Genomic DNA, 288,358 nt, shown 5'->3' with positions numbered 1-288,358 from the left:
CATCTTCTCTGAATTCTGAATTGTCACGTTGATTAAGGGACCACCCACCAACGTTCCAAAAGCCGAGTCGGGCACGCCCCTAATATTTACGTTGTGTGTTTCTCTAATTTTAACTATTCTACCGCCTTTCAAAGAAAAGCTGTCTCTTTGCCCATTTCACGTAAAAGAGTTCTCATGTTGGCGTCATTTCTCCTCAAATCCATGGGCTGGTCCTTCTCGATGTAGATGTTCTTGTAGGTTTTGTAATCACGGAGTTTATCCTTGGCCTTCATGAGTTGACTCTTCTGATCTGTTGTTTGTATCGTTGCTATGACGACACCCGGGTACTTGGATCCTGTCTCCTTCCATGTTGCCGACGTCACTGTGACATCTTTCAGACGAAGTCCATCTCGGATCATTCCAATCACCTTAAACTTAGTGATCGAATTGTCCTGTTTTTCTTTAGAATCTTCTGGCAAGTTCTTAATGACAATGTTACCCTTACGCGTCACTACATCTGGGCTACTACATGCTGTTTCAACATGCCTGATCTGATCATTAAGATTTTTAACTCCAGAATGAAATTCAGTCCGCACTTTACCCAGTTCGTTTTTTAACGTAAGTTTTAACCTCTCATCATTCACTACTTCCATAGTTTTCTTCAGTTTTACTTCGAGACTCGCTTCAAGACTGGCGATCACACATTGTTCATATCACAGTGACTACTTACGATTGCATGATTGTTGCCTTCTTTATTAACAATGACTGTGCGTGGCGAGCGCTCCTCATGAATCCCAGAATTATCACACGAATGAACCACAGCTGTAGTTTCATGCACAATATCCCTGTTCTTCTTTGATATAGTATTGTCTGTATCAGCTGATATGTGCGCAGATCTTTGTCGTTTGTATTTTAAGATGTTTAGAGCCTCATCGAGAGGCTCTCTGACGTCACCAGTGTACCTATTGACTCGAGAGGCTCAGTGACGTCATCAGACCTGTCCTTGACCTATATTGAATAGGTATTGTCCTTAAGTCAACAGTGGGTTGAATAGGTATTGTCTTTATATCAGCAGTGAGTTGAATAGCTATTGTATCCCATCGCACCTGTGTCAATAAGGTATTGAGATCGAATTGAATAGGTATTGTAGCCCATGGCGCCTTGCCTTGCACCGATAGTGAATTGAATGGGTAGTGTATCCTATCACACCTGTGTCAATAATTTATTGAGACCGAATTGAGTAGCTATTTGTACCGTGTTGGCAACTCCCTAGTGACTCTAGGTGTAGTCGACAGTGAGTGGAATAAACATTGTAGCCCATCGCACCTGTGTCAATAAAGTATTGAGACCTGAATTGAATAGCTATTGTATGAGGACCCCGCCTTTGCACCGGGTATTGCAGTCTATCGCACCTGTGTCAATAAAGGTATTAAGATAGATTTTGAATAGATCACACGTGTGTCATCAAAGGTATTGAGATTGATTTTGAATAGATTGCACATGTGTCATTAAAGGTATTGAGACCGATTTTGAATAGATCGCTCCTGTGTCAATAAGGGTTTTGAAACCTTTTGGAATAGATCATACCTATGCCATACAGGTACGGAGACTAATTTTGAACAGATCACACTTGTGTCAACAGTGGTTTGAAAAGGTATTATTGTGTGCCACACCAATAAAATATTTAAAATTCAATACTTGATTGAATCCATTCTCCCATTGTGTCTTCAACTTTGTGACTAGATGCAATACACCTTCGTCTATTATTAGTATAAAATCAAACAAGAAAACAATATAAATTAGTGTTTCAAACTCTTAACTGCACACATTTGCTCATTCTCAAGCTCCAGATCCTTTCTGCTTTCTGCTATTTGGAAGTCATCATCATCATCATATTTAAGTCCCTCAAACGTTCAGCCTCGGAAGTTGGTGACAAGAGCAAGGAGACAAAGATGTTCAAGCCCATGGTCAGTACTCTTTCTCATAAAACGCTTATGGCAAAACTTAATGATGATGGAATTCTCCATGAAGATACGACAAGATGCAAAGTGAGCGACCTGCCCCAGAATATGTTGATGGTGGTTAAATCACACACCCAAGTCAATATCCAAGATGACTCTCTTTGGAAAGTGGTTCTATCCCCGGTGGCGAAGAGACAACCCGATCAACGCTATGACGTGTTTCTGAACTCCCAATACACAGAGGCACTGGAACAATCCACCCACCTCATCTTTAGAGGTCAAGCTAAGAGTTCCAACAACAGGACTTTCAATAAAATTCAGTTTTTTAACTGTATCGAGGATGGGGTTTCTGAGGAGGAGGAGGAGGATGAACCCCTGACACAGAGCTTGTCGGACTTAGAATAATCTCTGGACAGGTGTAGGTAAGTATTTTTTTAACCTTTGAATTTTGTCATTTTATCATAGAAACTAATCTGCAACCTTCGAGTAACAGAAGTTATAAAGGGGACTTTGTGTGTCAGGTTTGACTTCATAAAAAAGGTAGAAATGCAGGTTGTAATAAATCATGTATCTGCTGTTCCTTATTGGTTTTATGTGCAAACATATCGGTACATGTTCCCTAACTTCTTTTGATAAGTATATTAGTATGTCAATCAAGGGAAATGTTCACCTGAATAGTGTTTGAGTTTGGATCGAGGGTAGGAACACTACACCATTTCCAGAGTTTACTTTTTCTGCGACGTTCTATGCTAGATGTAGATTGAACGGTTAAAAGTTTTGTATTAAAAAAAAAGAAAAGTTTGACCATTTAGAACATACAGACAAGAGACAATTATTAGATATGAACAGAAGGTGTATTTCTCCTCTAGGAAGCATCGTGTTAGCTGTTTAAGTGACAGCTAACATGTTTACATTTATGATCCAAACTATAATGGATTTCGCGGGAGAGGTTTGACGCATGACTACACACTTTAACAGGCTAAGCCCCTGGCCGGATTAGCTATAATCTATTTCACAACATCAATTTCTACATACAATGTTGTATTTATGTGTGCCATTTATTTCCAGGGAGGTGCTGCTACGAGCCGTGACGATGACATGGATGAAGGGAAAAGGCCAAGAAAAAAGCTGTAGTTCTCCGTTTCATCTTCAGTAAAACAATGAAGTTGATTCTTTTTTGTGTTGTGTGTGTTATAGACACGATTTGTGGATCACGTGACTTATGAATGAAGTGCCATTTTCCATATAATCATACTATCACTAAAGAGTCACATGAGTTGTGAATCACGTGATATATAAATGAAAAAAAACACCATTTTATAAAACATTGAGGTTAATGTTTAACATAAAAGGTGTCTTACCAAAAAAAATGTTATGGAATTTAGATGACAAAGAGAACCCTTTAATGTTAAACATTAGATACTACCTCAATTGTAGTTCTGCGATGTGATTAAACATGCTTGTAGTTCCGAGTGATAGAGTTAAACTAGTTGGTAATAGGCTACCAATACCAGTCTACCACGTAGTGCAGATACTACCTTGTAGTTATGAGTGATGCAATGAAACCTATTAGTAATAGTTTACCATGGTGTGAGTAATAGTCTAACATTTGCAGCATCAACTGTTTCATCGAGTGGCAGTATATTCATTAGATGTGGTTAATGCAGTGAAACCTGCGGCCAATCGTAGCGCATGCTGTCTGAAACACTGACTGGAGTAATGCACAATGTAGCTAGTTTGTGACATACATCTAACCAGCAGAGCACATGTATCCCAACCTCCTTCGTTATACCAAACGGAAGTTTCTAGACAAGAATGAATGATCTTGTAACTGTTGCAAGCCAACACTAGTACTTGTGTCTTTCAACTCGATGATGGAAGGGGATAAGTCAACCAAATGTTTACTTGGGGTTGTGTGACTCACGCAGAAAAAATATATCTTGTGAAAATCGCTTACGTTAGCAGGATCACAGGTACTATCAGGATCATGGGTACTAGTACTACAGTGAGTGAGTGAGTGAGTCTGATTTTACGCCGCTTTTAGCAATATTCCAGCAATATCACGGCGGGGGTCACCAGAAATGGGCTTCACACATTGTACTCATGTCGGGAATCGAACCCGGGTCTTCGGCGTGACGAGCGAACGCTTAACCACTAGGCTACCCGACAGTCCCCTACTAGTACTACAAGCAGCGGCGGGAGAGGGAGACTGTCTTTAGTATTCATCTCACATATTGTCTCGTCTTCTACCACCCAAACGTCTCATCTGGTAGGGACATCGTTTCACAAGCACGAGCCTTTCATCAAAGGGTGAAGTCAGAGATAGGGCGAGGCCGAGAGCTCTCGTGGTTGGAGTAGAACGGGACCTATAGTGGTTGAAGTCAGGGGTAGGTCGAGAGGCTGAGAGCTCCTGTAGTTGGACTGGTGACTGAAGCCGGTGTAGTTGGTGTGTGTGATGAAGCCGGTGTGGTTGGTGTGTAGTCTAAAGTGAGTGGAGAGGATTGGAGAGAGCAGAGTGCTGGAGACGAGACCAGGGGTGGTGGAGACGTGAGCAGAGGGACCATGGGTGGTGGAGACGTGAGCAGAGGGTGTTGAAGCCAGTGTGGTTGGTGTGGAGTTTAAAGTGGAGGGGATTGGGATCAGCATAATGCTGGAGACGAGAGCAGGGGTGGTGGAGACGAGAGCAGAGGGACCAGGGGTGGCGCAACGTGAGCAGAGGGACCAGGGGTAGCGGAGACGTGAGCAGAGGGACCAGGGGTAGCGGAGACGTGAGCAGACGGAACAGGGGTAGTGGAGACGTGAGCAGAGGGTGTTGCAGACGAGAGTGGGGGGTGATGCAGAGGAGAAAGTCAAAGCATGTGGGTTCAAAACTGATAACATCGGGCGGGAAATAGAAGGACGTTGACGTGAACGAATGGGCGGGGGAGGGGCAGGGTGGTAAGGCATTTCGTACTCGTGACTGTTCACGTTGTACGCGACGACAACGTTGGAGTATTGTTTTCCGAAAACGGTAAACATAAACAGTGGAAGAATGGTCTCCATCAGACGTTCTAGATGGACTGAAATGAAAGGGAAAAAAGCGTTTAGGAATACTATGGTTAAGAACAGAAGATGCTAGAGAACTATAAAATTAAACTATGCTTTCTGTGACTTCTTTCAGTGGCATTTAGAAGTTGGAGTGATGAAGTAAGACGAGTTCTATGGATGAACAACTTCTTTATTACAATTAGTGCGACGTTTCAGTGTAGATCCTAACACCTTTATCAAGCAATAGATGGATAGGGCTACTTACTTACTTACTTACTTATATTGGAGATTTAACGTGCTCTTTCCGACTGCAAGCGTATGTCGCACACGGGCCCGGCCAGGCCATTTAATGTGTTTCCAAAAAGGGGAAAAGTGAGTTTGTGCAACCCAGGAGGGGGCTTTAGGGGTTACTTATATAGTAATTTTGAAATTTTGAGATTTGGAAAGAATGCCAAGAGTGGGTGGGGGACGAACTAAGGGAGCTGTGTGTGTTGGGTGGTTATCAAATAAGGTAGTTTTGGTTTTAATATTTTATTTGGGGTTTAAATGCGAGTAATTAGTCCTGTTTTTATTAGGTATATGCCTAAGGCTTTGAATTTTTCTAATTTATTTTGTGGATTTAGGATTGATTCTAGTGTAAGTCCGGTTTTAAGATTTAGGGTGGTCTGTAGTGTTGTTCGGTGTGTTTGGTAGTGTGTGCAGTGAATGAGTACGTGTTCTGGTGTTTCTTGTTGTTTGCAATGTGGGCAGTTTCCTGTTGTGTGTAGTTTAGCTATTTTACGGTGATTATTTAGTTTGGTGTGGCCTGTTTGTAGTTTGGTAATTATTCTGTCGATTTTTTTGGATGGGTGTAGTATTTTGGGTTTAATTAGGGGTTTTTTGAGTACTTTCCTGATTTGGCTATTTGAGTTTTGGTATATATTTCGCCATTTTTTGTTAATTTTTTGTTTAGTGACACTTTTGATTTCTGATTTTGAGCTGGGTAAATTTAAGCTTATTTCTGGGAGTTTAAGGGATAATTTTGCTGCTTTATCTGCCTTTTCATTTCCAAAGATTCCTATGTGGGCGGGGATCCAAATGAACTCTATTTGTTTACCTACCTTAGTTAAGTTGTTTGAGCTATTGAGTATTTGATTTATTGGTTTGGGGCGGTTTTTAGTGTTTTTATTTTTGAGGGCTTGTAGTCCACTGAGGGAGTCGGTTAGGATGAGGATTTTTTGGTGTTTTTTAGATTGCTGATTGTGTAGTGCTGAGGCCATGCCCATTAGTTCGGCCGTGAATATGGATTGGTTGTTTGGGAGTCGGTAAGATTGTGTGTCTTTGGTTGGTTGTGCGATGTGGACTCCGAAACCTGTGTGTTTTGAGATCGGATCTGAGGATCCGTCTGTGTATATGTGACACCAATTTGGCCAGTTTTCATGTATGTATGCTAGTGTGGTGGTTTTAGCGATGTTAGGATCGGTCTGTTTATTTAGTGTATCGGCTAGTGTTGTGTCTATTTTTGGTATTTTAAGTTTTGGAGTGAAGATATTGGATGATTTATTGTTTTGTTTAAGATTATTTATTTTGTGTTCGTTTAGGTAATTGGTTATTCTTTGGGAAATTGGAGTAAGTAGTGGATGTTTCCGGGCTAGGGCTTGGTTTCTAGGGCTAATATTTTGTTTTATTAAGTTTCCGATTAGTGGGTTTGATTGGGACGCGGCCCAGAAGTTTAGGGTAAGTTGTTCCCTACGTAGTTTAAGTGGCATTTCTCCTGTTAAGGCCTGGAGTGAGGTGGAAGGGCTAAACAACATAGGTATATATACACTTATTGACATCTAAGTTGTTACAGTGACTAGTTGATGGACACAGAGAGGTGATTAAGCTAATTGGAAGCCAGTGGATGACTAATGAACACAGAGTAAACAAGCAGACAGATGGAGATGATGGAAGCCACTGTATTAATTGGATGGACAAAGGGATTTAGCAATTAGGTGATGGTAAGCAGGCGGGATGTAATAGCCTTGGTCTCTGTTCATTGCTGGCTGGATCCTTTTGATGTAGATGGCTTCTAGGAGTTTCCTGATTTTGTAGTCTGATTGGTTGTTGGCCAGGATCTTGATGTTGTTCCACTGGATGTTGTGATCGGGGTGGGTTTGGGTGTGGTCGGAGATGGCTGATTTTGAGTCATTTTTTTGTACTGAGGTCTTGTGTTCTTTTATTCTAATGGGTAGGGGCCTGGATGTTTCTCCTACATAGGATTCGCCACAGTCACATTGTATGTGATATACGGCTCCAGCTGGGTCTTCTTTCATTGATGTAGGGGGCTTGCCATTGGCGCTGAGGAAGTTCTGGATTGTCCTGCCTCTCTGGAATACTGTATCAATGTTGGCGTGGTGTTTGAGCAGTCTGCGGATCTGGTGGCTGGCTGTTCCTATGTAGGAAGACTGATGACAAACGGGGCTGTCTGTTGTCGTGGAGGCCGCTCTCTAGGGCTGAGGATGCTGTTGATTGTTTGTTCAGCTAGGCTGGTAGGGTAATTGTTGAAGTTAGTGAATACATGTCGGAGGTGGTTGAGTTCAGTTTTTAGCTGTTGTGGCGTGGAACAGATGTTGACAGCACAGATGGAGGGCGGTTTCTTTAGGTCCGTCATGTAGATTTCTGTGATGATGGGGGACAGCGGGGATCCCATGGGAAGTCCATGTGTCTGTTGGTAGATCTTGTCTTGCCAGGTGAAGTAGGTGGAGGTAATACAAGAGGTTATAAGTTTGATGAGGCTGTCTATAGATAGATGGGTGTCAAGGTCCGGGTATACTGCTTCAATTCTTCTTCTGAGGATGGATAGGGCTTCGTCTCTGGGTACATTTGTGAAGAGATCTACCACATCATAGCTGACGAGTGTGCCTGGCTCGGTGATGGTGCTTATCTTTCTGCAGAATTCTGTGGAGTCTGTGATGAATGATTTAGCAGTTTTCCCCAGGGGGGCAAGAAGGCGGGCTAGGTACTGGGCAGTGTTGTAATGGACAGTGTTTCTTGAGCAGACTAGGAGGCGGGCTTTGACTGGCTGTTTGTGGACCTTGATGGTGGCTCTGGCGTAGGGTGGCTTGGGGTGAGGGACAGTCATCTTCTTGTGGAGGGTTGGGCCAATTTCATTTTTTTCTCGGAGCTCTTTCAGCAGGGTTTTATGCTCTCTTTGGAGTCGGGTGGTGGGGTCTTTCTTCAGCTCTTGGTATGTTGTCTGGTCATCAAGGATGTTGCTGGTGATGGCATTGAAGTCACTGGTGTCCTGATGACAGTTGCTCTGCCTTTATCTGCTGGGGCTGTGGTGATGGATTGGTCAGCTTTCAGAGTTTTTAGAGTTTTCCTTTCCGCAATGTTTAAGTTATCTTTTTGTGGTTTATTGTTTTCTAAAATGTTTGCGATCTGATGTCTCAAATAGTCCACTTTTCCCCCTGTTGAAGCCCTTTCTCAACATTGGCTATGAATGTATCATGGTTTGGGCGAGAGGTGGGTGCAAACTTCAACCCTTTGGAAAGAACTGCAGTTTCTCCATGTTTTAGAGTTCTGCTGCTGAGGTTGATGACGGTCTTCTTGAGGTACACTTCAGTTGATCGTGGTTTCCTGGGGTTGTTGGGTGGTTTCAGTTTTTGAAGTTTGGCAATCTGTGTTGTCTTGGTTGGTGCATCTAGTTTTTGGTTGGCTTCGGTCTGGATGGTCTTGAGGGTGGAGTAAGTGTCAGCATGTAGGAGATTCTGGATATGATCTTGTTGTTGGGTGATACTGTGAAGAGTCAGGGTCTTGGTCTTACGGTGATGTCGGATCCTCTCTTTGACGAGTAGTCCTATGTAGGAGAAACATTCAGGCCCCTACCCATTAGAATAAAAGAACACAAGACCTCAGTACAAAAAAATGACTCAAAATCACCATCTCCGACCACACCCAAACCCACCCCGATCACAACATCCAGTGGAACAACATCAAGATCCTGGCCAACAACCAATCAGACTACAAAATCAGGAAACTCCTAGAAGCCATCTACATCAAAAGGATCCAGTCAGCAATGAACAGAGACCAAGGCTATTACATCCCGCCTGCTTACCATCACTTAATTGCTAAATCCCTTTGTCCATCCAATTAATACAGTGGCTTCCATCATCTCCATCTGTCTGCTTGTTTACTCTGTGTTCATTAGTCATCCACTGGCTTCCAATTAGCTTAATCACCTCTCTGTGTCCATCAACTAGTCACTGTAACAACTTAGATGTCAATAAGTGTATATATACCTATGTTGTTTAGCCCTATCCATCTATTGCTTGATAAAGGTGTTAGGATCTACACCGAAACGTCGCACTAATTGTAATAAAGAAGTTGTTCATCCATAGAACTCGTCTTACTTTATGCTTTCTGTGGTATGTTTATATATCAAGTTTTCTATGTTATAGCTTTCTTGATGACAGTTAATATTACGTCTATATTTTGGACACTTTCTGTAACGATAAAAACTATTATTATTATTATACCTGTTATGCTTCCCACAACTACCCCGAGATTGTTGTCATCACCCTCGTCATCAGCATCAGGATAGGTACTAGTACTAGAAGCAGCGGGAGCTGTAATATAATGTGTAGAGGGAAAGCTAGTAACAGCAGTAGTAGTAGAGTAGTAGTAGCAGCACTAGTAGATATAGTAGTAGCACTTGTAGCAGTAGTAGTACCACTAGTAGCAGCAGGAGTGGTAGTAGTAGCACTAGTAGATATAGTAGTAGCACTAGTAGCAATAGCAGCGGCAACAGTAGTAGTAATAGCAATAGTAGTAGCACTAGTAGCAGCAGGAGTAGTAGTAGTACCACTAGTAGCAGTAGGAGCAGCAGTAGTAGTAGCAATAGTAGTAGCACTAGTAGCAGCAGGAGTAGTAGTAATAACACCAGTAGCAGTAGCAGTAGCAGCAGCAACAGTAGTAGTAGAAGTAGTAGTAGTTTCAAAAGTAGAAGTAGTCAAAGAAGCGCTAGAACGTGTTGTATCTGAAATTTTCACCACACACACACACACACACACACACACACACACACACACACACACACACACACACACACACACACACACACATACATATGAAACAATGTACACACGTTCACATATGATTTCATTAATTTTTAATCTGGCAAAGTTTTCTTCGCACTGTACACCGTTTCCCATAATTGCCTGAAAGATTGAAAATGCAAAATAAATTTAATTCTTTGCGTGCATGCGTGCGTGCATGAGTGTGTATTCTATTCTTTATTGAAAAAAATAGGTGAGCTTTTCCCAAAAAACGTATTCGACGTTAGCGAAGAGATTTTGTTCAAACAACTGTCACGTGAACCATATCAATACCAACCACCTATTATGATTGAATTTCTCGAGAATGTTAAGTGTCTCAATAACTCTAGGTCTACGTGACTACCCTCCCTTGAATAGGAACGGAGGCTGTCTTGGTATATTGCTGAATAACATGGATAACCTTGTGATGTGTAACTAATATTTTGCATTAATCTATTAAATTATGACATGTTTTACCAAGCAAGCAGGGGATAAAAATTCATGGGCAGATAAAAAGTAAGATGAAACTTCACTCACCTTCAACATTGGAAAAAGTTTCATGTTGATTTGTAGATGATCATTGTATCCCTTCAAGCGAATCAAGGTTATTGATTTATACACATCTCCGCGAGCATGGGTAAATGTTGTTCCCCCACCCGAGGAACAGGTTAATGTTTGTGAATCCCATGTACATCCATACTGATATGATATCAGGGTAAATTCATATAATAATTTTGACACGTGTGTATATTCTCTCAGCCCGTGATTATTAACCCAACACAGAGATTCAATGAGCATTTTTCAGTGTTAGCTTTAATTATGTATGTTTTGCAAAGGTTACACACACACACACAAACACACACACACACACATACACACATTATCTTATGTTATGTTAATTATGTTCTTACTATCAATTAATTCAGATGTTGGAATCTCCTCAAACGTTCAGCCTCGGAAGTTGGTGACAAGAGAAAGGAGACAAAGATGTTCAAGCCCATGGTCAGTACTCTTTCTCATAAAACGCTTATGGCAAAACTTGATGATGATGGAATTCTCCATGAAGATACGACAAGATGCAAAGTGAGCGACCTGCCCCAAAATATGTTGATAGTGGTTGAATCACACACCCAAGTCAATATCCAAGATGACTCTCTTTGGAAAGTGGTTCTATCCCCGGTGGCGAAGAGAAAACCCGATCAACGCTATGACGTGTTTCTTAACTCCCAATACACAGAGGCACTGGAACAATCCACCCACCTCATCTTTAGAGGTCAAGCCAAGAGTTCCAACAACAGGACTTTCAATAAAATTCAGTTTTTTAACTGTATCGAGGATGGGGTTTCTGAGGAGGTTTGACTTCATAAAAAAGGTAGAAATGCAGGTTGTAATAAATCATGTATCTGCTGTTCCTTATTGGTTTTGTGTGCAAACATATCGGTACATGTTCCCTAACTTCTTTTGATAAGTATATTAGTATGTCAATCAAGGGAAATGTTCACCTGAATAGTGTTTGAGTTTGGATCGAGGGTAGGAACACTACACCATTTCCAGAGTTTACTTTTTCTGCGACGTTCTATGCTAGATGTAGATTGAACGGTTAAAAGTTTTGTAATTAAAAAAAAGAAAAGTTTGACCATTTAGAACATACAGACAAGAGACAATTATTAGATATGAACAGAAGGTGTATTTCTCCTCTAGGAAGCATCGTGTTAGCTGTTTAAGTGACAGCTAACATGTTTACATTTATGATCCAAACTATAATGGATTTCGCGGGAGAGGTTTGACGCATGACTACACACTTTAACAGGCAAAGCCCCTGGCCGGATTAGCTATAATCTATTTCACAACATCAATTTCTACATACATGTTGTATTTATGTGTGCCATTTATTTCCAGGGAGGTGCTGCTACGAGCCGTGAGATGACATGGATGAAGGGAAAAGGCCAAGAAAAAAGCTGTAGTTCTCCGTTTCATCTTCAGTAAAACAATGAAGTTGATTCTTTTTTGTGTTGTGTGTGTTATAGACACGAGTTGTGGATCACGTGACTTATGAATGAAGTGCCATTTTCCATATAATCATACTATCACTAAAGAGTCACTTGAGTTGTGAATCACGTGATATATAAATGAAAAAAAACACCATTTTATAAAACATTGAGGTTAATGTTTAACATAAAAGGTGTCTTACCAAAAAAAATGTTATGGAATTTAGATGACAAAGAGAACCCTTTAATGTTAAACATTGGATACTACCTCAATTGTAGTTCTGCGATGTGATGAAACATGCTTGTAGTTCCGAGTGATAGAGTTAAACTAGTTGGTAATAGGCTACCAATACCAGTCTACCACGTAGTGCAGATACTACCTTGTAGTTATGAGTGATGCAATAAAACCTATTAGTAATAGTTTACCATGGTGTGAGTAATAGTCTAACATTTGCAGCATCAACTGTTTCATCGAGTGGCAGTATATTCATCAGATGTGGTTAATGCAGTGAAACCTGCGGCCAATCGTAGCGCATGCTGTCTGAAACACTGACTGGAGTAATGCACAATGTAGCTAGTTTGTGACATACATCTAACCAGCAGAGCACATGTATCCCAACCTCCTCCGTTATACCAAACGGAAGTTTCTAGACAAGAATGAATGATCTTGTAACTTTTGCAAGCCAACACTAGTACTTGTGTCTTTCAACTCGATGATGGAAGGGGATAAGTCAACCAAATGTTTACTTGGGGTTGTGTGACTCACGCAGAAAAAATATATCTTGTGAAAATCGCTTACGTTAGCAGGATCACAGGTACTATCAGGATCATGGGTACTAGTACTACAGTGAGTGAGTGAGTGAGTGAGTCTGATTTTTCGCCGCTTTTAGCAATATTCCAGCAATATCACGGCGGGGGTCACCAGAAATGGGCTTCACACATTGTACTCATGTCGGGAATCGAACCCGGGTCTTCGGCGTGACGAGCGAACGCTTTAACCACTAGGCTACCCGACAGTCCTCTACTAGTACTACAAGCAGCGGCGGTAGAGGGAGACTGTCTTTAGTATTCATCTCACATATTGTCTCGTCTTCTACCACCCAAACGTCTCATCTGGTAGGGACATCGTTTCACAAGCACGAAACTTTCATCAAAGGGTGAAGTCAGAGATAGGGCGAGGCCGAGAGCTCTCGTGGTTGGAGTCAGAGGTAGAACGAGACCTACAGTGGTTGAAGTCAGGGGTAGGTCGAGAGGCTGAGAGCTCCTGTAGTTGGACTGGTGACTGAAGCCGGTGTAGTTGGTGTGTGTGATGAAGCCGGTGTGGTTGGTGTGTAGTCTAAAGTGAGTGGAGAGGATTGGAGAGAGCAGAGTGCTGGAGACGAGACCAGGGGTGGTGGAGACGTGAGCAGAGGGACCAGGGGTGGTGGAGACGTGAGCAGAGGGTGTTGAAGCCAGTGTGGTTGGTGTGGAGTTTAAAGTGGAGGGGATTGGGATCAGCATAATGCTGGAGACGAGAGCAGAGTGACCAGGGGTGGCGGAGACGTGAGCAGAGGGACCAGGGGTGGCGGAGACGTGAGCAGAGGGACCAGGGGTAGCGGAGACGTGAGCAGAGGGACCAGGGGTAGCGGAGACGTGAGCAGAGGGTGTTGCAGACGAGAGTGGGGGTGATGCAGAGGAGAAAGTCAAAGCATGTGGGTTCAAAACTGATAACATCGGGCGGGAAATAGAAGGACGTTGACGTGAACGAATGGGCGGGGGAGGGGCAGGGTGGTAAGGCATTTCGTACTTGTGACTGTTCACGTTGTACGCGACGACAACGTTGGAGTATTGTTTTCCGAAAACGGTAAACGTAAACAGTGGAAGAATGGTCTCTTTCAGACGTTCTAGATGGACTGAAATGAAAGGGAAAAAAGCGTTTAGGAATACTATGGTTAAGCACAGAAGATGCTAGAGAACTATAACATTAAACTATGCTTTCTGTGGTATGTTTATATATCAAGTTTTCTATGTTATAGCTTTCTTGATGACAGTTAATATTACGTCTACATTTTGGACACTTTCTGTAACGATAAAAACTATTATTATTATTATACCTGTTATGCTTCCCACAACTACCCCGAGATCGTTGTCATCACCCTCGTCATCAGCATCAGGATAGGTACTAGTACTAGAAGTAGCGGGAGCTGTAATATAATGTGTAGAGGGAAAACTAGTAGCAGTAGTAGTAGAGAAGTAGTAGCAGCACTAGTAGATATAGTAGTAGCACTTGTAGATATAGTAGTAGCACTAGTAGCAGTAGCAGTAGTAGTACCACTAGTAGCAGCAGGAGTAGTAGTAGTAGTAGCACTAGTAGATATAGTAGTAGCACTAGTAGCAGTCGCAGTAGTAGTACCACTAGTAGCAGCAGGAGTAGTAGTAGTAGCACTAGTAGATATAGTAGTAGGCTGACTTGGTATATTGCTGAATAACATGGATAACCTTGTGATGTGTAACTAATATTTTGCATTAATCTATTAAATTATGACATGTTTTACCCAGCAAGCCGCTACAGGGGATAAAAATTCATGGGCAGATAAAAAGTAAGATGAAACTTCACTCACCTTCAACATTGGAAAAAGTTTCATGTTGATTTGTAGATGATCATTGTATCCCTTCAAGCGAATCAAGGTTATTGATTTATACACATCTCCGTAAGCATGGGTAAATGTTGTTCCCCCACCCGAGGAACAGGTTAATGTTTGTGAATCAACCCCACACAGAGATTCAATGAGCATTTTTCAGTGTTAGCTTTAATTATGTATGTTTTGCAAAGGTTACACACACACACACACACACACACACACACACACACACACACACACACACACACACACACACACACACACTCACACACACTCACACACACACACACGTTTTCTTATGTTATGTTAATTATGTTCTTACTATCAATTAATTCAGATGTTGGAATCTCCTCTGAAATTCCATGATCTTTATTGTTGATTCACCTGAGATCATCAATGTGATCGCCTCCTTCATTTCAATGATATCCAAAATGGTTATTTGTACACAGTTTCTTTTTGGGATCGTTAATGTTTTCAATACTCTGTCACATATGAAAAGTGTTCCATTAATTGTTAACGACAATTGTGCACAAAATGGAAAAGTAAAGTTTCTCCTTATTAAAAAAACACATGTATCCCGACACCGTCGATATAAGAAATTCAGGCGAAATTTTCAGCCTCTGGCTGTGTTAAAAAGGACAGATGCGATATAATGAAATGGGTTAAGTGATGTGTATTGTCAGCACATATTTGGTTTGTCGCCCAAGACCAGCTCAAGCTAGGTCATTGAAAGTTACAATGTGAATATTGGAAAAGGATGCTATAATTAATGTATTGAGACCGAACTGAATAGCTATTTGTATCGTGTTGGCAACTCTATAAGTTTTTGAAGATAAATTCAATGGGTGAATGAGAGTGTAACATTAATATTTGCTATTCTCACAAGATTAAGTGCACATGTGGTGGTAGCATGTTTATCAAGATAATAATGGTAATAAAAGTATGGTTATGAGTTGTGTGAAATTTTATACTGAGTGTATTCGACATATTTTGAATGAATCGTGTTGAATGATCCAATTACAAAGGACACGTAGACTGTTGCTACGATGGTTCCACCTCCCACTGAGTTGAAATTCACCGCCTTGATCAACAACTGTGTGTGCGTGCGTGCGTGTCAAACATGTTGTGACAAGATGGAACGAATGTTTGCTATGAAGTTATATTTAGTGAAAATTAAAACATTGCATTTTTGCTTCCAGAAAATCAGCACCCTTTCTTCTGATATCAACCAGCGATGTTCTGATGGTCTAACTGAATCAAAGGGAAAAAACTCCATCAACCTTAGTCGAAAAGACAATGAAGTATGGTGTGATATCAACCAGCGATATATCGTCAACTTAATCAAAGGGAAGCAACTTCATCAACCTTAGTTGAAAGACAATGAAGTATGGTGGTAAAGCACCCCACCCCCACTTCAGTGACTTGTCGTTGATACAAAGTGATGTGATGTTTACTTCACCTTGTCAACTGCAGACTGATCTCTGTATTGTGTTTTATTCAATACAAACTAAAGTTATGCGTTGTTGACCGGGTATTATACCAAGCCGTGGTTTGCGTTTCACATACAATCTTTTAATTGTTCCCCTGGTTCTGATGTTTTACTGCAGAATCCAAAATAGCTCGGAGATTTGAATTTTCGGATTAGAGTTTTAATACAACACCAAAGTACCTTCGGATTCAAGTTTTAATGCAACACCAAAGTACCTTGGAATTTGAATATTATAGTTTGCAACTGTAACCATGAAGTAGTTAGTCGTGTTAAGCAAATGGTGCTTGATAACTTTGTTCATTTGGTGAATGATGTTCTGATATGAAAAGTTGATCTTGTGACATCATATGTGAATAAACAATGTAGACTTAATCTTCTTCTCCTTGTTTCACTCCTCATCCTTGGACAATAGCTGCAGTCATAGTGTAACGAGTGTTCTATAGGAAAAAGGATTTTAAAAAACAACGCGACAAAATGAGATCAACATATTTTTTTTTAATCACAATGAAATTATACATTGAGAACAAAGATTCCAACCTTTTAAGAGGATAAAAATGTTGGTAAAAGTAAACATTACTTTGTCATAAATTGTCACAAACATTTTTTTTCATCTTATGCATAATTTGTATTGGCAGATTATTCATAATCTATACAGATATACATATTAATGTACATTTTAATCTACATTTTAACTCTAACTTTCTTGATTTTGCAACGTTGCCGGGCACACCATTAACTGTGCACGCTTTCTTTTGTCTTCCTTTGTCTGCTTTTCATGAAATGCTTTGGAACATTTAAATGTCTTAAAAGTTTACGAAATTCCTGGTAACCCTCCGGATGTCTTCTGCTTTGAACACTGGGTGACGTGACGATATAACGAATCAAATCCGCAATATATTAATTATGCAGTACATCATCGTTGCTCATCACAACTTGTAAATGTTTATCCAAACTCAAATGTCCACTCAGAATGTTTTCTTTAACGAACAACCACAAAGCCATTAACCTCCCTATTGTCTTCTTAGAGCAAATGTCTCTGATTAACTGATCAGGAACTTGAAGCATGAGCTCGCTTTCACTTTGTTCCCCTGTAACACGTGTGTCATCGTCCAGTCTATGAGGTTTCATTGTCTGAGGCTCCTCCACTTTCTTTAGTTGCTATAAGCTTGTTCCAGCATCAGTAGAAAAGTCAAATGTTTTTTTAGAAGTTCGCTCATAATGTTGTTTAATGTTGGTTCTCTCGTCCTCAATTGAACAGGTGCATGTTTGGCAATGGTGTTTTATTGCATCCAAAACAAAGAGATGCTTTCTACCCTTCCTTGTTGACCTTGGATTCGCACACCATGTGGATATAGCTACAGTGAGGGGACAGTCTGAAATGTTCCGTCATCGGATCATCTCCGGGTATCCATCGATGTACACGAAGTTTGCATTTGAAACAGTAGACTCTGTCGGCTTCTTCTGTGTGTATAAATCCAGCCTTGGCCATTGATTTTGGAGACTGCTTCATCTGAAGTGGCCATTTAGCGAAGGATTTCAGTCTGTCCTTAAACCGTTCTCCGTACACATCAGTACTGTGTTCTATTTCTTAACAGTCTGAAACTGTATCAACATCAAACCTCCCACATTCATCCATGGTGTTAGAGCCTTAGTTCTGTTCGGTTAGAGAGTTGAAAGTAAAGTGACGAAAACGCAAAGACCATGTGGTAAGTACACTGTGCACATGGCACAAGGAAATATCCCCGTACGCAAACGTCCATATTCTTCTTCAGCATAGGATGACACATCCATAACAAGATACCCATACTTTTTTTCTACTCACAGCATCTTGGAAGGATTCCGCAAAATATTTTGCTTCACCCAGAAATATTTGCAATGCTAATATTCGTGTGCCGAACGTGGGTTGGATAATAGTACAAAGTAATGAGTGTTTAAAGACATGGTTCTGTTACACTCTCCTTTGGGATAGGCCGATTGCTGTATGTTTATTACGGAAATCCCGAGGTGGTGAGATAAGGTACTATAGAGACGTAAGAATAACTGATTTTTACAAACTTTCTCCGTGAAGTCATCTACTATCAGTAAACACCTTTTGTCAGACTCCAAGGAATATGATTTTAGTTCATCTCCTGTTGGCAGAGAATCTTGAAATCGAATGTTGGGGGTGGATCTCCCCATGTCACTTTACACATCTTGCCAAACAGCATAACACTAAATAACGAGGTTGGGTGCTGGTTCGAACATGCTATTGACTTCTTTTAGCAGTTGTGCAACCAAAAATGTTTTACCGCTCAATGATCCACCCACCACTGATATGGTAGTAGGGGTTTGAAAAGGCAATAGGCATTTCAATTCTTCTTCCATGATGATGATGATGTGTCTTGGTCACTCTTTACCATAGAACTGTTTTGATAGACTACTCACCTAGGTATTTATACAGAACATGATCAATGAGGATTAAAACTGATGGGTTTTTTTACTTTTTACCACAGCATATAGACATGAAAACTAATAAATGATATTTGCATCTCACTAACTACATTCCCATTTCATATGATTATCTCGTACATGTCTCATGAATACAGAGTGAACACGAATCTGTACAATATCTAAAATAGTGACAAACAAATCGTTGATTAAATGATCATTTGTATCGAACTGCTGTACAATATCATCCATGCATAAATTGGATTTGAATTTAGATAACAGATAAAACAATGTAAACAATCCGCATGTATCTGAATTTGAAGATTGTAATTTGCTTACTACTGCGAGTGTAAGAGGAGCTATTTTCAGACTTCAAATAGCGATCAAATATTTTATCCACGGGTCGTTCTGATAAAGAATCAAACATTTCCGCTTTATTCCCTTTGAAATACATGGCGATCCAGTGACGACCTTCCTGTGTGTTAGTCTCTGTGTTGACAATGAGTCACACACCTTTGGCACGCTGGCTAGGTGTCAGAGTAGGCAAAGTATCTTTGGCAAAAACACCTTTGACATGAGATTGTAAACTCGGGTTACACCGTATGGCACACCTAAGATGTGAGGCTTTCATATTGTCTATGCTTTTTTCTCTTAGATGAATTGAAAGTTACTTGACAAATTCGTTTTCATCATTTCCCAATGCCGTACCATCCGTTTGAGTGACTTTGACTTTGAAGTGCAGACGGGTGCGTTTCAGATCGACGTAGTCGCCTCCAAAATTGGACACGTGAAATACCAAAGGAGAAGAATCCTTGATTTGACTCAGAGGGCGCACTTTGACGAAGTTATGTTTCTGAATGCTGGTCTGATAGGGTGGCAAAGTGTAGAGATTCAAAGATTCGGGAACCAGTTCCTCGAATACTTTGTCATTCAACAGAGCCATGACTTAACTTAAGATTTGTTTTCTTTCACCGGGGTACACTTGAGCACTTACCCTTCTTCGAAGGCGCGTTGATGTTGCAGCCTGACATATCTTCTTGGTTGTGACCTAGCCCCTGCCTTGCATTTTAAAGCCTTTTCTCTTTTGCCTTGTGCTTTTGCTCTCTCTATTTCACTTTGGGATTCGGATGTCATTTGCAGAGTGACCTTAGTTGGCTGATCTGGCTTTTGTTGTTGTTGTTGTTGTTGTTGTTGTTGTGTTGCTGATCGATGAACTGGGATCACCATCCTTTGTACCTTCCCATTAACCAGTCTGGTGGATGATCTTGTCGTGTGTTTGTCAAAGTAATGTTTAAATTTAGTGTAGTCAGGGAAAGACAGTGGTCGCAAGGAATCCATGTTTACTCCACAAAAGGATAACGTTTTAAGTGAAGTGTGGCGTAGGTCTCTTCCGTTATGAATGAGGGTGTAGATGTACTCCCCAACTTTAAATACAGCTCAATATTGTCAGATTCTTTTAATTTGACACGAATAGTAAATTCACTACCAAACGTATAGGTAGGCCCTTGTCTCAGATCGATGCGTCTCAATAAGGTCAGTTGAGTTTCCCTACCAACGAGCTGTCACATAAGTTACATAACGCGTCCACATCGGAGTCACCACTGATGATTTGTTTCGTATCCAGCTTTCCAAACTTTAGCTTGACTAAAGACACCACCCACAATCCGTCAAAGACCAACCTTTGATTTAATTTGACTCGAAAATGACAGGGTGAATCCTCAGGAAAGGAAGTTGTTTTAGAGTCTGAGCCTTTGAGAAAAATGTACTTTTCCATCAGAGGTCGTTCTTTTCAGAATTCTCTCGACTTGGCACAGCACATCACCCTCTTTCTCGACCTTCTGTAGTTCCTTCGTGTAAAAGCTACCTATCACGGGTTCGTCATGGAAATCTTTCAACTTGTACTGAGGGAACGTTTGCTTCTTGTAACGTTGGGCCACTTTAAACAGCTCTTCAGTCCACTTGAGATCGGGTTCTTTGCTGAAAGGTTTCCTCAGGTATGAGATGCGAACCAGGTTGTCCACTTTAAAAAAGTATTTCTTGATGTTGAGTTTGACTTTTCTCAGAGGTTCCATATAGAGGTGATTCCACACTTTCACTTCGTTAGTTTTATCGACGTCTGCCAGAGAGAGACGTGGCAGAGACGATGAAGGGTGTGATGATAATTGAATACTAAATCAGAATGTCCAGATGACGTTCGGTGTTATTTTGGGTCATATATCTGGTGATCAGTGATTGGAGTGTTCTGTTAAAACGTTCCACATAATTACTTTTGATGTTTTCGTTGCAAGCTATGGAGAGTTTTATCTTTTCTTATTGTAAAAACGTCTTGAACACACCCTTAAATTCGCTTCCACCATCTACTCTCACTTTCTTGCGACGTCGCTGCTCGAGGATTTGTTTGAAAGCTTCCAAGACAGTTTCAGGTTTCTTATTGTCTAACAGAAGGACGAATGCAAAGCGACTGAATATGTCGATGGCTACCAGCAAGTATCTCACACCATCTTTCCACTTCATAAACCTAGACAGATCGACCAAATCCACATCAAACATTTCGTTGATAGAATTCACTCTGACTTTCATTCGTTTGAAACGGTATCTGACAGGTTTGTGTAAACTGTAAGCATCTTGATTATTGACCAATCGTTTGACACTGCTCGCAGGAACTTTCAATTGACCTTTTTGAGTTTACTCGGACCCCAAAATTCGCCGGATTTCTGGGGGTGAAATAATAATCTTCCAGTACTTTGTCAGAAGTTATCTCTCGAGAGCCCATCGTGTAATGATAGAAATATGAAGGATGATGTTTCGTTTTATATCATTGTCTATGTGTGTCTGTTCGCAGGTACCAACCAATGTTTGCAAGTTTCACTGCATGACATAATCACATTGTTGATGCAGACTTTCCTCCTGCCGTAAACCCTGGCACCACGACATAACTGAAAAAATTGTTGAAAACACCCTTAATCCCTAACTCATTCATTTACTATGTGTGTCTGAAGATGAAATACAAAACAAAAAACAAATTTTCAAAATAGATTTTTATTTTCAATCATAATTAAATAAATAAAAAACAAACAAACAAACAAAACACTCATTCAGTTAGTCCCTAGAAAACATCTCAACATTCAGCTGTCAATAGGTTTTGTTTTGTTTTTGTTTTGTTTTTAAATTTACATTCACATTCACATTTTGTCTATCATTAACATTTTCTCAACGCTTTCTTCAATCCCTCCTTCCATTGAGACGTTTTCAATTGAGAGTCATGATAGCCATTGCAACGATACGGGATCAAGTTAAAGTCACTCACATCTTGAAAACCTGGGTCTTCTAACAATAATTTTATCTAATGTTCGTCTTCGTTCTCCATCGTCTACGTCAAATAATGCCTTTCTAAAGTATTTCTCCACCAGTTGTTGTTCAGACATGTTACAGGTGTGGTCCCGTTCACCTTCTGCAGTCGTTTGATCATCTTGGTGAGTTGAAGACAGTAGCATAAAGTCAACAAGTTTTCAACGAGTTTCATCTTCTCCACCATGGCGACCTCGTCCGCAAAGAGTGCCCAGCGAGATTTTTTAATAATCTCTCACTTTATAACGTTAAAATGTCTTGAAACTTGCGCTTGGCGTTTTTCACGCATTCGTCACGATTCGGAAACTATTCATGAGATTGGTGAATGACTGCTTCGTTTAGGGTGTGTGGCATTTCCACAACCCCAAGTGACACTTGTGTATTGGATTACAATAGATAATTAATAGGTTTATTTGAGTGTGACATCACTGTCTTCTCCAAGAGGATTAAAGCAATCAGAGTTATGTCCCTTCCTCATGAGCTAATCAGAATGATGTCTCTTGATGCCGAAACAGTGGTATTTGGTAAAATGTGATAAAATCATCGTCACATTCTAAAAGTCTCTCATTTTCTCTCTTAGCTTCTGTTCTACTCGTTCTTTTCTACTTGAAGTAAAGACATGAGTGTTCAAGTAGTGTTCATTTTCATAGCATTTGATGTTAAGGAGTGCAAATGAAAGTCTGGATGATGATGTCATTTACTCTCTTTGCTTTTCGAGGATTAGCCTGTGAGACATTGTTGAGAGTGCATCATCGAAATAACTATCAACCCTCTCATCAGCACCCATCATCAGACACAGATGATGGACTTGATATGGATGATCGACTTCACATCTGTAACAGTCTTCATTGCACAATTCATTAACTTTGCTCTGAAGTTCATCCACATGAACAGATGTCATCACAGATTCAAACACTGAACATATGTGTTTCTTCAGGTTATGGTTTCTTTTGCGACGCCACCGTCATTGAAATAATAACTTCTTGGCTGGTCACAGAGGAGGGTCCCCGGTGAAGCAGACTCTCTGCTTCTGCTGCTCCATTCACCTGATGTCTCAGCATTCTTTCGAGACATTGAGAACCGGTAAGACAAGCTGCAAGGTGACTTCTTTGCAGAATTCTCCCTTGTTTCAGCACTTCTCCTTGGCTTCCAGTCACCCTGAATCAATACCTCATGAGATTTCCAATCATTCTGTTAGAGCAAAAAAAGAAATGTGTTAGTTATTAATTTTTTTCCCGTCATGCAAATTTTAGTTTATGTTATGCAACATTATGTTTTCTGACATATACATTTAGTTTCTAACATAAAAGTTTTGTTTCTGTCACATAAGTTTTAGTTTAAAAAACATTCATACAGAAGTTAACCAGCTATAAAATGTTATTTATTTTTTATAAGATAAGTGAATTAGAGTTTCTTTTTACATCATTTGTGAAAAAACATTTTGCATAAGAAATACCTTTTCACATATCAGGAATGACAGGGAATTGTTTAGAAATTTTCTTGAAATGAACGGGTTACAAAAGGTTCTAAATAGGATTAAATCCATAGGGTCGAGATTCGATGCCACCTGCCAACAGGTATCGCTAGTCATCTTGAGACGTTAAAGCCAATTTGGTCACTTTGTGTAGAGGGTGTTGTGAATGGATCAAATCTGATAATAAATGGCCATGTTTTGTTTGTGATTGAAAAGACACTCTTTAAACATGTGGTTACGGAGGTGTTTTTTCTTAAAGGTTTCTTGAATGCCTTTGGCAGTGTGTTTCTCGATCTGTTCACTGGGAGTTTTGTCAAATATAAAACTATAGTTTTTGGCTCGAAGTCGAACAAACTCTCTGATGGAACAACCACCAACTTCATCTTTCATCAGACCGATGACTTTGTGTCTTTACATGGAATGAAGCGGGTGATCTTTGGGATAGTTGGAGGTGTCAAAGAGATGAGAGTTAGCTAACATAAAGTCTTGAGGGTCACGAAGAGAAGTACCGACAGGAGACCAGATTTGATAAAACAAACTATCCGTATCTGTCATGAGAACCCTGACATGCTCGCTGGGATATTAATTTAAAATGACATTGTAATGGAAGTTGTTAAGAAATCTTTTGGCGTGTTCCAAAATGGTGAAGCCTACCTTTTCCATGCTCACCATGACCAAATTTTCTGAAAAAATATTGATGCTTTTGAAATTTGACTTTGCCGTAAATCTCCTCAGCCTTTCTTCAGTGGTGATTAATTCAATTTGCTTGTAATTTCTTACATTTTGCAACTGTTTGCCTTACACAGCATTTGAAAGCAATTTAAACACATCTTTGGAAAAGTCGTCCGTGGCTTCTTTACGCTTTTGAGTGTTAAAGGCGATGTAAGGTTTCATCCACTTTGACTGAGTAAATTTCAAAACTTTGTGATTTTTTTCAATTTCAAACCCTAGTTTTGCTGCAAAGTGGCGAAATAAATGACATAGTTTTGTTTGTCTTCCAGGGTGGTAAAAAGTTTGGTTCCCGTGTGCGTCTTCCTCCTGTTCTTCTTCCCTAACAGTCCTAACTCTGCGAGCAATTCTCGATGATAGGGGGACAAGTCTTCGAAAGGAATGCTTTCTTTGGTGGGAGCGAGGGGCAGTGACTGATGGACAGAGTGGACATCACATGGATATTCTAAATGCCTTATAAAATGTAACCCGCCTCACCTTCAGGGTCGAGTTGCAACCAATCGATAGCATCCATTTGTGTTTCGTCTACCCATTCAAAAATTACCTTGAGGTAAAGGACAACTCATGGCCGCAACATGCAGGTTGTTAATATCATAATACATAAGATAAGATTCGGGTTTGGACGGGTCGAAATCAGGCATGTGTTTATTGTTGGCTTGGGCATGATGATGATTGATACTAGCTACGCCCCCTCTCACCGCATTGGAGACAAAGTTGTACATGTCAGGATTGGTCATGAGATCTAGGGTCACCACTGTCATTAAAAGACATGCGTCCGTAGCCATCCCTTGGAGAGTAAAGTACTGATACGGATCCAGTTTGTTATAATTCAGACACATATCGCGAAAAGCTTCAAACACGTCGGTCAAAATCAAAGTGTCCACGGAAACGCACCGACTTGATGTTGAAAGTGTCCCAAATGTGTTTAGCAAAAGCATAGTCTTCTTCTGAAACAGTTTCTTCTGTTAATGACGAATAAAAATTCCCACGATTCGGAAAGTTTGTTTCGTCTAATTTTTTAAAACTGTCAACATATCCATAGAAATACGGGAGCTTTCTCGTTAACAAATCAACATGATCTGGATAATTTTTAGCCAAGTAAACAAATTCACTTTGACCTTTTTGTCTCAAATTGTTTGCCAAAGTTCGTGAACTGGTGTTCACAAAATTTGAAACTGTCTAAGAATCGCAACTGATCTATTTGAAACATGATGGAGTGTTCTGAATTTTGACATATGCACATCAGTTTTTGATCAACAATTAATTCTGCAGCCTGAAGAATCAAATGATTGTCTACCTTGAAGCATTGTGACAAATGACATCTACAAATTTGGCTTCGTTGTAGTTGACATTACAGAAATTGTAACACAGACCCCTGACTCGACCTGTTAAATGATCGTGATCGATGTGTCTCTCCACATCTCGTACTTCCTCTCCACATCTCGTACTTCCTCTCCACATAGATAGCAATGGCTTTCCTCATCTAAAGCTAGCTTTGCATGATTTGATCCTAATCTTCCAAAAGCTGTGTCATGAAATGGTGGGCAGTCTGTTCTCCGCTATAGGTTCTTAATGGAAAAGTGTACAGATCGAGTTCCCTGCATACGATTTGATAACTGTGACCACATGGAAGGTGCCCTTGAACATGTCGACTTATCCTCCGTGCTGCCTCATTATGTTCTAAAGGAGCCAAGACGGACTCAAAATCTGCATAGGTCACAAAGGGGACTTTGTTCATTTTAGCATACTGACCTACTCCAAATTTTCGATATGGTTTGTTTGGCTTGGGCATTTTAATTCATTGTGCTTTCTGGTGACAGTAGGGAAGATGCTTTGTCAAAGTGTCTTCAGAACTGAACGACCACAAACATTTTCGACAATTTAATTTGTTGTTACTGTCTTCAGCATTTCTGGCCAAAGCTGACAAACTTGAGATCAGAACATAATGAGACAGCAGAGGTTCGTCTTCCTCCTCTACTTATTGAGTTAACAGAAGGAGATCGATGTGACGATTTTGGGGTACTTCGGAAGTTACTGAACTGATTCGTAAAGGAAAGATGTCATGCTGTTGACTCTCATCTTCGTCAAAACCATAGACATTGATACTTACATTGTTTGTTTTTTCAAGTTTGGAAATATGACTGAGGCTCATGGGAAATGAACACCCTTTCAAGTCTAACTGGTGTATTTCATCTATGTAGTGACTCACTTGTTCTCTGACCAGATGGGGTTGAACAGGAAACAAATGAGCCAAGACACTATACACAAAACACATGTCATCGTCTGTGTTTCTAACGTTTAACAGGCAGCGCTTTTTCTCCAACGAAGGAGGTAGGGGGAGATACGAACTTCCGCAAAAAGGTTGAAATTTTACCACAGATAATTTAAAGCTCAAGACATTTTCAAAATTTAAGTTTGAACTATCCCCTTCGTAATTGTCCATCAGCTTCATTATTGTGTTTGTGGATTCAGTGTACAACATGTCCAAATCGTCAGCTAGTGTCGCTGGAGACATTTTCGTTCTAAAGTAAGGTTCATTAAATGAAGTCAGACCGTCTGAGTTGGTTTTGCTGAATCTAAATTGTGTACAAAGTCTCCATTTGATGGATCGTTTAGTTTCAAGTTCTCTTTTCAAATGATGTATTATGTCAGTTTGAATTTTCACAAAATAATAGTAAGGATCATTTCCTTATAATAAAATCAAATTCTTTCACATTCCCATTCCATGACTGTCTGGAGCATGACTGTTGATTGTCTACATTAGTTTTCCTACGGTTAGCTGCCCCTCCACAACTTTGCTGATGATTTGAATGTGATTGTCTTGTGTGTTTGTTGAGAGCTTTTAATGTGGGGAAGATTTCTGAACATACAAAACAAGTGAATGTTTGACAAGTAGATGCATTTTGTGTATTGTGTTGATGATGAGTTTGTCTATGTCTTAGCAAATTATCTCTGCGTGAAAAAGATGAGTGACAAATGTCACAGTCATAATTCCGTGGAAAAGGTCAACAGTTTCTCTGATGTCTAACAAGCGAATTTTTTTGACAAAACTCACACGTATACACAGATTCTGTAAATGGCTAGACATTTTTAAAAGATAACCTAACAAACAGTGTCCAGTTATATCTTTCTGAAATTATTGGAAAATAAAAAAATATATTGTTTTTGTCTTTCAAGACAATATAATGATTAGATGGGAGTTCAAAGTGTTCAACATAATCTCAACTACAACACATCTTGGAGAAATATTTACCATATTTTTAAATTTGTGCAAACAAGTATTAATCATAATATTCTAAAAATATTTCGTTACAATATGTATTCTTTATAATTGTGTATGAAACATTTTAAAAAGTTAAAACTCTTACCTTTACCTTATTTAAAACAACTTCTGAGTTCTGGTAAAGAGAAAAAGTTGATGGCATCCAAATAATCACAATGTACATTCACGAATCAAGAGAGATAGAATGTGAGGTTTTAGATTCCCATCTCTGGTATTTTTTATAATAAACTAAGTCATTCCAACCATGCAACAGACATGGGGCCGAGACTACATTAGCTATTCAAAACTTGCAACAGACCAGGACTATTGAGACAATAACTCAAAAGTTAATCGGTTCTTCCTTCTTAGTTTCAATGGAGTTCTCCTGTTTCTACTTGTAGTGTTGCACCTGTAACTAGTATAAGGGCTTTGTATTGTACCATGTCGAGGCGGCTCATCAAGACAGTGTTTGATGCCGAGTGAAAGGCCTCACAACCATAAACTATGTTTGATCTGATTAGTGATTTGTAGAGGTCCAACTGAGTGTCCCAAGATGTGCCTGAAATTTCCCTAAACGTTCCGGTATTTCAGGACATCTAGTTTCATGATATTCTGCGTGAGATGTGGATCTAGATCACACCTAGAAATTTTACGACCGCCTCCTCTGTTCAGTGGTAGATCGTCAAACTCGGGGGTTAAAAACTTATTGATACCCTGCCATTTTTAATTTCGTTTGGTATGATGTTGCCGGGGAACGAATTACCGATCTTTTGCTGCTCGGGAAGATGCTCTCGCCCGGACACTCTCCAAGGCATTAACATCACCAGGTCACAAGGTAAGTGACACTTTGTTTCTCTCTGTCTCTCCTCTCTGGATTATTCTGAACTGTCTTATTGGTATAACGTTCGTGCGTCTCGCCGAAGCCCCGGATTCGAATTCACGCTTGCTTTTTGGAGTGATTATATCGTTGCCAGGTATTTTTAAATGCTTCAAACATCAGTTCAGCATTGACAGAACCCGGTCTATACACAGGTGCATTTCCAATAACAGCTAGGTCAGCTCCACCGTATTTTTATAAAAAAGGTGCTTTAGAATATTACATTTAAAGCTGGGGATAACTACCAGTCTGCTACTGACGTGCCTCTTGAAGGATGTGAGTAGCAGATGGCAATGTCGGATGCGTGTCGTGCACATTGACGAGCATGGTATAAGGGGGACTACTGTTGTCAGCCTCCTTCATGAGGCTGATTAGCTGATTGTTTCAGTTGTTCGCCATGATACCGACGTTTTGTTTGTATGCTTGTTTGTTGTTTAACCCCGCACTCCGCAATATTCTAGCTATATGACGGTGGTCTGTAAATAATCGAGTCTGGACCAGACAATACAGTGATTGATATCATGAGGATCAATCTATACAATTGAGATATGATGACATGCATCAACCAAGTCAGCGTGCCTGACCACCCGATCCCGTAAGCCACCTCTTACGACAAGCATAGTCGCCTTTTACGGCAAACATGGGTTGCTGAAGACCTATTCTAAACCGGATCTTCACGGCACCCACGACACATAGCTATAATATTGCTGTTGTAAAAGTAAAAGTAAAAGAATAGACGCGGTAATAGAACTCCTTCAGATCTCCTTTTTTTGACATCAGGTGAGACAATATTCCCAAGGATGTTGTTGTTTATAATTGGGGGAATGATTTCCAGGAATGATTTAGTATTTCTTGTATTTCTGAGTTATTGTACAGGTTAAACTTTATTGACGTTGAATGGTCACTACATCAGTGTCAACATCAATTGTAGAAACACACCAAGACGATGTCAAATGTGGGTCATGTTAGTATGATATGTCATCATCTTATAGATCGGTAGTCTAAAATTTTGTTATTGCGTTCATCATTGTCTAAAACTGTCATTCCTCATAATTGAAGTCATCTTTGTATAACCTGTACAATGCTATTCCTAGAGTGTTACAAAGGGAGATAACTTCTGCTGTAGCTGAAAAGAGAAAAACGTCACCTTCATGTTGGAATATCGCCTATGCGTGTATACAAAGGACAGGATCTCATTGAAATGCTCAAATATGTGTTATTTTACTGGTTGCTTTGGTGGTTAGTGACATATTGATTATATAATATTTAGAAATGTTGTAAAATGATGAGTTTCTAATTTGTGTGGTTTAATGGAATTTTGAAAGGATAAAGCTATTACGAGGGCTGGTCAAAAAGTTCTAAGCCTGACTATCTTTCAACTATGGGCCATAACAAAGTGAAATAGTCAATGTATTACATTGTTTGAGTAGTTCAATGCAAGTGTATTTGGTCTGTTGAGGCCGTTTGAATGTTAATGACAGCACGTTGAACGTGACAGGGGTTCAAATGGACCCAGAAATGGAAAAGAACGAGTACCGAATTTTTTACGTTACAGAAAAGTACTCTCCAAGAAATTCATAACTGCATGCCACAAGTGTCTGGGGATCAGTACCCTAGCTATTCCAATGTCGAACGTTGGGCAGCTATGTTTAAGGCTGGAGGAACAAGCCTTGTTGATGACCCTAGGTATGGACGTCCCTCAACTTTCATCGATAAAGATTCAATCAAGGAGAAAATTTATACTGTAAGATAGATGTATTACCACAGGTCTAAGCTATGGATCCATTGAAACTTTTATGCATGAACATTCACATATGAATAAATGATCTGCTCGTTGGGTGACAAAGTTTCGAAATTCGGATCTTAAGGAAAAAATAACTGACATTGCCAGTGAAAATTTAGAGATAATTGAGGAGGATTTTGTAAAAACGCGATTAGTGATTGGTGATGCAACATGAGTCTAAAGTCAAAAGACAATTACCGGTGCCTACTATGCTGATTTCCTTCATCGCCCGAAAGATTCTATAAAAGAAAAGCGGTGAGGAATGCTGACTGCTGGAGTTCTACTATATCATGACAATGCCTCTTCTCACACCTCTCGACTTGCAAAAGTTTCTGTACGACAATGTGGGTTTGAAGAGTTTTCTCACCCTACATACAACCCAGACCTGGCACCAAGTGATTTGCACCTTTTTCATGAACTAAAAGAAGAGCTTCATGGAAAGCACTATGATGACAACGATAACCTCAAAGCTACCGTGAATGGGTTTTCAGGGTGGCTTCAGAAACTTTCTTCCTGGCTGAAATTGAAGAGCTTCACTTTCGATATGAGAAGTGATCCCTAAGTTAGAACAGGGCCTAAAAGAGGTACAGACGGTGCAGAGTCTTCAAGGTCAGCCAGCACGGATTGGCGGTCAACAAGATGGCGGCCATATTGAACCCGCAGAGAATGGTCAGGGTTCACCTACACCCATAGATCTTAGTCAGAAGCCACAAAATCTCGGAGGATTTCGGACTTTGTATGGATGGATTCTTCACACAGTGTGGAATCTTCGAGAAAGTCGGCTTGAGCAAGGTGTCACAAGACGTGGACGCGTGCGAGCATTCCTATCTTTGTAGGGATGATTTCCAGGAATGGAAATCGGTGCTTCTTAATGATCACGAGTACCGTTCTCGACTCGCCAAAGATGCTGTGGCATGCCTTCACAAGAGATCAGAGATTATATTTAACCAATCACAACGTAGATCGTGATCAGTGAGACAGCGAGAGCGAACCAGGCGTCAGTGTGTTAACGAACCTTGCAGGCAGAAGACACGGGTGATTATGCTCTGACAATTCAGTGACTTAATCTATGCCCTTTAGCTCAAAGTGTGTAGAATTACAGTTTGAGCTGGAATACCTACTCTCAGCGTGTACAATTACCGTTTGAGTGGTCATCAACATCCATCTGTTCTTTACCAAGAACAGAACAGGTGATCAACAACAGCCCCACCAGCCAAGGGGTACCAGCCAAGATGGCGGACGCTATGCTGCAATCAGCGGAGCACTCTCCCAGAGCTAGTGATGTACTCGGCAAAATCTTGGATGACATGAATGCTTCATCATCTAAAGGTGGACAAGAATGTCCAAAGCCACGTCCTAAAAGCGCTAAAAAGCGCTCCCTGACATTTAAGGAACAACCCAAATCCAGTTCCAAACAAGACAAAGAGGTTAGTTACTCGGCAGATAACCAGGCCATCAACGGCGAGTCTCCGACTACACCCTCCAATGAAAGTCAAGACTGGCTCCTAGCCCAAGTCATGCAACACAACATGAACACTCAGCAGCTGATATCCAGTATGACCATGAGCCATGAGTCCAGCAACGAGCTGTCTGACTGTGGCGTGAACGGCGCCATGGAAGACCTCTATGATGATGCCGACTCTAACGCGGTTGCAGCTGAAGAGGCTGCAGGTGCTCTGGGAACAGCAGATGACTCCACGCAAATGGATGAGAGCAGTGATCTCTGAGACTCCCTGCTTCAGGATTATACCAACGAAGATGTCTTAGGCCCACCTATACAACCAAAGTTGGCAGAGCCATTAACAATATGATGTTCAAGAAAATGCCTGAAGAAAAGTTGAAAGAGAAACTTTCAGTTTACAAGTCTCGCCACAACTGTGAGGTGGTGAAAACGAGAAACCCAGAAATCTGGACTAAGCTCAAATCACAAGAACGGGCAAATGACATAAAGATGCAGAAACTCCAAGCTCCTGTCCTTATCGCAGTTGTGCCATTGCTACACCTGGCCAGCGACCTGCTAAAAGTTAAGAACAAGGAAATGTCAGTGCAGCAATTAGACATCAAGCAACTGGCAAAACAGGCCACTGATGCCATTAGTCTGCTCGCTCACGTGAACACAGAGCTAAACTACCACCGAAGGGAAATGATCAGACCACATCTCAATAAGCAATTCCAGCAGTTGTGTTCACCTCAGACGCCTATGTCTACCCTGCTGTTTGGAGACAACTTGGCAGAAACGATCAAGTCAATGAGTATGACCAACAGATTGGCTCAACAACTCACCTACAGACAGCAGCGCCCAGCGCCATACCACAAGCCGTTTACTGCATATAAGACTCCCTCTTATGCAACCAGCCGTAACCATGGCAACCCGGTGAGAGGAAGGGTTTTTTTAGACAAGAATCGCCCCTTCCACAATGAGAAATTCGAAGGGGGGAGGCACTAACTGGTACCCCAAGAGAGGTGAGCACATTCAATATACCAAACAATGTATTTGTTGCGGGTAGACTACGATTTCACGTTCAGAGCTGGCAAGAACTATCTTTAGACCCGTTTATCTTGCAGACTGTAACTGGTTCTTACATAGACTTTACTTCGTTGCCCGTCCAGTCGCATATTCCCAAAGAAATTAGCTTCTCACCCCAAGAACATTTCATCATAGGTGGAGAAATTGCTAAACTTTTAGCTAAGGGAGTTATCGTTCCATCACGTCGTGAACATGGGGAATACATATCCACAATCTTCATTAGACTTAAGAAAAACGGGACATACAGACTTCTCCTGAATCTGAAGCAACTAAATGGAAATGTAGACTATGTCCATTTCAAGATGGAGAGCCTTACAGCTGCCCTCTCATTAGTGCGTAAGGACTGTTACATGGCATCGATAGATTTGAAAGATGCCTACTACACTGTGCCTGTTCATCCAAATCATCAGAAGTACCTTAAATTCTTCTGGCAAGTTCAGCTATACGAGTTTACTGTTCTGCCAAATGGACTTAGTTGTGCTCCTAGATACTTCACAAAATTACTTAGAGTGCCGTTTTCATTTCTGAGAACACCGAGACATACTAATGTCGGATATATTGATGATTCGTTCATCTTTGGTGATGATAAGAAAGAATGTTCAACGTTTGTTTCGGAAACTGCTGTCTTGTTCACCAAACTAGGCTTTGTTTTACACCCTGAAAAATCAGTACTGTCACCTACACAGGAAATCACTTTTCTTGGTTTTGTCATCAACTCGTCATCAATGACCGTTTCTCCAGTGCCATCTGAAGCTCAGTTCGTGAAACAAGCTTGTGAAGCATTACTCAAAAAACAGTTGTGTTCGAACTGGGAACTAGCCAAGGTGATTGGTTACATGGTACCGTGCTTCCCCGGAGTTCGATTACGCCCCCTTAACTTCCGTCGCCTTGACAACGGCAAGTCACTCGCTCTTCGAAACGCGAAAGGCAATTTTGACAAGGTATTGGAAGTCACCACAGATCAAACGGCTGATATACAATGGTGGGTAGATAATGTGTGTACAAGTAGCAAGCCGATAAGTGTCGCATCTCCGGTAATTACCCTGACCTCTGACGCGTCAGACACCGGATTGGGTGGGGCCCGCGGGAAACAGTCCACCGGCGGCCGGTGGTCACGTGATGAAACCGTTAAACATATAAACTACCTTGAGTTACTTGTGGCCTTCTTGACACTGCGGACATTCTGTTCCCTAGAATCCAGCCTTCATGTGAAAATAATGATTGACAATACCACGGCCATAACTTATATCAACAACATGGGTGGTAAGAAATCACAACTTGACAGCCTCGCAAGAGACACTTGGCTATGGTGTCTGCAGCGAGACATGTGGTTAAGTGCTTGCCATGTTCCGGGTAAAGACAATGTGATTGCGGATCAAGAATCTAGAATAATGAAAGACAATAGTGAGTGGTACATCGTTGATGAAGTGTTCAGTGAAATATGTATTTGGAAAACCTGACATAGATTTGTTTGCCTCAAGACTTAATACTAGACTTCGGAAATATGCTTCTTGGAAGCTAGACCCATATGCATGTGCTATTGAATCTTTTACGTTTGCAATACTTACTTCTACGCTTTCCCGCCTTTCAGCATTCTGAAAGCAGTAATAAAGAAAGTGGAAGAAGATGGTTCTCCCGACTCCTCAGACTCCTCATCCATCCACCGGTCATACTACCACCAGTCTCTCATATCCTACGCCACCCACACAATAAGGAGGCGAGACACTCTCTCGACAGAATGAAACTTGCAGTGTTACACGGAGAGGAGTTTCGGACAGAGCTGCCAGTGTTATCCTCCAATCCTGGCGCAAATCCACTAGAGACCAGTACTCCACATACATCAAGAGATGGGTTGCGTTTTGTAATCAAAGGGAAATTGATACGCTGTGTCCATCTGTGACCGAGGTGTTAGATTTTCTGACAGAGCTCTATGAGTTACACAACCTTGGTTACAGTGCACCTAACACAGCCAGATCCGCTCTGTCCTGTGTTATATCAGCAGATAACGTCACCATTGGATCTCATCCTCTCATTAACCGCTTCATGAAGGGAGTGTTTCAGGCTCGCCCCTCACTGCCCAGAAACTCAGTGACGTGGAATGCTAGTGTTGTTCTAAGTTATCTTAAAACATTGATGCCTTTGAAGGAACTGTCGTTGAAGATTTGACACTTAAAACTGTGACTTTGATTGCGCTATTGTCAGGGCAGAGACTCCAAACTGTTCATCTATTAGATGTTAGAGATATTAGCTTGTTCAGTAGTTGTTGTAAGTTCAGAGTTGGTAGCCTGATCAAACAGTCGAGACCTGGGTCGCACCAGGCGGAGATCACTCTGCCGGCATACACGCCGAACAGTAGTCTGTGTATCGTTAGGGTATTACGGGAATACCTTGTCAGAACAGCTCCCATGCGGAACGGTGAGAATCAGCTTTTTTCATAAGCTACACACAGCCACATAAGGCTGTAAGTAAAGATACCGTGTCACGCTGGATCAAGCAGGTGCTTCAGTTGAGTGGCATAGACATGAATACGTTCACGCCACACAGTATTAGAATGGCGTCGACTAGTGCCGTGTTACGACATTCTGTGCCGCTTCAGACTATACTGAAAACGGCAGGGTGGAGTAGTTCTGCGACTTTCTCCAAGTTCTACAACAAACCAGTTACTGACAATACGTTCGCATTTGCCATCCTCGACAATAGCTGAACTATTAAACTTTTATTTCAACCAATCACGTCGTAGTACATGATCACGTGAGATAGCGAAAGCGAGGTCAGAGTCAGTGCAATTAACGAGTTCCAAAGTTAGACACGGTTGATTTTACTTTGACAATTCGGGGTATAAATCTACGTCAATTTCCACTCATCGTGGTACAATTACCAGTTGAGTAGGGTTGTGAAGCCTCAAAGTGATACAATTATCATTTGAGGGTAGCAGTGGCCTGGTTGTGAACCAGCACGAGTCTCGACTAGAGAAGCCCTAGGGAGCGAGCCCACCCGCCCGCCATTATGGCATCGGAGAAGCTGCAATCAGCTGTAACCTCTCCGAACTGTGACCTAGTTGGAGAAATCCTCAAGGGGTCGGAGATGTCCAGATCTCAGTCTAGCTCTGGCCAGAGGACAAAATCTCAGAAATCTGCGTCCCGTCCAGAGTGTGGTGAGAAGCCTACAGACCCAGAGTCAAATACCAGTGGTATGCACAGCCGTGCGCGTGACAGTACCAATATGGCGGCGGATCGGCCCGCAGAGGAGAGGCCGTTAACACAGGAATATCTGCTCTCACAGATGATGGCTCAAAGTATGCACACTCAGCAACTGATTGTTGGAATGTCGACCTCAATATCTCAGTTTGGGGATACATTCACAAGGTTAATGCAAAATAATGTTGAGAAACGCCCAGCTCAAGATGTGCTCGATGCCTCCAGATTGTCGAAAACTCGGAGATCTGGTGACGATCCTTGTGTAGATGCTGGTGAAGTATCTGATCACAGTGAACATGAAGCAGACTTAGAGGATCTGTTTGATGATGCGCAGTCCACTCAGAACACTGTTCTTACTGCACGGTCCCTTCAGCACAGCCACACCTCAGCCCCTGATGTGTCTCAAGTCGTGTGTGACGACGTTGGTTCAGGTGACACAGCAGAAGATGGGGACATTCTTGATTCACTGTTGGAGGATTATTCTTGTGAGGGCCAAGTTGGGCCTCCTATCAATTCAAAACTAGCTGCTGCTATGAACAAGATGATGTTCCAGAAGATGGGTGATGAAAAATTCAAATCCAAAACTCAGGCCTATGACAGACCCACGAACTGTGATATGCTGCAAGCGAGCAAAGTCAACCCAGAAATCTGGGGCAGATTGCGGGCACACACCAGGTCTAATGACATCAAGATGCAGAAGCTTCAAACCTGCCTTATCACAGCTACAATGCCCATTTTACAACTGACTGACACATTGTTGAAAGTCAAGAATAAAGAACTTTCTCATGATAAGTTAAATGTGAATGCCCTTGCCAAGCTGGCAACGGATGCTGTCTCCCTCATATCCCATGCTAACACCGAACATAATCACCGCAGGCGTGAAATGCTGAAGCCTTGTTTAAACAAGCAATTCCAACAGCTCTGCTCGCCTCAGACGCCAATGTCCACTCTGTTATTTGGCGACAACCTGGCGGAGACCATAAAAGACATGAGTGCTACTAACTGCGTCAGCGGTCAGCTTACCACCGGCCAGCTTACCACCGGCCATGTGTTTTCCGGCCCACGACCCAACAGACCGTCAACTTCACGGCCTTCATTCACTTATCCCCCACATCGGCCTTCTCAAGGCAGAGGCAGGGGTTTTTTTTAGCGAAGGGTTATCAAAATTTCAAGAAGAAAAGGATGGATCAGGAGAGGAAATACTAGAGACTGATGCCCAGGAGGTAAGACGAGACACTGTCACACAAGATGTTTTCCAGGCGGGCAGACTCCAGTTTTTTCTCCCTGAATGGGAAAAACTTACATCTGACAGTTTTGTCTTACAAACTGTTACAGGTTGCTATATTGATTTTGATACGCTCCCGCAGCAATCCCAAATTCCTCGAGAAATAAGTTTTAATGACAGTGAACATTGCATTATTGCTAACGAAATTGCGAACTTAGAGAAGAAAGGAGTGGTACTCAAATCTCATCAAGAACATGGACAGTATGTGTCAACTATATTCATTCGCTTGAAGAAAGACGGTTCCTATCGCCTTATCCTGAATTTGAAACATTTGAATGAAAACATTGATTATGTTCATTTTAAGATGGAGAGTCTGTCCGCCGCCATCTCCTTAGTCAGGAAAGACTGCATTATAGCATCCACTGACTTAAAAGATGCGTATTACTCAGAGCCCATTCACCCAGATCACCAGAAATATTTGAAATTCACGTGGCAAGGACAACTGTATCAGTTTACTGCGCTTCCGAATGGACTTAGTTGTGTCCCCAGATACTTTACCAAGATTCTCAGAGCACCTTACTCATATCTACGGTCGAAAGGTCACATGAATGTTGGTTACATTGACGATTCGTTTATCTCGGGTGATGACAAAAGTGAGTGTAGAGCGTTTGTACAAGAAACAGCGGAACTGTTCACACGTCTCGGGTTTATCATACACCCAATGAAGTCGGTTATGATACCAACGCAGGAGATTGTGTTCTTGGGATTTGTTATCAACTCAGTCAAGATGAATGTTTCCCTCATGTGTGCGAAAGCTACCAAAATTCAGTCTCCGTGTATCAGGCTACGGAATAAGCAATTCATCACAATACGAGAATTAGCAGAAGTAGTGGGTAATCTTGTGGCAAGTTTCCCAGGCGTCAGGTTAGGACAGCTCTATTACCGCCAGTTGGATAACACCAAGTCCAGAGCAATGCGGGCGTCAAAAGGCAACTATGATTACATCATTTCTCTGCCGGACTGTGACAAGTCTGATTTGAATTGGTGGATTAATCATGTTCACACGGCGTGCAAACCTATTTCCGTTACTTACCCTCACGTCGGACGCATCAAACAGGGGGTGGAGGGGAGCCTGCAACGAACTGTCCACTGGGGGACACTGGTCACCTGATGAGGCGGAATTACACATCAACTACTTGGAGTTATTAGCGGCTTTCCTCACTCTGCATACTTACTGTACAAAGATGTCTAATTGCCACATCAAACTGTTGATTGATAATACAACAGCGGTTGCGTACGTGAACAACATGGATGGAAAGAAACCAACTTTGAACAAATTAGCCAGGGACTTATGGGAGTGTTGTTTGTATAAGAACATTTGGCTCAGCGCTGCACATCTTCCTGGTAAACAAAATACTGTTGCCGACCGAGCATCACGGGTGATCAAGGACAACACTGAATGGTTTATCGTGTCCGTGTTTTCAACAAAATTTGCCAAATTCTCGGTACACCTGACATAGACTTATTTGCGTCTAGGCTGAACTATAGACTTAAGAAGTATGTTTCTTGGCGACCAGATCCGGATGCATATGCAGTTGACGCATTTTCGATATCATGGACATCATATTTCATCTATGCATTTCCACCTTTCAGTCTGTTGAACACTGTACTGAAGAAGATAGAAGAAGACAAGTGCAGCGGTACACTGATTGCCCCAGTGTGGTCTACCCAGCCGTGGTTCCCTCGTCTGCTCCGGCTGATCAAGCATCCTCCAGTGATTCTACCTCCAGTACGAAAGGTTCTCCTCTTACCACACAACGAAGGCACAACTCATCCCCTAACAAAAATGAAAATGGCAGCATTTCTCCTGTCAGAAGATCTCTCCAGAGGAGAAATGTATGGCAACGAGCTACCGAAATCATTCTCCAGTCCTGGCGCAAATCCACAAGAAGACAGTATGACTCGTACATCAAACGCTGGCTTCTCTTTTGTGGTAAAAGGCAAGTTGATTCACTGTGTCCATCTGAGACGGAAGTGTAAGATTTCCTGTGTGAACTATACGACGACAACTTAGGGTATAGCGCTCTGAACTCAGCTAGATCAGCGTTATCATCTGTGATTATCTTAGGCAATGGTACCCTGGGTTCTCATCCGCTCATAAACAGATTTATGAGAGGTGTGTTTCAGTCACGTCCAGCTCTTCCTAGAAATACTGTTACCTGGGACACTGACACTGTTCTGACATATCTGAAAACAAAGTCACCTGTGAAGAAACTGTGCTTGAAAGACTTGACATTGAAAGCTGCTACTCTTTTAGCTCTATTGTCAGGCCAGAGACTGCAATCTATACATGCTTTAGATATTAGAAATATGACTGTTTCCTCTGCTATATTCAAACCACACAGCACCAGAATGGCCTCTACAAGTGCTGCTATGAGACAGAATGTGCCTTTGCAAACCATTCTGACTACAGCCGGGTGGAGTGGATCCTCCACATTTACCAAGTATTACAACAAACCTGTAAATAATGACTCTGCGTTTGCTTTGTCAATTCTCGATAAAAGTTCTTGTTAATGAAAATTGCTCAGTCACATCATTGGAAGCTGTAAATTATACCTGAAATAAACTCAATTTTGTTTATCAGTGACTGTTTTGTGGTTTGTTTGAAACCCTGAACGCTTTAAACATCTCACGTGATCACGTACTACGACGTGATTGGTTGAAATATAATTGAAAATTAAACGAGACTTACAAGTAAGTTGAAGTTTGATTAAGATTATATGAAACTAATCACAAGTATAGGGATCACGTGCCCACCCTACTACTGCAGTAGCTGTCTCCCACCCTGTGTGGTTACGGGTTTCAAACACTTTAAAGTCTGACTCTGACCTCGCTTTCGCTATCTCACGTGATCCCTATACTTTTGATTAGTTTCATATAATCTTAATCAAACTTCAGCTTACTTGTAAGTCTCGTTTAATTTTCAAATATAATCATGGAGACTCGTCACGTTCCAAGGACTTGGAAGTTGAAGTACATAGACTTGCAAGTGGTTGTTTGAGATTGCCAATTTGGACGTTTCATTTGTTCATATTTGCATATTATCATTAAACTAGCTATCAGCTTATATTCAGCATTTGTTCTTTGTTTGAAACACCTGTGCTTTAAACATCTCACGTGATCACGATCTACGTCGTGATTGGTTGAAATATAATCGTAGATTAAACGAGACTTACCTGTAAGTTGAAGGTTGATATAGATTATATGAAATAATCACAAGTAGGAGGGATCACGTGCCCTCCCGAACTTATACAGTTACCCACCCTGCTATCTACAGGGTTTCAAACGCTTTAAAGTCTGACGCCTGGTTCGCTCTCGCAATCTCACGTGATCCCTCCTACTTGTGATTATTTCATATAATCTATATCAACCTTCAACTTCCAGGTAAGTCTCGTTAATCTACGATTTTCGGTTGACAGCAATGATTAACTGCCGGTTACTTCGTCAAAGGGAAACTCAATTGGACCGTCAAACGTCGGTTTCAACAAGTCCCGCTGTCTGCTCAGGTATGAATGTCATCTGCAGAAGCTTCAATAACGGCTCGTGTTACAGAGACAACAGTAGACTTACTCTCGTGTGTTGTCTGTCAAAAGCCGGGACACACTGGTCCAGGTCACAACTCACGGATTGGTCAATTCGGACGAATTGGAAATTGCATACATAACCCCCATGCACAAACGACACAAGACGCGAGTAAACGAAAAACGGGACAGCACCTTCACAATGCATTTTCAGTTTCAACTTGAGGAATATTCCGAGAGGACAAGAGCATATAAAAGGCAGCTCGAGCGACTTATAGGGCGAGTATGGTCATCCAGAGAGGTAGAACATTTGTGCCCGGAGCAATATTCCAGCAGCTTCAGCCTCTGGTGTCTGCATGTCACAACTTTTGAGGTACAATAGAGCATGCTCTTTCCATTAAAATTTCAAAGAACCTCATACGACTCTTGCTCAAGCGTTGTTTCATCAGGACTGCAGGTATGTCATCGTGGACTTGATTGATCTTAATGTGCAATAAAATTGAAATTTTGCGTTAAATCATTTCGTTTATTGTATTAGTAGCAGATGACGTTCAAACTTCACAGGGAGTCACGGGTGGTCCAGTGGAGGCTGTGAAGAGTTGCGTCCCTTAGGCGTGCCCTTACCTATGATCGTGGGTTCGAATAACACGCCATCCTGATGATGTTTCTAGGGTTGCATCACCTTGCCCTGTCCGGGGTTTGCATTAGTACCAGCTTTCCTCTAACGTAAACTGCCACACCGTGATATAACTTAAATAGTGTTCAAAGCGGCGTAACTCACTCGCATTACAATCATATTACCCTGCAATAATAGATGTGTAAGAACAATGAATAAATATATTTTATTTCTCGCGTTCATATGATCAACGGTGACAAAATAAGACAATCTCCCATATCATTTCTAAAACATGCAGTATGATACTCAGTAGTTCAGTTGGTCTGTCTGGGGGCACTGGCTGCCCATTCATCCCAGGTACCGTTCTTCCCCTTGCTGGGCGGTCGGGTAGCCTGGTGGTTAAAGCGTTCGCTCGTCACACCGAAGACCCGGGTTCGAATCCCGACATGGATACAAAGTGTGAAGCCCATATCTGGTGTCCCCCGCCGTGATATTGCTGGAATATTGCTTAAAACGGCGTAAAACCATAACTCACTCACTCTTCGCCTTGCATATTTACTTGTTTAATAGTAGGAGGATCCGCTGAACGTGGGTTGGGTTCCTGACAAATAATACTGATAATTGGCATTTAGTTTCATCAACAACATATAAATATGATCACCCTGTTATCTGTTGGCTATTCATACGTGAACACAATGCCTTTAGCTTCAAATTTTCGGTCTATGACGTCATCAAATCTTTCGTCTTGAGCAACTGTTATCCAGTTCTTCCAATCCCCAACTTCACCTGAAAAAATAACGGTACATGATTTTAGTCCTTAAAGAAGTAAAAACATGAGTAAGTACTCAAGTAATACACGAGTAAGTACTTAAGTCCTCAAGCAAGTAATATATGCCATGGCCCTGGTACACTGGGACATTGCCCTCTCGACAAACACTATCTACAACTTTCCAATAGTTAACTTTCCCTTTATGTCGAGCATATTCCTGCAGCTCCAGGCTTTTGGGTTTACATTTCACAAGTTTTGAGATACGATCGAGCTTGTTCTTTCTACCAAGATTTCAAAACACGTCATAGGGCCCTAGCTCAGGAGATGTTTGATCCAGGTCGCAAAAGTCAAGGCCTCAGTATAACTTTCTAAACGTTTTATGTTACGAATATGGAGAGCATTTAGGTAATAGGACCTTTAACACTTGGACCTTTTCTAACCAGTGCGTGTCCTCCCAACAAGCAATATAGTAGTTGTAACCTATACTAACCAGTGTGTGTCCTCACGACAAGCAATATAATACTTGTAACCTATACTAACCAGTGTGTATCCTCACGACAAGCAATATAATACTTGTAACCTATACTAACCAGTGTGTATCCTCACGACAAGCAATATAGTACTTGTAACCTATACTAACCAGTGTGTGTCCTCACGACAAGCAATATAATACATGTAACCTATACTAACCAGTGTGTATCCTCACGACAAGCAATATAGTAGTTGTAACCTATACTAACCAGTGTGTATCCTCACGACAAGCAATATAATACTTGTAACCTATACTAACCAGTGTGTATCCTCACGACAAGCAATATAGTACTTGTAACCTATACTAACCAGTGTGTGTCCTCACGGCAAGCAATATAATACATGTAACCTATACTAACCAGTGTGTATCCTCACGACAAGCAATATAGTACTTGTAACCTATACTAACCAGTGTGTATCCTCACGACTAGCAATATAATACTTGTAACCTATACTAACCAGTGTGTATCCTCACGACAAGCAATATAATACTTGTAACCTATACTAACCAGTGTGTATCCTCACGACAAGCAATATAATACATGTAACCTATACTAACCAGTGTGTATCCTCACGACAAGCAATATAATACTTGTAACCTATACTAACCAGTGTATATCCTCACGACAAGCAATATAATACTTGTAACCTATACTAACCAGTGTGTATCCTCACGACAAGCAATATAATACTTGTAACCTATACTAACCAGTGTATATCCTCACGACAAGCAATATAATACTTGTAACCTATACTAACCAGTGTGTGTCCTCACGACAAGCAATATAATACTTGTAACCTATACTAACCAGTGTGTATCCTCACGACAACCAATAAATACTTGTAACCTATACTAACCAGTGTGTATCCTCACGACAACCAATAAATACTTGTAACCTATACTAACCAGTATAAGCAATATAATACTTTGGACCAACTCTACTGGTTAGATTGTTCTCATGAAATGCTATATAATATTTGGGACCTATTCTTACCAGTGCGTGCAATAAAATACTTGTATCCTATTCTAACCCATATGTTTGTTTGTTTGTTGTTTAACGCCGTACTCAACAATATTCCAGCTATATGACGGCGGTCTGTAAATAATAGAGTCTGGAGCAGACAATCAAGTGATTGATATCATGAGCACTGATCCACGCAATTGGGATCGATGACATGCATCAACCAAGTCTGCGAGCGTGACCACCCGATCCCGTTAGTCACCTCTTACGAAAAGCATAGTCGCCTTTTACGGCAAGCATGGTTTGCTGAAGACCTATTCTACCCCGGATCTTCACGGGCCCTAATCCATATGTGTCCTCACAACAAACAATACAATGCATGATTGACCTCGTGAGCATCTGTGTGCGCGGTTGGGATAGGATGACATGCACCTGCCTAATCACCGAGCCTCACCACCCAATCCCATTAGTCTCTTGCGACAAGCTTTGGTTGCTGTAGATGGATTCTCAACCGGAATCTTCACGAGTTAACCCGTTGGTGTCCCCTCAATAAGCATTATAATACTAGGGACATACTCTATCCCGTGTGTGTCCTAACAAAAAGCAATAAAATACTTGGGACCTACTTCAACTCGGATGGTCGTGTGATTTACGATTCAAATGAAGACAATGGCAAACCTCACATTAATCTCACCTTTTCTGTACATCCCTTCGTGTCCTTCCTTCCAGACTTCTGACCGATTGCCATTTGGTAATTCCTCCTTCACGTCCGTGGCTGCAACCTTCAGATTCTTAAAGCTGCATGCCTCTGCTATTTGCTCACATAGTTCTTCAGTGACTGACTCGCCGATGAACTCGGCAACCTTTTTGATGTTTTCAACAGTATCCTAAAATGAGAACCATCAGGGTGATTCTGTACAGCCAAATGTTTTGGCCAGCTCCTTCTCTTAAACTGGTGGTGACATATCTTCCAAAGATAACATAATTGCTAAATTGTGAAAACACAAAACGTTTCCTCTTTTTCCAAAACCACGTATCCGCTCAACATCAAAAGGAAGTACACCCACATGTGTGATTGTGGCCAACATTGCAACAAACAAGAAATTGTTATTCGCCAGTGAATTACCCATTTGCTTCGGGTATCACAGGCGATATTACACGCCTCATATCAATGAGTATATCAAACAACAGATGACATGGGCATGGCGTCACCTTGGAGTAACAATTTCAAAGTGGGAATTTTCAAATGTTTACTTTCTTTTGCCCGGTAGTGTATATAGATGTACTAAGTTCAACATATTGATGGAATACAAATCAATCTTTCTAACTGTGTACTTAGCTGACCATGACATCTTGTCTATACAGGCCATCTTTGTCTTAAACGATGAAAAATTACAAACCTTTTTCAAGTTTTCATAAAACAATGTTAAGATAGGCAAGTCCGGGTTGTCCTGTTTCACCTGCTGCCAATCCTTCAGATAGTCGAAATAACAACCACTGCTGACTGAAACATTTGACGCTCTCATATATATTTATATAAAACTTCAAAAACCTATTTGTACATAATAACGTATGTCAACAAGGCCGGACCCCTGAAAATTCGGGTTAGAATGGGTCTTCAGCAACCCCTGTTTGCCGTAAACGGTGAGTTGAGGTGAGGTGAGGTGAAATTGGATTTAACATTGCGTCCAAGATTATTGCACTTATATAGCGACGTGCATGCACGTTTGTGTGTGGCTGCTTGTACTAGTCCGGACTAATGCCGATTTATAGTGCCAGCTCACTGAGATACCATGCTTCAGTTTAACATGAATACCCCACTCAGACACAGTATACTGACTCCGAGCCGACCAGTCCTTGTTTTAGCCCCTTAATGTCGAGCGCCAGACAGGGAAACAGGACCATTTTTTAACGTGTTTTGGTATGACGCGGCCGGGGATCGAACTCCGGGCCTTCCGCTCTCCGGGGGCGGACACTCTACCACTAGACCACGGAGGCGGTATGGTCATAAACGGCGACTGTGCTTGTCATAAGAGGCGACTAACGGGATCGGGTGGTCAGGCTCGCAGACTTGGTTGACGCATGTCATCGTATCCCAATTGCGTGGATCGATGATCACGATGTCAATCACTGGATAGTCTTGTCGAGACTCGATTATATACAGATCGCCGTCATATAGAATATTGCTGAGTGTTGCGTTAAACAACCACCAAACAAACAAACATAAACACAAGAAGGTACACACTGAAGCAGCGATGCTACGTAGAACCACATGACACATTCAGAGAGCGAACCATGTAAGAACGCTAAACCCACATTCAGGCTGCAGGACGTTAGAGCGTGGGAAGAAAGCCCATAGAGATGCAGGTCTCAGATGTTCACCACTTTGGTAAAATCCACAAGCTCGGGTATAGAGCTGACAATGCTTGAAACATTATCAGGGTGAACCGTTTCGAACCCACGTTCATAGGTTTTGGGTGTGCCCAAGGGCCTTAACTATGCACAACGAATTGTGGCGTCTTACACGACTCATCTTACCGAGGTGGGAACTGACTATAAAAGTCCAGTTTCCATCCTTTTCGAACTAGACTGGAGTTTATGGGCTCGATCGTAGCGCCACCAGTGGTTATTACGAGTTGTGTCCCTTCTATGCCCCTCCTATTGGCCAATCAGATTCCACCTCTTGTATCACTTGCATTTGCTTCAAACTAAATGGCGGCGCCCAGTTTAGTCGATCTGATGAATAATCAAGTTCTATATTGTGACAAAACGGGTCTTACATCGCAAAGTGCATCAGATCAGGTGAGCATCTTGATTAAAATCATGAAAAAATTTGGAAAATATCTGCTGACGCCGAGTTGGCGGTGCACATCCTTTGCAATCTTGCAATCGACCGAAACGTGCACGACAGTTTACTAACCGGATTTCGATTTCGGGACGCGATTTCGATTTGACTATGCAGACTCGTTAGTCCAGCCAAAATATGACTCCATAATACCAGCCCAGTTCGGCATGGGAGGATGTACACGAATATGCCACCGTGAACTGTATGGGATTATTTGCTAAAGAAAATTATGTCAATTGTTGACTTCTTTAAGCATCACATTAATATAGCATATCTGCTATTAGATTATTGTAAACACATACAAGCCGTTTGTTCCCACGATCAGCGGCTTGATAAGACTTAATTGAATCTTCACTCACCTTTTCCTACCAGGAACAGATCCAGATATTCTGAATACGTTCCTTCAAACCCGAGACTCTGTTTGAGTCCGTTGACATGGTGATAATACGATACGCTAACATCCTTTGGATTTCGCATGATGAAGATTGTTTTTATTCGCTTCTCCACCAGTTTCTCCGGGAGATGGCGGAGGTAAAGATGCGAGTTTAGAACCCGCGGTGAGGGAAGTTCATCAGCCCGCTCATATTTCGGCATCCCCAACATGGCGATCTCTTTCGGCTTGTTGTGGTACTCAGAGTTACCGGCCCTGAGCATGGTGACGATTTCCCACAACCAGTGGGTACCTGGAAGGATCAGAATAGACAGAATTGTGTCAGTTGGGTTTAACGCCGCTTTGAATGGAATTACATGTCACAAATTAGGTGAGTTTAAGTAACTTTGCTCGCGATGAGTAGATAGATAAGTGATCGTGTTCGTCAGCATGACGTGACAGTTTCTAAGGTTTCGGTTTTGCCTCACACTGTTTCACATGCTGACTGCACAGTTAAACAACATTCTCTCAAAACACTAGAAATCAATTTATTCGTATTAAAATTGTTTATTGAGTAAATCGTCTTTCTCGTGTTTCCACACTAAACCACATTCTTACTGCGGCGTTCAACAACATTCGTTCACACACTAGAAATCATATCATTCATTTTGAGATCATTTATTGAGTAAATCGTCTATCTCGTGTTTCCACCCTGACCGACATGCTTACTGCGGCGTAATTAACATTCACTCACACACTAGAAATCATATTATTCATTTCAAAATCATTTATTGAGAACATCGTCTATCTCGTGTTTCCACCCTGACCGACATGCTTATTGCGGTGTTGAACAACATTCACTCACACTCTAGAAATCATATTATTCATTTTAAAATCACTTACTGAGTAAATCTTCTATCTCAGGTTCTTACCACATTTGGGATATGCCGCTATCAGGACGTCATCGTCCCTCAGCTCGAGCTTCTGAACATTTCGGATCATTTCCATATCATCCTCAGGGGTGGTGCCAACTCTCCGAAGGACGCCATCATTTATGTAGAAGGACCACCCATGACCATTCTCATTCCGGTAGTCCAGAATCTCGGGAGTTCTATGAAGGATGAGTGTGTGAGTGGTTGAGTGAGTGAGTGAGTTGGTTTTAACGCCGTTAATGAGTTGTTTCTTTAATGTGTCAGCAAACCTGACGCAAGTTTCTGACGTTTGGTAATTGTTGCCCCCATCGAGAATGGTATGTTGCTTACTATCCAACGATCATAATTATGATGAACCTGGGTTCCAAACCCGCGGATCCTCACACTCGCAAGGGGCGCAATTCTGCATAATTTATTGCCGCGCCATAGACAACTGAGTGCCAATACTGCCCCCTCCTTTAAGTTATGTGTTTTTCGCAAAGAAATGTAATGTACGTTGATAACCTAACAAAATGAGTAATAAGTAGACCTGAAATGACATCGTTTCAGCAAAAAGTTGCTATTTTCTGCAGAAATTTGCTATTTTTCTTCAACAGGTTCTAAATTCTTGAACTGTGTGTGATACAACCGAGCTGATTGTAGCTGTATTTTCCCATGCTAGTACCTTCTCTCCACAACGTAATCACAACAAAACACGCCTAAACGGATGCAAAAACAATCATTACATAATTCCAATTCGCTTTCTCACCCGACATACATGAATTGCTAAAACATACTATTTGTCACATTTAGAAAACATATCGAGCTTTAAACACGAATTTCATTATCCACTCATACTCCCAGGGGAAGGTGCGCCATGGAGCACTACACCGATCACACTGACTAGTGATCAGACCCGTTTCCCTAGCGTGTGACAGTATTGAACGAGTAGTTGCAGCGGTAGAGGAGATACAGTTTGAGAACCAATAAACGATTTCAAATTAACAATTACCTCCCTTTGCCTAGCTCCAAGTATATGAGATACTTTCCCGCACCTCACACCCGTACGTACTGTATATCTGACGGATTATGCCGAGGGCTGCCGAATGCATGTCATCGGGATATGGGGGCGTCGTCAACCGAACATCTGCCCTATCGTCGCGTATGGTGTTAACTAATAAAAATCAATGCATTAACGCTGAGGCTTATTTGAGGAGAAAATATACTTACTGTCGTCTTTCCATGTTAATCAGTACTAGTTATAACGAACGCTTGAAACTGACTTCCTTGTTGACAGAACGTCCAACAGCGCGTGACTTCGCTTTCATCATAGTCATGTGACACTGATTACTCGTTCAACGTTCAGTGTGCTTTGTCCTTTGTATGATTGTGGGTTAAACTGGTCTCGGTCGACTGTTGCGTTATGACAGTCACCTAGTTTACTGCACACCGTTGGGAGGGTGGTAGTGTGGGTGCTGTTGGTCGCCCTAGTCATGTTTTAGGGCCTGGCCCGCGCTTTTCAGTTTCGCCAAAGTAGCACGTGTCCAGGTCCTCCATCAGTTCGAGCTGTCCTGTCCCACATGAAGCGGCCACAAAGGGGACATAACAGAAAAACTGTTCAAAGCAAACTAGCTCACTCTGTAATGATATTAATATACGTGTAAAAACAATAGTTATTATAAATATACTTTATTTCTTGTGTACATATGCTCAACAGTAACAAAATGTTCTTCCATAACATTTCTAAATACAGTAGAACACGGATATAACGAACACGGATATAGCGAACAAACGGATACAACGAACTGTTAAAAAATCACCGATTTATCTCCTATATAATATCATATAAACTTTACGTATATAACGAACTCTCTACAGCGAACTAACGGATATAGCGAACTAATGTCTGATCACCGACAAGGCCCATCTATCACTAATTAGTGACGTGTATAGCGAACTGAGAAATCTCACTCAGTGTTAACTGTCACTGTACATGCAATATAATACTAAAAAAGAAACGCACAGTTAGTATGTGGTTCATTGAAACTGACTTGACAAAAAATCGGGTATACATATATTGGAGATATGTTAATGGATAATTTTTGGTGGCCTGATATTAGACAAACGGTGCGTCAAAACTCAGCCTTTGTCGATTTGCAATGTCTTAAACGGCATTGTTTTCACACTTGTTCAAAAATGTCATGGAGGAAAACAGTAAAGCAAAATGCACGTGCGAGTTATGGCATTCGTAACTCGTGGTATAATAATTTGTCATTCAGTTGTCATCATTTTTCAAGTTCGAAAATGCCGAGACTCCGTGCTGCCGGGCGGAACATCGCCATTCGACGTATCCAAAGAGGGGAATCGGAGTCTTCTGTTGCACGCCACTTCAACATCCACCATTTGCCGCCTTTGGGACCGACACACACAGTTCAATTCCACTGCAGACCGGCCGAGAACCGACCAACCATGAATCACCACCCCTGCACAGGATCGCTACATTCGACTGCTCCACCTACGTCATCGCAATGCCACAGCTACGGAGACTGCAGGACCCATTCCTGGTAGGAGGAGGATATCGGACTAGACTGTCAGGAACCATCTTCACGAGGCTGGAATCCGACCCAGAAGACCAGTTATCGTCCCTGTTTTCCAACGGATCTATCGACAGCGACGCTTGCGTTGGTACCATACCTTACAGCCTTGGAATTTGAGAAACTGAAGACGAGTGTGATGTAGCGATGAATTACATTTGCTTCTTTACCGGCGAGATGGAAGACAACGTGTTTATCGTCGTTGAAATGAGCGTTTTGTCCCACATTGTGTGAGTGAATTCGACAATTCCGGTGGCGGTAGTGTCATGGTGTGGAGAGCCATATCCTACATCACGAGATCTGACTTGGTTGTGGTTCAGGGACATTTGACAGCAAATCGCTACATTAATCACATTCTTCAACCTAAACTTCTTCCAATCATTGACTGCCAGAGGAAGCTGTTTCCACAGGACAACCCTCCAACGCACACAGCTCGTGTCACGGTAGACTACCTTCATAATGCCAACATCAACGCTTTACCCTGGCCGACGAGATTTCCAGATCTCAACCAATTCGAACACCTCTGGGATGAACTCGATCGACATTTACGTCAACGTCAGAACACGCCGCAGACACTCCCACAACTGGCCAACGCGCTACAAGCAGAATGGCGCAGAATTCCGCAGGACAGAATTCGTACACTTACCCAGTCAGTGCCGAGGAGATGCTGAGCCGTGATTGCTGCCCGGGGCGGTCACACTAGATATTGAGTTCAGCGCAACCTTGTGGCCTTATGTGACATGACAATGAACAGTTTTCGATGGCTTTGTGACACGACAACATGTGACTATCGAGCTCCAAAATTTCATATTTGTATCTATGATATTAAATTAAATATGTCGACTTTATTGGGTACAATAAATTTACTAAAGAGCTACCTGTGCGTTTCTTTTTGTGTGTATGTGAATCTCTGTTTGTCACTTTGTAATATAATGCATATAATTAAAAATCTGTATATATGTATCAGGAGAAGGGCCACATTTGTTGGATAACTATTGTCAAGTCCCTTGACAATATATTTCAATAAAATATGTTTAAAACACAACTCACTCACTCATCCACACCCATCTCGTGACAACACTGGTTGATTCCTCCACACCTTACCACGGTGTCAGTGTCAACAATACAAAGGTTAGCACTCATGTCCACTGTTTGACATTGACATGCAACATACATATTAATATTCATAGATATGTGCTTGATACATATAAATGTTATTTTGGTATTTAGTTTCCACAATATATTTAAATGATCAGCCTGTAATCCGTCAGCTATTCATACGTGAATACAATGCCTGTTCCCTCAAACGTTCGGTCTATGACGTCATCAAATCTTTCGTTTTGAGCAACTGTTATCCAGTTCTTCCAATCACCAACTTCACCTGAAACAATAACAGGACATGAATCCTTAAGTATTTTAGTAAGTAATACATGATTAGGTCCTTAAGTAAGTAAACATGAGTAAGTCCTTAAGCCCTTAAGTAAGTTATATACATATGTTAGTCCTTAAGTAAGTAATACATATGAGATTCCTTAAGTAAATAATACAAGAGTAAGTCCTGGAGTAATTAATACATATGTAAGTCCTTAAGTAAGTTATACATATGTAAGTCTTTAAGTAAGTACTACATATATAAATCCCTAAGTAAGTAATACATATGTAAGTCCTTAAGTAAGTAATACATATGTGAGTCCTTAAGCAATTAATACATATGTGAGTCCTTAAGCAATTAATACATATGTACGTCCTTAAGTAAGTAATATATATGTTAGTCCTTAAGATAGTGATACAAGAGTAAGTCCTGAAGTAATTAATACATATGTAAGTCCTTAAGTAAGTAATACATATGTAGTTCCTAAAGTAAGTAATACATATGTAAGTCCTTAAGTAAGTAAGTAATACAAGAGTAAGTCCTGAAGTAATTGATACATATGTAAATCCTTAAGAAATAAAAGAGTGAGTCCTGAAGTAATAATTTATGCATATGTAAGACCTCAAGTAAGTAATACATATGTAAGTCATGAAGTTATTAATACATATGTAAGTCCTTAAGTAAATAATACATACGTAAGTCCTTAAGTAAGTAATGCATATGTAAGTCCTAAAGAAATTAATACATATGTAAGTCCTTTAGTAAGTAATAAATGTGTAAGTCCTAAAGTAAGTTATACATATGTAAGTCCTTAAGTAGGATAGGATAGGATAAGTTTTATTCCATACTGAAGGCCTCAGGTCCATAGTACAATTCTGTTTTCGGGAGTTGTTACAGATCCGTTTAACAGGTCATATTCTAATTAACATAGCATGATAAATGAACATTGATAGATTTTTTAGAGTATCTTTATCAGTTGTTGACATGATCGTTGTAAATCTTTGTAGAGTGGGATGTACGTAACAAGGCAGATCAATATATTTTCTTCTAAGGTGGTCGTATTTTGGACAAACTAACAGAAAATGAAACTCATCTTCAATCACATTTAAATCACATTGCTCACATATTCTCAATTCTCTGTCTATGTTTCTATGCCTGCCTACTTCGATCCTAAGTCTATGAGAGCTGCATCTAAATTGTGCTAAACTTATTCTAAACCTTTTAAAGTTGATGTCAAACAAATAGTATTCTGGGGAAATTGTTGTCTTGAAAAGCTTGTAATAATTGCGTTTTTCTGAACTTAAAACATGCGATGCCCATTTTTGCAAGTATATATCCTTGAGTAAGTAATACATATGTAAGTCCAAGTAGGACTAACAATGTTTGAGACAGGATATCAACCACATTTGAGATTGGATATTAACCATGTTTAAGACACGATATCAACAATGTTTGAGACAGGATATTTTAGGCCACTGCTTCAAAACACATGTTTTTACCTGAAATCATTTCTGCAATAGCATGGTGACCTGTTTTAACCGGGTCCGGGTCCGGGTCCCGGCCAGGCAAGCAGTATACAACTTGAGGCGTAGTATTTACCCGAGTGTGTCCTCACAAAAAGCAAAATAATACTTGGGACCTCCTATAACCCGTGTGTCCTCACAACAAGCAATATTATACTTGGGCCCTACTATAATCTGTGTGTCCTCACAACAAGCAATATTATACTTGGACCCTACTATAATCTGTGTGTCCTCACAACAAGCAATATTATACTTGGACTCTACTATAACCCGTGTGTCCTCACAACAAGCAATATTATACTTGGACCCTAGTATAACCCGTGTGTCCTCACAACAAGCAATATTATACTTGGACCCTACTATAATCTGTGTGTCCTCACAACAAGCAATATCATACTTGGACTCTACTATAATCTGTGTGTCCTCACAACAAGCAATATTATACTTGGGCTCTACTATAACCCGTGTGTCGTCAGAGCAAGCAATATTATACTTGGACACTACTATAATCTGTGTGTCCTCACAACAAGCAATATTATACTTGGACTCTACTATAACCCGTGTGTCCTCACAACAAGCAATATTATACTTGGACCCTACTATAATCTGTGTGTCCTCACAACAAGCAATATTATACTTGGACCCTAGTATAACCCGTGTGTCCTCACAACAAGCAATATTATACTTGGACCCTACTATAATCTGTGTGTCCTCACAACAAGCAATATCATACTTGGACTCTACTATAATCTGTGTGTCCTCACAACAAGCAATATTATACTTGGGCTCTACTATAACCCGTGTGTCGTCAGAGCAAGCAATATTATACTTGGACACTACTATAATCTGTGTGTCCTCACAACAAGCAATATTATACTTGGACTCTACTATAACCCGTGTGTCCTCACAACAAGCAATATTATACTTGGACCCTACTATAATCTGTGTGTCCTCACAACAAGCAATATTATACTTGGACTCTACTATAACCCGTGTGTCTTCACAACAAGCAATATTATACTTGGACCCTACTATAATCTGTGTGTCCTCACAACAAGCAATATTATACTTGGACCCTACTATAATCTGTGTGTCCTCACAACAAGCAATATTATACTTGGACCCTACTATAATCTGTGTGTCCTCACAACAAGCAATATTATACTTGGACTCTACTATAACCCGTGTGTCCTCACAACAAGCAATATTATACTTGGACCCTACTATAATCTGTGTGTCCTCACAACAAGCAATATTATACTTGGACTCTACTATAATCTGTGTGTCCTCACAACAAGCAATATTATACTTGGACCCTACTATAATCTGTGTGTCCTCACAACAAGCAATATTATACTTGGACCCTACTATAACCCGTGTGTCGTCAGAGCAAGCAATATTATACTTGGACTCTACTATAATCTGTGTGTCCTCACAACAAGCAATATTATACTTGGGCCCTACTATAATGTGTGTGTCCTCACAGCAACAATATTATACTTGGGACCTACTATAACCCGTGTGTCCACACAGCAAGCAATATAATACTTGGGCCTATCCTAAGCCGTGTGTGTCCTCACAGCAATAAAATACCTGTAACATAATCTAACCTTGTGTCCTCAAAACACAATATAATTCTTGGTACTTCTTCTAATCCGAGTGTGTCATCACACCAAGCAATATAGTATCTGAGACCTACTCTATCCCGGCTCGTCACGTGATTTACGATTCAAATGAGGAAGATAATGACAAACCTAAGATTAACTTCACCTTTTCTGTACATTCCTTTGTGACTTTCTTTCCAGATGTCGGACGAATTACCAAAAGCCTCCTTCACCTCCGTGTCTGCAGCCTTCATCTTCTTAAAGCTGCACGCTTCCGCTATTTGCTCACAGAGTTCATTAGTGACTGACTCTCCGATGAAGTCGGCAACCGTTTTGATGTTTTTAACAGGATCCTAAAAGCACAATCTTCCGGGTTGTTAACCCGCACCAAATGTCGTAGCCAGCACCTTTAGCAAAACTAGGCGTTACCACTTCGGTGAAATGGCCCACATTTAAAAAAATTAAAAAATATAGGACCAAGGCTTCGGCGTAATAGCCGTCCTATTCTATCCATACTCGGATCGAGACGGGGGATAGATTGGTACACCCATCCAATCTTTTTCTCGAAATATACCAGTTATTGACACAACCGGAATCTGGGACCCTGCATACTAAAGCTAAAACTATCTAACAAAGTATAACTACATGTAACTCAAGCAAAAACACAAAACGTTCGCCTATACGTCTAAACTGACAGGCAATAGGAAGTGTAGACTCATGTTTGATGATGACTAAAAATGAAGAAGTTATCCGATGGTATTGCATGTGATACGGGTGTCATGGGTAATATTATATTTATGTAGCGGCCATAAAATTTCCGAGTCCCGTGATGAGATTCGAACCACGGGCCTCCTGATCCGAGGTCGGACACCTTGTCCACATGACCAAAGAGGTTAACCCCGTCAGCAAGCTGACAAGGTAAGGATGTCATCTGTGGGATGTCTCCACGCCCTGCTACATTTATCATGTGGTTAGGTAGCTCACAACAGACATCTTCGCGAGGCAAGAGAGTTAACTGACTTTAAAAGTCCAGTTTCCACCCTTGCCGAACTGGAATTCCTGGGCTCAATCGTAGCGCCGCCAGTGGCTGTTACAAGTTATGTCCTTTCTATGCCTCTCCTATGGACCAATCAGATTCAACCTCGCGTATCACTTGCATTTGATTCAAACAAAACGGTGGCGCCCAGTCAAGACGATCTGATTGATAATCAAGATCTATATTGTGATAAAACGAGTCTTACATCGCGAAGTTCACCAAATCACGTGAGCACCTTGATTAAAAGCATGAAAAGATTTAGAAAATATCTGTTGACAACGAGTTAGCGGTGCACATGCTTTGCAAATCCTGCAGTCGACCGAAATCTGCATGACACTTTACGAACCGGATTTCGATTTCGGTGCGCGATTTTGATTGAACTATGCATAGACTCGTTAGTCCAGCCAAAATCTAACTCCATAATACCAGCCTAGTTCAGCAAGGGTGGAAACTGGACTTTCATAGTTAGTTAACTCACTTGCCTCGGGAAGATGACAACAGATGACATGCACAGGGAACTTATAGGGGCGCAATTTAAGCGAATTTCGATTTGTTTGAAGTTTCTGTTGCCTGTTAGTTTATATAGACGTACCTAGCTGAACAATATCAATACTTATGGACTAAAGGTCTTCATAGACACATCTTCTAACTGTGTACTTACAAGACAAGACGCCTTGTCGACACATGTCATCTAGTTCTTAAACTACAAAAACATACAAACCTTTTTCAAGTTTTCATAAAACAATGTTAAGATAGGCAAGTCGGGGTTGTCCTGTTTCACTTGCCGCCAATCCTTCACGTAGTCGACATAACCACCACCGCTAACTGAAATGTTGAAATAATTATATATCAAACTTCATAAACATATACGTATAAAAATGAATATGTGTAGAACAAGGCCGACACACACTGAAGCAGCGAGGCAACAGAGCAGTTTTTCAAACTTGTAAATTACGACAGCGCAGCACATCGGAGTATCAAAACCCACATTCAGACAGCACAGCACATCAAGGTCAGCACCACGCTCAGACAGCAGTACGCCAGAGCGTTTAAACCCACATTTAGACGGCAGACCGTGAGAGCGTTTAAACCCATTTTCAGACCAGAGCACGTGGGAGCGTATAAAACCACATTCAGACCGCAGCATGTGAGAACGTTTAGCCAGGTCTACACAGGATGCACGCCAGAGAGTTTAAACCCACATTCAGACAACAGCACATTTGAGCCTTAAAGTCCTCATTCAGACAGCGCAGCGCGTTAGTGCGTTAAAACTCACACTCAGGGTGCACAGAAATCAGAGCGTTTAGATTCACATTCTGACAGCACAGCAGATAAAAACATTTAAAACGACGTTCAGGCAGCGCAGCCCGTCAGATCATTTGAACCCACATTCATACAGCGCAGCCCGTCAGATCATTTAAACCCATATTTAGAAAGTGCTGCACGTCAGGGAACTAAGACCCATGTCCAGAAAACAGCACGTCAGAGCATGTGAACCATCATTCAAGGAGAAGCACGTCAGAGCATTTAAACCCACATTCAGACATTGCTGGTTAAATTTAACCATAGCAACTACAACGACCTCCTCTTTGGAAAAATTACACTTAAAAAATCCGCCGTCACAGATACACTCCATTGATGTGGCCATTGTGCATCCTTTTTCGACTTGAGCTTGTATGTCTCACAGTCTTGAACCATGTTATTTTCCCTTCCGCCCAGCACGTATGGTAATGTTATATGCCTAAGAGAAGCAAGTCTAGATTTTCCACAGGCTCAGAATCCATCGAGAAAGGACAGAGCTTGAAAAGAGGCTGGGTCAAAGAATAGGCCTCACTTCAACCCTTATCTGATGGTTATAGGTGAGGTGAAATTGGGTTTAACGTCGCGTCCAAGATTATTGCACTTATATAGCGACGTGCATGCACGTGTATGTGTGTGTGTGTGGCTGCTTGTACTAGTCCGATTTATAGTGCTAGCCCACTGAGATACCATGCCGCAGTTTAACATCAATACCCCACTCAGACACAGTATACTGACTCCGAGCCGACCAGTCCTTGTTTGAGCCCCTTAATGCCGAGCGCCAGACAGGGTAACAACAAGTACCATCTTTTAACGTCTTTTGGTATGACGCGGCTGGGGATCGAACCCCGGACTCTGATGGTTAAGAATGTGCTCACAAATTCATATTGACTCCAGCACTTCTTTCCTCGATACATGTGCTATTAGTCTTTAATCCACTATCTCAATGGAGCTGCTTTTCCATTTAATGGAATAGTTTGTGTGTATCAAAAATATATATGTTCAGACTTGGGACAAACGGGATTCGATCCCAGGATCTGCGGTGCTCTAGGGACACAACAGTGAATTGCGGCGCCGTAGACGACTGTGCCACCGTGAAGTGTGTCGGGTTTAATTGCTGCAGAGATTTAGTTTAATGTATTATATCATTAATATCTGTTTACTTAAATTTTAAATTAAATGTTAAAATACCCATTTCAGCCATTAGATTATTATATAAATACACATGTGTGGTAATAACCTTATTAAACCATCAGGCTTTGTTATTATCATGAGGCTTGATGTTACTTAATAGCATCAACATTTCACTCACCTTTTCCTTCCAGAAACAGATCCAGATATTCTGAATATGTCCCTTCAAAGCCAGCATCCTGTTTGAGTCCGCTGACATGATGATAATAAGATACGCTGACATCTTTTGGATTTCGCATGATGAAGATTGTTTTGATTCGCTTCTCCACCAGTTTCTCCGGGAGATGACAGAAGTGAAGATGTGAGTTTAGAACCCGCGGTGAGGGAAGTTCATCTGCCCGCTCTAACTTCGGCATCCCTAACATGGCGATCTCCTTCTTTTTCTTGTGGTACTCAGAGTTACCGGCCCTGAGCATAGTGACGATTTCCCACAACCAATGGGTACCTGGAAAGATCAGGGTGAGGATAAATCACAGCATTGGAGTGAGGTGGGTTAAACGCCTCTTTGAAAGGAATTTCTGTGTAAGCCAGCATGCTATGTTGTTTCTTTGTTGTTTAATACCGCACTCAGCAATATTCCAGCTATATGACAGCGGTCTGTAAATAATCGAGTCTGGACCAGACAATCCAGTCATTGACATCATGAGCATCGATCCATGCAATTGGGATACGATGACATACATCAACCAAGTCAGCATGCCTGACCACCAGATCCCGTTAGTCGACTCTTACGACAAGCATAGTCGCCTTTTACAGCAAGCATGGGTTGCTGAAGATCTATTCTACCCCGGATCTTCATGGGTCCAGCATGATGTGGTAGCACGTCGTCATATGAACAGGGTACACCTCATAAACCAGGTGAGGTTAAGCAACGTTGGTCGAGGAGAGATGGATGGGTGAACGTGTTCTTCAGTTTGACAAGAGAGTTTCTAGGGGGTTTAGGGGTTTTGCCACACACTGAACCTCATGCCTTAAATTTTTTTTGCGTAAATTGTATATCTCAGGTTCTTACCACATTTGGAATATGCTGCTATGATGACGTCGTCGTCCCTAAGCTCGAGCTTCTGAACATTTCGGATAATTTCCATATCATCCTCCGGGGTGGTGCTAACTCTCCGGAGGACGCCGTCATTTATGTAGAAGGACCACCCATGACCATTTTCATTCCGGTAGTTCAAAATCTCAGGAGTTCTGTCAAGAATGCGTGGGTGAGTTGGGGTTTAACGCTGCTTTGAACACTATGAGTTATATCACGGTTCAATGTGAGAGCAGGTCTTAGACGTTAAGTGGTTAAGGTATATCTCATTGGGCAGCACTATAAATCGGCATTAGTCCGGACAAGTACAAGCAGCCACACACACACACATACATACACACACACACACACACACACACACACACACACACACACACACACACACACACACACACACACACACACGTGCATGCACGTCACTATTTAAGTGCAATAATCTTGGACGTGACCTTAAACCCCATTTCACCTCACATGTAATAAACAACCATATCCCTTATCGACCGAATATTTAACACGAATGTTCTCATGAACTCCTATTGCCAGAGAAAGGTGCCGTTGAGCATTATAACGATCACACCGACAAGTGATCCAAGCGTCTTACAATATTGAAAGAGTGGTTGTAGTGGTAATTTGATTTAGGGCGTACTTGAATATAAGGAGATCTTTCTGCATCCAAAGTAACGAGTGTAAATGTAACGATAACCTCCCTTTGCCTAGCTGTAGGTACATGAAATACTTCGCGCACCCCAATCTCCTACATACCGTGCCTCTGATGGATTAAGCCGAGAGGAGCCGAATGCATGTTATCAGGATATAGGGGCCTCGTCAACCGAACATCTGCCCAATACGTTTATTGTCATGTATGGTGTTAACTAATAAAAATCATTGCATGAACGCTGAGGCTTATTTGAGGAGAATATATACTTACTGTCGTCTTTCCATGTTAATCAGTACTTGTTATAACGAACGCTTGAAACTGACTACCTTGTTGACAGAACAGCGCGTGACTTCGCTTTCATCATAGTCACATGACACTAATTATTCGTTCAACGTTCAGTGTGCCTTGTTAGTCCTTGTTACGATGGACGCTTGAAACTGTCTTTCTTCTTTACCGAACTGGCTGCAGCGCGTGGCCTCGCTTTTATTCTCACTATATAACCTCACTATACGGCGATAAAGGGTGTACTGTTTGTTATTCACGTTGTGTTGCAACTGTTATCATAAGATCATATCAACAAACGTCCATTTCTCACAAGCTGGCATATAGCCATGGCCCCATAGATCAGATGTGGTCACATAGAACACGTATACTTATTTTTCATTTATTCTTTTTTCGCAAAAAAGTTTATATTATGTGCATAAATTATCACCGGTGGCTAACGAAGCTACACCATGCAAATCTTCAGCAAGCACCTCAGGAGGGTAAAGTATATAGTAAGTAGGGCGTATGCCAGATTGGTTCCCCCATTCATTCTGCTAGACTGCACCTCCCCACTCCCCAGCGCTACATATACCAGTTTGCTTCCAAATACTGATTTTGCCAGATAGTTTCCGCAATTAGTTATAACCAGAGCTTCCCCGACTCTTTGTTCCAGATTGCTTCCCCACTAATTGTGCTATTTTGCATCCCTTGGTATAGCCTGGCGAAATAAGACCAACCTCAAAACATTAAACAGGCTTCTCATGATCGTAACAATGATGTTAACGTGTTTATTTGTTTCTTCAGGGGGATATGAATGTCCCTCTGGATTTGATTGATCTGAATGTGCAATAAAACTGAAATTTTGCTTTAAAGCGTTTGGGTTATTGTATTAGTAGCAGATGACGTTCAAACTTCAAAGGGTGTCACGGGTGATCCAGTAGAGGCTGTGAAGAGTTGTGTCCCTTAGGCAGTACCTGTAATTATGGGTTCGAATAACAGATCGCCCTGATTATGTTTCTGGGTTTGTCTGCACCTTGCCCTGTGGGTTGCATAAGTGTGTTAAATGTCTGGGCCTTGCATCAGTTCAAGCTTTCCTCCAACATCAAGCTTCCACACTGTGGGAGGCACGGGTGGCACAGTCGTCTGAGGCGCCGCGATTCGCTGTGCAGAGCTGCGTCCCTTTGGCACGCCAGAAACCTATGATTGTGGGTTCGAATCCCAGTTCGCCCCGATTATGTTTCTAGGTTTGTTAGTACCATACCCGTGCTCGTGGGTTTCACCGAAGTGGTAAACGTCTGAGACCTGCATCACTCCGGGCTCTCCTCCAACTTCAAGCTTCCACACTGTGATATAACTGACATACTTAACTGGCATAAAACTCACTCACTCACACCATAATCATATCACCCTGAAAGAACATACGTGTATAAACAATTGATAATGCATTTTATTTCTCGTGTACATATGGTCAATAATAACAGTCAGGAAAAATCGCCATCATCAACTTTTGTCCCTTAGTCTCAGAGATATCAGAAACAGCAGGGAAATATTTTTTTTATATTTTTATTCAAATAACGGCAAAGATGACGATGATGTATGTTCAATACATGAGCGTCATACCGCTCTTAAGCAAGCTCATGATAGTGTAGCAGCGGATGATAATATCCACAATCAGTTATTGAAGCATTCGCCTGAATCATGTCTTGAGACACTTTTAGATATATTTGATCAAATAATGTCGTCAGGGAATTTTCCTCCTTCGTGGCATCATTCCATTGTCGTCCTCATACAAAAACCTGGCCTGGATCACTCGAATCCCTAAAATTTCCGCCCTAAATCTTTAAGCAATTGCGTTCGCAAAACCATCGAACAATTATAGAAAAACTTACTCGATACAAGTGATTACGGAACATATAAAGCAATATAGCAAAATATGATACTGAGCTAAGACCGATCTGTCTGTTCCTTTTATTCCCGAACTGGACTCGTTTTACAACAAACAAACAAAAAACCACTGAATGATTACAATAGAAAGCTTGTTTTCATGAATCAGAAGATTATTTTATTAACATCTCTGATGTCCAGAAATTAACTTTAAAATCGTATTTATGGCGATTGCATGTTTGAGGGGAACATTTACTTACTGCTGACATCCCATGTTAATCAGTCCTTGTTATCATGAACGCTTGAAACTGACTACCTTGTTCATACAACTTCCTTCAGCGCGTGACTTTGCTTTTTACCCTAGTCATATAACAATAGAGCGCAGATACTGATGACAGGTGAATATGCAAGTACATGCACTCAGCTCTCTGTCCGTTGCACGATTGTGGGTTAAACTGGTACCTGCTTACTCCAGCTTGATACCGGTGTAAGAATCTGCATCGACACATCGTTAAATGCAATAGGCCAGAAGTTGTTATCAACAAAGTTGTATATTTACTTATTTACTCTCAATCTTCTAGAATGTCAATCAAACAGCTGGAACCAGTTGACTAGCTGTTGCCTTAGTACAGTCGTCAAGGTTAGTGCTCTGGCGTAGAGAGTCCATTTAGACTTAACAGCGACGGGAAAGAAAAGAGGTCGAATCCCAGAGGAGTCGCTCATGATATGTGTACACCAGGCTGCACCAGTGGCAATTAAGCTTCTACGACTTGCGTTAATCTGTGGTTTCCTACATAATTAGACTCATTCAGGTGATCTGACTGAAATAGCATCAAATCCACTCTCTCACACAATCAGTAAGTCTTCAAGGCGTGTTTAGATATACAGTCGCGTCTTGTCTACATGTTCATCCTTGACTTCCGTGACCAGTTAAACCCTTAAACTGTTGTTAATCATATGTTTATTGACACAAATGAAAAACACTAGCGACTCTACATAACAATGAAGGAAACGTCCAAACCAGTGTCCCAATCCTCTGTGTTAAGCCATAACCCTGTTTGTGTCGAGCACTGCTGGCGTGGACTGGTTCAGTCTTGGTACCCACTCCCTCAGTGTACACGGGGTGGCATGTCTGGTACAACACTGCGCGACGGAGTTTAACCTAGATGCACGGGCGGATATCCCACACCTATGTCTGTCAGCTGCGACACGCTCACACAAGGGCTTAACAGTTTATGCAAGTCACAGATCTGAACGACAAGGAACGTTATTGAGACGACCACGTGCTGTATAACGAAGTGTCATGAACACAACGTACTATATAACCTCACTATAGAGTGGTAAAGGGTATACCGTTTTTAAATTATGTAGTGACTGATGCCAAACCGACCATAGTGAGTGCGATTGGTTCTCTGTTCTTGCATCAGTTCATGCTTTCCTGCACCATCAAGCTTCCTCAGTGTGATATAACTGAAATAGTGTTCAAAGCGGCGTAAAACCAAACTCACTCACACCACAATCATATTACACTGCAATAATAGATGTGTAAAAAAAATAATAATAATAATTTTATTTCTCGTGTACAAATGATCAACAGTAACTACAGAGGGGGAAAATCCATAACATTTCTAAATACATGCAGAACAATACTCAATAGTTAAGTCGTGGACCGGTCGGAGGCACCGGTCACCCATTCGCATCAGCCTTCACGTTTCGCTGTGCAGAATTACGTCGTTTAGTAGTAGCAGGATCCGCAGATCGTGGGCTCGAAGCCAAGGTTCTGATTATGTTTCTTGCTTTGTTGGCACTGTGCCCATGCTCGGAAGTTTCAACAAATGGGACGTCATTTGAGCTTTTCTCAATAATTTGACACCAACGATATAACTGAAATACTATTCATGACGGCATAAAGCACAAATCACTCATCCACACACATTTTGAAATGACAGTGATTACACTTCGATTCCTACGTTAGCGATACAGTGATAACTGTTGGATGACATGAATACATACACCATGCAGATGAATATTCATTGACATGCTCTTGATTTATGATTCTTCTTTCCAGGTAGCCGCTTAAATTAGATTTTAAAGCATTTTTTAATCATATTCCTATCATAATATGTTCAAGACATAGGATTAGTCATGGAATCGTATTCTAGCCAGGCATACTTCATAACAATCTTTGTTTAATTTTCATTTCACAACAACCAATTTTGATTTACTTTAGACATGGACAGTTTCTCCATGTCTTTATTTGCGACCATCTGCTTGCAATCACGTCAACCATTACTTTTGTTAATTCCAAAGTTACTGTTATCATCGATTTCCCTCACAACTTTCGGTGGTAAAGTACTTTGCCATGATGTTGTCTACTGAACTCGATGCACTGCACATAATGTTAAGCATAAGCCCTTAGTCACAGAGCTGCACGGAACTATCATTGAAAATGAAGATGAGTGCGGTTACGCGAGTTCCATCGCTATCGAAAAATAAAATGGCGATCGAGAAAACGGGGACGCAAACGTCAAATTATTTATTTTTGTGTCTATAAATGTGAAGCAATACAATTTAGTCTCGATAAAATATTTGTTCAAGGTAGTCATTTGGCGACCTCTGAATTTAGATAGAAGAAAAACTGAAACTTAGGTCACTTTGGCAATAGTTTTGCTAACAATTTGAATAATCCGTTAGCTATTCATACGTGAATACAATGCCTGTTCCCTCAAACTTTCGGTCTATCACATCATCAAATCGTTTGTTTTGAGCAACTGTTATCCAGTTCCTCCAGTCCCCGACTTCACCTGAAACAATAACAGTACATGTCTTTAACTTTTCAGGTAAGTAATACATGAGTAACTCCTAAAGTTAGCAGCACATGATGAAGTCCACAACTGACAATATGATTAAGGCATAAAACGTGCAACTTTATACATAACAACTTCTGACTTATGGCATAGAGCGACGTTTCGATTGACAGCGTTTTCAAGTTGGAGTGATAACTTTTCTTAAGGAAGAGAATATATGGATGTCAACTTCTTTATATGAGGAACACACCGTTTCGAAGTATATGTTTACTCCTTCATCTGGTGAATGAATGCCATGAGGCAGAGAGCATATATATGTACACGTAAGGCCAACAAAATTAATAAGATAACAAAAGGTGGCAAATAACAAAGGGTAGAAGCTTACAAAGGAAGCCAACAGATGATTGGCGCTGATAGGTGATTAGCAATAGACAATGGAAGCCAGCACTTAAGATATCATAGCGAAGTAAACGGTAATGGACACTAGACACCAACGTCTAGAATGCTAAGTCATCAAGTATGCAAAACACGAGTGATTACTTAATTTAGTGATACATAATTAAGTCATCAAGTAATTAAAGCATGAGTAAGTCTTTCGAAACACACGAGTAAGTCCGTAAGTCCATGCGTAAGTAATACATGAGTCCTTAAAGTCTTTAAGTAAGTAATGCATAAGTTAGCACTTTATATTTTATGTAAGTAATGTATAGGTAAGACATAAAGTAACTGGCACATGAATAAGTCTTTGAGTAAATATTAAATGCCAATACAAGAGAATATCCAGTGTAGATTATCCGCGTGAGTGCATGAGTTGGTGGTGTTGAGAAAGTCCTTAAGTCATCAAGTCATAAGTAATTAATACAAGAGTAAATCCTGAGGAAAGTAATACATGCTTTAAGGTTTAAGTAAGTCGTACATACGTACGTCTTTAAATCAGTAAGTTTTTAAGTCATTACGTAAGTAATACATGCGTAAGCCCTTAAGTAAGTCCTTAAGTGACTTAAACATGAGTAAATGCTTAGGTAAGATTTAGTCCTTGACTCATGAGTCCTTAGGTCTGGGTGAGTGAGTGAGGTAATGCTTTACGTCACATCTGCAATATTTCAGCCATATCGTGACGAGCTTAGGTCTGGTAATACATGAGTAAATTCCCAAGTAAGTAATGTATGCGTAATTTGGTTGGTTGGTTTTTAAGTAACAAATACATGAGTATACAAGTGAAGATCCGGATTTGAACTGATTTTCAGTAACCCATGCTTGTCGTAAAGAGTGAATGGGATCGGGTGGTCAGGTTCGGTGACGTGGTTGATGCATGTTATCGAATCCCAATTGCACAGATCCGAGTCACGAAAGCAATATACAGCGTGAGACGTATTATTAACACGTGTGTGCCCTCACAACAGCCAATGCATATTTGGGACCTACTGTAAACCGTGTGTGTCCTCACAAGAAGCAATATAATACTTTGGACCTATTCTAACCCGTTTGTGTCCCCACAATAATTAATCTCACCTTTTCTGTACACCCCTTTGTGGCTTTCCTTCCAGATTTCGAACGGATCAGCAAAATCCTCCTTCACCTCCGCGTCTGCAGCCCTCAGCTTCTTAAACGTACACGCCTCTGCTATTTCCTGACAGAGTTCATCAGTGACTGACTCTCCGATGAAGTCGGCAACCGATTTGATGTGTTTAACAGGATCCTAAGAAAACAAACAAACATCAGTGTTATTACCGATATCAAATGTCGTGGCCAGCACCTTACGATAAGCTAGGCGATAACATTTCCTGTGACATCTTCCACATCACCAATATTCAGAAACAGAATCATGGCTACGTGTAACATCTGTCTTGTTCTATTCCTATGGGGATCCAGGCGTTGGATGCAGATGTATCCCCACCCATCTCTTTTCCAAAATATATACACAAAATTAAACACTGTAGCTACAGTCGTATATATGTTTTAGGTCTAAAAGATCTAGAATACGAATAGAATATCAAATCATCCAGATAAATACCTTTTCCCGTTTATAATATACGGGAGTGTTCCCGATTCTTATATTCGTATTTTTCCATAAAGGTTGTGATAATATATCTTTTTCCTCTTTGACAGAATTTCTCTCTTTTTTAAGTACTGTAACTAACTCAAGAGGTGGTATATCTTCCAAAGATTACATGGTTGCTACATTTGAACAACACAAAACGTTTCCCCTTGTATCCCCTTGCGGGGCAAAAGAAAGGCATAATTATGTCTAAATGAAGACGAAATTGTTATTTGCTGTGAATGTATTTCATACGGATATCATAGTCGATATTACATGCATCATATGAATGAGTATCTCACAACAGATGACATGCATATGGCGTCTAAAGGAACATGAGGGTCGCAAGCGAATTTTGATTCTTTTGGAGTTTTTTTTGTCTTTATGATGGACTACATGTCTTTCGAAACACATCTAACTGTGTACTAATCAGACCATTACGTCTTGTCGACGCAAGACATCTGGGTCTTAAACTTTAAAAAATACAAACCTCTTTCATGTTTTCATAAAACATTGTTAAAATAGGCAAGTCCGGGTTGTCCTGTTTCACTTGCCACCAGTCTTTTAGATAATCGGCATAACTACCTCCGGGAACTGAAACATTGGAAGTAATTAAATAACGTCATAAACCAATTGTGCTTATATAAGCATGTGTCTACGAGAAGCCCGGCACACACTGACGTAGCAGAGCAGCACTTTAAAATGTATAAATCCCCATCAAGACAGCACAGCTATAAACCCAATTCAAGGAACAGCACTTCAGAGCGTTTAAAAACACATTCAGGCAGCACGGCTCTTCATGATCAGAGCGTTTACACCCACATTCAGACAACACAGCAATTCAAAACGTTTAAACTCACGTTCAGACAGCGCAGCAGATCAGAGAGTTTAAACCCACATTCAGACAGCGCACTACATCAGAGCGTTTAAACCCACATTCAGGGAACAGCACGTCACAGAGTTTGTACCAACACTCAGACAGCGCAGCAGATCAGAAAGTTCAAACCCACATCCAGACAGCGCAGAATTGACATTGTCATGTTTACTTAATATCAGCTGCACATTACCGTACTACTGTAGAACCACTGATTGTCATCCAATTGAAAGAAAAAAGCATTAATGATGCAGTATCTCTCTTGAAACTGGGTCCAGATTCCATGATAGGTTAAACAGTAAAAATCACTCTTGAGCGTCGAAACATTTTGACGTCTTCGCGCTGCTGACACGCTGGGTTAATCCCGGTTAATCGTGACTTTTAAATGCAGACGCACAGTCTGAGTGACCCAATGGAACTCTGTTTTCATTACTTTCTTTAGGGTAGATTTTCGAAATCATACCTGGGTGACCTATGTCGTTGGTTGAAGTGCACGATAACAACTTCTCTCGGATATATTACACTTTCGCAATCCGCCATCATACATGCATTACACTGATACTAGGACTCGACTTAAGCTTGTCTGTCTCACAGCCTTGAACCATTATGTTTTCCCTTCCGCCCAGCACTGTACTGCTATAACCCAAAGTGATGCAAGTCTAATTTTTCCACAGGTTCTGAATCCATGGAGTAGAGACAGAGCTTGGGAAGAGGGCCAATACTATGCCTGTCACTTACATGTATACCTTTATCTGTTGGTTGTAGAATGTGACCCGAAAAATTGATATTGACCCCAGCAAGTGTAGCCCAAATGCAGGATTTACTTGTGTCGGAATATCTGATTTCAGTGTGGTTCTTTTTCAGTTTTAATGATTGTTTGTGTCTACCAAAATTATCTGTTTTCAGAGACAATGCGTCAGTCTAAAATGACACTAACAACCAGGGTAACCGCATGTGCTCAAAAGACAAAAAAGAGTTTAAAAGTTCTTCCTTTACAATGTTATCTGTCGGTTACCTTCCTTTGACGAACGTTGTGGTTTATTGTGAAAATGTTAGTATGCAGGACCGTAAAACGACTAATAAAATCTTGGCGTGAACGGTAGGAGTGAGTGAATCGGGTTTGACGCCGCTTTGAACCGTATTCCAGTTATATCACGGCGTGTTAGCTCAATGTAGGAGGAAAGCCCGAAGTGATACAGGTCTCAGACGTTTACCACTTTGGTGAAACCCACGAGCACGGGTATGGTGCTGACAAACATGGAAACATAATCGGATCAACCCGGATTCGAACCCACGATCACAAGTTTCTGGCGTTCCCAGGGGACGCAAGTCCACTATGGTGAATTGCGGCGCAGTAGACGACTGGACTTTATTGGTGAAGAAAATGTTTGTAAACGCATTATATCAATAATTATTGTTGACGTCTTTATGAATCAAATGAATAAAACCTTTCTGCCATTAGATTATTTGAAACATATACATGTATGGTAATAACCCTATCAAACTAATAGCCTTTGTTATTATCACGAGGTTTGATATGACTTAATAGCATCTAACGTATCACTCACCTTTTCCTTCAAGAAACAGATCCAGAAATTCTGAATACCTCCCGTCAAACCTAAAAAGTTTTTTGGATCCGTTGGCGTGGTTAAAATATGATACGCTGACATCTTTGGGATTTCGCACGATGAAGATGGTTTTAATTCGCTTCTCTACCAGTTTCTCCGGCAGATGGCGGAAGTAAAGATGCGAGTTCAGAACCCGCGGGGATGGCAGTTCATCAATCCTCTCAAACTTCGGCATCTCCAACATGGCGATCTCTTTCATTTTCTTATTGTACTCAGAGTTACCGGCCCTGAGCATGTTGACGATTTCCCACAACCAATGGGTACCTGGAGGAATAGACAGCATTTATGTGAGGTGGTAATTCTGTGTCAGGCAACATGATGTGGCGGCACCTGGTCCTATGAGAGTTTCGAGGTTGTTTTTTTTGTACATTTTGTCCCACAATGAACCAATGCGGCGTTGAACAACATTCACTCACACACTAGAAATCATTTTTTTAATTTTAAAATCATTTATTGGGTAAATCGTCTATCTCAGGTTCTTACCACATTTTGGATATGCCGCTATCATGACGTCATCGTCCCTCAGCTCGAGCTTCTGAACATTTCGAATCATTTCCATATCATCCTCCGGGGTGGTGCCAACTCTCCGAAGGACGCCATCATTTATGTAGAAGGACCACCCATGACCATTTTCATTCCGGTAGTCAAGAATCTCGGGAGTACTATGAAGAATGTGTGAGTGAGTGAGTGAGTTGGGGATTACTGAACACTGAGTGGGTTGTATCATGACTTAGTGTGTGAGAAAACCTGGCGCAAGTTGCAGACGTTTACTGCTTGGTGCCACCAAAGAGATTGGGTATGTTGCTTCCAAACCTAGGATCATAATTATTGTGAAGTTCAACCTATTTTCCGAACCCGCGGATTCTTGTACTCGCAAGGGACGCAATTCTCCACAGCTAATACTGAATGCCAGTAGTATCTTCTCTGGTAACTAATTGTTTATTTCAAAATAATGTAATGTATGTCCATTATATAACACCAAGAAGAATATATATTTTTAAATGACATCGCTTCAGCAGAAGTTTACTATTTGCTGTAACATTGTTTGCTTTGTTTGCAGTATCTGACTGAAGTTGACTGGAGCTATATTTTTACATACTAGTTCTTTCATATACACTCTTACAAAAAAACCGCGGAGGTAGTATGTAGTTCATTGAACCTAACTACACAAAAAATCGGGTATATAAATTGAATATATGTTATTGGAAACTTTTGGTGGCCTGATATTCGACAAACGGTGCGTCAAAACGCAGCCATTGTCGATTTGCAATGTCTTAAACGGCATTGTTTTCACACTTGTTAAAATGCCATGGAGGAAAACAGTGAAGGAAAATGCACGTGCAAGTTATGGCACTCGTAACTCGTGGTAGTGGCTATAAATAATTTGTCATTCAATTGTCAGCATTTTTCATGCTCGAAAATGCCGAGGCTCAGCGCTGCCGATCGGAACATTGCAACAGGACGTATCCAAAGAGGGGAATCGGAGTCTTCTGTTGCACGCCACTTCAACGTCCATCGCAGTCCCATTTGACGCCTTTGGGACCGATACACACAGTTCACTTCAACTGCAATTCTTCAACCTCACCTTCTTCCAATCATTGGCCGCCTGAGGGAGGAGTTTCAACAGGGGAACGCTCCAACGCACACAGCTCGTGTCACCCTCATAATACCAAAATCAACGGCTTGCCCTGGCCGTCGAGATCTCCAGATCTCAACCAAATCGAACACCTCTGGGATCGACGTGTACGTCAACGCCAGAACACGCCGCAGACACTCCTACAAATGGCCAACGCGTTACAAACGGAATGGAGCAGAATTCCGCGGGGCAGAATTCGTACACTTTCCAGTCAATGGCGAGCAGATGCAGAGCCGCGATTGCTGCCCAGGCCGGTCACACGAGGTACTGAGTTCAGCGCAGCTTTGTGGCCTTATGTGACATGACAATGAACAGTTTTTAATGCCTTTATAAAACGACAACATGAGACTATCGAGCTCCAAAATTTCATATTTGTATCTATGATATTAAATTAAATATATTGACTTTATTAGGCACAATACATTTACTAAAAATAAACCTGTGCGTTTCTTTTTTCTTTCTTTGAAGAGTGTAAAAGATATTATAATGGAGGGGGCGGATGAGAGGGAGATGGGTAAATGTACAGGGGGTGGAGGCGGGCTAAAATATAAAACAGTCCTAAGACCAATCTCAACACACACACACACACACACACACACACACACACACAGATCCGTCCGTCCATTTGCTGCATATATGCTGTATATATGCTTGTAACAAACTACGGTTAAAACGAATTAAAATAAGTGATCCCTTTGAGTTCGTTTATCAGTAACCTCTATTATCAGTGACCTGTCCATTTTTTCAAAACATGTCGGGCATTAGACACGACTGTAACTCCTTTAGCCAAGGGAAGGTGCGCCATGGAGCATTAGACCCATCACGCTGACAAGCGACGGACAACCTTGCAAGCGCAGTTGCAGTAGTATTTCCATTGAGTGGGTACTTGGCCATAAGGAGATCTGTCTGCGTCCAAAATGAGCGACTGTAAATATAACGGTTATCTCCATTTACCTAGCATCCTCAACCGACCCTCTGCCCAACACGTGTATCGTCTCGAATGGTGTTACCTGAATAAACACACTGCATTAACGCCACAGCTTATTTGAGGAGAACATTTACTCACTGCTGACTTCCCATGTTAATCAGTCCTTGTTATGATGAAGGCTTGAAACTGACTTTCTTGTTTACTCCTCGCGTCGCCCCGCTATTACCCCAGTCACGTGACGAGAGAAATAGGTGATGATTTATAATAGCTCAATATGTACATTGTTCATTGTCATGTGTACGATTGTGGGTTAAACTGGTACCCGTTAACTGTTGTGTTACGTTTACTGCGCTGCAGTGGGGAGTCCATTTAGACTTTCCATCGACGGGAAATTCAAGAGTTCGAATCCTTGAGTCGCTCAGATAATGAACCATGATATGTGTACACCAGACTGCACCAGTTGTAATTTAGCGCTTACGATATTAGTTCTGTAAGGAAGAGTTCTGGCGCTGTTCCATCCCATGTTAAGTCTATGGAACTATTTCCCCTCACACGTGTTCCCGTCGAGCCTTGTCCCAAGGCGTAGTGTGACGTCGCGCAGCTTGTCGGGCGCATCTGAACTATATCCGAGATAGCGTACGTTCTGCCACCTATTAACCATGATGAATCATTATGAACATTATCAGCTATTTCTCACATTCTTCATACCAGCATATGTAGTCATCATTAATCAACAACAAGAATATTCAATTTCTACATATTTTATATACCAGTGCATGCAGAATGGACTTGTGCCGGAGAGCCATCCCAAGCCATCCTAACAACATGTAGGTAAATTTAAAATGTACAATTCATGTAACGTACAGTTGTTCAACACCGCTTGCTTTAATCAGTGAATTAAATTTCTTAGGCCAATGAAGCCATTTTACCAAATATTGTTCTTTGAATATTTTCCCTTTTGGTCTACAGGATTGTCTCTACTTTTCTCAAGTCATCTTCTCTCATATCCACTTTTAAAGATCTGATACGTAGAAGGTGCCCTGAATAACTTTACGTAGCCCTTGACACGGTAGACTGGCAGTCCTCAACGTAATAAAGTCTTTGAAAGGCATTTAGAAGTGTAACACATGAGAAAAGAAAATTTATGGATGTCAACTTCTTTATTATGAGAAACACAACGTTTCGGAGTATATGCTTACTCCTGCACAGACTCATGATGTAGTCGGAATCGTATCATCGACTCTGCTTAATGCAGAGCTTGCTATTGGATATGAAAAGGGTTTTGTCCCTTTATTTATAGCTGTTGGCAGAAGTCTGTGGTTTGACTGCATACTAATAAGACTTCAGTACTCGATCTGCTGTCTGTGTTTCAATGTTGGTTAGTAAATGTTTTATCTTCCTTTGTTGTAACAACTTCTGAACTTCCTTGGCTCTGAATTCTTGATCTCAATCAGTGGGCAGTCTGGAGGGTTGTCTTTCACAATATATCCTAATGCTTGGGCTACTGTAAAACCTTTCTTGTTCTTCAATTTCCGCAAACAAAGATATGTGGAGAACACGTCAACCACCACCAGGGTGGAACTAACATTATTGTTGTCTTTGAAAACTTGACCATAATTATCCATTGATTCGGCTGGCCATTGGTCATCTATTCCAGTGAACATAATTCTATTTCTAGCAAACGCTCTCCTCAAAGGACGTTGTAAACTGTAAGCTTCCTGCCTATGAAGTTGTTTTTATCTAATATTTGCTCAAGGCATACTTTTCAAAAAAAATTTAAATATCTACACACTTCATCAGGCCCAGAATAACTGGCAGGGTTGGCAGTCCAAGGACATGATCCCACTTTCACAGCAAACACTGTAATGACTACAATCATCTACAGTGCGTTCTTAAATTTAGGTTTCATTATCATCAGTGTCATCGTCATTGGTGTCCTCACTGTCTTCTCAAAAACGGTCTAACCACTCATCTATTTCCTGTTTGTTCTTTCTAAGCGACATTTTATTGGATTTATTTGTGTCACTCCCATTGTTTATAAACTCGTGAATATCTGCGAGAGCGCCTTCATAAGTGTGTTCATGCTCCAACCACATGAGATGTTTTATGATCTAGCTCAAATAATGCATCATCATTTTCAAATCTTCAGGTCTTATTTTCAATTGCACTTTCTGACACTCCCTCCTGCGTGTATTTTTCCACTTCATTCACTGCACTCCATAGGTTTCTTGATTCTATACCTGTGAAGATCCGGGTTAGAATAGGTGACTAGGCCTGACCACCCGATCCCGTTAGTCGCCTCTTACGACAAGCATAGTCGCCTCTTAAGACAGGCATGGGTTGCTGAAGATCAATTCTAACTGGGATCTTCACAGGTCTGTAAAAGCCTATCCTGTTCCAATTCTAACCGGGATCTTCACAGCTCTGTAGAAGCCTGGCATCTCGAGCGATTAATTGGGCGACAGAGATGGGTGGAGATGGTCCTCCAGGGATGTAGAATATTGTTGTCCCCGGGCAGTATTCCTGCAGCTTTAGCCTTTTGTGTCTGCATTTCCAAACTTGTATAGGTATAATGGAGCATGCTCTTTCCATCAAAATCGAGGCCTTAGCAAACCTTTCTAAACGGTTTATGGTAGACACGTGAAGGACATTTCTAAATACGACGGATCTGTGACCAAATTACTATCCGATGCAATTGGTTATTTTGACTTGTACCATATGTTCCGGTTTCTTTCATGTGAACAATGCCTTACCTTGCCTTTGTGTCAGAATCGTACAATGGACTCTGCTTTAGCAGTGTTTTCTTATAATTATAGAAACTGTTAGGTTGCTTCATTGTATGATTATAGCATGACGATATAAGACCAATGTCACGGCATCAATCACATTACTTGTCACCAATGAATTTGCTCGACAGGATTGTAAATTGGAAGTCATTTTTGTGTTTCTTTAGAGGTACATGTATGTTATCGTGGATTTGATTGGTGTTAATGTGCACTAAAGTGGACATATTGCGTTAAGGCGTTTGGTTTAGTGTATCAGTAGCAGATAAAGTTCAAACGTCACAGGCAGTCATGGGTGGTCCAGTGAAGGCTGTGAGGCGTTGCGTCCCTTAGGCGTGCCAGCACCTATCATCATGAGTTCGAATAACGGTCAACCTGATTATGTTTCTGGATTTGTCAGCACGTTTCCCTGCTTGTGAGTTTCACCAGTATGGTAATCGGCTGGGCAATGCTTTATTTCGGGCTTTCCACACACTTTCCAAACGGCCACACGTAACTGAAATGGCGTTTAACCATATTACGATCACCCTGCCATATATGACATGTCAAACCAATTTATAATACATTTTATTTCTCGTGTACATATGATCAACAGTAACACACTCTGTGCAGATGAATATTCATAGATATGTTCTTGATTAATGATTTTAATATTTGGCATTTAGGTTCCTTGACAACACATAAATATCAACTACCTATAGTCCGTTAGCTATTCAAATGTGAATACACTGCTTGCTATCGCAAACGTTGTTCTGTGACGTCAACCATCACTTTAATTAATTTCACAGTAACTGTTATTAACAATTTAACTCACACCTTCCGGTACTATCGATGGGAAAAGTACTTTGCCGTGACGTTGTCAAGTAAAACGGAACGGAATACTGAAGTCGATGCACTGCACATAGTAAATAGGTTTAGCATAAGCCAATCGTCAGAGAGCTGACAGAGCTCTCATTGACACAGATGATGAGTGCGGTTACACAAGTTCCATTGCAATCGGAAAAAACTGTCGATCGAGGAAACGGCGAGGCAAATATCTAATTGTCTATTTTTGTGTCTACAAATGTGAAGCAATATATAATTTGGCCTTCACAAATTATTTGTTCTAGATGGTCATATGGCGACCTCTGAATTTTGATAGTTGACAAACCGTTTTTGTCGCAACTTTAATCATCTGTCAGCTATTCATACGTGAATACAATGCCTGTTCCCTCAAGGTTTCGGTCTATGACGTCATCAAATCTTTCGTTTTGAGCAACTGTTATCCAGTTCTTCCAATCCCCGACTTCACCTGAAACAATTATAGGATACGAATAAGTGAGTGAGTTTGTGGGTATGATTTTACGTCGCTTTTAGCAATATTCCAGCAATATCACGGCGGGGGACACCAGAAATGGCTTTCACACATTTTGCACTTGTCGGGAATCAAACTCGGGTCTTAGGCGTGACGAGCGAACGCTTTAACCACTAGGCTACCCGACCGCCCCCGACACGAATAAGTCCGTAAGTAAGTAATACATGAGTAAATAATGAAGTAAGTCATACATGAGTTTAGTTTATTGTGTTTGTTGTTTCACGCAGCTCTCAGAAATATTCCAGCTATGTGACGGCGGTCTGTAAATAATCGAATCTGGACCAGACGATCCAGTGATTGACATCATAAGCATCCATCCACGCATTTGGGATACGATGACATGCATAAATTTAGCTTCGTTAGTCGCCTCTCATGCGAACCATGGTTGTTGAAGACCTATTCTAACCCGGATCTTCAAAGACAAGTTCTACAGTCCTCAAGTAAATTGTCCATGAGTAATTCCTTAAAGTGCAAGTCTCATTGGTATAGACATTTTTTTGCAGATAAAGATAGATCGTAACATCGTTAATGCCTATGTCGTCTTCAAAACATCGAAGTTGCGTGTAGGTAAGGTGTATTTGCACAAGCCCACCTCTCCTTTCACACCCAAGCAGGTGAGCCTCCGTTCACGTTTACGGTCGACTGCACACGTTCTCGGCAAAGTTAACGTATTCTTTTCCATGTTTAACCCTAGGATATTCTCCTTTCCACACTTAGCAGTGACCATTTGTAGATTGTACTTTTCTTCGTATAAGTGGGATTAATTAAGGGATGAAAATAAACACTTGAACAAAATGTGAAAAAGGCTATTTACGCGCACACACACACACACACACACACACACACACACACACACACACACACACACACCTACAGATCCGTCCGTTCATTTGCTGCATATATGCTGTATATATGCTTGTAACAAACTACGGTTAAAACGAATTAAAATAAGTGATCCCTTTGAGTTCGTTTATCCGTAGTTTACTTTATATCACATATTGAGTTCACTATCCCGTGTGGAACCGATGTGTGAAACATGTTATTCCTTCAGTTGCGTTCATTGTTCATCGATGTGTCCCCACAGCATTCAGTATAGTATTTGGGACCAACTTCAAGCCTGATTTTCAGACGATATACAAATACACACGATAATGATAAAGATCACAATGATATCACCTTTTCTATAAATTAAATGGGTCGGATCTGCCAAACCCTCCTTCACCTCCGTGTCTGCAACCTTCAGCTTCTTAAAGCTGCATGCTTCCGCTATTTGCTCACAGAGTTCATCAGTGACTGACTCTCCGATGAACTCGGCAACCGTTTTGATGTTTTTAACAGGATCCTGAAATGAAAACCATCAGGGTTATTACCGACATCAAATATCGCGGCCGGCACCTTCCGTTAAACTAGGCGGTACCATTTTCGGTGAAATCGTCAGTATAGAAATTTCAGTATAGAATCCGTAATTCCCGTTCAAGACAGGGTTCCAGACAGGGGTAGCAAGCGCGGACTACATGTGTTTATAGACACATCTTCTCACCCTGTAACTTGCAGACCATGGCGTCTTGTTAACACAGGTCATCTGAGCCTTAAACTACAAAAAATGACATGATACCTTTTTCAAGTTTTCATAAAACACTGTTAAGATAGGCAAGTCCGGGTTGTCCTGTTTCGCTTGCTGCCAATCCTTCACGTAGTCGGCATAACAACCACCGGGAACTGAAACATTGGAAGCAATTATCAACATGTATGTATATATAAGCCATTATCATACATCTATGCCAGATTGATGAGATCTGATTGGTTCACGTGGTCTTGATAAAATACTGTGTTGCCCGCTTTGGAGGGTAATGAATTTCTCAGTGGGGGAATAAATTTCAGAGCACTCAAGCCTACATTCAGGGAGCAGTACCCCAATGCATTTAAACCCACATTCAGACAGCAACCTGTTAGATCATTTAAACCCATATTGACGCAGCACCATTTCAGACAGTTTAAACAGATCAGCACGTCAGATAGTGTAAATCCTCATTCAGACAGCACAACCCGTCACAGCCCGTCAGAGCGTTTGAACCCACATTATGACAACAGCATGTTATAGGGTTTAAACCCAATTCAGGCCCAGGAGGCTAAACAGTATATACTCAATTTCAGCGTCAGAGCATTTAGACCCATATTCTGAGTGTTTAAACCACATTCAAGCAGCGCCACATTAAAGCGTTTAAACTCATATTCAGTGAGTGCAGCATGTCAGAGCATATAAACCCACGTTAAGGTAGCAGCTCGTCAGAGCATTTAAACCGACACTCAGACAGCAGCACTTCGGACCTTTAAACTCATATTCTGATTGTTGATCACGTCAGAGCAATTACGGGAGCAGAACGTCGGATATCTTAAACCCCTGTTTAGGAATAGCACGTCAGGGCTTTAGAACCAACATTCAGATAAAAGCGTGTCCGAGAGCTTAACCCTATATTCGCACAGCACGTTTCAACATTTTAACCCTCATACAGGGAATAGCACATCAGAGGGTTTAAACCCAGATTGAGACAGCAGAGCACGTCAGAGAGTTTACACCCACATTCAGGCAGTGCAGCTCATCAGAGCGCTAAAAAACACACATTCAGACAGTAGAGCATGCCAGAGAGTTTTAACCCACATTCGGACAGCAAAGCACGTCAGAGCGGTTGAACACACTTTCAGGCAGCAAAGCAAGGCAGAGCGCTATAAAACAAATGGGCGATACCAATGTCATTGGGTAGAACAAACTTTGGACAACAGATAAAGCAGATATTGGTGAGTTGTGATTGAAATTACTGACAAAAACACCATGATAACACAGGTACTGTTTTTGACCTTAGACAATACCTCCAAAAAGTATAGAGCTTCAGGATTAAGTAACCGAGTTACGTTTGATGTTTCATGTGGAAATGTTCCTTAAAGTCTCTACTTGACGTGACACGTGAAAAAGATCAGTAGCGGGTATAACCGCCAAGTGCCCGGATGACGCATTCCACCCTACGACTCATGCCTCCAGTCAGACGTTTCATCTGTTGATGGGTCAACAACAACCACTCCTGATGCAATGCTGCTTCCAATTGGCGTATATCTTGTACAGGAGCATCTCGTGCCTGTATGCGCCGCCCAAGAATATCCCAAACATGTTCAAGGGGGTTCAAATCTGGGCTCATTGCTGGCCAGGTTGGAGTCGTTATTGCATTTGCCCTTCTGTAATCCACGACTGCATGCGAAAGATGAGGCCTGGCATTGCCATCCATGTACTGAGGTCGAGTAGCAAGAGGGTGGTTGTCAAAATGAGGAACGACGACTGGCCTCAAAACGTCCTGGATGTACTGAGACCCTGTTAAGTTGCCCCTTCTGGTGACCAAATCCAACCTGCAATCATGAGAGATACACTCCCAAACCATTACCGAGCCCCCGCCATATGCAACAGTCGGTTTAATCTTCCTGGGGGTGTAGGCTGTGTTCCAATACCTCCAAACTCTCGTTCTTCCATCAGTGGCGTGGAGCAGAAAGTGACTTTCATCTGACCAATGGATCCGTCTCCAAGTTCTCAGATTCCAGTTCTGTCGCGCAATACACCATGCTAAACGAGCAGCTTTGTGGTGATCTCTCAACAAGGGACGCTTTATGACTCGTCTAGCCCCCAGTCAAGCTACTTTCAGCCAGTTCCTGACGGCTCTGGTGCTGAAACGACGATTGGGCAACCACAGCTGTTTCACACAAGTATTTGTTAAAAAGGGTTATCGGCGTAGAAGACGAAGGGGGTCCCTATCTTCGCGATGTGTCGTCATAGGGGGTTTTCCTGATCTGGGACGGTTCTGTACATCACCGGTCTGAGCATGTTTCTCGACTAACCAGCTTACGATTGTGTTATAATACCCCAAATTCCGACCAATGACATTGCAAGACATTCCTGCGTTATGCATGCCGTTTATTTACAATCTTGTGGCTTTTGATAATCACCTTCGTGCCATGGCCACAAAATATCATGGAATAACTGTTTAAACCGAGCGTAGGAAAGCAATTTTAACGTTTGGATATACTGCTTTTAGAGATACTCGAGGGTAGCATGCTGCGCGGGAAGACCACGCATGGCACGTGAGCTTTCGTCACGCTTGATATCTCGAGAAAACATAAGCCTTCCCGTAATTATATCTTTCATGACTGTTACAAATATTGGGACCAAACAAAAATGAAATATATTTGGTAGTGCTTAACTTTTTTCTTTGTGTATTTGTTGACCTCTTTGCGCTGTTAAAGGCTGTTGGCGCCTCGCTAACGCGCTGGGTTAATCCCAGTTAATCAGACGTCTTTGTTATGCTGACGCTGAACTGTATTCGCGTTCCGTTTTTATTCCTCTTTTCAGGTTGTTTTTTCAAAACCACTGGGTAGTCTTTCAAAATCATATCTGGGTATCCCGTCGAAGAGAACAATATCAACGAAAGCCACCTTCTCTCGAATATATCACACTTAAACAATCCGTTTTCATAAATGCACTGTATTGATGCGGCCATTTTGGACCCATTTTCCAGAGCGTGACTTGCCCTGTCTGTCACACAGCCACTTAACCATATTATTTCCCCTTCGGCCCAGCACTTACTGTACTGCTACAGCTCTAAGTGAAGCAAATCTTGTCTAGGTTCAGACTCTATGGAAAACAGACAGAGCTTGGGAAGAGGGCCAAAACATATGTCTGTCACTGAAACTTCTATCCGATCGTTGCAGAAGGTGACCAAAAATATGTATTGACCACAGCATGTGTAGCCCCAATGCTGATGTTACTAGTCTCCTCATCTCCCATCTCACTTGAGTTACTTTTTCCAATTTAATGGAGTTGTTTGTGTTTATCAAAATTATATATTCATAGAGACTGAGCGTTAATCTTGACTTAGGGTAGCAGCCGAGGGCAATCTCGTTTAAATGTGTTTCCTTAAATATATTATCCGTCGGGTAACGGTTACCTCCCTTTGACCTAGGATGTGGTATATTTCGTGCCTGAATTTTTACTGTGAACTGTATTGGGTTTGATTTCTGAGGAAAAGTATAGTAAACGCATTGTTTCATTTGCTGACTTCTGTATGATTAAAATTAATAAAGCATATCTGTCATTCGATTATTATAAACATACACATGTATGGCAATGACCTTATTCAACCATCAGGCTTTCTTAAAATCATGAGGCTTGATGTTACTTAATAGCAACTACATTTTACACACCTTTTCCTTCCAGAAACAGATCCAGATATTCTGAATATGTCCCGTCAAAATGAAAACTCTCTTTTAATCCGTTGACGTGGTTAAAATATGATACGCTGACATCTTTTGGATTTCGCATGATGAAGATGGTTTTAATTCGCTTCTCCACCAGGTTCTCCGGAAGATGACAGAAGTGAAGATGCGAGTTTAGAACCCGCGGGGAGGGAAGCTCATTAGCCCGCTCAAACTTCGGCATCCCCAACATGGCGATCTCTTTTGACTTCTTGTGGTACTCGGAGTTACCGGCCCTGAGCATGGTGACGATTTCCCACAACCAGTGGGTACCTGGAAGGAACAGAATAGACAGAATTGTGTCAGTTGGGTTTCACGCCGCTTCACTGCGGTGTTGGACAGCATTGACTCATACTAGAAATCAAATTATTCATTTTGAAATCATTTATAGAGTAAATCGTCTATCTCAGGCTCTTACCACATTTGGGATATGCCGCTATGATGACGTCATCATCTCTAAGTTCGAACTTCTGAACATTTCGGATCATTTCCATATCAGCCTCAGGGGTGGTGCGAATTGTCCGGAGGACGCCGTCATGTTTGTAGAAGGACCACCCTTGACCATTTTCATTCCGGTAGTCCAGAATCTCAGGAGTTCTGTGAAGAATGAGTGGGTTCGGGTTAACGCCACTATATAACGGATTAATGTGCGAGTTAGTGAGGATGAAATACTGTTACATAAAATTAGGGGAGTCGGCTAACAATATTCAGTCCTGAGACCAATCTCACCACTCACACTCACTCCGATTAAGGGCGTTAATTGGTCATAAAGATATCTTTCTGCGCCCAAATTCAGCTTGTGTAAATGTAAAGATGACCTCCCTTGTCCTACTTACAAGTACATGTTGTGTACATGCAAACAGATTTTCATAACAATAATTTACACAGAAAATGTGGAGTGTTGCTTACAACAGCTAAGATATATAACCTACTTCGTCATGTACGAGTATTTCACTACGTTTGCACAGGGGAATTCCCGCAAAGAATAAGTGGAGAACGTTTATGTTAAATGAAAAAAACAACCCACGAGGGAGAAGTATGGAAACATAAATTATCATGTACAGCTGACCTGTTTCGATATTCTACAATTGTGTTATACAGCATTGTAATCCAGGATTGATTGGATTCAGAAGCAAAATGTCTGAGGAATGTAAAAAAATGTAATACTTTTGCTAATGATTTTTTTGGTTTGGTTTGTCGTTTGACGCCGCTCTCAGCAATATTCCAGCTATATGACGGCGGTCTGTAAATAATCGATTCTGGACCAGACAATCCAGTGATTGAAAACCTGAGCATCGATGCTAATGATTATTATCACGTGCACCATGTAATATTTAACGGTGCATGTCTACTTTCAGAGAGAGATGTATTCTTTTTCAAATCTAATTGATAATTTTGATGTTGAAATCTATGTTAAAATAGAGATGATGGAAGACCATGATATGTAAGCATTCTTTCTTGGTGCAGATAACAATGACATTGATGAAATAACGTAGCATTTCATACGAAGGGAAGTACAGTGTATAAAAATTCATTGCTAAGTGTGGAAAGGACAATGCCCAGGCCAATGGTTAAACACGGTAAAGAATAGGTCAGCTTTGACGAGAACGTGAGCAGTCATTCATTCATTCATTTGTCCACAGACCAAAGTGTATCGAGGACGTTATATATAGTACATGTGATACTTCGCCGCGCCTCAAACCAGTACGTAACGTGTATCTGACGGATTAAGCCGAGAGGAGCCGAATGCAGGTCATCAGGATATGGGGGCTTCGTCAACCGAACATCTGCCCAACAGGTTTATCGTCGCGTATGGTGTTAACGAATTAAAAACAGCAACAGCAATAAAGGATGAAGCTTCTTTGAGGAGAACATAAACTTACTGCTGACTTTCCATGTTAATCCGTACTTGTTATGATGGACGCTTGAAACTGTCTACCTTGTTTGCACAACTTCTTACTCCTTGCGTCACCTCGCTATTACCTTAGTCACGTGATTAGCCAAGGCAGATAACGGTATCCTCCCCCCCCCAAAAAAAAAAACACATTTCAAAATCACTACAGTCTAAAACTACAAAGATAATAGTTCAGCGGGCAGCTAATCCCCTGCCTGTTCCCTTCATCCCGAAGTGGACTAGTCCTGCAACAAACAAACACAAAAACACTGAATGATTACAATTGAATACTTTTTTCATGAGTAAGATATAAGATTTTTATATTAACGTTGAATTTAACTCAGTTAAAAGTTATCTTTTTATAGGCATACAGCGCAATGGTAATTCTAAAATTTAAAATCATTTGCAAACTCGATAAATAAGATTAATTTTACCAAAATAACTATCTAAGAAGAATTCTAGAAAAATTAGTTAGATATAAGAAAAGGATTGTAATAGCATAACGGGATCCGCCGTTGCCATGGTTCTGTCCGTTTCATCCCATCGATGATGTAACGATCCAGATTGTTTTGGTGTATAATTAATTAAAAATTGATGGTGGCATACTAATGGTTCTGTGGTAGGTTTCATCATGGTTAACACCTTGTATCTTTACTATTTGATAGTGATTCATAATCACAGACTCATGATATAGTTGGAATCGTATAATCGACTCTGCTTTATGCAGAGATTTCTATCGGATATGAAAAGGGTTTTGTCGTTTTATTTATAGCTGTTGGCAGACGTCTGTGGTTTGACTGCATACTAATAAGACTGTTCATAGGTGAAATATCGACAAAGCCTTGTCTTGGTGGTCTTCAGTACTCGATCCGCTGTGTATGTTTCAATGTTGGTTGGTAAATGTTTTATCTTCCTGTGTTGTAACAACTTCTGAACTTCCTTGGCTCTGAATTCTTGGCCTTAATCAGTGGGAAGTCTGGAGGGTTGTCTTTCACTATATCTCCTAATGCTTGGGCTACTGTAAAACCTTTGACCAGTGTGTACAAGGTTATCAGAGAACTGGGATTCTGTGTGAATTAGAACAAAGGGTACGAGCCAACACGGAGTATTATGGTCCCGGGCATCGTCATCAGTGCCGAGGAGAGTACGTCAGGACTTCCTGAGAGTGAATTGGCTGATTTGCAGTCTCAACTTGAGAAATATTCCGAGAGGACAAGACAAAAGGTAGCTCGAGCGACTTATAGGGCGACTGAGATGGGCGGATATAGGTATAATGGAGCATGCTTTTCCCAAAATTTAAAAGAGTGCCATACGACTTTTGTTCAAACGTTGTTTGATCAGGATATTTACAATATTCAAGGCCTTGGCAAACCTTTCTAAACGGTTTATGGTAGACATGTGAAGGACATTTCCAAATGGGACAGATCTGGGATCAAATTAATTTCTGATGCAGTTGCCTATTACATTTTATTTCTCGTGTACATATGATCAACAGTAACACACACTGTGCAGATGAATATTCATAGATATGTCCTTGATTAATGATTTTGATAATTGGCATTTAGTTTTCTTGACAACACATAAATATCAACTACCTATAGTCCGTTAGCTATTCAAACGTGAATACAATGCTTGTTCCCGCAAACGTGTGGTCTATGACGTCAACCAACACTTTAATTAATTCCACAGTAACTGTTATTAACAATTTAACTCACACCTTCCGGTACGATCGATGGAAAAGTACTTTGCCGTGATGTTGTCAAGTAAAACGGAACGGAATACTGCACATAGTAAGTGTAGCATAAGCCCATCGTCACAGAGCTGACAGAGCTATCATTGACACAGATGATGAGTGCGGTTACGCAAGTTCCATTGAAATCGGAAAAAAACTGTCGATCGAGGAAACGGCGAGGCAAATATCTAGTTGTCTTTGTCTGTGTCTACAAATGTGAAGCAATATATTATTTGGTCTTCACAAATTATTTGTTCTAGGTAGTCATTTGGCGTCCTCTGAATTTTGAAAGTTGACAAACTGAAACTTGCATTGGAAACCGTTTTTGTCGCAACTTTAATCATCCGTCAGCTATTCATACGTGAATACAATGCCTGTTCCCTCAAGGTTTCGGTCTATGACGTCATCAAATCTTTCGTTTTGAGCAACTGTTATCCAGTTCTTCCAATCCCCGACTTCACCTGAAACAATAAAAGGACACGACTAAGTGAGTGAGTGGGTGAGTATGGTTTTACGCCGCTTTTAGCAATATTCCAGCAATATCACGGCGGGGGACACCAGAAATGGCTTTCACACATTTTGCACTTGTCGGGAATCGAACCCGGGTCTTCGGCGTGACGAGCGAACGCTTTAACCACTTGGCTACCCGACCGCTCCCGACACGAATAAGTCCGTAAGTAAGTAATACATGAGTAAATAATGAAGTAAGTCATACATGAGTGTTGTTTATTGTGTTTGTTGTTTAACGCAGCACTCAGCAATATTCCAGCTATATGACGGCGGTCTGTAAATAATCGAGTCTGGCCAGACAATCCAGTGATTGACATCAAAAGCATCCATCCACGCTATTGGCATACGTTGACATGCATAAAGTCAGCTAGCTCGATTTCGCGAGCAAATATCGTCTTCAAAACATCGAAGTTGCATGTTGGTAAGGTATGTTGGTAAGGCTAAGACGAAGCTACAGCGGAGACGTTTATATGCAGAGGCCTCATATGTGGACTTGTTTGAGGACATTTCCACACACACACACACATACACACACAAACACACACACACACACACACACACACACACACACGGATATGACGTTCATTTGCTGCATATATGCTTGTAACAAATTACGTTTAAAACGAATTAAAATAAGTGGTCACTTTCAAGTTCGTTATATCCGTAGTTCACTCTATATCCCGTGTGAGGCCGATGTGTGAAACAGGTTATTCCTTCAGTTGCGTTCATTGTTCATCGATCATAACTTCCCTCCTCTAACCCGTGCGTGTCCCCACAGCATTCAGTATAGTACTTGGCACCAACTTCAACCCTTATTTTCATATGATTTTACAAATAAAGAAGATAATCATAAAGCTCACAATAGTTTCACCTTTTCTATAAATCATATGGGTCGGATGTACCAAATCCTCCTTCACCTCTGCGTCTGCAACCTTCATCTTCTTAAAGCTGCACGCTTCCGCTATTTGCTCACAGAGTTCATCAGTGACTGACTCTCCGATGAACTCGGCAACCGTTTTGATGTTTTTAACAGGATCCTAAAATAGAAATCATTAGGGTTATTACCGACATCAATTGTCGCGGCCGGCACCTTCCGTTAAACTAGGCGCTACCATTTTCGGTGAAATCGCCCACAGTACCAAATTTCAGTATCGAATCTGTAATTCCCGTCTTGTTCAAGACAGGGTTCCAGACAGGGGTAGCACAAGATCTTTCGCCGTTCAACGGTTCTTAAGGTGAAAACTTTAACTTACATTGTAGTCCTAGCCGAATATCTATTTTTTTCTATATTTAATACTTATACACCTGTTGAAATCACTTGTTTGTATATAAATATAGTTTAAGGCTTATATGACCTGTGTCAACAAGACCTCGTGGTGTGCTAGTTACAGGGTTAGAAGATGTTTCTATAAACACATGTAGTACATCATAATTATTAACAAGGTATATATATACGTACCCAGCTCAACATTTTTAATAATTATGATGGACTACATGTGTGTGTAGAAACATCATCTAACCCTGTAACTAGCAAGGGGGAATAAATTATGATGGACTACATGTGTTTATGGAAACATCTTCTCACCCCGTAACTAGCAGACCTTGAGGTCTTGTTGACACAGGTCATCTAAGCCTTAAACTACAAAAAATTACCTAATACCTTTTTCAAGTTTTCATACAACAGTGTTAGGATAGGCAAGTCCGGGTTGTCCTGTTTCACTTTCTGCCAGTCCTTCACGTAGTCGGCATAACCACCACCGGGAACTGAAACATTGGAAGCAATTATCAACATGTATGTATATATAAGCCTTTATCATACCTCCATGCCAGAATGATGAGTTCTGATTGGTTCACGTGGTCTGGATAAAATACTCTGTAGACCGTCTTGGAGGGTAATAAATTTCTCAGCGGGGGAATAAATCACTTATACCCCGCCTCAAAGCAAAAAACTGCACGCATTTCACGAGAGAATGGAAGTCACGTGACATGGCACAAGTCAAATCTCAGCTCAATCGAACTGCGACTTCCTCTCGATTTTGAATTTGTGTTACTTCTTTTACAATGTCCCATTAAAACATGTCGGTAAGATAAATTCGTTGTAGCAGGATCACTCGGGGAACATGGGGTTTTATGCCCCTTTAATACCTCCGGCTCGTGGTATAAAACCTGACGCGGGACGCATAAAGCCCCATGTATCCCTCCTGATTCTGCTGATTTATAATGTCAACAAGAAGTCCGACACTCATTGAAGCAGAGATGCAGCATAGCAGCACTTCAAAGCACAGCATCTAAACCACATTCAGGGTGCAGCACGTCACAGTGTTTAAACCTATAATCAAGCAGCAGCGCACCAGAGCGTTTAAGCCAACATTCAGGGAGCAGCGCATCATAGAGTATAAACCGACGTTCAGGCAGCAGCACATCAGAGTGTTAAACCCATATTCAAGCCCAGCACGTCAGATCGTTTAAGCACACATTCACAGAGCAGCACGTCAGAGCACTCAAGCCCATATTCACAGAGCAGTACCCCAATGCATTTAAACCCATATTGACGCAGCACCACGTCAGAGCGTTAAAACCCACATTATGACAGCAGCACGTCAAAGGCTTTAAACCCAATCAGAACGCCGAACAGTATAAAGTCAATTTCAGACAGTGCCAGGCGTCAGAGCATTTAAACCCATATTTAGAGTGTTAAAAACCACATTCAAGCAGCGCCATATTAAAGCGTTTAAACTCACATTCGGTGAGTGCAGCATGCCAGAGCATATAAACCCACGTTCAGACACCAGACGTCAGACAGTTTAAACCCATATTCAGACAGTGCAGAACGTCAGAGCATTTAAACCTATATTCAGCGAACAGCAAGTCAGAGCATTTAAACCGAACTTCAGACAGCAACACTTCGGAGCATTTCACTCCAAACTCTGTGTGTTCATCACGTCAGAGCAGTTACGGAAGCAGAATGTCAGATATCTTAACCCCTGTTTCGGAACAGCACGATATGGTGTTAAAACCAACATTCAGAGAGCTCAACCCCATATTAGCACAGCACCTTTGAAATTTTAACACCCATTCAGGGAATGGCATGTCAGTGAGTTTACACCCACATTCAGACAGCAGAGCACGTCAGAGAGTTTACACCCACATTCAGACAGCAGAGCACGTCAGAGAGTTTACACCCACATTCAGACAGCAGAGCACGTCAGAGAGTTTACACCCACATTCAGACAGCAGAGCACGTCAGAGAGTTTACACCCACATTCAGATAGCAGAGCACGTCAGAGAGTTTACACCCACATTCAGACAGCAAAGCACGTCAGAGAGTTTGCACCCAAATTCAGACAGCGGAGCACGTCAGAGAGTTTACACCCACATTCAGACAGCAGAGCACGTTAGAGAGTGTACACCCACATTCAGACAGCAGAGCACGTCAGAGAGTTTCAACTCACTTTCAGGCAGCAGAGCACGTTAGAGAGTGTACACCCACATTCAGACAGCAGAGCACGTCAGAGAGTTTACACCCACATTCAGATAGCAGAGCACGTCAGAGAGTTTACACCCACATTCAGACAGCAAAGCACGTCAGAGAGTTTACACCCACATTCAGACAGCAGAGCACGTCAGAGAGTGTACACCCACATTCAGACAGCAGAGCACGTCAGAGAGTTTACACCCACATTCAGATAGCAGAGCACGTCAGAGAGTTTACACCCAAATTCAGACAGCGGAGCACGTCAGAGAGTTTACACCCACATTCAGACAGCAGAGCACGTTAGAGAGTGTACACCCACATTCAGACAGCAGAGCTCGTCAGAGAGTTTCAACTCACTTTCAGGCAGCAGATCACGTTAGAGAGTGTACACCCACATTCAGACAGCAGAGCACGTCAGAGAGATTACACCCACATTCAGACAGCAGAGCACGTCAGAGAGTTTACACCCACATTCAGACAGCAGAGCACGTCAGAGAGTTTACACCCACATTCAGTCAGCAGAGCACGTCAGAGAGTTTACACCTAAATTCAGACAGCAGAGCACGTCAGAGAGTTTACATACACATTCAGACAGCGCAGCTCATCAGAGTGCTAAAAAAAACTCATTTAGACAGAAGAGCATGCCAGAGAAGTTAAACCCACATTTAGACAACATTGCACGTCAAAGCGTTTCAACCAACTTTCGGGCGGCACAGCATATCAGAGCGTTTAAACCCACTTTCAGGCATACAGATGTATTGTAATAACCTTATTAAACCATCAGGCTTTGTTAATATCATGAGGCTTGATGTGACTTAATAGCATCAACATTTCACTCACCTTTTCCTTCCAGAAACAGATCCAGATATTCTGAATATGTCCCGTCAAAATTATAAATCCCTTTTAATCCTTTGGCGTGGTTGAAATATGATACGCTGACATCTTTGGGATTTCGCATGATGAAGATGGTTTTAATTCGCTTCTCCACCAGTTTCTCCGGCAGCTGGCGGAAGTAAAGATGCGAGTTCAGAACTCGAGGGGAGGGAAGTTCATCAGCCCGCTCAAACGTCGGCTTCCCCAACATGGCGATGTCTTTTGACTTCTTATTGTACTCAGAGTTACCGGCCCTGAGCATGGTGACGATTTCCCACAACCAGTGGGTACCTGGAAGGATCAGAATAGACAGAATTGAGTCAGTTGGGTTTAACGCCGCTTTATTGACTCATACTAGAAATCAAATTATCCATTTTTAAATCATTTATTGAGTAAGTCGTCTATCTCAGGTTCTTACCACATTTGGGATATGCCGCTATGATGACGTCATCGTCTCTAAGTTCGAACTTCTGAACATTTCGGATCATTTCCATATCAGCCTCAGGGGTGGTGCGAAATGCCCGGAGGACGCCGTCATGTTTGTAGAAGGACCACCCTTGACCATTTTCATTCCGGTAGTTCAGAATCTCAGGAGTTCTGTGAAGAATGAGTGGGTTCGGGTTAACGCCACTATATAACGGTTTAATGTGTGAGTTAGTGAGGATGAAATACCGTTACATAAAATTGGGGGAGTCGGCAAACAATATTCAGTCCTGAGACCAATCTCACACTCACACTCACCTTTCTATAATAAATGACCAGTCCCTTATTTCAAAACATTTCGAGCATTTACTGCCAATGTCCTCCTGAACATGGGGGAGGTCAACTTCCCGAGGCAAGAGAGTTGACTGACAATAAAAGTCCAGTTTCCACCCTTGCCGAACTAGGCTGTTATTATGGCGTTAGATTTTGGTTGGACTAACGAGTCTATGCATAGTCCAATCAAAATCGCGCACCGAAATCGAAATCCGGTTTGTAAAGTGTCATGCAGATTTCGGTCGACTGCAGGATTTGCAAAGCATGTGCACCGCTAGCTCGTTGTCAACAGATATTTTCTAAATCTTTTCATGTTTTCAATCAAGGTGCTCACGTGATTTGATGCACTTCGCGATGTAAGACCCGTTTTGTCACAATATAGATCTTGATTATCGATCAGATCGTCTTGACAGGGCGCCACCGTTTTGTTTGAATCAAATGCAAGTGATACGCGAGGTGGAGTCTGATTGGTCCATAGGAGAGGCATAGAAGGCATAGAAGGAACATAACGTGTAATAGCCACTGGTGGCGCTACGATAGGGCCCAGGAATTCCAGCCTAGTTCGGCAAGGGTGACGTCGCACTCAGCAATATTCCTTCGGTATGACGGCGGTCTGTAAATAATCGCGTCTGGACCAGACAATCCAGTGATTGACAACATGAGCATAGATGCTTATGATTATTATCACCATGTCAATTAAACCGTGAATGTCTACTCTCAGAGAGAGATGTATTCTTCATCACTCTAACTGATAATCTTGATGTTAAAAATGTATACTGAACAACAAAAGTTCCTGTGACATTGAATAAGATTTAATGCAAAGTTATGTTTTTTTTACCAAATCTGAAACAATTTCGGTTTACAACAAATAAAAGACTCCTGTAAGTGTTCAAATGGTTTAATTTGCCATACTGACTTCAGAAAATGCGTGATTTCATTAAAAAAAAACATGAACATGCCAAAATGTCAATTTACAAATCACACATCTTCAAGCAACACATCTTCGTCTCATGAAATTGACCAGGCGTCGCACAAAGTCCTGAGGCGCTATTCCATGTCATTCCACATGTGCTCGATTGGTGAGAGATCAGGGCAGCGAGCCGGCCAGGGGATGACATTCACGTTGTTTTGTTGCAGAGAGTCCTGAACAAGTCGAGCAATATGTGGCCGGGCGTTGTCGTGTTGAAAGGTAATGCCTGGGCCATGACGATGTCAAGACGGTAGAGCAACAGGGCTGATGATCTCGTCGCGGTAGCGCTGTCCATTGACTTTTCCCTCTACCACTATCAAACGGGTCTTCTGTCTTGCTATAATCCCACCCCATACCATAACGCTACCGGCCCCGAACCGATCTTGTTCCATGACACAATGATTGACGTAACGTTCACCTCGACGTCGGTACACTCGAATACGTCCATCGCTGTGGCTGAGGTGAAAACGAGACTCGTCAGTGAATAGAACTTGTCCCCAGTGCATGGCCTTCCAGCGTAGACGCTGTCTGCACCAGTGTAGACGTGCTTGACGGCGGTTTCCTGTCAAAATGGGACGTCTGGCGGGTCTTCTGGCGACAATCCCTGCACATCTGAAGCACGGTTTGTGAAGATAAGGCCAGGGATGCTTCTATGGAATCGATTTTGTAGGTGTGTTGTACGAATCTAGTTGTCTCGTCGATTATTGGTTATGCGTGGCCTGCCACTCCGAGGATGGTCTCTGACTGCATTCGTCTGTTGCCAACGTTGCCATAAACACCAAATGGTGTTTCTGTGGACGTTGAATTGTCTTGCAACATCACGTTGACTCGATCCTGCCTCAATCATACCAATGGCTTGCAGACGCTTGCTTGCATTTTCGGACAGGCATGGCATTTCGTAATGTTGAATAACTGCGTAATTTTGTTGTTTTTTCAAAGTGTTTGTTGTCAGCACGATGCTAAACAATGAATATGGAATCCCATTAACGCACATGTTTTTATACCCATTCTTGGGTACTGAAATGCATGGGGCTTGTATAAAAGTAAACTTTTGCATGGAATGCTTGCTTTTCTGTAGCAGTTGCGTTTTTTATTCTTGATTCCATACACGACTACAATATTGAAAACCAAACTTTACTTGTTTCAAAAATACACTAAAATATTGGTGTCACAGGAACTTTTGTTCTTGAGCATATGTTAAAATAGAGAAGATGGATCAACATGGTATGTTAGCATTCTTTCTTGATGCAGATAACAATGACATTGATGAAATAACTTGGCATTTCATTATTATAGAATTCTCTAAATATTTAAATCAAATTAAACCTATCCTCAACAACTTTGTGATAATGTCTAAGGGTTAAACAAGGTAAAGAATAGGTCAGCTTTGCCGTGAACGTGTGCAGTCATTCATTCATTCCTGTTAGAATATAAAGTTAAGTTACTGTGTATTGATATTTTATGGACGTTTTATTTGCACTATTATATGCTTTACCTGATCTTTTACATGCATGTTAACCCGCAATGATGATCAGAATTAACTGCCCCTGATGTTTGAATATATGTGTCAGTTGACATTCATGCATCGTCGAAGTCAGACATGTGTACGTCTCTGTGAATAAATCGTTTATCCAACGAGAGTAGTTGAAGCCTCTATCAAACAAAAGGTTAGAAGTATGGTGAATTCAACAATTCGTTTGTCCACAGACCAAAGTGTATTGTGAACATTCTATATTGTGATATTTCCCCGTACCTCAAACCCGAATGTACCGTGTATCGGACTGATTGGGCCGAGAGGAGCCGAATGTTTGTCATCGGGAAATGGGGGCGTCGTCAACAGATACCTGCCCAACACGTTTATCGTCGCGTATGGTGTCAACTAATTAAAAAACACTGCAATAGCGATGATGGATGAAGCTAATTTGAGGAGAATATTATCTTACTGCAGACTTTCCATGTTAATCAGTACTTGTTATGATGGACGCTTGCTACCTCGTTTGGACAACTTCTTACTCCTTGCGTAACTTGGCTATTACCTCAGTCACGTGATTAGACGGCCTGTCCTCATTTGGCCTACACCTCATATCGCCTACACTACTATCAAAACAAATTTATGGATGAGTGCACATCACACTTGTACCCTTATCCCTTAAGTAAAATGAACTCTTCCAACAAGATAACAAAGAATGTAAATGACTTTTAATACTGTAATTTCATTTTGGATATGAGATCATCTTCACAACTCAAATGTTTTCACAACATCAAATATCATAAACACACATGTATTATCATAGCACTGTACATTTATCTTCACAACGCAAATGTTTTCACAACATCAAATATCATAAATACACATGTATTATCATAGCACTGTACATTTATCTTCACAACGCAAATGTTTTCACAACATCAAATATCATAAATACATATATATTATCATAGCACTGTACATTTATATCCATCATCTTCATGTTTTATAACATTAGCACTACATCATTACTAGCAACATTACTGTAATTTAATGAAATGTCCAACTGTATCCAGAAACTGGATCACTGATCTTCTGCCAGTAGCAAGCTTAGATTAGTCAAGGCAGATAACGGTATCCTCCAAAAACAACTACATGCCAAAATCACTACAAAGATATGGTTCAGCGGGCAGCTAATCCCCTGTCTGTTCCCTTTATCCCGAAGTGGACTAGTCCTGCAACAAACAAACACAAAAAAACACTGAATGATTACAATTGAATTCTTTTTTTTTAAAGTGTAAGATATAAGATTTTTATATTAACGTTAAATTTAACTCAGTTTAAATTCATCTTTTTGTTGGCAGACAGCGTAATGGTAATTCTGAAATTTAAAATCATTTGCAAACTCGATAAATATGGGATTAATTTTACCAAAATAATTATCTAAGTAAAAATTCTAGAAAAAATAGTTAGATACAAGAAAAGGATTGTAATAGTATAACGGGATCCGCGTTTGCCATGGTTCTGTCCGTTTCATCCAATCGATGATGTTACGTTCCAGGTTATTTTTGTGTATAATTTATTGAAACAAAATTTGCTTATTTTCAGAAATTAAGAACATGAGTATCTTTTCATCAACGAACAAAAAATTGTGATCAAATGAAAAAATGAGAACTGTAAAAAGAAAGCAATGGTCTGCATACCTCAAGTCAACAATAGACGTTGCGGTGGTTGTGTGCCTAGATATTTGACCGATCGATACCTTTTCAACTTGCGGGGAGTACTTAAAATTTTAACAGTTAGAGAGCTGAGTATTTATGCATAACATATATGATTTAAATGATATGTAAAGTGTACTTGTGAACAGTTATTCTGAATGCTATTTGGGTGTCTTTATGCTATTCGCCTGTTGCGGCGCGGCTAGCGACACACTGTCGAATAGGTTCGACAGTAGCATTGAGTGCTTTAAGAGATTGCGTTCTGACTTGGCAATTTCGGCTGATCTGCCTGCCCCTCTTTGGGACTCACGTTTGTGAGTAGGATACACATATCTAGACGGATTTTTTGTATCCTTAAGATGTCTGGATTTTTTTGGCATTAATAATTTTGTATTTTTCGTAGTGATACGAAGTAATTATATTTTTAGAATGGATAGAATTGCTTTGGCTGCTCTGTTCAGATACATTTGGCCGTTGCTATTTCACATCTTGGCGTTAAGAGATAAACTATAGCGAATTTAACTACAGTTCCTGTTTTCAGAGTGGCAAGGGGAATCGTGCATATTTGTACCATGTCTAGTTTAATTTTTAAAAGATTTGCTTTACTTACTTCTGATTGGTTAACTCACCTTATTTGACCTCTGATATGAAATACATGGTAATGTATGTTTGCATTCTGTTTCAAGGAAATTCTAACCAATATCATATTGAGGTGTATATTTATGGATGTCAACTCCTTTATTATGAGGAACACAACGTTTCGGAGTTTCAGTTGAAGGAGTGAGCATGTACTCCGACACGTTGTGTTCCTCATAATAAAGCAATTGACATTCATAAATTGTATTCCTTTATTTGCATCACTTCTAAATGCCGTTCAAAGACATGAATATACTTGTTAAAACATAACAATTAAGAAGTGACTGTGTATTTGTTCGGTTCATTGAGGTATGAATCGGAAAACCGATGTGCAAATCGTATGAATTCGCTAAATGCCCCGTGCATGCCGATACACGTGAGGAGAAAGGGATCCGGAATTCCCTCGACTGTAATATTTGGATTCCCCAACATTCCGTAGTATTAATAGTAGTCCGCTTCGGTGGGCGTTGGGAGATGAATGCAATAGCACGTGACCAATTCAGCTAATCAGAATGCAGGAATGTCAATGAACACAAGGTTAACATGAAGCATCCTTCTTAGCTAAATCTCTCTCAGCTTGCTCGTGTCCATCCAATCCCTACTCCTCAGTGGGTAATATGCCCTTGGTTTTAATTTAGTGTAGTGGTCATGACATGAAGTTGTTATGGGAGACAGCCCAACTAGCTGGCAATTAAATCAATATGCAAATATAGGACACTGTTCTCTGTCCGTGTACGATTGTCGGGTAAACTGTTACTCGTTGACTGTTGCGTTAAGACAGTCACCTGTCATCTAGTTTACTGCGCAGGCATTGTGAGTCTATGCATACTAAACGGCGACGGGAAAGTTAAAGAGTTCGAATCCCAGAGTCGGCCGATAATGAACCATGATATGTGTACACCAGGCTGCACCGGTAGCAATTAAACGCCTACGACCTGGGTTACTGAGTTGTCCTACCTAATTAAACTGATTCGGATACTGTGATCTAACTGAAATATCATTCAAAGCTACGTCAAACCCACCCTCTCACACAATGAATAAAGCTTTAATATGATATATAACCTTTTTTATTTATTTATTTATTTATTTATTTATTTATTTATTTATTTATATATTTATTCATTTATTTATTTATTATCACAAACCCTGGTGTATACCAACACTAAAGGAAGCGTCGCATTAATTTCAAGACTTACGGTATTCATTGCACGTCTGTTAGGAAGTCAATATCCGCTACTCGTCAACCTTTTCGTCCTTGACTTCCGTGTCCAGTTAACCCTTAAAATACTGTAGTGTTAATTATAGTTTATTGACACATGTAAGACAAACACAAGCGACTCTTAATAAGAATGAAGGAAATCAATACCCGCTGCTTGTCAATCCGATCAACTTAATTTCCTGTCCTGTTAACCCTTAAATTCCCACAGTGTGAATTATGCGTTTACTAGCAAATATATAACATAAACCCTAGCGGCTCTACACAACAAGCCAAGTAGCGTCCTAATGCTGTATTTAGCCCTAGCCCAGTTTGTTTCGAGCACTGCCGACGTGGACTGGTTAAGCCTTGGTGTCGCACTCTCTCAGTGTACACGGGGTAGAATGGCTAGGACAACATTGCGCGAGGTAGTTTAACCTAGATGCACGGGAGTATATCTTACAGCTATTTCTGTCAGCCCGACACGCTCACACCAAGGCTTGACAGTTTATGCAAGTCACAGATCTGAGAGACAAGGTATGTTATTGAGATAACAACCACGTGTTGTATAACGAAGGGGTCATAAACGCAGCTCAATATATAACCTCATTATACCGTGGTAAAGGGTATAGTGTTTTTTGCATGTTGTGTTGCAAGTATCTGAATTTCTTGATATGATATGGGTCGACATCCATTACACCTGGTTGCTATGGACGCTATGATTGTGTTTACATGGTTACCTTGTGTGATACGAATGTGCTCCGAGTGCTGGTCTTAGCGACATGCCTAACCTGGCATATTGCCATGGTCTAACAGATCGATTGTGGTCACATATAACACGTGGTTTAAATATGTATTATTCATAAACACTTTTTAAAATTTATTTTCATAAAAACGTTTAAATTAAGTTCATAAATTATCACCAGAGGTTGACGAGGCTACACCGTGCGAATGTTCAGCTAGCACGACAGTAAGGGGTGTATATAATAGGTGATAGCTCCCTCACTAATTATGCCAGATAGCTCCCTCACTAATTATGCCAGATAGCTCCCTCACTAATTATGCCAGATTGCTCCCTCACTAATTATGCCAGATAGCTCCCTAACTAATTATGCCAGATAGCTCCCTCACTATTTATCTCAGATGGCTCCCTCACTAATTATGCCAGATTGCTCCCTCACTAATTATGCCAGATAGCTCCCTAACTAATTATGCCAGATAGCTCCCTCACTAATTATGCCAGATTGCATCCCTCACTAATTATGACAGATAGCTCCCTCACTAATTATGCCAGATAGCTCCCTCACTAATTATGCCAGATAGCTCCCTAACTAATTATGCCAGATAACTCCCTCACTAATTATGCCAGATTGCATCCCTCACTAATTATGCCAGATAGCTCCCTCACTAATTATGCCAGATTGCATCCCTCACTAATTATGACAGATAACTCCCTCACTAATTATGCCAGATAGCTCCCTCACTAATTATGCCAGATAGCTCCCTAACTAATTATGCCAGATAACTCCCTCACTAATTATGCCAGATTGCCCCCTCACTAATTATGCCAGATTGCTCCCTCACTAATTATGCCAGATAGCTCCCTAACTAATTATGCAAGATAGCTCCCTCACTAATTATGCCAGATTGCATCCCTCACTTATTATGACAGATAACTCCCTCACTAATTATGCCAGATAGCTCCCTCACTAATTATGCCAGATAGCTCCCTAACTAATTATGCCAGATAACTCCCGCACTAATTATGCCAGATAACTCCCTCACTAATTATGCGAGATAGCTCCCTAACTAATTATGCCAGATAACTCCCGCACTAATTATGCCAGATAGCTCCCCCACTAATTATGCCAGATAACTCCCGCACTAATTATGCCAGATAACTCCCGCACTCATTATGTCAGATAACTCCCGCACTAATTATGCGAGATAGCTCCCCCACTAATTATGCCAGATAGCTCCCTCACTTATTATGCCAGATAGCTCCCTCGCTGATTATGCCAGATTGCTCCCCCACTAATTATGCCAGATAGCTCCCTCACTTATTATGCCAGATAGCTCCCTCGCTGATTATGCCAGATAACTCCCCCACTAATTATGCCAGATAACTCCCTCACTAATTATACCAGATAACTCCCGCACTAATTATGCGAGATATCTCCCCCACTAATTATGCCAGATAGCTCCCTCACTAATTATGACAGATAACTCCCTCACTTATTATGCCAGATAACTCCCCCACTAATTATGCCAGATAGCTCCCCCACTAATTATGCCAGATAACTCCCGCACTAATTATGCCAGATAACTCCCGCACTAATTATGCGAGATAGCTCCCCCACTAATTATGCCAGATAGCTCCCTCACTTATTATGCCAGATAGCTCCCTCGCTGATTATGCCAGATTGCTCCCCCACTTATTATGCCAGGTTGCTCCCCCACTAATTATTCCAGATTTTTTCCCCACTAATTATTCCAACACGCCAGAAACCTATGATTGTGTTTCTAGGTTTGTCATCACCATACCCGTGCTCGTAGGTTTCGCCAAAGTGGTAAACGTCAGAGACCTGCATGACTTCGGGCTTTCCTCCCACATTAAGCTGACACGCCGTGACATAACTGAAATACTGTTAAAAGCGGCGGTAAACCCACGTCTCTCACTTAACGGCAATAATAGCCAGACGGCTTTGTCCATAGGGAATGTTCTAATCCTGGATTTAACATTAGTAGTTACAAACTAGGAATTTTTATAGTTCTCATTAACAGTCTCCTTGTTTCCAAGGCAGGTACCATTTCACCTGTGCGTATTTCTCCACGAACCCAATTACTGCCCTTCCATGTGTGAGACGCCACGACCTGGGGATTACCTCCCCTTGATGGAGTACGATGGGTGTGAGTTCCAGGTGTATCCTGGAGACAGGGCCCTACATACACACATCACACACGTGAGGGATCTGGCAGTGAGGCAAGACGATGTGTTCATTATTGGATATCCATATTCAGGTGAGTGCAGAAAATCAAAGCGCAAAATGAGAGGGAGGGAGAGAGAGAGAGAGAGAGCGAGAGGGGGCGGGGAGGGAGAGAGAAAGAGAGAGAGGGGTGAGGCAGGGAGAAAAAGAGAGAGGGGGCGAAGGAAGGAGAGAGAAGCGAGAGATAGAGAGAGGGAGGGAGGGAGGGAGGGAGAGAGACCGCGAGAGATAGAGAGAGAGAGTGAGGAGGGAGAGAGAGTGAGAGAATGAGAGAGAGGGGGTGAGGGAGGGAGAGAGAGAAAGAGAGAGAGGTGATGATGGAGGGAGGGAGAGAGAGAGAAAGAGAGAGGGGGTGAGGGAGGGAGAGAGAAAGAGAGAGAGGGGTGAGGGAGGCAGAGAGAAAGAGAGAGAGGGGTGAGGGAGGGAGAGAGAAGCGAGAGAGAGAGAGAGAGAGAGAGAGAGAAGGAGGGAGGGAGGGAGAGAACGAGAAAGCTGTGCTGATCGTTTTTGGCACAACTACATGGATGGGGTGGTCTGGTTCGGCGACGTTGTTCATTGCTCATAATATTAATCACTGGTCTGTCTGATCCAGTTCGGACTATTTGCAGGCCGCCCTCATATGGCTGAAGCATTGCTGCCTGTTGCGTTAAACAACAATCACAAAAGCAATATCTATATGTAGAATGTGTGTCCATATATATAATTTGTGTGTGTGTATGCGGAATTTGCTCTGGTATGACATGAACACGTCATATATAACTGAAGTGTTTAAAAATGCTATCAGTCATTGTTAGTCCCCAAATGAACAGTCAACGTATCCCAATCACAACATCAGTTCGATTTTTCAGTTCATTATTTTGTTCGTTGATCGTATATATGACACAATATTCAATAATACAGGATGAAGACAGCCTTTTGTTAGAGCGTTCACACGTCACGCAAAAGCCCGGGTTCGATTCCCACACCGGAACGTAAAACCCTTTCTGCTCACTCACTCAACCCCATCCTCTTAAACACTCGGGGCAGTCCAGAGGGTAAAATATTGACTCGCTACACGAACACCCGGTTCGATTCCCAACATTTGTGCTTGAATGCTTGAAGACCATTTCTGGTCCCCGCGTGATATTGCTGGACTATTGCTAGCAGCGGCGTAAACTCACTCATTCCGAACATTCGGGCTCAATTGCCAACATTGTCGGAAGACCATTTCAGGTGTTCCCTTGCTGTAAAGTGAATAGACTAATACTAAAGCGTCATGAAAACCTAACCACTCACTTAAACACTGCATGTTTCTTCTCCAGGATGCTCTTCATTGTGGAAGATCCTTACCAGCCTCCTGACCCCCGGCTCAGACGACCATCACCGGACTGGTCAGTTCCACCTACTGGACCGTACCACAGCTGACCAGCTCGCTGACCTCCCCTCCCCCAGGCTCCTCCATTCCCACTACCCCATCCGGTTCCTCCCGTCACAGATACTCACCAACAAGCCAAAGATTCTCTACCTCGTTCGGAACCCCAAGGATGTGTGCGTGTCCCAGTACCTCCACACACAGAAGGGGATAGGAGGATGCAGGAGAACCTTTCAGTCTTTCCTTCAGGCATTTTTGAATCATTCCAGTAAGTGTTGATTCATGAACAATGAAAATATTTATTTAATGCAAATAGTCTTATTCCCAGTATAAACTCTTAAAATGTTTATTCATATCAGAAACTCGAGATGCTGTGACACACTTTTCTTCAGATTTGATCAAATAACTGGTTTATGCAATTTTGCCACCTGTCAGTACAGCATAAGATTAAAAAAAGAAGGTTTGATCATATTTTTTTTCGGATAGGAGCAGATATCACGCCTATTTTGCGACTCTGGTTCCCATTTGTACGCGCGTCCTATTTTTTTAATGTGAAGGAAGGGAGACTATACTCATACAGACGTCCTGGTCAAAGGAAGGTACTTGTTCGCGATCAGTTTTTGTATACTCTCCCTGTTGGGTGAATATTTAATGGGATATATATTTGGATTTCTCTTTTGTTTTAAACCAGTTTAATATCTTCGCTGTAATATTGAGGATTTGTTTTCCGATGTTACACAGAACAAATTAAATCAATGAAATTATACATATAATTATTCATTAAACCTAATGTATTTGTTTTGATATTCGCTTCATATAGAGAATAGCAAACCTAGTAATGAATAACATAGCTCACCTTACTGAAAAGAAATTGAGCTTATGCCAACGGCCTGGTTCTCCGGCGTCGTCTTTAAACATCTCCACTTCAGGAACCACTAGAACAATAAAGCTGAATCTTCATGCTTCATCCCATTGATGCTGACAGCTGAAGTTGAAGTTCCTATGGGCCTCCATATAAAAAAACCTGTTCACGGCCTTTTTTGTTCAAAATGTAATTCAGTTGTGTCCATGCAGTTTGAAGTGGAGCCCAACATGCCTGATCCGCTTTTTGCAATATGTTACATTTGTCATCTGACCTCAACATATTTCTACATTCTCTAAATATACATTTCCTAGTACTTTAATAATGTCATCTCTTTAGACATCACTGGACTTATGAAGATAAAACTTAACATATTTCATCTTACCAGTGATTACACCTATATTTGTTCAAGAGCTTCAAATCAGATTTTCAATATGGTCGCCACGGCAGCCATATTGAAACTATGTTATTGAGACATTTTTGTTTAAAATGTAATGAAAATTTGGTGTAGTCAGTAGTGGGGTTTCACAGATGTGCACGTTTGTGTGACAAATGAACCTGTTGAAAAGGTTCAATGTCGCTGTCATAGCAGCTAGTATACTACTCCTCAAACTGGCCTTAGGTTAAAGACAGATTAACCAGAATAATTGTTATTTAAAGTGTCTACACATATACATCATAAACATAATACAACTCCTATACTGTCTAGACCTAGGGGTGAAACGATCCAGCAAGGTCACGATATGATACGTATCAAGATACGTTACACATCGCGATACGCATATGTACTTTAAACCACATGGAAACCTATTGACCTGTAAATATTTCACAGCAGATTCAAAAAGAAAAGCCAGCTGTAGACACGATGTAGTGGCTATATTTACTAGTGAACATGAAACACTGATGACAACTCATTTGCGATATTTGACTGACAAACATGCGGGAGCTTATTAAACAAGAAGTAAGTAATATATTTCAGCAAATGTATCGTTTTGATACAGAAAGAAATGTATCGTAAATCGTATCATCACATGAAAACTTTGTGGTTGAGGCCCTGATTCATATCAGACGTGTTGGATACTGATTGAAAAAAACCTTTTTTATGGCTACTGCGCAGCCACTCCTGTTCTCTTCTTCTCTAAAAGCACTTTTGGATCTTCTTCTTCTCCTCTGCAATTGCCAAACAGAGGAAGATCAACATTGCTATTACGTTTCTCCTAATGATGACATCATATTTTTTTTCAAATTATTGGAATAATATTGTGTTCTTCGTGAACCAATTGGAAGACGTGTGTGGCATTCTCTTTTAAGGCACATAAGCCATTGCATACAGTACATTTAAACGTATACGATAGTACATTCACTCTTAAAAAAGGTGTAAAATGAAGTTACTTGTTTAATATTCGTTAATACTATTATCATGTATTTACGTATTTATGCAGAAACTATTTGAAAAGCAATGCTGACATCCACTGATGTTGATACTGATTTTGTTGACATTTAAAAGCTGTTGGCTACATATCCAGGTGAGCTACGAAACCGTGGCACTATTTTCAAATTCTCTGAAAATCAAGTATACAGGAAAATATGGAATATAGCACAATGATCAGTGATGAAATTTCACATCACCTGAACGGTATCATGTAAGAAGATGTGCAGAGAAATACTGTAAGTCAGTACGACTGTATCTCATATGTCTTATTTCTTAATCAGCTCGTCATTTACCTGTTCATTAATCCTGTCTTAAAGTTCATGATGTGTTCATAAAGTTCTTGACGTTGCAGCTGGATATGACGGGTGGTTCCACCATGTGAGGCAATATCAGCAGGACTCTACTGGGCATCGAGATCTCCTGGTCCACACACTCCGTTTTGAAGACACCCAAGCGGTAGGATCCAATGTGTATTAATGTAAACTGCCGGGCCAAAAACGCATCTTATTGAAACAAGAACGTCATTAGTCTGAATACAGTAACCGAAACACTGCACACTTAGGTCCAAAACACAACCATGATACTCGTATCAAATACACCACCATGGAATACTAGTAACCATTTCTTGTTAGTTTCAGTTTTAGCCCCCATCACACATGGGTCCATACTTTCTTTGTCCTGCAGAGTATTTATGCATCTAACACGTTGTTAAGAATGACAGGGGGCACGGGTGGCCCAGTCGTCTAAGGCGTCGGGATTCGCTGTGCAGAGTTGCGTCCCTTGGGTACGCCAGCAACCTATGATTGTGGGTTCGAATCCCGGTTCGTCCCGATTATGTTTCTAGGTTTGTCAGCACTATACCCGTGCTCGTGGGTTTAACCGAAGAGGCAAACGTGCGAGACCTGCATCACTTCGGGCTTTCCCCCCACATCATGAGATCCGTAAAGATTCCGGGGTAGAATAGGTCTTCAGCAACCCATACATGCCGGAAAAGGCGACTATGCTTGTCGTAAAAGGCGACTAACGGGATCGGGTGGTGAGGCTCGCTGACTTGGTTGATACATGTCATCGATCCCAATTGCGTGGATCGATGCTCATGATGTCAATCACTGGATTGTCGAGACTCGAGACTCGAAAGACAGAGACATGTCTACCACAAAACCGCAAAATTATTTTGAGATGTCTCGAGAATACAACAAGACTTCTCGTCAGATGCCATTTTAATGAAACGAGTTGACTTTCATTGATATCTGGGAATGTTCGCGAGTTGTTCCCTGGATGTGTTGTATGCCCTGGAAAAATATGTTATGTAACAAATAAAAGAATGTACGGCCTCCCTATGAGAAAAATTGTCATATCTTGAACTAGTGACCCAAGCAGTTCTCGGGCTCTGACAAACTATCTAATGGTATGTTAGTATTATTTTCCCTTCTTTCTGTACATGCCGTTAATATCACTTGTCTGCAAAGAATGTTCCCTGGCACTTTGGCCAACTCAACACAGACCTGGCGTGACGAGAAGACACAAAACAGTCGCATTATCCCTGTTATGTAAGACAAAATGGCCCTAAAAGGCTTCCGAATATGTCACTGCTTCGGCCACAATTTTAAATCCACCGACAGACAAAAACTCTTTGGCGTGTTCCGGTTCGTAATTTACCATGACTGCTTTGTGGTCGTGTTAAGTCATTCGTTATTTATGTGGGAGATTATGTCCACTATCAAAGATGACATGTGACAATGCAGGCTGATATACTCATGGACAGCGAGAATCAGACTACCATGGCCAGGCTGCTAGGGTGGGAATTCAGGGGAATTACTTTGTTTTTTAATCAAGCAGGTAGACTGAGTGAGTGAGTCACTCGTATGGTGCTGCCAAACCTAGGGACATAATCAGGGCGAATTGGGGTTCGAACACGAAGTCATAGGTTTCTAGAACCCGAGGACGCAACTACAGCAGGCAGTGGTTACCGGCCTAGAAAGCTATGTCAGCAGTAGAGGTTACCTGAAGGTCCTGAGTTTCACGTGTTCTTCGTGAATATGAACCCTGCAACCAGAAGAAAAAACCCATTATTTATCGAGTCAGTTGAGCTGTAATGGTGATCAAGATTATTCCACTTTAAAAAATACTTGCATGCACGTATATGTGTGTGCGTGCGTGCCTGTGTGTGTGTGTGTGTGTGTGTGCGCGCGCGCGTTCGTCCGAACTAAAGGCGGTTCTATAGTCCTAACCTACTGAGATACCATGCCGCTGTTTAACATTGATACCCAACTCGGACATAGTATACTGACTCCGAGCCGACCAGTCATTGTTTTAGGCCGTTAATGCCGAACGTCAAGTACCATCTTTTAACGTCTTTTGGTATGACGCGCGGGATCAAACCACCGACCTGCCGCTGCCCGGGCATACGATGTATCCGCTAGACCACAGGGGCCGTCCCGGAGTCAGGACATGGCAATAACATCACCAGGTCACAAGGTAAGTGAGAATTTCTTTCTCTCTATCTCTCCTTTCTGGATCATCTGAACTCTGTAGGTCTTGAATGTTGTAAAATAGTCATACACACGACGTCAGATATATAAATCTACAAGCGGTTACGCTTCTAGTACACCCATCCTCAGCGCGTCCGACTACATGCACGGGAATTGTCATGTCTGAAGAAAAGAGCCTTGGCAAACCTTCTTTACGAATGACCTTCAATGTGTCCTTGACCTCAAACGTTGGTCACTCGTGAGCCTTTCTAGTTTCAACGAAGTTTCATTGATCTTCAGTAAATGAGTATCTAGTTAGTCGCTTTTTAAGGCATGACCTTTAGGATAACCCTTGAACTTTGATATAAATGACCCGTGTCTTCAAAGCAGTTCTGAGAGTTTTCAAAGAGATATTTGGGATACGATACCTGACTGGCGTCTATGAGCACCACGTGTTTCAACAACAAAGTGCAACGGTGGCCACTGTTCATGGGGATGCTTAATAAGAGAGCCAAGGGTAGTCAAGTCTGAAACTAAAAGGATTGCTAACATACCAAGCTTGCTGGTTCGTTATAGCTCTATCATGTTATCTGGCTTCATTGTAGTGGTTGCTTCAAACAATCAGTTGAGCTCATGAAAGGAAATGCGGTCTATCCACAGGAGCATTTCCAATAACAGCTGAATATTTGTATTACCTATTACCTGTTGGAATTGCGGAATTGCCTGTGATTTTTGTTTGTGTTTTTTTTTTTCAAATATCAAAATACATTCTACATTTTATTGAATCAATGCTACATTTCAAGTGTACTCCCGAGCAGAGATTGTGGGATTTGGGGTATCAAATCTGTTTTATGTGATCCATCTGTACAGTTTTATCTTTGTTCTGAAACACGGATATTTGCGACTCATTTCTATTGAGTGAGTGAGTGAGTATTGTTTTACGCCGCTTTTAGCAATATTACAGCAATATCACGGCGGGGGACACCAGAAATGGACTTCACACAATGTCGGGAATCGAACCCGGGTCTTTGGCGTGACGAGCGAACGCTCTAACCACTAGGCTACCCGACCGCCCCTCTCATTTCTATTGAAATAGCTTCCCGAATCCCGCGTACACAAAGGTTGGCAGCCTCATGAATGTGAACTAAAATGTGCAACCAGAACTTTTCGCACGTACACTTCGCTCTTTGGCGACTCGGTGTTATGAAATGCTTGGCAAATATACGTGAGCAGGCGTCTTTGTAAATATATTTTAATGTATTTAGTCATTTATTTAGTCACGGATATATGTAAACAAGAGCTCATCAAAAAAAATATGTCCGTGATTTATCTAAATAGCATCACATATTGATCAAAATTCCTGTTGACACTTGAAAAAATTATGAAAAACATTTTGAAAAGATTGGTCAAGTTGGAATCGAACTTGAAAACTCTTAGCAACAAATGACTGGTGGGATATTTAGAGTTACTTCCCTTTGACCCCAACTCTATCTCAGCGCGTAACACTGTCTTTTGCCTCCTATTGTCGCACGGGTGATCGCTGTGAGGAGCTTTGAGAAAAAACAAAGCTCGAAGCTTGACTCTTTCACACGATGTGTTCATTGGAATCATTTATCTCCTGACGCAGTAACATGGTAGGTATACATGTTTAGAAAGATGAATGGAAATGATATAGATATACCCTACCGCTCGACCCGATAAGTTACCTGACTTTCCCCAAGCGTTTACAAAGAGTGAAGCCTTTTTTAAGATTGCAATCAGCATGATTAGTCAGAGAGGTCTCGTTTGGCCCGAGTTTGTTTGTTATTAGTTTCATGGTCATATTCATGACACCTCCGGGTATGTTTCTAACTCGATACGGATTATTTGCGGACCGAGGTTACTTTTTGAAAGTGCAGTAGGTTGTTACTTTTAAAATCGTCTTTTACCCCATCTGTGTGCCCCGTGAGAACCTATTGGGTTCATGTAACAAATGTTATATTTGGGATAGCCTAACACTTTCTTAGTAAAGATTAGGTGCCTCACTCTGGCAGTGTGGGTTGGAATCCCGGAGAATCTTTGCTTTACTAAGAAAGTGTTATGCCAAATAAAACATTTGTTACATTTAACCAGAGACCATATATCGGTATATGGTCTCTGATTTAACCACTTTCTAAATTGCATTGTGTGTTCACTGTTGGGTTCTGTTCTACACACACCCGAAGATAGGGAGAAATTCCGCAGTGGCGAACGAAACGTGTTTGTCAACATTCTGGAATATTTTTAAATGAATACCTATTTTGAATGTTGATTGTGTACCGCATGTTTTTATTTATCAGTATCCTGTTGATACTAAGGCGATACACCCACTGTGAGATCCGATACGTATCAAGATACCTTACTCACGATGGCTCATGATCTGTGGTGCGTAAGCCTTCTTTTTCAAAGATGGCCAAATATACCTGGCACACTGATGATTGACAGTTGGCAGTGTGAAGTATGGCGCAATGGATGAAAATATTTATATTTTTACTATTAATTTGCGCTACTGATTAGTGGAACAGCTATTAAAGCAAACATTTAAGGTCAGAATCGATATTTTTTACTTCGTGTGCGACTGTGATCGATACTTGTATCGAGAAGTAAAAAATCACGATGCACCGATGCATCAGTGTATCATCCCACCACTAGTTGATACCCAGGATAAAGTTCGAATTAAAATAATGAAATTGAATGATTTCATGTTAACCATCCAACTCCCCACTCTATATAGAACCAGCTATCCGAGAGGGTCATACTGTAGGGTCATGGCTTGACTGTCAGATCCCATTGTGGCTCTCGGCTAAGAATCATTGGGAGTGTTCACCTACTCTACATATGTACTGTACCTATCACGTCTTATTGGTTTGTGATTAATGTAATCATGGAAATACAGCTGAATCTAGTAAAGTTTATTCTTGTCTCAGGAGGTAAGATCCTTGTGTACCTGGTCATTTAGAGACTCACATATACATAAGAGTAATAGAGATAATGCACAAATAACCCTGTCACAAGTTCTAGCAGGTAAATGTTTGGGCACTAACTGGGTAACTTTTATATCTGAAATCAACTGAAGACCATATTCAGGCACCAAAATGAGCACCAATATCAAAAGTTCATTGTCAACACAGGTACTTCAGAATTGTACCCCAGGTAGCGTTCTGTATACACAAATATACCCCACGTAACTTTCTGTAGGAATTGTATGGTATTAAGAATACTGCACGCTTGCAGCATATTGCACACAGGACTGAGACCGGGTTCATGCATTGTGAAATTTGTGTTCTGTATACACAAATATACCCCACGTAACTTTCTGTAGGAATTGTATGGTATTAAGAATACAGCACATTTGCAGCATATTGCACACAGAACTGAGACCGGGTTCATGCATTGTGAAAATGGTACTGTAAATATATTGCCAAGCTAGGGTACATTTGTGTATACAAAAAGATATCTGGTAGTACCCGTGCCCACAACAAGGCCAACAGCCAAAGTTAGTAGTACCTCAGACTAAATATTCAAGAAGTAACTGAACAATTATTGCCTGGAGGCCAGAGGCCATCATTTACCTGATACTCAGCCTATTACTTTAGTACAGGCATAGTTGGAGGTATGACTTGACAATAACTATGCTAAATATACAATGATAGCTGTCATGACCAACCTTAAGATCCCACCTATGATGTGTCGGAATTTGCATGAGGATGTCTTGGATCTGTATCGAGCAATCAGTGGTTCCCATTTGACAATTTCTCCTGCCTTGGCTCAAATCTTGGTAAGGCTGTAATCCAGGTTTGACCCTGTAAATGTATATCTTGTCAGGTAACACATACATGGCAGAACAATGTTTTGTTTGTTGTTTAATGACACTGTCTCAGTGACACACTCAGCAATATTCAAGCTACCTTCGATTAATCAAGTCTGGATCAGACAATCCAGAGAGTGATATCATTAGCGTTGATACACACAATTGGGATATGAAACAATCAAACAAGTCACCGAGTCTGACCACCAGATCCCAACCAGGCATGGGTTGCTGAAGACATATTCTAACCCAAATCTTCAAGGGCAGCAGTACAGAAAGGGTAGGGAAGGATTGTTCAGTTGAAATGTCATGACAAACTCTGAAGTGAAACTGTCAATTTACCTAGGTCTAACTATTTTTGAGTCAAGGGACACTCAGTGAAAATTTTGAGGGGTCCAAGGCAGTCATGCACATGCTGAGAACCCTTCAACCTGTATCATGTGTATCTTTGAGGTTTCAATGTTAATTGGAATAAAATCAACCACAAACACGCTGAACATTGAGTGTATTTCTTATCAGAATATATATGTTAGTTATACCATGTATATGTATCATGCTTACAATGGTGATGAAAAAATGTGAAATGGCAACATTCCAAAAGACATACCTATATTTGTCCCTGAGAACTCACTATGTTACTCTCACTGATTTGAAATTATTCTGTTTTGGGACAGGTGGTACACTCAGTTGGAAGCATTTGTTATCACAGTTAATTGTTCTCACTCAATTCACTTCTCCTAGCGACCCATGAAGATCTGGGGTAGAATACGTCTTCAACAGCCCATACTTGCCGTAAAAGGCGACTGTGCTTGTCGTAGGAGGCAACTAACAGGATTGGGTGGTCAGGCTGACTTGGTTGATGCATGTCATTGTAACTCAATTGCGTGGATCGATGCTCATGATGTCAATCACTGTATTTTGTGGTCCAGACTTGATTATTTACAGACCACTGTCATATAGCTGGAATATTGCTGAGTGCGGCGTTAAACAACAAACAAACAAACAAAACAACCAGACACTGAGGACATTGTGGGGACCAGGATTAAGATAACATCAAGGCAACCCATATAATTGGCAGTCTTGTAGCCCAGCTTGGTCACTTGATTGATTGTGTTACATTGTACCCTTATAGGGAGTGAGGCAGGAATCAACAATGCACTTGATTCTTTTTGTACGTGGGATTCAGGGGTCTATATAGTTTGTTTGTTTGTTCTTTAACACTGCACACCCCAGCTATATGACGGCGGTTTGTAAATAATCGAGTCTGAGACAAGACAGTCCAGTGATATATATCATGAGCATCGATTCATGTAATAGAGATACGATGACAAGCATCATCATGTCAGCAAGCCTGACCACCCAATCTCGTTTGTAACCTCTTACAACAAGCATGGGTAGCTGAAGATCTATTCTAACCTTGATCTCCAAGGGTAGATTCTTTATAGATGGTCTTCGCAGTGTCTGTTCCATTTGTGCAAATACAATTAGTACCTGGTATGAGGTTAAACATTAAAAAAAATAGCAATAATGTTGTAGGTAAGAAAAATCAGTGATATATGATATATTTTTCATTAATTTAACTGCAAATCGCACCCTATATTACCTAGAAATGTTTTCAATAGAATTTTCTCGGTTACTGCTACATAAACCAAAAACATTACTTGGGGTAATTAAACATGATTAAACATGTGATCTTGTGTTATCATGTACCTACAGTCTTTATTCATGCTATCAGTGACTAGTTACTCCTGACAAGAATCAATTATTTAATTTGTTCCTCTGGTGAGCGGTGGGGTAGCTTAGTGGTTAACATGGTTAAAGCGTCCGTTGTCAGGCCCGGGTTCAATTCTCCACATGGGTACAGTATGTGAAGCCTATTTCTGGTGTCCCCCACCAGAACGTTGCTGGAATATTGTCAAAAGCGTCATAAAACCACACACTCTTACTCACTCTCTAGCTGGGGTATTTCTGCAATGTAACTTACAACTTGTTATCATGTCAATATCATAATAATATACTTCTGTGGTTCCTTTTCAGTTTTAAGCTGGTTTCATGAGTGGAGCTGAACCAACTTAAGAAGATGTGTGAAGGAAAACACATCTTTGAAGTTCACGCTAGATACTTAAGGCAGTAATATCCAAAACATGGAAAAACAAGGTCCAGTACACATCCGTGACACTATTAGTGACCAGAAAACTGGACATTCTGGATGTGTGGGAGAACTTCTAGAAACAAGTCCAGTACAGATCAACAACTCTATCAGTGACCAGAACACTGGATGTGAGGGAGAACTTCTAGAATCAAGTCCAGTACAGATCAACAACTCTATCAGTGACCAGAACACTGGATGTGAGGGAGAACTTCTAGAATCAAGTCCAGTACAGATCAACAACTCTATCGCTGACCAGAACACTGGATGTGTGGGAGAACTCCTAGAAACAAGTCCAGTACAGATCAACAACTCTATCAGTGACCTGAACACTGGACATTCTGGATGTGTGGGAGAACTGCCAGAAACAAGTCCAGTACAGATCAACAACTCTATCAGTGACCAGGACACTGGATGTGTGGGAGAACTGCCAGAAACAAGTCCAGTACAGATCAACAACTCTATCAGTGACCAGGACACTGGATGTGTGGGAGAACTGCCAGAAACAAGTCCAGTACAGATCAACAACTCTATCAGTGACCAGGACACTGGATGTGTGGGAGAACTCCTAGAAACAAGTCCAGTACAGATCAACAACTCTATCAGTGACCAGGACACTGGATGTGTGGGAGAACTGCCAGAAACAAGTCCAGTACAGATCAACAACTCTATCAGTGACCAGGACACTGGATGTGTGGGAGAACTGCCAGAAAGGAGCCATCCTAGGGAACATGAAGCAAGGCGGCATGAGTGTACGGAGTGTGGGAAAAGATTTAAAAGATCAGGACACCTAAAGACACACATGTTGTGTCACAGCGGAATCAAGCCTCATGAATGTATTGAGTGTGGGAAAACATTCTCACAAACCAGTAACTTACAGATACACATGCTCAATCACAGTGGACTCAAGCCTTATGAATGTACAGTGTGTGGGAAAAAATTTAAACAGACAAGTAACTTACAGAATCACATGCTGTATCATAGCGGAGTGAAGCCGTACGCGTGTAAAGTGTGTGGGAAGAAATATACACAATCAAGCAACTTGAATACTCACATGGTCAGTCATGGCGGAGTCAAGCCCTTTGAGTGTACAGACTGTGGGAAAAAGTTCATACAATCGGCCCATTTACTTCGACACATGATTGTTCACAGTGCGGTCAAATCTAACTTGGTGTGTATGGAATGTGGGAAAACATTTGGACTTCCGCATAATCTTAAGAAACACATGAGGAGTCACAGTACTATTAGGCCTTTTGGGTGTAGTGAGTGTGGAAAGACTTTTACAGAATCGGGTGACCTGCAGAGACACATGATGTGTCACAGGACAGATGAGCCTTTTGAGTGTAAAGAGTGCGGGAAAAGGTTTAGACAAAGAGGTAACCTACAGAAACATTCAAAGTGTCACAGTGGTGTCAGGTCGTTTGTGTGTGGTGAGTGTGGGAAAGCATTTGCAAGATCAGGTAACCTGCAGGAACACATGAAGGGTCACAGCGGAGTCAGGCCATTTGAGTGTGGGGTTTGTGGGAAAGCCTTTGCACGTTCAATTAAGCTGCAAATACACATGAGGAGCCACACTGGTGAAAAGCCTTGTAAGTGCAGTGTGTGTGGGAAAGGGTTTACGGAAAAGAGCAGCCTGAATGTACACATGAAGCGCCACAGTGGCGTGAAACCTTTTCAGTGTTGTGAGTGTAGGAAAGCGTTCACAACATCCGGGCAGCTGCAGATGCACATGAGGAGCCACAGTGGAGTCAAACCTTACAAGTGTGATGAATGTGACAAGACATTTACAGGATCAAGTAATCTTCAGACACACAAAAGGCGGCATCACAGCGGAGTTAAGTCATTTGAGTGCGATGTGTGTGGGAAAGTATTTAAGAAATCAGGATTCCTGGAGAGACACAAAAGACACAAACACAGTTGACATGGTCCATAGAAGGATATAAATGTGGTGTGAGGCTTGGACGCCCTGCATTACCATCTCAACATTTTGTTCTTACTGAGGGACCGGCCATTTGATAATTGGTATCTGGTCTTGATTTTTTGTTTGAGACCAAATAAATTTTAGCACACTTTATCAAGACCCACATTTCATTCAAATTATAAACATATTAACCACATCCTGTATGGCTAGTTAAATGTTTTTGTTTGTATAAACTAAGGTAAAAAACACAAATTCCAGTATTTTCTGAATCAAATTATTATTGTTTAAAGAAAAATCCCAACACACCTTGGTTATCTAAGGGATATCATATCATGTGTATCTCCTTCATTGCCTTTAGAAATATTTTTGACACTTTGTCTGTCGTGTCAATGGTCAATTTCATCCTCAAGGTCATGGATTAAAAACGTTATTAAACACCAAGCATGACCAAGAAAGCTGAGGTGCTCATTGGATATGTAGTAATTGTGTACTGCCAAACTAGAAGTGGACTTACTGTTGGTCAAGGACATATACATTTCATGCCTACATGTAAAATGTGTAAGGTCATTCATAAAGAGCTTTTGCCATTTCTCTAAAACACCTGATATTTCTAAAACTTATCATGTAGTGTTTGTATTATTTTAATACTTATCAAAGTCATGTATGACAAGTGATTCTTCTGTCATGAATATCAGTTGTTAATCATGGGGATCTACATTCTACTACGTAACGTCCATAACGTTGATCGATAATTTGGACCCCAAAGATGGCGTTGTAGCGAGGGATCACTGTACTATTATTGTATGCAACATTGCATTGCTGCAATGAATTCCTCCTGGGGACATCATATTTGGCTGATGTGTTGGTATCCTTGGCCTTGTTCTTAAAATAAATGTAGCTGATATTGAAGGTCAACCCCTATCTCCACAAGCACATGGTTCAACACACAAGAATTCTTTACTGCATTTGGATGAAATTTGGTCCATATACTTCTGGTGGTCATTGAGGGTCAAGGTCACTTAAATGGTCATTCATTGGTTTTTTCAGATTCTTCATATACTTAACTCAGCCCCTGTGTTGATGTCTGTACAAACTAGCACCATAGTTTTACAGGGTTCCAGGTAATAGTTTGGGCCATTGAGTGTTAATGTCGCTTTTAACAGTATTCCAGTTATATCACGACTTGTCAGCTTAATGTGGGAGGAAAGCCCGAAGTGATGCAGGTCTCTGACGTTTACCACTTTGGTGAAACCCATGGGCACGGATATGGTGCTGACAAACCTAGAAACATCATCGGGGAGAACCGGGATTCGAACCCACAATCATAGGTTTCTGGTGTGCCCAAGGGATGCAACTCTGCACAGCGAATCACAGTGCCATAGACAACTGGGCCACCTATGCCCCCGTTTACCAACAAGCTATTATTCACATATTTGATAGTTTTCTTTGGTAACCCAGGATATCTGTAGTCCTTTGATTCCAGTCAGTTGGGTATTTTTACACCAATGAGTACTGTAGACATTTTTTCATACAATATTGATTAAAATGTTTCAGGTGACTTCTAATTTGCATCATGTGCAACACCTCTACAACCCACAACAGCCATGACAATGATATGCATGAAGTACCCTTTTATAATGTCGATGCATTATTCACAGCAGTAGAATTTAATGTATCTGTGCTTTCAATCAGTGAACTAACAATCTGTGATGAAATACAGGAACAGGGGTTGAAAAGGATACATTAGGTTAAAGTGCAAAGTGTTATCACATGGTTATATAATTGGGTTTAAAAAAAAAAATCATGCATATTTTTTGCAAAAAAAAATTTAATTGTTCACTGGTTAATTGTTTTGCTTATTTTACATACATGCACAGGTTATCTTGGGTTCTGTGTCAACTAGAAGTAATCAAGCCATTGATGGACTGAGATTGAGGGTCAAGGTCATCCTTTTAAAAGAAGCTGGAGCCTTGAAGGGACTTAACATGCTTAAAAGTGTACGTTGTTAGACAAACTGGACATATCGATGGGTTAACGCAGCAAGGTGAAGGTAGTCAACAAAGTGTGAACTGACACATGGCACCTTGTTTCATTGAAAGTCACCAAGTCCATTCAAAACTGACTGCATTCAGCTTGTAATGAATGTGCATTGCTTGACAACAATAAGTAAGGGTGACAGGACAAATTATCACAATTCTGAATCGCTGATCATGATCATGATCTGGAAGCCAGAGTTTGTCTTTTTCTGCATTTGAACATGGCAGTGCAGCATAATATACTTGGAAATCATCAGGGATAATTTTCCTTTTTCAAGGAATCTAAGATCTTTATTCTTTGCTTCTGATATTGGCAGTTTAGATTTGTAGCGTAATATCGATAATCAAGATCTATATAATGTGATAAAACGATTCTTACATCGCGAAGTGCATGAAATCACGTGAGCACCTTGATTAAAAACATTGAAATATTTAGAAGATATCTGTTGAGTTAGCGGTGCACATGCTTTGCAAATCCTCCAATCGACCGAAATCTACATGACAGTTTGCGAACCGGATTTCGATTTCTGAGCGCTATTTTGATTGGACTATGCATAGACTCGTTAGTCCAGCCAAAATGTAACTCCATAATACCAGCCTAGTTCGGCAAGGGTGGAAACTGGACTCTTATAGTCAGTTAACTCCCATGCCTCGTGAAGATGAGTAAAGACATACTCACTTACTCATTAGCTGAACTTGTTTACTGGACTCTGGTTTCTGACTCATGGTTTCCTTGGGAATACTGGACACTGAAATTATTGCCATTTCTGTTTGTGTTGAAGGTATTATCATGATGTTGATTTTAGATCTTAAAATTCATATTTGTCCAATTTGTTCCTGATTACTTCATGATACAGAAAATCAGGGAATTCTGATTGTGGGTTTTACGTGCAATATACTTTGTCAACATTGTGAGGTTGTTATCGGATCATTGTATTGTCATTGTACCTTCTGTATCATGTCATGTGACCTTGTGCACCAGCTATTTGTCTGTTCTATCAGCTATAGTGACACTGTCATTGATATTGATTGTTAATTTGAATACACGTTTTTGATCATACCAACCTGTTGTGTCTTTTCTTTTTGCTTTTCAGGCATTATTTTAGTTGGTAAGATTCAATCTATCTTTTTTACATCGTAACAGCTAACACTATTTAAAATTAAAGTTTTCGAGGTTATGTCATTGCTTGCTTGCCTGATGTTGTCTCCCCAGAGACCTATTATGGTACTGTGGTTCTGATCTAGCAAATGGTGTGCTGGTTCTTGAAGAGAATTAGTCAACCAGAACACAAGAGACTTATGTACACGAAAGATATCTGGGTTGATGGTTAAGATAATATTTCTGATGACAGTACCTGCATGACGATGGTGTTAGAATATACACAGAAATGATTCATCTTATCTCAAGTTGTTAACTGACACCAATTCTTCACATGATATTGTACCATTGTGCTCTGATTCTTATGAATATGCGGTTAAATCTAAGGAACTATCTACCAATGTAATTTATTATGTAGTTTATAAACAACTATTCAATTTTATCCGTAAATCTTTTTAAATCTTTATTTCTAAAATGTAAAATTTTCATATACATTTGTCAACTATTTGCAACGACAGCATGCCAAAATTGTTTATCTTAATGATTTTAAAGCTATTTATGGCCGTTACAGAGTCGTTATTGTTCAAAATGTAATGAAATTAGGTGTCAGTGCCATTTTCTTTGTGATATTATATAATTATATTATATATTGTGTTTGTGTATATTTTTACTTTGACCTGATCTTAGCACTTCGACCAATATGGCCGCCATTAAGTAAGGCTTTTGGTCTGTAAGTGTGAATGTTAATGTCACTTTTTTTCGGAAACAGTCGAGTTTTCTACCTGAACTATATATACATACAGAAGGGGGAAATTAACATAGTACGGATAGTCCTGTACGGAGGCGTCGCAGTTTGGCATACAGGGTTGCACCCAATAGGCGTGCAAGAAACCTATGACCGTGGGTTCGAATCCAAGTTCGCCCTGAATATTTTTGTAGGTTTGTCCGCACCATACTAGGAGTGATAATCATCACTTTCCTCCCACATCAAGCTGACGTGTGGTGATGTAACTGAAATACTCTTCAAACTATCCGTAAACCGAATTCACATCTCATCTGAATTTTAATGCCTCGATTATTTCGACAGAACCCCTACAAACAAACGCGAGGTCTGTGCAAGTTTCTGGATCTTGACATGGATGAAGAAGCTATAGGCGACATGGTGGAGGCGACCTGTGATACCAGCAAAATGCAGCCAGCTAAACGTGTAAAGACGGAGGCCCACTGTGACGGCATGCCCCTCACGTCAGACATGTACGACACCGAGGGTGAGTTACTGATTTAATAATGACATACGCCACCCGAGCAAGTCTGAGCTTCTCCGGGCGTACTCACCATGTTTTCCAAAGGGGATTAAACTCTCTCAGCATCAGTGTTCAATGCAAAGGCGCGATTGCACAAGCTGGGCTGATTTCCCCCCAAAGTCCTTAAACCAAAGGCGCAGACATCTCGATAACATATCACCTGCACATTCGTATTAACACGACCAAGAAACTGACTAAAGTTTCGCCATGGTTTAATTATAATAAAGTTGATTCATCAAGAAGATTAAAATAGATAGCTGAAATACTGAGAGTAACGAAAACATATCCACTGGACTGTATGACAACTTTCTAATAGTCAACATTCCCTTTATGACGATCAATATGCCATCAGCTTCAGACTTTGGTCTCAACATTTCACACCTTTCGAGGTACAATCAAACATGCTCTTTCTTCAAACACTTCAAAAAGACGTTAAAAGATGGCACTTGTTGTTACCCTCTCTAGCGCTCGGCATTAGGGGCTAAAACAAGGACTAGTCGGCTCGGAGTCGGAGTATATTGTTTCTGAGTGGGGTGTTCATGTTAAACTGCCGCAGGGTATCTCAGTCCGTGGGCTAGCACTATAAATCGGCATGAGTCCGGACTAGTACAAGCAGCCACACCCACACGCGCATACACGTCGCTTTATAAGTGCAATAATCTCGGGCGCGACGTTAAACCCCATTTCACCTCACCTCAATGACTTCAATGGGCGACTTCTGTTTAAGAGTTGTTTGATCAGTGTTACAACATTCAAGGCCTGAGTGACGCTTTCATTATGTCTCATGGTTGAGCAAACTTTCAAATTTGATGCGTCAGTGACAAAACTGATGTCCAATGCAAGTCCCTTTTTTAAGGGAAACAGTTGATTGGCCTTTGCATGTGCTTGTAGCATGTGCCATTGGTTGGGGAAGATAAGCCCATCCTTTCGCGAACACCTGGTATCATCACCATATGATAGTGATTCATATACACATGCTTATGGTAATTTCGGAATTGCACATTGTACACTATTTCTTATGATTATGGAATGTGGATTATTGTCGCTGTTGTTCAGATACTAATATACATAGTAGAGTGTAATTAATAACGTCGCAATGGCGAATCCGAGTCTCTAAAAACTTGTAGTCAGAGCCCTTTGAAATGGGGATGGGGTTGTCTGGACCTGTCACGTTGCGTGTCATCGTACCCTACGGATATCAATACCATACCATCACTGGATGGTGAGGTGAGGTGAAATGGGGTTTAACGTCGCGTCCAAGATTATAGCACTTTTATAGCGACGTGCATGTACGTGTGTGTTTGTGTGGCTGCTTGTACTAGTCCGGATTGATGCCGATTTATAGTGCTAGCTCACTGAGATACCATGCCGCAGTTTAACATGAATACCCCACTCAGACACAGTATACTGACTCCGAGCCGACCGGTCCTTGTTTTAGCCCCTTAATGCCGAGCGCCAGGCAGGGTAACAACAAGTACCACCTTTTAACGTCTTTTGGTATGACGCTGCCGGGGATCGAACCAGACAGGGTACACTGGTTAGCCTTACCCAGATGGGGTATATATACAGGCGGCTCTGTTATGGCAACAATATTGCTGTGGAGACAAACAAGAACCATAATTAAGAATGTTGATTCAGTCATATGTGTGCTACCGACGATGCGTCTTGCTGATTCATTGTTCATGCGTTGTAGGTCAGGTAGGAGAATGGAAGAACTGGCTCACAGTGACACAAGACGAAGAATTTGACGACGCAATAAGAGAGCATTTGGATGGAACGGGGCTTGAACTTAGATGTTCTCTGTGATAATGTCAGACGTGGGATACCGGGTTCCAGTTGGTCTCCAGTAACCAATGCTGATCATTAAAGGCGACCAAATGGATGAGGTCATTGAGTGTTACCATACCAGAGTGAGTGAGTGAGTTGGGTTTAACGACGCTTTTAACAGTATTCAAGTTTTATCGCGGCGTGTCAGCTTAATAAGGGAGGAAAGCCCGAAGTGATGCAGGTCTCAGACGTTTACCACCTCGGTGAAACCTACGAGCACGGGTATGGTGTTGACAAACCTAAAAACATAGTCGGGGCGAACCGGGATTCGAACCCACAATCATAGGTTTCTGGCGTGCCCAAGGGACGCAATACCATACCAGAAGGCGTGGGTCCTTGCTCATAATATCAATCACGTTTTCGTCCTTTGCTGGAAACTGTGTCAACCTGAACTGAAACTAGTTTCATCAGTGTGTGCAATGCATCTATACAGCTCCTCTAATATTTCTTCTTTGATAGGCATTTAGAAGTTGGAGTACTAAGTAAGGATAAGAATTTATGGATGAATGTAATAAAGAAGTTGTTCATCCATAAATTCTTATCCTTACTTACTCCTCTAATATTGTGTATAAACACTTGGATTTTAAATGTTTTAGCTTAAAATATATTTCGTATTTTTCTTTTGAAATGCAAAAGTTGATAAGATTTGACATCTCTGCATGATTCGATAACACACACGTTTATGTAAACACATAAACACGTGTAGATTGCTGCCAATGCATTCTGTTGCATAATGTTTACAATTCATTCGATATTAACACTATTGTGTACTTTCGACGATATTTACACCCTATTTACACAACATACCCTATTTTTCACAACATGGTCTTTTCTGATTATTAACATTATTTATTTCCTGTTTCCAATGTTTTTAAACAATGACAACATTCTGCATCAACACTGAAATTGCAACCATTATCGACAAGAAGCGCAATGCAAACCAGGCACTGGAACGGCTTTGTTTCACGTACTATTTCGCCAAATCTGTTTTCCAAAATGAAGGGACTATTTCAATTTAGCACTGTGGTCCAAACATTTTTCAACATTATTATGCTGATTGATGTGCTTGGATGATGAAGCTCTGCATCACGCTGTGTTTGTATAAATCTGTTTGACTTTATACACCAATACCAACGTGATTGAATCATCTTTCTTATGATCTGTATGCATAGTGGTTGAGGTAGCTCCACAGATGTGTTTGAAATAAAAATGTAATTTCTACTTTCCATAACTTAGATCGAGTTTGATCTGTCTCTGTGTACAAGGTACAATAACTAATGAGTTACCGTTAAATATAATAGAGAGTTGCAACCTGATTGGACGCAGCAGTGACCCTAAAGATCTAAAAATGGCAGTGGAAAATATCATTTGCTTAAAGTTGAATCTATCGATTGGCACGTACATAGTGGAGAGTTTTAATCACTTAATTAATACTGATGCCAAGAAGTCGTCAGTCGTTACGATCACCTGAGCGCGAAGGTCGCTTTGTGGAACGGACCCCTGGACTTTTGAAACTAGCATGAACATTTGTCTGTTACTGTCATAATTTTACCTTTAATTAAAATGCTGTGGGTAAATGGCCACTGAAATTGAATCCGCACAATACATTGATATTGCGAATGGGTACAGCCATCATAACGTTAAAGGACAGCATTGTCTCTACAGGAACATAACAATTATCATCACGTCCACGTGCTGTGCATGTGTGAAAACGTCTGTTATTCATAATGGAAGCACGCCAATTATCATCAAATTAGTATTGACGCCGACGCCATTAAACCGTTACTATATTAACATCGGAAAACGCCGCCGTTGGACAGTCGACTTTTGTCGATATAGATATTGCAAATCAGATCTGTTTCTCTCACAAGGGTCGAGATGATATTTGTGGTCCTTTGCGTCGGTTGTCTTGCCGTCTACACCTATTATGCTGGGTTCCGACGAAGGAAGTCTACACCGAAGCTGTTCTATGGTGATTCCAAACTCCACGAGTACATTATAAATAAAGTACCACGGCTGAAAGAACCTTACACCCCGCCGTGGGGACTCGGCAATAGACATGTACATACAATTATCTGTTGCCTGGAGTTCTCGCCTCTGAACTACAAGAGAGAAAACGTACATTTACCGGACGGTGGTCTCGTTTCTCTTGACTGGTTGGACAACGAGGCGTGTCTGACGGACACAAGTCCCGTGTTGGTCGTAATTCCAGGGGTGGGGGGAGGGAAGGGGGGTATTAGCAATGTGTGCAAGATAGCGGCCGGGAGATTCAGAGTTGTAGTGTTCAACAGGCGCGGTCATTGTGGTTCCTTACTCACAACACCGCGTCTCCAGTGCTTTGGGGAAACAAGTGACTTTCGATACTGTGTGGAGCATATTCACCGGAAGTTCCCTAATACTGCCATGGCTGGCGTTGCTTACTCCGCAGGAACGGCTATACTGAGTAGGTATTTGGGTGAGTACGCTGGGAGGTCGTACATCGGCCCCTCTGTATTCATTGGGTCGGGATTCGATCTACCTGAATTTGAGTCCATGATCACCGTATATGAGAAATTTATAGTATATATGCTGAAAACGTCTTTGGTTAAACCGAACGAGCATATTCTGAAGCCAGTTGTGGACATCAAAGCTGTTTACAATTCAAAGTCTATAGAAGAATTTGAGGGTCACCTTTACTTCAAGATGCATGGGTTCAAGAACGCTGAGGACATGTGGGTGCACAACGACCCAATGGCTAACGTTGATTCAGTTGTCTCCCCTGTGTTGTGTATCAACAGTCTGGACGATCCGATCTGTGTTGCTGGCAACATACCCTATGATCATTTCCAGCGGCCTAACTGGATGTTGGTGACGACAGAGAAGGGTGGTCACTGTGGATTCATAGAGAACTACAAGCTTGAATCCTGGGCAGGGAAACTGGCTGTGGACTACATAGATGCAGTGTTAGAGTATCAAGATGCAGGAGAGGAGGACATTACACCTAAATGTTGAGATATCGTGTGACACCACTTTCTGATATAATCACAAAAACATTTTAGTGATTCTGAATGTTGATTGGCCAGTTGATGAAGCCACAGTGCTTAATTGTTAAAACATACACTTTGACGTCATCCATTGTTCATGTCGTAACAAATTGATAATATTACGTCATCTGAGCAATTTGCTGGCTTCAGTTAAGATTTTCTCAGTAACCCTGAAATTTTTTACGATTTACCTTCATTTTCTTTTTTAAACTGATACTGAGTAATTCGGGATTACAGATTACCTGTCCATGCTGTAACTCGCCATGAGCGTCTAGCAATCACTCACTCAGGATAGATGATGTATAATATCTCATTGTTGATTCTCAAATTATGTTACACCCATCACCCATCGTTGACGTATGTTTTATTTGAACTGCGTAGATATTAAATCCCTGAGTTTCATAATAGTATTTCTTTTGTGATTCTTTCTTTGTAAGCAGAAGGATCTCTGCACTTGTACATTTATTATTTTTAGTTTCAATAACATCAGTAAACGCACTATCGTGTCGCTGAATTGTCTGGTCTACAAGCTCTGGACTGACTCGATTGTTTACAGGCCACCCTAGTATAGCGGGCGTACTTTTATACAGCGTAAGTTAACAAAAACTTCCTTTTTTACTGGACATTGGTCAAGAATCTGTTTCGGCAGATAATCGACACTGATTATACTCTGACGTTGGCGTTTTGTATTTGGGGGCAATTCTTGATACTACTGAGAAATATCAAATGTAGATTTTAGAAATGTCACCATAATGACATGTTAAATGATTGATATACGTATGGCTGACTGAGAAGGTTATCAGGGGTCCCATCCCTTTGATCTCCTGAGTCATGGGTTTGAATCCTGGATTCACTGAATTTGGGGTTCTACTTAGAGCGTATTTGCATCTCAGTACTGTTTGTTAGCAATGACGCAAACAATATCTTATTTCTTACGCAGTTTTAACATTTTAAAGAAATAATGGTATATATAAACGCGACAAAACCCTTTCCATATCCATAAGAAATATCTGCAGAATCGATTTAGGATTCCGCCGAAATCATGATATCATAAATCACCATCAAATAGTGATTATACCAAGTGATCACGAGAAGGTGAGGTTCTACTGCCCAAACGGTGGCACCAGTCACAAAAACATGCAAAGGCAAGTCAAAAATATTTCCCTGAAAAAATACGGGAACATATATTATGGTACAAGTAAAGATAGGGAATAACATTCCTCGAGATAATTTTTGTCATCTGTGCGTCGAATGTCCTCCACTTGTCTACCTCAAAACTTTTCAAAAGTTTTACAGAGGGCTTTTATGATGTAACTTTGATCAAACAACTTCCTTGAAATCCAAGTAGAAAGATCATACTCGATTGTACCTCAAAAGTGAAATGTAAAGACTGGGGCTACAGGAATATTGCTTGATATAATGGGAAAAGGTGAAATCATCCCTCTTGTCATACAGTCTTGTGGAGAGCGTTTTGTCACTCTGAACGTTTATGCATAGATCTAAATATGAAACATATGAGGTGGTATCCTTTATTTCTAGTTCAGGTGGGTAAATCAGTGGAAGGGACGTGGCTATTTGAAGGAAATTGAATGATATCAGATCATTGATATACCTAAAGCTGAAGATACACTTCTTGTTTTGTAACAAACGCCCCATGGATCAAAGAATGGATTATTTCTAAAAGTTTGCCGTGTGAGATAATGGTGTACAAAGTTGAAAAATCAAATGTTTTGACAGAATTGAAGTTTGTTCTTTTCTGAGAAAGTCAAGCTAATAGTTTGAAGTTTTGGTACTAATTCCACTTGTCTCAAATACTTTATTTGGAAATACAGGAAGCCCTTCCTTGATGGTATTAAGGATTATGGTTAATCTTTGAGACCAGGATATGGCGGTACATTTGCTGGACCCAGTAATAGATCTTTTTGTATGGATCCTGTTTTTGTATGGAGCATTCGATTCAGTCTAAAGGTTTAAGAGTCATGCCAAAAGTTCAACCAACTTAAGAAGATGTGTGAAGGAAACATATCTTTGAAGTTCCTTCTAGATACTTAAGGCAATAATATCTAAATTATGGCATAATTTATAACATATGGGAAAACAAAGACCATTGAAGACCAACAACACTACATTGACAAGGGCACTACTGGATGTGTGGACGAACGTTTAGAAAGAAGTCATTCCAAGGAATCCCAAGCTTTAAACACCCTGATATAACTGGGGTACTGTTAAAAGCCGCGTTAAACCCAACACACTCACTCACCCAAGCTTTACATGCCTTTTCCCACTAATCACGTCATCTGAATTAGTTTCGAATCTAATTTTCAATACGGCCGACATTGCAGCCATGATGAACAAAATTGTGGAAGAACCAGTGTGAATGTTAATAGAGGAAGTCTGGATGAAGAACGGGGATAACAAATATATCGTGCAATAGTTTACCTTAGATAGCATAATATGCATAGTTTGACTCCCCTGATTTTGTATAGGGTTTCACAAACGCCCTTAAAGTGCACATTGAAGAATATCATGAATATTATTACTGCAGACCCCAAGTTCCCAACACCACCAAGCCAAGAAGATCGCAATGTGTATTTCACATAGAAGATTGCACATGTTTTCGCAGCACCTGGTATCATCACTATTTGATAGGGATTCATAAACACATGCTCACCATATTGTCGGAATCGTACTATCGACAGTTTAGACAGAGAATTCCTGTGAATAATGAAAGGGCGTTGTCGCTTTTATTGATACAAAAGTTCACTGTAGTATGCTTACAACTAAAGAGGTTAACTAATGGCATGATGAACAAGAGAGATAGTTATAAGGATATTTCTATGACTGCATCGTTTCGGTGAAGATACTTACACCGTTATCAAGCAAATGATGTACAGACATGTGAAGTAGGAAGGTCACTTTCATGTGGATAATTAATAACTGTGCAGGGTTGAATGATGATAGATTAATGTTTCATTGCCTCGTTAAAGTGAATTTTAGTACAAATATTACTTTTAAATGGTAATTATATTTAATACCGATAAAGTCAAGTTTGCATCATCTCTTTAGGTTTTACACTCAAATATATATTCTATTTCTAACCCAGCCTTTAAAAGGCATTTAAAAGTGATACTCACAAGGAAGAGAATTTATGAATGCCAACATCTGTATTATGAGGAACACCTGATGAAGGAGTGAGTATATACTCCTCAACATTGTGTTCCTCGTAATAAAGTAGTTGACATCAGTAAATTCATTTCCTTATTTTTAACCATTTATTCACTTATTTCATTAATTTCTCACGTGTAAGCACGCAGAATGTCTCAAACACATTTGTCATTATTCAGTTCCATACTGTATATATTTCCATGCCACCACACACATTGCCCTGATTGAGGCGTTAGTATTGGGATGTGGGTATTTAGGTACTTGTGTACGGAGCATGTATATTTTCCAATGAAGTGGGAAGCGGAAACTTGAAATAAGAGCAATTATCTATTTTCTTTCTCGACTCAAATACAAATTCTCCTATTTCTAACCACACATCCACTTAATTCGCAAATTTCCCCCGTGTAAGTACGCAGAATGTCACAATATCCAGCGAAAACATATATGACATTACTCATCTCCACATTTTATCTAGTTTCATGTAGACCACCTACGTGTACCGACCTCTAGTGGTAGAGCGTCCGCCCGGAGAGCGGAAGGTCCGGGATCGATCCCCGTCCGCGTCATACCAAAAGACGTTAAAAGAAGGTGCTTGTTGTTACCCTGTCTGGCGCTCGGCATTAAGGGGCTAAAACAAGGACTGGTCGGCTCGGAGTCAGTATACAGTGTCTGAGTGGGGTATTCATGTTAACCTGCAGCATGGTATCTCAGTGGGCTAGCACTATAAATCGGCATCAATCCGGACTAGAACAATCAGACACACACACACACACACACACACACACACACACACACACACACACAAACACACACACACACACACACACACACACGTGCACGCATGTTGTCGTTATATAAGTGTAATAATCTTGGACGCTATCTTAAACCCAATTTCACCTCACCTCACCAGACCAGTACAAGCAGACACACACACACACACACACACACACACACACACACACACACACACACACACACACACACATCTATGCGTGATTCGGTAACACACACCTTTATGTACATTGCTGTCATTCCACTGTTAACTTGTGTTTGTAATTCTTTTGATATTGAAATGATTTCGTCTAATAAGGTTGTATCTATGTATTAGATCTAACCGTAACTCAGTAGTTACTGTATCTTGTATTAAACCCTGGAACAAATGTATGTTAGAGTGCATGTGTAAAATCAGTCAATGTTTAAGATACCTGAAATTTTCACTTCACAAAATGACAAAATATTTTGGTCATTTTACAATTATTGTTCAGTCAGAAAGACTAAAAGTTCTTGAGGACTTCAAAATGGCTTATAAACATCACAATGGACTAATTACGTACGCCTAGACTGAGTGAATGAGTATGGTCTTACACCACTTTTAGCAATATTCCAGCAATATCACGGCGGGGGACACCAGTAATGGGCTTAACACATTGTACCCATGTCGGGAATCGAATGCAGGGGGGAGTCGATTCACGGAGCTCGGGACACACGGTCCAATCCTAGGGTCGATGTCTTCCAGTGTCCGCACAATAAAGGTCCTATTTTCAATAAGACTTGTGCATTGTCCACTATGGTCAGTTCATGACCTTGGTACGCTAACCAAAGCAAAGTGAAGTTATTTGTCTTTTGCTTGTTGTTTAAGGCCCCACTAAGCAATGTCAAACTCTTTGACCGCGGTCTCTGAATAATCGAGCCTGGATCAGACAATCTTGCGATCAATATTATAAGTAACGATATACACAATGGCGTATGATGACGTGCACTAACCAGGTGTGGTGGCTACCTAATCCATTATATCGCGTCTTTCGATCAGCATAGCTACCTATATGTCTCTGGGGATATATTCTAGCCAGGTTTCCCCGCGCGGCGAATTATGTTTCCAGACAGAGGAGCAAGCGGTTTCAAAAAAGACAACTCGCAGTTTGGTTTTTCAGACCCAGATCCATGCGCAGTGATTGGCAAACGACTGGGACCCATCTCCGTTGTATGATTTCACATGAAGCCAACAAGTCATGATGTTGCCAAAATACGATTGTAAATAACGCACTTACTCACTCATATACAGATCATTATTAATAGAAATAAATGAAATCGGTACTTGTGTAAAGCATCAAACTCCAGCCGCATCTAATCAGTGTCAAAAACTTAAATGTTTGGACCACATTGCTAAAACCGAAATAGTTCCTTCATTTTGGACGACAGGTGTGGCGAAATGTTACTAAAACAAACCCGTTCAAGCATCTGGTTAGCATTCATTTCCTTCCCGAAACCGGTTTAGTTTGAGAGTTGATACGGAATGTCATTACGATACTCCAAATAAATACTTTTCCATCATTCATCAGATGTGTAATTGGCAATGTTCAATATCATTTGCTTCAAATGGAATCTATCGATTGACATGTACATAGTCGTAAGTCTTTGTTAAAAATGGGAATTATGATCACGTTAGAGCTACGATTGTTGTGTTGAACGGAGCCCAGGACGTTTGCAACAAGCATACAATCGAGGTTCAAATTACATTTTTCTTTTACTGTCATAATTTACGGTTAGTTACAAAATTACTGGCAAATTGTTACTGAAATTGGATCCGCACAATACAATGACTTTGCACAGGCGTGCAACCATTGCTTAAGTTAACATTGTCTTCACAGGTACATATCAATTAACACCAAGCCCACCATTCTCCATCTGTTTTTCATAGTGGAGACTGATCAATTACCATTAAATTTGTATTGACGCCGACGCCGCTGAAGCTTTACTATATAAACAACGGGAAACGTCATCAATTACCATTAAATTAGTATTGACGCCGACGCCGACGCCGACGCCGACGCCGACGCCGCTGAAGCGTTACTATATAAGCAATGGGAAGCGTCATCAATTACCATTAAATTAGTATTGACGCCGACGCCGCTGAAGCGTTACTATATAAGCAATGGGAAGTGTCATCAATTACCATTAAATTAGTATTGACGCCGACGCCGCTGAAGCGTTACTATATAAGGTTCGGGAAGCGTCGCAAAGTTAGTCAGTCGGCAATATATATTCCACATCGGGTCTGTTTCTCTTGCAAGGGTCGAGATGATATTTGTGGTCATTTGCGTCGGTTGTCTTGCTGTCTACACCTATTATGCTGGGTTCCGACGAAGGAAGTCTATACCGAAGCTGTTCTATGGTGATTCCAAACTCCACGAGTACATTATAAATAAAGTACCACGGCTGAAAGAACCTTACACCCCGCCGTGGGGACTCGGCAATAGACATGTACATACAATTATCTGTTGCCTGGAGTTCTCGCCTCTGAACTACAAGAGAGAAAACGTACATTTACCGGACGGTGGTCTCGTTTCTCTTGACTGGTTGGACAACGAGGCGTGTCTGACGGACACAAGTCCCGTGTTGGTTGTAATTCCGGGGGTGGGGGGAGGGAAGGAGGGTATCAACAAAGTGTGCAAGATGGCGGCCGGGAGATTCAGAGTTGTAGTGTTCAACAGGCGCGGTCATTGTGGTTCCTTACTCACAACACCGCGTCTCCAGTGCTTTGGGGAAACAAGTGACTTTCGATACTGTGTGGAGCATATTCACCGGAAGTTCCCTAATGCTGCCATGGCTGGCGTTGCTTACTCCGCAGGAACGGCTATACTGAGTAGGTATTTGGGTGAGTACGCTGGGAGGTCGTACATCGGCCCCTCTGTATTCATAGGGTCGGGATTCGATCTACCTGAATTTGAGGCCATGGGCACCGTATATGAGAAATTTATACTACATATGCTGAAAACCTCTTTGGTTAAACCGAACGAGCATATTCTGAAGCCAGTTGTGGACATCAAAGCTGTTTACAATTCAAAGTCTATAGAGGAATTTGAAGGTCACCTTTACTTCAAGATGCATGGGTTCAAGGATGTTGATGACATGTGGCTGCACAACGACCCAATGGCTAACGTTGATTCAGTTGTCTCCCCTGTGTTGTGTATCAACAGTCTGGACGATCCGATCTGTGTTGCTGGCAACATACCCTATGATCATTTCCAGCGGCCTAACTGGATGTTGGTGACGACAGAGAAGGGTGGTCACTGTGGATTCATAGAGAACTACAAGCTTGAATCCTGGGCAGGGAAACTGGCTGTGGACTACATCGATGCAGTGTTGGAGTATCAAGATGCAGGAGAGGAGGACATTACACCTAAATGTTGAGATATCGTGTGACAAAACTTTCTGATATAATCACAAAAACATTTTAGTGATTCTGAATGTTGATTGGTCAGTTGATGAAGCCACACTGCTTAATTGTTAAAACATACACTTTGACGTCATCCATTGTTCATGTCGTAACAAATTGATAATATTACGTCATCTGAGCAATTTGCTGGCTTCAGCAATTTGCTGACATTTGATACGATTTACCTTTATTTTCTTTTTTAAACTGATACTGAGTTATTCGGAATAACAGTTTACCTGTCCATGCTGTAACTCGCCATGAGCTTCTAGCAATCATTCACTCAGGATAGATGATGTATAATATCTCATTGTTGATTCTCAAATTATGTTACACCCATCACCCATCGTTGACGTATGTTTTATTTGAACTGCGTAGATATTAAATCCCTGAGTTTCATAATAATATTTCTTTTGTGTTTCTTTCTTTGTAAGCAGAAGGATCTCTGCGCTTGTACATTTATTATTTTTAGTTTCAATAACATCAGTAAACGCAGTATCGTGTCGCTGAATTGTCTGGTCTACTATCTCTGGACTGACTGGTCCAGACTCGATTGTTTACAGGCCACCTTAGTATAACGGACGTACTATATACATTTAAAAGAAATAATGGTATCTATAAGCGCGATTAAACCCTTTCCATATCTATAAGAAATATCTGCAGAATCAGTTTAGGATTCCGACCATATCATGATATCATGAATCACTATCAAATAGTGATTTTACCAGGTGATCACGAGAACGTCAGGTTATACTGCCCAAACGGTGGCACAAGTCACAAAAACATGCAAAGGCAAGTCAATTGTGTCCCAGAAAAACAAAAACTCGGGAACATATGGTACAAGTAAAAATAGGGAATAACATTCGAGATCATTTTTGTAGCCTATGCGTCGAATGTCCTCCACTTGTCTACCTCAAAACTTCTACTGAGGTCTTTTATGATGTAACTTTGATCGAACAACTTTTGAGCAAGCGTCGTATGCCGTTCCTTGAAATCCTGGTAGACAGAGCATGCCCGATTGTACCTAAAAAGTTGTGAAATGTATACACCAAACACTGGAGTAGCAAAAGTTTTGCTTCACATAATGGAAAAAGTGGAAGTCATCCGTCTTGTCATACAGTCCTGTGTATAGTGTATTGTCACTCTGAACTTTTATTCATAGATCAAAAATGAAACATGATAAAGTTGAAAAATCAAATGTTTTGACAGAACTGAAGCTGGTTCTTTTCTGAGAAAGTCAAGCTAATCTTTTGAGGTTTTGGTACTAATTCCACTTGTTTCAAATACTTTATTTGAAAATACAGGAAGCCCTTCACTGATTGTATTAAGGATTATGGTTAATCCCTGAGACCAGGATTTGGTGGTACATTTGCTGGAACCAGTAATAGATCTTTTTGTATGGATCTGTTTTTGTATGGAGCATTCGAATCCAGTCTAAAGGTTTAAGAGTCATGCCAAAAGTTAAACCCAACTCACTCACTAACCCAAGCTTTACATGCCTTTTCCCACCAATCATGTCTTCTGAATTTGTTTCGAATCTAATTTTCAAAATGGCCGACATTGCAGCCATGATGAAAACAAATGTGGCCAATCCGAGTCCTTTTTGATAAAAATGTAATGACCGGACCTTTGCACTTCGACCATATATGGCGCCCATAAAGTAAGGTTTTTGGACAGGAAGAACCAGTGTGAATATTAATAGTGGAAATCTGGATGACGAACGGGGATAGCAAATATATCGAGCAATAGTTTACCTTTTATAGCATAGATAGCATAACATGCATAGCTTGACTCCCACATACATAATGTTATTAAGACCGATTCTGATTTCCCATAGGGTTTCACAAACGCCCTTAAAGTGCACATTGAAGAATATCGTGGATATTATTACTGCAGACCCCAAGTTCCCAACACCACCAAGCCAAGAAGATTGCAATGTGTATTTCACATAGAAGATTTCACATGTTTTCGCAGCACCTGGTATCATCACTATTTGATAGTGATTCAAGTTCAAGAGGTTTTATTGTACTTAATGTTGCAGCCATGATATAGTGGTGTTAGGGTGTTATTACATAAACCACAGGCTACGGGTTGTGAGGTACAATCTGTTTATTCCAGCGTAGTGGAAGAAGGCACTCTGTAATAATAATAAAAATAAACAATATACGTGATTTAAAATCACACGTGGTCAACCTATCATCATTATGAACTAAGTACATAAATGCGCATATATATCATCATATACAGGTATTACACAGTAATACATTACACAAATGACTTTATATGATTACATGTTTACATGTGATGAACAAAGTATCTGTTGATATGAAGACTATAAAATATAACATGGCCTAATAATGAAACAGACCATAGAGTCTGTACAAAGAAACCTACCCTGTGGGTGACACGGGAGTGTGTCCACGCACCAAGTAGCCCAACAGCTAACTCGTATAGTAAACCTATATAAGGGATAATACATTGATCAAGGGCTACCATTATACTTAGTGAAACATATATACATAATAGTGACCACCACAATGAAAGTCTACAATTTTATCAACAATACAGGATTCATGATATATCAATATTACACCATACAGTAAACAGTTACAAAACAATAATTTCTAGCCAGCATATTGACCAGATTAAACATAGAAAACAAACCATACGCACATTCATACAGGTTAAATGGTAGATTGTGTATATACTTACACTAGGTTGATCATGAACATATTTATACCTATTTTATATATGATTTATATTAGACTTTAATTTACAATTTATATAACAACTAAAATGTATACTAACTAACCTTTGAGTTAAATGAGTTAAAATCAAGCAGGTGTACAATCCTCATTCAGTGATAGTGTGACTGGTTAGTAACATGGCGGATGACATGTATATCTGAAAACAGGACCAATCAAGTGAGAAGCTTGGCCTGGGCTATTGTTAAAACACCAACGACAATGACATGAAAATAGACCAACCCAAATACCCTTATAACCAAAATGTGACCAGCCCTGTGACACAGAATTGTGCAGTAAACATAAAAGCAAGAGACAGACGGACTGACAACTAATTTCAACTTGTATATATATAAACCAATCGTCGTCTGCCGGATACCTAAAACGTGAAATAAGATTAAAATGATTAATTATACATTTATGTACACGACATAACTTAGCTAAATAAATCCCTGTTACATTAAGGCCTCCGACCCATATACAAAACAAGAGTACAAAGAAATAATAACCGTTAGTACAACTGCTGCATGCAATACATATGTGGAGACAATGTTACAAAGTGAATGTACACAATTATTTTACGAAGTGACATCACGATACTATAAGAATCTTGCGCCGAGAAAGTGCATGATGAATATAAAGTGCTAACCTTAGAATTGTTTTTCTATCATTAGAATTCAACAGAGATTGTAAATCTCAGAAATACCTGCGTTTATCAAATTTTTATTCATGTAATGAATCAAAATTTGATAAATGCAGGTATTTCTGTGGAATATATGCTTCCCTTAAATCAGTATAAACAGTACAAACAAGCGGTATATGAAGTTCATCCTCTATACAAGTTTGACAGAAAGGACACAATTTCATTGGCTTCGGGACATAAAGATGTCGTCCAATATTAACCATTATTTCAGACAATCCGAGACGAAATCTTGAATATGTTATGCGCATAGATTTGTGTATTATAACATTTGAATACAATTCAGGTTCAATCAACGATTTAAAAGATCTATACATGACATATATTGAACTATTTTCAAGTGTCGATCTCCAATCCTGTTGAAACATATCTAGTGACTTTCTATGGAATAATCTTCATAAATACATGCTAACCATATAGTCGGAATCGACAGGTTTAGACAGAGAATTCCTGTGAATAATGAAAGGGTGTTGTCGCTTTTATTTATACAAAAGCTCACTGTAGTATGCTTACAACTAAAGAGGTTAACTAATGGCATGATGGACAAGAGAGATAGTTGTAAGGATATTTCTATGACTGCATCGTTTCGGTGAAGATACTTACACCGTTATCAAGCAAATGATGTACAGACATGTGAAGTAGGAAGGTCACTTTCATGTGGATAATTAATATTTGTGCAGGGTTGTATGATGATAGATTAATGTTTCATTGCCTCGTTAAAGTGAATTTTAGTACAAATATTACTTTTAAATGGTAATTATAATTAATACCGATAAAGTCAAGTTTGCATAATCTCTTTAGGTTTTACACTCAAATATATATTCTATTTCTACCCAAGCCTTTGAAAGGCATTTAAAAGTGATACTCACAAGGAGGAGAATCTATGAATGTCAACTTCTGTATTATGAGGAACACCTGATGAAGGAGTGAGTATATACTCCTCAACATTGTGTTCCTCGTAATAAAGTAGTTGACATCAAAATATTCTTTTCCTTATTTTAAACCATTTATTCACTTATTTCATGATTTCTCAAGTGTAAGCACGCAGAATGTCTCAAACACAGTTGTCATTATTCACTTCCATACTGTATATATTTTTTCATGCCACCACACACATTGCCCTGTTTCAGGCGTTAGTATTGGGATGTGGGTATTTAGGTACTTGTGTACGGAGCACGTATATTTTCCAATGAAGTGGGAAGCGTAAAATTGATACAAGAACAATTATCTATTTTCATGTAGACCACCTACGTGTACCTATCTCTAGTGGTAGAGCGTCCGCCCGGAGAGCGGAAGGTCCGGGTTCGATCCTCGGCCGCGTCATACTAAAAGACTTTAAAAGATTGTACTTGTTGTTACCCTGTCTGGCGCTCGGCATTAAGGGGCTAAAACAAGGACTGGTCGGCTCGGAGTCAGTATACTTAGTCTGAGTGGGGTGGTCAGGCTCGCTGACTTGATTGATGCACGTGATCGTATCCCAATTGCTTGGATCGATGCTCATGATGTCAATCACCGGATTGTCTGTTTCAGACTCGATTATTTACAGACTGCAGTCTAATAGCTTGAATATTGCTCAGTGCGGCGTAAAACAACAAACAAAAGATCATCCGAAGATGACATGGGGCATTGCTCATAATATCAATCACGCTTTCGTCTTTGCTGGAAACTGTGTCAAACAAAACTGAAACTATTTTTGTTTGAGTGTACAATGCGTCTATACAGCTCCTCTCATGATAATGATACCGTGTGTATGAACACTTGTATTGTTATTTACTTTAGTTTATGATATTTACTTTGTTTGTTTCTTTTGCATTTCCACACACACACACACCTTTATGTACATTGCTGTCAATCCACTGTTAACTTGTGTTTGTAATTCTTTTGATATTGAAATGATTGCGTCTGATCAGGTTGCAGCTACTAGTATGTATTAGATCTAACGGTAAACCAGTAGTTATTATATCTTGTATTAATTCCTGGAACAACTGTATGTTAGAGTGCATGTGTAAAATCGGTCAATGTTTAAGATACCTGAAATTTTCACTTCACAAAATGCCAAAATATTTTGGTCATTTTACAATTATTGTTCCGTCAGATAGACTTAAAGTTCTTGAGATCTTCAAAAGGGCTTATGAATATCACAATGGACTAATTACGTACGCCTAGACTGAGTGAGTAAGTATGGTTTTACGCCGCTTTTAGCAATATTCCAGCAATATCACGGCGGGGGACACCAGAAATAGGCTTCACACTTTGTACCCGTGTCGGGAATCGAACGCGGGTCTTCGGCGTGACGAGCGAACGCTTTAACTACTAGGCTACCCGACCACCCCACGTTTAGATTGAAGTAAAAAATATAAAAATATACATTGCCTTTCTTTTTTCTTTTAATCCTATCATTTTTAGCCACTGAATATAAGAAATAGAACAATAATTGTAAAAAGACTGAACTATTTTTGCATTTTGAAAATTGCTTAAGTGCATGTATTTGTTCAAGTGCATGTATTTGTGCATGTGCATGTATTTGTGCATGTCCATGTATTTGTGCAAGTGCATGTATTTGTGCATGTGCATGTATGTGTATAGCAGACGCGGTGGGAGTTGTAGAGGGCAGTCGATTCACGGAGCTCGGGACACACGGTCCAATTCTATGGTCCATGTCTTCCAGTGTCCGCTCAATAAAGGTCCTTATCTTCAATAAGACTTATGCATTGTCCACTACGGTCAGTTCATGACCTTATTACGCTAATCAAAGTAAAGTGACGTCATTTCTCTTTTGCATGTTGTTTAGGCCCCACTAAGCAATATTAAACTCTATGGCCGCGGCCTCTGAATAATCGAGCCTGGACCAGACAATCTTGCGATCAATAGTATTAAGTAACGATCGACACTGTCGGCGTATGATGACGTGCACTAACCAGGTGTGGCTACCTAATCCATTATGTAGCATCTTTCGATCAGCATAGCTACCTATATGATTCTGGGGATCTATTCTTGTCAGGTTTCCCCACGGGGCAAATTAAGTTTCCAGACAGAGCAGCAAGCGTTCTCAAAAAACACAACTCTGCCCCAGATCCATGCGCAGCGATTGGCAAACGACTGGGACCCATCTCCGTTGTATGATTTCTCATGAAGCCAACAAGTCATGATGTTGCCAAAATACGATTGTAAAAAACGCACTCACTCACCCATATACAGATCATTATTAATAGAAATAAATCAAATCGGTACTTGTGTAAAGCATCAAACTCCAGCCGCATCTAATCAGTGTCAAAAACTTTAATATTTGGACCAAATTGCTAAAACCGAAATAGTTCCTTCATTTTGGACGACAGGTGTGGCGAAATGTTACGTAAAACAAACCTGTTCAAGCATCTGGTTAGCATTTATTTCTCGAAACCGGTTCAGTTTGAGAGTTGATACGGAATGCCATTACTATACTCGAAATAAATACTTTTCCATCATTCATCAGATGTGTAATTGGCAATGTTCAACATCATTTGCTAGAAATGGAATCTATCGATTCATGGACACGTACATGGTCGTAAGTCTTTGTTAAAAATGGGAGTTATGATCACGTTAGAGCTCCGATTGTTGTGTGGAACGGACCCCAGGACGTTTGCAACCAGCAAATAATTGAGGTTCAAATTACATTTTTCTTTTACTGTCATAATTTACGGTTAATTACATAGTTACTGGCAAATTGTTACTGAAATTGTATCCGCCCAGTACAATGACTTTGCGCAGGCGTGCAACCATTGCTAACGTAAACATTGTTCTTCGCAGGTACATATCAATTATCACCAACCCACCTTTCTCCATGTGTGGCCACGTCTGTTATTCATAGTGGAGACTCATCAATTACAATGAAATTAGAATTGACGCCACCGAAGCGTTACTTTATAAGCATTGGGAAGCGCCGCAAAGTTAGACAGTCGGCAATATATATTCCACATCGGGTCTGTTTCTCTTGCAAGGGTCGAGATGATATTTGTGGTTATTTGCGTCAGTTGTATTGCCATCTACATCTATCACAGTTGGTTCCGACGAAGGAAGTCTATACCGAAGCTGTTCTATGGTGATTCCAAACTCCACGAGTACATTATAAATAAAGTACCACGGCTGAAAGAACCTTACATCCCGCCGTTGGGACTCGGCAATAGGCATGTACATACAATTATCTGTTGCCTTGAGCTCTCACCTCTGAACTACAAGAGAGAAAACGTACATTTACCGGACGGTGGTCTCGTTTCTCTTGACTGGTTGGACAACGAGGCGTGTCTGACTGACACAAGTCCCGTGTTGGTCGTAATTCCGGGGGTGGGGGGAGGGAAGGAGGGTATCAACAAAGTGTGCAAGATGGCGGCCGGGAGATTCAGAGTTGTAGTGTTCAACAGGCGCGGTCATTGTGGTTCCTTGCTCACAACACCGCGTCTCCAGTGCTTTGGGGAAACAAGTGACTTTCGATACTGTGTGGAGCATATTTGCCGGAAGTTCCCTAATGCTGCCATGTCTGGCGTTGCTTACTCCGCAGGAACGGCTATACTGAGTAGGTATTTGGGTGAGTACGCTGGGAGGTCGTACATCGGCCCCTCTGTATTCATAGGGTCGGGATTCGATCTATCAGAAATCGAGGGCATGAGTACCATATATGAGAAATTGATACTTCATTTGGTGAAAACGACTTTGGTTAAACCGAACGAACTTATTCTGAAGCCAGTTGTGGACATCCAAGCTGTTTACAATTCAAAGTCTATAGAGGAAATGGAGGGTCACCTTTACTTCAAGATGCATGGGTTCAAGGACGTTGATGACATGTGGCTGCACAACGACCCAATGGCTAACGTTGATTCAGTTGTCTCCCCTGTGTTGTGTATCAACAGTCTGGACGATCCGATCTGTGTTGCTGGCAACATACCCTATGATCATTTCCAGCGGCCTAACTGGATGTTGGTGACGACAGAGAAGGGTGGTCACTGTGGATTCATAGAGAACTACAAGCTTGATTCCTGGGCAGGGAAACTGGCTGTGGACTACATCGATGCAGTGTTGGAGTATCAAGATGCAGGAGAGGAGGACATTACACCTAAATGTTGAGATATCGTGTGACAAAACTTTCTGATATAATCACAAATACATTTTAGTGATTCTCAAGTTGATGAAGCGATATGACGCCACAGTGCTTAATTGTTGAGAACAATACGCTTGAGAGAGCACTATGATATGGTCATAATTGTTGAACATGATATTTAGACCTAATGTGAAAATAAATTATTGTAAATGTGATAACTTCGTTTGTTTTGGATAATTTAACGATGAACACACTTTTCAGGGCAGGTATAGAGCCATCTTACAAAATAATTGGAATGCAACGGATGGGTCTTTCAACAAGGCTTCTTTGTTCAAGGGTCGACGTTACATTGTTTGTTTGTTTGTTTGTTTGTGGTTTAACGCCGCACGCAGCAATACAGACGGGGGTCTGTGTTCAATCGAGCCTGGACCAGACAATCCAGTGGTTAATATCATGAGCATCGATCTAAGCAATGGGGATACGATGACATGCATCAACCTGACCACCTGATCCTGTTAGTCGATTCGTAAGACAAGCAGAAGTTGCTGAAGACCTATTCTTACAGGGATCATCGATATCCAGGATCCGATGATACATAGCTATAATATTGCTGTTTCCTGTCGCAAATCGGCACTCACTGACTCACGCGCATCTTTTCGGACATCTAGATGGATCAGGATGTCAGGCTTGGTGTATTTGTTGATTGCACGTAATCGTATCCCAATTGCGTAGATCGATGCTCATGATATCAATCGGTAGATTGTCTTGTCTGTTTACAGATCGACGTCATACAGCTGAAATATTGCTGAGTGCGGCATAAACAACAACAAAATCAACAAAGCCGCCGTGATGTAGGAGAAATATTGCTGATTGTGACTTTAGGCAACTTTCACTCACTCACTCACTCACTCACTCACTCACTCACCTGGAGTGTCTGAACAGTAGTGTTTCAGGACATGACTCAGTGTTTGTGAGCGGTATGTGTCGAATCTTTGTAAGGACATCTCGTCAGATATATTCAGCGATTTTGCATTTCAGAGCATTTGTTCGCCGGCATATTTTGACATTTCACCGTCAGTTTGCAATGCTTCAACACCCTGTTAAAAAGGTAGACTTTCACCTCGGTAAGCTGCAGAGATAAACAGTCTTTAATTGGACAATAAACCACTTAGACATACAGCCATTATGACAAGACATATTAATGATCACAAAACCGTTAGCGCTTGAATCAAAATAGCAGCGTAACAACACCGTGTTAACATGAAGGATTAACATCAACACATACATAACTCAAAAGATACGAGACGTCTTGTTCCAATACATGTATGCTACAGCGATCCAACACCGTCGAATTGATTTCTCTAATCCTCTAAACTATATTATATATTTATGATGTCATTTACAAATATCAAAATTAAAATACTTCACGTCTAAACATTCATACACATTCAAGTCTAACAAGATAAGGTACACATTTGTTAAATGCATACTTACAGCAGGTAGATTTAATTAGGATAATACAACGTTTTTTTCCAGTATGTCGTAATTTTCGATAAGGTACGAACACTTTTTATAAGACTATAAATAGTAATCTAGACCACATGAATCCGATTAAAAGTTCTGATTATAATAAAGACTTTTACAATGCTCCAACACTCTGTCATTTGACTTTCACTTCGATGAATCGCAAAATACATTTATTCAGTGCGAATTTAAACATGTTTTTGAGATAATCGTATAGTGGATGTTAGGACATAAAATGCATGTTTTCGCGTGATCGTAATATTTCAGGATATTTTGACTTTTATCCACGGGTCTTGATATATTTGATCTGAGAAGACACGGGGGTGAGAATCTATTTATCATCCAAATCATTCTTCCCACTTTTCAGTTTGTAAAGAGTAATAACCAGTTTCTTGGGTGTAAAACGTACAGCTGAACAGGTTCAGTTGAAGAGGGATTAGTGATGTCATTTGATAATGTGATGTCACAATGGTCTGCAAAGCAGTGTGATGAAATTTCATTGTAGCGATATCTCTTAGGAGACAGCATGTGTTCTCAACCACGCCACGTCTCCCGTGAAAACCATTTTGTTTTATGATAAATTGATAAATGGAGCTAACAGCCCGAGAACTTGGGATATAATGTTTTTACTCTGATTATGATTCTTTTTTGGGGGCACAAATATAACCGTGCTCGTGGATTCCCCATTGTGGAAAACGTAGTGATATCACTGAGATACTGTTCCGATTACATGTCTTGACTAGACAACTCTAACAAGGCAAAAGCGTCCCTTAAGTACAAGCATCTGACCACGACTCAATACACCTTGTACAGACATCAACCGGCAATTCACAACCGTTAGGGATGGGGGACCGGTCATTGATGTGAACTCCCTGGGGAAATAAGAAAATAAAAAAGTTACGATGAATTACCCTGACCCGAGTGAAAGAATTGTGAGAGACCGACGGATAGATAATCCGTCATCCCTTTCGAGTAAGTCATCCAGATATGAAAAATCAATTCTCCTGAGAAACATGATAGAGTCAGGCCATTGATATATTCAGAATAGTTATCAATTTATGACATCCTGAACAACGGATGACGACGTTAAGTTCATATCGCTTCAACGGCCAGTAAGTACTGGGAATCGCAAAAATGTGCAAATATCGGAAAGTTCTCACACCATTATTAATTGTAACCACTGACCCGTTCTTCATACACAGCTGATAGAGAGGGGTCACATGGTGAAGCTATACGTCCACCTACTGGCTCCCATCCTATCCGTGAATTCCTGGTCTAGCCTCTCACTTTGGGACACCGTGAACCAGTTCTTCCAGTCCCCGACCTCGCCTGTGGAACATAACGATATCCTACACGTATCTAATAATATATCCATCACCTTTTCTCATTACCATCCACACTGTTTCAAAACTGCAGTGTTTTTAATACCATGAACTGGTTAGTTCAGGGCCCCGTTCCTCAAAGCGACCTTAGCGCTACGACGATCGTAAACCTAGGTTAAAGTATGGGAAATACGTCCAACTTAGTGCTAAGATCGCTTTGTGGAACGGGGCCCAGATCTCAAAAACATCACAAGGGTGGCGTGACTCTGAGCTGTGGCGTCCGTTCGTTCAATATGACTGTATGTTCTGATCTGTTAATCTAACACACCAAACTATGGTTCGATTTCACAGAAAATGTGGGTATATGAAAGAGTGAGTGAGTTGTGTTTAACGCCGCTTTTATCAGTATTCCAGTTATATCACGGCATGTCAGGAGGAAAGCCTGAAGTGATGCAGGTCTTACACGTTTACCACTTCGGTGAAAACCAAGAGCACGGGAACGGAGCTGACAAACCTGGAAACATAATCGAGGCGAACCGGGATTCGAACCCACAATCATAGGTTTGAGGTGTGCCTAAAGGACGCAACTTTGCATAGCGTATTGCGGCGACTTAGACGACTGGGCCACCCGTGCACCGTACATAAAAGAAGCGATGGTATTGAGAGTATAACGTTACGACCGACAGGTATATTCAAAGAGGCGTTGACGTCGAGAGTATAACGTTACGACCGACAGGTATATACAATGGAGCGGTGAATGTCGAGAGCATAACGCTACGACCGACAGGTGTATTCAACAAGGATGTTGTCGTCGAGAGTATAACGTTACAACCGAGAGGTATATATATATACGATGGAGCGGTGACGTCGAGAGTATATCGTTATGACAGACAGGTATATACAGGTACACACACTCAATGGTGACTTCATATAGCACCACTGCCACAGGCTAATATCCATATCACGTGACCGGACTTTCTCCGTTTTTTCGTAAATAAACGCGCTTATTCCGATATCAGAACAGACTGGCCTAATACAAGCCTTTTGGGGAGCTTTACATAATTATATTATTGTTTTGCATAATTATATAGATATGCTACTGCAAGTGCGACAGTGAGGTCCGTGACAATATATATTTAAACACCAAAGTGACCGTGACGCCAGCTCTCTCTTGGACTTCCATGACAGCACGTGGAGCCGTACAGCCAATGTAGAAAAGGATAACAACGCAAATTCAAATAGTTTTTCACGTTTTAGGATATTTGCTCAGTGAAAGTTAACCATTCAATGATATACGTTTATCTTGATGTGAAGACGTCTCGAAAATGAAACAGGTCCTGATCCGGGGGAAGAACCGGACGGACGGAGAGACAGCCATGCTGATGGTTTTAAAACCCTACTTTATATGCCGGTGCGATGAGATTTGAGAGCATTCCTTCTATAACCAGACATACCATATTGGTTAACCGTAGATATAGACACATACATATCAAAAACGTATTATTGTGAAAAACGAGTCGAGTTTAGAGGGTTAGATTTAAATAGGTATCGAATGCCCTAAATGAGTTCGCATGTTGAAATCCCCGTAGAAACTCCCCTTGCTTCACACATTGTTTCAATGGAAGTGTGTCACCAGTTGAGACCGTGTGTCACCTTTTCTGAAAATCCCCGTGTCGTCCTTCCAGTCCCCCTTCAACTTATCGCCCTTGAAGTCGCTGTACGCTTGGCGGAGCTTCTTGAACCCACAAGCTTCAGCGATGTCCGCGCATGTCTCGTCACTGACGTCACGACCCAGGAACGAGGCTATGCCTTTAACACACTCGACGGGGTCCTGAAACGTTTACAAATGCACTGATAACTGATAGCACCATCTCTACCCGACAGCAGGAAAAAACACCACCAAGAAGTAATGGCTTCGGATATGTTGTTTTATGTTTCACGGATTTATTCAAGCTTTTCCACACAAAGTCGGTCGAAATCTTTATTTATTTATTTATTTATTTATTTATTTATTTATTTATTTATTTATTTATTTATTTATTTATTTATTTATTTATTTATTTATTTATTTATTTATTTATTTATTTATTTATTTATTTATTTATTTATTTATTTATTTATTTATAAGAAAGTCATTCTGCCGTGATAGTGATGTACACATGGAATTTATACATAACATTTTCCACTGTATAAGATGGTCTATATTACGAGCGTGAGACATAATAAAAATAAATATTTTTATGTTTAGTTTATTTTTTGGACCGACTGTTTTTCAGTGGGGGTGGCTGGCCCTTGAAACGAACAGTGAAAGATGTGTAGCCTTATCTGTTCCTTACCTGTCCGGATTAACGAGGTGTCACTGCATACACTTTCTCACTAGTTAGGGTTGGCTGAACAACAGTTAATATTCTGACATGAGGTTTTGGCTTTTATCTGGCCACGAAGGCTGCAAACTTGCTAATGAAGCAGTGAGGAATATTTACTCGATTCAAGAATTGTTTGATATTTCGACAATCGATGTAATGTGATTCATGTCACTGTGCATATTGAGTTGATCTATAATGCTACAATGTACTGTACCTTCTTCATATTTTCATAATGCACGTGGTGCACGTTCATCTCTGGGTGTTCTTCCAACTCTTTCTGCCATTCCAGCTCAAAGTCGAACCACGAGTTGTAGGGCACTAGAACGTTTACATTCTGGAGTGAGTGACTGAGTGTTTGTTTGTTTGTTGTTTAACGCCGCACGTAGCAGTATTCCAGCTATATGACAGCGGTCTGTAAATAACCGAGCCTGGACCAGACAATCCAGTGATTGACATCATGAACATCGATCCACGCAATTGGGATGTGATTACATACATCAACCAAGTCAGCGAGCCTGACCACCCGATCCCGTTAGTCGCCGCTTACGACAAGCAAAGTCGCTTTTTACGGCAAGCATGGCTTGCTGAAGACCTATCTATATTTTATTATATGACTGCATGTCAGCCTTAATAGGGAGAAACAGCCATCGTGATCCAGATTTTAGAAGCTCACCACTTTGGTGAAACCTATAAGCATAGGCAGGTTGCTGACTAACCAAACCTCATCAGAACGAATATGGGATTCGAACCCACGACCATAATAATCTGTCAGATCTGAACAGCGAAATGCCACGCATTATGCCTTAGTCACCCATGCCTAACAAGCGCACCGACATTGTTGAATATGTCTCGGCCACTGCTTCCAAACATACAGTGGCGATGGGATAGCCTGGTGGTTAAAGCGTTCGCTCGTCACACCATCCCAACATGGATACAATGTGTGAAGCCCCTTTCTAGCGTACCCCTCAGTGATATTGCTGGAATATTGCTAAAAGGGGTGAAAAACCCGACTCACTCATATCATACAATCCAGTTCAGTTCATGTTCCCAAAATCTTCAGTATTCCCAACATCTTATGTTAGTATTTTCTAATAAAAAATAATTAAAACAAATCCATTTACATCCATAACACATTTACATCAAGATATTTCGCTCCCACATTACCGTCCCCGCTCAACCACATGTCGAAGTAGTCGTCCCACTTGCCGTCGTACATGGCCATGCTCTTTGTCCCCGTGTACATCCCATAAGTTGACACGGCGACGTCCTTAGGATTCCTGTGAACCATGACAACTTTGTTCCCCTTCTTGAGCACCTGTTGTGGGAAGTACCGGAAGCGGAAGTGAGTAGCGAACACCCTGGGAGACGTCATAGCGTCCAGGTCCGCCTTGGACGTTATATCCAGAACAAAAACTGGCATTCTTTCTTTGCGGTACTCCGATTTTTCAGCTACCAGCATCTGTGTCACCTCCCACGTCCAGTGAGTCCCTAGAACCACGGAGACAAATGTGAGTGACACGGGTTTAACGCCGCTTTGAACAGTATATCAGTTGTATCACGGCGTGCCATGTGGGAGGAAAGCCTTAAGTGATACAGGTCTTAGCTGTATACCACTTTAATGAAATCCACGAGACTGGCATGGTGCTGAAAACTAGAAACATAACCAGGGCGAGTCCGGGTTGGCATCAATGATTCTGGCAGGCCTGCGGAACGCAACTCCGTACGGGAACTACCCTTGGAAGAGTTAGTTGGATTTATACGCCATTCACTTGTATCACGGCATGTCAGATTACTGTGGGAGGAAAGCTCGAAGTGATTCAGGTCTCACGCCATGATGCTAATAAACCAAGGATCATAATCAGGGCGAACAAGGGACGCAACTGTGAACTCCTGGGTCTTAGACCAGTGGGCCACCCAGTCTCTCAGGTCACTGAGGTCACTTAGGTTTCTGTTGTTTAGGGTAAGTCATGACAAGTATTTGAAACAATTTTCTAGTTTGAATATTCAGGCATAGTGCTGACAAATCACGGATCATTATAAGGGGAATCTGGGAATGGAACGCAAGACATGCTGATCCTTAAAGGGGCGCAACTCTGCACAGGTAAGTGCTGCGTAACTGAACCAGGATAACTATCATCTGTCCTTACAATAAGATAAACCAACTGTGTTTTGACATGTGAGATACTGAAGATTAGATATTTTCTATTTCAATTTGAAACCGAGCGCTTAAGCCCATAAATAAGATCTAATCAAATTTTAAATTGATTCTACAATGGGACCGCCTCCGTGGTCTAGTGGTAGAGCGTCCATCCGGATAGCGGAAGGTCCGGGGTTCGATCCCCGGCCGCGTCATACCAAAAGGTGAGGTGAGGTGAAATGGGGTTTAACGTCGCGTCCAAGATTATTGCACTTATATAGCGACGTGCATGCAGGTGTGTGTGTGTGTGTGTGGCTGCTTGTACTAGTCCGGACTCATGCCGATTTATAGTGCTAGCCCACTGAGATACCATGCCGCAGTTTTAACATGAATACCCCTCCAGACACAGTATACTGACTCCGAGCCGACCAGTCCTTGTTTTAGCGACTTAAAACCGGACGCTCTACCACTAGACCACGGAGGCGGTCTCATACCAAAAGACGTAAAAAGATGGTACTTGTTGTTACCCTGTCTGGCGCTCGGCTTATATGCGAAATTATATGCGAAACTCATCATGAAAATTATTGGACATGTTCATATCACTTACAACTTGTTGATGTTCAAATATTGAAAACCTTTTCATCCTTTTTTGACACATTTACATTTACAGCCACAGTTGTTGAAACAAACAAAGTCAAATATTAAATCGTAGGATCATATCTGATAACTTCCGAAGATTCTTCTCCACGCGTGCGCGCGTGGCTACTTGTGCTAGTCCGGACTAATGCCACCGATTTTACATTTCTAGTCCACTGAGATACCATGCCGCAGTTTTACATGAATACGTCACTCAGACACAATATACTGATACGAGCCGAATAGTCCTTCTTTCAAGCCCTTTATGTAAAGCGCCTGGTATGACGCGGCTGTTGATCGAACCACCGACATTCAGCTCTCCGACAGACGCTTTACCACTAGACCAAGGAGACATTTCCATGTCATCAGAGTTTATCTTACGACATACCAAATTATATTGCAGGTATGTCTTGTGCATACTTTGTTCAGAATCGGTAAGAATAGCATAGTTAAGCATTCATCAACTTCGTTCGTTTTCTAATCCATCGAAAAACTGCAGTCGACACAAAACAAACTTAAGAGTTATTCCCCTCTAGATACATTTCATTTGGAAAATATCGTAAGTATCCGGAAAATGACGTCTTACATGATTAATTCGAGATGTGCAATTGCGGTTGGTATGTTGCAAATGTAATACTTGCATTTCGCCGTATCGAGTACACCTTCCATGTTAGCGCGCAATTATAATTATAGAATGGGTCTCGGAATCCGATATTCACGTGTAAGGTAAGATAAAGCTAATTAATAACCTGATTTGGGGTAGGACAGTACGAAGACGTCGTCCTCCCTGACCTCCAAGTCCCGGATATCGTGACACTGTTTCTCGGACGTGACGTCGATGGGTTTTGGCGGGAACAGAAGGCCATCAAAACACTCGACCTTGATCTTCTCGCCGCCCTTGTCCGTGCAGTCGCGCCACGTGCAGGACATTGTCCACCTTGCTAGAAAGGAGACAACTCTGAAAGAAGAATAAGTAAATGAATGCTGCTTTCCCCGTACTCAGCAATACTACAGCTGTAACACGTCGGCGTGTTACCAACTAAAGATCACTGCCCTGGTTGTCAATTACGTGTATCTATGCGGTCGATAACGTACATCTGTGTGTTATAATGCCCGTAGCATACATAAGTGTAAAATATTATTGTAATTATAATAAAACATAAAGCACATTTATGACGCGCCCTATCCATGTCCATATTTATTTTTTTATTTTTTTATTTTATTTTTTTTTTACATCATTTATTCATGTTGATTGTCCACGATTTTACATGTCCATATGATCAAACCACTCACTCGCTCAAAGCACTACAATGGGAGTCAAACACAACGAACGAACCAAGCCTCAACTAGACAAAGGCCTGGAAAAGTGAATGGGCATTTTGGATAGTGATAAGATACCTGATGAAAATAGTATCTAACTCAAATTGTGTAAATAGATACGCTTCATGATAGTATGAATTATTTACTGATGAAAAAAATCAAAGGGAACATACAATAAATGACTTCAATCATTTTTTGTTGCATTTAAGGACGTATAAACATAAAGAGACGGTTTTCAACTCCATAAACCGTAAAATATAAACTTCAACAAACATTACTTCACAGACTGCTTATTTAATCATAAACACAACAAAAATCTGAAGCCACAATTCCAAGTCAACCACATCGTTAAACGCAATAATGCAACTCAATCCCCGACCATTGTATTATCGACCAATCGAAAAGCAGTAGACCATTAGCGGGCGTGGCATATAGGTCAGTTTGGGTTTGTGGAAGCATTAACGAAAAAAACACACTTACTTGCATAGCCAATCAAATGCAAAGGAATGACTAGCAATTTAGATACCATGTAATATTTCAGAAGGAGGCTTAAGTCTATATATGACTTATACTTGGCAAAATGATTAGGTCTGTGTGCCGTAATCTTTGCTACCCAGTATCGTGCCACAGGTCAGCGACCTGACCATTCTTCACATCTTACAGACAATTCAGCAAATTTAAGTTTATTATCCATTTCATGTTTGGAAAGAGTGCACAATTAGTTAAACATACGTCTTGAAATGGTTAATTTTCATTGACAAAGTATCATTATACTTGAGAAATTATTTCCAATGTTTTTATTATCCTTTCACAAAGGCTTACGTTTCCACGTGACAGACAACGGAAACATTTCGATGGCAAGGGGTACTTTGATGTGTTTGTTTGTTTGTTGTTTTACGCCGCACTCAGCAATATTTCAGCTATATGACGGCGGTCTGTAAATAATCGTTTGTGGACCAGACAATCCAGTGATTGACATCATGAGCATCGATCCACGCAATTGGGACCGATGACATGCATCAACCAAGTCAGCGAGCCAGACCACCCGTTAGTCGCCTTTTACGACAAGCATAGTCGCCTTTTACGGCAAGCATGGGTTGCTGAAGACCTATTCTACCCCGGATCTTCACGGGTCTTGATGTGTCAGGATATTTAGAGGTTATCATATGGAAATCGTCTTATTATGCCTCAAAGTGAAATTGACCAATTAGAGAGCAGAACTCTGACCCAACATGAGCCCGTCTACCGTCAGTAAAAATCCAAGATGGTCGATACTGACGTAATATGAGACCGTATAGCGTCAGTAACAGCCATCTTGGATTTTTCAACACCCATCTCACATATTACACATGGAATTTCTGGTACAGAAATTCGTTATTCGACACTGTTTTGTGTTTTAATGTCATTAATTTCGATGTGCAAGGGCGTTCATGTTTTTTTAATCACGTTCGTGACTTTTATAACATTATATAAAGTTAAAATTATCAACAAGGTTTGGCCGCGGAGGTTTGAAGAGTAGTCTCCCTTGACCCTTAACGTCTTAGGTTGTAAGTGTTAAGTTTTGAGTTTTAAGTTTCACATGACATTTGCATGTACGACAAAGATGCAATGTGTGAAGCCTATTTCTGGTGTCCCCCGTCGTGATATTGCTTGAATATTGCTAAAAGCGGCGTCAAACCATACTCACTCATTTTCACGAGAAAGGTGGACGAGCAGTCGGGCAGACGACGCACTAAGGGACGTAACTCTAATTTCTTACCACCCGGGCGAATATCGATCGCCCTTTCAAAATGAATTGACGAGCCATATCTGCAAGGGGTGCAATACGGATCTGGTTATTACACACCCTGTGATATGACCGTCTGGCTCTATCACACATGCAAAATGCCTAATGTCATTGATAGTTATATGATAAATGGTCGTACTCCACACTGTCGCGATTGTAGTAGAATATTTTCATTTGTGTACATGTGATCTGAATATCGCACTGAAAGACAACCATCAGCACAGATTTTTTCTCATTTCAGTTTTGGCGCGTTTATTTACAAAGAAATGACAAACACGGGATTAAATTACCTTGCGGTAGTGGTGTAATGTTAAGTCAGTACTGCATCATAAGCGAAATGAATTTTGGATTGAACACACGACCAGCGTATCCTGGCGTGAGTAGGGGGCGCAACTCTACACAATCAATGGCGGGGACTTAAGTGAGAAACGTGTCGTTAGTTGGGTAATCTGAATGTGCACCTTGTGCTACAAACACAGCGACCCGCAGATTCTTTAGCGGAACATTTTGATTTTTTATATTATACATTATTTACAAGGTTTGATATAAACGACTTTGGAGCTATTTTTACACGTTGTCAAAAATGCATTAATAACGACCATGATGTCAATCACTGGATTTTGGGTCCAGACTCGATTATTTACAGACCGACGTCATATAGCTGGAATATGGCTGAGTACGGCGTTAAACAACAAACAAACATTAATAACGAAAATATCATCATCAAGACGTCGTCGCTGTTAAGCCAATCCCTTCAGGTCAGTTTAACACAGATTGCTGATTGCCCTTTTCTCTTATAAATTAAGGGGGTAGCCTGGTGGTTAAAGCGTTCGCTCATCACGCCGAAGATCCGTGTTCGATTCCCGGCATGGGTACAATGTGTGAAGCCACTTTCTGGTGTCCCCCGGCGTGATATTGCTGGGACATTGCTAAAAGCGGCGTAAAACCATACTCACACACGCTCTCGTTAAATTAATGGGCGTTGGGGTAGCCTGGTGGTTAAAGCGTTCGCTCATCACGCCGAAGACCCGTGTTCGATTCCCGACATGGGTATAATATGTTAAGCCCATTTCTGGTGTCCCCCGCCGTGATATTGCTGGAATATTGCTAAAAGCGGTTAAAACAATACTCACTCACGCACTCGTTTACATTAAGGGGCGGTGGGGTAGCCTGGTGGTTAAAGCGTTCGCTCATCACGCCGAAGACCCGAATCCCACATAGGTAGGTTGCGTGAAGCTGTGATATAGCAGGAAAATTGCCAAAAGCGGCGTAAAACCGTACACGCTCCCTCGCTGACTCCCTACACACTTAACAGTAAGAGTTATGTGCGTATTCCGACTTCGCGAGAAAAGACCACGGTCAGTACACAATGCATGTATGTCAACAAATACCGCCATAACATCACCTTTGACCTTAACTCTCCATGTCTTGCTTGTAGTCCCCGCTAGTCGTGTTGTTGCGTTACTTGCTGGCACTGATTTCCCCCCCGTGAGCCTGATGTAGGTCAACTATTTCGAGAGTGCTCTCGTATCTGACAACTACAGGCAGAAGTCGCGCAGTCACTGAGCTAAACACCCCACGCTATAACCTACCTTCGTGTGTATGTAAATCGGGATCCGAAGCTCAAGGATCTCGATCACCTAGATACCATAGGGTGATTCAAAAGGTCTGAGAGATAAAAAGATACGGAACGAGATTCCTTCCACGGCTGTTGATCGGCCGGGTTGCAATCAATAATATAGTGATTGCCTCCCTTTCTTCTCGTCCAGACGACGAAGTCATTCTTTTCAAGACGTATCTTACATTTGTATGAACTGGATATTTCAGGAATTTGTAGGAGTATGGAAAGGGTTTTGATGCATTTATTTACATTGATCATTCATTCACTCAAAGGGATAGATGTGAAACAGTGGTCTAAGTGGATCCGTAAGCCATAGGTTTGGATCCCTGATTTACCCCGATTGTCTCCCTTGGTCTGCCAGCACCCTGTTCTGTGGGTGCCCATTGTGTTAAAATGTTTTCGTCACACCAGACTCTCCTGACACCGTAATAACGAAAACGTGTTTACATCGGCGTGAGACCCAACACGTTCACATATGGAGAGTTTGTTACTCACTGGGTTGGTTGGTTGGTTTGTTGTTTAACGCCGCACTCAGCAATATTCCAGCTATATGACGGCGGTCTTTAAATAATCGAGTCTGGACCAGACAATCAAGTGATCAATATCATGAGCATCGATCCACGCAATTGGGATCGATGACATGCATCAACCAAGTCAGCCAGCCTGACCACCCGATCCCGTTAGTCGCCTTTTACGACAAGCATAGTCGCCTTTTACGGTAAGCATGGGTTGCTGAAGACCTATTCTAACTCGGATCTTCACAGGTCTTTTACTCACTGGGGAAACTAGGAAGCATGTCTGGGATAGAAGGGTGAGTGGCTGAAAAATGCTGTAGTCAGCAACATTCACGACATATTCCTGCTGCATCGCGGCGTTCTGGAGTCGGTACCAGGTAAACCAGTGATTGATAGCATGAACAACATTCGTGACACGTTCCTGCGTTCTGCAACTACTCGAGTCGATACCAGGTAAACCAGTGATTGATAGCATGAACAACATTCGCGACACGTTCCTCTGTTCTGCAACTACTCGAGTCGGTACCAGGTAAACCAGTGATTGATAGCAGGAACAACATTCGCGACACGTTCCTGCGTTCTGCAGCAACTGGAATCCGCACCAGGTAAACCAGTGATTGATGGCAGGAACAACAATCACCTCATAAGGGTACGATGACACATATCAGCCAATTGAGATCGTTTAATTTCAGACAGGCACTTTTGCCCCTGGAACCCCTATGGGGGCTTGGGTAGATAAAAAGCATGCAGCCCCAACGGCTAGCGACTTAAGTGAGCAACTCTCTCTCTCACAGCAATTGTCACTGTTTGTGAAAGGGACGTGTAAGATTTAAACCATTATGATGGCGTCACACTATTGTTGTTGCAGCTGATTTTGAGCAAGGAATTCACTTGCCAATCTGAGCATGCATTTTAACAACTAAAACTGTCTATATCAACCATAACATGGTTTATGACGGAGAAATCACGCGAATCTGTTAGTTCCTGAAGTAGACTTAACTCGCCCATTTGGGGCTCGTTGATTCTACTTCCGTAATCAGACCCGTGAAGATCCGGGGTAGAATAGGTCTTCAGCAACCCATGCTTGCAGTAAACGGCGACTATGCCTGTCGTAAGAGGCGACCAACGGGATCGGGTGGTCAGGCTCGCTGACTTGACTGATGCATGTCATCGATCCCAATTGCGTGGATCGATGCTCATGATGTCAGTCATTGGATTGTCTGGTCCAGACTCGATTATTTACAGACCGCCGTCACATAGCTGGAATATTGCTGAGTGCGGCGTTAAACAACAAACAAACAAACAAACCCCCGGAATCAACATATTCTAGTCACTACAATCCCCGACCATCGAAACAGTTGCGAATTATGTACAACACTGATACCGACATATTTAGTATAAGGTATTTATTCTTCGTAATTTGGTGCTATTTCTCATTGTATGACGTCACAATTTCCATGACGTCGCATCTGCAACGTCTTCGTAGATGCATCTCCACACACAATGAGTCACAGGTAAGAGTTTTACACACGGACAACTAAAGACAGCCTTCGGGGTTTAGTGGATAGAAAGGGCGTCTAGTCGGAGAGCGGAAGGTCTGTGGTTCGATTCCCGGCCGTGTCATACCAAAAGACGTTAAAAGATGGCAGTTGTGGAAACGCTGCCTGCCGCTCCGCACGAATGGGGTGAAACAAGCGCGGAGTCAGTATACTAGGGATTATCTATGACAAAATGCGTTAGACATCTGAAAGCACACCGACATACACACACGTCGCCTTAAGGGTCGGTCGGGTAGCCTAGTGGTTAAAGCGTTCGCTCGTCACATCGAAGACCTGGGTTCGAATCCCGACATGGGTACAATGTGTGAAACCTATTTCTTGTGTACCCGCCGTGATATTGCTGGTGTGTGGCTAAAAGCGGCGTAAAAAACAAACATACTCACTCACTCACACGTCGCCTTATAAGTGCAATAATCCTGAACGCGGCGTAAAGCCCCATTTCACCCCACCTCATTAAAGACAAACGTTATGGAAACATGACAAAGACGTTAAACCACCAGTGTAGCTTACCACTTATTTAAGCTTCTGTTGGCTACAGCATTGTTGTAGCCGCATGTCAGAGACTGTTAAATGTCACTCTTTTGAAGTCAAGTAGGATTTGTTCATTTTGGTGTGTACAGGGTGATGTTTAGCTTTGATGTCAAGTGTGTCCGTCTGCCCTTAAAGGTTAGCACAGACACAATAACAAAACACCGAGTTGACCGAGGTTATCAGTCGATGGAGACAATGCATGGCTACTGGGATTATGACACCTTCTGTACTCGCGTTTCTATTATTAGGATATCATCATTTCCTACATGACCAAATAGAAGATGGCCATGCACATCAATTTGCACATTTGGGTCTACCGGACATGCCTGAGGTGAGTTTGTATACTAAGTTGTCATAGGGAGACGTACAATGCATCAGGCATAGGCATATTGACCTTTCTTGACAAGGCATCATTAGCGCCACTTGATAAGGGTTGAACGTTAAAGACGATCTGATAAATTATTATATTTTTTTTATTTTGAAGTTTACAGGATATGCGGCTTTTCGACGAGAGGTCGGTCACATGACCGCGAAACTGAAGTTAATAAGTGTATGAACGACACAATTTGACGTTCATACGTTTTTCACGAGACCGTGTTCTTGGAATGACGTAAACACTGACGGACTACTTCCACATTCCTGGGGAAACACCTGAGAATTCCCGAGCACGAAAACATACATATGCGTTCTTTCTGATCATTTAGAACCTTTATTCTTGGTCTTAGCGTTTCAGTATACATTGAGAAATGCCAGAGAGCGTGACTGCATGATTGTTCACGAATATCCTCTCCACGGCCCGTCCTAATGAACAAACGAAGAAATGCACATCTAAACTATCGTAGTGTCGACACGATCCGTGCCTAGGCTAACATTGACCGTCTCCAGCAATCTATGAATTTACCTTAGTGTCTGTTTGACGCTTCTTTAGTCACCTTTCAATGATCGGCCAGTTGATCAATGATGACTAACACATGTAACCGCCACAGGTTCATTAACAACTTCGGAAATCTCTCCCGTCACGTTTATCGTGTCGGCCATATAGGCGTTTTGTACTTGATCTAAATGTATTACGACGCGCTGTCATTGTGACTGACTTACTGAGGTAGTTTAGAGACCTTTCTCATCTAATGAGGAGAGGATTTCAACACATGTGCTTGCGTAAGATGTTTCTGAAGAGCAATTTGTGCATCCATACGCCCATGTCACCTCTCTTTTTGAGGAACTATTTTACTCCGCAAGCTCCGACGTTCATACAGTTTGGCCCTCACTCTATGAAGGTTCATACTCCAATGAACTCACACAAAGTGAAGGTCAATTCTTAAATGATTGGGGTCGAATTATTACAGGCATTATCGCGTAATATATCGTCATCCCCGTCGTTTCGAATGACTGACAACGCGATATCCCCACTAGTTCCGATATCCACTTTGTTAATTATCAACCAATTGGGTGAGATAATGCATACTAGGAGATATCGCTGCAATAAAATTGCACCATAATGCTTTGCAAACCATTGTGATGTCATCGTTTCCATGACGTCACAATCTAATGAATGTGGTCATCAGTAGATTTTACACTGAAGACAGCTTATAACTAATTACAACTGAAAGGGTTAGGATAATGTTTTTACATGATAAATAAAAAGAAATGGAGGACATTTCATGTGTCACGATAATATCATGTTTCTCTCCTCGAGTGACGGGGGAGAGGAGATATTTTCACGAGTGGAGAAGCCACGAGTGAAAATATCTCCTTTTTCCCTGTCACGAGATGAGAGAAACATGATATTTCACAAGACACACGGACTATCCTATCTATTAGATACTTTTTGTGCCGTTCTACAGAAAAAATGAATTATTTCATTACAATTGTAAAACCTTGAAACGTAAATTCTCCCTACCCTAGGGTTCACCACCTCTTGTATTTGCGACTTAAAAAGTAGTTTCGTGTTTGCACAATCTTAAAAATATAAACAAAAGTATCACAAAATATAAAGGGTCGTGAAAATTCTTTAACATACAGTTCGGTATGATTTATACAAAATCAACTTTAACAAAAAATATTCTTGAAAACTAGGAGACCGTTGTTGGAAGCGAAAGAATACACGCTGGTTAAGTAACCAAAATGGCGCTTTGCGAAACGAATAGTCTCGATTGAAGAGTTCAATGAGAACTTTTTATAACGTTCATAACATTTTCGAGAGAATAACAAACGTCAAGAAGTGATATTAACTCGATAAATGATCATCTGCCATTATTTTGGCTTGTCAATGCGGAACTAACGTTAAAAGAACTTCTATAGATTGTGCACGGGCGTGACACTTACGATAAAGGGAGACAATTTAAGGGGAGGCAACTCTTGTATTCAGTCTTTCACACTGAAGTATATAAGTAAAGCCTTGGAGTCTTGAACATTTATGGACTTGTTTAGATATATATGTTATGAATAGACACTATATATCTTGACAAAATTGTTTCAAATATATGAAATGTGTTTTTTGTTATATTTAAGAAATAATCCACGTGTGGGAGTTGTTTATCGAACACTTCAGGGAGAATAATCTAGACCAAATGTATCGTACTGCGCCCCTCGTGATTTATTCTCCCTGCGGTGTTTTATTGTTCTATTGTATCATAAACAACTCCCACTCGTTTATTTCTTAAATATACCAAAAAAACACATTTCATCAGCAAACGACAACAACAAGAGGTAAGTCTTACCACTATATCGTAATGGGTATAAACAGGTCGACTGAATTATACCGCTCACAGTGGGGCAGGGGTGGCCCAATCGTCTCGAGTCGCTGCGCCGAGTTGCGTCCCTTGGGCACGCCAGAAACCTATGAATGTGGGTTCGAATCCCGGTTCGCCGCGATTATGTTTCTAGGTTTGTTAGCACCATACCCGTGCTCGTGGGTTTCACCGAAGTGGTAAACGTCTGATACTGGCCTCACGTCGGGCTTTCCCTCCACGTTAAGTTGACACGCCTCGATATAACTGGAATACTGTTAAAATCCGCGTTAAACCCTTCTCACTCACTCACTATACCTCTCACTGTCTCACCCACGAAACATCTCTACTTGGCATGGGATGTATTTAGCACAAAATCAACAGTATGAGACACCTTCAAATGAGATAGGTCAGGCCACCGTTGAAGATTTAAAACATTCCAATGCTATCACATGAGCATGGTCAGTAAAATGTAAATAAGCATTGTAACGTTTACATTAACCATACCATGTTATGTGCTGAAAGTAACTCAACATTGTCTAACTGAAAAGCGAATCCATTATCCGTTCGACCTTTTCAGATAAACCTCAACAATGGATAAGGCAAGGCCACGTGTGTAAAGATCAAACTAACTTTAGGAATACCGACACCTTTACTAAGTGTTCAGTAGATTGTGGAGATTGCTGCGTCACCTTTCAACTCAAGCATAGGTGATATTTAAAAATGCCTACTCATCTTAGTCAGGGAATACCCGGTTGGACAATCTGTGACAGAAAACGGAGAGGCACAAAGGAAAATCTGATAATTGTGACACCAGGTGTTTGTGTAGTAGTAATAATTATTATTAGTAGTATTTTACGACCACCACCACCTGGTGGCAGTATTGTTAGTTGTTGTTATTATTATTATTATTATTATCATTATTATCATCATCATCATTATTATTATTATTATTATTATTATTATTATTATTATTATTATTTCTTCTTATTATTATTATTATTATTGTGTAATTAAATGATGATGATGATACTACTACTACTAATAATAATAATTATAATTATAATAACAACTACTACTACTTGTAGTACTATGAATACTAGCATAATTGTTATGAGATAATAAATGCATATCACGTCATAAAAATCAGCCAACCAGGTAAAATAATTCGAATCGTTGTTTCCAAAAGGTTGCAGAGGTTTTTAATGCATTTATTTAACACACGAGTAACGAGGAAAATAATTATGACTGATCAGCAGAATCCGTGACGTATAGTACGCAGGTGCACGTCAGGTGCAGGAAGAGAAGGGAATACACAACCATTCACAATGTGTCCGGACAAAACACGTGCTCGCCTTGAGCATTAATACAGTTTAACGAAACCAGCTTTAAAGCGATAGATTGTCATTCCTTGTAGGTAAAGTCACCGCGTAACGGTTTAATTGGCCCCTTGTATTTGAATATAGATGTACGGTACTTCCGTTGAGAGCTAATGATGAACAGAACACACATACCATTGTATAAGTGGGTTTACTTTGTACGAAGTAATTGTCAATTTGATTTAAGAAAAGAAACGCTTATCCTTTAGTTTGGCCGAAGTAAACATTTACCATCTCTCCCATAACGGTTCATTTTCAGGAGAAAAACAAGACGGCAAAGATGTCGCATAACAGTTTGCTCCTTTTGGGGATATTTATGTGTTTTTCGATATATGGCATAAACACAGAAATTAGCATAACTGCAGCGGATTATATTCGAGTAGTGGTGAGTCCTTTCCTTCACATGGATCAATTTACTGAGCGTGAATAATGTTTAATTTCTGTTTTAGAAATGTTCGTAAATGCTTCCCTGATATTGCCAGTATTGTCAGACAGTAATGACTGTTTAGTTTTTAACGATTTAATGCACATTATGCTACTTTCCCGATAATTGCATGTCACTGAAAAAACAACCTGCAGCTGTTAATTATATGTTTGTTCGTGCATTGTTCATGTTCCCGAGGCAAGAGAGTTAACTGACTATAAAAGTCCAGTTTTTACCCTTGCCGAACTAGGCTGGAATTATGGAGTTATCTTTTGGCTTGACTAATGAGTTGCGTAACGAAATCGACATCCGGTTTACAAAGCATGTGTACCGACAACTCGGCGTCAACAGATATTTTCCAAATCGTTTCATGTTTTTAATCAATGTGCTAACGTGATTTTGTGCACGTCGCGTTTTATTACAATATAGATCTATTGACTGGGCGCTGCATTTGTTTTCGAAGCAAATGCAGTTTATATGAGAGATAGAATCTGATTGGTCAACATGAGGGACATAGACGGGACATAACTCGTAATAGCCACTGGTCGAGCCCCGAAATTCCAGCCAGGTTCGGCAAGGGTGGAAACTGGACTTTTACGTTAAGTCAGTAAACTCCCTTGCCTCGGGAAGATGAGTTTTTTGTTTCATAGAGGTCAATAATTTTCCCCTTTCTATTTCGCCAAGAACTACCTCTATCACTATGGTTACCTGATGACACGGTTTCCATGGCTTCCTGGTTCATTCCCTGATGCTATAGCAGAGTTTCAGCGACGCGCGCATCTCCAGCTTACAGGTAAGTAATGTATATATGACTGATACTCATAAGGGTCCAACGACTGGGCGTATTAACTCTGATATTTGCACTTTACTAATTATCAAAGCTGGTTGGACAGGCGATCTAATCTGACGTCACAGTGTTAATGGTCAAATTGGTAACGTTACATCATTGGAACAATAAATTCAATGACGAGTTTTTATAGTCTTGACCTATCTAGCACTAAAAACTTACATGAGTAAGATATGGAAAAAACTACATGAATCTCGAATTATTATCAGTAAGGCTCACTAAATAAAGCGACAAAACCCTTTAAATATTCCTTAAGAAATCTCTGCCGAAACAAGGAGTCAAGTGTGCGATTCCGACTATATCATGAGCATGTGTTTATGAATCACTATCAAATAGTGAGGATACCAGGTGTTCGTGAAAAGGTGAGGGTATCCTGCCCCACCCGTCGCACATGCAAAGGCATGTCAATTGTTCACCTAGAAATGTACTCCACATGTCTATCTTTAAAAGTTTTGGAAAGCTTTACTGAGTCCTTGAATGTTGTGACCTTGATCGAACAATTTCTGAGCAAGAGTCGTATGACGCTCTTTGTAATATTGGTATGCATACTCGATTGTACCTCAAACGTTGTGAATTGTAGACACAAATGGCTGGAGCTGCAGGAATATTGCTCGACTTAAAGGGAAAGTTGATAATTGGAAAGTTGAAGTTATCCCTCTTGTCATGAAGTATGGAGAGTTTTGTAACTTTGAATATTCATGCAAAGATCTAACTATGAAACAGATTTGGCGGGCTCACTTGTCTCCTTTATATCTGGTTCATTTGGGTAAATCAAGGGAAGGGAATTGGCTATTTGCTGGTTATTGAGCGATACACCTGAAGCTAAATTTAAACTTCTTCGCAAAATTACCTTGTTTAGACTTTGCCTGTCCCAGCAGATATTCTGATTCATGTGCATAAAGAAACAGATCAGCAAGAAGGAGAACACAATTGGTGCCCATTGGATGCCTTCTTCTTGCCAAAATGTCTAACCCAAACATTTTACACAGACGTTATAAATTAGGAAGTCCAGCGTTTCACAATAAAAATTCTTTGTGAATTTTAGATGGCATTTGCTTTCATGTTTTGACAAACTGACCTGAACCTCTGCAGATAGATATGCAACTGTGTCTATGGTCACCACGTTTTGTAACAAATGCCCCAAGGATCAAGGACTTTATAAAGTTTGTCATGTTGGATAGTTGTGTACACAGTTGAAAAATCAAATGTGTTTTACAGAATTGATCCCGGTTTTTGTCTGAGATTGTGAAAACTCAAGCAAACCCTTTGAGAAATTGGCTACATCACGCAACGTTCTGCTGCTTGATTGCTTGCTAAACGATCCATTACAATAATTCTCATCACTATCTTGCCAACGAGGAATCTGTTTCAGCAGATAATCCAGTCTAACCATTCTCTGACGTTGACGTCTAATATATTGGAGCAAATTCTTGATATTATATATTTATGTGACCATGTATGGGTACAAATAAATAATTAATGATGACGTCATTCATTGTAATGACGTCACATGCGTCTCATGTTTCTGACCGGGAACCCACATTGTAGGTCAATCGATAATGGTTGGGACAGATACTTCGTAATGTCCCCTAGTTATGTGCATGTATTATATATTCAAAGCAGGATAAAGAATATTCATATATTGTTTCATCCCTTGCAATGATAATATTGCAGGGAATATACGACCCACCCCACCCCCATTCGCGACCCCACCCCATCCCATCCCCACCCCAAGCCCCCTTGGTCCTACGGGCCTGCAGTGGAAGCTAGGAACCAAGACATTAGTTATTATGACTATGTGACTATCTGTCTGACTGTGACGCTTTTGTTGGGTCCGGGTCGACTGACGAGGTTTCAATGCCTTGTTGCAGGTCGTCTCAATGACGAAACCCTCAACATGATAAACCGGAAGCGGTGTGGCGTGCCCGACATAATCCGGTTCGTTGTGACGTCATCGAGAATAAAGCGATATGTCCTAGATGGTACGTATAGAATTTTATTTTCTTTATATTAGTATGACGCAATCTCGTATATATGTGGCGTACAAATGACCTCTTGGATATCGTCTCTCAACAAACATGGGGCACGGGTGGGCAGTTGTCTCGGTGCTGCAATTCGCTGTACCGAGTTGCGCCTTTGGCCACCACAGTAACCTATGATTGTGGGCCCGAATCCCTGTTCGCTCTGATTATGTTTCTAGGTTTGTCAGCACCCTGCCCGTGCTTGTTGGTTTCACCAAAGCTGTAAACATCTAAGACCATCAATTTCCTCCCACATTAAGTTGACACGCGATTATATTACTAGAATACTCTTAAAAACGTAAAAGTTGTATTAAACACAACCCACTCACTCACTTGAAAATTAGTGATGGATGGTATAGATGGTTGACTATCATGGATGGTATACATGGTTGACTGTCATGGATGGTATAGATGTTGACTATCATGGATGGTATAGATGGTTTACTATCATCGATGGTATAGATGGCTGACTATCATGGATGGTATAGATGGTTTACTATCATGGATGGTATAGATGGTTGACTATCATGGATGGTGTAGATGGTTGACTATCATGGATGGTATAGATGGTTGACTATCATGAGAGGTATAGATGGTTGACTAATATGGATGGTATAGATGGTTGACTATCATGGGAGGTATAGATGGTTGACTAATATGGATGGTATAGATGGTTGACTATCATGGGAGGTACAGATGGTTGAATATCGTGGATGGTATAGATGGTTGACCATCGTGGATGGTATAGATGGTTGACCATCGTGGATGGTGTAGATGGTTGACTATCATGGATGATATAGATGGTTGACTATCATGGATGGTATAGATGGTTGACTATCATGGATGGTATAGATGGTTGAATATCATGGATGGTATAGATGGTTGACCATCGTGGATGGTGTAGATGGTTGACTATCATGAATGGTATAGATGGTTGACCATCACGGATACACTCGGAGCAGTAACCTGGCTGACTGTGCTTCATCGTCCCCCGAAATCACGGGTCAGTGCTGCAGACAGTCATCAGTACTGACCACAAGATATTCTACTACTTGATAAAATCTTGACGTAGGGTAATGAAGCAATGTTTCCTCTCGGCCCTCCTTTAAGGGTCAACATCGCGTTCTCGGTTTGTGCGACCTCGACCTTTCGTAAACATACAAATATGTTGAAAGTGCGGAAATGCCATGACCCATCAAATGTCGCGATCTTGTATCCCCGTGTTTTCACACTTTCTTCATCCTCTCAGTCACATGACAATGTACATAACAGTACTCCATAGATACGTATACACATCTTTAAGTCAAACTCGTCATTAGAAATGCCGGTATAATATAATAATGTACCTTACTTGTCGACCTTAATTGTCGAGTGGAAGGAGTGGTCGTATAAATCGTCGTCCTTTTACTGTCAGTAGTGAGTGCATGAGTGAATGTTGTCTAATGCCGTAGTAAACTATAACACATCTGGAATTAATCGAATCTGGACCAGACAAACCAGGACAGAAAGTATAACAAGTTACATAGGCAGTATTGCAACCATACAGAGATCAAGTGAACCGCGGGAGAACAGCAGATTCCCGTGAAGATCCGGGTTAGAATTGGTCTTCAGCAAGCCATGTTTGTCTCACAGGATCGGTTGGTCATGCTCGCTGACTTGGTTGATGCATGTCATCATATCCCAGTTGCGTAGATAGATACTCATAATGTCAATCACTGGATTGTCTGATCCAGACTCTTGTTTATAGATCGCCACCATATGTGCAGCGTTAAACAACATTGAGTGAGTGAGTTGGGTTTAACGCCGATTTTAACAGTATTCCAGTTATATCGCGGCGTGTGAGCCAGAAGTGATGCAAGTCTTCGACGTTTACCACTTCGGTAAAACCCACGAGCACGAGTATGGTGCTGACAAACCTAGCAACATAATCGGGGTGAACCGGAATTCGAACCAACAATTATAGGTTTCTGGCTTGCTCAAGGGACGCAACTCGGCACAGCGAATTGCGGCGCCTTAGACGACTGGGCCACCCGTGCCCCCGTTAAACAACAAACAAAGAAAGAAACAAAAAGAGTGAGCATGGTTTTACGCCGCTTTTAACAGTATTCCAGAAATATCACGGCGGGAGACACCAGAAATTGGCTTCACACATTGTACCCATGTCGGGAATCGTACCCGGGTCTTCGGCGTGACGAGCGAAGGTTTTAACCACTGGGCAATCCCACCGCCCCTAGCACGATGAAGAGACAGTATTTGAGGTAGATGAGGTTACAGTTATAGTAGTTGGAGACGTGATAGCACAGACAGTAGCAGATTGATTGAGTGAGTGAGTGTGATTGTACTCCGCTTTTAGCAATATTTCATCAGCAATATGTCGACCGGGGACACCAAAACGTGGATGTTGGGAATTGAGCCAGAATCTTGGGCGTGACGAGCCAACGCCTTAACTATACGCCCCAGGAAAGTAGTACACATAAACACATGAAAAATCTGCTCGATAACCAGCAATTATTGAATTATTTTGTTTCACATTGCCTTTTAAGCTTTTTCTTTTTTTTCGTATTTTTTTTTTTTTTACATATTGTTAATTCCAGAATACGTCTATGACCGCAAATCACCACATCACCGCAAATCTCTACACTTCATGATTCACTTAAATCGGAGCTGCATTGTGAAATACGTCACAATAAACATATGTTTATGTCAAAGCAATCAGTGTGTGATGTAGATGATATAATACCTATTAATAACGTCCGTAAACATTGCCATAGATACTCGATGGAAGCATACAAACCTGACGTACTGCGTGAGAACATACCCGCTCGCACCCGACACAACACATTCCGGGGTGGACCGGGTGCTGGCCAAAGCGTTTAAGGTAATGCGTCTTGCATGTTTAAGGTAAAGCGTATTGCACGTTAAAGGTAAAGCGTATTGCATGTTTAAGGTAAAGCGTATTGCATGTTTAAGTTCAAGCGTATTAAATGTTTAAGGTAAAACGTCTTGCACGTTTAAGGTAAAGCGTATTGCACGTTTGATGTAAAGCGTATTGCAAGTTTAAGGTAAAGCGTATTGCACGTTTAAGGTAAAGCGTATTGCATGTTTAAGGTAAAGCGTATTGCACGTTTAAAGTAAAGCGTCTGCATTTTTAAGGTAAAGCGTATTGCATGTTTAAGTTCAAGCGTATTAAATGTTTAAGGTAAAACGTCTTGCACGTTTAAGGTAAAGCGTATTGCACGTTTGATGTAAAGCGTATTGCAAGTTTAAGGTAAAGCGTATTGCACGTTTAAGGTAAAGCGTATTGCATGTTTAAGGTAAAGCGCATTGCACGTTTCAAGTAAAGCGTCTGCATTTTTAAGGTAAAGCCTATTGCACGTTTAAGGTAAAGCCTATTGCACGTTTAAGGTAAAGCGTATTGCACGTTTAAGGTAAAGCTTCTTGTACGTTTAAGGTGGTACATCTTGCATGCCTATGTGGTGTCTACGTAAATTATCGAGTGCGTGAGTTGGGTTTGAGTGTGTGAATGTCGTTTTACGCTGTAGTAAAGCCAATATGCTTGAATATGGACGAGTAAAAGCAGTGGCTAAAGCACGAGCATCGATCCATGTAATTGAGTCTGACCAAGGCACGATCGCGAAGTCGCAATGAACCAAGCAAATGGGTTTGACCACCCGATCTAGCTTCGTCGACGCTTGCTTCAAACATAAGTCATGGAAGCGATTCTCATCCCTATTCGGGGCAAGGTTACTGTAGTTCAGTTATATCAAAGCTCGAACTGATACAGGTCGTAAACGTCGTCCACAGTGGAGAAACCCATGAGCATGGGTATGGTCCTGACAAACCTGGAAACATTTTCAGGCCAAACCTGGAATGAAACCCGCGACCAAGGGTTTCTTGCTCTGCTGAAGCTTAAAACGATTTGGCCACCATGGCGCCCAAAAGCTGACATTTGTTATTTGGACTGTCTTTATTATTTTAAGTTTTCCATCCCGATTTAAAAGCAGAAAGAGAGGGAGCAGTTTTCGGGGTCAGTGGGAGGGGATTCAGAGATCCAGCTGATGAAGGGAAAGTGTTTTAGTTGACATTTGATAGACATGAACATCAAGGAGAAGTTGATCGGATGAACGACGTTGGTTCGCAGGACCATATCTTGAAGTCATGTCTTCAAGATTTACAGGACCAATACGCTTTACTGACTCATATGTTGGAGACGGAAGTTTGAAGTCTATCAATGACAACGCTTATCATGAAAAGCTCTACAAAGCGTTCGCAGCGTTACACCAGTCTTCAAACTAAACTAGTAATTTGATATCATTACTAACAGAGACACTACCATGATAGGCTCCGTGGTCTAAGGTAGAGCGTCCGCCTGGAGAGCGGAAGGTCCGGGGTTCGATCCCCAGCCGCGTCATACCAAAAGACATTTAAAGATGGTATTTGTTGTTACCCTGTCTGGCGCTCGACATTAAGGGTCTGAAACAAGGACTGGTCGGCTCGGAGACAGTGTACTGTGTCTGAGTGGGGTATTCATGTTAAACTGCAGCATGGTATCTCAGTGTGCTAGCACTATAAATCGGCATCAGTCCGGACTAGTACAAGCAGCCACACACACACATAGACGTGCATGCCCGTCGCTATATAAGTGCAATAATCTTGGACGCGACGTTAAACCCCATTTCACCTCACCTCACCTACCATGATAGGCAAGGCAGAGGTAATCAGAACGAACAAGATTCGTTTTGTTGTGGTCCAGTTTTATATTTATCTCACCCAGATCATTTATTTATTTCTCTCACATCATTATCATCTATGCATAATCATTGTTTCTGTCACAATGCTACTTACGCGTTTACTGTCTAATGAGTGGATGTATATCTACCTGTCTACTATAGATATGGTCCGACGTCAGTTCTCTGACCTTCACCCAACTGCCCCACTGTAACGTCGACATCGTCATCCAGTTCAACAGCGGTTACCATGGAGACAGGGCACCATTTGACGGAAAAGGAAACACTTTGGCGCATGCGTACTTCCCAGGTGACAGCAGACGTGGTCTCAACGGCGATGTCCACTTTGACGATGACGAGCCGTGGACGACTGAGGGAAACATTCCAAACAGTAGGTGGAATAACCAACATATGCCGGATCGAACAGTTTTTTGCGGAAAGAATCCATTACTTTTCCATGAAATGTTTGTACAATTTCTATCTTCAGGGGAGGACATATTCTGTGTTGGCGTCCATGAGATTGGGCACAGTCTCGGTCTACAACATTCCAGGGAGAAGGGCGCCATCATGTGGCCTTGGGTGCGACAGTGTACAGACAGTCCGCTCACACAGGACGACATCAGGGGTATCCAAGCACTCTACGGTGAGTGTACAGCTATCAGGGGCATTCAGGCTCTCTATGGTGAGTGTACAGCTATCAGGGGCATTCAGGCTCTCTATGGTGAGTGTACAGCTACCAGGGGCATCCAGGCTCTCTATGGTGAGTGTACAGCTACCAGGGGCATTCAGGCTCTCTACGGTGAGTGTACAGCTACCAGGGGCATCCAGGCTCTCTATGGTGAGTGTACAGCTATCAGGGGCATTCAGGCTCTCTACTGTGAGTGTACAGCTACCAGGGGCATTCAGGCTCTCTATGGTGAGTGTACAGCTACCAGGGGCATTCAGGCTCTCTATGGTGAGTGTACAGCTATCAGGGGCATTCAGGCTCTCTACGGTGAGTGTACAGCTACCAGGGGCATCCAGGCTCTCTATGGTGAGTGTCCAGCTACCAGGGGCATTCAGGCTCTCTACGGTGAGTGTACAGCTATCAGGGGCATTCAAGCTCTCTATGGTGAGTGTACAGCTATCAGGGGTATCCAAGCTCTCTATGGTGAGTGTACTGCTACCAGGGGCATTCAGGCTCTCTACGGTGAGTGTCCAGCTATCAGGGGTATCCAAGCTCTCTACGGTGAGTGTACAGGTACCAGGGGTATCCAAGCTCTCTATGGTGAGTGTACTGCTGCCAGGGGCATTCAGGCTCTCTATGGTGAGTGTACAGGTACCAGGGGTATCCAAGCTCTCTATGGTGAGTGTACTGCTGCCAGGGGCATTCAGGCTCTCTATGGTGAGTGTACAGGTACCAGGGGTATCCAAGCTCTCTATGGTGAGTGTACTGCTGCCAGGGGCATTCAGACTCTCTATGGTGAGTGTACAGCTACCAGGGGCATCCAGGCTCTCTATGGTGAGTGTACAGCTATCAGGGGCATCCAGGCTCTCTATGGTGAGTGTACAGCTACCAGGGGCATTCAGGCTCTCTATGGTGAGTGTACAGCTATCAGGGGCATTCAGGCTCTCTATGGTGAGTGTACAGCTATCAGGGGCATTCAGGCTCTCTATGGTGAGTGTACAGCTATCAGGGGCATTCAGGCTCTCTACGGTGAGTGTACAGCTATCAGGGGCATCCAGGCTCTCTATGGTGAGTGTACAGCTATCAGGGGCATTCAGGCTCTCTATGGTGAGTGTACTGCTACCAGGGGCATTCAGGCTCTCTACGGTGAGTGTACTGCTACCAGGGGCATTCAGGCTCTCTACGGTGAGTGTACAGACAACAGCCAGGCTCTATATGGCGTGTGTGCCATGATTTTTCAAAGGTAATTTCAGCACGAGGAGCTAATACTGCTACCTGATCTTGATTCCGTAGAATTAGTCTGAGGAACGTGTGCCTTTATCGCGTTGGATCCTCAATGAATTTTGGACATTGACATTTTTAATTTACATAAAACGAATGCCCGCAGGTCCCCCTCGCAGTATTGTCACGACAACCCCGTCTCCACCAGCACGTACAACTACGCCTACTCCATCCCTTGACCCTGACATCTGTAGCGGAAGGATCGACTCCGTCACTCTTGGAGCTGATGGGAAGATGTATGGTTTTAGAGGTAAATGCACTCATAGACATATACGGAGAATGACTTCGATAGCTAGAGTCATGGGGATCTATTGCACGTTTAGCGTGAACGGACGAACATAGCAGACTTTGATTAATTCTTATTAACATCACACTGTTACGGTTTGCGAGTTATTGCACCATTGTCAGATACACAAATTATCATTATAGTGATCTCTATTCTTCTCAGTCACTAACATTAATAGATAACACTATAGTTACCGGTATATAGTATTTGGAAGATCCAGAGAGGTGTTGACACACAGAAGGCGTCAATTAAATAGCAGCGTCAAAAATAACGTCAATATAGCTTTGAACTGAGCTCGCTGACTTGGTTGATGCATATCATCGATCTCAATGGCGTGGATCGATGGTCATGATATTAATCACTGGATTGTCTGGTCCAGACTCGATTATTTACAGACCGCCGTGGGTTGCGTCCCTTGGGCACGCCAGAAACCTATGATTATGGGTTCGAATCCCGGTTCGCCCCGATTATGTTTCTAGGTTTGTCAGCACCATACCCGTGCTCGTGGGTTTTACCGAAGTGGTTAACGTCTGAGACCTGCATCACTTCAGGCGTTCCTCCCACATTAAGCTGACACGCCGTGATATAACTGGAATACTGTAAGAAACGGCGTTAAACCCACTCACTCACTAACTACAGACCGCCGTCATATAGCTGGAATATTGCTGAGTGCGGTGTTAAACAACAAACAAAGAAATTGAATTGAGACCTTCTGTGGGACACAGTCGACTATAAAAGGGATCGGCCGATCAGGCTTTGTTCCCTGCTTGTCTTCATGCTCCGATGGTGTAATAAGAAGCTGTTTCTTTGAGCACTGGTTTGTCTGGTCCAACCCAGATGATTTAGAGAACACAGTGTTAACGCAGGAATACTGCTGACTGCAGCCTTATACAACGATAACCCATTCACTGAGTTGAACACTCGTACATTTATCTCCAGGTTAGGATTATTTCCTTGGGATATCAAAGGGAATGTCTTCCCAGTTGTCACACAGTCGGACGGTGGGGTAGCCTAGTGGTAACAAACGTTCGCTCGTCATGCCAAAGACCCGAGTTCGATTCCCGGTACCACGTGTGAAACCCATTTATGGTGACCCCGCCGTCATATTGCTGAAATATTGTTTAAAGCGGCGTAAAACCATACTTACAGACTCACTCACTTAGTGTCATCATTTAAGCACGTTAAAAGACATGTGATGCTATTTCAGGTAACTTTGTGTACCTGTTTGGGCGTCGCGGGGTTGTCCCGGGTTACCCACGTGTCATCAGCTCTGTGTTCCCAGATGCCCCCTCATCAGTAGACACTACCATAACCCTAACCCTGGCCACAGGAGGGCGTGGCCCCAAGACAACATTCACCTATCTTTTCACGGTATGGACTTGACCAATTAATGTTAGGTTATGTAGTAGCTGGAATATTGCTGATTGTACCAAAAAACAACATTCTCTCATCCACTCGTGAATACCCTAGTGGTTAAAGCGTACGCTCGTCACACCGAAGACACGGGTTCGATTCCCGACATGGGTACAATGTGTGAAGCGCATTTCTGGTGTCCCCTGCCGTGATATTCCTGGAATATTGGTAAAAGTGGCGCAAAACCATACTCACACTCATCCACGCGTAGACTGATACCTTTAGTATCTATAACATGCTTTTTAATGTTCTCTAATGTAAACCATGACGCCATCTATAACATTGGTTTTATTTCTGTATTTTGTATATAAAATTAGCAATGCTAGAAATTAAGATACATGTTTGTAAATGCGTACGCATAAATATTAAATCTGTATTTTGGGCTAAAGGCCTTATAGCGAATACATCTGTCTGTCTGTCTGTCTGTCTGATGGAATCATGCCTGTTGTCTCCAGGGTAACGTGAGCTACATCTACACATACGACGTTAGCCTGACCAGGTTCAGATTCTACAAGGGTCCTGTGTTATTCTCAGAGGTACTGCAGCTACCGACCAGGCGACTAGACGCCGCCTTCTACCTCGACAACGACAACACCTGCTACTTCACTCGAGGTATATTAATTCATTCATGTAAACTGCCGGGCAAAGGAAGTTATACACCCATGTTTGATGTGTCTAGAAATGAAACAAACAAGAAATGGTTACTTGATGGTGATGTATTTGATACAGGTGTCATAGTTGTGTTAGTCGACCTCAGGTTTGCCGCGTTGCGGCGACTGTTTTCAGCCAAGTAACGTTTTGACAACGTTTGTAATTTGGGGTTTAAACCGAATTTTCAAATGTATACTTTCTTTTGCCCGGTGGTCTAGTTTGGTCCTTGGTTTTATTATTTCAACATTTGCATTAATGTTTGATCATTTGGTTCACGGGACCCCTAATCCTAAAAATCAAGAATATGGAACATATTATTCCTGTTTAAATCTTCTCTGCCGAGCTAAAATACATGTACGTTCCTTCCATGCTTGATCAAGACAACAAAAGTGGAACAAAATACTTTCCATAATCACAAGAAATCTCTGCTAAAAACAGAGAACCCTTCTACGATTCTGACTATTAGTGATACATGCATGCTCAATGAGCCGTACATGTACACTCAAAACTTGGGATGGAGCTACGATGAGTACTGTAGGTAGCTTTGTTAGAGCTCCAACAGTGTGTGGCTTTGTTTCCATGGAAATACTAAACGTGTGTGCGTGCGTGCGTGCATACGTGTGTGTTTGTGTGTGTCTGGCTCTTTGTGCTAGTCCGGACTAATGCCGTTTTCATAGTGCTAGCCCACTGAGATACCGTGCCGTAGTTTAACATGAATACTAGTACCCCACTTAGACACAGTTTTCTGTATATATGTATGTATCTAAACTTTAAATTGATCGCCTTCACAGGGAAAGTGTATTGGAAGATGACTATAGACAAGCAAGGCGGCAAAAGAATCAGTTCGGCAAGGAAACTGTCCAACCTCACTCAACTCCAAGGAATACCACCTTTCCGCACTGCTGTGCGCATGCGTAGTGATTTGAAGTATTTATTCTACAACTCCACCTACTTCCGCCTTGAAGGTGAAGGTCGAAGGCGCCGCCTGGTGGGGCCTCTAGACACAGCTTACCGCTGGTTCCGGTGTAGGCGACCCAGCCTCTACCAGCTTCCTCTATTTCCTTAACGGGATCTAACTCCATGCTAAGTCTCGAATAGTTTAGTAGTGGGTTTTAAAAACGCGGTGCAAGACCTGAAGCAGTGGTCTCCGTGCTCGGAATAAAGGTACGGCCAAACCTTTGGTCCAGTGGAACCTTCTCATTCCTCAGAATTCTGTTTTAACATCTATATAAATACTTATGGACATTAATACATATCATTTATTCGTTAATCGGGACGATTCCGTCGGGGATGGTATCGGTCGGATTAATGGAGTTGCATTGTACTCAAAGGATGTATGCATTAGGTTTGTTTTTACGTTAAAGGGCGTGTCTGTTTATAAGACAGAGTAGCAGTCGTATAGACATCGTGTACAATACAGATGAATATCTAACACTATGGTCATGGTAACTTCCAGTTTTAAATTTTATTGTATGTGGAAAGTATGTTTTAGTCTAACCTGAGAATTGGGAAAATGAAATGTACGTGTATTTTTATATTAGTTTGATAGGATACATAGTCAATAAAACACATGAAACTTGAACGTATTTTAAACCTAATCAATAAACAGTATCTCATTTTTCCAAATACAAAACATGTGTTTTAATACTCATTATACCGCCGCGCACGCACCTTTAATTCGGTTTTCTGAGCAGTATAAGCGACAGACGTTTATGAAGGGAGGCGGCGGGGTAGCCCAGTGGGTAATGTGCGCCGGAGACCTGGTTCGATCCCCGAATGTGCGCAACTTTCTTGATGCCCCCACCGTGGTATTGCTGTAATACTGCTTAAGAGTGGCGTAAGACAACGCACATCATTCACTTTGCTCAATAAAGCCAGTAAAGCAAATTTTGAAATCGTTTCCGTCTGGAGACTGCCTAAACATGCTTCAACCAGAAGGTCATGGGGTCGAGCTACATATATGTCACACCCTGGCCCTTCAGTCTATGAAAGTCTCAGGGTAGCCTTGGATGTGCTGGGATGACTACTACGGTAAACTACGATTATAACGAACTCAAAGGGACCACTAACTTTAGTTTGTTATAACCGTAGTTCGTTATAAGCATATATACAGCATTACTATAGCAAATAGTCGGGACAAAAAATCGGTTCGTTATATCCGTCAGTTCGTTATAAGCGTGTTCGTTATAAACGTACTTCACTGTACGTATATGCACCTGGAACATGCATGTCAAATTAAATATGATTTTAATAACAGAGAGCCTATGAACACACAATGCCATTAAGAAAATAGTCAATTGTAACAACTGTTATATTTTGAATAACATTTTCAGATTCACGTACTTTTTTCGGGACGGAACTCAAAGCTTGGATAACTCAAAAGTTATCCCAAATATAACAATTGTAACGCAGAGCCTGTATCAATTTCCTTATGAGAGTCAAATCCTTCATTTTTTGAAATGGTGAAACCAAAATCGATTATCTCATGGGATATTCTGTAAGAGATCTGTGACAATAGTTCTTTGACTACCCTTCCAACTGCTTCATCTGCTTGAATGACATTGGATCACCTGAGGATATAGAGGATTCTTGAACCAAGTCAGCAGGTATTGGTGGCTTTGCAGACATTACTAAAAATTGTAAACTGATATCTATGTCTGACGTAGATATATACATGGAATTTCGGGAAATGCAAAACACAAAATGGCGGTGCTTTACTTTTACCCAGGTGTATATAATGAAGTGTTACTGCACGGCTCCGGGTCGAACAGTGGTTGATAATGTGAGTACAAATGTCAGATCCGGGAATTAAACTTTGATGACAAAGTCCAATTATGACCTGGATACTTGTGGTTAAAGCTGGCCGGTAGCAAAACGGGAAGGTGTGGTATTTCCTCAGAATACTATTTTAATCATTGACACACGTCAGACATGCAAAGTCGAGCGCTGGTTCTTGACATAGGCGTGATTATACATGGCCGGTGCAAGTCCCTGGTCTTACACGTGCCATATGTTCCCATGTATTTTCATGTGAACAATTCACTTGCCTTTGCATGTGTTTGTGACGGATGAGACCGAAGGGGCAGGATACGCTGACCTTTTCGCGAACACCTGGTATCTTCACTATTATAGTGCTTCATTATCACATGTGAACCGTGAAGATCCTGGTTAGAATAGGTCTTCAGCAACCCATGCTTGCCGTAAAGGCGACTATGCTTGTCGTAAAAGGCGACTAACGGGATCGGGTGGTCAGGCTCGCTGACTTTGTTGATGCATGTCATCGATCCCAATTGCATGGATCGATGTTCATGATGTAAATAACTGGATTGTCTGGTCCAGACTCGATTATTTACAGACCGCCGTCATATAGCTGGAATATTGCTGAATGCGGCGTAAAACAACAAACCAAACCAAACCCAAAAAAATCATTATCACATGTCAATGATATTATCGGAAACGTACAATGGACTTAAAACAGACATATATTTTGATTATGGAAATGGTTTTATCGCTCTAATCATACAAATCCTGAAAGATCATGTCGACAAAACGGGGCGTTTCAGTTTTATTGTAACATATACATGGTATACTGAAACTGCGAATGTCCACAGTAACTTATACACGTGAATTGATGCAACTGGTTTATGCAGAGTTAGTGTGGCATTTCCCTATCACTTCTTATCCCGTACCAGTACTAGTTTTAAAGGGGCCTGACCAGCAAACAAGTTTACTGTATTCACTCATCACACTTTTAACTCAGTTTGTAGGATGTATTTCAATCTAAGAGCCGATGGTTACCCACAAAACAAAGTGTCAATGTCCCAGCTTAACAATGCACTCACTACAACATCTAGGCAAGGGCACCACTGGCCGCCAGACCACAGAGCACATACCCCTCTAAATAGTTGGCAATCTGTTGTCAAAGATTAAACAAAACTTGGACATTAATCTATTTCGGAGCTCCTTGGAATTCTAGCACAGCATCGACGTAATCAAGAGCTAATCTATCAGACCACGGTTTCAGTGTCGATTCTTCAATGAAACCACAGTGACCTCCCTTATTTGTTGTCACTAGCAACCAATCGGAAGTCTCTCGAAACATGTTGAATGGTATATATTTGGCCATAAATATTGGATCATCCAAGCTGGTTATACACATGACGGGAACCGATATATTGAGAATATTTCTCATTGGATTCTGACACTTCCAGTACTCAAGGCTGTCCTCATACCCGTAGAATTTGCAGTAGACTTGCTTATCAAAGTCTCTAAAATTTGTCGCTCTGATCGCCGCCCTCATGTCAATTAAATGCGACAGCGTCTTGGCATGTTTCTTCAGAATTTTCTTTAAGGACGAAAGTAGAATAAACTCATAAACATTATTCATTGGCTTTGTAAACACGTCCAAAGCGTCATATCCAGGGCAAATACATACCCCTGTTGCTAGGAGACAATCCGCTCCGTATTCACTCAAATAGGACATCAAAAGGCACGATCCTGCACTGGAGCCTGCAGCGACAATTTTTGCTTCGGGATACTTGTCACGTAAATACTCCACACAGCGCCTCATATCCTTTGCATCGCCAAACCCTTGCAGTTTAGGTGTCGCCAATACGGAATCCCCGTGCCCACGTTTGTTGAATACCACAACTCGGTAACCTCGCTTTGACGCCGTGTGGCAGAGTTCGGCCATATCGTCCGCGCACGCTGATAGACTAGGCAACACAATGAGAATGGGACTTGTGTCTGTAAGAGAGTCCAACTGGTCTTGTGCCCAGTCCAAGGCAACAGCACCATCATCCTCCAGATTAATGTACTCCCTCTTAAAGTACATTTTCACTTTAGGAATCAAAGCCGCAATGAACGTATGCACATGGTTGTTCTGCAGCCAAAATGGCGGCCGGTAAGGGGAGGTAAATCCAGGTTTGGTTTCGATGATATGTCGATGGAGGTCCGAGTCAAGGTAATACAACTCTGGATGGTTGTGTTTGTTGCGGCGGTAGTACCAAGCGACGATTACGAAAACGACGATTACGCCGACGGTAACGACGTACATTGTCTGCGGCGTCAACTGCATTGATGGGCATCCAATCGTCAAGGGTTTAGAGCTGCCAACCCAACCAAAAGAGAATAATAAAGATTGGTTAGTGTGTAGGACGATTTTCGAAATATAGTTATACCATAAAGCTCAATATTGGCATAACACATTAAATGAGTGAGTGAGTGAGTATGGTTTTACGCCGCTTTTAGCAATATTCCAGCAATATCACGGCGGGGGACACCATAAATGGGCTTCACACATTGTACCACTGTCGGGAATCGAGCCCGGGTCTTCGGCGTGACGAGTAAACGCTTTAACCACTAGGCTACCCGACCGCCCCTAAAACACATAAAAAACACATACCCATAACTGATGCTATATATGCTTTGATTCCTGAATATGAAACAGTATCTTGAGGAGGTATCCTCAGCGACATGAAACAGCGTAACGTTTTGACAAGGGGGTCTCAATGGACCGCAGCTAGCATTCAGGTCAATAGGTGTTGACAACGATGAGCAGTGTACTGATGTCACTTATAGTGTGTACTTGTGGACATTTGTCACGTACACTTTTAAAGGTAACTGCAAAGGACATTTTACATGCCTAAACCCCTACTCGGCAAACACAGTTTTATTCATATTTTACGTCAAACATTTATCTGCAAGATCTATTGCACCGAAGACCTACGGCGACAGAGCTTTCCAGGAAGCCGCACCTGTTCTGTGAATTACCTTCCATTTGTCATCAGAAACTGTGACAATCTGAACTCATTGAAGACAAAATTTATGTATGACCGAAAGTGCTTAAGAGCATAAGTTTCGCTGTATAACGACATATTTCATAAAATGTCAACGAGGTATGTGAAAAAGTGCAGACAAGAGTATATTAACTTCAGTGAACTATATAACCTGTCGATCACTGTTTTTAAAGGGTTCACAACAATATTAGTGTTTTTTTTAGAAAATGCGTTACTTCTTCGGCAATCTTCATTAATTAAAACGCGGATGAATACGTATTTTCAAATTTGATTAAGGAATAATGGAGTTTATGTGCAGTGAGTTGAAAAGATTGTAACCCTGCAGAGCCCTTCGCTTGGATGAAGTCGGCTGGCAAGAAAAGTGAAACAGAAGGCTGTCACTTCCCACTCGAAACAGTGTGATTTTGCATCAAAATGTTAATACGAAATGTAGATTATGCAATGAATGTAATGAGATTGTCCAACACATTGTTAGTGGATGTCCAGCTTAGTGTCTTAAGCGATCCTTTTATTACCTTCTCCATGCTTGTGGTTTTAACACATCCATGGTACGACCCAGAATATGTAGAGGGTGCCATGGAAAATGATAAATATATATTTCTTTGGAATTGACCCGTATACAGACTCAGACCTACCCAGGACAACAAAACTGATCTTGTCCTTTTTGATAAATCCAATGGCATAATTTGTATAATTGAGTATTCTGTCCCTTTTGACACAAATGTGATTGACAAGATTCAGGAAAAACATGGCAAATATGCAGGAGGATGTCTCATCGTACCGGATGCCCATTCTCTTCTGGCTGACCAGAGGCATATTTCCAACAAGGAGACACCACATGTGCCACTTGTTGTTCAATGTGGGGCAGGACAGAAGCCCCAGAAACTCCTCGGAGCTGCCGAAAGAGTCCACCCGTCCAACTTCACTGTGGGCGGATGAGTGAGTGAGTGTGAGTAAATATTATTTTAAGCCGCACCAATTCTGTTGCAGCTATTGGCGCCTAGATATACTTGAATTGCTGACGTGTTCGATTAGTGACACGCATGGCCCATTGTTCCAGGTGCTGCATCTTATTCATACAGAGTTCATACATTTTCCCACCAAGACTTCGAATCCCGGTTCGCCCCGATTATGTTTCTAGGTTTGTTAGCACCATACCCGTGCTCGTGGGTTTCACCGAACTGGTAAACGTCTAAGACCTGCATCACTTCAGGCTTTCCTCCCACATTAACCTGACACGCCACGATATAACTGGAATACTGTTAAAAGCGGCGTTAAACCCAACTCACTCACTCACTCCCACCAAGACAACATGCTAGGAATCCTTTATATGGCTATAATCTAAAACAGTTCGACAATATTCCAGCCATAATATATTATTTAATATCTAAACTGCTTGGCAAAAGAATGTATACACTTTAAAAATTGAATTTAAACAAAAAATTACCAAAAAGGTTACTTCGCGGAAAAGGTGAAAAATTGTGATACACGTATCAAATATATCACCATCGAATAACCATTTCATTTTTGTATCATTTTAGCCACCATGAAACATGGGTGTATATTTCTTTTGCCCGGTAGTTTACTTTGATGAAAATACGTGGACAACAAGTAAAGATACCAACCTGTATCTGGAATAGACTGGTTTGGGTTCAGCTGTCACACCAACTGTTTATATCACTCAATATCTGGTGGTGTGACTCTCTTGACTTTGGCATCTCATTGACCGATGGACAGGCAAGAGTGACGACAGCATCAGATAGTATTTGGACTGTTGCTTGTGTGAGATAACACGAAACTGGGCAACGATTGAATGTGTTGTACCTTCCCACCAGGTTGTAGCTAGCCATCAGTAACTTAGTGTAGTGGTCCGCGTATCGTATGACGTTCAACCTTTCCCCCCTCATGATCACGACATATGCGGGGGACACCAGAAATGTGTTTGACACATTGTACCCATGTGGGGAATATCACCAAGGTCAAAAGCGTGACAGGCGAATACTTTAACCACTTGGCCACCAACGCCCCACTGTATTTGGAGATTACAAAGCTGAAATAAGTTTTTATGAGCATTAAAACTTTGAAAACAAGAGATTCAAAGTTGGAATAGGAGTTCACCCTGTTCAGCTTAGTCAACCTGTTCATGCATATAACCTATACGCGAGGTGAGATGAAATGGGAATTAAAGTCGCGTTCAAGATTATTGCTCATATACAAGCATAGCGACGCGCGCGAGTGTGTGTGTGTGTGTGTGTGTGTGTGTGTGTGTGTGTGTGTGTGTGTGTGTGTGTGTGTGTGTGTGTGTGTGTGTGTGTGCTTGTGTGCTTGTACTAGTCCAGGTGTAGTGTGCTAGACCACAGACATACAATGTGTCCATTGATACCCCACTCATACCACACTATATTGACTCCAAGCCGGCCAGTCCTTGTTTTCTCCTTTTTATGCCAAACGTCAGGCAGCGTCACAACAAATCCCTTCTTTTAACCTCTTTGGGCATGACGCGGCTGGGGATTGAACCCCAATGTTCCGAGTCTCCACTAGATCACGGAGGCGGTCATCTACACATGAAACAGCCTTCCTCATGAACAGGGGAAAAATTATAAAATAAATGTTTTCAGTTCAAATTTCAGTAATTTCCTTTCATAAATGTGGCAATATTACAGTTAGCTTTGAAGCTAAAACGACTTGTGGGGATGGACAATTTTGTTTAGTGGGACTCGGGGTTGGGTGTATTGGAGTCCTAAACCACGGCTTGGAGGAAAGCTCAGGTAATTGATAGTGTTAAGAACTGGAGGAGAAGCACATTGACTGGATGAGAAGCACATTGACTGGATGAGAAGCACATTGACTGGATGAGAAGCACATTGACTTGGATCAGAAGCACATAGACTGGGTGAGAAGCACATTGACCGGATCAGAAGCACATTGACGTGGGTGAGAAGCACATTGACTGGATGAGAAGCCCGTTGACTGGATGAGAAGCCCATTGACTGGATGAGAAGCCCATTGACTGGATGAGAAGCACATTGACTGGATGAGAAGCACATTGACTGGATGAGAAGCACATTGACTGGATGAGAAGCACATTGCATGGATGAGAAGCACATTGACTTGGATCAGAAGCACATAGACTGGGTGAGAAGCACATTGACTTTGATAAGAAGCACATAGACTTGGGTGATGGTAAGAAAAAGACAACATGTGGATTGTGGTATACTACATGTGTCGCCTTGTGTCTTCACAATGAAGAGCACCATACAGTTGTTCTACAACAGTTTACTGTTCATGTTTCATCTGCCAATCTGTCACCGTGTCCAGGTGTCCAATCAGGCAGCTCCATGAGTAGTAAGGAACCGTTATGATACCCCCTCTCTGAACTTTCCCTCCGACGTGAAATGATAAAAAGGTACGTATCTCAATTTTACCCTCCGCTGCGGCCAATTATGCCCGGTGATTAAAAAAATACGACTACAATTGCATATTCATAAAAAAAACTAAGGTCAGCTTGATCTATCTTCAGCTTAATTAAAAGCTCGTTTCCTAGGCAAAGTGTCTCGATCTACGTCATAAAGTAATTTAAAGATTGGTACCCAGTGTTTCACACTCTTTAACGTGTCATAAAATAAGTTCCAAAATCAGTGAAAAACATTTTTTGTATTTATTTATTTATATTTCATTTCGGTCGCCCCCTCTGTTGCTGGTTGAGCTTGGAGATGAGAAACACATATAAAAAAAAATGGATGGCCTAAGTGGCAACATCATCAGATAGCATTTGGACTGTTGCCCTGTCAAAACACGCGATACCTGTGAGGTGGGGTTGGTTGACGTTGACAAGCTCAGTCGATCGATAAGCAACACAGGACAAAGAAATATTTTCTATAATATACACGAGGAAAAGTAAGTATCAAAATGAAAAAGTCAGTTATTATTCACAATACATGGGCTGATAAGTACTTATCGATCGATTGGAATCAGGTGTATGCAATTTTCAACAGGGGCATAGGTTTCATAGGTTTGCCAGTCCACTGTGGTTGAATGAACTCTAAGAGGTGCCACTGCACGTGCCGACGGTTGAGGTAAATGTGCTCTTTAGCCTCGAGCACATGCCTTAAACGGGTTTTGGACATTCATCTCACACGATTAACTACACACACAAACACACACACACACACACACACACAAACACACACACACCATCCTTCTATCTCCCTATCGACTGTCGACTGTCCATTGTCTTCTCTTTTCCTTCCTTATATTTCAGTTTTTACCGAAAAATCCAAAACTATTTCTGTATTACAGTGTCGTATGAATAAAAAACAAATAAACAAACAAAAAATGTTTTCGGAATTCCGAGTAAGAATTACTCATCAACAGCTTATACTTGTCATGAGAGGCAACTGAATGGATCGGGGGGTCAGGCTCGGTGACTTGGTTGATGCATGTTATCGTATCCCAATTGCGTAGATCCATGCTCATGATGTCAATCACTGGATTGTCTGTAGGAACACAGAGTAAGCGATGCTTACCCTTCTTCTATTAGTATGCATACAGATAGATAGTCATGATGTCTAATCATCTAAATGGCTGATGTTTCATCGAGATGTGTAAATCCTTCTCGAATGATGGAGAGAGTGAAAGGCATTTTTTTAGCACAGAATGTCTCTCGCCCATGCTTACCATTTGATTGGATGGCTATTTATAGCGTCATGTCTTTATCATAATAGAATCTGAATGGAGATAAAAATGCTTGAAAATCGAGGATGTGAATGTCCAGCAACATCCTCTGTGACCGAGGGCACGGGTGGCCCAGTCGTCTAAAGCGCCGCGATTCGCTGTACAGAGTTGCGTCCCTTGGGCACTCCAGAAACCTATGATTGTGGGTTCGAATCCCTGTTCGCCCCGATAATCTTTATAGTTTTGTGAGCACCATACCCGTGATCATGGGTTTCACCGAAGTCGTAAACATCTGAGACCTGCATCACTTCGGGCTTCCCTCCCACTTCAAGCTGACCCACCGTGATATAACTCGAATACTAGTAAAAGAGGCGTTAAATCCAACTCACTCACTCATTTCTTTATGACTGCCTATTGTGTATAATGGAGCCTAGGCATGGCCACCCTGTGTTTTAGGGCATGATGACACACAATCAGCAGGTCACACATAGTACACGCTAAAATACAAGCGACAAACACCTTTCCATGGTCATAAGAAATCTCTGCTGGAAACAATTTACGATTCCGACTCTATATTGAACATGTGTTTATGAATCACTATCAAACAGTGGTATTTTAAGTTTACACGATCTAGGGCTCTTCCATTGGACAAGAGGTCGGTCACATGACAGCGAAATTGACGATCATGACTGTATTAACGATATAATTTGACGTTCATACGTTTTTGACGAGACCGTGTTCTTGAAATGACGTAAACACTAACGGACTACATCCACATTCTTGGGGAAACCCCTGGGAATTCCCAAGCACGAATACATACAGAAGCGTTCTATCTGATCAGTTAGACCCTTTAATCTTGAACTCAGCGTTTTAGTATACATTGGGAAACGTCAGAATGTTTGACTGCATGATCGTTCACGAATATTCTAGCTACGATCGTTCCTAGAGAAGAAAATGAAGAAATGCATATCCAAACTATCGTAGTATCGATTAGATCAATGTCTAGGCTGACAGTGACCGTCTCCAGCAATCTTTGAATTTCCCTTAGTGTCTATTTGACACATCTTTAATCACCTTCAATGATCGGCCAATTCATCAATCATGACTAAAACATGTAACCTCCACAAATAAGTTGAACCTTCTGTGCTCAAGTCCAGAAATAACAAAGAGAGAAGGAAAAGGGAAATAAAAAATAACAATTATCATATAAGATTTGACTCTTTTGCGCTTATGGAGGTGTAAACATGAAAAAGGTATGCACACTGTAAATTTGCGTATAATAAATATCTCAGAAAACAACACAAAATCAGTGACATCGTTCGTAATTATGCAACACAAGTCCCGTCCATTCCGTTATCAGTCAATCAGCTTGTCCGTTACTGGACGTGATCTTTACTTTGGCTTGTGAATGTGGTCCAACGGAATCACTTTAAATTGGTATATGAAAATTTCTTTAAACGTTCGTACATCTATCATGAAGCAGAGGACAAAATTAAAAAGAAGTAAAAGGTGCACTTTTTAAAGTTCAGAAAGTTGACCTATTTCACCTCATCTCAGCTCCTTGGAACTCCAGCACAGCGTCAATGTAATCGAGAGCTATTCGGTCAGACCAAGGCGTCAGTGCGGATTCTTCGAGGAAACCACAGTGACCTCCCTTGTTTGTTGTCACCAGCAACCAATCAGACGTCTCTTGAAACAAGCTGAATGGTATATTCCTGGCCAAAGCAATGGGATCGTCCATGCTATTTATGCACATAACGGGAACCGATATATTCTGAACATTTCTCAGTGGATCGTTATGCTTCCAGTACTCAAAAACATCTTTATACCCGTAGAATTTGCAATAGACATTGGTATCGAAATCAGTGAAACATCTTGATCTGTATGCCGCATCAAGATCCAGCAACGGCGATAAAACCTTGGCATGTTTCTTCACGATTTTCTTCATGGACGATAGAAGAAGAAATTCGTAGATACAATTCAACGGCCTTGTGAAGAAGTCCAGGGCGTCAAATGCTGGGCATATGGCGACACCGGTTGCCAGGATACAGTCAGCTCCATATTCACCTAGATAGGAGGCAAGAAGGCCCGACCCTGCACTGGAGCCTATAGCCACAATTTTTGCTGCGGGGTACTTCTCTCGTAAATATTCCACACAGCGTCTCATATCCTTCGCATCACCAAAGCCTTGCAGTTTAGGTGTGGCCAATACGGAATCCCCGTGCCCACGTTTGTTGAATACCACAACTCGGTAACCTCGCTTTGACGCCATGTTGCAGAGTTCACCCATATCGTCCGCGCTCGCCGTCAAACCAGGCAACACAATGAGAATAGTATTTTTGCCTGAAAGACGTTCTGAGCCGCTCTGTGCCCAGTCCAAAGCAACTACACCCCCGTCTTCGAGATCCATGTACTCTCGCTTGAAAGTAACTTTGGTCTTTGGCACCAAGGTTGCTATAATCGTATGTAGATGGTTGTTCTGTAGCCAAAATGGCGGCCGGTAAGGGGCGGTAAATCCAGGTTTGCTTTTCAAGATGTGTCGATGGAGATTGGAGTCTCGATTTTGGAGTTTTGGAAGGGTGTGCTTGTTGCGGCGGTAGTACCATACAACGACGCTGACGATGGCAACGACACTTCCTGAAACGACGTACGTGACCTCTGAAGACAGCTGCATTTTTCACAGTCGAGAGGTTTCAATCGCTATGATCCTTCAAGGCACGTAATTGCCTGCAAACAAAAGGTAAGACGTTCACATAATAAATATTTTCCTTTAAAACGGTTTTATAGTACTTGCCCACTGAGATACTCGGCTGCAGTTTCATATGAATACCCAACTCCGACACAGTATACTGAATCCCAGCCGACTAGTCCCTGATTTAGCTCCTTGGCTTAATGGCCAGCGCTAGGCAGGGTAATTACAAATACCGTATTTTAACGTCTTAACGGCCTATATATTCGGCTGTTCATAATCAGTCAGAGATGCAATACAAACATTATTCTCTGTAGTCGTAGTCGTTCGTATTTGTCACTAATTTTGCCTCTTTAAAAAAGTATGGCATAGTCGGAAATATATTTGTCTGGCCAAGTTCAGCCAACGTGGTCGGCGGTCGATGGCTCTGACGCACTCTCCCAGGTCATTGGCCATGGCATTCTATCGATGTTATCGGGCCACGGGTGGCCCAGCCGTCTAATGCGCCGCGATTCGCTGTGTAGAGTTGCATTTCTTGGGCACGCCAGAAACCTATGATTGTAGGTTCAAATGTTTCAAGGTTTGTGAGCACCATACCCATGCTCGTGGTAAACTTCGGGCTTTCCTCCCGCATTAAGCTGACATGCCGTGACATAACTGAAATACAATTAAAAGCAGCGTTAAACCCAACTCACTCACTCACTATGGATGTTGTGCTGCTGGAGGTGAGCATTGACGATTCGTGGACGGTAAGCACGGGCGTTGTCTTTCTGAAAGACAAAACGTCGATCCACACGACTTGAAAACGGGATCGACAGCAAAGGGTGTCAGTATGTTGTACCGATAGTACTGTCTAGTCACCTTTCCTTGCACAATATAGAGTGGGCTTCGCTCCGTCATGGTGATGCCACCCCATACCATAACCGATCCACCGCCAAATCTGTCATGAGGTCTCAGGTTGACATTGGCTTGACGTACATTTCGACGTCACCAGACACGACCAAGCTTATCAAGGAAGTGCAAAGTGAATCGGGACTCGTCTGAAAACATGACACGTGACAGACGATTACCCCGATGTCGAGGTTGTGTACATGGTTGGCGTCTGTTGGTAATGGGCGGCACAACACGTGGACGTAGAGCATGGAGATGAGCTGCTATAGACGATTTCTAATCGTCTGACCCGTAACCCGTACTCTAGTAGCCTAATGAGAGCGTGCAGCAATTTGATTCGCCGTTTGAGCTCGTTTTCGTAAGCCTCCGATCAAGCGATACTGTACTCTTGTCGTTGACCTAAACGGGGTCGATCGTCAACATTTTGGGTTTGTTGGTACCTGCTCCATTGCCTGCCAATCACAGACAGTGGAACATAGAACGTATTGGCCACTGCACGCTGGCTTCAGTTCCCAGCATGACAATAGTCCGTAGACGCCCCGCGCGCTGCAGCTACAGATGCCACATCACCAGTTATTACACACACATTGAATGACATCAAGTAAATCACAACTGTATGAATAGCACTATCTATACGAATGACAGACATTTTGATCCACAGAGAAAAATCGACCTTCCTCGAAAATGGCAAAATCAGGAATGACAACCTACGTACGTGTGCGGCTCTACTGCTTGCGGCACGTGCAAGCAATGGCATGTATTTTGGTGTTAAGTTTTACGGACATAAAAGATATTTTTGTCATCAGGAACAGGTCATTAAAAACCATCTAAAAGAGTACTTTACCTCAGTAATAAAAATATTGCACACCCAGAGGGATATGCTGGGTGTGCTGTCAAAATGTGAAAATAGAAACACCATTGTTTGACTACTTTGAGAGAAGGGGAAGCGTGTTGAAGCAGTGACCCAAACTATATTCTTTCTCAAACAGAGTAATCATAACAATATTGCATTAGGTGAAATGTCATGTTGAATAATTTGATATGCAGTAACTACGTTTATAACGAATACGCTTATAACGAACTGACGGATATAACGCAATGTTGTTTTTGTCCCGTCCATTTGCTGTTTATACGTTGTATATATGGTTATAACGAACTACGGTTATAACGAACTATAATTAGTGGCCCCTTTGAGTTCGTTATAACCGTAGTTTACTGTATACCTTGATTGGTTTTCGCTATGCACTGCAGAAAGTGCCCCGTGAAGAACTGTGTTACAATTGGTCTTTATCAACCCATGACTGTCCAGAGTCGATTATTTACAGAACGCCGTCTTATCGCCGAGTGCGGCGTTACACAACAAACAAGAAGAGTGGAATGTGCGATACGTGAGTGATACGAACCTGTATCTAGGACAGTAGCGCCGTGTTTCAGCCCACACCCTCACATTAACGTTTATATCAGGCAATATCGGGTGGTGTGACACTGTTCACTTTGGCAGCTCATTGACCCATGGACATGGACAAGTGACAACAACATCAGATAGTACATGGACTGCCAGCGGCACGCGTGAGGCGGAGTGTGTTTACATTGACAAGCTCGGTGTAGCGACTTATTTCAAGAAATAACTAACAAAGTTAAAATGAAAAATAGTTTCTATGATAAACACGAGGAAAAGTAAGCATCACAATAAAAACGTCAGTTGTGAAATCACCATATTATTCACCGACGATAGATTAGTACTTGTCAGTTATCAATCAACAGTAATTAGCCGTGTGTAATTTTTAACACATAAACTCCTTTGTTCTGCAAGTCGGGCGGATGAAATAGAAAAAAATCATTGCAAGTGCCGAGGTCTGACGTAGGCACTTGCCTGCAACTGGTATACGGTTTTGGACTCAATCTCAATCTAACATCCATGACCACATCGTCACTCTCTTCTCATTTCTTCCATCTCATAAGTTTAACTTCATCGTCACTATATTCGTGTTACATCCATCTCATAAGTTTAACTACATCGTCACTATATTCGTGTTACATCCATCTCACAAGTTTAACTTCATCGTCACTATATTCGTGTTACATCCATCTCATAAGTTTAACTACATCGTCACTATATTCGTGTTACATCCATCTCACAAGTTTAACTTCATCGTCACTATATTCGTGTTACATCCATCTCACAAGTTTAACTTCATCGTCACTATATTCGTGTTACATCTATCTCACAAGTTTAACTTCATCGTCACTATATTCGTGTTACATCCATCTCATAAGTTTAACTTCATCGGCACTATATTCGTGTTACATCTATCTCACAAGTTTAACTTCATCGTCACTATATTCGTGTTACATCCATCTCATAAGTTTAACTGCATCGTCACTATATTCGTGTTACATCTATCTCACAAGTTTAACTTCATCGTCACTATATTCGTGTTACATCCATCTCATAAGTTTAACTACATCGTCACTATATTCGTGTTACATCCATCTCATAAGTTTAACTACATCGTCACTATATTCGTGATACATCCATCTCACAAGTTTAACTGCATCGTCACTATATTCGTGTTACATCCATCTCACAAGTTTAACTACATCGTCACTATATTCGTGTTACATCCATCTCACAAGTTTAACTACATCGTCACTATATTCGTGTTACATCCATCTCACAAGTTTAACTTCATCGTCACCATATTCGTCTTACATCCATCTCACAAATTTAACTACATCGGCACTATATTCGTGTTACATCCATCTCACAAGTTTTACTGCATCACTACTCAGTAAATAGCAACAAGCACGAAAACAACTGACAACTGACTTTATTGAAATGAAATTGTATGTTACATCAAAATTTGTGTTTTTGTGAGATATAATTGACATTCATTGCTTCAAACATTCCAGCATTATAAGGACAGGTGTACACCAAGAAGGAACATCATGCAATGGACCAACAAAGATTGAACCTTGTGAGTTGAAACAGATATAACAAAGAGAGAAGGAAAGAGTAAATAAAAAATAACTGGTTCTCAAAATTTGATTTCAATATCTTTTGCATTTATCGAGATGTATACCTAATGCACGGTATGCACACTGTGTATATCCGCGTATAGAAACACTATTAATAGAAAATCAACCAAAAATAACTTCAGACAATAGCATATAATCAGTGACAACGTTTAGTGTAATAATGCCCAACAAGCCCCACCCATTCTATGATCAGCCAATCAGCAAATAAATTAAATCCCATTGAAATACTTTAAACTTGTATTTTTGAATTTCTTTGAACGTTTCTAAATCTAGTGTCTGTGAAGAGGAAGACAACAATTGACACATCAAAAAAGAAGTCAAAGGTGTACTTTTTAAAGTTCAGAAAGTTGACCTATTTCACCTCATCTCAGCTCCTTGGAACTCCAGCACAGCGTCAATGTAATCGAGAGCTATTCGGTCAGACCAAGGCGTCAGTGTCGATTCTTCCAGGAAACCGCAGTGGCCTCCCTTGTTTGTCGTCGCCAGCAACCAATCAGACTTCTCTTGAAACATGTCGAATGGTATGTTCCTGGCTACAGAAATGGGATCGTCCATGCTGCTTATGGTCATTATGGGAACCGATATATTCTGAACATTTCTCAGTGGATCGTTATGCTTCCAGTATTCAATAACATCTTTATACCCGTAGAATTTGCAATAGACATTGGTATCGAAATCCGTGAAACATCTTGCTCTGTACGCCGCATCAAGATCCAGCAACGGCGATAAAACCTTGGCATGTTTCTTCAAGATTTTCTTGACGGACGATAGAAGAAGAAATTGGTAGATCAAATTCAAGGGCTTTGTAAAGAATTCCACGGTGTCAAAAGCTGGACATATGGCGACACCAGTTTCCAGGATACAGTCAGCTCCATATTCACCGAGATAGGAGGCAAGAAGGCCCGACCCTGCACTGGAGCCTATAGCCACAATTTTTGCTGCGGGATTCTTCTCGCGTATATACTCCACACAGCGTCTCATATCCTTCGCATCACCAAACCCTTGCAGTTTAGGTGTGGCCAATACGGAATCCCCGTGCCCACGTTTGTTGAATACCACAACTCGGTAACCTCGCTTTGACGCCATGCTGCACAGTCCGCCCATATCATCCGCGCTCGCCGTCAAACCGGGCACCACAATGAGAATAGTACTTATATCTGAAAGACGATCTAAACCGTCCTGTGCCCAGTCCAAAGCAACTACACCACCGTCATCTAGATCCATGTACTCTCGCTTGAAAGTAACTTTGGTCTTTGGCACCAAGGTTGCTATAATCGTATGTAAATGGTTGTTCTGAAGCCAAAATGGCGGCCGGTAAGGGGAGGTAAATCCAGGTTTGCTTTGCAGGATGTGTCGATGAAGATTGGAGTCTACGTAGTGTAGTTTTGGAAGAGTGTGCTTGTTACGGCGGTAGTACCATACAATGACGCTGACGATGGCAACAACACTTCCGGAAACGACGTACACGACATCCGGTGGGAACAGCATTTTACACAGTTGAGATCTCAATCGGCATGAACCTCCGAGGCCTACAAACAAAAAGCAGGATTTGAAATCGTACACACATAAATGCATTTTTTCAAAATTGTTTTGTTATGACCCTATTCCGATTAACAAAAATAGATTGTTCCCAAAAATACTTGAAAAAATAATTATGCTTTGAGCTGTTGAATTTTTTTTTAAATAGACTGCAGCAAAAAGTACATTGTTGCAAGGTTTTCTTGACAAAACATTCTGCCTCATAGATGTATAAATATCAAATGATCTGTACCTAAGGAATCTGCTGGGACATTGTCTTTAAACTGGAAAGGTTTCATGAGTTTGAGAATTTAATAATTCCGGGTCAGAATTTGTCCAGAGTACGTCATGTCTGTATGAAATGGGACCGGGTGAGGCTGTGTGTCCTGGCTGGTTGTCATGGTACCCCCAGGGCGAGAGGTCATGCTATCAGCCACTAGTCAGCCTGCCAACTCATTGAAACACCTCGACATGACTAGCTTTTGAGTCTACACTTTGAGGTGTAGTTCCTGAATAATACACCATGCCTTGACGTAACAGTGACCTAGATCACAGCTATCTCATGTCAGTAGTCGATACCGATAAGTATTGTTAGACTAGTACAAATGTCAAGTCCTTTGGATTCTATTTTAGGCTGCGTGGCCACGGAATCGCTTTTAATACGTAACAGTGCACTTAGTTTTTACGACATGTATTTCCTCCAATTCTACAAACCATCCTACACTGACCTCGTTGTTGGAGACAGAAACTACAGTCTGAAGACATATTTCATAATCTGTCCACGTGGTATGTGAAAGTAGGGAGACATAAATATATAAACTTATATTAACTGTAAATCATTGTTTTTTGGATTCAGGAAAATCTTAAAAACGTTTTAACCAGCCGGCCATCTTAGTTAATTTCAAATGTGGGTGGACATGTGTTCATATTGACACATTTGAGTGAATGAGCGAGCGATATTAAAGATTGCTTCAGTGAGTGAGTATGGTTTTACGCCGCTGTTAGCAATATTCCAGCAATATCACTGCGGGGGACACCAGAAATGGGCTTCACACATTGTACCCATGTCGGGAATCGAACTCGGGTCTTCGGCGTGACGAGGGGACGCTTCAACCACTAGGCTGCCCGACTGCCCCTAAAGATTGCTTCAGGCCGCATCAGTGCTGTGGCTGCTAGTTGCATTGTTCGCGTGTACGTGTATAAACAGTGACACGCATGACCCTTAGCTGTTGGTTCTGCAACTTATTCACACAGAGTTCTTATTTTCGCTTCCACGACTTATTGTCTTGAATCCAGTATATGTTTACTGTTTGACAATTGTTTGAGCAATATTCCCGCCATAACAAGGCGGCCTGTAGATAATCCAGCCAAGATTAGTGGTTGATGGCATTAAAAAATCCAACGTTTTGCATTGTTTTGCGTCTGTAAATGTTTTGTTATACCTTATACAATCAATCTGTGAAATATTATTATGTTCTCAGTTGACGTGGTCTTATATATGAGTTAGAATTAGATTACTCAAAGTTTGCTAAGGATCAAGTTCAAATGATATTTTCAGAAAATCAAACAAATAAAGATTAAAAAAAACTGGTGCACAATGTTTATAGTACAACTATAGGGCCTCAGTTGATGAACGGGCAGAGGCATGCAGTCATGCCCACGATGTGCTTGAAAACCTGTGTTTGGATGTATGGTGACGGAATCATTGTACATAACTATCAGAGAGCATGACGTATGCTACTGAGGATCCGACAACTGGGTGCATTTGTGCCCCTCATCGTCAAAGGCGTCGTTTGACGACCCAAGAATTAGGCAGATGCATTGGTATGCTTGAAAGTAGGTCAATACGACGTCACGTTGCAAACGTCTTTGGTGTCAGCCAAAGTGTGATCAGCATGGCATGGAGTCGATCCCAGACGTTTGGATCAGGTACCAAACGCATGCAGTTGGTCGACAGGGTCAGTTTTCTCCTGATTGCAGCAAGATGTCCTCACTTTGTGACCGCCACCATACTCAGAAATGACCTGCGGAACGCCAGTGGCACTAACATTTCTACTCAGACAGTACGTAATCGTCTCCATTAGGCTGGTTTTCGGTCACGCTGGGAATGCATTCGCATCCTACTGACCCGACAGCATAGGCAAACACGTGTGGAATGGAATGAAGATCACGCCAATTGGACAGATCAGGATCCGGATCCAGTACTTTTTACTGATGACTCGAGATACTCTCTAGACTTCACACATCGTCGTGCTAGAGTATGGCGAAGACAAGGAAAAAGATTTCAGGATTCCAACGAAGCCGAACATGGCGGCAGTGGCGGGGGATCAATCATGATTTTGCGCGGGATCAGTAGAGCTGGAAGATCCGATCTCAATGTCCAGCAGAGGGGCACGATGACAGGGGTGCGCTACAGGGACGACATTCTGGTTGTGAGTGAGTATGGTTTTACGCCGCTTTTAGCAGTATTCCAGCAATATCACGGCAGGGGACACCAGAAATGGGCTTCACATGTACCCATGTCGGGAATCGAAACAGGGTCTTCGGCGTGGTGAGCGAACGCTTTAACCACTAGGCTACCCGATCGCCCTCATTCTTGTTATGTACGTGAGACCTATGCTGGTGCCATCGGACTGAACTACATCCTCACGGAGGAGTACGCACGACCTCATCGTGCCTGGGTCGTCGTTGATGCCTACTTCGAACAGGAGACCTTTGTCCGCATGGTGTGGCCAGTCCGATCACCAGACCTCAACCCTACTGAACACATGTGGAACAAGCTGCAGTTCACCCTCTCCTCAGGTAACTCTACAGGAGGTCGGCAATTCTCTTACCGACGATGGAAACAATCTTCCCTTGCAAACAATCTCCACAGTTACTAGAGGCATGAGACGACGGTGCCAGGCTGTGAACGCATTTAGTTGATCACATGTTGCTACCAAGTATTTTGTTTGTTTGTTGTTGTTGTTTTGGGGCATTTTTTTGGTTTTTTGTTTGTTGTTTTATTATTTTGGTTTTCGTTTTGTTTTTGGTTGTTTTGTTGTTGTTTTTTGTTGTTGTTTTGTTTGTTTGTTGTTGTTTTGTTTGGTTGGGGGTTTTTTTACGGGGGGGGGGGGGGGGGGGGGGGGGGCGGGGTCAATGAATTTGTTTTCGTGATTTTTTGTTTTGTTTTGGTCCGAAACTATCATTTTGATGGATGATGTGACTAATTATTGGTCACATGTTGTTCGTAGGCATTATCAACAGACTTTTGTTCACTAAACATGTCTACACGTAATATTGTCTTTGGCTATTTCAACAGATGCACACAAGTTGACGTATTACCTTTCGAAAATGTTGATCATTGCCACAAGTTGAGTTGTATATACTGAGGGGTACAAAACAAGCTCATGCATTCCTCATACGATGTTGATCACATTTACTCCAACGATCACCGTCTCTACACCGTCTGTTTTCGTAAAGAGATTGTTGTGTAATCAGGAACACCGACCATTTCCATCCATTTGTTCGGTGTCACCAAAGTGGTAAACATCTGAGGCGCGCATCACTTCGGGATTTCCTCCCACATGAAGCTGCGGGCCGTAATATAACTGGAATAATATTCAAAGCGGCGTTAATTCACAATTCACTCCTTTCAGCAGTGACCGAAGCTATACTCTTTCTCTAACAGATATTATGACAATACTTCAATTGTTTAAATTTTTGGTTGAATAAATTTATACCTCGATCGGTTTTCGTTATCATTAGTAGAACTGTCCCGCGATGAACCGGGTTACTGTTAGTCTCAAGCAAGCCATGCTTGTCTTAAGAGGCGATCAACGGGATCGGGTGGCCGGGTTCGCGAATTGGATGATGAGTGTCATCGAATCCCAGTGGCGGAGATCGATGCTCATGATGTCACCGGATTGTCTGATCCAGACTCGATTACATACAGACCGCCGCCATATTGCTCAGAGCGGCGTTAAGCAAGAAACCAACAAAAAATGAAAAGAAAGTGCAACAGACGAGGGATACCAACCTGTATCTGGGACGGCGCTGTGGAAGTTCACCAACAGCATCATATCACATGTTTAGATCATGTTTAGATCACGCAATATATGACGGTGTGACTCTTGACTTTGGCATCTCATTGACCCATGGACACACGTAAGTGACAACAACAGAAGATAGGATATGGACTTTTGCCCCGTCACAACAAGCGACTCGTGTGTCCGTGTGCGTGCGTGCGCGTGTGTGTGCGTGAACTGAAAAGCTCAGTACTCGTCGAGCTAGTTATTTCAGCAAATAAATAACAAAGTTAATTTAACAAACCTTTTGTGTCATATACACGGGGAATAAAAAGGATTAAAATGTAAAATGTTACGCCATGAACCTAAGGCACGGGCACAGCTGTGATGCTCGTGTTCAACACCGACAGGCCAGTCCAATAAATAGAAACAAGCACGAAAACAAGTGACAATTGACTTTATTGAAATGAAATTGAATGCGACATCAATATGCTGTGTTTTGATGTGATATAGTTGATAGCCCGTGAGCTCGTAAGAGTGGTGCTTTGTGCAATATTCCAATGTTATGGGGACGGGCGAACATCAAGAATGGTTAGAACACATTGCGCCCCCATAGGTTCAACCTTCAGTTCTGTAGTACAGTAATAACAAAGTTTTTGTGTATGTAGCTTAACGCTAAATTTGGCAATATTCAAGCTATATGAAGACGACCTGTCCATAATCGAGTCAATCCAGAGATTGATAACATGAGCCACGATCCATGCTGTCGGGGTACGATGACACGCAATCAACCGAGTCACCGAGCCCGGCACATTTGGACGACCAGCATAGATTGATGGGGACTTGTTCTGACACGGAATGGCCACGGGGCAGTTACAAAGACAGAAGGAAAGAGTAGATGCATATATAACGACAATGATAATATGACGTTAAAGAAGACATGAACAGGTAATAGATGTGTAAGCTTAAGAACATTTGAAAGACTACTTACATAATACATATGCAAATCTATGTTGAACTTAGAGGTAGTGGTCATCAGGAAAAAAATTCTGTTAATTTGTTTCAACGTTTGTAAATCTTAATATATATTGTGAAGAAGAGAAGAGAAATTAAAAATTAAAAAAAAAGTCAAATGTGTAATTGTTCAAATAGTTGACCTATAGTTCAATTTCAGCTCCTTGGAACTCCAGCACAGCGTCAATGTAATCGAGAGCTATTCGGTCAGACCAAGGCGTCAGTGTCGATTCTTCCAGGAAACCGCAGTGACCTCCCTTGTTTGTCGTCACCAGCAACCAATCAGACTTCTCTTGAAACATGTCAAATGGTATATTCCTGGCTACACAAATGGGATCGTCCATGCTATTTATGCACATAACGGGAGCTGATGAATTGAGGACATTTCTCATTGGGTTGTTATACTTCCAGTACTCAATAATATCTTCATACCCGTAGAATTTGCAATAGACATGGGTATCGAAATCCATGAAACGTGTTGATCTGTACGCCGCATCAAGATCCAGCAATGGCGATAAAACCTTGGCATGTTTCTTCAAGATTTTCTTCAACGACTTAAGAAGAAGAAATTCGTAGATAAAATTCATGCGCTTTGTAAAGAGTTCCAGGGCGTCGTATCCGGGGCATATACATACACCGGTTGCCAGGATACAGTCAGCTCCATATTCACCGAGATAGGAGGCAAGAAGGCCCGACCCTGCACTGGAGCCTATAGCCACAATTTTTGCTGCGGGGTTCTTCTCTCGTAAATACTCCACACAGCGTCTCATATCCTTCGTATCACCAAAGCCTTGCAGTTTAGGTGTGGCCAATACGGAATCCCCGTGCCCACGTTTGTTGAATACCACAACTCGGTAACTTCGCTTTGACGCCATGTTGCAGAGTTCGCCCACATCATCCGCGCTCGCCGTCAAACCAGGCAACACAATGAGAATAGTACTTTTGTCTGAAAGACGTTCTGAACCGCCCTGTGCCCAGTCCAAAGCAACTACACCCCCGTCCTCGAGATCCATGTACTCTCGCTTGAAAGTAACTTTGGTCTTTGGCACCAAGGTTGCTACAATCGTATGTAGATGGTTGTTCTGTAGCCAAAATGGCGGTCGGTAAGGGGCGGTAAATCCAGGTTTGCTTTTCAAGATGTGTCGATGAAGATCTGAGTCGACATAATGTAGTTTGGGAAGGGTGTGCTTGTTACGGCGGTAGTACCATACAAGGACGCTGACGATGGCAACGACACTTCCGGAAACGAAGTACGAGACCTCCGATGGGAACAGCATTTTTCACAGTGGAGACCCGTATCGCTTTGATCCTCCAAGCGACGCGATTGCCTGCAAACAAACGCAATTGCCTACAAAATCACAATAACATAACTCATTTTTGATTAAAAATGTCACTTGCTTATATCCAATGCAACCCTCTTAACACAAACCAGATGCGTTGTCTGTAGATGAAGCTAAGTTTCGATATTTAACCATAGTGTCCTGAAAGAATCTTGTGGGACATTGTACCTAACCAGGTTTCACGAGTTTAAGAACTTGAATCATTCCGGGTCAGAGTTTGCCACCAGGATGTAATGTCTGTCGCGAAAGCCGACTGAAAAGGGGATCGGATGGTCGGGCTCGGTGAAGTAGTTGATTGTTTGTTATCGGCGTGAGGTCACGTGTTCGCCTTGCCCAGATACGAATATTTACAGGACACCGTGATAATGCTGGGTTATTCCTGACTGCGGCGTAAAACAAAAAGGAAAGAAAATTATATCGACTGACGTCCATTTACTGAACTGACTGAGTATGGTTTTACGCCGCTTTTAGCAATATTCCAGCAATATCACGGCGGGGGACACCAGAAATGGGCTTCACACATTGTACCCATGTCGGGAATCGAACCCGGGTCTTCGGCGCCATTTACTGAATGTCCAGGACTTGCGTCACTGTGACCACTATTCACTGGGGTCAAACAGGTCTTAAGCAACCCATGATTGCCGTAAGAGGCGACTAACGGGATCGGGTTGTCAGGGTCGCTGTCATCGTATCCCAAATGCGTGGATCGATGCTCACGATGTCAATCATGGAATTGTCTGGTACAGACTCGATTATTTAAAGACTGCCAACATGTAGCTGGAATATTGCTGAGTGCGGAGTTTAACAACAAACAAACAAACAAACAACACATTGAGCTATCTTCACATTATGAGCAGGTACGCGCAGGCGGTGATATAAACTGTTCAAAATAGCCCAAACTCAGACTTCCCGCGCATTTACCTATCGCGTGGTCTGTGTCAAATAAATTTCCAAATATAGCCAAAGCATGCTTTTGTGACGTTGAACGAGGCAACCGTGCAAGGCAGATTTTTTGCAAGCTAGTAATCAGTGTTCTTTCCGATTGTCTATTTACATAATGTACTTTTTGTTTTGAGACATTCATATAAGCATGTTTTATTTGCCAAACGATGTAATTCTCTCAAGTTACGACACACAGTATCCCGTGCACCAGGATGAACTTGAAACAAGGCTTAACATGACTTCACTGTTGTATTGGCAATTGTAGTGGTTGTTATGTCGCTGAGTGAATGTTATTTTACGACACAGCAATATGCTAACTTGGCGGCTTGTATATTAACCAAAAGATAAGAGAAACTAGTGGTTGATAGCATGAGAACTACAATAAGGAGCACCGACAACACACACTCAAATGGATGACACATGGTAACCAACCAATCGGTTCGATCTGCGCTGCATAGGGGATCATTACTGCACGGACCCCCCCCCCCCCCCCCCCCGCGTCCAAGATTATTGCACTTATATAGCAACGTGCATGCACGTGTGTGTGTGGCTGCTTGTACCAGTCCAGACTGATGCAGATTTATAGTGCTAGCTCACAGGGATACCATGCCGCAGTTTAACATGAATACCCCACTCAGGCCCATCGGGCAGGGTAACAACAAGAACCATCTTTTAACGTCTTTTGGTATGACGAGACCGGGGATCAAACACCGGACCTTCCGCTCTCCGGGCGGACGCTCTACCACTAGACCACGGAGGAGGCCTGGGCAACATAGAAGCACACACAGTTTGGTATGACTGTTAAAAGGCAAATGTTTTCTTTGACATTACATACATTGGAGCTTCATTTGACAGGCAAGTAGGTAAGGTGACAGGTAGCTTCCACTCAAAGCGTTTGTTTTTGTTTGTAATAAAAATCTCAATGTGGTAAGTATCTTTAATCATCTTAAGAAAAGTGTTAAATGAGAGGGTCCCTTAATGCTAGAAATATTAATGCAAATAAAACATTATGTGATTATTACATTATACTTTGATGTATAAAAAATTTAAAAGTTCGGACGGCACAGTTGATATTATTGATAAGGTAGATATTCTTAGTCTCAGCAAATACACAAATAACAGTTTGGCTTTAAGAGAATGTGGCAGATTACTTTTGCAGTCCATTAATTTGTGTAGAGGAATGAAAATTGGTACAGGGTTGTTCATTTAGATACAGAGGGACTTCCACATTAGTCACATGTCATGTATTGAGTACGGTTTGGCATTGTTTGGATAACACACAATATTGGTGACTCAAATCTTTTACATGTTAAATTCAAACAAAGATTAAGAGACTGTCTTACTCAAAACTGGTACTCCACCATCAATGAATCACCAAAATGTAAACATTACAAAGAATATAAATCCTTATTAACCCTGAACCCCATCTTTCTTTTGACAAACCGATCCACTTAAGAAAACTATTTACAAATTTCAGATGCAATGATTTTAAACATATTGTTGAAACAGGTAGACATCTCAATAGTCCTCTGTATCTTCTGCAATTCTCTTGATAAATCTCTTATTGAAGATGAATATCATGTTCTCACTATACCCCAAGATATCAAACTGTCAGAAATCAAAACCTTGCACAATATTTAACACATTGCTCAAATTATTTAACATTCTTATCATTAATGTCATCAATAGATAGAAATATTATAATAATCTATTGGAAAGTTTGTGCTGAAAGTAAGAAGTATAAGAGAAGAACCTTTGGCTGTTTAAGCATAAGTATTTGACTTTATTTATTTATAAACATGTCATAATCATGGCTACATACATAGCATACCTACATGCATGCAGGATATATAACATGTATATATTTTTGTATTATGGGCTGGAGGCCTAGCTACTGAATAAATCTTGTCTGTCTTGTCTAAAGTAGATATAAAGAAAGGTTTCAAGGCATCACAGTGGAGATATCCTTGAGAGAGACTTTCGCTGTCAACTTTACAGAAAGAACAAATTTCATTATTCACCAAATTCATCAATTTCAATTCTTTTCTAGTGTGTATTAAGCAGTGGAATTTTTTTTATTTATATTCTAATACTCTTACATCTTTCGTACAATATCTTTATTTCAAAAATATTTTTAAGATGTACAATACCTTTAACTTGCCATATGTCACATACCACTGGGAGTGTGTTTATTTGTTATAGGTTGTAATATAATTATAAAATGGTCGCGAACATTTACTGAGTTTTAAGTAAATGGAGTTCTTCATTACTAATTCCCATGATCATGATGATGAATATCATTCAGTTTCTATCTAACTTAATAGTCTCCTTCAAACAAAGGGGTATGTATATATCGAGTGCAGCATTTGCTGATAATAACCTTAAAATTATAATACCCTCTCAAAGCTTCAAATTTTAGAATACCATTCTCATCACAAATAAATAGTACATTAACATAACACATTTGTTTTAAAATTGGTGATTAAGCCAATTCGCATCCCCAACAAAAACACTGAAATATGTTGAAAAAATGTTCTGTATTATATCGTGCCGCAAAACAATAAAAATTGTGTCAATTTATGCGTGCTTACCTCCCAGGGTATGGAAGAGTGTCAGTGATACAAACATGTACGCAGAGCAGTTTCTTCAATTATGTCATTTACGATTGTAATAACAGAAACACTGTTAGCAGATAGGTAAAATACAAATTTAAATTTATTTTCTCTTCCAAGTTCATAATGCAATTATGTATTTATTATTTTAAAGACTTTATAGTTTCATACACTGAAAAGTACATGAAAAGTCTTTTTCCCGAAAAATCCTGGCTAATATCTCTCTGTATATTTCTTCTTGGCTTGGAATTTCTGATACTGTAATGTAAAGCTATTTTATATAACAAAGCAATTTACTATCATTATTTTTTTACCCAAATAATTTCGTCGAGGTTTGAACCCATAGAAACGAGATCGTTATTTGTTCTGACAAATAACCGCCTATCAGTACTCCAGACAGAGTTACCTCCCTTCCATTGATTGTGTTTACATCGCGGATTTTTGCCGATCTAATTATTACTTTCCTTTGTGTATGAATGGGTGAAATTCTATAAAGGGTTTATACAAATAATTCCGACCAGAACAGTTTACTATTTATCAAGATATTGATGTAATGTCCATTGGCGTGGTATTTAAACCCAATCCGACGCAATCTGATGGCTTCCGCAGGCTTCGATCGACAAAGAAAATAATTTATATTTTGTGGAGATTCGGTGAATCCGAATTAGAAATGATAGTGAATTAGTAAGACTCACCTGTGTTGAGAGGGTCGGGTTTAGATGCACCGGTTATCTTCCAAAGTCGCGCTCATAAACAGCTGACATTTGACGCCCTTTGGACCCGTTACGAAAGCTTCCTGGGCTACCGGGTAAAGGTCAGAGGTCAGAGGTCAGAGGTTAAGAGGGTGGGATGAAAAGTATGGCGAATTAGAAAATGAAAAATGGTTTCGATTATGACATAGTTAAGATAGCGATAATTTCATCTGTAATCGCTGTATATCGATGTTTTGAACGGAAAATAATTCTTACATATTTCTGCCTTTTTGCTCATCTCATCAAATGTATATTTTATGTGCGCTTCATGTAGTCAGTCTCCAATGTGCATGTCCCTTGGGGACAACCTGGCGGCCTGATTTGTGGGAATCCTGAAAAAAGTGTGTGTGTGTGGGGGGGGGGGGGGTGTCGCCAAAATTATCATAGCTATCTTTTTTCTACAGAGAGAGCTGTCTCACTCTCTCTGTGTCTCTCTCTGTCTCTGTGTCTCTCTCTGTGTCTCTCTCTCTCTCTGTCTCACTCTCTCTCTCTCTCTGTCTCTCTCTTTCTCTGTATCTCTCTCTCTCTCTCTATCTCCATGTCGCCCTCTGTCACTCTACGCAGAGAGCAGAGCAATGCTTTATTCACCAAGGATCTGTAAACAAATTGAAATTTATTGAAAAAACAGCTTTAAGATTTGGTCGGAACATTTTTTCTTTGTTGATTTTTTTTTCAGTGTTCATTTTGCTGTATGTTGTGAACCTGTGGTGTGACTATTTTATTTCTCTCACTCACACACATTCATCGAAGAGTGAGTGAGTTGGGTTTAAGCCGGGGTGATCATTTTGTTAAGTAATATCACGGTATATCAGTTTACTAAGAGAAAGAAGCCTATAGTGAGACCGCCCTCAGACGGTTACGACTTTGGTGAAACCCATGAATATATAATTATGAGATCGCGCAAACATTCAGCGCACCCGGGCAACTGTGAACTGCGAAGTACTGCAAACTACTGCGAACTACTGCGAACATGAATACAGTTGGGACATCCGTGGTCCCTTCCTCGTGAACCTAACCCAACTTGGACATCCCCGTCTCCCATTGATGGGTCTGGACTTTGGAAGAGACAGGTTGAATATTTTATAGTAAGAGTGTTGATATTAACTTCACATTTCAAATTTATTTTCATAAATTACACTCGTTAATGTAAACGTTGCCAACATGTTCACACAAACTGTTCACACCAACAGTATATTACAACCACTGTAGCATGATACACACACAAAAACAATCAAACAATTAATTGCTTCCATTGCGGCAGATGGTACAATAATTATTACTATCACATATTTTATTATCGATGTTCTCTTTCTGTTGTCAACAGGACCTATTTTAATCATTTATAACCAAACATATATTTGATAAAATTGAGAGTCAGAAACGTTAATGGAATATAGATGTGGATCCTAACATTGTTGCGTGTGTTAAATTAGAGAAGAGGACAGACGTAGAAAAGTGCGCTCGCAGAGAGAAAAGATACAGTAGATACTCATTGACAAAAAACCCACAAACCATAGAAATATATAGAGAAGTATGTACGTTAAAAATGTTTTAATGACAAAACTAGCAATCAGTCAAGTGTTACCAAAGTGTCTTTATTTGATTTCCACACTTCACATACTAAAAATGCACGAGACAAATGGTGATACATGGATGTATGACGTCATATGTGATGCGTTTAAGAGCGTTGATTCACACAACATACCCTGTCTCTTGACTATGAGTAATTCTTTATATATCAACCAACATGTATGATATTCGCGTTTGTCGGTGAGTATATTTAGAGGTTATTATATGGCTGTTTTCATATCATACCCCCTATATCAACCCGAGGGTCGAAGGCCAGAGGGCTGATATGGGGGTCGAGGGTTGATATGGGGGTCGAGGGTTGATAAGGGGTATGATATGAAAGCTGCCATACAATAACTATTTATTCATATATCATAACATCAAATTGTAAAATGTATCCATTCATTAACCATCTCTAAATTCCGTGTATGTCCGTAAAAGCATGTTCACTTTCTTAGGAAGACATTGTTCCGGAAAAGCTAGCCGAGAAGACGACACTTTAAGGGACGTAACTCTAATTTCTTACCAGGCTGATATCTACAGTCCACTCCAAATGCATTGAACAGCCATATCAGCCTGGAAGGTGTGTAATACGGGTCTGGTTGTTACAGCCCTGTGATATTACCGGCTCTATGTTGTCACTATCGTATATCGTATATCGATAAAATGTTTATTTTATGGCATTTATTTTTATCACACCCCTTCTGCCCTCGGGCTGAAATGGAGGTCTCGGGTTGTTATGAAAACTGCCATAATGATCTCTAATCATCCTCGAGATATAGGGATTACATTTGAAATACCTAACACTTATCCAACTGGCTTGTTCAGATGACAAACGTGATCTGATCATTTTAGGATTATCCCCGAGAAGCTTCAGCTGAAAGAGTCGTATAATCACTTCAGAAGAATGTACACTGCGAGGCATCAGAAAGAATACACCTCAAAATTGGATTCAACCAAAAAAATTACAAACGTTATTAAAACGCTACTAGGCTGAAAACGGTCACCGAAACGCTGCAAACAAATTTATGATACTCATTTCTTGTTTCTTTTATTTTTAGCCACCATCAAACATGGGTGCATATTTCGTTTTTGCCCAGCATTTTATGTGTATAGTACAGTCAAAGTGCTTGCGTTTGTTGTTCCTCGACATCCTCTCAATAATCCAGCTAGATGACGGTGACTGGTGTTGTGAGAGACGATTCACGCCGTCGCTGAACCAAGTTACCGAGTCGGACAATCCGATCCATGAGGTCGCCTCTTACGTTTGTTTGTTTGTTTGTTTGTTTGTTGTTTAACTCCACACTCAGCACTATTCCAGCTACATGACGGCGGTCTATAAATAACCGAATCTGGACCAGAAAATCCAGTGATTGACATCATGAGCATCGATCCACGCAATTGAGATACGCACAATGACATGCATCAACCAAGTCAGCGAGCCTGACCACCCAATCCCGTTACTCGACTCTTACCACAAGTATAGTCGCCTTTTTCGGCAAGCATGGGTTGCGGAAGACCTTTTCTACCCCGTATCTTCAAGGGTACGCCTCTTACGAACAGCATAGGTTGCTAGGGAGCAATTCTTACCCGGATGTACAGTAAACCCAATGAAACTCAGTATTTTTGTTGGTATGTTAACCCTACAGGGTTCTCAGCGTTACCTACACAATATCAGAGTGAACCTTGCCATACAGTTTGACAGTGTTCTCGCACCTAAGAGACCCAGCTCCCGACAGTGAATTGTGACGCGTTAGATGACCATTGCATGAAGCAAATATGAATACAGAAACCTTTTTCACTATCGTCCGTTTCTAAATTCACGTTAGGTCATTATCAAAACTACCTTGTCAGTTTTTACAAGAGTAATATGAAACTGTAGATATGTCGAATCTACACGGAAATATCAACATTCATCTGTGACCTGTTGTCGTCCTTTACCCGAGGGAGAATATGACCTTCACCTTTGACTTCCTGTTTACTTGGTCCAGACTCAACATGTTTACAGCCAGCTGTGTGACACTGTAGATACGGACTCCACTCACTCACTCACTCACTCCATCTCGCGAAGCGTGGTAGTTTGTGTGTTTGTTCAGTGTTTATACGGACTCTAACCAAATCACACTCACCCCACCTCGTTAAGCATAGTATTTTGTGTGGGTTCTTTTTCAGTGTCAGTTCGGACTCTAAATAAATCTACTCACTCACCCCACCTCGTTAAGCATAGTATTTTGTGTGGGTTCTTTTTCAGTGTCAGTTCGGACTCTAAATAAATCTACTCACTCACCCCACCTCGCTAAGCATAGTTTTTTGTGTGGGTTCTATTTCAGTGTCAATTCGGACTCTCAATAAATCTACTCACTCACCCCACCTCGTTAAGCATAGTTTTTTGTGTGGGTTCTATTTCAGTGTCAATTCGGACTCTCAATAAATCTACTCACTCACCCCACCTCGTTAAGCGTAGTTTTTTGTGTGGGTTCTATTTCAGTGTCAATTCGGACTCTCAATAAATCTACTCACTCACCCCACCTCGTTAAGCATAGTTTTTTGTGTGGGTTCTATTTCAGTGTCAATTCGGACTCTCAATAAATCTACTCACTCACCCCACCTCGTTAAGCATAGTTTTTTGTGTGGGTTCTATTTCAGTGTCAATTCGGACTCTCAATAAATCTACTCACTCACCCCACCTCGTTAAGCATAGTTTTTTGTGTGGGTTCTATTTCAGTGTCTATTCGGACTCTTAATAAATCTACTCACTCACCCCACCTCGTTAAGCATAGTTTTTTGTGTGGGTTCTATTTCAGTGTCAATTCGGACTCTCAATAAATCTACTCACTCACCCCACCTCGTTAAGCATAGTTTTTTTTGTGGGTTCTATTTCAGTGTCAATTCGGACTCTCAATAAATCTACTCACTCACCCCACCTCGTTAAGCATAGTATTTTGTGTGCGTTCTTTTTCAGTGTCAATTCGGACTCTTAATAAATCTACTCACTCACCCCACCTCGTTAAGCATAGAATTTTGTGTGCGTTCTTTTTCAGTGTCTATTCGGACTCTTAATAAATCTACTCACTCACCCCACCTCGTTAAGCATAGTATTTTGTGTGGGTTCTATTTCAGTGTTAATTCGGACTCTAAATAAATCTACTCACTCACCCCACCTCGCTAAGCATAGTATTTTGTGTGGGCTTCTTTTCAGTGTCAATTCGGACTTTAACCAAATCCACGCACTCACCCCACCTCGCTAAGCGTGGTATTTTGTGTGTTCTTGTATTTTTCCTGTGTCAATATGGAATCTAACCAAATCCACTCACCCCACCTCGCTAAGCAAAGTATTTTGTGTGGGTTTTTTTCAGTGTCAATATGGAATGCCGATTCTAACCAAATACACTCACCCCACCTCGCTAAGCATAGTATTTTGTGTAGGTTTCTTTTCAGTGTCAATACGGATTCTAAATAAATCCACTCACTCACCCCACTGCGCTAAGCAAATTATTTTGTGCGGGATTTTTCAGTGTCAATTCGGACTCAAATTAAATCCACTCACTCACTCACCCCACCTCTCTAAACATAGTAGTGTGTGTGTGTGTGTGTGTGTGTGCGTGCGCGCGTGCGTGCGTGCGTGCGTGCGTGCGTGTGTTTATACGGACTCTAACCAAATCCACTCACTCACCCCACCTCGCTAAGCATAGTATTTTATGTGTTTTTTTTCAGTTTCAGCTCGGACTCTAAATCAGTCTACTCACTCACCCCATCTCGCTATGCGTGGTAGTTTGTGTGTTTCTTCAGTGTTAATACGGACAGTTTGTGAGGTAGTTGGTGTGTAACAATGCTGTCGCTTCCTCCCTACTCCTCCGTGAGGCCTCGTCCCACCTTCCTTCGTTTGGCGTCAAGAGTCGACGAAGCCTGAATCATACCAAGGACGGCGTGACCGGCCATCAGCTGCAGTGACCTTATCCCTTCTTCCGCTCCTCGTTATGTATACACTCTTCAAAAAAAGAAACGCACAGGTGGATTTTTGTAAATTTATTGTACCTAATAAAGTCGATATATTTAATTTAATTTAATAGATACAAATATGAAATTTTGATGCTCGATAGTCACATTTTGTCGTTGTGCAAAGGCATTGAAAACTGTTCATTGTCACGTCACATAAGGCCAAAAGGGTGCGCTGAACTCAGTATCTCGTGTGACCGCCCCGGGCTGCAATCACGGCTCTGCATTTCCTCGGCACTGACTGGATGAGTGTACGAATTCTGTCCCGCGGAATTCTGCGCCACTCTGATCTCGTGGTGTAGGATATGCTGACAAGTGAACGACAATTTTTTGGCTTATGCTTGACTTTTTATAGCCACTACCACGAGTTACGAATGTCATAACTTGCACGTGCATTTTGCTTTACTGTTTTCCTCCATGACATTTTTGAATAAGTGTGAAAACAATGCCGTTTAAGACATTGCAAATCGACAATGGCAGCGTTTTGACGCACCGTTTGTCGAATATCATTTTCCAGTAACACATATATCCAATTAAAATACCGGATTTTTTGTGTAGTCAGGTTCATTGAACTACATACTTTTTTGAAGAATGTATACACACACCATACATATATATGGTGTCTACGTATCGTCCTTTTAGAAATATTTAAATTTAGAATTACCCGCGCACTTCAACATCTCCGGTATTGTCATCGATTTGGAATCCTTATAAAAAATCCATTTTCGATGACATAAACTACGGGCGTTTGGAGGTAAGTGGTTAGTGGGGTCCTCTGTATCTTTCAAAACGAGTTTATGGTTTGTAGCCATTCGAAACGTAGATTGTCCTGTAAGTCCTAAATATTGGCAGACAGGACGATCCGTGGTCCCAAGCACTGATGCAGAAACACTGATATTACACGATGAGGATGAGGGATACGCTTCAGATCTAGAGAAGCTCGAAAAAATTCCTCTCAGTCTTTGCCAAAAAAATTGAAATAAATAACTAAAATGTGACTTTAATTTATTTATAGTAACGCATATCCTTATGGTATACGAACCTGTGGTTCTCAAGTACACTATATAGATTTTCGTGTGATTCGATATTGCTAAAGTTATATGTTGTAGTGAATGATCGAGTTAGTGTGGTATTGCGCCACCTTTAGCAATATCATCGGAATATCACAGCGGGGGACACCAGAAAGGGGCTTCACACATCGTTCCCACGTGGGTGCATTATCATAAATAATAGCTTATCTGTGAATGATCATTGAACGACATGTGCCTTTGTGTATGTGCATTATTTTATTTGTACATTCTCATGGAATTTCTGATGTTTCACCGTGAGTAGGTTTTCAAGAATACATTTGAGCTGAGTTGCGCTAACCGCAGCTGCGTCAGTCGTCTATCGGACTGCACTACAGTATCGATGCCGTGTGACAGCGCATCAAACAAAATACCACTTGTGACAAGTGCACATATCGATGTGGTATGACTGCGCATCACAAACGAAAGCCAGTTTAACACGGTCCCTGTTCCTGCCTGAATCACACCAAAGACGGCGTAGCCGACCTGTAGCCAAAGTGCAAGGGCGGATGCCTATGACAGCGCATCACAAGAGGAAAATTAGTTTACTAGTCACGATTATTGTAAGGGATATTCTCCACCTGACCACAATGATTTTCAGTTCCTACGTGTCGTGTCTTCCGAAACAGATCATACACGTTCTTGAATCATGTTCTGTTCCCGTACTGTGACGTCACGGGCTTACCACAACAGCGCTGAAGACAGTTGGATATTACTCGTGTAACTCTCTGTAGGGGAATACCGGCGTTAATCAACAAGTAAGTGTTGAGATGGGACATGGAATATATCAGGAGAATAAACTTTCTTTTCCACGCTGTCACGAAAATTGTTATAGACCCCTGTTTTCATCGGAGTTTCGTGTTTCTAGTGTGCACATTATATAACTATTTTCTTGAGATTGGAATGTTATGTGCAACCTCGTTAATCCGGACACAATGCAACCTGGTTAATCCGGACATTTTCTGTGTGACGACGACGTCAGGATTAATAAAAGACGTTAAAGAATGATGTCGAAAAACGATTGATATCTGCACATGAGATGCTCAAGCCGATAGTAAATTCCCCTGTCTCTGATTCGTGGTTATAAAGACCGCCTCCGTGGTCTAATGGTAGAGCGTCCTCCCGGTGAGCGGAAGGTCCGGGGTTCGATCCCCAGCCGCGTCATACTAAAATACGTTAAAAGATGGTACTTGTTGTTACCCTGTCTGGCGCTCGGCATTAAGGTGATAAAACAAGGACTGGTCGGCGCGGGATCAGTATACTGTGTGTAAGTGGGGTATTCATATTAAACTGCGGCATGGTATCTCAGTGAGCTAGCACTATAAATCGGCATCAGTCCGGACTAGTACAAGCAGCCACACACACACATATACACGTGCATAGATCGCTATATAAGTGCAATAATCTTGGACGCGACGTTAAACCCCAATTCACCTCACCTCACCTCACCTCACCTCACCTCACCTCGTGGTTATAAAGTTAAGTAAACATGATTAACAGGTTTGTTTGATATTTAACGACGCACATTCCAGCTGTGTGACAGCATTCTTTAAATATTTGTGTCCAGGCCAGACAATCCAGTCATTGATGTCATGAGCCTCGATCTACGCAATCGGGACACGATAACATGCATCAGTTAAATCGGCGGGATTGCCCACCCGATCCCGTTAACCACGTCTTACTGCAAACATGGGTCACTGAAAGCTAATTCTAACCGGGATCTTCACACGGTGATTAACATGGGGATTCGTGTCTAGTGGCGGAAACGGTATGCGTAACACACTGTGTTAACCTGGTGTCAAGTGTGTCGACAGTAACGTTTGCCGCAACGTGAACGCCTCGGAACAAATGAAAACGTGAGCGTGCTTAACTATTCCTACCTCGCTACACCTGGATGTCAGCGTGTTTACGATTGGTAAATAAAGACTATCCTGTTATAGACTTGCAAATATTATTTTCTTTGTTGTTTAACGCCGCACTCAGGAATATTCCAGCTGCATAACGACGGGTTGTACATAATCAAGTCGGACCAGACAATCCAGTGATTTATATAATGAGCAGCAAACCACGCAGTTCGCCCCGATTATGTTTCTAGGATTCGCATCACCATACACGTGCTCATGGGTTTCACCAAAGTGGATACACGTCTCAGAAAGCATTACTTCGGGTTTTCCTCCCACATCAAGCTGACACGCCGTGATATAACTAGAATATTGTTATAATCGCAGTTAAACGCAACTCACTCACTCACTGATAGTGACTGACAAACACATGCTCATGGTAAAGCTGAAACCATACAACGGACTCTGCTTTTAGCAGACATTTTTTTCTGATTATGGAAATGGTTATGTAATATAAACATTGTAAACAAGAAAAAAAATTTAGCAAGTCGACCCCAGATTTTCCTATGACATTATGCTAAGAATAACACGCCATAAATAACAAATTAAAAAAGACCATCACGTAGGATATATTCCTATGGTAAAGTACTAAATATTAAGCTCAAGGTCTATGGCAGTCATGAAATGTGTTGCCAAAAGAGATTAATTTTACTGATCTACACAATAACCTAATGCTTCCAAATACAATCGTTTCGTAGGACATTCATAAACAATGATGTCGGTTAGGATAGAAATATTAAACAGTATGTGAACAATAAAAAATGAAATATTTCCTAATGATAGTGAGTAATAAATTGTATTTCCGAAATGAAAAATTGATTTCTTTGATTATGTGAAACATTTAGACCATGTCATTCCATGTCGCATTTTCTAAACGTTACCTCAAATCGAAACCGTGCGGACCGCCTCCGTGGTCTAGAGGTAGAGCGTCTGCCTGGAGAGCGACAGGTTGGGAGACCGATCCCCGGCCGCGTAATGTTAAAAGATGGTATTTGTTTTTACACTACCTGGCGCTTGGCATTTAGGGGCTAAAACAAGTACTTGTCGGCTCCTTGTCAGTATATTGTGTCTACTGTGTCTGAATGGGACACACGCACAAGATTATGTGTATTTTGAACACCCACGCACGCACACGTGCATGCAGGTCGCTATATAAGTGCAATAATCTTAAACGATACGTTAGACCCCACCTTACCTCATCAAAAACGTTCGTTCGGAACATTCCTGCCAGCGTTTTGTGTAATGTTTTGGAAATTACACAGCAGTTTTAAGACTTCGCCACTCCTTAAACGCCGTGACAGGAAATAGTTGTGTTCAGTTTAAAATATCTGTGCAAGTACATGGAGCATCGTTGTGATGTAAACATCAAATACGGATTTGCATAGCGTGCGATTGGCTTTTCATTGTAACATAGCTGCCCGTGTCGGTAAATCTTTCATTTGACCGAGTCATATAAGTGTGTACACACTTCACGATTGGAGAGCTCCTAAATTCAGGGGGCGGTCGGGTAGCCTTGTGGTTAAAGCGTTCGCTCGTCACGCCGAAGACCCGGGTTCGATTCCCGACATGGGTACAATGTGTGAAGCCCATTTCTGGTGTCCCCCGCCGTGATATTGCTGGAATATTGCTAAAAGCGGCGTAAAACCATTCTCATTCACTCACTCACTCCTAAATTCAGTGCAACCTGGAATGGGACAAGGTAGCCATGCTAGATATAGATCCATTTGCCCACAGTTTTTTATTGTTTAAAACGTTAATATGAAACAAAATAAATAGTCGAAAATTACGAAATGACATTTGACATTAAACATACGTATTACATGCATGAACTAGGGCGCTCCCGTTTCTCTCAGACGATGTCCTGATAACCGGGGTTCCGCTTTATAGATAATCCACATCTGGGGGTTTCTTTTTCCATGGTTCGTGGTATGTATACATGTCTTAATGTCTGTACATGTGAATCATGAATTAATCATGTTAGCCATAGCATGTAATACGTCGAGTGAGTGAGTATGGTTTTTACGCCGCTTTTAACAATATTCCAGCAATATCAAATCGAGGGACACCAGAATTGAGCTTCACACATTGTACCCATTTGGGGTATCAAACTCGGGTCTTCAGTGTCACAAGTTAACGCTCTAACCACTAGGCTACCCCACCGCCCTATAACACGTCGACAGTCAGCATGTATAACATTGTGTAACGAACACGATCGACTTTAAACCTACATGTATATCCATGAATGTGAAATTCTATCATAGGTTACGTCCACTTTAAACCATGCGTGACAATGTCAGAGTGAAGAACTGAGTATGATTTTGCGCCGCTTTGAATTGAGTGAGTGAATGAGTGGTGAGTGATTGAGTTCAAATTCAAAGTCACATCGGCCGTATTTCATCCATATCGTGAGTGTAAAATGTTATATATAATAAATACATATAGACTTTATAACAAAATTGTCACCGTTTTAAAGAATATGCCCTCAATATTCCGGCAGGGAAAGCCAGTAAAGGGGATTCACATACACTGTACCGCTTTTGGACAAGTGGACATGTAGTCTAAGAAAACACACGTTTTGCAGCGCCTCGTCTCTGAGCTACCAGGCATAGTGATCGTGGGTTCGAATCCTAGAATCTTCCCGATTATGATCGTCGGTGGTCGACACAATACCCGTGCTTTTTGTCCTCACGAAACTGGTGACGTAAATGACCTTAGTCCGGACACCTCACTCAATGGACTATTATTGTTATGTAAGTAAAATGGAGTGAGTGAGTTGGGTTTAACGCTGCTTTTAACAGTATTCCAGTTATATCGCGGGGTGTCAGCTTAATGTGGGAAGAAAGCCCGAAGTGATGCAGGTCTCAGACATTTACCACTTCGGTGAAACCCACGAGCACGGGTATATTGTGCTGACAAACCTAGAAACATAATTGGGGCGAACCGGGAATCGAACTCACAATCATAGGTTTCTGGCGTGTCCAAGGGACGCAACTCTGCACAGCGAATCGCGGCGCCTTAGACGACTGGGCCATCCGTGCCCCCAAGTAAAATGGACATTACTACGTACCAGTGATTCGTTAATAAGTGTTTGTTTGTTTGTTTGTTGTTTAACGCTGCACTCAGCAACATTCCACCTATATGTAAATAATTGAGTCTGGACCAGACAATCAAGTGATTGACATCATGAGCATCGATCCTCGCAATTGGGATACGATGATATGCATCAACAAAGTCAGCGAGCCCGACCTCCCGATCCCGTTAGTCGCCTCTTACGACAAGCACAGTCACCTTTTACCCCAAGCGTGGATTGTCACGGGATCACGGGATGATTCGTTGATAAGGACACTGGTTTATCCGGACGATTTCAGTGGGAGCGTTACCGTTGTACCAAAGTCACTTGCTCATTTACCAAGTGAAGTATGTTTGATGCCAACCGGACATCGACAACAGCTATCCGTGCAAGTATCATCGTCCAGTCAAATGTAGAGTTCCTTCTGGATTCCCCCAACATGTCCGTGAGGTTGGACACTGCTCTCGGGATTACCTCACACATGACGTTTGTTGGACATGACCTTATCCTCAGTCACGTGGACAGGGTCTCATCGGAATACCCATATATAGAACACAGGAACACTCGCTTGTCAGCCATGATGCCAATCAGATACTGTTCTTTGTGTGCCACCGACGAAATTGCGTCTGTAATGCAGCAGCCGTCACAACGACATCTCTACCAACACAACTGCCATAACGACATCTCTAATAAAACAACAGCTTCAATGACATTTCTAACCAAAAAAAAAACAGCTATAACACCATCTTTTACAAAACAAAAGCCAAACGACATCTCTAATAAAACAACAGCTACGATAACATTTCTAACCAAACAAAACAGCAATAACACATCTTTTACAAAACAAAAGCCAAATGGCATCTCCAACAAAATAATAGCTATAACGAAATTAATGATATAACGACATAACCATTACAACAGAAAACTATAGCGACATCATCGCTTTTACAAATGACAACACACCAGTTCAAAGACACAATAGTTTCAAGACAAAACAGTATCAAGACAACAGCAAAAACGAATTCTAATCCCAAGAAGATGCAAGAAATGTCATTGTTTATGTGTATAACCTACTTTATTTCAGATGTGTGTGTGTGTGTGTGTGTGTGTTTGTGCGCGCACGCGTGCGTTTGTTGTTTAACGCCGCACTTAGAAGCACGCCAGCTATATGAAGGCAGCCTGTCTGCGAGTAAGCAAGTCTGGTTCAGTGATTGATATTATGAGCAGCGATCTTCGCCGAAAGGGTACCATGACACCCCATCAACCAAGTCAACGTGTCTGACCACACGATATTTTAAGTCGCCTTTTACGACAATCATAGGCAGCTGGGGACCAATTCTAACCCGGATACCTGACAGAGAATACAGGAAGTGCGCCACGCACGCTCCATTGACTCACGCGGAACTTGCTCCTTCTAGTTCGCTTCAGCATCCTCGCATCCGTCTAGTTGACCGGCATTCATGACCAATATTTCATTCACGAAAGCTCCAACGTAATTTTATGAATCAGTTCGACGAGGATGTACTGTTTAACCTATATGATGAAATGTTGTCTCTATTACTTTATTTATTAGTTATAAATTTGTAAGCGTAAAGACAACCCGCTGATGATAAAGATTGTAACGTATTCTGTAGTTAGTGTTGTCATATTTGAACCATTTGAGGAAACTTGAGCTGTCCACTTGTATCATTTAGCCTTGAGCATCGAATTAGAAATAGTTTTGCGTTTCTTGAAAGATTAGTTGTGCCTTTTTTAGCAATATTAAGACAGCACAAATTACGATGAAGACTATACGCTGTGTCGTCGAGAGAGCATGACGTCAGCAACTTTTTCTGATGGACGGGTCTACAAACAGCAAGACCATAGCACACACACACACACACACACACACACACACACACACACACACACACACACACACACACACTTGACTTTCCTTTGTTACGGGTGTCATCGTTAGAGCAGAATAATTTTTCGTGAAGATAGGGTGTCGTCACTAATAACTAGTAAAACATAGGCACGTGCTTCTTTATGGTCGGAATCGTTCAACGGGCTGTGCCTTTAACAGAGATTTCTTATGATTAAGAAAATGGGTTTTTTTGCTTTAATTTCTTCCAGTGAAACCTACGTTGAGGTACAGTCCTTGAGACAATATGGACTGCGTCAAGTAATCTGTACATGTAGTTTCCTTATAGACGTCATTGCGGAGATATAGAGTTATCTAAGGCTGTAACAATAGATCGAACTATCGATACATCACGATTGTAAATGCTAAGTTGGCAATACATCGATAGCAAGTCCAAAACACATTCGATAGTATCGATGCCGGTATCAATTATTAATAGTATCGTGTTAATACCCCGTATTGTCTTGAATAGAGTGCTCATTTATTTAAAAAAATAACAGTTGTGTAGACCAGTTGTGGGTGCGCATGATTCACGCCACAATGACTTTTGATGTTTTTTTCCTCGACGCACACACATTAACACTTAACGCAACACTGGAAATACCACGTCAACACCTCCGCACTGAGGTACGCAATTTAATCACGTTATTACACTGTCTGGCTGTATAAAGCGTTTATTGTATAGCCGACAATAGCAACCAGCTGTACCAAAGTGCTAGGATTATGGTTATGTAGATTTTAAATATATATAGTAACCGCTGAACTAAAATTACTCCATAATGGAATACTTTATTCATGATAAAATAATAGTTTCAGATACAATCCCCCGATCATTGCAACCAATTCTTTGAAGTTATATTATTGTGTATTTTGTAACCGAATCACCGGTTGATTCGGGAACACGTGTGCACACGTAATTGCTGTTTCCGGCTTTATTGCAAGTAAATAAGCACGGTAATCTTAATCCCTGTATATAAAACAATGCAGACCAGGAAAAACAATCTAAATGGTAATTCATCATGTCGTGTGATGTTTTATAGCAAAGTTCAAATTAATATTGAAAATGTTTGTTATCACCTGTTCGTTCACCTCAACCCGCTGAAGGGATACGATGTAGTGTTTTACTGCGCATACTGCTCGAAATTATTTTTTGATTTAAAATACTGCTTCACCGAAAGGGGTGCACGCACTATACTCAAGAAATACGTAGTGACAATTAGGTGTAGACAAAATTCGAACCATTTACTTGCTTCAGAAGTCGACATCGGCAATTATCTTTCGTAATGCATGAATGCATCAACGGTTTTAAGAGAATTCTATAAAGCACTCTTTACACTCTTTAAATATTATATACTCTCATCAGACAATAATTCTGATAAATGCTTCCAGTCGTAAACATTCTGTCCAATCATGGTTAACATATTTGTAATTGAAATACAGAAATGTTAAACTATTCTGTAAACTACGGTTATAACGAACTCAAATGGACCACTAATTGTAGTTCGTTATAGCTGTAGTTCGTTACAAACATATATGCAGCACATATACAACAAATGGCAGGGACCAAAAATTAGTTCGTTATATTCGTCAGTTCGTTATAAGCGTGTTCGTTATAAACGTAGTTTACTGTAACATGATTTGCCGATATTACAAACATTTTTTTGTTCATTGTTAGATCCAAGTAGCTAATACGAGTGGTCATCAATCAAACTGACATTCAGACATGATATTTTATAAAAAAAAATGCACGTCAGGTAGAAGGTGGGTGTAGTGACTCACACGTGTGCACACCTGGCGTCTTCAGACAATGAAACTATTTCCTGTTTTGATGTCACAGGCCACGTACACCCGTAGTTACACAGACACCGGTATCGCGAATGTGTGTCGCTATTCCTGGGAATGTTTGGTTAATTTGTTTTATGTTTCCACAGTTTAGAAACACATGATGCTGCTAGAACACTGGACGTTGATTCTGCCTGTATGTATGTTGGTGACGCATGTGTGTTCACTTTAGTGTGCCCTTTTAACTCAAGTTTGTAATTGTTGTCATTTTTAATCACACGTGTAATAATCTGCATGTTTGCGAGGCATGTTGAGTGCTTTGATGTTTTGGAATCACACGTGTAATTATAGGTTACACACAACCAAATGTTTTCCCATAGACTTCTATAGTAACGTTATATTTTTTTTTAAAATAACTAAGCATTCGACAGCTATTACCTGTACGCGTGTGCACAGTTTGGCCTCAGAGCAGCAATAAAAACATAAAAAATTACTAGCTTAGCCAACTCTTTTTCCGAGTACAGGAAGTTAAACACACCACCCCCAGTTTCGCACCAAATGTCACCTACTTGAAAATAGCTGTGGTCACATTCAGCATAAGTCATCATGTTGAAAAAGACAGTACTAAATATAGAAAAACATGGTCAGTTTTAATAACTGGATGGATGTACATTTAAAAGACATAAAAGTCTTACAGAATATCCTCCAATCACAGCCTGCAGATAAGTAATGAAGTAATGACATGTAATGACACGTGTAATTATATATATGCATGTTTGTGAAGCATGGTGAGTATTTGGATGTTTTGTAATGACAGTGTAATTATATATATGCATGCTTGTGAGGCATGGTGAGTGTTTGGATGTTTTGTAATGACACATGTAATTATATATATGCATGTTTGTGATTCATGGTGCGTGTTTGGATGTTTTGTAATGACACGTGTAGTTATATATATATATATGCATGTTTGGGATTCATGGTGCGTGTTTGGATGTTTTGTAATGACACGTGTAGTTATATATATATGCATGTTTGTGAGGCATGGTGAGTGTTTTGTAATGACATGTGTAATTGTATGCATGCATGTTGAGTGTTTGTATATTTGTCAACGACATGTGTATTGGGATAAGTTTTAAGCCACAAGAGCGAATGTCCAGGGTTTTGTGAGAAAGGGGTTTGTGTTTTGTGCTACATAGTAGTGAATATGATCATGTGTAGGTATGGGCGATCGTGTCTATTCATGATACACGTGAGTGCATACATGCTACACATTGCAGACAGACAGACAAATGTATTCGGTACTCCAGGCCACCGACCCATAATACAATGGAAATATACTGTATACATATTTGCATATTGAGTAGATTTAATAATGATTTACCGTTCAACACTGTGTTTCCATTCAAATGTTCAGAAGAGAAATTTACCTAAGTTTTTTTTTATAATTTGTTCGTTTTCAGCTGACATAAGTCTTATAAAATTCTCAACAGAGGTAGGGGTAACGAGACGCTTGGGAAAAGAGTTTCTTCTTGCTCTAGAATACTGGTCACAAATCATAAGAACATGGAATTCATCTGCAACATGGTTATGCCCCTTCGAAAAACAGACAGTGCAGACACGTCCATTATATGGGGCGTTGTTGTGACGCCCCAGTTCAACAGCAAGTCTAGCTACAGCTACGCATTGCACGTGTTCTTTGATGGACTTTTATTTGTAATTGTTTGTATTGGGCTGAAGAACATGTGTCCCGAATGTCATGCTTTGATCTCAAAGTGCCCAATTTAGTCAATAGGCCGCTCCAGCATAAGGGATGAATAGACTGTATGCAGTACATTAAAACGCAACCTCATCTTTGTTATTGTTTACTTTAAATCTTTCATACGAGCATTCCAGCTGTTATCGCGTCACTGCACACGGATGATAACACCATTGAGTGCACTGCCGATCCCTTGATGTTCAGCTCTACACAGCTACATGCATTGCATCATGCGCCTCGACCATGAAACTACTTAACGGCGTAATTCCAAGAATACGGATTCTATGTATTTCAGTGAAATGTTTCCATGTTGTCTTGAAGTTATTATCTTAAGCCAATCCAGACAAGAAAACAAGTCTGACGTAATAATTAATTATATCGGTTAATCCGAAATATGAATTTAATTGAGGACAATATAACTAGAAGTACATGGGTTGTGCGTGTTATGAAAATATTCAAACCTTTAACTAGAATTGCGTCCGGGTTTACTAAGCTTAGGTGAATAAAGATATACAACTCGTATTTTATAAACAAAGTGCACCATCACTTCAGCATGTACAATCTGGACATACACGTAGGCACATTACTCGTGGTCGTTGATTATTGTACAATAAAACACTGCAGGGAGAATAAAATATGAGGGGCGCAGCAACGTCTACGAGTCGTTTATTTCGTAAAATATTATGAAATATCAACATTATGTACAGCATCTTGAAGGATGATAACAAAATGTTCAAGCTTTAAAAATATTTCCCCGTATTTAAATACTCCCTGAATACAATTCCATCTGGGCAATATCGGACAAGACTTTTGGATGCGATCTTTCGACCATTGCGTTAATCTGGGTTGCCCAGCTACATCTGTGGGGAAGGACTAGACACTAGACACTTCCCTCTCACAAACAACCTCGTCCAATCTACGACGTCATCAAGTTGCGAGCGCATGTTCGAATCTCCAGAAATTACGTCATGATAGAACGATGTTTTATCGTGAAAAAAAATATGTTTTGTTCTTCACTGCTCTTTGCGATTTATCGCGTAGCTATCTTATATAATACAATACAATATAGATATAATGCAATGTAATAAATATGATACCAATTGACATGATGTGAATCATACGTAAAACCTAGGCTATTATTTTTAAAAAGTATATGAGTAGGAAAGAAGAAAGTGCGATTGTGTTTTCACCTGTGTGTTATTCATTTACAATCACAATCAATGATTACTGCAGTCATGTCTACAGATGTTAGTCGGCAGTCGGTGGTAAGTGCATTTCCCAAAGTCTCGATATGGTTGCAGTATAACGGTGGTTACACTATCACGACGATTAGAGTATAATGGTGATAACAGTTTAACGGAGATAAGAGTAAAACGGCGATTAGAGAATAACAGTGATAACAGTAAAACGGTGATTGGAGTATAATGGTGATAAGAGTAAAACGGCGATTAGAGTAAAACAGCGATTAGAGCATAACAGTGATAAGAGTAAAACAGCGATTAGAGTATAACGGTGATTAGACCATAACGATGAAAAGAGTAAAACGGCGAATGGTGTATAACGGTGATAAGAGCATAATGATGATAAGAGTAAAACGGTGATTAGAGTATAGCGGTCATTAGAGTATAACGGTGATTAGAGCATAACGGTACTTTCTTATACATTCCAATAGCTATTCTACTCAGGTATAATAATATACCACGCGCCGGATATGTTAATGTTTTCTTTGTCTCTTTATCTAACCCAAATACCACACCTTTTGATTGTAACCAGGTCACTGTGACCTACTCTAGCGCGGGGGAGGACGGTGTTGTCACTTTATGTTTACTCTAAGGACTATACAAATATATCATTTGAAAACATATATTTACAATGCAGCTCTTCTAAACTTCTGGAAAAAAGAATGCATACCCATGTTTGATGGTGGCTAAAAATGAAACACACAAGAAATGGTTATTCAATGGTGTATTTGATACGAGTATCAAAGTTTTGTTTTTAAAACTTAACTTAGTAGTGAGTCGGCGAGTTGTGCAGGCCTGGTAACGTTATGAGAACGTTTGTAATGTTTACGCTAAATCCAGTTTCTCAGTGTATACTTTCATTCACTCGGCCTTTTTAAGAACTGGCTCAGAAAACAATTGCCATTATTTTTTTTCATTATATCATATATGTAGTAAATGCGTTATAGCTGTTGTTACGTTGAAATTAGTCACAACATTAATTAGCAAGGTTTAAATTCAGATGTACCGAAGATATTTACATAGATAGACGCATGGATATCGGGAACGAGTTAGTTAACTCGTAAGCAACTCACATAACGCTCTGAATTATAGTGACGCGGTGGTGACATTGAACACGTAATTCGCATCACGCAAGTAATATCTACAGTCAGCTCCTGATATAACGAAGTTTGATATGGAGAATAGTCAGTTAAAGCAATCCCAAATACTAACCTAGAGAGAACGGTGATCACCAATATTGTTAATTCGAAGAACAGAATTGATTTAACGAACTAATTTTGAGATCGTTATAAACAAAGTTTATTGAAGATGCCGTGCTTGGATCTAAGCCTCGATAGCTCGTATGTGTGACAGCGTCTGTTCAAGTGCACTGCCAGTGTCACTTGTCTTGCTTCAGTGAATCCCCAAACCTTCGCCCCTCCCGTTTGACTGAACGCCGTGACGTCACAGGGACCGGCTGCCGCTGGACCGTATCACAACGTGATGACATACTCATACCTTATCATTAAGCCGAGGCATTTCGAAATTATCGACAAGTTCAAAGTACGACCCGGAAATTTACTTTCCTTCAATGAGTTTTTCCGGTGACTATGTCAGGATTTGTCGAAATCCCTTAGGCTAAATTTATCCCCATTTACCGGCTGATAGCTGCGCGAGGGTATATAAGGCGCTGATATGTGGGTGCCATCAATTCAACAGTGATCAGCCTCCGAGTTATTCACAGAGAAACGTAACTTACAGTGAAGACATGAAGATACTATTGCTCGCTCTCCTTGGGGTACCCCTGATATACGGGGCGACGTTACGAACAGAAGGGATGACTGAAGACGCTCATAGCATTGAAAAGAGAGATGCATTTGACATGGTGGTGAGTATCACCTGTCTATGTTTGTCAATTTGCGAAAAAGATGTTTTTTTGAGTTCTTGGTGTTAGTACTAGTTGTGGTTGAAGAAGTGAGTGAGTGAGTGAGTGAGTATGGGTTTTACGCCGCCTTTAGCAATATTCCAGCAATATCACAGCGGGGAACACCAGATATGGGCTTCACACATTGTACCCATGTCGGGAATCGATGTGGTTGAAGAAGCAGAAGATTTAGTTTCAGTTGTAGTTTTGTTTGTTTGTTTGTTTGTTTGTTTGTTTGTTGTTTAACGGCGCAATCAGCAATAGTACAGCTATATGACGGCGGTCTGTAACTTATCGAATCTGGACCCGACAATCCAGTGGTTGATATCATGAGCATCGACATACGAAATTGGGATACGATGACATGCATCAACCAAGTCAGCGAGCATGACCACCCGATCCCGTTAGTCGCCTTTTACGGCAAGCATAGTCGCCTTTCATGGCAAGCATGGGTTGCTGAAGACCTATTCTACCCCGGATCTTCTCGGGACTTTCAGTTGTAGTAGTAGTCTTAATGGAGCCGATGTAGTTTCCACAGCAGCAATAACAAATGAAGCTAAAATACATATCAAAGCAGTTTCTGCCGATCCGGAAGTAACTCCTTCAAGCGAAGTTCTTATACAGTGGAACCCTGTTAGTCTGGAAACCCCACATTATGGACGATTTCTATTTCAAAACGTTTACACATGGGCAAATGAATACTTTTCCGTATCCATTTCGCCTTAAGTTGGAAATCTGTTTAAATATTTTACTGTGAGCGATACTTTCCTTATTAACGGTTTTGTATAATCTGTTACTATATTTACCTCAAACAGGAATACCTGGAACGGTACGGCTACCTCAACACCGACTACAACACCGAGGAGGACGGGGGACCCATCTTCCACTCCGAGGTTGAGCTGGAGTACGCTGTCAGGTGAGGGCAAAGTATTGGTGGAACTATTCACTATTCAAAGTAACAATTGCTAAATAGTATACACAGACATGAGAGTCATAGCACTTACAGTGTACTGGTGTAGCGGATATCTCTTCCCGGTGTGTGGAAGATCGTAGTTCCGATCGACCTGGCCAAATTAATAATTAGTATTCTCTTCTACTTTTCATTCTCTGGCATCGCTTTTATTTGGCATTCCCAACATTCCCAACAATGATAAGCAAGTCTGCGACATTAACGGTATTGCCAAAGTTTTCGGTCAAATTATGAAATCATTACTAAAACTATACGCGTGTGTATTAAAACGTCATTAGATGCAGCTTTTGAATTAAAGTCAGGTGAGAATAGACCTCAGAAACTAATACTGTCGTATTAGGCGACTGAATGAATCGGATTATTAGGCTCAGTTTCTTCGTTGAATGCGTGTTATCGGCGGGAACCAATAATTTCAGTTATTGATTTGCTGATCTAGACTCGAAGATATATGCTACGACGTCGTTTAGTTGAAAATCGCTGAAAATCGCTTTTAACAACCAACAACATTCCCCCAAAATGAAACATATAAAACATACTTAAACCTTGACTTATCTTTTCAGAAAGTTTCAAGAGTTTAACGGATTTCCGGTGACGGGCATCATGAACAGAGAGACGTATGAGCAGATGACAAAGCCTCGTTGTGGGTTCAGGGATATTCTGAAAGATGCTGACCCAGATCAGCCGCTGAGTTATACCCATCTTGGTGAGAACGTGTTACATTTCGTTGTTTTTGTTCTTGTGACCGTTTTACCTGCCACATCGGTTATATCCCCTGATATTCACAAATATTGTAAATGTTTTGCCTGAACGTGATGGTGTAACTGTGCTTTGAACGTAATATAACGGTGTGTCAGGTAATTGTAGATCGGCGGACGGGGCTCAAGCTTAAACGTTAAAACCCTGGTTGACCGAGAGTAGTTGGCATCATCTTTTTCCAAGATGGCGTCATTTCCGGTTCCGATGTATCCCAGCATGCATCGGAACCGGATGTGCCGCCATCTTGGAACAACTCCATAGAGCCGATGCATACTACTACAGATGTTAGGGGATGACCCTAGGTCATAACCAGGGATGATCTTGGACTCGTTCCCGTGTATGCTGACCAAGGATTATAATCGTGTACATCACACATTAATTAAAAAGGTACCAATTGTCCCGTGAGTTTATATGGTTGTTTGTTCGTTTGATTACAGGAGGCAAGTGGCCAAATAAGGAAGTAACCTGGAAAACAGTGGCATGGACAAATCAGATGGGACAGTCAGTGCAGAGGTAAATATTGACCCTCATCCAGAAGAGATAACTGCAATACATAAGGGGAATAGTTCCGTGCAAAATGGCGAACATAACACATTTGATTACAATCAATTGACGATTACCCGACACTGAGCCTCACGAAGAAAATACAACGTCATGACCTTGACCGGAAGCTGACGTTGGATAATGGAGTGTAATACAAAACGTTTAATACAAAACGAGGTCCATTTGCTTACTAGGGTGTATGTTCGATCATATCTTCCGCTAATATGAATGTCGCCAATACTCTATGCTGAGAACACGGTTCATATGGATTCATAAGGTGCTGTTTTGACATTTTATAATGATTAAAAAACCTTCGTTACAGACGCGCCATGGAAAACGCTTTCAAGTACTGGCAGCAAGTGACCCCGTTGACCTTCAAATACACAGACGGGACCCCTGACATTGAGGTCAAGTTTGCACGCGGGGAACACGGAGATGGACGATACAACGCTTTCGATGGAAGAGGTAAACATTTGAAAATGAAACCATCGTTTTCATTTAAGACAGAACCAACAGAGCTTGACTCTACTTATCCCAACAACGTCACAGAGGGGATAAAAAAATTACCTATGTTAAGAATCAAACCAGGATCGCCAACACGACGAGCGAATCCTTAAACAACAATCCCATCCGCACCCCTCTCTTTAGCCTTGCTCCAAGGCTGTACTGGATGTGTAGTAGTTATAGCAAGTCTAGATATGTTGATATTTCAGTAAGTCTCTTATGGGGACAACTTGTTCTAATTGTTTACATAATCTAGAAATTATTATTTAAAATTATAATTATTGTCGTAGAGACTTGTTTAAGTCCATCCTCCGTTAAGATGATTGACATAATCGGAATAAAAGCGTCAACTATTCCATGAATTCGATATGTTATTTTCGTCTTTATCTGTTTTCTTTCTGATCCTGACGTTTATTACCATGCTGCCATCTTTACATTTCAGGCAAGACACTTGCGCATGCGTTCGGTCCGGGAAAACACTCAATCAGCGGCGACACCCACTTTGATGATGACGAGGAGTGGACGTATCACGAGTCACGTGGTACAGACCTAGAAACGGTTGCTGCTCACGAATTTGGCCACGCCCTTGGTCTTGGTCATTCTTCAGTGCCCGGATCGCTCATGGCACCTTATTACCAAGGATACGACCCCGACTTTAAACTACACAGTGATGACATCCGAGCTATTCAGACACTCTATGGTAAATATAGTCCCACTAACATGTCAAAGATATTATGATCACATTGTTGAACGGACCAAGGCCCACTTGCACAAAGCGATCTTAACGCAACTACTGTCATAACCCTTTGTCCTGAAATCCCCACATAGGGATTGTAATAGCAAGACTATCGTAAATGTTAGCGTATACTGATAACATCCGTATCATTGTTCTATGTTAATATGTCCTTGTCCTAATATACTGTGCATAAACAGTTAGAGAACATGAATATATTTTCAAATATCTTTTTAGTGAAGACACACAATTTCCCCAAACATATTCACGATCTCCAGCTTTTATTGTTCAGTATATGTATAGTCAAACAAACAAATGCTCTAGTCTGCATATGACGAAGTTAGATAAAGCGAAATACAGTAAAGTACGTTTATAACGAACACGCTTATAACGAACTGACGGATATAACGAACTGATTTTTTTGTCCGGACTATTTGCTTTAGTTATGCTTGATATATGCTTATAACGAACTACGCTTATAAAAAAACAAAAGTTAGTGGTCCCTTCGAGTTCGTTATAACCGTATTTTACTGTATACTGTTATGACGAATTCCAGTGTAATCCCTAAGTGGTATCATTCAGCCCTATTATTCAGCTGTATATCGATGTTCGGATATCACGAAGCTATCGTATAGGTCCTTACGGGTTCGTTTACACCGTGATAGTTACGATTAAACTATTATGTTGTGTCGCTACCGGTAGAGCAGGATGTGATGACACCTTCCGCCAACCCCTGGTGTTATCACAGCTTTTCGGTGCTCCATTACAGCTTTCACTGCTACTTTTCCTTTTTCGTTCAATTGAGTTTGTTTCTGTTGATAATCGAGACTGGTTTTTCTCTGGTGTTGACGTTTTAGATATGTTTTGTTTGATTAGGGTCTAATCCTCACCGCCCAACTTCAACAACAACATCCACAACAACATCCACAACAACAGCGACGACCACGTCACCAACGACTACTACAACAGAGGCTACAAGTCCATCTGCCGATTATTGCTCGACGAAACTGGACGCCATTGTCACAGGTATGATACGTTCTTGTCCACGAAGGTTGTCGCCATCAGGTCGTAATGATCCGATCACTCCTATGCTTGTTTGTCTTGATTCCTAAAAGTGATTTTTCCCGCAGTTTTCAGCTGTTGTAAAATCAGGGGCCGGTTTAACAAAACCGATATTAAGATCAATTGATTCCTGAGAGTGAACGTATGATCATGGGAGGGTTTAACAAAGCTATCTTAGTGCTACAGGTCTTAAAACCCCATATCGTAAGATCGATTTGTGATAGTTTTAGGGATGAATGGACCCAGGACACCAGCAATGGGCTTCGTGCCTTGTGTCTATACGTTTGACTACCCCACCACCGATTATTTACTGGCCACAGTCATGTAATTACTACCGCGTAAAACACTTTTGTTTTATAATTATCAGCATATTTATATAATATTAATGCAGTCCATAATTAAATTAAATCGTTGTCTATAAGCATAAAAAGAAGATTTTAAAAATTTTAACTAGGAAATTGACATCTTGGGTCCTCATGTGCATGACGTCATTGTTCTCTCTGCGCAGCTTCCGACGGCTACACATACGCCTTCCGGTACAGCCAGGTATACAAGCTAGGCAGCAGGGGTCTCGAGGCTGGCTTCCCCCGACCCATCAGGGACGTGTACCCCCGCGCACCCGGGAAAATCAGAGGCGCATTCTACATGCCCGAGGGCAGGAAAACCTACCTCTTCAAAGGTCAGTATTATGGATCTTCAAGGACACCTCATTATTTAGACCCGTCTCATTGTTTATACGGGGAAACATGTCTCCCTGGATCTCCTACGATTACTGTTGAAAATCTGAATTTGCAAAGATTGAAAAGCGACAATATTTGACTCCAATATATCAATGTTTACTTGTTCGTCAGGATCCCGGTTGTGGCGGTACACGGACTTCGAGCTGGATCAGGGTTTCCCCAAGACTATCTACACTGCTGACTTCCCTGAGAAGATCCACGCCATGCTCAACATGAAGGACAGCTATGGAAAGAGCCGCATCTTCATGTTCGGGGTAAGTTGCAGCAAGTAACAGACTGGTATGATGCTAAATATACTTGTTGGTCGGTTGTTTAACGCCGCACTATTCCAGCTACATGGCGGTCTGTAAATAATCTACTCTGAACCACACAATCCAGTGATTGACATCATGAGCATTGATCCACACAATTGGGATTGATGACATGCATCAACCAAGTCAGCGAGCCTGATCACTAGATCCACTTAGTCGCCTTTTACGACACAACGGGTTGCTGAAGACCTATTCTAACCCGGATCTTCACGGAATCTTCATGTTATTTGCTAACAGACTGACCCATAGTATCATGGACAATTGCGATCAGTTGAAGTATTGCTTGTCCACAGGGTCTCGCCTAGTTGAGGAGTGTAACTTGTAACATATTTATTGTACCAATGCCCCTTGATAATCCAGAATGTTCAAGGTGGACATGTTCAAGGTGTGGTGATGATGTGACACCCCACAAAACAGCATTACAGAGATATTTCGGTGAACGACACACGTATTATAGGTCTCCTATATCTAACACTATCTTGAGAATCGAACCACTGATGGCGAGACAACACTTTAACCACTAGGCTACCCCATCAGACATACATTGAGAAGGGATGAGATTCACTGCCCAAGAGTATACTGATCTGTGTCGCGTAGACATCATCACAGTTTCTAGTGAGTGAGTGAGTATGGTTTTACGCCGCTTTAAGCAATATTCCAGCAATATCACCCATGTCGGGAATCGAACCCGGGTGTTCGGGATGACGAGCGAACGCTTTAACCACTAGGCTACCCGACCGCCCAACAGTTTCTAGACGTTGTAATACACGTTTAGGGCATTATGATTAAACTCAAATAACGTGTATATTTTTTTACAGAGTGACAATTTCTGGGAGTGGAACCCCAACACCCTACAGATGGTGCCTGGGTGGTCTTATAGCATCACTCGTCACTGGCAGGGCATCCCTAGGGGGGTGGAGGCAGCGGTCACGTGGTATGATGGACACATGTACTTCTTCAAGGGTGCCAAGTAAGCAGCCATTTCAATTGTTTGAAGACTGTAAAGAATATCGGATATTGTTTTTAACCTTTTGTTAATAATATTTGAGACTCATCATATACACGATCCATAAGTTTAAAAAGAAGTAGATCAGATTTAACGAGGGGGTGGAATTCAGGGCGTCTCTGTTATTGGTGTACATATACATGTTACGTCATCAAAGAACACGATGTCACAGAGAAACCCCATTAATCCAGACCCTGTTAACCGAAAACTGTTAGCAATGCTACATTTACACAGACGATATACAGACTCGACAAACCGAACAAACGACGCCATAATCCGGATTAATGGTGTTTCGCCAGATAGATAGATAGATAGATAGATAGATAGATAGATAGGTTTAAATGTATTTGTAACAGTGAAATCACCTTATTGCGGGCCATCAATCCCCTTTTTCGGATGATTTCGGATGAATGCCTACAACATACAAAGGGAAATAACTCCACAACCCTAATTCGTTCATCCGGACATAAATTTTCTCAATGTGGTCACTGTGACTCAGAACGGTAACTTAGGCGAGACTGTATATCTAGTTGTAAACGTTAAACGAATAGGACTACACCATTGTTTAGAAACACAAGCTGCATTCATAACAGTTACATTGCTGACAATATGATGTGCTTCTAGTTTCAGAAAGTTCGACACTTATTACCGCACAGTACAGCAAGGCTTCCCCATGCGCTGGGCCCCAGTCTGGATGTCGAATGTGTGTGCAGGTGCATCGCTTCACGAAAAGGAGGCGCAAGTCGAGTTGGACGCGGGAAGCAGTACCGAGCTCGGTTGGGACATGGAGAGACAGCGCGATCCCTCAAACATTCCAATCTTCCTCCAGTAAACATTAAGTTGAGATTCATGTGTACATCTCGTCATTTAACTGAGATTAGAACAGCTTTATTTATATTTTTACTGTAGACTGTGAACTCGGGGAACTTATTTGAACTAGATTAGAAGACAACACGAACTTATATAAGGATCCTGGTTTAGGAGATGCATGCAAAATTGAGCAAATTTAATATGAAATTATTACAACGGTGTTTCAGTCGTCAGTTTTTCAGGCTTTTAGTAAGAAGCCCTCAAATATTGTAGTTTTTACAAAAGACGGCTTTCTTTATGTACCTCACAGAGATTGTCTCATGTTGATTGTATCGCTCGCAGCGTTAACGTGTAGTTTGTGACGTTCTCTATCGACTGTTTGTAAGGGTACAGTCCCATCCATACAACTGGGTTGTAGACAATCATTTTGAATATCGTATTCAAAATGTATTTATTTTTTACATTTTTATCTTTACCCCGTTTTTGTATTTATATTTTATAATAAAATGTTTTTCAAGAATATTTGCTGTTGAAACCTTTCACACTGACGACATTCACTCTGGACACTTTCACTCTGGACACTTTCACACTGAAGACGTTCACAATGATGACATTCACACTGAGACATTCACACTGAGGACATTCACACTGAAGACATTCACACTGAAGACATCCACATTGAGACATTCATACTGAAGACATTCACACTGAAGACATTCACACTGAAGACATCCACAATAAAGACATTCACACTGAAGACATCCGCAATGAAGACATCCACACTGAAGACATCCATACTAAGACATCCACACTGAAGAATTCACACTGAAAACATTCACACTCACGACATTCACACCGAAAACATTCACACTGAAAACATTCACATTCACGACGTTCACACTGAAGACATTCACACTCACGACGTTCACACTAAACACATCCACACTTCACACACATACAACTGGGTTGTAGACAATCATTTTGAATATCATATTCAAAATGTATTTATTTTTTACATTTTTATCTTTACCCCGTTTTTGTATTTATATTTTATAATAAAATGTTTTTCAAGAATATTTGTTGTTGAAACATTTCACACTGACGACATTCACTCTGGACACATTCAAATCGAAGACATTCACACTGAAGACGTTCACACTGATGACATTCACACTGAAGACATTCACACTGAAGACATCCACACTCAAGACATCCACACTCAAGCCATCCACACTCAAGACATAAACACCCAAGACATCCACACTCAAGACATCCACACTGAAGAGATTCATGTTAAAGACATCCATACTGAAGACATTCACATTGAAGACATCCACACTGAAGACATTCACATTGAAGACATAAACACTCAAGACATCCACACTTAAGACATTCACACTGAATACATTCACACCCAAGACATTCACACTGAAGACATCCACACTGAAGCGATTCATGTTGAAGACATTCACACTGTTGACATTCACACTGAGACATTCACACTGATGACATTCACACTGAAGACATCCACACTGATGACATTCACACTAAAGACATCCACATTGAAGACATAAACACTCAAGACATCCTCACTGAAGAGATACATGTTAAAGACATCCACACTGAACACATTCACATTTAAGACATAAACACTCATGACATCCACACTGAAGACATTCACACTGAAGACATCCACACTCAAGACATCCAAACTGAAGAGATTCATGTTGAAGACATTCACACTGGAAACATTCACACTCACGACATTCACACTCAAGACATTCACACTCACGACATTCACACTCAAGACATTCACACTCAAGACATTCAAACTGAAGACATTCACACTCAAAAGAAATTCACGCTCAACATAAACATTGAACACATTCACGCTCAACATAAACACTGACGACATCCGCACTGAACACATTCAACATAAACACTGAACACATCCACAATGAACACATTCACGCTCAATATTCACACTTAAAACATTCATACTCACGACATTCACACTGAAGACATTCACATTCACGACATTCACACTGAAGACATTCACATTGAACACATTCACACTGAAGACATTCACACTGACGACATCCACACTGAAGACATCCACACGGAAGACATTCACACTGACGACATCCACACGGAAGACATCCACACGGAAGACATTCACACTGAAGACATCCACACAGAAGACATCCACACTGAAGACATCCACACAGAAGACATCCACACGGAAGACATTCACACTGAAGACATCCACACAGAAGACATCCACACTGAAGACATTCACACAGAAGACATTCACACGGAAGACAATCACACTGAAGACATTCACACTGAAGACATTCACACAGAAGACATCCACACAGAAGACATCCACACTGAAGACATTCACACAGAAGACATTCACACAGAAGACATCCACACAGAAGACATCCACACAGAAGACATTCACACTGAAGACATCCACACAGAAGACAATCACACAGAAGACATCCACACAGAAGACATTCACACAGAAGACATCCACACAGAAGACATTCACACAGAAGACATCCACACTGAAGACATTCACACTGAAGACATCCACACAGAAGACAATCACACAGAAGACATCCACACAGAAGACATCCACACAGAAGACATCCACACAGAAGACATTCACACAGAAGACATCCACACTGAAGACATTCACACTGAAGACATCCACACAGAAGACATCCACACGGAAGACAATCACAGCATACAGCAATAAAAAGAGTAGTTGAAACAACCCGTTGACAAGAGAACGACCAGATGCGTAGACAGCCAATAAACCTGAGGTAATTAACTCAACACTCAAATGAGAAAATAACCTCCGTGTTGTTAAATAACGGGAAATAAACACGGACGGCTTATCCCTAAAATAAGTCACATGGACTATAAAATAGACGAGAACGTCTGAACACCAAACTAGTCTATTCGACTACAGATTCAGCCACTTTGACTGAACAAGGAAATACTAAAATTTCCAAAAAGCTAGGCAACAGGATGGATAATTAACCACGGAGTACCAGAAAAACTGGTATTCAAAAGCCCGAACGACTGTAGATTTGTATTAAATTAGTATTCAATTAGTATTCAATTTTGTCTTAAGCACTGATAATGACAGCCATCACAACAACAATATGTTGAATCAGTTTATGTTGAAGACTACTTTATTTACATTAAGGTAGTATTGTCAGACCAGAATAGTTTCAAAACTGAGATTTATTTAACTCTTGTAAACACTAATTACTTGGACAAGAAAAATGATAGAAATTCCTTTAGCGCACATTTCGGAATTACGTACAATGACACATGGGGATCTTGATCAGAAGGCTAGCTGTACTATATATACTACTCAAAAGAAGTTAAGGATCACCCGATTCTTTCATAATGGTAAAGTTAGTCTGTCATGACATGAAAGATTAACTATAGTAATATGAAAGAATCAGGTGATCCTTAACTTCTTTTGAGTAGTATATATAGCTGCTAACTCTTCCCGCAGTTTCACAAATGTGTTGTAACAAAATAGGGCAAGAAATATGATTACTGCATAAGGACTGACAAGCTAAAATGATGCATAAGGAAAATGTGTCAATGATAACAGAGACAAGACATTGACAATGTAAACCACCGAGTACCATTTTGCGTTAAGTATTGTAGGTTTCTGATATAATTCTTATATGTATGATCAAACTCTATTGTTATATTGTACCTCTCCTAATATTTCAAAATGAACAGACAAACTTTAGTGCATCGTTCTCTAAAAAAATGTTTTTATATTTAACTAAAAATGAAGGCCTAAATACTTCATGAACGTTATAGTAAAAAGCACAAAGTTCACATATACCTATCTAGGAACATATCTGAGTTGTTCATAAAAGTAAGCCCTTAAAATGTTCGTGTTTACTTGCATTTGATATACAACATTTCTGTTCATCTATTTCTTCATCAAAAGTTCCACGGTGAAAATAGCTTTATGTTCCGTATGTGTTCACATCGCCGGTTATTTTCACTATTTTGTATTACAATATCCATATAGAAAAAACACACTCAAAGTTCAAAGTCTCATAGTTCCTGAACAGCATTATGTTCCCTTCCGCCCAGCCCTTTCTGTATTGCTTTAGCCCTTAACGAAGCCGTTCTAGATTTCTTTAGGTTTTGAAACTACCATCTCATCTCGTTCGTCTAACTCAAACTGACAAGGTATCAATATTTAGCTGGTCCATCATGGGAGAAACGTTCTGAAGTTAATCTAAATGTCAATACACGTGTATTTCTGTATGCTCGCAGTGTTCAGGTATGTCAATGTGCGTTAGGGGGATTACAGGCATATCATAAACTTGAGGAGATATTCAAATAGGACGAACCATTTCAAGTGTAATTGAAAAGACATGACGTTCACATATTACTCGTATTTAAATCACTAAAATGTTTCCTTTTGAAAGCTGAAGTTATTCCGATCGTGAGCTGAAGTGTTTTTCAAGCAGGTCGTGTCTCACGCCCGGCGATGACACCGGCATTATTTGTGTTGACAAAAGAGAACATATTAAAGTTCTTGTGAGTTTTCACGCTTTGAAATGTAGCATGTTTGCAACTTTACACATGCTAATAGCCGTACCAAAGATTCATAAGAGCCATAAACGTGAAACCAAGACTATTATATTTCAATAATATATTATGTTTGTTTTGAACTGTGGCAACACCAGCCTATTGAAACACCGTAGTTGTAGATCTCCCATGACAAATGACCTTAAGGGAAATATATAAAGGGATTATATTCAGTAATGTTCTCAATACGAATTTCAACTAAATCATATTCCGCATATATATCGTCATACGTTTGGAGTTAACCGAAAGCATTACCACAGTAAACGGGCTTTTACGAAATTGTGGACTGTTTATCCCAGTTCTGCTATACATACGTGTGTGTTTCTGTGTGCTGTTAATCGTGTGAGATGGAAATCTCGGCACGTTTTTTCCTTTGGGTTATATTTGAATATGGCAAGAAACCTTCTAAATTTAACGAATACTGAATATTATCGTGTTGTGCATGACTAAGGTATTGGGTAAAACGATCATACTCACTTACTAATGTTCACTAACCACTGTGTGGTAAAGTATTCGGAGGTTAAGTAGTTGTAGCAACATAAGTCGTAGTTCTACACAATAACTAGTAGCATTTGTTGTAGTGAGTGAGTGAGTGAGTATGGTTTTACGCCGCTTTTAGCAATATTCCTGCAATATCACGGCGTGGGACACCAGAAATGGGCTTCACACATTGTACCCACATCGGGAATCGAGCCCGGGTCTTCGGCGTGACGAGCGAACGCTTTAACCAGTAGGCTACTCGACCGCCCCATTTTTTTAATTTTTTTTTTTTTGTAGTAGTAGTAGTAGTAGTAGTAGTGGAAGTAGCGGTTGTTGCAGTTGCTGCAGTTGTCATGGTTGTTGATTGTTACTTTTTTGTGGTAGATGCTGCCGTTGCTGTATCATTAGTATGTTGTCGTAGTCTCTATAGTAATGAGTGAGTGAGTATGGTTTTACGCCGCCTTTAGCAATATTCCAGCAATATCACGGCGGGGGACACCAGAAATGGGCTTCACACATTGTACCCATGTCGGGAATCGAACCCGGGTCTTCAGCGTGACGAGCGAACGCTTTAACCACTAGGCTACCCGACCGCCCCCTCTGTAGTGGTAGTAGTCGCAGTAGCAGTAGTAGTTATTTTTGTATTAGTTATTGTCGTAGTACCAGTTGTGATTTAGGCGTAATAGGAATAAAGGCGGTTTATATGACAATTTGACACTAATTAATATGAGTAACATAACCATTAGCATGGCTCCCTCAAACAACTTCAGCTTAGCGGATAAAGCATGAAAGGATACCCCACTTGGACTTCGTGCGAATAGTTTTGGTCAACAGGTCGACGTCCTGTGAACTTCCGAAACAGACAGTACAGGAGGCAGTGCAGTCATACAAGATGTATACTCAACAACAAAAGTTCCCGTGACACCAATATTTAAGTGTATTTTTCAAATAAGTAAAGTTTGGTTTTCAATATTGTAGTACATGTATGGAATCAAGTCATAAAAACGCAACCGCTACAGAAAAGTATGCATTCCATGCAAAATTTGACTTTTAAGCAAGCCCCATGCATTTCACTAACCAAGAATGGGTATAAAAAAAGGTGCGTTAACGGGATTCCATATTCATTGTTTACCATGGTGCTGACAACAACCACTCAGAAAAACAACAAAATTATGCAATGCAATTATTCAACATTACGAAATACCACGCCTGTTCGAAAATGAGCGTCTACGAGCCATTGGTATGCTTGAAGCAGGATCAAGTCAACGTGATGGTGCAAGACAATTTAACGTCCATAGAAACACCATTTGATGTTTATAGCAACGTTGGCAACAGACGAATGCAGTCAGAGACCATCCTGCCATGGCCCTCCAGTTCTCCAGACGTAAACCCAATCACACATTTTTGGGATGCACTGGATCAACGACTAGTACTGTGAGCACGTCAGCTACAGCCACAGAACTCCGACAGTTGGCACAAGCACTTCAGGCAGGGTGGGTGACCATTCACTAGGCCACAATTCAGGACCTGATTGTTTCCATAGGACGACGATGCCAGTCAGTTTTGGCCTTACAAGATATTGAGAACAGATACCTTCACCTTAAAAATATACTGTTCCATGTTAACCATATGGACCCTTGGCCAATGACGATGATGTGTGCCAATTTTGAACGATTGATAACCATCTGTTGATTATTTATATGACATATAAAATATACATCTCAAAATCACTGTAGCGTTTTTTTTGCAGGGTATATAATGACTCGTGTTATCGATACAATAAACCAATCCGATAAACTTGGTTTCGCGATTCGATAAATATGTAAATTAGGTCCCCTAGCAGGTACTACTAAATTTTATACATCGGGGTCAGCTTGATCAATGAATTATTGACTGGCGAGCCTAGAAAGTTTATACTTAGATACAGAAATCTATTTTGTTTTGAAGGAAGACATACAACACTGTTCACTATTATAGTATTGTCATAATAAGCGAATAACTTCTTTTGTATCTTATGCCCTACTCATTAGGGGCGGCCGGGTAGTCTAGTGGTTAAAGCGTTCGCTCGTCACGCCGAAGATCCGGGTTCGATTCCCGACATGGGTACAATGTGTAAAGCCCATTTCTGGCGTCCTCACTCACTCAAACCCCTACTCATTAGCCCAGACCAGATTGCCCACTGGTAAAAACAATGCTCAAAATGGAGCATCCAGATCATCCAGATGTCGTCAACTGGATACCCGTTAAGGCAGATCCTACACACAAGTCTGACGTTTGTGATTGTAAACCAGAGTGGCAGCACCCTGAGAAACCCCCGAATCTTTCTTCCCCTAAACATTCCAGCCTCGCTGTCAAACATAACCGAGGAGTCCTTTATGCTTTGCATACCCCGTCATATGAGTGATAAACACGCTTGCTTTGCTGGGGGTTAAGAGTCGTTTTATAAGAACGCAACATTGTAAAAAGAACAGATGTTTCCTCAATTTATTAACAATATCAAATTATATGATTATATTTCTCACAGGGATCTGCATACAAGATGACACGGAAGCATATTACGCCCCTAGGGCGAGCCAGACACCTATAATCATGGGTTCAAATTGCGGATTCGACACGATTATATTTCTTAGTGTGTCAGCAAGATCACTGGTCGGTTTCACCAGAATAATAAACGTCTATGACCTTCGTCACTTCGGGCTGTCCTCCCACATTAAGATGACACACCGTGATATAACTGGAATACTGTTCAAAGCGGCGTTCACTCCTATCCCTTACTCACTCGCTGGAAGAATACTTATTACATGTGTTATCAACAAATATTTACAATAAAAGTCACATATAAGTTAGCCATCCCAGTGAAAGGACTAATGAGGGTACACCCTACCAACATATATACAGTGTATCCCATTGTATGTCGTGGCATGGGTGGAATATTGAATACAGCAGTGCTAAACAACACTCATAGTTAAATGAACAGCCATGTTTATTTTCGACTGAAGCATTACACGCTGTAAACATGATCACCATTATAATCTGTGCCCACCTGGAGACGAGGGGTTTCCATTTGTTCCTAAGCAACCTATGTTAGTCGTAAAGAGCGCCTTGGTGTGTGAGGTGGTCAAGCTCGTCATCGTACCCTGACGGCCAAAATCGATATTCACAAAATCAAACTGAATCGACTTGTCCAAAATCGATTATTGATATGCTGTCCTTATACAGCTGAAAGTGTGGCGTAAAACAAACAAACTATAATTCGTTAATTATGACTCGATGTTTGCCTGATCTTGGTCTACAGCCTTTGGAGGATCTGTGTTGACCCTATTCGGTTTGAGTGTGTTGACTCTATTGGATTGGAGTGTGTTGACTCTATTGGATTTGAGTGTGTTGACTCTATTGGATTTGAGTGTGTTGACTCTGTTGGATTTGAGTGGACTGACTCTATTGGATTTGAGTGTGTTGACTCTATTGGATTTGAGTGTGTTGACTCTATTGGATTTGAGTGTGTTGACCCTATTGGGTCTCTGTGTGTTAATTCTATTGGGTCTGTATGTGTTGACCCTATTGGGTCTCTGTGTGTTGACCATATTGGGTCTGTATGTGTTGACCCTATTGGGTCTCTATGTGTTGACCCTATTGGACCAACTAGAGACAACAACACCGGCATGAGAAGCACTGCATGCGACACCCCAAACAGTATATTCAACACCATTATGCGGAAGAAGGATTGGAACACATAGGACTGTGAGGCCACCAACGTGCATATTCCTATAAATGTTGACAGACCACCATTGAATATAGGACCAGCAGCGTGTATGATTGCGTCCCTTGCACGGTCATTCCGTGTTTCTCCTTCACTTAGCATGTAGGCAGAACACACGTGGACGGTGAAGTCCACAGAGAAACCAACACTCATCACCAGGTGAATCATTGTGATGGCACTGAGGCTCAAGTCCCAGATAGCCATGAAGCCAAAGATCCCGAGAAGGATCATGAGGATGTTGAAGAGGACAACGGCGACAATGACGGGATGTGGGAGAAGGATAGCCGTGACGACGACCATGGCAGCTACAGCAACACCAACGGTCCTCAGCACCGTCGGTAGAACTGACACAAACTGCTCAAAGTAGATGAACATGGGGTGGTAGGCAAATGTTTGGAGAGGGGAGGAATTGGATATCTGCCTCATTGACAGCATCAGATTAGCCTGGTCCATTGAATCAGGCACGTTTCTTGAAACTACGTGGCACCGGGATGCCGTTATGGTTTCATTCGGACCAAACACTACACCATTTCTTAAATCAGGCCTGTCATTTAAGAACTTTTTCAAATTCTTAACAAAGGCTGAGTTTGAAGTTTTGTTGAATTGTTTAGAAGAAACATAGTCCAAAAGCCAGCATACTTGAGTGTCACTATTCATATTCGAAGATTGTCCGATATTATGAAGGAGTTCCCTTACATGCTTGAGCGTGGTCTCGTTTTTGTAATCAATATCTGTTTGGCTGAACACAAATTGGACAGGTAACCTGATCCCAAAGTAGTGGTAGTTAGATAAGCTATAACCGTGATAATAGGATGATGGAGGGACAAGCAAGTTTAGGAACAAACCCTGCTTTAAACCTGCTACACCCCAGACAGAAAAACATACATAGACCACAAACATGACAAGCGTTATCACCTTCCCAGGGATGGTGAGAAGAAAGTTTGTAAGACATAATGATGGACATTTCTCAAAGATGGAATCACGTCTTTCACGGGGCGGCTTGCCTCCACAGCAGCATATAATCAGGAATGGCCTCCCTTGTTCCCGAAGTTCCTCCCGACTTGAGATCTTGTGGCATGTGCAGCAATGGCGGGATGCTTCCACACGTCGTCCTTGAAGAGACATACACCCCGCAAAAAACGTCGTTTGAAAAAGGAAACATAATATTATGGCCGCAGCTGAAATAAAACATACGATACAATACAGAAACAAGAGAACATGTTAATCAGCACGAGTTCATTATTTCCATTATTTGAAAACTAAACGTTAAGTATTCATTCCCTTCGATTACTTACAAGAAGCTACAGAGAATGGCTACACTTATTGGAATAACACATAGTGTTATTTTTAATTCCGAAGCATATTGATATTATGCTAAACATATGCCTAAATTGAACATGGACTTATGGCTGGGTACTTCAGTTTATTACTGACACCTAAATTATATTCTTTTACATATCAACAACTGACAGGCGTCAATTGAATATTTAAACATAGTCCTTTCCCAATATATACTTTCAGAGCGTTTTGTCCTGCAGTACCCTGAGAAAAAACTTCATCACTCTACAATAAAATTTGCATCATTTGATTTGTTTAACGTCAAACCCATGAGATGTATAGCGCGTTGAGTTTTATTTGCCTTATTTGCATCGCACGTGAGCACGTACCCATGAAGATGCAGAAGTTTCTGATACTGAGGAAGTCGGAGGTAGCTCCGATCATGAAGGCGAGGAAGTCTGTTAGAGAGGTGATAGTGATGCCGATACCAGCTCTGCTGAAGGTGTGTCCAACACGTTTCGGGATATCCCACTCGGCGCCATGGACGTTAGTCTTGGCCCACGCCGACATCATCAGGAACATGTCGTCGACTCCTACAGCTGTAGGTAATACACAAAAGTAGCTAAAACTGCAGTGGCGAGTCGCGGTGAAATAGGGTTTAGTGAGTACGGTTTTACGCCGCTTTTAGCAATATTCCAGCAATATCACGGCGAGGGACACCACAAATGGGCTTCACACATTGTACCCATGTCGGGAATCGAACCCGGGTCTTCGGCGTGACGAGCGAACGCTTTAACCACTCGGCTACTCGAACGCCCGCAATAGGGTTAAACGTCGCGTGCAAGATTATTGCACTTACATAGCGACGTGCTTGCTGTATGTATGTCTGCTTGTAATAGACCGACTTTATAGTGAAAGCCCGCTGAGATACCCGATTCTGACACTGTTTACCGACCAGTCCTTGCTTCAGCCCCTTAATGCCGATCGCCAGGCAGGGTAACAACAAGTACCTGGGATCGAACCCCAACCTTCCGAATAGTTACATGAATGCATTAGATACACATTGCGAGGTTACGATTTGTCTCAAAGTGTCGAGATGGTTACTGAGTCTATTTAACAAAAATCAATATCTTATGTCAATTTTTGTGTCAATAACGAAATATCCCAAGCGGATTCCTTTGCTAGTCGTAAAAGGCGACTAACCTGACTTAGTTGATTGCATGTCATTAGCACCCCGACTGCGTGGAATGTTGCTCACGATATCAATCACTGGCTTGTCTTGACCAGACTGGATGATTTACAGGTCCATGTTATAAAGCAGGTATATTGCCGAGTGCGGCGTTAAACAACAACATATGTCAACGCAATATACTAAAACCTAGGTTGAACATTACGATTCCTACCTAGAACAACGATGGGCATTAATCCGACCACGTTCACCCACTTGACACCACAGAGACACACCAAACCAATGCCTGCCAGGATGCCGAATCCCGCAGCTAGGATGCCAGCTCTGGCCAGATGGTTCCTCGAGCCAACACAGTCTCCACTTGCAACGAGGCTTGCGTATGTGATCAGCATCGAAAAGGACAGAGAGAACCAGTATACATCAGCATCCGTATTTTGGTTGAGTTCATCACCTAAAGATTGGGACGTCGCGAAATGAACCCTTGGCTGCTTCAGGAAAGAGGACTGATTCTTCATATGTGAGACAAATGTGTCTTCCCAAGTGAGCGCTGACGCCAACATCGTGTCATTGTCCTGACGCAGATGGAAGGTGAGTTTCATCACTGACGCTGACTGGAGAACATCGCCCGAGACATTCACACCTGCCACAAAGAATGAGATGTCCACGTTGTTCCACAGCGGGTAGGTGACGTTCCCTTGCTCCAAAGAGGAAAGGAAACCATCTTGTAAGAGGAAGTCACCGCTGATAACACACATATCTGATGCGCGCGCACATAGATCTGAGTAGTAGAGTGTCCTGCCTTCAAAACCCACTATAAACTGTTTAATCTTGTCTACCAGGTCCCTTATCTCACAAATACTGGTATTGGAGAATACGTTTCCGTCTGAGATGGCGATGATCTCTCCGTACCTGTCCTCGGCGTTCAGACTGTAAATGTTGTAGTTTGTTCCTGTCTGATCTGGGAATCTGGCCTTCATCTTCTGTCTGTCCTGAGCAGCCTGGCTGTTGATGGGAGTGTATAGACGCTCAAGCTCCGTCTCCGTCTCCAGGCGAAGCAGACCCAGAGCCAGGAGACCAGTTGACACCAGCGCAGCGACGATGAATACAATGGGATGACGTCCAACAAGTTTGCCGTAGGACACAAACACTCCTCTATACAACCTCTGGGCCGATGTGTAAAACATCATCAGTTGCATGGTGGTGTCTTGAAAGGTATAAACTGATGAACTCTAAACAAATTAAAATATGTCATTGTCAAGTATTATTTATAAGATTTTAAGCGTTTCATAAAACTATTCATGAAACTTTACTCCTGGTAAAAATGTCAACCGATCAAAAACAAGGAAACACAAACACGCGAACGCATCAATACCCCTAAAAAACCCGAGACTAGCAACAACAGGACATTGTTATCATTTACGTTTTTTCTCTGTTTGTAATCACCATATGTTTACATAAAGACAGATCACGGATCTGACATCACTATATTATGAAACTAGAATTTATCTGTACATGAGTCTATTATCCTGTAATTTAATGACAGATTTCAAAATGTACTGGATCACTACTTGTGTTATGTAATAAACCATGCCTGTATTTACTTTTGAAAACATTGTGATCAGAAGTATTTTCCATGTGTATTATTGCTTTATATAATGAGTAAGTGAGTGAGTATGGTTTTACGCCGCTTTTAGCAATATTCCAGCAATATCACGACGGGGGACACCAGAAATGGGCTTCACACATTGTACCCATGTCGGGAATCGAACCCGGATCTTCGGCGTGACGAGCGAACGCTTTAACCACTAGGCTACTCGACCGCCCCTTGCTTTATATAAGCCTAAAAGAAATGATATTATGTAAACACAATAATTATATTAAAATAAATTGTTGGTATGCCGATGTGGCATAACAATTATCGCAATCAGTCTGGAATTGCAATTCTTTCTCATAACTTTGCCTTTCATTTTACAGTTGTTTTACTCACCGCGTGAGAAAGCTCTGATTTCCATAACAATCATTTGTTGCGTTGTGCGTAGAACCCGGCGTCACGCTCATACCAAGTGTTAGGATGTCTCACGCTCATACCAAGTGTTAGGATATCTCACGCTCATACCAAGTGTTAGGATATTTCACACCCTGGTCTCAGATTTCAAGTCTAACTTTTCATATGAATCTGTTCAATTTTCGACTGACGCTATGCTTATGTTGATTACATGTTGTCATGAAGGGGGCACGGGTGGCCCAGTCGTCTAAGGCGCCGCGATTCGCTGTGCAGAGTTGCGTCCCTTGGGCACGCCAGAAACCTATGATTGTGGGTTCGAATCCCTGTTCGCGCCGATTATGTTTCTAGGTTTGTCAGCACCATACCCGTGCTCGTGGGTTTCAACGAAGTGGTAAACGTCTGAGACCTGCATCACTTAGGGCTTTCCTCCCACATTAAGCTGACACGCCGCAATATAACTGGAATACTGTTAAAAGCGGGCGTTAAACCCAACTCACTCACTCCTGTCATGAAGCAAATGTGTCAAGGTGTAACATGCTATGGAAACCGTCAACTAACTGCTAGCAATGAAATTCTCAATTGTTCACGTCCTTTGGGAACATGTGTTTGTTCACTTTCTCTAACAAATATTGTCCTTGCATACGCCGTGTTGATTTCTTATACCGATAACCGATAATCAATGAATTGGCAATTTGCTGAGCTAAGATATTCAAAATATAAGTTTTACCTTGCCTATTATGTCCATATTGTGACTCTCTGTAAATTATCATGACGAAATGAAAGTCGTTTTAAATCACGTCCAGTTGGGGTTGGATTATATCAACTGTATATAAGTTACGAAACTCAATTTGACAGTAGAAAATTATAACAGGGTTTACGTATTTGTAAACACCTACCTTGTCATTTGTGTCGGGTGCTACCGGTAGATATAAATATATCTGAAGTCATGCATCAACCAAGTCAGGGAGCCGGACCACCTGATCTCGTTAGTCGCCACTTACGACAAACATGGGTTGCTGGGGACCAATTCTAACCCGGATTTTTAAGTGGTTAGTCTCAATGACAGCTTGCTATCTGATTGGCTGTCTCAGACAGATCTTCCCCGTAATCTCTAAAAGAACCATGGCATTTGTCCAACTACTGCATTAAGGAAGTTCACAGTCACATGACAATCTAGGTTATGGAATGTTCGTTGGTGGTAATGCTACCAGCGAGGAATATTGTCATGACTATTATTACCCACACGAAGCGCGGCGTCGCCGTACAGAAATATCAATACGTTGTATAAGTAATGACCATTCCTATACATGCCAGTAGCAAACCGTTTTGGCAGGAGATGTTGTATCAGTGATCACATATTATACAAGTTTACCTCACCTTGAACATAACTGTCTCTCTTAAAAGAAATATATTGTGTATAGGGATCCATGGGTTCCAGTATATATACAGGTAGGAGGCAGTGTTTATACAGGAGAGTAGATATCAGATGTAGTTACACCTACACTGAAACGTCGCTCCTAATTTTAATAAAGAATAAAGAAGTATTGATTATTACATGACACCAAAACCAGAAACGTACCTCAAATGTCTAGCATCAGTTTATGGCTTCTTCGGATGATCATATATAGGGCAGTTAATGACATGTGTGTTCTTTAGATGATCCTATATAGGGCAGTTAATGACATGTTGTTTCTTTAGATGGTCATATATAGGGCAGTTAATGACATGTTGTTCTTTAGATAATCATATATAGGGCAGTTAATGACATGTGTGTTTCTTTAGATGATCATATATAGGGCAGTTAATGACATGTGTGTTCTTTAGATGATCATATATAGGGCAGTTAATGACATGTGTGTTCTTTAGATGATCATATATAGGGCAGGTAATGACATGTGTGTTCTTTAGATGATCGTATATAGGGCAGTTAATGACATGTGGTTTTTTAGATGATCATATATAGGGCAGTTAATGACATGTGTGTTCTTTAGATGATCATATATAGGGCAGTTAATGACATGTGTGTTCTTTAGATGATCATATATAGGGCAGTTAATGACATGTGTGTTCTTTAGATGATCATATATAGGGCAGTTAATGACTTGTGTGTTCTTTAGATGATCATATATAGCGCAGTTAATGACATGTGTGTTCTTAAGATGATCCTATATAGGGCAGTTAATGACATGTGTGTTCTTTAGATGATCATATATAGGGCAGTTAATGACATGTGTGTTCTTTAGATGATCATATATAGGGCAGTTAATGACGTGTGTTCTTTAGATGATCATATATAGGGCAGTTAATGACATGTTGTGTTCTTTAGATGATCATATATAGCGCAGTTAATGACATGTGTGTTCTTTAGATGATCATATATAGGGTAGTTAATGACATGTTGTGGGCTTTTCAATGCACACATCTGTGACAAAATGATACATTTCATAGGGTAGGAGTTATGGGAAATTTTGAGAGTACCGTGTCAGATATGTCAACTTTAAAAAAAATAAATTGGTTATTAAAGTAGGACGGAGTACTCCGTCAGCTAAGATGCTTGGTAAACGTGGAAGTATTAGTTCAAGAGTTAGGGATTAGCTGTCGATGCATTCAGGCACTGATAGAATCCTTTAGATTGTGAGGTAAAACAGGATGATCATCATCTGAAAAACCATGTGTCATTTAGAGCCCTACATATAATCATCTGAAGAAAGGATATGTCCTCAAGAACACTACAGCTGATCATCTGAAGAAGCCACAAGTCATTAAGTGAACCTACATACGATCATCTAAAAACATATGTCATTAATTGTCTTACGTAATATTGTCATTATCTGAAGAAACCATATGTCATTAAGTGCCCTACATCTAATTATCTGGTGAAACCATAAATCATTAAGTGCCCTACAGCTAATCATCTTGAGGAACCACAGGTCATTACGACTTTTGTGTCTTACATCTAATCATCTTAAGAAACCCCATGTCATTAAGTACCTTACATCTAATCGTCTTAAGACACCAAATGTCATTAAGTACCATACATCTAATCATCTTAAGAAACCATATGTCATTAAGTGCCTTACATCTAATCATCTTAAGAAACCAGATGTCATTAAGAGCCCTACAGCTAATCATCTGAAGAAACCACATGTCATTAAGTGCCCTACAGCTAATCATCTTAAGAAACCATATGTCATTAAGAGCCCTACAGCTGATCTTTTGAAGAAACCTCATGTCATTAAGTACTCTTCATCTAATCATCTTAAGAAACCATATGTCATTAAGTGCTCTACATGTAATCATCTTAAGAAACCACATGTCATTAAGTACTCTACATTTAATCATCTTAAGAAACCATATGTCATTAAGTACCCTACATCTAATCATATTAAGAAACCATAGGTCATTAAGTGCCCTACAGTTAATCATCTGGAAAAAACACATGTTAAATGTGCCCTACATTGTATATATCATAATTCAAAGAAACCATGTGTCATTAAGAGCCCTACAGCTAATCATCTGAAGAAACCACTTGTCATTAAGTACTCTACATCTAATCATCTTAAGAAACCATATGTCATTAAGTGCCCTACATGTAATCATCTTAAGAAACCACATGTCATTAAGTACTCTACATTTAATCATCTGAAAAAAACACATGTTAAATGTGCCCTACATTGTATATATCATCATTCAAAGAAACCATATGTCATTAAGTGCCCTACAGCTAATTATCTGAAGAAGCCACATGTCATTAAGTACCCCACAGTTAATCATCTTAAAGAAAACACATGTCATGAACTGTCTTATATATGATCATCTAAAGAACACACGTCATTAACTGCCCTATATATGATCATCTAAAGAACTTAAGAATACCTTTTTTCATCTTCAATACCATATTGCAACTTTAAATCTTTATGCAACTGAACACCTCACGGAAACATGTATATATTATAGTAGTTTCAGACATATTTACACTCATTTTCCATTTTTGCCATAACTTTGTGTTTGCAGACCAAACACGGCATTTGAATGAGTATAACGTCATCTGCAAGCAGATAATGTTGCATAAGGTCAGGAAATAGACGGATAGAACGCATCTATGGACAGTGAAGACAGAACAGTTGTCCTGATGTGTAAACCAGCCTACTGGAGATATTGCTTCTCTATAATGACTCAAATACTCTCTGTAAATCTATCAATAGTACATTTCCCCATGTCCACAGAGAGATGTTTCCAAATGCCATCATGGGGAATATATTTGTGCACTGTACACTACCCAACCCACAAGCCAGCCGAACACCAGGTATCAACGCTTTAATAGCGACTTATTAACACAGGTACATGATATTGTCGGAATTGTACAGTCGACCCTGCTTTTTGCAAAGATTTGTTATGAAAATGGCAAGGGCTTTGTCGCTTTCATTCATCAGTTGCACCAGATGTACATGTACTTGTTCAGTTCACAAATAGTCTTCACAATTCTTCGATTGATAATTGTAATATATTTTTTACTGAAAAAGAAATCGGAAGGCGTTTGGGGTAGCTTTTCGAAATTGAACTAAGGTGCATTTTTTTTACGTGACAGTTAAACATTCTCTCATGATTTGTATACCGGATGACCACTTAATATTGACATATTGAATCTCTTTACATTTACTGTTTTATCCAAAGTTTAATTGTGTGCGTGGCGGGTGCTACCGGTACAGCAGAAAATGTTTACCCTTTTCGCGAACACTTGATGTCATTATTGATTTTCAGTGATCCAGTGATATGATTTTCAACAATATTTTGCCTTTTAAACAATGGAATATGTTTCGTTTGATAATCGCTGGCGTTGACGTTTAGTATTTTATTTAATGAAATTGTGCATTGTGTGGGAGGTATATTATGCATGTTACTGTGGTAAATCCTGCATATTAAAGGAGGTGATTTTTGCAGGTTACGGATGTATATCCTGCTTGCAATCGGTGATAAATCCTGTATGTTTCGGTGACAAATCATGTATGTTAACGAAGATATATCCCGCATTTGGCCAGAGACAAGTTCTGCATGTTAACGGGCATATTTCCCACATGATATCGCAGATAAATCCCGCATGTGGCCAGAGACAAGTTCAGCATGTTAACGGATATCTTTCGCACATGTTATCGGAGATATATCCTGCATGTGTAAAGAGACACGTTCTGTATGTTAACGGATATATATTTCCCACATATTAACGAAGATATATCCTGCATGTGGCCAGAGACAAGTTCTGCATGTTAACGGATATATTTCCCACATGTTATCGGAGATATATCCCGCATGATTTTATATCTGCATTCTCATGGTCGATAATCGAGAACTTGAAAGTTTCCAAACAAACACCACCGTTGATTGAGTTTCAGTTTAATCAATATTGCATACTTATGTTGAGTAAGTACTTCTGTGGTCACAATTAGACCAGATAAATCATTGCCTCATAACAAATCTGGGTTAAATAGTGCTTGAAAACTGAATACATTATGAGGTGAGGTGAGGTAAAATTGGGGTTAACGTCGCGATTATTGCACTTATATAGCGACGTGCATGCACGTGTGTGTGTGTGTGTGTGTGTGTGTGTGTGTGTGTGTGTGTGTGTGTGTGTGTGTGTGTGTGTGTGTGTGTGTGTGTGTGTGTGTGTGTGGCTGCTTGTGCTAGTCCGGACTTATGCCGATTTATAGTGTTAGCCCACTGAGATACCATGCCGCAGTTTAACATGTGAATACCCCACTCAGACACAGTATACTGACTCCGAGCCGACCAGTCCTTGTTTTAGCCCCTTAATGCCGATCGCCAGACAGGGTAACAACAAGTACCATCTTTTAACGTCTTTTGGTATGACGCGGCCGGGGATCGAACCCCGGAACTTTCCGAACGCTCTACCACTAGACCACGGAGGCGGCCTTAATACATTATGAATACTAAAGTCACACAAATAACAAAATAACTTTCAATACATGGGTGAATAAAAACAACTAAGGAGATTGAAATATAATATATTTATTGAAAATGTGGTAGAAATCATGAACAAATTGTTACAATCTGGACTAAATAAAGACCTTTTCGCAATAAACAGAAGCAGTCCCTTCACCGCCAGAGAAGACACGAGAAATCATGCTTCAACACATTTCCAGTGTGATAGCATTTCCTTCGGTCTTGTCAATTAGATGCCGAAACAAACCCAACAAGAAAAAACTTATCTCTTGTTAATATAACAATGTTTTCGCTCTATTGACATAAGAAACGCATGCTTAATCCAAGACAGCATTAAACCAAAAAACCCAAAGCATCTCGCTACATTAGTAAGAAAGATACTAGCACTTTCGCTTTAATTACTTCATTTCCAGATTGGGAAACACATGTTTATTGACGAACAAACTATAACTTCATACAAACGTTACATGCACGTCATCACTTCAGATGTGGGGGGGAAAAAATACTCAGTGGATTTCATTTGTAACACATGCCTGCAGCTACCATAATAACAAAGCTATATGCACTGGTTTAAATACATTGACTCGGTTCCAGCTCAGCTTGATTTGGTTTCTAGTTGAAAACTTGGGTGCTAACACTTTAAAGCACAAGGTGTTGGTGATTCAGTAAACAAAAAAACCTTACGAATAACATTTCCAGTGCATTTGACCTTAAATTAACGTCACTCAGATGCCCTACCCTAAACACGGTAAGTATCAGTTTTAATTCAACTACACAGTAATAAAGAAAGACAAGTTCTATGGATGAACAACTTCTTTATTACAATTAGTGCGACTTGTCTTTCTTCATCACACCAATTTCTTAATGCCACTGAAAGAAGTTACACAGTAATACTGAACAGTATCAATGTATGATCTTCACAACAATTTGCAAATATTTCCAGAACATGTCCAGGACATTCTATATATGAACCAAACACGATGTCCCCCAGGTGGAATCTAGTGTAACAAATAAGATATGTTAATTATAGAAAGATATTACATTCACCGTGACTCTGACTATCTACGTAGGCCAAACATAACCCTTCAATTCGCGGCAAGCCTATTGATATACAGTATGAACGCATGAATTATTGCTTAAAAAGATTTTTGTTCAAGTTATGACCCCGAGGATAACCTTAACCCTTGAAAACGCAATAAAACAGATTTCGCATGGTTTTATCAGTGATATTTTATGACTTTGGAAAGTGTTTTAATGCTTTTTCTTTTCAGAAATAAAATGCGGAAGCGTCGGCAGCGACCAAATTCTGCTGAATAATAGAGAAATTGAGCATAATTGAGTAGAATATTGTTAAATGTTTATATGATTACTTTATCATGCAAATACAAATACGATTGACGATTCAGAGGCTTCAAATTCAGATGACTATATCAGCAGTAGTCAAGCCCACATACATGTACATGATATTTACATGAATATATACAGCAAACTTCAACACATCATGGTAAACCTGCGTTTATTACGATCTGTTTCTTGGCACAGCTTTGCGATACAAATTTACATAGTTTCTTAACCAGTATTTCACAACTTCCAGATAGAAGCACTTGAACCTTATTCAGGGTCGGATATCAACATTGCATTTTCGGTAAGTAATATTCTCTGAGATTATCATAATAGTTACAGATTAAAACAAAATGATATTCGTCTTCTGTACCAAGTTTATATACAGGACATGTGCTGAGTGATGACACTTTTCCTAACCACATAGCTTCATTTACCATCAGTTTTAACAATCCGGCTCAAAGTCTAATAATCATGTTACGATGTTTCTTGTCTGAGATTACAGATACTAGTAAATAATGTCCAGGCTCTAATAACGTTTTGAATTCTATTCAGTACCTGGAACTATTTTTCAGGAACGAATATACATATTTATCAGTGCATCCTTAAATGTCTTAAAACGCTTCTTTATCAACAACCTATTGAGACAACAACACAAAACTAAGTCCGAGTGAAAATAACAAAGATCGAATATATGACACACAATTATTATATCCATACTTATCATAATATAAAAGAATATACATATACGCTTAACAACAATTGTTTTTAATTGCCTTTCGCGGCCATCCATCGGTCTGTCTGCTAGAGTAACTGCCCTTTGTCAAAGGGAAGCTACTCTGACCAAAGTCTATGAGACGTCACGGCCACGTTCAGACGTTGTTTACAGTCGGTCTGTCCTGTCATAACGTTAAGAAGTGCAGTCAGATGTACACACATCGACAAAACGAAAGACGGTAACAATTTAAACATATTTCGGCCAAATCCATCTATTCTAATTTGTGGAAAAGGATTCAAGCCGCAGAGGTCTACAAGCACAGACATGGCTTCTGATCCCGCTTGGCAATGCCTTGGGCCCTCGCAACATTGTTTCGCTCTTTGTATCTCCAAAGTTGCCAGAACTTATAACATGCCTTAGCTACGTCACAGTTAGACAGTGATTTTCAGTATATCAGACTTAAATAATGATAGCAATTATCCCTGTAGTTTATCCAGATTCCCGATGTTTAATTCTGACTCGATCGCTGAATGACGAGGGCGACGCCATGTTTGTTTATAAACCCTAAAAGTAGTCCCTACTTGACCTTTGATATTTGCATCTGTATCCGCATATGACCCCAACGGATATCGTTTTTATCCGCTGGCTTTATCCTGCTGAGAAACCTACCCATTATATGATAAAAAAGAATATTGTAACCTTTTTTCGGTATCCTACCATTATGCATTTCCATCCATTTCTGCCAATACCTTACAGCTGTAGCTTTTACACACAAAGGGTAACGACCCCTTTCACCTTATGCGATAATATTAAGTGTCTGGAGTTCAGCATTTAGAAATATCTTACATCCATTAAATGTACATATGCTGTCTTCTCATATATTTGTAGACCTCAGACTTCACTAAATATAACAGAATAGGGTTGTATTTGTGTATCAAATATTTTTTTTGAGTACCACAGAGTCGACTTTCAGTTTGACTAACTAGACAGCTACTTTCATTACATCTCGTTTCCCGCTTGTAGCTTAGTCTTTGTTGCATTTATTTATGTTTAGAGTACTCGAGAAAATAATTCCTAAATATTGATATACATTTACAGATACCATGTGTTCTCACACTTCTTTGTTTGTTTGTTTGTTTTAAACATATTTTCTTGACATATATGGTCAACGGGATTGGGCAAAAGTTATCCAACTTAGGTGGCCCTTTCCCTACTTTATATGTACAGACATTGATTATACATATATATACACATATAAATACACACATACATATACATACATATACACATAATCATATACAGTAAACAACGGTTATAACGAACACGCTTATAACGAACTGACGGATATAACGAACTTACTTTTGGTCCCGACTACTTGCTGTAGTTATGCTGTATATGCTTATAACGAACTACGGTTATAACGAACTAAAATTAGTAGTCCCTTTGAGTTCGTTATAACCGTAGTTTACTGTATACACATAATCATACATACACATACTCATATACATATGCACATATTACATTTATAGTAACAAAGAGAAATATATTTACACAAGGACATAAACATAATGTTTGCAAAAATAACATAGACATACATAAGAATTGCCTTTATAAACACAATGTACTTGTATATACACATTAATCCAAAATACATGCAAGACTACATATATAATTATACAATCATACATACACTTATATACATGTACATATATGCACACAAACACACACTAAATACATACACATAAACCCTTGTATACGCATGCATACATATATATACATACACATACACATATTTACACACATACACCAGGATATACATACCCGTTAACAAAATGCTTACAGAAGGAGGCAGAGATACCCATGTATTCATATACACGCATGCAGTTTATACACTAATGGCGTATTTAATAATAAGTGGTCGCAGAGCGATGTTCTATATTTATGATAAAGGGTTACTCGAATCTATTAGTCGACAGTAAATATTTTTGAACGCTGTTGAAGATGAGGTTATTGTGACTTTCAGCTAGGGATACATCACCGTAGAAAATATTTTTTATTGTGCATGTAGTTCCAGCTTTTATAATGTTAGCAAACATGATATTTCTGGGAATAGTGTAATTGGGACATTCAAGAAAAAAAGTATGTTGTTTTCACATCGGTTTCCACAAGAGCAGGACAAAGTATCAGATAAATTTACTTTAAAGAGGTCTGTATTTAGGGAACTGCAAGAATGCCTTAGGCGTGTATGTAAAATATTAGCTCTTTGGTTGCCGTTTGAGAAGTATGGAGGTGGAGCTGCAACGGTTGTTTTAATCACACTTCTTTTGCCGATAAGCGACCACTTCTTCTATACAAAAACATTTGCCTTTACGAAATTGACTGTTAGACCCACACATCTTCGTATGATTAAAGAATGTGCAGTTTCTTACGTAATCCTTGTATTGCGTCAGACACCAGAATGACATCATCAGTAAACATAAGTAGAAAGATTTCGAACATGTCCGGAACAAATGTTCTCCATACTTTCCATTTCTTAGGGTTTCTGTTGATAATTCGTTTATGAAAATAACAATGGATTTAGTATGCAGCAATTGGACACTCATAATAATCTGAACAACAATTGTGTTTATCTCTTACACATGTTTTTACTGATGAGTACATACTACTAAGTGCCTTTAACATTTTCCATTGAAATACAAGCAATGCCAAAGTTTCACACAATCAATTGTATTTCCTTAAATCAACGAAAGCAATAAAACAGTTTCTTTGTTTCTTTTTGCAGACATTTCTAAACGACTGTGCACAAAGACGAAATATAATTAACAGTGGAATAGCCCCGTCTGAAAGCAGCTTGTGTCTCTTGTATCATTCCCCGTATTTGTGCCCAGGTCGAAAATCGGTTATTTAGCATACTGGAATATATTACAGAAAGCAGAGGAATCACCTATAATTATCGGGATTATTTCGTGATCTTTTCGCATGAATTGGGACTATTGTTGCTTTTGTCAAAGAATCGGGAAACACACCAGAGTCGAGTAACTTATCAAACAGCTTTCCGAGAAAGGGATTAGTAATATTTACAAAATGCTTTAACATCTCAATCGTCACACAATCCGGGCCTTTTCCCATTTCTTAAGTCATACAATGCTCCATTTATTTCTACTTCTGTTATATATGATTCAAGTATACACAGATCAACATCGTATAATGGCAAACGATAATAGACAATAACGTCATTTAATAGTTACCTGAGTATAAACATTTGTAAATACATTCTTAAAATGATTAAACAAGGAACCTTTGACAAATTGGACAGTTTATCAGATCGTCCTGAAATACTTCCAATTTCTTTCCAAAATCTAGTCTTTAACTGCTAGTTGATGGTTTGTTCTTTTCCTTTTCTGCATATTTCGTTTTGCTTATCTACATACATTAGAAACATTTCTTACACGGCAGTAGATACGTTTAATGTTCATACATGTTATTACATCTGAACCGCCTAAGACATGTCCGTGCTTCTCGCGAAGCTTGTTTGCAATCAAACCCGCAGTAACTGTCATTAGGTGATTGGCTACAAACAAAAGGCCTGTTCGTACATTCAGCCGCACTTAGGATAACGTGTACATTTTTTTTCTAGATAAAGATAAAAATCCAATTCCACCATTTAAATGATCTCATCGAAGATGTACACATTTTGTTAAGTATGTCAGAAATATAGTAGATTGGGTATCATTCCATTCTTATCAATGTGTGTTTGTCAGATCCATTCGGTAGTCCTTTCTTTAAAGGTTTTACGTGGCTTACGTTCTACGCGTAAACAAACTGGCATATGTTTAGATTCCACTCTATTTTCTATCAATAACGATGTACAATATCTATATAAGCTTGGTGATAAAATAAAATGGTCTACTGCATAACATCCCTATTCGGGTGTATAGGGATAGCTACCATCACAATCTCCTGCAGTTCTACCATTGAATACAAAACGGTTATGAGTAAAACGCAGTTTATTTACAGTACGGTCCGTAAATACGCTTCATGAATCTGGTGTCCACTTTGGTTACGTAAGAGAAAACAAAGCAAGTTCATCGAAATGGAAATATTACTCTTATCATTGTTTTATTCAAAGAACTGATAATTGGACCTAAACATTTATCTGACAGTTGCATGTTGTGTCTCCAAGAAAACTTACAAAGTTGGACACCAATTCAAACTAATTTTCTCCGTCATGATGTATGCTATTTTATCAGACTGACACTTTATGACAATATTTAAACGAAAATATGAGGGTGAATTGCGGATGAAAATTTGATAATATGTTCCTATATTCCATATGGGTCTCGTCCAAATGTGTCATAGAGTTGCTATTAGTTTTGTTTATAACAAATATTATGGCATGCCACCGATACCCTTACTTGTTCGCGAACACCCTGTATCATCAACATTTGATAGTGATTCATAAACATATCATTTTGATGTGGTAGGTGTCGTAATATCGACTCGTCTTTTAGCAGAGTGAGTGGGTGAGTTGGATTTTACGCCGCTTTTAGCAATATTCCAGCAATATCACGGCGGGGGACACCAGAAATGGGCTTCACACATTGTACCCATGTCGGGAATCGAACCCGGGTCTTCGGCGTGACGAGCGAACTTTTAGCAGAGACTTTTTATGCTTATGCAGAGGGTTTTCGGTTGTCTATTCATATACTTTCCACCAATATTTTGCCTTTTGTCGCCTGTTTCGTCGGATAATCGAGACTGGTTGTTCTCTGGCGTTGACATTGCAACAAACTTCATTAAATCATTTAATAAACCAAGAAACCTAAAACAAACAAGTTCACGTTTTTCTCGCGGCGTGAACAGAGTAAGAACAGCTAGATGAATTAGGTGTCATTCAGTTCACGTGACAACTGGGGCGGTCGGGTAGCCTAGTGGTTAAAGTGTTCGCTCATCACGCCGAAGACCCGGGTTCGATTCCCGACATGGGTACAATGTGTGAAGCCCATTTCTGGTGTCCCCCGCCGTGATATTGCTGGAATATTGCTAAAAGCGGCGTAAAACCATACTCACTCACGTGACAACTGTTATATATTGTTTCACAGGTGATATGCCAGAGTATGTATTTAATATCTGATCACTTTTTAAGATAGTTCAACGAACAGTTCTCTATGTTTATAATAACCATAGACAATGCATTGTGGACAGCAATGGCTCAATTTGTGATTCAGGAATTAATAATGATGAATTGAACTGTTACTGTAGTATTTTTACATCAATATTAAGATATACAGCTTGTGATAGAGTTTTCTCAATTTCCATTCTTTCATTATAAACGTTACTTTTATATAACACTCCTTAGGTGAGATACATTATCAGCAACACGTGGAGAAGAAGTAAAAATCTGTTGTGAATACACGACAGGATATCTATACAAGTACAACAATTTAGGGTATGAATACAAAATGACGATTTTAGTTATTTTGCAAAAAGGAAAATAAAATATGATGTCCTGGCTATCATATATGTGTGTATTTTATGACCTTTATGATTACACCAAGGCCAAAGCCTTACCTCTATTCATACTGATGAAAAGAAACATACTCGAAACAATGGGGGCGTCAAATTCAAGAAACCTAAATTATATTTGCTTCTGAAACAAGTGACATGTGCTGTTGCAAAAGAAATATATGACAAATGTTCATCTTAAAGCAAACAAACAGATTCTGAGGAAGAGAATCTTTGGATGTCAACTTCTTCATTGTTATGAACACAACGTTTCAGGGTATATACTTACTCCTTCATCAGGTGAATGAATGTTATGATTCAGAGAGCCTATATATGTACATGTAAGAAAAACAAAAGTAATAAGATAACAAAAGGCAACTTAACAAGGGCAGTCTACAGATAATTTGCGCTGATAGGTGATTAGCGATAGACAAGGGAAGCCAACACTCTACGGAAAGTAGCGCCGATAGTTGCAACTGAAAGCGAGGACTTAAATTGTCACTGATTGGTTATTGGCAATGGGCAATGGGCAAACGGGAGGCCGGGGGTAATTAGCACTGATAGGTAAAAGAATGAACATAGTAATGGGAAAATGGAAGCCAGCTAGATAAATAGCACCGACAAGGATCAAAGCAATAAATCCCAAGCACTGGGCAGATAGACTCCCGAGTCACGGTTCATGGCTGGCTGTGGTCATGGTTAGCTATGACGTAATCGACCTCTTCATCAACATCCCTCTGCAAGAAGCAATTGATATTCTCCGCAAAAAGTTACATTACAGAATCGACGACCGAGAAACCAAACTCACTGTAGGTAGCATCATCAACCTCGCCTCCAGCTGCTTTGACATATCATTTTTTACTTTCAATGACAACATCATATCCACGGACTGCCTACGGGATCCCCTCTATCTCCAATTATCACTGCAATCCTCATGACATCCTTCGAAGGATCAGCCCCCTCAACAGCCACACTGCAGCCCCTCTGCTGGTACCGGAAAGACAACACATTCACCACCATGGCCGACCAGAATGGCCCCACAGAGCTCCTAAAACATTTCAACGCCCAGCACACACATTATAGATATACGTGCCGCTGGACTGATTAAATAGATAATTAACTACATATGTGGTGGTAACTCACTTAAAAGCGTCATGATTCTATGCATTTTGTACAGGATGGTATCTTCAGAGGCGAACTTCGGTTACCACTTGCTGCTTCAGATGTTGAAGTGTCGATTCAGGATGATTTGCTACATGAGATAAGAGCCTGAGGAACATTTGCATGATCTCTTCTCCTCGGGGATTAGGGAACATGTCAGATCTCAGATGCAACTCAATGTATTTTGAATTGTCTTTTTTGTTGTATACAAACATACAGGTTTCTGCAGCAGGGGCAAATGTTAGGTGGCTTTTACATTCCTCATCATTGAAATTCTCCTTATCTGTTTGATCTTCGTAAATGAACCGATTAGTTTGCATATGTTCCTCAGACAGCAAAGCTTTGATGTTTTTATACAGAAAGAGGCCATGCTTCTTGTATTCTTGAAGTCTTTTCTGGTTCTCAGTGAGGAACATTTCCACTGTGGTTGTCCCCAGATCTGGAATGTCTGCAATGACAGGGATGTAGTTTGTACATCTTCCCACACATTTGGCCAGTGAGGGGACATATTGACGCAAATCCACAGGGATTAGGATTGATGGTGAATTCGTATTTCCTACAAAGGCCACCATTAGTTGATGCACACTAATCATGAAGTCGAATGGTGTTAGGTTTTGTGATCTGGGCAGTTTATCAGTTGCTTTATCCTCCATTCTTCTCCCAATGCGTATGCCACTGCAATAGTGTCCACTGGGGGCTTTGGAGCGTTTTGAAAGTGTGGCATATGTGGTTTTATGCAGGGTTTTCTTCCAGAATGCCTCAAGGCGTTTGTACTTTGGAGCCAATACACGTTGTATCTCTATTGCAATATTTCTGTCTGGGTTTGTATGGACATCTGCCAGGGATTTTCCTTGCGCAAGAGCATCTCCAAAAATTTTAAGTTCTTCTGCCAGTACCTTAGCCCCGTTACGGTCAAACGCAACACGGTGTAGAAGAAGAACCAGCTCGAATGAATCCGACAGAAAAAAACATTTGATCGGTCCTATCTTTTCCAGGTTCACGAATTTGTGGGCTTCGCTGACTAATTCATTGGCAAGTTTTCCTTTGACTGTTTCGAAGCTGTCGGTAGATGTGGATTCTTCTCTTTTGATATCACTGTTCAGAAAGGCAAATGTCCTGTTAGCTATACGGTGTCTGGAGAAACATTCGGTAGCTATTTGTTCAATTTGGGTAGCATGCACAACATCTGGGAGAGGCAGTACATGTTTAAATATGAATTCAGACTTGTTCTGACTTTGCTGCTCCTCTTCTAGGATATGCCTTTCAATGGAGTCCTGGATATCAGTTTGACTGATAATACGTTCATATTCCTCTGTGTGAACTTCTGCATCTGTGACATGTTCATCCATCATACTTGCCAAGTCAGACACTGTTTTTACCAAAATATCAGCGGCTGAAATCACTACACCAAGTGTATAATCATGGATCTGTTCAGCAACACCCATGGCATTCATTGAGTCGAGTCCGTGTTGTACTAATGGAACATCATCTTCGATCTCACTTTCATTAAGCAAAGCCTGTTCACATATCAGGTTCCTTAGATAGTTTTTTAAGAGATGCAACCTGCTCCCTTGATCTAATGAACTTAATTCTGCAAAACGGAAATGTTGTGCACTAGAACTGTCCTCCAGTTGATTCAAAAAGGGTCCCAAGTAGTCACGTAGTCGGAGCATTACAATCTTCTCCCTGTCTCGTATTAGTTGCTTAGACATCCTCTTTCGGTCAACGTTCACAATAAACATCTGCACTTTATTCAGCATCAGGGTAAGCTCTAGGCAGCTGCTTATGTCTGGCTTCTGAATCACAAGCAATCCTTTCTCTTGTAAATGCATCTGTACAGTCTTCGCAGTACGCTCCAGAAGACCTGTGTCCAGTGGACCCCAGTTGATACTCTGACCATTCATTTCAAATCTTCTCCGCAAATGTGCAAGTCCATCCATGAAGCCATTTCCTGCACCGTAATTAGACTGACCAGCGTTTCCAATGCCAGATACTACAGATGAATGCATGACAAAGAAGTCCAAGCTTATGTGTGCAGTAAGGACATGCATATTCCACACCCCAGTTACTTTTGGAGAGACTACTTTACGAACCATCTCTTCTGTCATATCTTGGAGAAGACTATCATCAACAATGTCTGCACCATAGAAAATACCACGAAGTGGATATTCTGAAAAGTTGCGATTTATTTTTGCGAAAGCATAAACCAAAGCCGTGAAATCTGATACATCTGTTTGAATGGATGTCACCACGCAACCGAAGTTTGTGTTTAGTGATTGTATTTCCCTTTGCTTCTCAGGTTTAGGCGCACTCCTGGAGAGAATAACAATACATCCAGCTCCTTGTTTTGCAAGGTATGAGACGCACTCCCACCCAAGTCCCGTGCCTCCTCCAACAACAATGTAGGAACCACATCTGTTGAATAGATTGTTGACTTGTGTTTTCATGAACGTCTTGTCAAATCCATCTTTTCTTGACAAATCTAGGCATGTTGTCTGCATGAGCTCTGCTATGCTGATAGGTGTGCATTCATCTTGTGGAGACGAGTCACTTGTGAGGGACATGAAGAGGTCTTTGTTTTGCTTGTTATGTTTCCTAAGCCATGCAAAAAGTTTTGGTACATTTCTAAGCATTGAAGACGGAGAAAATATGTCAAATGGACGCACAATGTACACTGTTGGACTTGATTTAGCTGCACGAAGGGATTGGAGTGTTCTTTCTTTGTTTATTGTTTCAAATGTGATTACATTCTCCAGCTTAGACCATTGTGAAACAAGCGTTGTGAGAATGTCAGTAGATATCATAACTGTTGTGATTAGGGACCTGTGGGAGCAATTTCCATTTGTAGCCAATTCTTCTGGGGTGATAAGGGCAACGGATTTGGTCCCATAACATTTTAACATGCTAGAAAGAACTTTTGAAAGAGCTTCAGTTTCTAGGGAAAACAAGATTGCTACATGTTCCATTTTCACCACATGGATCAGATTCCACAGGCAGTAGAGCTTGATCATAAGACCAGGCTGGTACCATTGAAACTGAGCTGTATCGATGATGCACTGCTTGGGGATACTGACAGTCTGTTTAATAGGCGATGGAAAAAGTGCCAAGCGTAGAGGTTGCACAACTCCATTCCCAGTTGCATCCCTGCCAACAAACTCAAAACACAAGATCGGGTACATATGAATGTCTCTGAAGTGTTGATTGTTAATTGTGATGCTGTGTAAGCATGGTTTGTGAAGTACAGCTGAAACGACCGAGATATCCTTGCTATCTCTTTTAACATAATGCTGTGAGTCAATATCCTGGACAAATGATGGTTCAACAATTTTGCTGTCAAGTGCTGAACACAGGAGGACATCAGTTTGGTCTAGAATACTGCTGACTCTGTAGTTTGGGCCTTCTTCAGAAATGAGTTGCATTGATGATGTGTAAATGCTGTCGTTTTTAAACCGTATTTCTGGGTATTTGGTTGGAGGAATTGCTTGAAGTTTTGACAGAAAGTGTTTCATATTTTTCATCAATTCCCCACTTGTACCCACAACAACCTCCACTATTTGAATGATCAGTGCTTTGTGTTCTCGTATGATGCATCGTGCTGCTGCTGTTATTGCATCATTGAGACATGTCGTCGCTGCTGCTGCATCAGTTGCAGCCTTGGCTTCTGTTGCTTCTGACATTATTATCAAAGGTGTCTCTGCTTGTTTGCTAGAAAGATAGAGAACCATTAACCGCAGTGAAAGGAAGCGCTTAACCAGTTCTTCTTGGATAAAGTATCCATTGTCTATTGAAACATCAATTGTGCCAAATAGGAAGCATACTTTTGATACGCCTTCCATAGCTGATGCGAGTTCATTCTTTATCCAATCAGGTGTTAGTTTATCCATGCTATAAACGTTCTCAGTTTCATCCTTTACGCACACCCTACTATCTGTGAATACAGCAATTTTTGTGTTCATGGCATCATCTACTTTAGACACCTGGTCCATTATTGTCCAGTTTGGTAGAATAACGTCATATGTACCTCTACCTATGAACTTGATCTTGAACAGTCCAACCTCAGCCAGAACTCTTCCATTCTCAGAAAGAAGCTTCATATGAAATGACTGGTAATGGTCAGTTGAGTGCAATCGTTGCGTGTAGGTAAACATTTCTGCCTCTAAAGCTTGCTTCAAGTGGACATAGCTCATCTGAACAGGAAAGAACTCTTTATCAACTTCAATGGATGTTGCTGCGGCTGCTTGAAGCATTCCATCAAGGATAGCTGGATGAAAAAAGGTGTGATCCATTTCTTTTCTTAGCATCTCGGGGATTTTCATTTTGACCAGTGCTTCGTCTTGCCCTTTATGTGCTTCTTCAATTGTGGCAAAGTTGTCACCATATTTGAATCCAAGATTTGCAAGCTTTTGATATATATATTCCCCTTTGACCTTTTCTGTGCATCGTTTCAAAATATGCTTCGTGTCTAGCCTCTCCTCCGCAGGTTGCTCACTTTGGTGATCTATCTTTCCTTTTGCATAAACAATATCATTTCTTTTCACTTCAAAGTGTGTACAACTGCCATTGTGTGTAAAGTCTACAGACAAATCAGCTGGAAAACCCCTCTTCAGAATAAATGGATTTTGAAACACAACTGATACTGTTGATGCATAGGGATTTGAAAGCTTCAGCAGACGTATGATTGCAAATCCAGTCTCTGCATAGGCTGCTCCTGGAATAACGCTTTTTCCCTTGAATGTATGCTCATAGATGGAACCAAAAGATGATGGATCTATGTGCATATTTAGTTTGGTGTCTCTTGACAGGTGATGCATGGAGATAGATGTTCCCGAAGAACTACCCACTGGGAACGCCATGACATGTTTGTGCTCGAAAGCGTGTGTTGGTTCAGGGGTTGTATGTCTTCTCATTCCAAACAGTTCACACCAACATATGTTGCCATTCCATGCATACAGTTCACCCAGGGATTTCAAAAGGTTTTCATATTTCGAATTTGGTGTCATTGATGGCACAGTTTCTGCAGTCTGTGAAGTGTCTTGTAAGATATCGTCAATGTGTGCTTTCAGAACTGGGCGTGGTCCAATTTCTATGAAGACATTGTGGGCATTTTCTTTCATGGCAGCCTTTATACCCTCCCCAAATTTGACTGGTTCTCTGACATTCTTTGACCAGTATGTTGCTGCTCTCAATTCCTCCTCGGTGTAGTTTGAATCAACGGTAGAAATGAATGGAACTGTAGGTTTTTCCGTCTTCAGATTTTGTAATACAGCCTCAATTTGCTCTTTGCAAGAATCCATGTGATGACTATGAAAGGCAGATGTCACTTGCAGGTCTGTAAGTGTTATGTCTCCACCCATTTCTGATAGCTCATCTTTCAGCAGATTTATTTCAGAAGCATCACCACTCACTGTGCATGCTTTTGGACTGTAGTAAAGGCCAACGCTGATTTTGCCCTTATACTTCGCACAGTGATTTTCCACTTCCTTGGTGTCCACGTTCTTCACAAAAAGCATTTTGCCCCCTGCGGCCTTGGACAGGATATTTGTCCTGTGGTAGATGACACTCACAGCCTCACCCAATGACAGGATTCCAGCAATGTGTGCTGCAGCCACCTCCCCCACTGACTGACCTACCACAGCTGCTGGCTTCACTCCCCAAGACTCCCATAGGCGGGCTAGAGACACCTGGCAAGCAAATATGGCAATGGGACCAAGGACTGGATCTAAGACATCATCTTCTTTCAGTTTTTGGGTGAGGGACCAATCAACAAAGCGTTTCAAAGATGCGTCAATAGCTTCTATGGTTCCCCGGAACCCTGTGTTTTGTTCCATCAGATCTATACACATCCCCCTCCAGGCGGTGCCCATGCCACAAAAGACGAAGACAGGCCTAAAGTGCCCCTTATTTGGTTCTGCCCTGTTATCTGTCTTAATGAATTCTTTTAGTTGAACTACAAGACTCGACATGTCACTTGCAACAAACAGCTTTCTACATGGGAAATGTTCTCGCCTGACACATGATGTGTATGACAAAGCATGGACGTCAAAATCATGATTTTCAGTGGAGAGAAACTGTTCAATGCTTTTTGTCAGAGTTAGGTGATTAGAACCAGAAAAGCAAATAACAGTAGGTTTAGTGCAAGAACATGTGCTTTCAGTTTGTCTATTTGAAATGCTTTTCACTAAGGCATGGCTATTAGCACCCCCAAACCCAAATGAATTTAGACATGCTACTTTCGGTTCAGATAACCATGGAACTGATTCCGTTGGTACATGAAACTTAAACATGTCAAAATCAATCTCTTCATTGGGGTTGTCAAAGTGTAGGGATGGGACGATGGTGTTGTGTTTCATCATCAGCAGGACCTTGATTAGTCCGGCCACTCCTGCTGCTGACTCCAGATGGCCGATATTGGTCTTCACAGAACCAATATATCGTGTCTTTGGTTGTTGTTGTTGTTCCATAAAGAAATGTCCAAAAGCATTGACTTCAACTGGATCACCAATTTTTGTGCCTGTTCCTATTCAAAGAGCAGAGAAAAAGTCATTATGATGACTTTTATGGAAAAAGAGGAATATTGTCATACAATGTGAAAGAAGAAACTCATAAATGAAATACTTTACCATGTGCCTCTATGTAGTCGATGGATGCTGGGTTTATGCCATGTTTGGAATACACATCTTGGATCAATTGTGCTTGTTGCTCGCCAGACGGCGCTGTGAGAGGTTTTGATACATGTCCGTCTTGATTTAAACCAGTAGCTATCGTTCCCCAAATGTTGTCACCATCTTTCATTGCCTGAAACATAATTATTACAATAAAAACTTGATTTCAATTCTAATATTCTAAAATAATATGGAAATACAAATTAATGTATGTTTGTGTGGCGTTTGGAAGTCGGGAAGTCGGACATCTAAACTGATGATCAAATGAGTAAGGATGTAGCGACGTTTCCATCATTATGATCAACCATGTTATCTTGCCATCAGTTAAGACGTTACACACACACACACACCTACCTGTGTCATCACTTAAATACACACATTGTATATTGCACCTTATTTAATAGCATGTCACATTCTGTCAAATGTCACGTTTGTTCTTGATATAACAGTGTGTTAGAGAGTGAGTTTGGTTTTACGCCGCTTTTAGCAATATTCCAGCAATATCACGGCGGGGGACACCAGAAATGGGCTTCACACATTGTACCCATGTCGGGAATCGAACCCGGGTCTTCGGCGTGATGAGCGAACGCTTTAACCACTAGGCTACCCGACCGCCCCTATTGATATAACAAAAAACACTCCATAACTGGGACATGTTCTCAATGGTTCACCTGCTTAAGCGGCTTGATAATGACTATACCGCATCCTTCCCCTCTCGTGTAGCCATCTGCTTTGGCAGAGAATGCATGACATTGTCCTGTTGGAGATAACATCTGAGCTTTGCTGAGAGGAACAAATACTCCTCCATTCAGAAGAAGATTCACTCCTCCACATATCGCCATAGAACAGTCACCTGTGAATGACAAGCAGCTGATTAGATTTGTGACCATATTGAGTGACTGCACTGTCAAGACATGCAAACACGAAAACGTCGGGTTTTTTCGATATTGCTTATTTTAATGTTTATTAATGGTTTTAAGGTTCGTCCGCCTAATTGACGGGATTCCACTTTCTCATGTGTACATGACACTTAAGCAGTGTCCTGTTACTGTAAACAGATTAGTTTCAAATTCCAAACTGGTGATATCTATTCAGACTAATGCTTAATCTCTAAAACTGTATAGTTTTGGAAGAAACAAGTAATTCCATTTAAATTGAAGAGGATCCCCTGTTATATTGGAGCTTCCGAGATGAGCCATTTCTATGGATATCTAAGCTGCCGTGCCAAACCAGTCCAAACGGGACCTGAAAGCTTATTGTATGCTATATAGTCACATGGAAGTGCACCAGAATAATACTTTGTATTCCGGACGATTGTGTTCTTTCATTTATTTTTAAATCAGGAAAAAAGACTTAAAAGGAGAGTTGTTGAATTTAATTATTAAATGTTGCCTATACACTAATCTGGACGTACTACTCATTGTTCTATTTATGTCATCCCATATATATATCAGATATACATTAACGCATGTTACCGTTCTAAAGTCATACTCTCATATAACCCTATATTGATAGCATCAAAGTGTAATCAGCAATATCAAGAGCAGCAATTTAGACTACTGAAACACCCAAACACAAGGCTGTTATCAAGCACTAGTGTAGACGTGATGCATCGTAAAAACTGTATCGTGATGTCTCCAGAAATACAATTTCTTGCAACATTTATACAACGAGATAGTAGGCCTAACGCTTACTCACCGGTGGAACCTAGACATAATGCTAATACAGATATCACGTACTTGAATGTTAATACTAAAGACAAACACTCATTATTTTTGCAGTGACAATATATTTAACACTTATACACGTTTATTGGTGACTTTCATCAGTTTTGCTATTCATTTTAATAACTTTGTTTTCACATATACCAGTAGCACTACCCGACTAGCCTGTCATAAATACTTATGGGGCAGTTTTCAATCTTGCACTGACTTACTCTGGTGTTCCTGAGCGAAGCTTATTGGCTTGGGTGTTATACCCCGCGTTTCTGGTAATCCTATTATTACTTCATTTTTATCTAATGACAACCTGTTCTCTGGATCACGGCTCCGTGACTATCCATAACAATCAAGATGAACATTCAGATCAAGTACATGAATGAGTTTGTTTTGACGCCACAGTCAATCAAAGACCAATGCTGTGCGGTTTGATTACACACTTCTACCAGGATCGTGGATCTTTATTTTCTACATAAAGAGAATCTTTGTTCATATGCTATTCCATCTACGAAAACTGTCCCGCTCAAGATGGCCTTACTTGTTGTTAAATTCATCATCTATCTTCCCCCACTCCCCCCTTCTCCCCCCCCCCCCCCCCCACACACACATACACGCACGCACGCACGCACGCACGCACGCATGCACGCACGCACGCACGCATGCACGCACACACACACATAACGGACCTAAAGACCTAAATACTCTGGACAGGAAATACTGGTGATAGCCTCTGGTCAACACCGCCGCGCTACCACAGAATTTTCGTCCAACTCTGCAGGGGACATTCTCAGTAGCTTCAAACGCGCTGAAATGTTTTCGCCTTGTAGATGTAGATGTAGATGGTGGACAAGTGAAATCGTATGATATTGGGCTATTTTACGTCGCTGTGTCTGTTTTGGATTACCCAATAAAGTCAATTCATGGTTACACGGTTGTGAAGAAGCTTACAACTTTATAACACTTATTCATCTCCATCTTCAATAGAGCTACTCGTACTCACATAAAGTTGAAGTTATTATGTTTCTTTGAAAATATATTACGTGTTCATCAATAACAATTAAGATGAACATTCAATTTTCGATACAAGTAAATGAATAAGTGTGTTTTACGCCAAAATCAGTCAAAGACCAAAGTTGTCCGCTTTGATGACACACAATCTACCAGGTACCACATTATGGTCACCCGATCCCGGATCATCTGGCACCGTAGTATGTCAAGATTTAACTCTCGGTTGGTCTTCTTCGATTATATCTCACTAGGTGGCGCTACTGGCCTCGCTAGGTCGTTCATTCATCCACAGGGCTGTGTACATGAATGGCGGCACTTTCTTAAAGCGGTTGTCAAGTAGGGGGTTATGTCATGGGAAGTTCACCTCAACCGATTCCAACAGTCCTGCTTTTATCTGATCCATTGACCTAAGTTTGCGGCTCTGTGACAACACGTACAAAAGAAACGGGGTTATTCATGACAGGCTTTTACGGACTGTGAACCGGCCTCGCGATGTCTAATCCGTTGTCCTCGCATAGATATTAACATATTTTCGAAATCTGTCTGAATGAATGGCGTGACAACATTCAAGAAGTACGTTAACGGTTATGTGAAATATTACAATGATTCCACCACAGAAGCTAAATCTTTAAGTTGTTTGATTCTTCGGTAGCATTTTCAATAAATGTTGTTCACGAGAGGTTCCTGAATATATTAATCGAGATTACGCTATCCGCATGGATGACCTATTCCTGCATAGATATATCTAGATCGGTGACGCTAAGCCTGTGACCCGTACACCAGATCCGGACATACCAGTAGAACAGGCACTCACTCACTCACTCACTAAAACAATCAATAAAACAATCGATAAAACAATCAATAAAACAATCAATCAACTTCATAAAACAATACAATCAATATAACAAGTAAATCAATCAATAAAACAACTCAAGCAAACAATTTAATAAAACAACCCGATCAGCTAACTCAATCAATTAACTCAAACAATCTATTAATCAAAAAATCAATCATGCTTTTTAAAAGCTAGAAAATGGAAATCGAGTGACGGATGCTTGACTCATTGTAAGTCTTTGTACGCCATTGTATCACACACACACACACACACACACACACACACACACACACACACACACACACACACACACACACACACACACACACACACACATTCACATTAATTGTTTCATTAAATGTATCATCGAGTATCAGTAAGAAACTAGAAATAACTGCCTTTGTTCTGTAAATCTGTCTGTACCATCAAATTGTCCCGTCCCATATTGCCAAGCAGGCGGCCCACAAGGAGGAATACGGCCCTCCCTCAGTCCAGAATCATGAGTTATACTGTGCCCAGCACAATAAGTTGTGAAAACGTAGCCTTGCTGTGGCCAAACATTTTGTAACAATTTGGCAAACTTTGATATGTAAACAGCACATATAATTCAGTTTTATTTCATCTTAATATATCAGTTGAATCCCAATTGACCTTTGAGGATCCGGGTGAGAATAGGTCTTCAGCAAACCCATGCTTGCCGTTATAGGCGACTATGTTTGTCGTAAGAGGCGACTAAGGGATCGGGTGGTCAGGCTCGCTGACTTGGTTGATGCATGTCATTGTATCTCAATTGCGTGGAATATTGCTGCGTGCGGCGTTAAACAAAGAACAACAAAAACGGAAAAAACGGATCCTACTTATTTTGTGGATACCATAGCAATAAATCAAACGAATAGATCGTTTGAGCTAGCTAAATAGAAAAAATAGTCGATAGTCATAATTCCCTCTGTTGGTCCCACGTGAAATGTTCTTCATGAATACTGTAAATCATGAAATTAACGCAATAATAAGTCAGCACATTAATGCGAGTATAGAACCCTGGCCTACAATGCGTCATGATATTTATGAGAGTAGCCTTGCAAAAATCACCGTAGTATTGGCTGATAGACGTTCGACCGAATTATATCATTTGATAAATTCAACTGTCCATCTAATTTCCATTAATGTATGTTACATATATAATATGTTCGTGGGTTTCTTCACTGAACGTATAGTGTTGAGGACTACTTCAGTTGAGGATAAGTAACATAAATAATGATGATATAATTATGATATTATTGTCATTATTATTCCTTCAGATCATTAAAAAGAGTTATTATGTTTTCATATTAAACATAGAGAAAGAGGTATGTATATTGTGGAGATTATGTTTTAGCGTCGGCATTGTTAACATAATTCTTAAAGATATTATGTTTTGTTTATTGTCTAATGCCGCACTCAGCAACTTAAGGATATTTCAACATACATACATTTAGGTTCAGTTGTATTATTAAATTTGTTTTATTTTGCAAATGTTATAGAGACCTGATAAAGTGATATAAAAATGTATGGTCGCTATTCTTAAAAGAAAGCATATGTAAGATTTATCAACCAGAAATATTGCACATTAAAGGATAATCATATATCATGACACTATTCTATGTCGAACTCAACTATATTTGTGTGTGCTATTGCTACATGATTGCTTATGACACGGACATGTCATGATAAAGCAATGAGAAATTGACATTTGATGATATAAGACAGCAACGCAATAAATCGCAAAGAAGAAAGAAGAAGAAAGCGATATTTATTTCACGATAAAACATTGTTCTATCATGACGTCATTTATGGAGATTCGATGCAGCTGGGGAAGGTGGATAAATGCAATGCCCGAACAATCGCATCAGAAAGTGAGAGCGAAATGACAATCTTAATTACATGACCATATACACTGAAATTATATCTCATGTTTATCAGTTGACAAAAACGACATAAGCCGTTCCATCATCATAAGAAACCCTTGCCAAAAGTAGCGCCAACTGCACGATTCCGACAAAACCAGGAGCATGTTTCATTATTCGCCATAAAAGATGATGACACTGGGTGCTCGGAAAAAGGCGAGCTCATCCCGATCCACTAGTGGCACCCGCCACAAACACATGCAAAGGCAAGCCAATTGTTCACCCGAAAAGGCACGGAAACACACGCCACAAGTCAAAATAGAGAATTGCATCAGACATCATTTTTGTCATTCAAACGTCAAACCTGGAAATGCCGTCTACACGTCCAACACAAAGCCCAAGCCCAAGCCCGCCCAAACAACCCCCTGAGCTCGAAGCTTGCCGAAATCCAAAGTTCTGTTAATTACATACATTTTCTGCTAACCTAAAGTAATCTATACTAGTTCTGAAGTAAATCGTTTTTACCCGCATGAATCGCCTTATGTCATTTATTGCCAATAAACAGAATGTGCACACTTTCTGACAATAATGTGTGATAAGGCACGCACCAAACCAAAACTCTCGATATACATGTTGCTCTTACTTAAAACACTATTGGGCTTGCAAGATACGAATATTAAAGAGCCTTGCTTTCCTGGTGTGCTTTCATTCCAATTTGAAATAATGACATAAATAGTTACCACTCATCCTTCAATATTTTTCAAGGTCGGGTTAATCACAAACATATTTGAATATATACAACAGCTATACTTACTTATCTTTATATTTAAAAGCATTAGGTTTCTCTGTCATACAAACCCCGAAACAAATATGTCCAATACAGCCCAAAATTTGGCAAAATGAAGAAAGTCTCTTGGCTCCTTCTTATTATATTTTATAACTATTGTTTAACAACTGTGTTTTTTTTGTATATGTTCATTTCAGAGATTAGATGTTATTCTAGCATCATGTCTGTGGTACGTTCACTGCATCAGCGTTGACATAAAAACGATATTTACATATATAGATACATACAGAGGAAATGCTTAGCATTCATCTTTTAAGGAAGAATGTGGGACTTGATTAATACATATGTATGTGGACATATATGTATGGACATTTTGATGAATATAGATATACCTCCTTATAAGATAGTGATCGTAGATGATTGTAGAACGTGCATGAAGAAAATGGAATAATTATGTGAGTACTCGTGTCAATACCACGTTTAGCAATATTCAGCCGTATTGCGATATTGGTTTCCAACATACAAGACGGACCATGACATTATGACTTGAATTTGGACCTGGCTCTCTGGTGTGATGTACCACCCCATAATCTCATGTTGAAAAAGAGCTTAAAAGCACGAATAAAGATCACGAGATGAAACTGATGTATACATCTGGACATATATTTGTGTAGTATTACTACGTTAATTTATCAGTATACATGTATTTTGCGCAAAGGGATATTATAGGATCAATGCTGACATCCGCATATAATCTATTCACCAGTGCTGTAATATTTAATTCATTTGTCTTTTTAACACATATTGATAGGAAAATGGAGAGTCTGTCTCAAGAAATATAGACATGCATGGGATCTTTTGGATAGTTGTACTTCACGGTTAGACTAATGCTTAGTCTCTGAAAATACATTATTTTGGTTAAAACGAGAAACTATATTTAAATTTAAAAGGAGCCCAAGTGAGATGGAAATTTCAACCTGAACATCTAGGCTTGTTTCATTTGGGGCTATAGCATTGCAGTAAGGCCTGGGCGGAAGGGAAAACAATATGGTTCAGGTACTGTGAGACAAACTACTTCACGGTCTGTATCCCCGTCGTGATCTTCAGAGCTACGAAATAAGAGCCATCTGAGACAGCGACTCGACACCTGTTTGCACCCATCAGATACCAGTCACTACTGTCACTACTTCTCTCTCCAAACGAAAAAAAATACGAAAAATGTCGGAAGTGTATATTTTTAATACTTCTAATTTACTATTTACATACATAAATAACTTTAAAGTAATTATATGAATCTCATGTTCAAAAATGTATTATAGGTATTTGTCATGCTGGTACCGTTTTGTCGCCATTGTGTAGCTTTTGTGGAGTTATTATGAATATCAAATACATGTCTTGAAATATGGACGTGTAAAAGAGTACATCATTGAAGCATATGCAGTCTAACCCATTTAATTGACGTGTACGGATATTTTATCCATTTACTTATACACACTTATTATGGACATATACAGAATTTCATTGTACCTTATTATTAAAAAAAATGCCCGTGAAGATCCGGGTTAGAATAGGCCTTCAACAACCCATGCTTGTACGAAGGCGACTAACGTAATCGGGTGGTCAGACTCGCTGACTTGGTTGCATGTCATCGATCCCAATTGCGTAGATCGGTGCTCTTGATGTCAATAACTTGATTGTCTGACCCAGACTGGATTATTTACAAACCGCCGTCATATAGCTGGTATATTGTTGAGTGCGGCGTTTAACATCAAACAATCAAACAAAAACTATTACTAAACACCTTCCAACAATGAGAAATTAAACTTATATTTTTTATATATTTAGTTTTATTTATAAAATAATTTGATTCATAATTTAATCATTGCGTTGTTTTCTTGTCTGTTATTCAATGCACATGTTCAAACCCCTAAACTTTTAATACATGTATTTGATTTTTCACAAATGGTTACGTTAGTGAGTTGCCTCGATCTTTCGATACCTGCTCACAAGAACAGATTGAAATAGTTTGTTTGTACTATCATATTTCATTTTATTTAATTCATAATACGAAATTAATAATTCATTTATCACAGTAAAGATCATATTCGTTTAAATCACTATCTGATGTTAAAGTTTTATTGCAGAAATTATTATGAATTCAAAATGTAGAAAGAAACACAATTTGCCATTATTTGAAATGCAATATTTCTCAACTTTTAAACTATACAAAGTATAATATAATGATTAGAATGCCTGTAACGAACAGTGTGAGCCCTTGTTCTATGCAGCAAACAGCCCAAACCTGAAACCCCACAATATATCGGATTACACTGACCCAGGCCGGCCCCACCTGGAATCTCCCAAACGTCAGTTCTCCATGCCATAGACCATAGAGAATAAATTTAAAAGAACGTCTAGAACGATCTGGCAAGTCCAGATTGCCTCAATTCTATTAAGCATAAATAAAACAATATTGTTCTTGGCTCCTTTAGATTATCAATGACAAGTGAGGATATCGTATAGTAATCGTTGATACCGCGCTTCACTATAATAAACATTATAATCAAGTTAACTAGTATGGATATTACTACAGTGAACATGAACCTGATCATGCCCTTCGTAATATCAAATACTAATATGTTATTGTGTGATGAATTTAACTGGATTATTGGTGACATGTGATATTAATATTCCATCAATTTCTTTCCTGTCTGGTCTATCCATGTCTACAAAATAGAAATAATAAAATTAAAAGGGAGGACAGATCAATTCTTAATTTCAGGCTAGAGCTGTGGAAATCTAGACTTTCCCAATCATTGTAGCCTTGCATTGGTCTCATTTTTTTACTTTATTCTCTTGGGTCTACGTCACAGCTCATACCATACAATAACAAGATCAGTTTGCCCCCCGCCGGAACTCCTGGATTTTGGTTATATCATCTAACATGGCCAACTCTGCTCTTAAGGAAACAAGAACCTAATCAGTGAGAGGTCCTTTATCATCCCTATTTGACTGCTTATACAAATGTTATATCTCTCCTCACAGCTGGTTAATATATATTTTTGCTGCTGAATATTCGAAACAGAGTAATTGAGATGGTACTACACATGTATACGGTTCTATTTTAAATGACTGCGGCGCTCCATTATGAAAACAAATTGTTTTAACGCTGCTCTCAGCAGTATTCCAGTGATATATGACGGTGGTCTGTTGTATATGAAATAAATGCAAATTGAATCTTGAATCTTGAAAGTTGTAACTGTTCCGTAAATCAGTATCACATACAGTGTATCAACTGGAATATAATGTAAACAACACGCAGTATACAGTGTGTCGCGAGCTCCGCGCTGGGCTGGAGCACACATTTCCTACCCTCTCTCTTCGACAAACACCTCATGGGAGTGTAACGAGGTCACAGGTCAGGCGTGCACACGTCAGTTGTTTTGCACGGTCTTCCGGACGATCATTGCACTAGTGGAATATGGATTGTTGATGAGGTACTACGTGTTTGGAACTGGGAGTTGAACACTAAGCACTCTAAGCACTAAGCACGACAGTGCGACAACGCGACAATGCGACAAATGCTCAAAATGTCGAATTTCGCGCTTTGGTTAATTTTAACACGTTTTTGTTTGTTTTTGTGAGGACGTCAATGCGACAATACGACAACGCGACAATGTCACCTCCAACATTCCACAGTGATCCGTGCAAATTATGAAATAGACGTCTAACATGCCCATTAAACGATAAAGTGTAAAAATGCGCTATAGCAGCTTCTGATTTGATAGCTCTTTAAGAGGGATTATCAATAATTGGATAGGGGATGAGTTCGGACATCATTGAGTGTTTCCGTGCTTTGTTCAGGTGATCAATTGACTTGTCCTTGCATGTGTTTGTGCCGGTTGCATCCTGTGTGGCAGGATACGCTCACCTTTTCGCGAAAACCCATTGAATGGCCTGAACCACTTGGGTTTTTTATCCCACATCAGTCTGATACACCGTGATATAACTGAAATACTGTTCAAAGTGGTGTCCGTAGTGTGTTACTGCAACTGTCCAAATTTTGTGTAGTGATGTCGTAATACATTTACATCAAGTACAAGACGTCAAAATGGCCGACACGATAAACGTGACGGGAGATATTTTCAAAGTTGTTAATTAACCTGTGGCGATTTCAAGCCCTTGTAATCACTGATCAATTGGCCGATCATTGAAAGGTGATTTAAAGATGTGTCAAATAGATACTAAGGTAAATTCATAGATTGCTGTAGATTGTCACTACGATAGTTTGGATTTTTGGGGTTTTTTTTCTCTGGGATGGTTTGCACCGAGAGTATCCTTGAACGGGCATGCAACCAAACTCTATGACTTATTCCAGAGTATGCTAAGATGCTACGTTCAAAATTAAAGGGTCTAAATGATGAGAAACAACGCTTCTGTATGAATTCGTACTAGGGAATGCCCAGGCTTTTCCCCAGGAATGTGGAAGTAGTCAGTGTTTACGTCATTTCAAGCATACAGTCACGTGAAAAACGTCATGTGACCCACCTCTCGTCCTATGGAAAAGCCGTACATCGTGTAAACTTCACATTACAAAATTAGTTACTGTTATAACCAAATGAAACACAACCCGTTATCGGATAGAGGTAACTGTGCATAGCGGAGGGATATGTTATCTCATTAAACTTGGTAACATGGTTTGGTTTGACTTCTTGGCGCGTGTCGATTAACTCGTCAGCAAATCTCGCATGACTGCGCGCGACAGATACTAGAGTAAGGCATGCCAGAAATACGAAACCTAATGCTTCCGGAAGGAAGCCCTAGGCATCACGTGCGTTGGGGGACCAGCGCCATCTGATTGGCCGTTAACCGTTAGTGAAATCATATGAACACACACACACACACACACACACACACACACACACAGTGCTCTCAGTATAGGCCAGCTGTTTTGCTGTTGGACATGGTAACAGGCCACTCAGACAGCTATATTCTTTTACGAGTATTCATAATAAAGTATTCTGGACTAAACCAGGTGTTTCTGGATTTTCATTCAGACCATGTGTAGACAAATCTAAAATTATGGAGAAATATTTCTTACCTGCTTTCATTGCTAGCCCGGCCTGATGTATGGCCACAAGAGATGATGAACAGGCAGTATCTATGGTCATGGATGGTCCTCTGAGATCAAAGATGAAGGACACCCTGTTGGATACAATGCTGCTGCCTGTGCCAGTCACGGAGTGGTGGTCTATAAGGTGTGCGTGATTGTTGGACAGCTGTGTGAAGTCATTGTTCATGCAGCCGAGGAAGACACCTACTTTCTCTCCTTCTATTTGTTTCCTGGTGATGCCCGCGTCCTCCAATGCCATGAACGTGCATTCCAACACCTGGCGCTGCTGGGGGTCCATTTGGGAAGCTTCTTGCTCATTGATGCCAAACAGTTTGAAATCGAAATGAGCATAACTGCAAAAAGAAATGTACTCCAAATATCACTGTTAGACGGAAGGCATTTTGTGTTTTTATTTATCTCCAGGAACATTTATTATCAGAAAGACAGTTGAAAGTCTTCATGCTAACAAACCGATTGTTTACAAACGTATTTATCGAACGTACACATGCTTCCACTTTCTTGTTACATACTAATCAGTAAGTAAATATGAACATACTTCTTAATGAAACCAGCTGTGTTGGCATATGTCTTGCCAGGAGCGTGTGGGTCTCTGTCATAGAATACATCCTTAATCCATCGCTCATCAGAGATTTCAACGACGTGGTTTTCTCCATTCACAAGGACCTGCCAGAATTCTCTGAGGCAAGAAGCACCAGGGAAGCGACAACCGATGCCGATGATGGCAACATCATCATCTGTTGTTTCCACAGTGTCTCTACTGCCTTTCATAGACATCGTGAAGAATAATTGGAACACTTTGCTAAAAAATATAAACACCAAGGAAAAGTGAAGAGATCTCTTGTGTAAATGACAACTGAAAATACTTTGTTCACTGGAAGAAGATCTACAAGGAATCGGCCACTATTTAAACCACATTTACGCTTACGGGATTCTGTCGTTACGTTAGTCAATTACATCTGTTTAAGTAAAGCTGCTTAAAAGTTGAAGTCCTTTTTTACCGTTCTACACATGATACAATGTATACTACTCAAAAGAAGTTAAGGATCACCTGATTCTTTCATATTACTATAGCTAATCTCTCATGTCATGACAGATTAACTTTACCATTATTAAAGTATCGGGTGATCCTTAACTTCTTTTGAGTAATATATAAAGGTTGGTGCCAATCCATGGTGACATGGTCTCAGAATATGAAAATAGTGCATTACCATGTGTGACCTCACGTCTCAACTGTTTCCAGAGGGTTTGAAAGTGCTGCAAGTGACAGGTCTATTTTACATATAATCCAAACGTGATCATTTAACGGCGCAATTCACTGAGGGTCTTTGAACAACTTGTAATTGCCAAATAAGACCTGCAGATTCATCTTGTCTTCTATCGTTTACTACTGGGTACCAACATAATCACCATGAGATGTCAAATGTTTCACTGATACTGTAAACACTAATATTTAAGCTTCCCCTAACTGACATACACAGAAGGTGTTGTCTAACATACATGTTCCTCGACATGTGTCACCTATAACGGCAGAAAACATATTCTTAATTTTGGAGGTCATTGATAAATGAAAGAAATAACATTGGCGTAATAGTCTTTTATTACGATGCTATATGCCAACTGAAGTAGGTCGTATTATGTATTATGTATCCTACATAATAACATAATATTCACTTTATATGGTTTAAAAGACATCTGTGACGAATATCACTATTTGTTTTTGGCCCTATATTTGGTTACACAAAGGCGTAGATTTGAACATTTCCACCAAGATCCGTCTTGTCGGGGTATTCGCAGGACGTCGACCCGTTGACCATAAATATTCGTACGACGTCCCAGTACAATATTCTTTGATACTGTTGCTTGTTGTAATGGATTGAAACTGGGGGCCCTCTAGTGAGCGATGTCAGTGATTATGATAGTCATATTAATTAGTGACATTTTGTCAAATAGACCGGCTGGATTCGTAGTGTGTCTAAATCCCAGCTCGTACTAATAACATTTACTAATAATAATATTTAAAGAACGACAACCACTACTTCTTTTGCTACAGCGAGTACGGCAAAAACGCAACATCTACCACACAAGAAACTAATAATCAAGGACCATGACAACCACATCAACTGCTCCCACCACTAATAATACTTCAACAAAACATTTTACTAGTTCATGTCTAGAACTACTATGACCACGAATAGTACTACTGTATAATGAGAATCAACGTATCACCTCAGTATGGGTTGACGCAATATCACGCACAACTCTATAGTCTGGAAGGGAATTTAAGGTACCGATGTTTACTACAATATCTGAAAAACTATTGGACCTACTCCAGTCAAAGCTGGTATGAGATTATTAAACAGTCATACATAACTGGATATAATATTTAAAGACAATCGGTGCATGAATAAAAAATCTGTCTATTTAGTTATCACTATATTTCATCAACAACCAGATGTGTTCGTCACGGGTGGAACGAGCATTCATTGAAACAGCCAACTGCATAATGTTACCCCTGCGTCACAGGGTCATATGACAAAGTTGAACCAATCAACTCAACTCGAAAGGGTGCACGGGAATCACGCACGCACGAATACGGTGTTAGCGTTGGGCGTCTCAACGTGCGTGATTCCCGTGCACCCTTTCGAGTTGAGTTGATTGGTTCAACTGTGTCATATGGCCCTGTGACGTATTGTACTGCATACCACCAATACTTTGGATTTGGAGATTAGCAGACCAAGGCCGCTACTGGCAGAGCTGGCGGAACATACAACATTTCAAAGAATGAAAACTCAAAGAACTTCTATATGCTGTCCTTTGTCAATTCAAATATTGCTGGTGTCATCTGCGTTTGAAAAGGTAGCATTTGAATGATTGGTATACGAATTTTGTCTGACAGTGTTGTCCTTTCGGTTACATTTGGAATGCCTCATGCTATGTGAATAGTTTATTTATTGCATGCCCAAACAAACTCTCCACAAGACTGTATGACAGGAGGGACGACTTCAACTTTCCATTTATATCAGAACATTTCACTTGATCATGTTATAGTCGGAATCTTACAGATTTACATAGAAAGATTGTATTGTGAGTGTTAAAATATGTGTTATTTTAAAGGAAGAGGCGTTTATATAGATAACTAATTGTGTGTTCACAAATCCAATTCATATGATTAATATCTATTCTTGAATATAAGTTTAAATGGAAAATGTAAGGTATTTTTCACCTAAGTTGAAAATCAATAATTATAATACAGACTGAGTAACAGACTGAATAGTATAGATCCATAGCAATACGACTGCCTTCACGATAACAAAGAAAACAACAGGTGTTTGTAATGACCAACAGAAATGTATTTCGCAGGAGCTGATCTAAAACAATTGTGAGAAATGTACATGTATATTACGTGTTAGATTGACAACAGCTGAGTGAGTTGCACGTGGTATTGGTATTTACACAAACTTGAATACTATTTTTAACGAAAAGAATCAGGGACAGGTGTCTTATTTCACTTAATGTCCATGGCTTTTATGGATGTAACGTGATCGCTTTTGTGGCAATGATAATTTTCATTTGCTTTAAATTTGACAAAGAAAAGACGAAGGTTGTTTGAGCACACACACAAATATTGATACCAAGAATGTGCCTGCCTTTTTGACAAATAATGGTGACTACAAGAACATGAAACAAACATGTAACGAGTTTAATTATCTACAGTCGTTCAGACTTTTTGAACACTTCCGTGTAATAACCTATTCAGTTTGTCTTAATCACAGATAACGACAACCTTCACATCAACAATATGTTGAACCAGTTTGCGAATGAATCTTGGTTTCTACTAATACCTCAACGGACTATACCAATATCTTAGGCCCAGAGATGAACGGACGGCAATATAACTTGACACTTCAACATATTTGATGTTGTCGAAAAAAAAGGAGAGAAATTTGGTTCTGAGACACCCAGAAAGATTCTTTTATGTATGATCAACTGGTGGGTTATTTCCACTGCTATTGACATGGCGTGTGATTGGACTGGAAGGATACTATTCTTTATGACCTTTCCGTTGAGGAACAGGGTGTAAATATATCACTGTTGTTTGCCCGAGTACCGTGGCACCAACGGCTGATGATACAAGACATTTTTGGAACTAAATTTGTGAAAGTGTAAAGAATGTCAATGAGAAAAAGAGAGAAACAAAGCACAATGTGTTGGTGCATGATACACCTACAAGCTTGAGACAAGCGCCGGGCCTACTTCAACCAACCTAACACTTCTGCCAATGCCTGTACATGTATTTAATAGCTTATGTGACTACATGTAACTTGATGGTGGATAAATCTTGTTTTCTTTGCAATTCTCGATGTAAGATACAAATTATGCATTGGCCAGCCAAGTATTGACTAAATACACTGTCATTATATTCATTGTTTTTATGTCATGGTGGTTGTTGAAAAAACTTTGGGAAAAGAAGAAATGTCCTCCAAACATGGAAGAGGTGAATATGCTGTTAATGTGTATCATGATCACAAATAGAAGGTATGGGGATAGATATCAATATCTGGAGAGTCAGAATAGGATGTTTTTGTCAACAGGACCGACGAGTTGGCGCCACATATCAAGGCTGGGACTAAGACTGTAAGACTTCTGTCAGTAACCCTCTTATTTGTCGCCGAAAATGTCGTGTCGAACCCCCTGGCTCCCAAACAACAACCTGAATGTGTATAGACTAAGACAGATAAATAAGAGGTTCATTCCCGTCCAAATAATTTGATCTTTAACGACATACCCGACAAGAGAGGTGACACAAGAGAGAGAGAGAGCCAGAAGACAGTTTGAGAATTTATTACCTCAACACTCCATCTCGACTCTGCAGGTTCTATCAACATTGAAAGAGCCTACAGATTACACTCAATCTCAAATCTGAAGATTCTATCAACATTGAAAGAGCCTACAGATTACACTCAATCTCAACTCTGAAGATTCTATCCACATTGAAAGAGCCTACAGATTACACTCAATCTCGACTCTGCAGATTCTATCAACATTGAAAGAGCCCACAGATTACACTCAAAATCACCAACCAGGCCCATAATAGTGCGATTTCCATTTTACAAGTATAAATTATAAGGTTTTTGATGTTGTAAAGAAAGAGTTAAACTGAACAAAGACTTTAGAGTATCTGATGATTTTACATAGAAAGTTCACAAAGAGCGTTTGAAATTGCTTCCCTTTATGAAGCAGGCCAGAGGCGATGGTGAAACGGTCAACATTAGTTATGATAGGCTGGTGATCGAGGGATGTGTGTACACATAGGATCATCACTATTTGATAGTGATTTGTAATCACATGCTTCTGATATAGTTGGAATCGTACAATGTACGCTTTGGCAGATTCTCATGAATATGGAAAGGGTTTGTGTCGCTTTTGTTTATATAATCCACCTCACAAAAAAATGCATATCAAGATACCTGAACACTATGACTATACGTGTAATATACATTTAGTTTCACTCAGAAAGTCCCTTTCATGGTGGACCAGCTAACATCTTATATTTCTTTTGAATATGGAATGGATTTTATCGCTTTTATTTGATGATCATGGGGTCTCTGTAATGTGGGGCAAAGATGTCATTGGGTGTCTCACAGAATATCTAACGCGGAAACAGCTTCAGCTTGGGGTGTTTCTACCCAGACTGGGGGAGGCCAGGGGTGTGGCCATGGCTACAGTCGTACCCAGAGTTACACTGGTAAACATCATCATGATAAGAAAAACGCTTGCTCCACATGGGCAGATCGTAGTTTGGTTGGAACTACTGACAAGTGTACAACAATTACTATTAATTGCATCAGGTATTGTAAACATCGGGATAGTTACAGCATCACCAGTACTTGAAAGTACTACCAAGTCTCATCACACAAAGGGTCAGTCTGACCTAAGTGTGTCAACCAGGAATGGTCATGCAGACGATGTGGGCAACACAACTGGATTCTGCACATTAAATATTCACGTCTTGAGATCAAAAGATGAGTGATCTGATTCTGTTTCATTTTGTAAATCTTTTGATATAATTTCTCTCTCAGAAACTATTAGTGATTAGGCTGTATCTATGTTAAACAACAATTTCAGTAATTACAACATTTTCGAATATAAGGCTAAGGCATTTGTTAGCCGTGGTCGGTTCTCAGGTGGAATTTCTGTTTGTATTAAAAATCATTTGTTACAATATTTTGACCGAGATTACTCCCTATAGGATGGTGCTCTGTTTTTCAGAATCAAGGATGAACTACCTCCCTTCCAAGCATTCATGTTGTTTGTTTACATTAACCCCGAAGGGTAGAACGCCGACAAAGCCATATTATTCATGACTATGGAGACTTGTGTGAAATCATCCTTTGTGGAGATTTCAATGCGAGGACTGGTCGGGATTTAGATTACTTTATGAATAATGAGACATATTATCTTCCTTTTGATCAAGAATATACTTCAGAAGAATTGTATCAACAACAACGATAGTGATCGAAAATCAGTGATTTTCGTATAAATAATTATGGGGATAAATAGTTATGGTAGAGACATACTTGAATTACTTGGCGTTCACGTCGTTCATGGTAGGACAAACTCAGAGAGTCCAGGTAATCTTACTTTCATTTGTCACACTGGAAGTAGTACTGTAGATTATTATATAGTTTCACGCGAGTTTATTTGAAGCTATTACAGATATATCAGTGATCAAACAAACCAACTGAGATCACTTGCCTATTATCTGTCATTTCAAGACTTACTCCCTGTTCTCTTCAATCAAATAATAATGGCAAGATTGCAGCTGCCTCATTAACCCCAGTACCAAAATATAAACTTCCCCCTGAGCAAGTTGTTCCCTGCCACCTCTATTTGGGTAATACATTAAATGGAGAAATGTTCGATGTGTTTGCTATGGAATACTGTAAGGGACATTCTCGCGATCTCGCATTCTCGCGATCTCGACCTTTGGAAACGAGGTAAATATGCCAAAAACACGAGAATGCGAGATCGCGAGAACGCGAGATTTGGCCAAAATCTCGCGTTCTCGCGATCTCGCATTCTCGTGTTTTTGGTACATAGCCATTTTTGTCAAAAGTCGACAACGCGAGAATGCGACATTTGAACATGATGCAAAATCTCGCAATCTCGCAATCTCGACTTGTCAAATTAGGCAACAAAAACACGAAATCGCGAGAACGCGAGAATGCGACATTTCATTTTCTCGCGATCTCGCGTTCTCGTGTTCTCGCGTTTTAGACGCTCTCCGTGCGCATGCGTAATATCATAAGGTCAAGCGCATGCGCACGTTAGTAGTCCTATGGTCATGCTTCTTTCATGCTCTTCATTCTCCAAGTAGCATTTCGCAAACTTATGACTTGAGTTTGGAAATGCTATGTAATTTAAATACACAAAGTCTGAGTCATCTCCCGTTGTTACAGTTTCCTATGTACTTTATAATAAAACCCTCAACATGCTCAATATATTTTACAAAAGAAATTGTGTGCATGAATGTCCAATGATAGTGAAAATATTAATGTGTCTGAAAGCTTGAAACAAAACTATTACCGTCAGTGACTGAGTAATATTGCTTAAAGTCGCATCAGCAGTACTACAGTTACAGAAATATCACAGGCCAGTGAGTTTCTCCATGAGGCAATTTTATACACGGCTAGCATATTCATGAAAGGCAAAATTCTCATAGACCAATTTGTAATACAAAATTAACTTTCATATTTTCATATTGTAACCGGGGATTGTGATGGAAAATACAATTTCAAACATAGTCTACGGGTGTGAGTGTTTATTGCCAGAGTAGATAATGACATCTTTTAATGTACAAAACAATACTGCATAGGTTTCATTCATTCGTTTCATATAAACATACGTCTATATTCTGTACATGAACATGAACTTACTAATCAATGATATACAAAATCATTATATTAACCCTATAATGAACAAACAATTCATCAAGGGCGATAACTCGATCCCGACATCACTCATAAGATACAATATAAACCTGGTCCATGTTGTAAAACACACTTAACATTATAAATACAATTACCATTTTCTTGAAACTGCTGTATTTATTCAGTAACTCACATATATTTGGCACGATACACTATTTACAATTCATATTTCGAGACACGACAAACATGTAAATTACCCATACCCAGTGGGTGACACTGGGATGTTTATCGTCTTCATGCAACCGCCTGTTCAACGAAATTGAGTTTCTATATAGAGCCAGCTGACGGTCACTTCCCTCTCACAATTAACGTCATGAAACTCTCTGCGATATTAAAGTACATGATGACAATCAAATCATCAGAAATGAGGTCCTGATTAATCGTAAAATACACCCCGCTTCGTTCTTCAATGATTTTAGCGAGTAAACGTGTAGTCATCTATAGAGTAGGTGAGAGAGTTGGGTTTAACACCGCTTTAAACAGTATTCCAGTTACATCACAACGTGTCAGCTTAATATGAGAGGAAAGCCCACGAGAACGGCGAACCGGGATTCGAACCCACAATCATAGGTTCCGGGCGTGCCCAACTGACGCAACTCTGCACAGAGAATCGCGGCGCCTCAGACGACTGGGCCACCCTAACGAGTGTTGATATATTTGATGTCAGACCGCCGTCATATAGCTGGAATATTGCTGAGTGCGGCGTTAACAACAAACAAACAAACAAAATCTTTCTGAAAAATACTTTTAGGCATCCATGTTGGTTATTTGACTGTTAGTTGTTAGACAATATTTGTCAAATTCAGTCAGTTCACAGGCAAGAAACGGAGAGTGTTCTTGACTTTATAAATGTTACCAGTCTACATAAAATTTCTGTATAATCAAAAGACTTGGAACATTTGCATTCTGACATTGTCAAAAGTCACGTGATTTTGAGCAGCCATTTTGAAATAAACTTCGTTAATTTGCAAAGCAGAAATTTCTATGAACGTTGTGACTCATCCCGTCGTTTTGATGTTAAAAGACACGAGCGTGATATTTCATTCATCATCCAACATCATTCTTCCAACTTTTTCAGTTTGCAGACAGTAATAAGATGTTGGATACAATGGTTCGTGCGCACCTCAGTTCACGCCGCTGCACTCGAGTTTACCGTGAGTGAGTGAGTTTGGTTTTACGCCGCTATTAGCAATATTCCACCAATATCACGGCGGGGGACGCTAGAAATGGGCTTCAAACATTGTACCCATGTCGGGAATCGAACCGGGTCTTCGGCGTAACGTGCGAATGCTTTAACCACTCGGCTACCCGACCGCCCCGAGTTTACCGTGACGAATTACCTTACAAAATAGTTACATTTAACTGTATAGACAATTAGCACAAAACACGAGAACGCGAGATTGCGACACTTGACAAATGTCGCAATCTCGCGTTCTCGCGTTCTCGTGTTTTTGTGCTAATTGCCTATACAGTTATATGTAACTATTTTCAAAAACACGAGAACGCGAGAACGCGAGATCGCGACACTTGACCAATGTCGCAATCTCGCGTTCTCGCGTTCTCGTGTTTTTGTGCTAAATGCCTATACAGTTATATGTAACTATTTTCAAAAACACGAGAACGCGAGAACGCGAGATCGTGACACTTGACCAATGTCGCAATCTCGCGTTCTCGCGTTCTCGTGTTTTTGTGCTAAATGCCTATACAGTTATATGTAACTATTTTCAAAAACACGAGAACGCGAGAACGCGAGATCGCGACACTTGACCAATGTCGCAATCTCGCGTTCTCGCGTTCTCGTGTTTTTGTGCTAATTGCCTATACAGTTATATGTAACTATTTTCAAAAACACGAGAACGCGAGAACGCGAGATCGCGACACTTGACCAATGTCGCAATCTCGCGTTCTCGCGTTCTCGTGTTTTTGTGCTAAATGCCTATACAGTTATATGTAACTATTTTCAAAAACACGAGAACGCGAGAACGCGAGATCGCGAGATCGCGACACTTGACCAATGTCGCAATCTCGCGTTCTCGCGTTCTCGTGTTTTTGTGCTAATTGCCTATACAGTTATATGTAACTATTTTCAAAAACACGAGAACGCGAGAACGCGAGAACGCGAGATTGCGACACTTGACAAATGTCGCAATCTCGCGTTCTCGTGTTTTTGTGCTAAATGCCTATACAGTTATATGTAACTATTTTCAAAAACACGAGAACGCGAGAACGCGAGATCGCGACACTTGACCAATGTCGCAATCTCGCGTTCTCGCGTTCTCGTGTTTTTGTGCTAAATGCCTATACAGATATATGTAACTATTTTCAAAAACACGAGAACGCGAGAACGCGAGTTTGCGACACTTGACCAATGTCGCAATCTCGCGTTCTCGTGTTTTTGTGCTAAATGCCTATACAGTTATATGTAACTATTTTCAAAAACACGAGAACGCGAGAACGCGAGATCGCGACACTTGACCAATGTCGCAATCTCGCGTTCTCGCGTTCTCGTGTTTTTGTGCTAATTGCCTATACAGTAATATGTAACTATTTTCAAAAACACGAGAACGCGAGAACGCGAGATCGCGACACTTGACCAATGTCGCAATCTCGCGTTCTCGCGTTCTCGTGTTTTTGTGCTAAATGCCTATACAGTTATATGTAACTATTTTCAAAAACACGAGAACGCGAGAACGCGAGATCGCGACACTTGACCAATGTCGCAATCTCGCGTTCTCGCGTTCTCGTGTTTTTGTGCTAAATGCCTATACAGTTATATGTAACTATTTTCAAAAACACGAGAACGCGAGAACGCGAGATTGCGACATTGGTCAAGTGTCGGGATCTTGCGTTCTCGTGTTTTTGTTCCTGTTTGCCTGTACAGTCATCTTGTGGCTCAGTCGTCTGAGTTGTCGCAATTCGTTGTGTAGAGTTGCGTCCCTTGGATGTGCCAGAAACCTACAAAGGTAGGGGCATTGCCTAAAAGTCGGGCCGGGCCGGGCCGGGCCAAGGCGGGCCAAAGTGTTACTGGCTAATTACTTCATTATCGGCGATCATACCTACATATAATTGATGCAACATACAGACATGACATTAATGAACAATCACCAAAAAAAAAGTGCACCATAAATAAGTAATTCGGAGTAAATCACTTGAAAACCAGATAGTGGAGCTGTGTGCAAGCGTCGCTGATCTTGGTAACATGTAAAAGAGCAATCGTTAAACGAAATAAGATTTGAAACGTATCAAATACTTCTAGCTATCGTGATACAAATTTCCATCTGTCAGCATAGCGTTTATATTTATAGGAACGTACTATATATAAGTAAATACGACTTTATGATGTCACTGATCGTCGTATTTAAAGCAAACACGTTGGTTAAAGTAGACCTCTTCTCCCTATACTCTCAACAGTCACACAAGTGTTCGGTCCGACTTGGCCCGGGCTGTCAAAATCAACTTTAAACTCACATATGTATCATCAAATGGATTCACATCTATAAACTAGTATAATATCTACCTAAATACCACTTTATAGTGTCTCAGATCGCTGTACTTAAAGAAAACAAGGGGCTCAAAGTGAAGCCCTTTTCCCTCTACATTCTCAATATAGTCTCTATCAGAAGTGTTTTGCTTGTGTTGGGTCCGACTTGGCCCGGATAATAGAAGCATTAAGCAGGGTTGAGGGAGAGGTTTATCCTGAAATCCAAAGTGTCTCACCTTACCTTCTCCAAGCGTTACTCTGTAAGTATGATCCTTGAAAAAAACACGACGGAATAGGTAAAAGCAAGGGATTTTCCGACCAGACACAAACCATGAACAAAGGGCTTCACTTTAACGAGTATACTTCACTCCAACACATTTGGTAATACATCTGTGAAGTTTAAGATGAATTTGACAGCCCGGGCGAAGTCGGGACAAGGACATGTGACAGAGATTTTCTTGAGAAGATCTTTAAATGCGAAAAACTGTGACGTTATAAAGTGGTATGTAGGTAGATATAACACTAATCTATAGATGTAAACACACTTGAAGATACATCTGTGTGTTTAAAGTTGATTTTGACCGCCCGGGCCAAGTCGGATCCAACACAAGCCAAACACTGCTGATAGAGATAATGTAAAGGGAAAAGGGCTTCACTTTTGAGCACCTTGTTTGCTAGTGCAATATGAGACACTTAAGTGTAATATAGGTAGATATAATATTAGTCTATAGATGTTAAGTATGTGTTGTAACTTTAGAAGCGCTTTGACAGTTTTTAACACGTGTCGTGTCAGTCCTATGACATTCGCGAATATCCACTTGCAGAAAACATCCTGTGTTGGTTTAACACGAATTAGTGCCAAACACGTTAATTAATGAAAGAAGAGTAGTCAAAACACTGTCATTTCGAATTCCTGCCCAGGACATCACACCCCTGCACGCTAAGGTCGGTAAGAAACCTTCTCATCAAAGTCAAGACACAGTCAAGACACTGACTTTTCGGTATGGACTCTCGGTATGTAGCTATAATTATCATTTTATTACATTGCTGAAGATGCATTTTGATACAAACTCAATTAAATGAGCAAAACTATACGTTTCTGGACATTTGAGATCTGCCTAGATATGCACGTTTCGTTTTATTATTCTGCAATCCAGTTTTAGTATTACCCGCTGGCCCGGCCCGCCCCGACTTTTCTTGGCCCGACTTTTAGGCAATCCCAATGGTAGGTTTCCTCCCATTTAAAAGGGGCACTGATCTACAGCAATGCCCCGAGACTGGTTGTTGTCTTTGTTATTGTTTTCCCCCGTGAGTATCCGGATGATATAGCAGATGTCAAGACTTGTCGCGACCTGTGCTGCGCCATTCGTAAGTGCATGTATCGCTTTTATTAATAGTATTTCATTGTGGGTACATTGTTTAGACAAAATGTATAAAGTTTCACGAAGGCAATTTTTGCAACGCATAAATATTCAGTTATTTTACAAATTGACTGAAAATCGGTCAATTTATGTTATTGTTATTACGAATTCCAAACATTTTTATGTTTTAATTTCATCACCCAGTGACTGAAAATGATAGGATTAAATTAAAGAAAACGAAATTCAAAGTATGTTTTTATAGTTTTGGCTTCTAATACTAGCGGGGCGGTCGGGTAGCCTAGTGGTTATTGCTGAAATAGTGCTAAAAGCGGGGTAAAATCAAACACACTCACTCACTCTAATACTAGGATAAATAGTCTATTTTTAAGCCCTTTTGAACCTCTTAAAAGTTGTTAGTCAATCTGGACTTGGATTCAGTCAATTTCTATATTACTGATATATTTAGACATTTTATAAATTGCCTGAGTGAATCACATTTTACACATTTAGTGTAATATACATGTATACACGCCTACAGGTACAAGAGGAACAAAAATGATTTTGTCAAATGCAACAGCAAATGAATGAAAACAAAATGCAAATATCATAGTAACGACCCACCGAAGTTTTATGTACACATTTGGGCAGCTTCCTTGTTCGAGGAATGTATCCGTGAACATTCACATATAGGAACAATATCCCATACGTCTGCAGCTGTGCAAATAAATTTATTCGACTTCACATGATTCTGTTACATTCAAATGTTTTAAAATATATACATATAGCGTTTCTGGATATTATAACCCGTGTTCGTTTCTCAACTGATCACTAAGTTTGTTTCAGATCTTTCACAAAGGTGTCTAGTCTCATCGGTCAGCTGAGATAGCACGTGTGACAATTATGTTCATGATGTCCATGGTGCTTTATAAATATCCATGGAGTTAGAAAGCAATGAACAATCAATAAACGTATTATCGGCTAATCCTTTGAACCAAGTATGTTGTTTTTACATCGGCACTTCACGCCATGATATGAGTGTATTCCGTCTGCTTTAGTAAACCTACACATATAAACACTTACAAACCCACTGTGCAAGATAACAGTGATTAATCAATGAACGTATTTTCTGTGGAACTTTTGATGGCGAGGAATGATCCGTTTACAAAAAAGTAAATGAACTGATCACTCCTCTTGCTGGGCTGCGACGTGAACATTACATAACATACATTTCACCTCACTTCAAACCTGGATTCAGATGAAATAATTACCCCAGACACAAGACACAACAGCCAAATGGGAACCGTTGTCAGGTAATCTGAGTAGTGCTACCACTAACTATACCTGTAATAGGTTCATTAACTTAGCAAAGACACAGGTGTAGGGTTATGCCAGAAAACGTGGATAACAACAAGAGATAGCAATCGTATTATCCGCGCAATCCAAAATCCGAAAATGCTTTCACTGCTGGGATACCATTTTTTAAACTATAAAAATAAACTGACGGCCAAAAGAAACGTTACCAACGATATTTCTATGATAAAATATGACCAACACAAATTGAAGCAGCAATAACAATTAACACGTCCCATTTTAATTCTGGAAACCCTAACGGCCAGAAACTCTACGGTCTTTTCCCAGTGTCGGTCAAAGGTATTTACAAAAATAAGCATGCTGTTTTTATGGGAACATACTAAGGAAGAAAAAATGAAAAAAAAGAGTTCAAAAACTCAATATTTACACCATCTCGCCCATGGGCCAATTATTGTATTGTAGAAATTCATCATTCAGAACCGTAAAATTGCTAATTCAAAAACAAAGTCCTTGACCTCCAACAGGGACATTTCTTGACAATGGGGCATTCGTCCAGTATTCGATCAACAACATTGGTTACAACTTTAAGGTGACAACGGCCCAGACCGTTCAAAACAGGATATGACCTCCATGAGCGGCAATGCATCTTCGAATGCGGCGTCGAACTGAGTAGACAAGCGTCCTCACATCGACCGCAGGTATCCGATTCCATTCCTCACGGAGGGCAACGATCAAC

At 40.8% G+C, this 288,358-nt stretch overlaps 18 protein-coding genes and 2 pseudogenes across 26 annotated transcripts; 8 read left to right on the top strand and 12 right to left on the bottom strand.

The window, feature by feature from the left end:
• Positions 1-22,450: 22,450 nt before the first annotated feature.
• On the bottom strand, positions 22,451-23,602 carry LOC139455942 (uncharacterized; annotated as a pseudogene).
• A 12,031-nt stretch (positions 23,603-35,633) lies between these two features.
• LOC139455260 (uncharacterized) lies at positions 35,634-36,896 on the top strand. Its single transcript, XM_071236814.1, has one exon. The coding sequence runs from the start codon at positions 35,634-35,636 to the stop codon at positions 36,894-36,896; it is 1,263 nt and encodes a 420-aa protein (XP_071092915.1).
• A 4,706-nt stretch (positions 36,897-41,602) lies between these two features.
• LOC139456131 (sulfotransferase 1C2-like) lies at positions 41,603-60,184 on the bottom strand. 3 transcript variants are annotated; one of them, XM_071237666.1, is made up of 6 exons: positions 60,140-60,184; positions 59,188-59,366; positions 58,297-58,620; positions 56,407-56,510; positions 54,816-55,002; positions 41,603-41,954 (listed from the first exon to the last, which is right to left on the bottom strand). In XM_071237666.1, exons 1-6 carry the CDS (start codon positions 60,151-60,153, stop codon positions 41,845-41,847), a joined length of 918 nt encoding a protein of 305 aa, XP_071093767.1. In that variant the 5' UTR covers positions 60,154-60,184; the 3' UTR covers positions 41,603-41,844. The 3 variants fall into 3 exon arrangements, with proteins under 3 accessions (XP_071093767.1, XP_071093769.1, XP_071093766.1); XM_071237668.1 differs by lacking the exons at positions 54,816-55,002; positions 56,407-56,510; positions 58,297-58,620; positions 59,188-59,366; positions 60,140-60,184 and adding exons at positions 44,125-44,317; positions 44,831-44,934; positions 46,635-46,958; positions 47,578-47,756; positions 48,787-48,993 and having other exon boundaries at positions 41,614-41,954; XM_071237665.1 differs by lacking the exon at positions 41,603-41,954 and adding an exon at positions 49,258-51,531.
• Positions 60,185-64,711: 4,527 nt separating this feature from the next.
• LOC139455259 (sulfotransferase 1B1-like) lies at positions 64,712-72,080 on the bottom strand. The gene is made up of 6 exons (XM_071236812.1): positions 72,067-72,080; positions 69,848-70,026; positions 69,305-69,628; positions 67,353-67,456; positions 66,337-66,523; positions 64,712-64,821 (listed from the first exon to the last, which is right to left on the bottom strand). Exons 1-6 carry the CDS (start codon positions 72,078-72,080, stop codon positions 64,712-64,714), a joined length of 918 nt encoding a protein of 305 aa, XP_071092913.1.
• A 3,210-nt stretch (positions 72,081-75,290) lies between these two features.
• Positions 75,291-83,352, bottom strand: LOC139455258 (sulfotransferase 1C2-like). Its single transcript, XM_071236811.1, has 6 exons — positions 83,241-83,352; positions 81,776-81,954; positions 81,307-81,630; positions 77,681-77,784; positions 77,242-77,407; positions 75,291-76,002 (listed from the first exon to the last, which is right to left on the bottom strand). The coding sequence occupies exons 1-6, from the start codon at positions 83,252-83,254 to the stop codon at positions 75,893-75,895; spliced, it is 897 nt and encodes a 298-aa protein (XP_071092912.1). The 5' UTR covers positions 83,255-83,352; the 3' UTR covers positions 75,291-75,892.
• A 131-nt stretch (positions 83,353-83,483) lies between these two features.
• On the bottom strand, positions 83,484-93,597 carry LOC139456129 (sulfotransferase 1C2-like). Of its 4 annotated transcripts, XR_011652511.1 has the most exons (7): positions 93,511-93,597; positions 90,260-90,438; positions 89,809-90,132; positions 87,154-87,257; positions 86,365-86,530; positions 84,969-85,444; positions 83,484-83,496 (listed from the first exon to the last, which is right to left on the bottom strand). XR_011652511.1 is itself a non-coding variant. In XM_071237662.1 (6 exons), the coding sequence occupies exons 1-6, from the start codon at positions 93,522-93,524 to the stop codon at positions 85,335-85,337; spliced, it is 897 nt and encodes a 298-aa protein (XP_071093763.1). In that variant the 5' UTR covers positions 93,525-93,597; the 3' UTR covers positions 84,647-85,334. The 4 variants fall into 4 exon arrangements, 3 of the variants coding, with proteins under 3 accessions (XP_071093763.1, XP_071093764.1, XP_071093765.1); XM_071237662.1 differs by lacking the exon at positions 83,484-83,496 and having other exon boundaries at positions 84,647-85,444; XM_071237663.1 differs by lacking the exon at positions 83,484-83,496 and having other exon boundaries at positions 85,329-85,444; positions 86,354-86,530.
• A 3,345-nt stretch (positions 93,598-96,942) lies between these two features.
• Positions 96,943-120,317, top strand: LOC139456127 (sulfotransferase 1B1-like). Its single transcript, XM_071237660.1, has 6 exons — positions 96,943-97,121; positions 99,389-99,605; positions 100,873-101,190; positions 103,569-103,672; positions 117,806-117,986; positions 119,716-120,317. Exons 1-6 carry the CDS (start codon positions 97,095-97,097, stop codon positions 119,826-119,828), a joined length of 960 nt encoding a protein of 319 aa, XP_071093761.1. The 5' UTR covers positions 96,943-97,094; the 3' UTR covers positions 119,829-120,317.
• On the top strand, positions 111,658-113,583 carry LOC139455955 (zinc finger protein ZFP2-like). The gene has a single exon (XM_071237493.1). The coding sequence runs from the start codon at positions 111,658-111,660 to the stop codon at positions 113,581-113,583; it is 1,926 nt and encodes a 641-aa protein (XP_071093594.1).
• A 1,410-nt stretch (positions 120,318-121,727) lies between the features above and the next one.
• LOC139456126 (phospholipase ABHD3-like) lies at positions 121,728-122,840 on the top strand. Its single transcript, XM_071237659.1, has one exon. The coding sequence runs from the start codon at positions 121,728-121,730 to the stop codon at positions 122,838-122,840; it is 1,113 nt and encodes a 370-aa protein (XP_071093760.1).
• Positions 122,841-129,115: 6,275 nt separating this feature from the next.
• LOC139456125 (phospholipase ABHD3-like) lies at positions 129,116-130,257 on the top strand. Its single transcript, XM_071237658.1, has one exon. It carries the CDS (start codon positions 129,116-129,118, stop codon positions 130,226-130,228), a length of 1,113 nt encoding a protein of 370 aa, XP_071093759.1. The 3' UTR covers positions 130,229-130,257.
• A 7,421-nt stretch (positions 130,258-137,678) lies between these two features.
• LOC139456124 (uncharacterized) lies at positions 137,679-138,903 on the top strand. Its single transcript, XM_071237657.1, has one exon. The coding sequence runs from the start codon at positions 137,679-137,681 to the stop codon at positions 138,789-138,791; it is 1,113 nt and encodes a 370-aa protein (XP_071093758.1). The 3' UTR covers positions 138,792-138,903.
• A 2,039-nt stretch (positions 138,904-140,942) lies between these two features.
• LOC139456128 (sulfotransferase 1C4-like) lies at positions 140,943-151,510 on the bottom strand. Its single transcript, XM_071237661.1, has 7 exons — positions 151,449-151,510; positions 147,500-147,708; positions 145,142-145,465; positions 144,192-144,295; positions 143,265-143,442; positions 141,475-141,618; positions 140,943-141,161 (listed from the first exon to the last, which is right to left on the bottom strand). Exons 2-6 carry the CDS (start codon positions 147,678-147,680, stop codon positions 141,506-141,508), a joined length of 900 nt encoding a protein of 299 aa, XP_071093762.1. The 5' UTR covers positions 147,681-147,708; positions 151,449-151,510; the 3' UTR covers positions 140,943-141,161; positions 141,475-141,505.
• A 6,950-nt stretch (positions 151,511-158,460) lies between these two features.
• Positions 158,461-171,998, top strand: LOC139455256 (matrix metalloproteinase-14-like). Of its 3 annotated transcripts, none has more exons than XM_071236810.1 (11): positions 158,461-158,575; positions 159,299-159,407; positions 161,333-161,443; positions 164,254-164,360; positions 166,375-166,600; positions 166,697-166,835; positions 167,109-167,125; positions 168,264-168,407; positions 169,651-169,814; positions 170,312-170,468; positions 171,299-171,998. In XM_071236810.1, the coding sequence occupies exons 1-11, from the start codon at positions 158,471-158,473 to the stop codon at positions 171,571-171,573; spliced, it is 1,554 nt and encodes a 517-aa protein (XP_071092911.1). In that variant the 5' UTR covers positions 158,461-158,470; the 3' UTR covers positions 171,574-171,998. The 3 variants fall into 3 exon arrangements, with proteins under 3 accessions (XP_071092911.1, XP_071092910.1, XP_071092909.1); XM_071236809.1 differs by lacking the exon at positions 167,109-167,125 and adding an exon at positions 166,914-166,930; XM_071236808.1 differs by lacking the exon at positions 167,109-167,125 and having other exon boundaries at positions 166,697-166,852.
• A 2,458-nt stretch (positions 171,999-174,456) lies between these two features.
• LOC139456031 (phospholipase ABHD3-like) lies at positions 174,457-178,224 on the bottom strand (annotated as a pseudogene).
• Positions 178,225-182,522: 4,298 nt separating this feature from the next.
• Positions 182,523-183,653, bottom strand: LOC139455255 (protein ABHD15-like). Its single transcript, XM_071236807.1, has one exon. The coding sequence runs from the start codon at positions 183,651-183,653 to the stop codon at positions 182,523-182,525; it is 1,131 nt and encodes a 376-aa protein (XP_071092908.1).
• Positions 183,654-187,431: 3,778 nt separating this feature from the next.
• On the bottom strand, positions 187,432-199,825 carry LOC139455254 (protein ABHD15-like). 2 transcript variants are annotated; one of them, XM_071236806.1, is made up of 2 exons: positions 199,727-199,825; positions 187,432-189,127 (listed from the first exon to the last, which is right to left on the bottom strand). In XM_071236806.1, the coding sequence occupies exon 2, from the start codon at positions 189,084-189,086 to the stop codon at positions 187,956-187,958; it is 1,131 nt and encodes a 376-aa protein (XP_071092907.1). In that variant the 5' UTR covers positions 189,087-189,127; positions 199,727-199,825; the 3' UTR covers positions 187,432-187,955. The 2 variants fall into 2 exon arrangements, with proteins under 2 accessions (XP_071092907.1, XP_071092906.1); XM_071236805.1 differs by lacking the exon at positions 187,432-189,127 and adding an exon at positions 193,590-195,465.
• A 19,926-nt stretch (positions 199,826-219,751) lies between these two features.
• LOC139456123 (matrix metalloproteinase-19-like) lies at positions 219,752-227,932 on the top strand. Its single transcript, XM_071237656.1, has 11 exons — positions 219,752-219,941; positions 220,793-220,893; positions 221,508-221,650; positions 222,141-222,216; positions 222,569-222,711; positions 223,193-223,450; positions 224,360-224,509; positions 225,054-225,224; positions 225,397-225,539; positions 226,415-226,566; positions 227,227-227,932. The coding sequence occupies exons 1-11, from the start codon at positions 219,822-219,824 to the stop codon at positions 227,432-227,434; spliced, it is 1,665 nt and encodes a 554-aa protein (XP_071093757.1). The 5' UTR covers positions 219,752-219,821; the 3' UTR covers positions 227,435-227,932.
• On the bottom strand, positions 227,926-231,993 carry LOC139456030 (uncharacterized). Its single transcript, XM_071237545.1, has 4 exons — positions 231,948-231,993; positions 229,418-230,238; positions 228,516-228,929; positions 227,926-228,075 (listed from the first exon to the last, which is right to left on the bottom strand). The coding sequence occupies exons 1-4, from the start codon at positions 231,991-231,993 to the stop codon at positions 227,926-227,928; spliced, it is 1,431 nt and encodes a 476-aa protein (XP_071093646.1).
• A 3,767-nt stretch (positions 231,994-235,760) lies between these two features.
• On the bottom strand, positions 235,761-239,959 carry LOC139455253 (patched domain-containing protein 3-like). Its single transcript, XM_071236804.1, has 3 exons — positions 238,978-239,959; positions 237,964-238,173; positions 235,761-237,474 (listed from the first exon to the last, which is right to left on the bottom strand). Exons 1-3 carry the CDS (start codon positions 239,957-239,959, stop codon positions 235,826-235,828), a joined length of 2,841 nt encoding a protein of 946 aa, XP_071092905.1. The 3' UTR covers positions 235,761-235,825.
• Positions 239,960-254,967: 15,008 nt separating this feature from the next.
• On the bottom strand, positions 254,968-274,252 carry LOC139456029 (mycocerosic acid synthase-like). The gene is made up of 7 exons (XM_071237544.1): positions 274,014-274,252; positions 273,446-273,810; positions 262,785-262,966; positions 262,072-262,246; positions 255,809-261,968; positions 255,188-255,338; positions 254,968-255,027 (listed from the first exon to the last, which is right to left on the bottom strand). Exons 1-7 carry the CDS (start codon positions 274,250-274,252, stop codon positions 254,968-254,970), a joined length of 7,332 nt encoding a protein of 2,443 aa, XP_071093645.1.
• Positions 274,253-288,358: the final 14,106 nt, after the last annotated feature.

This window comes from Haliotis cracherodii, unplaced genomic scaffold (genome assembly GCF_022045235.1).
Source record: "Haliotis cracherodii isolate W230 unplaced genomic scaffold, xgHalCrac1.p SCAF_11, whole genome shotgun sequence".
In the NCBI taxonomy this organism is placed as follows: Eukaryota; Metazoa; Mollusca; class Gastropoda; order Lepetellida; family Haliotidae; genus Haliotis; species Haliotis cracherodii.
Note: the sequence above shows the minus strand (reverse complement) of the source record. Positions and strands in the feature narration are given on the sequence as shown.

Excerpts from the sequence above, each read along its gene's own strand:
- LOC139455256 (XM_071236810.1), top strand. The coding sequence starts at position 158,471 with ATGTCGCATAACAGTTTGCTCCTTTTGGGGATATTTATGTGTTTTTCG. Across the intron at positions 164,361-166,374 it reads TGCTGGCCAAAGCGTTTAAG|ATATGGTCCGACGTCAGTTC; the intron begins GTAATGCGTCTT and ends TGTCTACTATAG. Across the intron at positions 169,815-170,311 it reads CATTCACCTATCTTTTCACG|GGTAACGTGAGCTACATCTA; the intron begins GTATGGACTTGA and ends TGTTGTCTCCAG.
- LOC139455255 (XM_071236807.1), bottom strand. The coding sequence starts at position 183,653 with ATGCAGCTGTCTTCAGAGGTCACGTACGTCGTTTCAGGAAGTGTCGTT.
- LOC139455258 (XM_071236811.1), bottom strand. Across the intron at positions 77,785-81,306 it reads TCTGTTTCTGGAAGGAAAAG|TTCCCGGTGGTTGTTATGCC; the intron begins GTGTGTAAAATG and ends CCAATGTTTCAG. Across the intron at positions 76,003-77,241 it reads CCATTTAATTTATAGAAAAG|GTGAAGTCGGGGATTGGAAG; the intron begins GTGATATCATTG and ends TAATTGTTTCAG.
- LOC139456131 (XM_071237668.1), bottom strand. Across the intron at positions 46,959-47,577 it reads AGCGGCATATCCCAAATGTG|GTACCCACTGGTTGTGGGAA; the intron begins GTAAGAACCTGA and ends TGATCCTTCCAG. Across the intron at positions 44,318-44,830 it reads TTTATGAAAACTTGAAAAAG|GATACTGTTGAAAACATCAA; the intron begins GTTTGTAATTTT and ends TTCTCATTTTAG.
- LOC139456029 (XM_071237544.1), bottom strand. The coding sequence starts at position 274,252 with ATGTCTATGAAAGGCAGTAGAGACACTGTGGAAACAACAGATGATGAT. Across the intron at positions 262,967-273,445 it reads CGGGCTAGCAATGAAAGCAG|GTGACTGTTCTATGGCGATA; the intron begins GTAAGAAATATT and ends TGTCATTCACAG. Across the intron at positions 261,969-262,071 it reads CGACTACATAGAGGCACATG|GAACAGGCACAAAAATTGGT; the intron begins GTAAAGTATTTC and ends CTCTTTGAATAG.
- LOC139456129 (XM_071237662.1), bottom strand. Across the intron at positions 90,133-90,259 it reads AGCGGCATATCCCAAATGTG|GTACCCACTGGTTGTGGGAA; the intron begins GTAAGAACCTGA and ends TGATCCTTCCAG. Across the intron at positions 85,445-86,364 it reads CCATATGATTTATAGAAAAG|GTGAAGTCGGGGATTGGAAG; the intron begins GTGAAACTATTG and ends TTATTGTTTCAG.
- LOC139456124 (XM_071237657.1), top strand. The coding sequence starts at position 137,679 with ATGATATTTGTGGTTATTTGCGTCAGTTGTATTGCCATCTACATCTAT.
- LOC139455254 (XM_071236805.1), bottom strand. The coding sequence starts at position 195,414 with ATGCTGTTCCCATCGGAGGTCTCGTACTTCGTTTCCGGAAGTGTCGTT.
- LOC139455253 (XM_071236804.1), bottom strand. The coding sequence starts at position 239,959 with ATGCAACTGATGATGTTTTACACATCGGCCCAGAGGTTGTATAGAGGA. Across the intron at positions 238,174-238,977 it reads AATGCCCATCGTTGTTCTAG|CTGTAGGAGTCGACGACATG; the intron begins GTAGGAATCGTA and ends TATTACCTACAG. Across the intron at positions 237,475-237,963 it reads AAACTTCTGCATCTTCATGG|CTGCGGCCATAATATTATGT; the intron begins GTACGTGCTCAC and ends GTTTTATTTCAG.
- LOC139456128 (XM_071237661.1), bottom strand. The coding sequence starts at position 147,680 with ATGTCCTGCACGTGGCGCGACTGCACGGACAAGGGCGGCGAGAAGATC. Across the intron at positions 144,296-145,141 it reads CATGTGGTTGAGCGGGGACG|TGCCCTACAACTCGTGGTTC; the intron begins GTAATGTGGGAG and ends TAAACGTTCTAG. Across the intron at positions 141,619-143,264 it reads CACGGGGATTTTCAGAAAAG|GCGAGGTCGGGGACTGGAAG; the intron begins GTGACACACGGT and ends TATGTTCCACAG.
- LOC139455955 (XM_071237493.1), top strand. The coding sequence starts at position 111,658 with ATGGAAAAACAAGGTCCAGTACACATCCGTGACACTATTAGTGACCAG.
- LOC139456127 (XM_071237660.1), top strand. The coding sequence starts at position 97,095 with ATGCAAGTCACAGATCTGAGAGACAAG. Across the intron at positions 99,606-100,872 it reads TATTGGATATCCATATTCAG|GATGCTCTTCATTGTGGAAG; the intron begins GTGAGTGCAGAA and ends TTTCTTCTCCAG. Across the intron at positions 101,191-103,568 it reads GGCATTTTTGAATCATTCCA|CTGGATATGACGGGTGGTTC; the intron begins GTAAGTGTTGAT and ends TTGACGTTGCAG.
- LOC139456125 (XM_071237658.1), top strand. The coding sequence starts at position 129,116 with ATGATATTTGTGGTCATTTGCGTCGGTTGTCTTGCTGTCTACACCTAT.
- LOC139456126 (XM_071237659.1), top strand. The coding sequence starts at position 121,728 with ATGATATTTGTGGTCCTTTGCGTCGGTTGTCTTGCCGTCTACACCTAT.
- LOC139456030 (XM_071237545.1), bottom strand. The coding sequence starts at position 231,993 with ATGTTCTCTTTTGTCAACACAAATAATGCCGGTGTCATCGCCGGGC. Across the intron at positions 230,239-231,947 it reads TGCCGGTGTCATCGCCGGGC|GTTTATTGGCTGTCTACGCA; the intron begins GTGAGACACGAC and ends TAATTACCTCAG. Across the intron at positions 228,930-229,417 it reads ATGTCTTCAGTGTGAATGTC|TGTGAATGTCATCAGTGTGA; the intron begins GTGAGTATGAAT and ends GGATGTCTTCAG.
- LOC139455259 (XM_071236812.1), bottom strand. Across the intron at positions 66,524-67,352 it reads TTTATGAAAACATGAAAGAG|GATCCTGTTAAACACATCAA; the intron begins GTTTGTATTTTT and ends TTGTTTTCTTAG. Across the intron at positions 64,822-66,336 it reads CAAAGGGGTGTACAGAAAAG|GTGAAGTCGGGGACTGGAGG; the intron begins GTGAGATTAATT and ends TTATTGTTTCAG.
- LOC139456123 (XM_071237656.1), top strand. The coding sequence starts at position 219,822 with ATGAAGATACTATTGCTCGCTCTCCTTGGGGTACCCCTGATATACGGG. Across the intron at positions 220,894-221,507 it reads GAGCTGGAGTACGCTGTCAG|AAAGTTTCAAGAGTTTAACG; the intron begins GTGAGGGCAAAG and ends TTATCTTTTCAG. Across the intron at positions 226,567-227,226 it reads TACTTCTTCAAGGGTGCCAA|TTTCAGAAAGTTCGACACTT; the intron begins GTAAGCAGCCAT and ends ATGTGCTTCTAG.
- LOC139455260 (XM_071236814.1), top strand. The coding sequence starts at position 35,634 with ATGTCCAGATCTCAGTCTAGCTCTGGCCAGAGGACAAAATCTCAGAAA.